Consider the following 288,358-nt stretch of genomic DNA (forward strand, 5'->3'; position numbering starts at 1 on the left):
GGAATCAGGAGGAAAACTCTCTGCTGGTTAGTCATACCTAGCGCAAAGGAAGATGACTGTGGTTGTTGGAGGTCAATCATCTGAGCTCCAGGACATCACTGCAGGAGTTCCTCAGGGTAGTGTCCTAGGCCCAACCATCTTCAGCTGCTTCTTCAATGACCTTCCTTCAATCATAAGGTCAGAAGTGGGGATGTTCACTGATGATTGCACAATGTTCAGCACCATTTGCGACTCCTCAAATACTGAAGCAGTCCGTGTAGAAAGGCAGAAAGACCTTGACAATATCCAGGCTTGGGCTGATAAGTGGCAAGTAACATTTGCGCCACACAAGTGCCAGGCAATGACTATCTTCAACAAGAGAGAATCTAACCATCTCTCCTTGATATTCAATGGCATTATCATTGCTGAATCCCCTATCAACATCCTAGGGGCTACCATTGACCAGAAACTGAACTGGAGTAGCCATATAAATACCATGGCTACAAGAGCAGGTCAGAAGCTAGGAATCCTGCAGCGACTAACTCACCTCCTGACTCCCCAAAGCCTGTCCGCCATCTACAAGGCACAAGTCAGGAGTGTGATGGGATACTCTCCACTTGCCTGGATGGGTGCAGCTCCTACACTCAAGAAGCTCGACACCAGCCAGGACAAAGCAGCCCGCTTGATTGGCACCCCATCTACAAACATTCAGCAGTGTGTACCATCTACAAGATACACTGCAGCACCTTCCAAACCCGTGACCTCTACCACCTTGAAGGACAAGTGCAGCAGATACGTGAGAACATCACCACCTGCAAGTTCCCATCCAAGCCACACACCATCCTGACTTGGAACTATATCGCCGTTCCTTCACTGTCATTGGGTCAAAATCCTGGAACTCCCTTCCTAATAGCACTGTGGATGTACCTACCTCACACAGACTGCAGCGATTCAAGAAGGCAGCTCACCACCACCTTCTCAAGGGCAATTAGGGATGGGCAATAAATGCTGGCCTGGCCAGTGACGCCCACATCCCATGAATGAATAAAAAAAATGTCTGCTATGCATTGATAAAATCAAGTAGGGGAGTTGTGGGTAGACCTAGCCAAGTGTATTTTCGTTCCCTGAAATTGAATACAAATTTATGTTAACTACCCGGATGCTCCAGAAACCATTCAGGATATCCAAGATTGAATAGATAGTGGCTGTACTCACTAACTTGGACATCGTGTCAAGATGGCTGGCCACTAATGGGGCTGCAGGCAAGTTGTTAGTCAGTCGCCAAGAGCCATCAGGATTCTTTATGGGCCATATTGGTGCATTATTCCACGAGACACATTCCCATAATATTCATTGTCCTCGAAGGGACTTTACAATTTCCCCAGTTGCACGCTCTGCATCCCTTGACTATGCAAGCAGCTGCCAAGATGGGGTTCCTCATCATTTACTGCTACCACCATATGTGTCATCCTCCCACAATCATGCTTATGTTGCACCCAGCCTTTTATGGTTTTAACGAAGACTATCTGCCAAGACATTGCGCAGACATGTAATAGTAGGAGGACATCGTAAGCCCCTATCCCTTTCACAATTTAAACTGAACATACACCACGTACTAAGGTTGGCACATGCTTGCCATGGGGTGGTTTGGGGCCCTGTCAAATCATATGGTTTGCATCATCAATAATCAATCTTACTTTTCAGATCCCATCTGATCCTAAAATTGACTCCTCCTGGGGAGGCCATACATGTTAATTCAAACTTAATATTGCCTATTTCCAACTGGAGGCAATTATGTTATGAAGATGCTTCCATTGTTAATATTTTTAAGGACTTGTGTGTAAAAGATTGTGGTAAATATTTGAGGAGATGCTGGACTTTTGTTTTTTTTGAGGGTCACTGTTTTTAAACAAAGCCCCAAGTGTCCTTGTAAACACTTACTGGAAGTCACATGTCTTAAGCTAAGTAAACAGTAGAAGCCTTGCTTTTGGAGGTATTTACAGAGCTATCATGTCTAGACTTATGGTGGGCAAGAGTTGGTTTTGTTTTTGGATATTGTTTATAGAGTTCAGTTGGGGTGTGAAGCTCCCAGCTCATCCTGTACCACTCTGAGAAACCCTGAGAATCCAGTGTGAGAACTGGAGAAACTGATGCAACATTTCTCCTGAGAAGCTTCTGGAAGACTTTCTCTTGACATTTCCTGAATGAACTGCTTCTGAAAAGATCCCAATGACAACTGCATGTCTCTAGTGACACCCGTCTACATGTATCTGGACGCCAGACCAATTGGAACATTCCCTATCTTATCCTTTTTCTTCAAGAATTAACAAGTATTTGACCAAAGTTTTTTTTGTTCTTGTAAGGCTGATCTCTGCAGAGAAAGCTTCTTTATTTTTCCTTTAACTGGTATGTTTAGTTTAGTTTAGAGATACAGCACTGAAACAGGCCCTTCGGCCCACCGAGTCTGTGCCGACCATCAACCACCCACTTATACTAATCCTACACTAATCCCATATTCCTACCACATCCCCACCTGTCCCTATATTTCCCTACCACCTACCTATACTAGGGGCAATTTTTAACGGCCAATTTACCAACCAACCTGCAAGTCTTTTGGCTTGTGGGAGGAAACCGGAGCACCCGGAGGAAACCCACGCAGACACAGGGAGAACTTGCAAACTCCACACAGGCAGTACCCAGAATTGAACCCGGGTCGCTGGAGCTGTGAGGCTGCGGTGCTAACCACTGCGCCACTGTGCCGCACACTGTGTGTGTGCATGTGTTGTTTTTTTTTTAAAGGAAATATATTTATACTTTCATACTTCAACCTGTTGATATGTTTTGCATCTTTATTGAATGTTTTATTTTATAATTAATAATTTTGTTTATTTAAGAACCTGGTTGGCAGAAGTTTATTCTGAAACTAAAATAGGTTAAAGTATATAATTGGCCGTATCGCTAATTGGGTAAAACTAAATCTTATGTTGTGACCCGTGGAGAAGTGGAACTAGAGAAAGGGTGCACTCCTCCATTCTTGGTCATAACAGTCATCGCCACCAAGTTGCCTCTTCCTCTACCCCAAACAACTGAGTGTTAGAGGCGAAATTTTCATAATGAACGATGGACCAGGATGCCCCCACGTTCATCACGTTTTGTCTCGGCAGCTTTTTACCAAGTGTGGAACATAAGGATTCACTGAAGCTATTAGGCTGTGTCCCGTCAATCTTTCTTAAAAGGATCTCTGGGTTATGTGGCTGTATCACAATTGTTTATTTCTACCTTTTTATGTAGGACCCAAAAGCCTTCTAAATACACTCCGTGTTTCCCCACCTGCTTGGATTTCTGTCCGTAGACTCCTCCTTCCTTAGCCCAAAAGTGTCCTTTAACATCCTGATTTGATTTTCTGGTTTTCTGCAGATGGCAATCCTTGGCATAGTGTCCTACTGTCCACCAGTTTTAGTAAGGTACCCTCATTATTGATTCGACATTGGTCATCACCTGATGCTGCTGGTTTCATCTTTGGTCTCCGATAGAACTGGGATTCATACCAGCATAGGAGGGAAGTCCCTCCTTATTCCTGCCTGAGGATTAGCTGCTGTTAATTCCATAGCAGTCATAGAATCATACAACACAGAAATCAGCCCTTCGGCCCATTGTGTCTGTGCCAGCCATTAAGCACCTATCTATTCTAATCCCACTTTCCAGCACTTGGCCTTGTATTGTTATGGCGTTTCAAGTGTTCATCTAAAAATATCTTAAATGTTGTGAGGGTTCCTGCCTCGACCACCCCTTCAAGCAGTGCGTTCCAGATTCCAACCACACTGGGTGAAAAATGTTTTCCTCAAATCCCCTCTAAACCTCCTGCCCCTTACCTTAAATCCATGGCCCCTGGTTACTGATTCCTCCGCTAAGGGAAAAAGTTTCTTCCTATCCACCCTATCTATGCCCATCATAATTTTGTATACCTCAATCAGGTCCTCAGGTCCCCCCTCAGCCTTCTCTGCTCTAAGGAAAACAACCCTAGCTGAAATGCTCCAACCGAGGCAACATCCTGGTGAATCTCTTCTGCACCCGCTCCAGTGCAATCACACCCTTCCTATAGTGTGGCGACCGGAACTATACACAATACTCCAGCTGTGGCCTAACGAGCATTTTATACAGCTCCATCATAACCTCCCTGCTCTTATATTCCATGCCTCGGCTAATAAAGGCAGCATGACTGAGCATATGCTCAGAGGTAGGACTGACAAGTCTTTTACTTGCCAAGCATCAAACCCCAAACAGTGGTATCATTCTCAGTTAAATCCACTCAATATCTGAAAGCCTTCATGCTATCAGAGTTGGGTGTTTATTCCTAGTTGTGTGTAAGCCATGGCTCAGCTCATAGCACTCTTGCTTCAGAGTCAGAAGGCTGTGGGTCAAAGTCCCACTCCAGGATTTGAGCACAAAAATTAATGCTGACACTCTAGTGCAATACTGAGGTAGTCCTGCACCATCAGATGAGGCATTAAACAGAGGCCTCTTCTGCCCTCTCAGGTGGATGAAATAGTGCAATGGGATCTTTTGCAAAGTGTAGCAGAGTTATCCGTGGTGTTCTGGCCAATATTTATCCCTCAGTCAACATCACAAAAACAGATTATTTGGTTATCATTGATGTTTGTGGGAGCTTGCTATACGCTACTTGACTGGCACATTTCCTACATTACAACAGTGACTACACTTCAAAAGTACTTCATTGGCTGTAAATGCTTTGAGATATCTGATGGTTGTGAAAGGTACTATCTAAATGTAAGCCTGTATTTTTTTTCCCCCATATCTACCACTACCCTGAATCCCACTCACTGCCTCATTTACCATATCCTCTGTCACAGCATGGTTTGGGAATTCTGGTTCCTCTATAAACCACTTAGGCAGCGTCAAGGCCAGAGATAACAGTAGCATTTGACAAGCATCCTCATTTGTCAAAGCATACACTTGCTGCAGTGATCGTACTTTGTTGAATAGCTGAGTTGGGTCTCCTACCTCACCATGTTTGACAGTTGGCCACTGGGTTCGCATAATTCTACAAGAGTTAGGTCCCTACTGATTTGTTGATCCTGTTACGACCAAGATGGGAGGAGTCTTCTGTCTTTTCTAGTTCCACTTCTCCACAGGTCACAAAATCTATTTGGCTGTATCAGTAACCGGATAAACATCTAATCATATACTCTACTTTCTTATCCCAGGTTTTTTTAATAATAAACTGATAAACAATAAAATTATGAAACAAGACTTAACCAGTAACGAAGCAAAGCATTAACAGATTGAAATATGAAAGTTCCCTTTTTAAATTATCCAATTACACACACACGCACAGGAAAAAATACAGAAATTCTCTCTGCAGAGGTCTGTTACCAAAAAAAAGACTATTTTGGCCAAATACTTGCTGATTCTTGATGAAAAAAAGATATGGAAGGATGTCAGTTGTCCATTTTTTGGTCTGACATCCGGGTATACGAAGACAGGTCACTGAGATCGTTTCAGAAGCAGTCCGAACTGGAGATGTCGAGAATTATTCTAGTAGGCTTTCTCAGAGAACTGTGGCATCAGGGTGTTCTGCCAACACACATTTGAATCATAGGATTTATTTCCAGCTTCTCAGGAGCTATGCAGCACCAGGGAGTTTAGCTCTCCAATACTGGATCTTTGCAGAATTTCTTCAAAGAGGTAGAGAAACAGGTGGGTGTTTTTTCTGCCAAAGAAAAAGAAACAACCGTCTTCAAACAGTTCACACCCAACAACTGAAAACAATGTCCAAACCCCAGAGAGTCAACCTCCTGACTTCCGTAAACCTCGACATGTGGCTTCTCTGTAACCATTTTTCCCCAGGTCATTAAGTGTTCTGTTGTTTACTGAGCCCAAAGCACATGATTTCCAGCACAGGTGGTTTTCGAACATCTCAAGTGTCATTTCAGTGAACTTGCTAAAAAAAAAACACATCCATGGAATCTTTTCAGTTTTAACAAGTCCTCAAAAAATAAATTTAATAAAATATTTTTTAAAAGACCTTTAACAATCTGCATATCTATAGTCTGTTGTGCCATGTGTGCGCAGGCATTTAGTTACTATGGGAACTACTTAATACCCACCTACTGCTACATGTTGCATAGGTGGAACTTGTTTGGCTATACTATCCACGCTATTGTTAACAACGTACGGTGGAGATGGACTTAAACGGTTCCTCCTGACCGCCACATTACCTGCCCTTGGTGGAGAACCAGGGAATTGAGGGGGCTGACGGGAGGACTGAATCATCTAAGTCAGTCACTACTTGATTTTTCCTTGCAGGTACTGAAGGACAAGGTTGCTGCTATAATCTGTCCTCCTTCAATTTCCTTACTATGCATAGGGCTATCACCAATGTTACTAACACTACCAAGCCGAGCAACAACCAACCCCAACTATAGCGGTCTTAACCATACCCACCACGAGGGTAGTCCATTACCATCTGTATCCATTTTTACAGCTGCTTTAGATTTAGTCCTCTCCTTTTTGAACTTGGCCTTTATTGAAGGTGATCAGTCTCCAATATTTCCTACCTTAGAACAACCTCCCCTTTCTGTGATACCTATTGAGGTTGAGCACTGTATAACTCAAGAGTGTTTCCCCAGCCATTGCCAGGTTAAAAAGTCATAATTTGCTGTCTGTTCTTCTAAATAACAAACTGAATACTACTCTCACATGTATGCATTCTTTATCCTGTGCCTTGCTGCATAGTTATCATGCAGATTGTCGACGGTGAAAATAGTCTACCTCCAGTCACAGTCCACTATGGTTTAGGTTTCACTTGAGTCTGGTATCGATCATCGCCAGTTTTCAAAAAGCCACAAGTTCAGCCCTCAGAGCTACTCGCCAATATAGTTAAATAAAACACCTGTTGTTTGCTTAAGTAGTAATGAAGTTAGCTTTGGTTCTGGTTAGAACAATGCTATTCTTGCTTCAGCACATGGTAATTGTATCAGTAGTACAATTAAATGTAGGTATGTGCTCTTCCCATTGTACCACCTATTGTTAGTGGATGTAAAATATTTACACATTCAAATCTCCCACTTATTTTCCTTAACTTCATGACTGGTTACAAGTTTGTGCCTTTCCTTATATGGTGCAACACCCAGCAGTCTCAACTATTTTGCCTCAGTTTTGGCCTGTGGAAATGAGTTTAAGTTGCTTATTTAACCAATTGCTGAGGTGATCAGGGCTTTTGGCCTCTGCTAACTTAATCATGTGCACATTATCAAATGCCCCAACTATCCTGTCAGCTCATATTGAACTTAACTCTTTCCTTCCCATGTCTCAACACCTTTCACTACCTCAAGGCATCCCAAACAGCTTTACAACCAATCGAGTACTTTTTGAAGTGTAGTCACTTGTAATGTAGAATGAACTTATGGTACTATTTTGAAGAGTAGTGGCTGACTTCCCAGTGTTCTAGTATTTATCTCTCAACCAACACAAAAAAAATCACTCATTGCTTTTTGTGCAGCCTTAGTCAGAGAATCATACAGCACAGAAACAGGCCCTTCGGCCCATTGTGTCCATGCCGGCCATCAAGCACCTATCCTCATCCCATTTTCCAGCACTTGGCCCATAGCCTTGTATGCTATGGCATTTCAAGTGCTCACCTAAATACTTCTTAAATGTTGTGAGGGTTCCTGCCTCTACCACCCCTTCAGGCAGTGTGTTCCAGATTCCAACCACTCTCTGGGTGAAGAACTTTTTCCTCAAATCCCCTCAACCTCCTGCCCCTTACCTTAAATCTATGCCCCCTGGTTATTGACACCTCCACCAAGGGAAAAAGTTTCTTCCTATCTACCCTATCTATGCCCCTCATAATTTTGTATACCTCAATCAGCTCCCCCCTCAGCCTTCTCTGTTCTAAGGAAAACAACGCTAGCCTAAACCTCCTCTCTTAGCTGAAATACGCCAGCCCAGGCAATATCTTGGTGAAATAAAAACAAGAAATGCTGGAACCACTCAGCAGGTCTGGCAGCATCTGTGAAAAGAGAAGCAGAGTTAACATTTCGGGTCAGTGACCCTTCTTCGGAGTTCCGAAGAAGGGTCACTGACCCAAAACGTTAACTCTGCTTCTCTTTTCACAGATGCTGCCAGACCTGCTGAGTGGTTCCAGCATTTCTTGTTTTTATTTCAGATTTCCAGCATCCGCAGTATTTTGCTTTTATTAACATCCTGGTGAATTTCATCTGCACCCTCTCCAGTGCAAACACATCGTTGTGTGCAAGTTGGCTACCATATTTCCTACAGTACAAGTGACTATACTTCAAAAATGTTAATTCATTGTAAAGTGCAAAAATTAAACCATATTGGAAATGAGACTTTTGATTTTTTGAAGTAAAACATCACATATTTTTTCAAACAAAAATGACCTGAATATGTGGCAACCTTTGGCTTTGATGTAAATTCTTGGATAGTTAATATTCTTCTTCTTTGGCCTCCTCGTCTCGGGAGACAATGGGTAAGCACCTGGACGTAGTCAGTGGTTTGTGGAGCAGCACCTGGAGTGGCTATAAAGATCAATACTAGAATGACAGACTCTTCCACAGGCGCTGCAGATAAAATTGGTTGTCAGGGCTGTTTCGTGGTTGGCTCTTCCCTTGCGCTTGTCTTTTGTCCTGCCAACTGCTAAGTCTCTTCGACTCGCCACACTTTAGCCCGCCTTTATGGCTGCCCGCCAGCTCTGGCAATCGCTGGCAACTGACTCCCACGACTTGTGATCAATGTCACAGAACTTCATGTCGCGTTTGCAGACGTCTTTAAAGCGGAGACACGGACGGCCGGTGGGTCTGATACCAGTGGCGAGCTCGCTGTACAATGTGTCTTTGGGGATCCTGGCATCTTCCATGCAGCTCACATGGCCAAGCCATCTCAAGCGCCGCTGACTCAGTAGGGTTTATAAGCTGGGGATGTTGGCCGCCTCGAGGACTTCGGTGTTGGAGATACGGTCCTGCCACCTGATGCCAAGGATTCTCCAGAGGCAGCGAAGATGGAATGAATTGAGACGTCGCTCTTGGCTGACATACGTTGTTCAGGCCTCGCTGCCATAGAGCAAGGTACTGAGGACACAGACTTTATACACGCGGATTTTTGTGTTCCGTGTCAGTGCGCCATTTTCCCACACTCTCTTAATAAACACTTAGTTCTATGGTATAAGTGTCTTTACAACCATATAAATAAAAAAAATTTCTTCCAATTGACTTTTTCTTTTAGTACACTCCTTATTTCACTGAATTTTGTTTTTTTGGAAGTAATTGACTCAAGTCTTTATTCTTACTGTTGCTGATTGGTAGATGGCATCATTTAAAATTCATGGTCATTTATAGTTCAATATAACGAACTGTGACTGCTATCCTGCATGACTACAAGAATTATGCATTGCAGTAAGTCTTCCCTGGAATGTATGACTCATCTGCCTGGATTTTTCACAGCTGTCTTTGAGCAGTTTCTGGGTCACTGAGTACAGGGAAGCATTGGCATGCCAGCAGAGGGAAAATTTAAAGGCAACAAAGAGAAGTGCAACTGATCACAGTTGGCCTTCAGCCAGCACCAACACGAGCTACACTACATTATGGCAAATGCAACTGCCCTCTCCCAACCATGGCTGGAAAACCAGCCTGAATCATGAAATTCACATGTTTGATATAACGTAGAAATAAAAGCTTTTTTCGAATTTGATGCACAAATTCTCCTCAAGCGTCTATTTATAAACAAAGCGAATTTTCCTGATGCTTGAGGTTTTGCAGTACTTGTTGACCTTACCCCAATCCATTGTTTGAACAAACAGGATATGCTAATGGTCTACTGCAACACTCTTCAGAAAATAACTTTATTGAAATTATGAACTTTTAGATCGAACAAAAAGTAGCAATAAATGTACAGAAATTTGACAAATCTGCCCTCAAACAGCAAAATTAGTTCTTTTTTTATAATCATAATCAGTATTAATACTTATTAAACAAAATAGTAGCATGGTACTGCATGGGAAGAAGGGCAAGAAAAGAACTCAAATCAAAAAAATAAGTCAAATTGTTTTGCAGTTGAACCACCATGAGCTTAACCACAGGGTTTAAATGTAGCTTAAACAATCCACCCAATTTAGAATAGCATCTCGTCAATGCTTTAAGGAAAATGAGGGCATGCTAAACATTATTCAGGAAAGAAAACTTGGACAGATCAACATTACTCAGATTTAAATCCAAGTACAGCAATTGTTTGCATTTAGTGAAGTTCCCAAAAGGTACAAACGAAAACAATCCTGCCGAATCTTGTGTAGTTTCAAGCTTGTTCAATGTCTTGTGGATACCTGTTTTATGAAGAGATTAGATAGTAAAATATCATCCCCCTTTACATTCTCAAAGTATTCAAGCTATGGAACTAGTCTTTTTCACATAGAAACTTTTCAGAGTCTTACATCTAGAGCGTACCATTCTTTCCCATACTTCAATGTCTTAACAGGGTAGGGGAACAAAAGAACTTAAACCTCTAGTGTCTCAGGCTAGTACCTTTAGGCACCATGTATTGGGATGGGTGGCGGGGTTGCTGCTGGTGTTCTAGAATACAGCACAGGAAGTTATGTAGGTTGAATATAAAAATTACAGGTAGTACACCACTTTCTTCCAGCCTTACTGATGGTACATGAAGTTTAAAATGAATATACATCTCAAGTTAACATGCGAGATGGCGCGACTCCCAAAATATAACTATGCATTGATAGGAATGAAATTTGATCTCAGAGCATTTCATAATTCACTATTCAAAAATACTGTATCGTTATCCGATATACAGGTGTGAAATGGGCAAGAAAGTGGAAACAATCAAATTTATTTAAAAACTTACTTTTACATATCCAAATCTGCAAGACCCTTTTCTACAAGTGGTAGATGAATTAGTGATCCTTCTTCATACAAGAATACGGAAACTTCTGGATATAAGCTCTGAAGAACATTTTAGGTTTATAAAAATATCAGTTTTAGTGAATAACATGTAAACCTAACTAAAACAGATCTTATTCATAAATTGTGATCACTGCGTGAGAATGCAAAATCCAAGATTGGAGCACTTTTTGAAAATGATACGAAGAACACTGCAAATTAAAAATACCATTGTGTCTATTGTATAGGCACTGCAAGAACAGTACATATTATTGTTGTCTGGATAAAATTGCTGTAATCTTGCAGATATTGCAAGGAATAAAAAGTCAGACCAAATACAAATTAAATACTGTACACAGATCTATTCTCTGTCAATTTGGTAGCACCCTAACTGTTAAAGATTTTCCTGCATACCTTCAGTTTCCAAAGTATTTATAATTCTGAATGATTGGTCTAAAATATAAACTAACTCACCAATTGCTTAATGTCCTTCATTTTTTAAAAAAAATGATAAACCCCAACTTTCCATTACTAGGGAAAAACTAATATCTTACTTTTAAAAGTGGGAACAGTGACATTTCTCTGATGAATGCTTTGATATTAACTAATTTTCCCATTTCCAATCCTGTATTTCACTGCTAGGAACAACCTTGTATAAAATATAACTATCCATTATTGATGGGAATAAAATTTGATCAGATCATTGCATAATTCACTATTCAAACATATTGTACCATTGTTATCCAGTATACAATGTGAAATGGGCATGAAAGAGGAAACAATAACATTTATTTAAAAACTTACTTTTGCATATGCAAAAGTTCCCCAATTCAAAGTCTAGCCTGCCTATACCAAAATTATGCTGCTTTAAATAAATACATTGTTCTGTTAAACATTCAAATAAATTTTATAAGAAACAACTTAATTTCTCCCGAGAAAAATACAAGCAAGTTTGTTTTGAGTGTTCAACCCATGAAGGAAGGAAAAAAAAAACCCTGGCAATTGAGAATTACAATACATGTGGTATATTTTATTCTAACCTTGCTTAAGCACACTTAACTGTTAACCAGGTTTAATCATCAATTACATACCACCAAGAATGCTGTAAGTTGATTCCCTTGTACAATGTCAATCATTGTCCATAGAGCTTCCATGGACCATTCTGGACAGTAAACAAGTCGGTCCATGTTATTCATTAAAGCTGGGGGTTTAAACCCTGCCAATTTAACTTTGATGGCTCGAGCTGGATACTGTACCAAGTGTGCAGGAATCTGACGAAGCCTGGCATAAAAGATTAGAGCATACATATTACAATTAATGCTTGCGCACAACGTCGAAGAGAAAGGAAGTTGAGCTTATGCACTCTCTTATCGGACAAGAGACCATCCAATCAACCACGAAGTAAGTGGTTAAATGCAGGAATTCCAATGAATGCTCTTACCGCTGCCATTTTGGGTCTAGGGTCCAGTATCCTTCAGGTTTATAATGCATGCAGCAGAGTGTGAAAAGGGGCTTCAAGAGCCTCCCATCATGCACGCACCCATTCTTGCATAGAGCGGTGTAAATACTGAATGGCAGCCCCATAACAGTGGCTTGCCTCCACTGTGGAGGCACATGCTGTCCTCAAGATGATAGCATACCTATTCCCTCACCAGCTCATTGGCACAGTACAACAGAATCCTGACTACTGCCAAGAGACTGGCACAGACCTTCATTATTCTCTGCCTGTGATTACAAACAGGTTGTATATTCCATAAGTAGAAGCCCTTCCTGTTGTAGAAAATTCCATGTTGATGACAGGGAGCACACCTTTTTGGCATGGAATTGCCATGCTGCTGAATGAGGCATTTTCTCATCTTTTATCTGAAAAGCAAGCAATTTCTGGGGTTCAATTTCTGAACCAACATGACAACTTTTAATGAAAATATAACCTCCATTCTGAATATGTCAACAAATTTAAAAATTAAGCAAAATTAAAAATCCAATTTGTTACCCACCTCTCCCTCAAACTCTTCTAGTTGGGCCATGATTACTGTCAAACTACTCATCAAGTTGCAGCTGCACTTTTAATCCGATAATGGCTGTCTGTCCATTCATAATGTCCATGTGAAATACAGTTTACCTTGACACGAAAATACAAACTGTATGAACATGAAAGCTTGAACATATTTTTTTTAGGTTCAGTTACCTAGAATCTGGTAGAGATGCAGTAGAGCCAAAGTCAACATGCTGCACAAGGATCATTAATGGGTGGACCTTTTCTATTGACAGTACTTTTGCTCTGTACCATCGCCCATCACTGTATTCAGCAAGGCAGGGCATTTCTGTAAAGAATCAAATTTCAAATTTTAAAACAGATAAGCTAATAAAAATGGAATTGCTTGTAATCATTTGCTGAAAACTTACAACGGTTACATTGATCTCAGTTTTTAAAAAAAGAACCCCATCTTTGAAAGAAATGGTTCTTGCAATAGACTGATCAACTGTATAATCATTTGCATCACAAGAGGAGAATACTCTTGTCAGGGCTGAAGTACTGAACAATATCAAGATCCAGTACAGTGGGTTATCCCTGATCTTTCAAAAACACTGACACTCAACTCTGGCCATGGGTAGTTCAATTTTCTAACTATGTTTAGAGAGAGTGTTTAAGGTCTTCTGTGTTGACCTATTTGGATAATAAAGTAGCTCAAATGAACAAATTTCTGAGCATTTTTGAAGTGAAGGCTGTTGACAATTGGAGCATTTTACATTGCATCCTCTTCTGGAAGGTTGCTTAAATTTCTCACAAATCGTGGTTGTGGGGAAGCATCACAGAACCTGTGTCTAATTGTCAGCAGTAATTTTCTTGCAGTCAATTATCTTGAAACCCAACAATAGCTTTAGAAAAGAAGTTCATAAAGGAATAAAAACAAGAAATGCTGGAAATACTCAGCAGGTCTGGCAGCATCTGTGGAGAGAGAAGCAGAGTTAACGTTTCAGGTCAGTGACCCTTCTTCAGAACTGGCAAATATTAGAAATGTGAAAGGTTTTAAGCAAGTAAAGTGAGGATGGGGCAAGAGATAATAAAGGAGAAGGTGTAGATAGGACAAGGTCACAGAATAGCTGACCAGAAGGTCATGGAGCAAAGGCAAACAATATGTTAATGGTTTGTTAATCCTTTGTTATCTCTTGCCCCACCCTCACTTTACTTGCTTAAAACCTTTCACATTTCTAATATTTGCCAGTTCTGAAGAAGGGTCACTGACCTGAAATGTTAACTCTGCTTCTCTCTCCACAGATGCTGCCAGACCTGCTGAGTATTTCCAGCATTTCTGGTTTTTATTTCAGATTTCCAGCATCCGCAGTATTTTGCTTTTATTCATAAAGCAATACTTGTATTATCTTGTAATGCAGCAAGTAAGTGTATGAAAAATACCCGAGGATGGAAGCTTGTCTATAAATACAGGACAAGAATGGTGTCATAGTTCTGTCTATAGAAATCTTAAAAATGCAGACGCCCCCAATTTTTCCCAGTTAGACAAGCAACCTAAATGGAATATAAAAAATAAATGCAAAGATGCGTAGTTCAAGTTTGGCTGCAACCTTTGGTAATGAACTGGATGCCCAGTTTAAAAAAGTTACAAATATTAAATACTGTGTGTTTTGGTTATTTTTCATCTGTTTAAGCAATTGGTGCATAAATAAAAAGTTGGAATAATCAAGGTCAAGTTTATTAGGTTTACGATTGAAACCAAATTACAGCAGATCACTGCAGCACTTGCAGTTCACATTGAATAATTTTGCAGAGGTCAGACTAGAGGTTTATCTTAGTTATATTTTATCATAGAACACATTGACATGCATCTACACATCAAGTCTCTTACTATACCTGATCTGAAATCAGTGAGTAAAGCAAATGCCTCTGCATTTTGATTAAGCTCTCTGAGAGCTTGCTCCAGATCATCTTCAGGTTCATAGCTTATGCCACTATCATCTGTGTCACTGTCAGATTCAACATCTCTCCTTGGACCAATAGAAATGTACACCTTAAGAAAATTTTTAAAAAGCATAGAATTACATAAAAATTACAAGATAGTAAAAGATCATTCAATCCAGACAGTATGATTTGGTGCTATTTTCAAGTGAGCAGTAGTACTAATCCCATGTGCCTGCTCTGTTCTCATATTCCTTTATTTCTTCTTTATTGAAAATAGAGACATGTTGTCGAAGCTTTTCATCTTGCAATTATCGAGACTAAAGGTCTGGGAAGGAAACCCGACCCGAGCCCGAATGCCGGACCCGGAAGTGCAACACGACCCGAACCCAACACGTCGTTGGGTCCCATTGGGTTCAGGTCGGGTAGCAGGCCTTTAATCAGGACAATACGCAAGAATAACCAACGTAAGGGAAAACAACTTAAACTGCATGAGAGTGCTGAGTGGTTGGCAAATGAACTCTGATTGATAGAGGCGTTGCCATGGAGAATGCACCAGTTTATGGTGACCTACAGTTAACTGCCAATAAAAACAAGAAATGCTGGAACCACTCAGCAGGTCTGGCAGCATCTGTGAAAAGAGAAGCAGAGTTAACGTTTCGGGTCAGTGACCCAGTTAACTGCCAAGCTTTGTTTGAAATTTAAACCAGGCAGCTTCTCTCTGATTGGTCAAAGCATTGCCCTGAGGAATGAACCAGCAAATGGCCGTCACTTATTTTATTCAGTTGAAACAGGCGCAAAGTTTGTACATATTCTGTCTGTCTGCAAAGAACAGGGCCCTGTGTAATATATGTAGTTTCCAGTATGTGCAAATGCGCCACACTGTGAGCCCTACTGATAATCTTAAATTGGTCATCAGCGCAATTCTTAGCACAATGTGGATTATTTAGCAAATGTTGTCCAATCGCGGAATTACAGCCAACGTTGGACACTGTGTTTTGAGTTTTACAAGCACGGGCTGGTTGGGTACGGCCTGTACCTTGCCTGTTGCAAACAGCAGAAGGGACATGTTGCTTGACACGATCTGCCAGTCTTTGAGACGTACAGCCTATATACCTAGCATCACACTGGCATTGAAATTCATATATCACATTTGTGTGATAAGTAGGACGTCTTTTTGGCTTGACGGCAGCATCCCATTAGTAGCAAACACCACACGTGTTATTACTGCATAGTAGCAGCATGAAACAGCTAGCTTTACCTGTTATTCAAATTTTTGGGGCGGCACAGTGACGCAGTGGTTAGCACCGCAGCCTCACAGCTCCAGCAACCCGGGTTCAATTCTGAGTACTGCCTGTGTGGAGTTTGCAAGTTCTCCCTGTGTCTGCGTGGGTTTCCTCCGGGTGCTCCGGTTTTCTCCCACAAGCCAAAAGACTTGCAGGTTGATAGGTAAATTGGCCAGTATAAATTGCCCCTAGTATAGGTAGGTGGTAGGGGAATATAGGGACAGGTGAGGATGTAGTAGGAATATGGGATTAGTGTAGGATTAGTATAAATGGGTGGTTAATGTTCGGCACAGACTCGGTGGGCCGAAGGGCCTGTTTCAGTGCTGTATCTCTAAATCTAAAAAAAATCATTACCCTTCTAGGGTAATTTGAGATAAACTGGGCACTTTTCAGGGCCAAAAAAGATAGTCTTAGGCTCATTCATAAGTTTGCAAGATATACAGCAAGAAATGATCCGAGCAGGATAGCCACCGTCACACACGATGTCTTTGATTTGTCCTATTTCAGCATCAAGCTTGCATGGCTCGGGGCCTATTTACGAGGTGACTGATAAGGCCAATCTTATAGCGCATGGAACTGTAAGAATCCCAATGCGTGTATTGACCAGTGAAGGTAAGTTTGCAGTAGACCGTGGTAGAGAATCCCTTAACAGATTTCTCAACTAGTATGTCAAGGAAAGGGAGCTCATTTGACTGCTCCACTTCAAAGGTGAATTTGAGTGCAGGATGGAGGTCATTAAGACGCGTAAGGAAAGGCAGTTAACTGTCAGTCACTAGTAGAAGCGTGCCATGGAGAACGCACCAGTTTACAGAGTTCGCTTGGCAACCGAATAGCACTCTCTTCTCATGCAGCATAGAATCATAGAAAGACTATGGCATAGAAGGAGGCCATTCAGTCAGTCGTGTCCGTGCCGGCTGAAAAAACTGGCCGCCCAATCTAATCCCACCTTCCAGCACCTGGTCCATAGCCTTGCCAGTTACAATGAGTCAGGTGCATGTCCAAGTACCTTTTAAAAGAATTGAGGGTTTATGCCTCCACCACTGTTGCTGGCAGTGAATTCCAGACAACCACCACCTTCTGGATGAAAAGGTTTTGCATCATGTCCCCTCTAATCCTTCTACCAATCAGCTTAAATCTGTGCCCCCTGGTAATTGACCAGTCTACTCTATCTAGGCCCCTCACATAATTTTTTTTGTACACCTCTATTAAGTCACCTCTCAGCCTCCTTTGTTCTAAGGAAAATAACCCTAGCCTATCCAATCTTTCCCCATAGCTGCAATTTTCGAGCCCCGGCAACATTCTTGTAAATCTTCTCTGTACTCCCTCCAGAGCAATTATATCCTTTCTGTAAAGTGGATAATCTGGATCTATCTACCTGTCCTGCCACCTTCAGGGACCTGTAGACATGCCCTCCAAGGTCTTTCATTTCTTCTACTCAACTCAATATCCTCCCATTTATTGTCTAATCCCTTGCTTTATTTGCCCTTCCCAAATGCATTACCTCACACTTTTCTGGGTTGAATTCCATTTGCCACTTTTCCACCCACTCAACCAAACCACTGATATCATTCTGGGGTCTACAGCTATCCTCTTCACTATCAACTACACAGCCAATTTTTGTGCCATCAACAAATTTCCCAATCATGCCTCCCAAATTCAAATCCAAATTATCCGTCGACTACTCCGCTTTGTTTCCTGTCACTGAGCCAATTCTGGATCCAACCTGCAACATTCCCCTGTATCCCATGGGCTTTCATTTTAATGACCAGTCTGCCATGTGGGAACTTGTCAAATGACTTACTAAAATCCATGTAGACCACATCCACTGCATTTCCCTCATCAATCCTCCTTGTTACTTCCTCAGAAACTCAATTAAGTTAGTAAAACATGACCTTCCCTTAACAAATCCATGCTGACTATCCCTGATTAATCTATGCCTAAGTGGCAGTTTATCCTGTCCTTCAGAATCGATTCTAACAATTTACCCACTACTGGCCTGCCTATAATTATTTGGCCTATCCCTCGCATCCTTTTTAAACAATGGTACAATGTTCACAGACCTCCAATAATCTGGTACCTCGCCTGTATATGCTGAGGATTTGAAGATGATCCTCAACGCATCTGCTATTTCCTCCCTGGCTTCCTTTAACAACCTGGGATGCAATCGATCCAGCCCTGACGATTTATCCACTTTCAAGGATGTCAGACCCTCTAGTACTTCCTCTTTCATTATGCTTATTGTTTCAGATACTTCACACTCCTCCTCTTTAGCTACAATGTCTACATCAACCCTCTCCTTTGTGAAGACAGAGACAAAAAACTCATTAAGAAACCTGCCCACATCTTCTGCATCCACGCATAAGTTCCCTTGTACATCTCCGATAGGCCCTACCCTTTCCTTAGTTATCCTCTTGCTCTTAATGCACTGATAAAATATCTTTGGGTTTTCCTTGATTTTACCTGCCAATAATTTTTCATGTCCTCTTTTTGGGGAAACAGGGAAATGGCAGATAATTTAAACCAATATTTTGAGATAGTGGAGGCATTGTCATAATAGACCAAAACCCATTGGATTCCGGTAGGGTACCAACTGCTAATGTGACATCCCTATTCGAGAAAGGAGGGGGACGGAAAGCAGGAAACTATGGACCAGTTGGCTTAACATCTGTCATTAGGAAAATGCTGGAGTCCATTATTAAGGAAGAAATAACAGGACATTTAGAAAAACATAATGCAATCAAACAGAGTCAACATGGTGTTATGAAAGGGAAATCATGTTTGACAAATTTGTTAGTGTTCTTTGAGAATATAACACGCAGAGTGGATAAAAGGGAACCGGTAGATGTAGTGTGTTTGGATTTTCATAAGGCGTTCGATAAGGTGCCACATAAAAGGTTATTGCACAAAATAAGACCTCAGGGTATTGGGGGTAATGTGTTGGCATGGATTGAGGATTGGCTAACACACAGAAGGCAGACTGGTCAGGATTAAAGGGTCTTTTTCAGGTAAGAAAGCCATAACTAGTGGGGTGCCACAAGGATCGGTCCTAGGGCCTCAACTATTTGCCATCTATATTAATGACTTGAAGGAAGGGACGGAGTGTAGTGTATCCAAATTTGCTGACGATACAAAAATAGGTAGGAAGGCATGTTGTGATGAGGACACAAAGAATATGCAAAGGGATATAGATAGATTAAGTGAGTGGGCAAAAGTGTGAGGTCATCCACTTTGGTAGGAAGTATAAAAAAGGCAGATTATTTAGATTGAGAAAGACTACAAAATACTGCAGTACAGAGGGTCTTCTTGTACACGAAACACAAAACGTTAGCATGCAGGTGCAGCAAGTAATTAGAAAGGCAAATGGAATTTTGGCCTTTATGGCTAAGGGGTTAGAGATTAAAAATAGGGAAGTCTTGTTACACCTGTTCAGGGTGTTGGTGAGGTCACACCTGGAGTACTGTGTACAGTTTTGGTCCCCGTATTTAAGGAAGGATACACTAGCATTGGAGGCAGTTCAGAAAAGGTTCACAAGGCTGATTCCTGGAATGAAGGGGTTGCCTTATCAAGAACAGCTAAACAGGTTAGGCCTTTATTCGTAGGAGTTTAGAAGAATGGGAGGTGACCTTATTGAAACATACAAGATTCCAAGGCAGCTTGACAGGGTCGATGCTGAGAATATGTTTCCACTGGTGGGGGAATCTCGAACTAGGGGACATAGTTACAGAATAAGGGGTCACACGTTTAAAACGGAGATGCGAAGGAATTTCTTTTCTCTGAGGGTGGTGAATCTCTGGAATTTACAGAATCACAGAATAATACAGTGCAGAAGAGGCCCTTCGGCCCATCGAGTCTGCACCGATGCATTAAGGACACCTGACCTGTCTCCCTCATCCCATTTGCCAGCACTTGGCCCATAGCCTCGAATGTTATGCCGTGCCAAGTGCTCATCCAGGTACTTTTTAAAGAATGTGAGGCAAACCACCTCTACCACCTTCCCAGGCAGGGCGTTCCAGACCGTCACCACCCTCTGGGTAAAAAGGTTCTTCCTCAAATCCCCCTTAAACCTCTCGCCCCTCACCTTAAACTTGTGTCCCCTAGTAACTGACCCTTCAACTAAAGGGAACAGCTACTCCCTATCCACCCTGCCCATGCCCCTCATAATCTTGTACACCTCAATCAGGTCACCCCTCAGTCTTCTCTGCTCCAGTGAAAACAACCCAAGCCTATCCAAACTCTCTTCATAGCTTAAATGTTCCATCCCAGGCAACATCCTGCTGAATCGCCTCTGCACCCCCTCCAATGCAATCACATCCTTCCTATAATGTGGCGACCAGAATTGCACAGTACTCCAGCTGTGGCCTTACCAAAGTTCTGTACAACTCCAACATGACCTCCCTGCTTTTGTAATCTATGCCTCGATTGATAAAGGCAAGTGTCCCATATGCCTTTTTCACCACCCTATTAACCTGCCCTTCTGCCTTCAGAGATCTATGGACAAACACGCCAAGGTCCCTTTGTTCCTCGGAACTTCCCAATGTCAGGCCATTCATTGAATACTTCCGTGTCACATTACTCCTTCCAAAGTGCATCACCTCACACTTTTCAGCGTTAAATTCCATCTGCCACTTTTCTGCCCATTTGACCATCCCGTCTATATCTTCCTGTAACCTAAGACACTCCACCTCACTGTTAACCACTCGGCCAATCTTTGTGTCATCCACGAACTTACTGATCCTACCCCCCACATAGCCCTCTATGTCGTTTATATAAATGACAAACAATAGGGGACCCAGCACAGATCCCTGTGGTACGCCACTGGACACTGGCTTCCAGTCACTAAAACAGCCATCTGTCATCACTCTCTGTCTCCTACAGCTAAGCCAATTTTGAATCCACCTTATCAAGTTACCTTGTAACCCATGTGCATTTGCTTTCTTGATAAGTCTCCCATGTGGGACCTTGTCAAAGGCTTTGCTGAAATCCATGTAAACTACATCAACTGCACTACCCTCATCTACACACCTGGTCACATGCTCAAAAAATTCAATCAAATTTGTTAGGCATGACCTCCCTCTGACAAAGCCATGCTGACTATTCCTAATCAAATTTTGCCTCTCCAAGTGGAGATAGATTCTCTCCTTCAGAATTTTCTCCAATAGTTTCCCTACCACTGACATGAGACTCTCACTGGCCTGAGGTTCCCTGGCTTATCTCTACAACCTTTCTTAAATAGTGGGACCACATTAGCTGTTCTCCAGTCCTCTGGCACCTCCCCCATGGCCAGAGAGGAATTAAAAATTAGGGTCAGAGCCCCTGCAATCTCCACCCTCGCCTCCCACAGCATCCTGGGACACAAATCGTCCGGACCTGGAGATTTGTCCACTTTTAAGCCTTCCAAAACCTCCAATACCTTGTCACTCCCTATGACAATTTTCTCAAGAACCTCACAGTCTCTCTAAGTTCCATATCTACATCCTCTTTCTCTTGGGTGAAGACAGATGTGAAGTCTTCATTCAACACCCTACCAATGTCCTCTGGCTCCACCCTCAAATTTCCCCCTTGGTCCCTAATGGGTCCTACTCTTTCCCTGGTTCTCCTCTTCCCATTGATATAGAATATCTTGGGATTTTCCCCACTTTTACCAGCCAGAGCTTTCTCATATCCCCTCTTTGCTCTCCTAATTGTTTTCTTAAGCCCTTTCTTAATTCTCTACCTCAGAGTTGTGGAGGCTAGGTCACTAAATGTATTTAAGGAGGAGATAAATTTTTGAAATCTTGGGGAGTCGAGGGTTATACGGAGCAGGATGAAAGAGGAGTTGAGGCCTGGGACAAATCAGCCATGATCTTATTGAATGGCAGGGCAGGCTTGAAGGACTGAACAGCCTACTCCTGCTCCTATTTCTTATGTTCTTAGCCTTTCTAATTTCCTTCTTTACATCACCCCTGCACTTTCTATACTCCTATAGGCTTTCTAAAGTATTAAGATATTTGTGATCATCATAAGCTTTCTTTTTCTGCTTTAGTTTACTCTGTAACCTTCTGGATAACCAGGGGGCACTAAATTTGGCAGCACCATCCTTTATCTTTGTGGGGACATGCCTACACAGTACCTGTAGAATCTCGTTTTTGAATGCCTCCCACTGGTTTGCCACAGATTTTCCTTCAAGTAGCTGTATCCAGTCCACTTTCGCCAGGCCACCCTTAACATTCGCCTTCCCCCAATTTAGAACTCTTACTCCCGTTTTATCTTTGTCCTTTTCCATGATTATGCTAAAACTCACTGTATTATGGTCACTAATTCCAAAATGGTCACCTACAGTTACTTCCTCCACTTGCCCAGCTTCATTACTGAAGACTAAATCTAGAATTGCGCCCCCTCTCATTGGGCTTGTTACGTGCTGGCTAAAAAAGTTCTCTTGAACACAGTTCAAGAATTTTGTCCCCACTGTGCCCTTCACACTGTTTGTATCCCAATTGATATTGGGGTAGTTGAAATCCCCAACAAATATTGCTGTATAGTTTTTGCACTCATAAATTTGCCTACCTATTTGCTCTTTTACCTCCCGCTCACTATTTGAGGGTCTATAGTACATTCTTAGTAGTGTGGATGCCCCTTTATTTCCGAGCTCCACCCATATGGCCTCATTTGATGATTCATTTCGCATATCATTCCTCCTCAAAGCTGTTATTGATTCCTTATAATGTTACACCCTTCCTTTTTTTTTTTAAATCTCCCTCTCTATCCCGCCTGAAAACTCTATATCCAGGGATGTTGAGTTGCCATTCTTGCCCCTCCTTAAGCCACGTTTCTGTTATAGCAACGATATCATGTTGCCATGTGTCTATCTGTGCCCTCAGCTCAACGACTTTATCTAGTATACTCCTTGCATTTAAATAAATACCCTTTAACACTGCCAAATTCCTGTGCTGCACACTTTTTAACCTTTGCTTCTTCTGTCTTTCAGAGTCACTCACTAATTTTGTGCCTCCAGTTCCCTGCCCTGAAATTGTCCTAAGACTGCACTCAGGTTCTCATCCCCATACCAAGCTTGTTTAAACCATCCCCAACAGCACTACTAAACCTTCCTGCCAGGATATTTGTCCCAGTCCTGTTCAGGCGCAGATCGTCCAGCTTCTACAGGTCCCACCTTCCCCAGAACTGGTCCGAATGCCCCAGAAATCTGAAGCCCTCCCTCCTGCACCATCTCTCCAACCACGCAATCATCTGGTTTATTTTCCTATTTCTATACTCACTAGCACATGGCATTGGGAGTAATCCAGAGATTACTACCCTTGAGGTCCTGCTTGCTAACCTCGTTCCCAACTCTCTAAACTCAGTCTGCAAGACCTCGTCCCTCTTTCCTCCTATATTGTTGCTACCAATGTGGACCACGACCTCCAGAGCTTGACCATAAGTTGTTGTTTTCACTTACACTGGTTATTCTTGCTGGTTATGCTGATGAGTGCAAGAAAAGCTTTGACAACATGTCTCTATTTTCAGCAATACTCAAGTTGTGTACTACTAAATGACTATTTATTCCTTCTTTCCTTCATTCACTTATCTAACCTATTCTTAAATGTTGAAATGGTCTCTGCTTCAATCATGAACACGAGTGCACTTCGAAGCTCAAAGGATTTCTCCTGATCTCTGTCCTAAATCTCATACATTCAACTTAATATGTACATTTATTCTATAATCCGATTTTAATCATTACACCTTTGGTGGTCATGCTTTCAGCCGCTTTGACCCCAAGCTCTGGAATTCCCTCCCAAGCCTCTCCACCTCTCTTTTTAAAATGCTCTATAAAACTTAACTATTCAACCAAATTTTAAGCCATCTGTACAAATATCTCCTTATGTGCCTTGATGTCAAATCCAAAGGCATGGCCGCCAATGCTGTAGCAGTTAAAGTCAGGGGTGCGTAAGAGACCAGAACTGGAGAGAGATCTGAGAGAGCTGGAGATCAGAGATAGGGAGGGGGCAAGGACATGAGCAGATCTGAAAACAAGGACCAGGAGCCAATGTAGGTCAGCAAGCACAGGGGCTTAGTGAGAGTTAGGATACAACCAGTACAGAGTTTTGGATGAGCTCAACCTATCTAACCAGTGCAGAGCAACAAGCGGTTAACAATATAGCCAAAACAGTAAAATACAGGTCAAAGGTAGCAATCAAACTGTATAGTGCTCTGGTCCGATTGCAACTTGAATAGTGTGTTTAATTCTGGTTGCCAAGAAATAGACACATTCAAGCTCTGGAGGCAAATTTTACTAATGAATAATAAGTGACACTTAACTTGAGGTAGCAAGCCAGATTATCATCTCAACCAGACTATCAAAAGAGGTATGGGGGACAGAACATAGGAAATAAGAGCAGCAGCAGGCCATTCAGCCCCTTAAGCCTGCTCTGCCATTCAACTAGATCATGGCTGATCTTCTATCTCAATGCCATTTTCTTACACTATCCCCATATCCCTCGATATCTTTAATATTTTGAAATCTATCGATCTCTGTCTTGAACATACTCAATGATTGAGCTTGCACAGCTCCCTGGGGTAGAGAATTCCAAAGATTTTTCACCCTCTGAGTGAAAATATTCCCCCCATCAGTCCTAAATGGCCTACCTCTTATTCTGAGACTGTGCCCCTAGTTCTAGATACCACCTCACTTCCCCCCCATCCCACAAGTCAGGAGAAACATCCTTCCTGCATCAACCTTGTCGAGCCCTGAATGAATTTTATATGCTTCAATGAGATCGCCTCTCATTCTTCCAAACTTCAGAGAATATAGGCCCAGTCTCCTCAAACTCTTCTCATAGGACAATCTCACCATCACAGGAATCGGTCTGGTGAACCTTTGTTGCACTCCCTCAACAGCAAGTATACCCTTCCTTAGGCAAAGATCATTAGTAAGAAATATTCTCACAAAAAATGAGGGGACAACACCTGGATTGTCCATACCTTAAGTCATTTCTTTGTAGGAAACGGTCTAGGTTCAGCTTTAAATTAAAACACACTATGAAGGAAACTACAGATGTGCCTGCGTCTCTGCCAAGTTGGAATTATAATGTGCCATATAAGCAAAACACCTTATTCATTGGTCCCCTACCAAGTTATATGGTGTTTCCATATTAGCTTTGGTAGGGGTTAAAAGAATAGAAAAAACTGTTCGAACCAAAATATATTAATTGCTAGCCCCACCTTTTTTTAAAAAAGGAAACCTATGCAGGTGTAACTATTTCCTTCTAAATTGGTAAACCCATATCTGCATGTGGTCCATAACAGCAGGTTTTAAAACTATGTATGGTTCACATTTTCCTTTACAGAGCCCAAGAATTGCATTTTAAACTAGCAGACTCAATGAAAAAGTTGTTTAAATAGCCCTTCATTAATTCAACATCTCAAAAAAAAACTACTCAAAATCTCTATCCAAAAATGTAGTATGCATACCTGATTGGGAGTTTCTAGGTGCTTTACAGTTACAGGGAAAACCTTTCCAGGTAAAGGCAATAATGGATAATCATACTCTGGCAACACAAAGGTTTCAAAGTGTGAAGATAGCAAACCCTATGGACACAGATTTGCAACATATTAGACTATTCCTTGCTTTATGACTGACATGTGTAACACAGCTTTTTCTAGATACATATACTTATTACATCTGTGGAACATTAATACAAGTTTATTAGAAGTCTAGTAGTCACAGAAACTAAGTTTTTAAATACAGAAAATGATTTAATAGCAATACTTTTCTTGCATGAATTCACTTTACACATCCTTCCCAGCAGTTTGCTCTTCCAGTTATTGTGCATCTAAATAAAAGTTCTAAAATAAAAGCAAAATACTGCAGATGCTGGAAATCTGAAACACAAACAAGAAATGCTGGAAATACTCTTTTTGCATAACCTGAAAATTTAAACATCAGCAAATCAACTTCGCCAATACAAAACTTAAATCAATGAAACAACTTCTGTTGCATTTCCACTGAAAAGTGGTGATAAGAGGATGTCTATATATATTTACAACTGACAGAAATTCAACATTTTGTTAATATTCAGTAACTTTTTACCCCATATGTCAAATCCCAAATTTCTTCAGGTACATTTTCGCCATTATTTAAATCAGGACAAAATTTCTGTGAAGGCAAAAGAAAAAGTCCATTTAGTGTGTTGCATTAAAACGTACACAAAAAAAACCTTCAAAGTGCTTGCTGTCATGTGACAGGTGTTACAATGTTAACAGACAATGTAAATACCACACAAGAATGCAAAAGAGAATTTAGGCTCCAAGTAACATTTCCTTGATGACAGTGGGGTATGAAAAGCTCCTAGACATGAACAGGCAATGCTAGCAGCCAGAACCGAACAACTCTCCAAGTGTAATGACAATTTTATACCTGACATTAATCTCTTTCCTGTTCTGGAATCAATTAAAGATTACAAACTACATAATTGAGATATTTGATGCATTTGTTAAAACCAACACTGAACTGCGCTTTGAAAGATATGTCATCACTCTCTTCATTGTGACAATTCCAAGGTATGAGAGTTTAATTCTGTAATCTGGTATATAAAGATGGATCCCTCATGGCAAGGTGGTTAGTTACAGGAATATTCAGTGGAACCCCATACACTTCAGCGAGAGGACGGGAAGGGAGCGAGAGGGCGGGGGGAACGAGGGAGCAAGGGGAGGGAGCGAGAGCACGCAGGAGAGGGAGCAAGAGCGAGAGCAAAATGGTTTTAATTGCTAATGTTCCCTATAAAATTTCTTTGTTCTGGGCGGGCTACAACTCCTCTGAGCACTATGTTTTCTCCACAGGCAATTTTCATTTTAAATATTCATGACCTACATTATGCTGGAAATTTCTCCCAACTAAGTTTTGAGAGGGCATCATATAGGGAACATTGACCATTACATGGATTGGATGGTGAAACTGGGACTGTTTTCCTTAGAGCAGGTTGACAGAAGATTTGATAGGGGTGTTCAAAATCATGAGGGGTCTAGACAGAGTTGACATAGAGAAACTGTTTCCAGTGGTGGAAGGGAGATACCAGAGGACACAGATTGAAGGTGATTGGCAGAAGAACCAGAGGCGACATGAGGAAAAACTTGATGCATCAAGTGGTTAGGATTTGGAATGTACTGCCTGACAGTGTGGTGGAGACAGATTCAATCATGGCTTTCCAAAGGATAATTATCTGAAGAGAAAAGTTTTGCAGGGCTATAGGGGAAAAGGTCGGGAGTTTTTTTTTTAATTCATTCATGGGATGTGGGCGTCGCTGGCCAGGCCAGCATTTATTGCCCATCCCTAATTGCCCTTGAGAAGGTGGTGGTGAGCTGCCTTCTTGAACCGCTGCAGTCCATTTGGGGTAGGTACACCCACAGTGCCGTTAGGAAGAGAGTTCCAGGATTTTGACCCAGCGACAGTGAAGGTACGGCAATATAGTTCCAAGTCAGGATGGTGTCTGACTTGGAGGGGATCTTGCAGGTGGTGGTGTTCCCATGCATCTGCTGCCCTTGTCCTTCTAGTTGGTAGAGGTCGCGGGTTTGGAAGGTGCTGTCTAAGGAGCCTTGGTGCATTGCTGCAGTGCATCTTGTAGATGGTACACACTGCTGCCACTGTGCGTCGGTGGTGAAGAGAGTGAATGTTTGTAGATGGGGTGCCAATCAAGTGGGCTGCTTTGTCCTGGATGGTGTCAAGCTTCTTGAGTGTTGTTAGAGCTGCACCCATCCAGGCAGGTGGAGAGTATTCCATCACACTCCTGACTTGTGCCTTGTAGATGGTGGACAGACTTTGGGGAGTCAGGAGGTGAGTTACTCGCCTCAGGATTCCTAGCCTCTGACCTGCTCTTGTAGCCACGGTATTTATATGGCTACTCCAGTTCAGTTTCTGGTCAATGGTAGTCCCTAGGATGTTGATAGTGGGGGATTCAGCGATGGTAATGGGAGTGGGAATAGCTGAGAGCTGGCACGGCCAAGACTGCCGAATCGCCTCGTGTTGTAACCATTCTATGATTACCTATTGATCTTTCACTGTTTCTCTCCAACCCACTCTTTTGCAGAGTTTCCATTCTTTTACCAGGCATTGATGAGACCATTGAGTCTGATTTGCTCCTGCTTAACATAGGCACAATTAGCTTATTTAAAAAAAACGTCTAGTACCAAAGTGAAATTTACTGCCAGTAAAGTGGCAAGTAAGTTTGGCTAAACCTATAATCTTACCTTTATTATTGAAGTCTTTTCATCTTGAACAGCGTGGTTATGAAGAATCATAAAGCAAGAAACAGACATTCCATCAAAGTGAAGATCAACTAACGGCGCCTGTATACAATTTTCTGATGGTACCTAGAATTAGTTAACATAATTTTAAACATCCCAATTATATCACTCCTCAGTCGACTAAACTCAAGAGAATACAAGCAATGTTTATCCAACCTGACATCATAAATTAAGCTAAGCCTAGGTAGCATTCCAATGAATCACTGCTACAACCCCTCCACTGTTGCAAGGAAAATTGACATAGATTCAAGTAACTTTTTCACAACTGATGTTAAGCTGACAGGTGTGTAGTTTCCAGGTTTCTTCCTCCTCCCTTCTTAAATAAGGTATTGTCATCTGCAATTTCCCAATCCAAATGAGCTCACTTCAGAAAATTATTAATGCATCTTTAATTTCATCACAGGTCCTGGAGATTTGTCTACTTTAACTCCCACTATTTTCCCCATTACAATGTTTTTGTTATTTATAATAAATCAATATGATTTTTTGGGGATCCTTGTACTCGAAAAAGAGGCACATGGTTAAAAAGTAAAATATTCATGTTTCACATATTCAGAGTTGCTCATTATTCTGCGATTAACAGTCTCTCTGGACTAATGCTTTATCTTTCTCCACAGCATTAACACACGCTTTTCCTTTGTCCCAGGACAGCTTTGTTATTTAATCTCTCCTGCCCTCTGCCCTATCAAACACCTTCCCCTTTGTTCTCTCCCCACCCCCCTCCCCTTCACTTGCTTAAAATTTAATTCTTTTCTAACCTTTGCCAGTTCTGATGAAAGGTCACAGACCTGAAATGTTAACTTTGCCTCCCTCTCCACAGATGCTGCTAGACCTGCTGAGTATTTCCAGCACTTTTTGTTTTTCTTTCAGATTTCAAGCTTCTGCAGTATTTTGCCTTTTCTTTATTGTCTGTTTATAGTCTCATCAGTATCTACCTTTGATGGGATTATACTCCCCCTTTACCAATGTCTTGCTCTTGATATATTTATGAAAACATGTTAGAAAAACCTTGCAAGGGATGTCGAAGATAAATCCCTTTTTATCTCCTACATTACTGTTTGTATCCCTTTGTTGATTTTTTTTTTTTTTTTTTTTACTACAGCTCTTGCTGTCTAAAAGTTCCAGAGGAGGCCTGAAAATTCAACAAAGAGAAAAAAAAGGAGGTGGAGTTCAAGGGGTGGTGGGAGAAGGTGTGATGTGTAATGGAGAAGAATTTATAGAATAGATTTTAAGCATATATTTGAAAGGAAAACTTAGTACCCACCTGACTACTTGCCCTCACCTAGGAACTGTTACTATTATAGGCCATACCAATTTTTATATAAATATACCATCCCTTGGATCTGAAACATTTGTGCATCTTCAAAAGTAAGTTCCTTTAATCAAATTCACTGTCTGCATCTGTTTCGATTTTTTTTGTTGAAAGTTATTTCAGCTTATGATATTTAATAATATATTAATACTACTTAACTCATTTAGTTTCAACAAGGATGCTTTCAACAAAAGTACTTTGTATGGGATGAAAAATAATTACCATGATTTCCACCTCCAAATTTCTTTGTAGAAGTAATTCTCTCAAAGTGTCAATAGCATCTTCCTGCCACTTGCTTCCTACCTGTAAAGGGTGGCAATTAAAGTTTTAACACTGTCAATTCACACGTATACAAACCTGAAGTATTTTTTAAATGCAAAATGTTCTTTCAGCAGGGAGCAATTTTGGTTATAACAATTTTTTATATCTGAATAAATTTTGTTATTCATTTTCGTGGGATGTGGGCAAATCTGGCAAGGTCAGCATTTATTGCCCATCCCCAATTGCCCTCAAGAAGGTGGTGGTGAGCTGCCATCTTGAACTGCTGCAGTCCATCTGGTGTAGGTACACCAACAGTGCTGTTAGGGAGGGAGTTCCAGGATTTTGATCCAGCGAAAGTGATGGAATAGCGATATAATTCCAAGATTGTGTGTGGCTTGAAACGGGAATTTGCAGATGGTGGCATTCCCATGCGTCTGTTGTGCTTGTTCATCTAGGTGGTAGAGGTCGCGGGTTTGGAAGGTGCTGTTGAAGGAGCCTTGGCGAGTTGCTGCAGCACTTCTTGTAGATGGCACACACTGCTGTCATTGTGCGCCGGTGGTGGAGGTGATGCCAATCAAGTGGGCTGCTTTGTCCTGGATGGTTGGGTTGGATGGTGTTGAGCTTCCAGAGTGTTGTTGGAGCTGCACTCATCCAGGCAAGTGGAGAATATTCCATCACACTCCTGACTTGTGCCTTGTAGATGGTGGACAGGCTTTGGAGTGTCAGAAGGTGGGCTGCTTGCAGCAGAATTCCCAGCCTCTGACCTGCTCTTCTAGCCACAGTATCTATGTGGCTGGTCCAGTTCAGTTTCTGGTCAATGGTAACATCCTGGGGGGGGGGTTGACAGTGGGGGATTTAGCGATGGTAATGCCATTCAATATTATGAGGAGATGGTTAGATTCTCTCTTGCTGGAGATGGTCATTGCATGACACTTATGTGGTGTCAATGTTTCTTGCCACTTTTCAGCCCAAGCCTGAATACCGCCCAAGTCTTGCTGCATATAGGCACGGACTGCTTCAGTATCTGAGGCGTTGTGAATGGTACTGAACATCATTACAATCATCAGCGACCATCCCCAGTTCTGACCTTATGATGGAGGGAAGGTCATTGATGAAGCAGATGAAGATGGTTGGGACTTGGGACACTACTCTGAGGAACTCCTGCTGCAATAACCTGGGGCTGAGATGATTGACCTCCAACAACCACAGCCATCTTCCTTTGTGCTCTGTATGACTCCAACCATTGGAGAGGTATCCCCAGATTCCAAATGACTTCAATTTGGTTAGGGCAACTGCACTTTAACTGCAGTTTTGTTTACAATTTTTGCCATTACAGGCAATTCTTCTTTAGACCCTAGTTAACAATTTTCAAAAACAGAACATGTAGCACTAAAGCTTAAAAAAAAATTAGAGTACAGAATTGTCAGAGCATAAACAGTAATCATAAAAAATAGTATTAAACAGGTGAACAATGATTTAACAAACTAGCAGGTTCAGCATACTGTTCACTGGTGGAATTCCCAATGTTGAAGCCAACTCCATTATCCCCATTTACATTGATGTCTTAGCCAAGACAAAATAAAATGAGCTGACTCACTGAATAAAAACCCAACTCTCCAGAGCACAGACCACAAAACAAAATCACTTGGCCCTCCACCCCCACCATCCAGAGATAAGGTACAATATGACTGCTGAGATTCCTTAAAAAAACACCAACTACATGCCCACATATTTCCTATCTCATTTTGTTAAGCATCTTTGACCCAGTTACCCTGTAGACTTTTTATTCCTCTAATGGATTTCTAACATGTTTTACTGATGGTGTTACAGATTACAGAGACTGGTATTTTTATTTTCGTTTGTATTCTGATCAGATTTTGAGATAAAAATAGCAGTGAGACCAACAGCACTCACTGTTATAACACAGTACATTGGCCAGAAACTTCTGCTGCCCACACATGAGCAGTTAAACGTGCATATCTGGAAGCGGCTGTCAGAGATACTCTACTCCTCCACAGAGTTGCACTGTTGCAGTCCTCACCGATAGACTGTATTTAAAATGAACACAACAGTGTGAACTTGCCCACTGGTTCTGCACTTTAAACAGCTGAAAAAGTTAAGGCTGGTGGATTCAGGAGCAAGTGAGTTTTAAAAAATGGTATATTGTGATAATTACTGAACAACCTCTCTGGCCTTACAAATGTAATTTCATCAATGTGGAGTCTCATGCCTTCACAATAAAGGAGAGCTTAGAGATATTTAAAATAATTTTTGTTTTACTTTTTCTGTCCACTTTTTATCTCTCCCTGCATCTCCAATCTTTATTTTGCTTTCTGCACATTTAAATATAATTCATACTTTTTGTTTAATACTTTCTGATTCAGACTCTGCACGTCAAGTTTCTTCAATCCGATTGGTTAGGGCCTCGCTGTTTCTTGTCCTGTACAAAATGCCACAGATCCCCTGTAGAGGGCGCTGCATCAAAAACACGTCATCCTGTGTTCTGAAGTCCACAAAGTCTTTGTGGCAGCTGTCAGTAAGGTGAGCAGCAAGTGCTATTCCTCCACCAGATTGCAAAATCCAATCCGATATCAAAAGGTAATAATATATTGGCAATTATCCTCGACACTGATAACCCAATTCCATATTTCTATTTTGCCCGATCACCTCTTTTATTGGAATACTTGATATATACAGTCTCAAGAAATTAATCATTTTAAGCATAACTGCTTTTTAGGTACTGAGCTTTTAAAAACAGGACTGTTTTTCAGGACAGATCACCTTCTAGGGAAAACAAACATGGTTTATAAAAACATTTAAATAAAACCCATATAAAACATATAAAAATGTTTTAATATAAAAACATTTAATGGTTTATACTCAAAATTTATTTCATCCAAATACTTGATATCTAGCATGGCATTATATACTTACAGGTGCCACTCCAAAAAGCTGAAGTGGTAGACAAAGTTCTGGAATATCAGGATACATTAGCACCGGATAAACATGGCATTGAGGGATTGTTTCAGTGTATCCACGGTCAACATACTGCACCTAGCATCAAGGCAATGAGCAAATAATTATACTCAACACAAAATATTACTTTTTTTAAATACTAAAATTAAGAATACTTGCATGTATAAGTAAGAATCTCTAAAGTGATATTCCTGCATTCGCCAAAATTTTATCTTAGAACTAAGTGCTCAAAGATATGGGCTGGCGTAAATAAAATTGTTCAATTATAAATTAATATAGCAAAGCCTTCAACATTTTATTTAAAAACTATTTAAATGCCAAGCAGTATTACTTAGAGAGTCAGATTATGAGATATGATATTTTACAGAACACTAGATACAGTATGTGAAGTATGATGGACGCTGAAGTATGAGGGGCAGGAAAAGTGGCACACCATTTTTACCACACTAAGTTTATACATTTCTTTGAGAACAAACTTTTTTTAAAAAAGAATTGTTCAGTTACAATATGGGGAAAAGGAAGGTGTAATTAATTGAAAACCAAGTGCAGGAGAACAAACTGGTGGGAACTGGGCACCTTAAAAGTACTCACAGAAGGACAAGCGAATAGAAATAGTGGAGATGTGGGAAGCAAATAGATTGAGTTGTCATAGGATATGGCAACTATCCAATGTGAAAAATTGTCCAGATATGTCCCATCCAGTAGAAGCAGGATAAATTTAACCTGACCAATATTGTCCTCTCAGGACAATCAGAACAGTGATGGAAGGAATCATCAATAGTGCCATCAAGCAAGACCTACTCCACTCATTTCAGGTTCCGCCAGAACCATTCAGCTCCAACACTGCCTTGATCCAGGCATGGAACAACAGCTGAATGCCAGCAGTGAGCTGAGAGTGACTGCCATCGACAGCTAGGCAGCATTCGACAAAGAACGGTACCAAGGAAAACCCCAAATCAACAAGGGTTAAAGGGAAATCTTTGTTACTGTAGTCATATCTGACACCAAGGAAGATGTTGATGGCTGTGGTTGTCGGAGACAAGTCAACAAGCCCCAGGATATCACAGCCGAAGCTCTTTAGGAAAGTGCCCTCAACTAACCATCTTCAGTTGCTTCATCAACACCTTCTCTCCTCTTGCAAGGTCAGGAGTGGAACAGTTTGGTAATAATTCCACTGTTTAGCTCAATTCATAGCTCGAATAATGAAGTAGCCAATGCCAACCAATTGAAGGACCTGAATAGTATCCAAGCTTGGGTTAACATGGGGCAAGCAACATTGTCATCTCACAAATGCTGTGTAACGACCAGTACAAACAAGAGAAAGCACAGCCATGTCCCACGGAATTCAACAGCACCACAGGCGAGTACCCCACCATTAACATTGTTGGGGGTCACCACTGATCAGGAGCTAAACCAACCATGTCAGCATTGCTTTTATTTTATTTTTAACCATTTGCTCTTCTTAAACTTGTTCATTATTCTGCCAGTAGCACTATCTCTGGACAAATGCTGTCTTTTACTACAACTATTTGCCTTTCGTTCCATGACATCTGTCATTTAATGTCTCCTGCCCTGCATCCCATCACAGACCTTCCCTTTTGTTCTTCTTCCCCCCCCCCTCCCCCCACCTTTCACTCGCTCAAAGACTGTTTCATCAGAACTGGCAAAGGTTAGAAAAGTAAGGTAAAAGACCTGAAACGTTAACTGTTTCTCTCTCCACAGATGCTGCCAGACCTGCTGAGTATTTCCAGCACTTTCTGTTCTCATTTCAGAGTTCCAGCATCCGCAGTATTTTGCTCTCATGGTATCAACATTGTGTAGGGTAGAGGCTGGGTATTCCGAAGGTTCAAGAGGTGACCACATTTCAAAGCTCATCTACCATCTATATGGTTAGAGTCAGGAGTGTTTATGGAATACTCACCACTCAGGATGGTGCAGCTGCTATGAAACAAAATATTTAACACAATCCAGGGTTGTCCCCCAGTCAACAGGGCTCAGCACAAACTCCAAATACAACCAGCACGTTGTGGCTGCGGGAATGTACTAAAGGAACTCAACTAAGGTTTCTTCAACAGCACATCTCACTTTTGTAACTTCTACCCAAGGAGGACAAGAGCAACAATTTTATGGGATCATCCCCAAGCCATGCACCACCTTGACTTGGACAGACCTAAATTACTGGAATTCCCTACTTACCACCATTTTGGAAGCACCATCGCCACAAGAACCCTAGAGTACGTCTTCTCAGAACATTAGGAATAGGCAATAAATGCAGCCTCACCCACAAACAAAAAACATAAAAGTGGTGTGCAAGAGGGAATATTTGCTGGCATCAATAAAGATGGAGGATAAAGGGAGGGGGGGGGGGGGTGGGGGGAGGGATTCCCTGGGTGTAGGATAATCAGGCTTAAGAGTCTGAAAGGATTGGTAAGGGGACCTGGGAGCAAGAAGATGGGCAAAGGGATTGTTCTGAAGTGCAAGAAACCTGGTTACAGGTATCTGATGGTCTGGCAGAATTGGGGCTAGGTTTTTAGAGCTGTGGAGTTTGAGCCTGGCAATGCGTTTTAGGTAGAGAGGGTGCAGAAGTAGGAAACTGGTCACTGGTCCCTCAGAGGTTTTAAATCAATTTCAAATCTGCTCCTTGGACTGAGCTGGCGACTGGCTCTTAGTTGCTTAAGGCATAGATTTCCAATGAGATGGCCCCATGAAATCAGAAATGTGAGGGCAAATACACAGAAAGGCTCTCTCAAAATATGCAGAAAGACTCCCCCATGCACACAGAAGAAACAGGCTTGTTCCCAAATTGAGACCCCTCCAATTCCCAAAAACACACCCTCCCAAAACAGCTTGTAAAGTTTAGCTCTTCAAAATTCATGGGTATGAATCTATTGGTAAAAGCTCTCCAAGTGATGGATTTTAACTGTTTCCATACACAAAAAGCAAGAATTCCCCAGACACACAAATAAAGGGAGGCTCCCAAAACATAAAAGCAACATTGCATTCCTATTAACAAAAAAAAAAGCCCCTCTTCAAACAAAATATGCTTGCCCTCATCCCATCCTCTGCCAGAGCCAAGACGAACATGCTTTGGCTCTTCAAAATTCCTGGGCTGGAGGACTGGTAAAATCCAGAGAGTAGACTTTTCCAATCCTCCTAATCCAGGATCTTTAAATGGGTCAGACTGAAAGTTTGTCATCTTTGTGCATAAGAAAGGAACCGGAGCTTAAAGAATCCCTACTGTAAATACAGTACAAGTGCACTCGGCACAAAAAGACCACAGCTTGACAATAAACAATGGCAATAGATATGACAAGTCTTCAGTTGCAACATCCAAAGCAAGCATCAACTGTGGGCCATTTAGCATGGTCATCTCCAAGCCGCTAACCAGTGAGATATTCGATCAAAGAATGAAGCAGAAAGGTAATTCTCCCGAACTGAACGAAATGGTTAGTCTTTTGGATAAGGATGTGAATGGTCGCTTTCCTCATTCTATGAAATTCAACTTGGCATACACATACAAAAAAAGCCATGATTCCATACAGGAACATAATTTTTTTCCTGTAAGACTTTTAATTCGCAATTTTAAAAACACTAGTGCCCTGTCTTAACTTCAAAAAGGTAGAGATTGTGGTCACATTTCTGCGTATAGGTTAACTGGGAGTCTGTAGTTGCAAATGCTTAGCATAAATGAGTTCTGGTTGTTTAATGTTGCTGTGCCCTGATGGCTCACTTTGACTACCAATGCATTTAAAATAGATTTTTGTATCATCTGCAGCCACTGAAGTCTGTTGTCATGACGTTTCTTAGTAATATAGCAGGTAAACCACTTATCTCAACTTTCTGGACTGGAGAAAATTGTGCATGAAGTTTCATGCAATTTGCGTCTATATAGCACCTTTAAGGTAAACATGCCAAGGTGCTTCACAGCAGTGTTATCAAACAAAATGTGACACTGAGCCACATAGGAATATTAGGGTAGATGACCAAAAGCTTTCTCAAAAAAGTAGGTTTTCAGGCACACCTTAAAGCAAGAGAGAGATAGAGACGCGGAGAGTTTTAGGGAGGGAATTCCTGGGATTAGGGCCTACTGCTGCTCCTAATTCGTATATTCGTATGGGGTAGATGGGAGTGTGGAATTCGAGACACAAACAGATCAGCCATGTTCTTACTGAATGGCGGGGCAGGCTAGAGAGGCCTAATGGCCTACTTCTACTCCCAATTTTTATTTCTTACGTATGTAGATTATGGCCTCGGCAGCTGAAGGCACAGCTGCCAGTGGCATGATCAAAACAAGGAATGCACAAGAGGCCAGAATTGGAGGAGCTCAAATATCTGAGGGTTGAAGGGATGGAGTGGGTTCCAAAAATAGGGAAGGGCAAGGCCATGGAGGGATCTGAAACACAGGATGAGAATTTTAAATTTGAGGTGTTGCTTAACCAGAAGCCAGTGTAGATCAGCAAGCACAGGAGTGATAGATGGAAGTGTGAGTTAGGATACAGGTAGCAGAGTTTTGGTTAACTTAAGGTTACAGAGGATCATTGATAGGTGGTCAGCCAGGAGTGTGTTGGAATCAAGTCTAGAATTAACAAAAGGTATGAAGTGGAAGGATATAACATCCTTCCACTTGCTATCTGTGGCACATTGTTTTTGGATTCTGCTAAATATTCAAGTCCTTTTTCAGTCATTTTATCATAGTGCCACTTGGTAATCTTGTGCTCCCAACAGTGAACCATTCTTGAAGAAAGTACAAGCTGGAGAATAATACTATGTCATATAACCTTATTCTGATCAGCAATGAATATTCCTTATAATGCCATTATCATTATTCTATCTTTTTAATATAATTCCACGACCATCATTTAAAAAGAACACAAAGGGCTCTTTTACTTGACTCTAAGCTTTGATATAAATTTAAATGATTTTAATTATGATTTAAGAAAAAATTCACATGGAAGCTCCACGGGGCCTGCCACCTGCCATTGCCCACTCGCCAATGTTCCCGACGGCAGAGGGGCTTTAAAATCCAGCTGAATATGTACAGATGCTTGGAATGACAGTGTTTCATTTCCTCATTAACGTTAATGCATACCACAAAAAACTCTCGTGATTTGTTGAGCAACAAGTCACAACTGCAAAGTTTCTAACTTTGCCCATGCACAATCTCCATGTGCTAGACAGCACAGCAACAATTCTTTTCTTTCTTTCTTCTTTCTTTCTTTTGGGCCTCCTTATCTCGAGAGACAATGGATACGCGCCTGGAGGTGGTCAGTGGTTTGTGAAGCAGCGCCTGGAGTGGCTATAAAGGCCAATTCTGGAGTAACAGGCTCTTCCACAGGTGCTGCAGAGAAATTTGTTTGTTGGGGCTGTTGCACAGTTGGCTCTCCCCTTGCGCCTCTGTCTTTTTTCCTGCCAACTACTAAGTCTCTTCGACTCGCCACAATTTAGCCCTGTCTTTATGGCTGCCCGCCAGCTCTGGCGAATGCTGGCAACTGACTCCCACGACTTGTGATCAATGTCACACGATTTCATGTCGCGTTTGCAGACGTCTTTATAACGGAGACATGGACGGCCGGTGGGTCTGATACCAGTGGCGAGCTCGCTGTACAATGTGTCTTTGGGGATCCTGCCATCTTCCATGCGGCTCACATGGCCAAGCCATCTCAAGCGCCGCTGACTCAGTAGTGTGTATAAGCTGGGGGTGTTGGCCGCTTCAAGGACTTCTGTGTTGGAGATATAGTCCTGCCACCTGATGCCAAGTATTCTCCGAAGGCAGCGAAGATGGAATGAATTGAGACGTCGCTCTTGGCTGGCATACGTTGTCCAGGCCTCGCTGCTGTAGAGCAAGGTACTGAGGACACAGGCCTGATACACTCGGACTTTTGTGTTCCGTGTCAGCAACAATACTACCTTCATATAGATATAATTCCATGACCATCATTTAAAAAGAACACAAAGGACTCTTTTACTTGACTCTATGCTTTGATATAAATTTAAATGATTTTAATTATGATTTAAGAAAAAATTCACATGGAGGCTCCATGGGGCAGTGAGCCCTTTCACTGGTAAAAGACAACTCAACACCAAATTTAGTTTTGTCTACCATTTTCAGGCTTCCACAACCCTAAACTTTAACAGCATACTTAAAAATGCATAAACACACACTGTACGTATCTCACCTTAACGGATCCCCCAATCACTTCCAAAATCCTTCCTCTGTACCAGAGTGTATCAGAACCCTTAACAATGCAGCCTTCTCTTTTGCTGTAACAATATGGTTTCAGAAATGGTAGAACTTTGAAACTGGTCTGGATAGCACTGGACAACATGGTGAATTGCTCTTCTGTATTCAAAAGATTAAAAATGCAACAGTTAGGAAGAGTTACCAATTTGTAAGGTTTTAAAAAAAAAAAAGGGACAACAGCTTCATGAAGCTGCGGCAAAAACAAATATGGTAAATAATGCTATGCGCCGTGTTACCACTTGTAAGTAACACGATGAAAATGAACAATTGTGAAATCATATCAAGGCAATACCTTACAAGCCTCCAGTGCCTAGAATGCAGGGGGGAAAAAAGTTCTTATCTAACCATGGGTTTTCAAAAAAAAAAAACTGAGTTTTGTCTATGGCAGTGCATATCTGTAGCAATCTGATGGGAGCACGATAACCTGTAGTCATAAAATTTCTAGTCATTGATCTTTCATCTTGATACACATGGTTAACATTTTCCTATTGGTCACTGCTAAAAGTGCTGTCTTTCAGTGGGCATGTTTAAACCTACACTAAACAGTGCTCAGTTCACTGTGGTTGACAGGATCCTCTACCGTGTCCACCTAATTTCCTGCACTTCTGCTCTCACCTTTCCCTCCCTCCCAGAACCGCGACAGGGTTCCTCCCCTTGTCCTCACTTTCCAACCCATCAGTCTCCATGTCCAAAGGATCCTCCATCACCATTTCCACCAACTCCAGCACGATGTCACCACCAAACACATCTTCCCCTCCCCTCAGCATCCCAAAGGGACTGTTCCTTCTGCGACACACTGGTCCACTTCTCAATCACCCAAGACACCTTGTTCCCCTTCCCACGGCACTTTCCCATGCAACTGCAGGAGGTGCAATACCTTCCCTTTTAACTCCTTTCTCCTCACCATCCAAGGTAGACAGTGATTTACTTGTACCTCTTTCAATTAGTATACTGTATTTGCCACTCACAATGCGGTCTCCTCTACATTGGGGAGAGGAAACGCAGATTGGGTGATCGCTTTGCGGAACACATCTGCTCAGTCCACAAACATGACTCAGAGCTTCCAGTTGCTTGCCATTTTAATTCACCACCCTGTTCTCATACCCACATTTCTGTCCTTGGCCTGCTGCAGTGTTCCAGTGAAGCTCAAAGCAAGCTTGAGGAACAGCACCTTATCTTCCAATTAAGCACTCTACAGTTTTCTGGACTCAACATTAAATTCAATAATTTCAGACCACAAGCCCCATTTTATTTACTTTTACTTTATTAATTTTTTAACCACGCACTAGTCTTAAACTTGTTTTTCATGTTTTTGCTTTTGGACAGAGCTGCTCATTATTCTGCCATTAGCACTCTCTCTGGACAAATGCTTTGTTTTTTTAACTACAACTAATCAGCAGTCGATTTGCCTTTTGTTCCATGACATCTTTGTCACTTAATCTCTCCTGCCCTCCGTCCTAGCACATACCTTCCCTTTTGTTCTTCTACCCCGCCTCCCCCTCACTTGCTCAAACACTGTTACATTTCTAACTTTTGACAGTTCTGATGAAAGGTCACAGAACTGAAATGTTAGCTCTGTTTCTCTCTACACAGATGCTGCCAGACTTGCTGAGTATTTCCAGCACGTTCTGTTCTCATTTCAGAGTTCCAGCATCTGAAGTATTTTGCCTTATTTTAGTGCTCAGTTCTATACTGTTTCTGGGACTAACAACCCCACATGACAGCAATTGCCACAAACCTTGACCCAGGGCTTAGCAGGAGTCCCAGCAGAGGCCTACATATTCCTATAGTCCACTCCTTTGATGTTAGTATTGGATCTCCTGCTGTCCTAGCCTAGGAGGAGGGCTTCAACACAATGAACAGATGCAGGACAACCTGGCCATCAAGGTGGTAAAATCTGCATGTGAGGTACTATGCCCCAGTGTCTCAGTCCTAAGTCCCTACTATCAACTGATATTTGTGGGTGCTCACACCAGGACTGCAGAAGGTTCACTGACAAATTCCATTAGCAAACAAATATAATCTGAGCGGCTTCATATGGGCACCCATTTGTCCATACCCTAGACATGAGGAACATGAGGCTGTTGGAAATGCACTACAGAATCCCAGTCAGAAGTAGACAGAACAGCAAAGATGTAGGCAAATTGCTTAGAAATGCAGAACTAATTGTGCAGAGTTTCAACGACCCTAATATTAACTGTGATAAAATCAGTGTAAAAAGGATAGAGGACATAATTCTTAAAATGCATTCAGAAGAAGTTCAGCCCAACAGAAGGGGCACTTCTGCATTTAGTTTAGGCAATGAAGCAAGACAATGGAAAGGATATCAGTGGATGAGCATTTTGGTAGATCATAATTCATAGAATCATAGAATGCTTACAGCACAAGAGGCCACCATTTGGCCTGTCATTTCCATGCCGGCCCTCCAAGAGTTACTCTGGTATTCACACTCCCCTGCCTTTTCCCCATAGTCCTGCAAATTTTTTCTCTCAGGCAGTGCATTTCAGAACCTAACCACTCGCTGCATTACAAAGTTTTTCCTAATGTCACCGTTGCTTCTTTTGCTAATCAAGTGAAATCAGTGTACTCTGGTTCTCAACCCTTCCACCAATGGAAATGGCTTCTCCCTATCTATTCTGTCCAGACCTCTCAATTTTGAAGACCTTCATCAAATTTCCTCACAACCTTCCCTTTATGGAGAACAGCCCCAGCTTTGGGATATTTCAAGAAGCGGGAAGGGCAGTGGCTCAGCCACCCACCAGCTATGGTAATTAACTGGCCTATTATTGCTCATTTTATGCCCTCATCGACATTTTACTGACATTGGAATGCCACCCCCCCCCCCACCCCACCATGCACGAGACAACCGCCAGGTGCATCGAAGCAGCCTACCAGTGGCTTTCCAGGCGGGCCTTCCTTTGTGGGGACTCCATGTCACTTGAATGGCCCCCTGACAATAATGGCCGCCACCCAGCTCAGACATCACTGGAGGACCTCAGGAGGTAGTAATCTCTAGATTACTCCCAATGCCATGCACTAATCAGTACAGAAAGATGAGGATAGAGCAGATGAATGCGTAACTGGAGAGATGGTGGAGGGTGGGCTTTAGATTTCTGAGACATGGGAGCAATTCTGGGGGGAGATGTGACCTGTACAGAGGCAGGACCAATGCCCTTGCGGGATGGTTTGATAGTGCTATTGAGGAGGGTTTAAACTAACTTGGCAGAAGGATGGGAACTAGGGGTTAACATTAGAGAGGAAAAACATGGTGCACAATGAATCAAGAGAGACAGATAGCACTAGAGAAAGTAATAGCAAGGTATTAAATGAAGTCAGAGCAAGAGGGAATGCAATAAGGTCTAAATTTGGTTTACAGTGCATATGTGTGAATTTACAAAAGTGTGGTAAATAAGGTTGGTGAGCTGTAGGCACAAGTAGCCAAGTATTATGTTATGGCGACAGAGACCTGGTTCAGAAAAAGGGCAGGACTGGGTACTAAAGATTCCTAGATACAAGGTGTTCGGGATAGATCTGAAGGAATGAAAGCAGGAGGGGTGGCAGTATTGATTAAGGATAATATTACAGTGCCGGAGAGGGAGAGAGCGAGAGGATGTCCAAGAGGAGTCAAGGAGAGATCTATGTGGTTTGGGCTAAGAAACAAGAGAGACAGCATTACACTACTGGGTGTATTCTACAGGGCACCAACTGGTGGCAAAGATATAGAGGAAGAAATTTGTAAGGAATTTAGAGGTGTGCAAGAATTATATTGTAGTTATAATTGGAGACTTTATCCCAAAAGAGATTGAGTAGTCATAGGTAAAGGACAGAGAGAACGACGAGTTTCTCAAGTGCATTCAGGAAAATTTTCTACACCAGCCCAAAGAGGAAGGAGGCATTGCTGGATCAGCTTCTGGGGAATGAGGTGGGACAAGTGGATCAAATGTCAGTAGAGGGGGCAGTGATCATAGCACCATAAGGTTTCGGTTAGCTATGGAAAAGGACAAGACGCAATCCAGAATAAAAATAATTAATTGGGAGGGCCAATTTCAATGGGGTGATAACAGATCTGGTCCAGGTAAATTGGAATCAAAGATTAGAACCACAGAAAAATTACAGCACAGAAGGAGGCCATTCAGCCCAGCGTGTCCATGCCGGTTGGGAAAAAATTAGCCGCCCAATCTAATCCCACCTTCCAGCACTTGGTCCATAGCCTTGCAGGTTACAGCATATCACGTGCATATCCAGGTGCCTTTTAAAAGAATTGAGGGTTTCTGCCTCCATCACCGTTCCTGGGAGTGAATTCCAGACACCCATCACCCTCTGGGTGAAAAAGTTTTTCCTCATGTCCCCCTTCTACCAATCATCTTAAATCTATGCCCCCTGGTAATTGACCTCTCCACTTGGGGAAACAGGTCCTTCCTGTCTACTCTCTAGGCCTCACATAATTTTGTACACCTCTATTAAGTCACCCCTCAGCCTCCTCTGTTCTAAGGAAAACAACCCTAGCCTATCCAATCTTTCCCCATAGCTGCAACTTTCAAGCCCTGGCAACATTCTTGTAAATCTGCTCTGTACTCTCTCCAGAGCAATTATGTGCTTTTTGTAACGTGGTGACCAGAACTGCACGCAAATACTCCAAATGTGGCCTAACCAGCATTTTATGCATATACAATCCAAAAAACAAACAGTTCACCACTACTGTTTCTCCTGCCACTCTCCCTTTGTTCCCACGGGTTTTAACTTTGCTGACAAGTCTGTTTATGTGGCACTTCATCAAATACCTTTTGGAAGTCCTCTCCATTATTTCACTGAAAACTCAATCAACTTAGTTAAACACGATTTGCCTTCAACAAATAACTGTTGGCTTTCTTAATTAATCCACACTTGTGACATGACTGTTATTTTTGTCACGTATTATTTTTTCTAAAATATCCCACCGCAGAGGTTAAACTGACTGGCCTGTAGATGCTGCACATTTAAGATGCAACATCTGCAATTCCCCAGTCCTCTGGCACTATCCCTGTATCGAAAGAGGATTTAGAAATCGCTGACCAGTGCCTCTGTAATTTCCACCCTTACTTTCCTCAGTATCCTCTAAAGCATCTTATCCAGTCCTGGTGACTTACAACTTTAAAGTGCAGCCAACCTTTTTAATACCCATTCTTTATCAATTTTTAACATATCCAGCATCTAAGCTGTCTCCCCTTTCACTATGACTTTGGCAGCATCTTCCTTGGTAAAGACAGATGCAAAGTAGTTGTTTAGTACCTCAGTCATGCTCTCTGCTTCCATGTGTAAATCCCCCTTTTGGTCCCGAATTGGCCCTACTCCTTTTACCATCCTTTTACTATTTATATTCCTATAGAAGACCTTTGGCTGCCAGTCTCTTCTCAGACACTCTCTTTGCTGCTCTCATTTTTTTTTCACTTCCCCTCTGAACTTTCTATATTTAGCCTGGTTCTAACTTGTCTTATCAACCTGACAACTGTCATATGCATCCTTTTTCTGCTTCATCTTGTTCTCTATCTCTTCAACCAGGGAGCTCTGGATTTGTTTGTCCTACCTTTCCCTCGATTTGTACCTGAACTATCTCTTCTTTTAAAGGGAGCCTATTATTCAGTTACAGTTATGCCTACCAAGAATACAGGACAGGTACCAGATGATTGGAGGTCTGTGAACGTTGTCCCATTGTTTAAAAAGGGTGTGAGGGATAGGCCAAATAATTATAGGCCGATCAGTCTGACCTCGGTGGTGGGTAAATTGTTAGAATCTATTCTGAGGGACAGGATAAACTGCCATTTACAAAGGCACAGATTAATCAGGGACAGTCAGCATGGATTTGTTAAGGGAAGGTCATGTCTTACTAACTTAATTAAGTTTGTTGAGGACGTAACAAGAAGGATTGATGAGGGTAGTGCCGTGGATGTGGCTACATGGACATTAGTAAGGCATTTGACAATGTCCCACATGGCAGACTGGTCAGTAAAATGTAAGCCCATGGCATACAAGGGATGTGGCAGGTTGGATCCAGAATTGGCTCAGGGCCATGAAACAAAAGGTAGTACTCGACGGATGTTTTTTGTGAATGGAAAGCTGTTTCCAGAGACATTCCAATGGACTCAATGTTGGGTCCCTTGCTGTTGGTGGTATATGTTGATGATTGGGACTTAAATGTGGGAGGCATGATTGGGAAATTTACTGATGACACAAAAATTGGCCGTGTAGTTGATCGTGAAGAGGATAGCCATAGACTCCAGAAAGATTTCAATGGTTTGGTTGAGTGGGCAGAAAAGTTGCAAAGGGAATTCAATCCAGATAAGTGTGAGGTAATGCACCTGGGGAGGCCAAATAAAGCGAGGAAATACACAATAAATGGGAGGATATTAAGAGGGGTAGAAGAAGTGACAGACCTCGGAATGTACGTCCACAGGTCCCTGAAGGTGGCAGGTCAGGTAGATAGAGTGAAGAACGCATATGGAATACTTTCCTTTATTGGCCAAAGTATAGAATTCAAAAGCAGGGACGTAATGTGGTGGGATCAACGCACAGTTAATTCAACCCCGTCGCTCAACATGTCATTTAAAACTTTCCAAATTAAAGAAAGACCCAGCCAAATTGTACCATCTATTAAACCTCGAATGAGGCTAATCAAACCAGGTGTCTTTAAATCAATAAATTAACTCTTTAATTAGAAGAACTAAATTCTTAAACACTATGAAGATATAAACAACATTTAAAAAATAGAAAAAATTAGAGTCCTTGCAAATTTACAGTCCAGTGTTGCTCGAAGTCCTCAAAGGATGGTGCTTTCCTTCTTCAGCGAATTTCAACAATTTCAACAAACACTTTCAATAGAAACAATCTAACTTTAGAGTTTGTTGAGGAATAAAAGATTGTCACAGTCTAACTTCCCTTTCTTCAATTTAAATTACCAGAAATCTCTGTTTTGGCTTGATGTTTTAGAATTTTGAGAGATAAAAAGTAACCAGACTAACATCCTGTGAGGACTTCGAGCAACACTGGACTGTAAATTTGCAAGGACTCTAATTTTTTCTATTCTAAATGTTGTTTATATCTTCAGTGTTTAAGAATTTAATTCTTCTAATTAAACAGTTAATTTGTTGATTTAAAGACACCTGGTTTGATCAGCCTCATTCGGGGGTTAATAAATGGTACAATTTGGCTGGGTCGTTCTTTAATTTGAAAAGTTTTAAATGATATGTTAGCCAATCTGTGGAGCTACGGGATTGAATTAACAGTGCGTTGATTCCACCACAATCAGAATCATATATTTTGATTGGGGGCTTTGACTGGAGCGGTCGGTTGTAACAGGGGTCTGAACAGTAGATTGGGAGAAACTGTTCTCATCAGCAGAAGTCGAGAACCGACAGTGAATTAAAGTGACTGGCAAAAGAACCGGAGGTGCCATGAGGAGAAACTTTTTCTTTAACAAAAAAAGCGAGTGGCTAGGATCTGGAATGTGTGGTGAGCTGATGGTGGCAGATTCAATCATGGCTTTCAAAAGGGAATTGAATAATAATCTGAAGAGAAATTTTGCAGGGCTACGGAGAAAAGGCAGCAGAGTGGGAATAGCAGAGTTCCTCTTACACTGATCCGGCACGGACAAGATGGGCTAGACAGCCTCCTTCTGTGCTGTACCATTCTATGATTCTATCAAGTGTGAGTAAATACATTGGGGAGATCAAACAAGGCAAGGGAAAACACAATAAATTTTAGGATACTGAAGTGTAGAGGAGCAGAGGGACCTTGGCGTGCATGTCGACAGATTCCTGTAGGTCTTAGGACAAGTGTATAAGTTAGTTAAGTCAGAAAAAATAATATTTTCGTTTGTTAGCTGAGGTCTGGAATATAAGAGCAGGAAGGTTATGCTAGAATAAAAACAAGACATTCTGGAAATGCTGAGTATTTCAGATTTCCAGCAGCTGCAGTATTTTGCTTTTATTTTAAGGTTATGCTAGAACTGCATTAAACACTAATTGGGCCAAAACTAGAGCACTGCATACAGTTCTTGTCACTATGTTACAGGAAGGATTTGATCACACTAGAGACGGTACAGAGGAAATTTCTGAGGATGTTGCCAGGAATGGAGAATTTTAACTATGAGGAAATATTGGATAGGTTGGGTTTTTTTTTCTTTGGAACAGAAAAGGCTGAGGGGGGATTTAATTGAGCTGTATGTAATTTTGAGGGACCCAGACAGATTGGATAGGAAGGACCTATTTCCTTTAGCAGAGATCCATAACTAGGGAACATAAATTTCAAGTAATTGGCAAAAGGATTAGAGGGGAATTGGAGAATTTTTTTTTTCCCCCCCAGAGGGTGGTGGGGTCTGGAGTTCACTGCCTGAAATGGTAGTAGAGCCCTCATTGCATTAAAAAAAACTTTGATATGCACTTGAAGCGTGGTAAACTACAGGGCTACAGACCAAGAGATGGAAAATGGAATTAGACAAGATAGCTCTTTTTCAGCTAGCAGAGACATGATGGGCCAAATGGCCTCCTTCTGAGCCATAAATTTTCAATGCTTTTACCTACAATGCATCTAAGATGCATGGTGGCATTGATGGACTGGTGCTGACTATCATCCAGAGGCTTAATGTGTGGGGATTACTTTAATCAAAGATCAATGTAGTCAGTCCAAGTTAGTTCCAAAAGGGAGATGCAAGTGGTACTTGGGGGGCGGCGGGGGGGGGGGGGGGGGGAAAGAGGAGGAGAGGAAAGAGGTAAAATCAAATATTCATGCAAAATTAAGTTGAGGTTACAAGGATAAAAATATTGTTTTGGGTATTACTTGAGTTTAAAATAATTTAAAATAAAACTAAATCATGAAGTATGGAATAAAACAACAACCAGAAAATACTCGCAAAATTTACTGAAAAAGCACACTAAATATCTAAACTATAAAATCTTTTTCCTCAAGTGGAATATACAGATAAGTTCTCCTTTATAAATGATAAAGAAAAACAAGACGACAGAATTAAATTGCAAGTCAATATGGTTAAAGTAAGATCAGAGTGATTCTTCATTATTACATATGGAGATGTTTAAAACTACCATAGATTTTACAGTAATAGTTCATGTGATATTCAACAGTTCTTTCTTTTAGCCAAGCATGAGTTACTATCTTCATTCAAAACTTTGATGGTTTATAACTTACTCAATGACACTGCCATTCCATAGATGATTCCATCATCACCAACACCTGTTATTTCAACCTCGAAGATATTCACATTTGGCAGGACAGGTGATTTGTATATTTTTTTGGATGACAGGTGATTTTCATGATTGGGTGTCGAATATTCACCAATTTCAGTTGCTTGGCCCAATGACTGTTGCCTGTCATTTTGCTTCAGATCAGTACGTCGTGCTCTATCATCTGGTGCAGTTGAACTTAAAGTGAACACAAGCAACTGGTCAGGTCTGAAGGTTTAAAATCAATCTATGACTCAGAGTAAAGAATGCATTTTAAGCTAAATGACTATAGTTTCCATACTTAAAACACTGATAACTTCTAAACTCAGATATAGTTAAATCCACTTAAAACTAAATCTAAAATAAGCAAACCTTCATCAAATCTTACTTTCATAGCTCATTCTCAAAAGTAGTTTATTTTATTGACATTTTTCAATAATACATTTGTTTTCTTAGCAACAACCTCCTCTAGTGAAGATATTATTCTCACTGATATTCCCCTGTAAAATTATTTTAAGTGTAATCCATATAACCTGGCAACAGGTTAAAAAGTCAATTAACAAAACTTACCAAGTTTAAATAATTCAAAACACTGATCACTGAACAGTACAAACTAAATATTGGCAGTTGACATTATTTCAGAATGCAAATGAATGTGGAATGTTGACTTCAATTCTTAACCTACCAACTGTAGCATCCTGTACACTGAATCTAAGGAGTTAAAAGCTGAGGCCGCAGCAAGTCACTTAGTTTCAATTCCAATCCAACTTTTGTACTAAGAACCGTACAATTTTACACTAACTGGTCAACTTGAAAAAAGTGTCATTAAGGACAGGAGGATATTTTTTTGGGCAAAGTTACATACTTTCACTACCTTGAGAGAGATTACCTAACTGGTAGGAGCTTCATTCTTCAAATCATATGCCATGCTCCACAAAACATAAGAGTTTAGCTTAGCAAGTTATGGGGAAACCACGTGCATGCTGAGAAAGCACATGAAAATGTCATAATAGTGTCATTAATATAAAAGCCCCAGAACTTACATCATTTTGACTGGAATCTAAACTGAAGTCAACTAACCATTTAACTAAACAAAACAATACTAGAGGGAGAGCTGCACACGAATAGTGCATAGGATGCACAAAAGATGAAGACTAGCAGGTATATAATTTATACTTCTTCCTCATTCCACATTCTCTAGAAGCCAGAACATATAAACAGTAGTACAAAATTTGGAGAGAAGGGCCCCTATTTGGTGCCTTTGCACCAGCTGTCAAGAGTCATCATCCCATGCACTGTGTGCTGCAGTTAAATTGAGAGATAAATTGAGGACTGTTCTATATGGCAGCCTTGCATTTACAACTGATTGATCGTGCGATCAGAGGTATTTCCAGGGACCAACAATGAATGAATGGTTGATACTGCCTATATTGCTTGTGCAAGAAATTAACTTGAGGCTCTATTATCTATATAGTGTAAACAATATTTCAATTTTGAATTCCTGTAATTCTTGATCTCAATATAAAAATCAGACGCAGAGACCTATAAAGTACTAAATCAAGTATGGTTTGCCTATAATAATGCCTGCAATATGGAACCTCAACCAAAACTAAATGTTAACCGTTAAAATAAAAGCAAAATACTGCGGATGCTGGAAATCTGAAACAAAAACAAGAAATGCTGGAACCACTCAGCAGGTCTGGCAGCATCTGTGGAAAGAGAAGCAGAGTTAACGTTTCGGGTCAGCGACCCTTCATCGGTTCCGAAGAAGGGTCGCTGACCCAAAACGTTAACTCTGCTTCTCTTTCCACAGATGCTGCCAGACCTGCTAAATGTTAACCGTGTTAGTTTTGAAGAACTAAACAAAGTCCTTAACTGGGAATCAGTGAATATCTCTACCTGAGCAAAATAACCAAACAGCTTGCATAAAATCAGATCTGTAATTCCCGAGGATTAAATACAATTCAGTTGCGAACAAATGAAATAGTTGCAAAATGAGCCCAAGTACGACTGGATTTTGGAAACTATGCCAAACCGCTGTTGGAGATGCCTTGAAATATTCAAGATATCATCAGAGAGGATTTGGATGGCAACTGAACAAACATTTTGTTAAGCCCTATGGGAACTAATTAAAATAGCTATCACCAGGGACAGAATCATCAATAACCAGACTGTGAACTGAAATGTGGCTCAGTTGATTAATCAAAACTGTTCCATTTTAATAGAAGCGTGTCAATCCAAGAAGAACTTTGGTTCATTCAATGTAAACTGCAGCTTTCAAAGTCCCCTCAGAGTTCTGATACAACATTGCTATCCCTAACTGTGAAAGGTGTGTTGTAGCTTGGACCTTTTCCCTACCTTTTTGTTTTATCCTGAACTAAAGGCAGCTTCCATAAGGCAATCAGAAACTTCTTGTATATGCTGCTTATAGGTTAGCATGCTCTGATTTTAACAGCTAACTAGGTCAGTAGTATTTAAATGGTTAATAGGGACAAAATAACAGCAACATGTTAAATCTGCACAACAATTAAAATATAAATCAGTCCACAAAATGGTAAATATATCCTTTATGGATCCTATTTCGAAACTGCTAAACACAATCCATTAAGGCAAGGTTTGTTCCTTAGTAGGCCTTCCAGATACAATGTTGCAGAGGGCCAATGCAATTCTCAGCCCACCCATGAAGTTCAGATCTTCTTCCAGAACCACGATTGCAGCAAAATTGCCTAAAATTTATCCAGTCCAAAGGGTTCTCAAGTCAGAACTGTTTATTCTCCACGATTAAAGATACAATAGTAGGAATTACAGCATAGAATGCTGATAAGCAGATGGCAGCACTGGCTTCCCAGTATCCATTAATGCTTTCAACAAATGCAATTCAATTCATACTTAGAACAAAGCCCTCTAACTTAATTAATTGAGATCAAATGAACAGGCCAGGTCCTGTGGACATCACGTCCCTGAGCTTTTCATTTTAACTCGTTACTTCAAAATCTACCAATTGTATTGCCAATGCAAATTGGGAAATGCAACTTTTGTAAAGGGCTCTTACTTCCTGGCTCCACTTCTTTAAAACAAAAGTATTACTAGCAACACATTGAATACTTTCCCCACGTACCACTTGAGTCAAAATGGAACAAAAACTCATTCTTATGGTTAGAGACTTTCTTCGCCAAGTGAATTATTTTGGTAAAACAAATTACCCTTCATTCTTATATTAAATAGAAGAATTAGTTACATTTTCTGAGGTAAGGCGAGACCTTTCTTGATCAAATACTGTGCTATGTTAACAAACTGTCCAATTTCATCCTTGGCATAGAGTTTCACTGGCAGAGGCGATCTGGAAGATATGTCCTGCAAATTTTCAAAAAAAAAAAGTCAAGTTTAAACACAAGAGATACTTTGAACTGAAGTGTTAGTCATATCTCTTGAACCAACTTAATGCAGATCATTGGAAGTTACAAAGATTGGCAAAACTAAAACCTTAAAATATTAACTACCCAGCTTTATTTGTTTAGGAAGTTTCTTCAACATCAGGAAGAAAAAGGAGGGAGTCTGCTTTTCTGACTACCACAAATGATATCAGCTGACCGATGGCCTGCTAAATATGGAGACTTGGGGCTGGATTTTGTGAAGGAGGTGGGGCTCCTGACGCCAGGCAGAACACCGCCTCTGCATTTTCGCGGTCCTCTGAAGCAATCCTCCTAGGTTTTTAAATGCAAGTTTCAGAAGGCGGGATCCCTGTCCCTTTAAAGAGGGCTGGCAGCGCCAATGGGAGTGGTGGCCACTGCCGGTATTGCAAAGGCCTCAGACCCAGGCCCAGTGGTGGAACTCCAGACGATGTAGGTGAGGCGGGGTTGCCGGGGCCGGTCCGGAAGTCCCCGGCGACGGGGCGGTCTTGTGGTCCAGGGGGAGGGGGTGTTCCAGGGGGTGAACTGGTTCCCCATGGGGGGTCCTTGAGGTCCTCCGTGGACCACAAATTGCCCACGTAGGATGGACTTGCCCCCAAGCCCGCAGGGAGGGTGCCTTTTTCACAAGGCATCCTCCCCACGTGGAGAAGGCCTCCCCCCACTGGTAAGATCCCAGCAGCAGTGGGAAGCGGCCCCTAACTGACTATTAAGGACTTCAATTGGCCTCTGGGCTGTGTTACACCAATGCGTTTTGTTGAATGATAATTTTCTTTAATGCACTGACTGGAGATTTGAATTTATATATAATTTAAAAGACAAGCTGCCAGCAAAGTCATCCTTTCAGCTTAAGATAATCACCTAGTTTGCTACACTGTATCCTACGTTACAAAGGACCGTAAGGAGCCAGACAAAATGTCTGCTAATACCCCAGTAAGAGAGACAGACCCAGGAAGTTTAAAGGAACTACCTGTTCTTTCAGCAAGCAGAGAAATACTGTTAACTGCTATGGTTGAATGACTGTCATGTGACAAAAAACCACAGATGGGGAGGGACTTAAGCTGGTGCCTTCTCCGCAGTAGGAGGAGAAGCAACTGGACTCTGACATGAGCAGACCCAAGTGGAGGTCCTTCTTTCTCTCTCTCTATTCCAGCTTGAAAGCTTTGAAATCCTGTGGTTGACTAACCACCTTTGCATACTCCAGCTACAATCAGAAACCCTGTTGGAGGAAACCATCCACACCTCTGTCTCCAAAGAGACCAACTGAACCATATACCTCTTAAAAATCTTAGGACCACCAAATTCAGCTAGAAGCCAGCGTATCAACAAAGCCCACAGACTGTATACCCTTTTTTTCATGGACTCGAACTCAACCAATCTACCTTTCCTCACTGTGTAACCTATTTGTGTGTGTATAAACCTCTAGTGTGTGTGTGTGTGTGTGAGAAAGAGTGTAAGTTGGTGCATTGTTTATTATTTTATTAGTTCGGTTTAGGTACCATAAACTTTTCTAAAGTAACTCTTTCTTTGTTAACTCAAGAAAACTTGTCCGATTGGTTCTGGTTATGATTGTAGCAAGTAAGTAATCCAACACCTACTGAATTTGCCAGTACATCCACTTTAAGAAAGAATTAAACCTGTTGTGATCAAACAAGGAGAGGGAAGAGAGTAAAGCCCTTCTACCCCTCCTCACTTGACCGTAACAGCGGGAAGGCTATCATCAGCCTATCCCGCACCACAGGAGGATCACTGGGCAACGGGCCCTCCACCCCGGCCATCTATCACAATACTCCGTGCACCCACCACCACCTGCACCCCCTTCCCCCCACAGCCCCTCGCCGTCTCCGATCCTGCCTTGGCCGGGGGCGGGGGGCAGCAGGGTGTAAACTCCAGCCTTAGAAGCTTGAAGTGTCTGATGGAAAAAAAGCGAAAGTTCAAAAATGTCCTCCTGGTATATAGTTTAAAAAAAACACTGCATTACAGAGAGCAGGGACGTCCAATGAACAGGCCAAAATCAGCCCAGAGAAGCATCAGCTTTTGATCCACCCACCGGAAAAAGCAGCTGATCTATTGGTGGGTTTGTGGGAATTTTTTCAAATCACAGGCAGTGTTGCCTCTGGCACACTTGGCAGATTAGGTCACTGGATTGGTATGCAGCTCCCAACAGTACTGCTTTCTTCATTCAGTCAAACCCAGTCTCAGGGATCCAAAATTCAGCATAACTGAACGTGGAGTGCAGTACTTTTGGGAATATCATCCCAATCAAGTGCACTCCTGCTGACAAAGCCCAGAGCGGCCATGACGTGTTTTTAAAATTCCCGCAAACTCACCAGATCAGCTATTCCCCGCAACCACCACCCCCCCCACCAAGAGAGCACTTTTCATAAATACCTAACTCATCTGTGGTTCTTACTGGGTGTAGCAGCTGACGATAGCCCACCTTAAAGCAACTAACTGTCCCAAGCCCACAAAGGCTGGGATGAAGATTGCTGCTAGCCCTGCACCCTACAGCCAGCCACCATCAAGAAACACTTCAACCTCATACCAAGTATACAAAAACATCACTGGTTTCCCTTCACATTGTGTCCCAGATATACAGGATATCTCCAGCCTGCTAACCCATCCGAGGTTCAATGATGCCCTGTTTCACTACCCATAGGTTCAAAGAATGACAAAAGGACACAAGAAAAATGTAAAGAAAAAGTGGAGCGAAGATAAACAGAAGTCCTGAAGTGGAAGCATGGGAAAAGAGAGCCCAACACCAAGTGTAAGGCCATGAATTACAACCTCCAGGTCCTGCAGCTCTGGGGCTTTTCCCCAGTATCAGCTCACATCTTTGTAAAGGACACAGGAGGATTCATCATGTTGTCAATTGGTTCATGGGCAGAAAAGCCTTAGCATGGCCATCTTGGTGAGGTCACAGAGTGAGTGGGGGTTCAAGGTCCCAGACAGAAAACGATTGCAGACTGTAAAGGTGCGAGAGGGTGGCATCGGGAAGTGGAGGAGAGGGTGTCGGGAGGTGGAGGAGAGGGCGCGCGGGGAGGAAACTGGGTAGGGAAGAAATGCTAGACATGGTTGCCACCTGTACAAGTGTGACTATCAAAATATATGGACAGGTAGAGGTAGGGTAGAGGTAGTGTTGCAGGAGCCTCAGCCCTTGTCCTTGTCAAACAGGTTTGAGATTCTTGCTCCCTGTGTGTACGAGAGCAGGGACTGTAGGGAGGATGAGCAAACTGACCATAGCACCGTGGCACGGAGTCATTCAAGTGGGGGGGGGAGAAAAGAGAAATGTAGTCGAAATCGGGGATAGTATAATTAGGGGCAAAGACACTGTTCTCTGTGGCCAGGATAGAGAGTCCTGAAGGCTGTGTTGCCTACCTGGTGCCAGGGTTCAGGATATCGCATCTGGGCTGCAGGGGAACTTGGAGTGGGAGGGGAAAGATCCAGTTGTCGTGGTTAACGTAGGTACCAACAATATAGGTAGAATGAGAATAGAGGTTCTGCTGAGGGAATATGAGCAGCTACGGCTAAATTAAAAAGCAGAATCAAAAAGGTAATAATCTCTGGATTAGTACCTGAGCCACGAGCTAATTGGCACAGAGTCAATAAGATTAAAGAGGGAAAGGCATGGTTCAAAGATTGGTGTGGGAGAAATGGGTTCGAACTCATGGGGCATTGGCACCAGTACTGGGGAAGGAGAAAGCTGTTCCGATGGGATAGGCTCCACCTAAATCATGCTGGGACCAGAGTCCTGGCGAATTTCACAACTCGGGCTGCAGATAGGGCTTTAAGCTAAGTAGTGGGGGCGGTGGGGGAGGGGGGGGCGGTTCAATTGCACGGAAAATTAGGAAGGTAGGAGCGCAGGTTAGTGATGAGGCTGATAGTAACCAGAAAATAAAAGATAGGGACACAGCATGTGAATGTCATATTGCACCAAGGAATCGTACAAGAGTAGGGAAATTTGACTATAGAACAAACTTAAAGGCTTTGTATCTGAATGCACGAAGCATTTGGAATAAAATTAATGAGTTAACAGCGCAAATAGAGACGAATGGGTATGATTTATTGGCAAGGGTAGCCTCGAGGGAGAGTTCATTGAACGTATTAGAGATTGTTTTTTGGAGCAGTATGTTGTAGAACCAACCAGGGGAGCAGGCTATTCTATATCTGGTATTGTGTAATGAGGTGGTATTAATTAATGATCTCGTAGTTAGGATCCTTTAGGGAAGAGAGATCATAGCATGCTAGAATTTCAAATTCAGATTGAGGGAGAGAAATTGGAGTCTCACACTAGCATTCTGGAGTTAAACAAAGGTAATTACATAGGCATGAGGACAGATTTGGCCCTAGTGGACTGGGCAGGAAGACTAAAAGGTTGGACAGTTGATGAGCAGTGGCAGATGTTTAAGGAGATATTCAATTCTTCCCAACTAAAATATATTCCAGAAGAAGAAAGATTCTAAGAGGGGGAAAAAAACATCCATGGCTAAGCAAGGAAGTTAAGGATAACAAAGACAAAAACTAAGGCATACCGTATTGCAAAGGCCAGTAGCAGGCTGGAAGATTGGGGAACTTTTAAAGATCAACAAAGGGATACTAAAAAGTAAAAAGAGGATATGCAAATTATGAAAGAAAACTAGCAGGAGGCAGGGGTTCAGATTTTTGGGACATTGGGACCGGTTCTGGGGGAGGTGGGACTATTACAAATTGGACGGTCTACACCTGGGCCAGACTGGAACCAATGTCCTTGGGGGTGCTTTTGCTAACGCTGTTGGGGAGGGTTTAAACTAATGTGGACGGGGGATGGGAACCAAATGAGGAGGTCAGGGGACAGTAAGGAGGTAGTAACTAAAGCCTGTAAAGAACTAGATAATGAAGTCAGCGTGACTAAGGGAAAGAGTAGGAAGGGAGCAGATGATGAACGCAAAGGGACTGGTGGTCTGAGGTGCATTTGTTTTAATGCAAGTGTAGTAGGTAAGGCAGATGAACTTAGGGCTTGGATTAGTACCTGGGAGTATGATGTTATTGCTATTACTGAGACTTGGTTGAGGGAAGGGCATGATTGATATCCTGGGATATTTAGTTGCCAATGCTTCAGGCGGGATAGAGAAGGAGGTAAAAGGGGTGGAGGAGTTGCATTACTGGTCAAAGAGGATATCACAGCTGTGCTGAAGGAGGTCACTATGGAGGACTCGAGCAGTGAGGCAATATGGGCAGAACTCAGAAATAGGAAGGGTGCGGTAACAATGTTGGGGCTGTACTACAGGCCTCCCAACAGCGAGCATGAGATAGAGGTACAAATATGTAAACAGATTATGGAAATATGTAGGAGCAACAGGGTGGTGGTGATAGGAAATTTTAATTTTCCCAACATTGACTGGGATTCACTTAGTGTTAGAGGTCTAGATGGAGCAGAGGTTGTAAGGAGCGTCCAGAAGGGTTTTCTAGAGCAGTATGTAAATAGTCCAACTCGGGAAGGGGCCATACTGGACCTGGTGTTGGGGAATGAGCCCGGCCAGGTGGTTGAAGTTTCAGTAGGGGACTACTTTGGGAATAGTGATCACAATTCCGTAAGTTTTAGAATACTCATGGACAAAGATGAGAGTGGTCCTAAAGGAAGAGTGCTAAATTGGGGGAAGGCTAACTATCCCAAAATTCGGCAGGAGCTGGGGAATGTAGATTGGGAGCAGCTGTTTGAAGGTAAATCCACATTTGATATGTGGGAGGCTTTTAAAGAGAGGTTGATTAGCGTGCAGGAGAGACATGTTCCTGTGAAAATGAGGGATAGAAATGGCAAGATTAGGGAACCATGGATGACAGGTGAAATTGTGAGACTAGCTAAGAGGAAAAAGGAAGCATACATAAGGTCTAGGAGGCTGAAGAAAGACGAAGCTTTGAAAGAATAATCGGGAATGTAGGGCCAATCTGAAACGAGGAATTAAGAGGGCTAAAAGGGGTCATGAAATATCTTTAGCAAACAGGGTTAAGGAAAATCCCAAAGCCTTTTATTCATATATAAGGAGCAAGAGGGTAACTAGAGAAAGGATTGGCCCACTCAAGGAGAAAAGAGGAAAGTTATGCGTGGAGTCACAGAAAATGGGTGAGATTCTAAACGAGTACTTTGCATCGGTATTCACGGAGGAGAGGGACATGACGGATGTTGAGGTTAGGGACAGATGTTTGATTACTCTAGGTCAAGTCGGCATAAGGAGGAGTGATCTATCCCAGGTTACTGAGGGAAGCGAGAGAGGAAATAGCTGGGGCCTTAACAGATATCTTTGCAGCATCCTTAAATACAGGTGAGGTCCCGGAGGACTGGAGAATTGCTAATGTTGTCCCCTTGTTTAAGAAGGGTAGCAGGGAAAATCCAGGTAATTATAGACCGGTGAGCCTGACGTCAGTGGTAGGGAAGCTGCTGGAGAAGATACTGAGGGATAGGCTCTATTCCCATTTGGAAGAAAATGAGCTTATCAGTGATAGGCAACATGGTTTTGTGCAGGGAAGATCATGTCTTACCAACTTAATAGAATTCTTTGAGGAAGTGACAAAGTTGATTGATGAGGGAAGGGCTGTAGATGTCATATACATGGACTTCAGTAAGGCGTTTGATAAGGTTCCCCATGGTAGGCTGATGGAGAAAGTGAAGGCGCATGGGGTCCAGGGTGTACTAGCTAGATGGATAAAGAACTGGCTGGGCAACAGGAGACAGAGAGTAGCAGTGGAAGGGAGTTTCTCAAAATGGAGACGTGTGACCAGTGGTGTTCCACAGGGATCCGTGCTGGGACCACTGTTGTTTGTGATATACATTAATGATTTGGAGGAAAGTATAGGTGGTCTGATTAGCAAGTTTGCAGACGACACTAAGATTGGTGGAGTAGCAGATAGTGAAGGGGACTGTCAGAGAATACAGCAGAATATAGATAGATTGGAGAGTTGGGCAGAGAAATGGCAGATGGAGTTCAATCAGGGTAAATGCGAGGTGATGCATTTTGGAAGATCCAATTCAAGTGTGAACTATACAGTAAATGGAAAAGTCCTGGGGAAAATTGATGGACAGAGAGATTTGGGTGTTCAGGTCCATTGTTCCCTGAAGGTGGCAACGCAGGTCAATAGATGGTCAAGAAGGCATACGGCATGCTTCCCTTCATCGGACGGGGTATTGAGTACAAGAGTTGGCAGGTTATGTTACAGTTGTATAAAGACTTTGGTTCGGCCACATTTGGAATACTGCGTGCAGTTCTGGTCGCCACATTACCAAAAGGATGTAGATGCTTTGGAGAGGGTGCAGAGGAGGTTCACCAGGATGTTGCCTGGTATGGAGGGCGCTAGCTATGAAGAGAGGTTGAGTAGATTAGGATTATTTTCATTAGAAAGGCGGAGATTGAGGGGGGACCTGATTGAGGTGTACAAAATCATGAGGTATAGACAGGGTGGATAGCAAGAAGCTTTTTCCCCCAGAGTGGGGGATTCAAATACTAGGGGTCACGAGTTCAAAGTGAGAGGGGAAAAGTTTAGGGGGGATATGCGAGGAAAGTTCTTTACGCAGAGGGTGGTGGGTGCCTGGAATGCGTTGCCAGCGGAGGTGGTAGACGCGGGCACGATAGCGTCTTTTAAGATGTATCTAGACAGATACATGAATGGGCAGGAAGCAAAGAGATACAGACCCTTAGAAAATAGGCGACATGTTTAGCTAGAGGATCTGGATCGGCGCAGGCTTGGAGGGCCGAAGGGCCTGTTCCTGTGCTGTAATTTTCTTTGTTCTAGCACAAAATATAAAAATGGATAGCAAAAGCCTCTATAAGTATATAAAAGGGAAGAGAGTAGCTAAAGTGAATGTTGGTCCCTTGGAAGATATGACTGGGGAGTTAATAGCGGGGAAACACAGAAATGGCAGAGACACTAAATCAGTATTTTGCCTCAGTTTTCACGGTGGAGGACACTAGTACCATCCCAATCGTAACAGGTAATGCAAAGGTTATAGAAAGGGAGGAGCTCAGAACAATCATCACTAGGAAAAAAGTACTGTGCAAACTATTGGGATTGAAGGCAGACAAGTCCCCAGGGCCTGATGGCCTGCATCCTAGGGTCTTAAAGGAAGTGCATCCATTGGTTATAATATTCCAAAATTCCCTGGATGCGGGTAAGGTTCCAGTGGATTGGAAAAATGCGAATATAACGCCCTTATTGGAAAAGGAAGGGAGGCAGAAAGTAGGAAACTACAGACCTGTTAGTAGTTGGTCTGTCATTGGGAAATTGTTAGAATTCATTACTAAGGAAGTAATAACAGGACAATTAGAAAGTCAAAACGTAATCCATCAGAGTCAGCATGGTTTTATGAAGGGTAAATCGTGTATGACTAATTTGCTCGAGTTCTTCGAAGATGTAACAAGTAAAATAGATAATGGGGATCTGGTAGATGTACTATATCTGGACTTCCAGAAGGCATTTGAAAAGGTGCCGCACAAAAAGGTTAAATACACAAGGTAAGTTCACATGGGGTTAGAGGAAACTTATTAGCTTGGATAGAGGATTAGCTAACCAACAGAAAACAGAGAGTTGGGATAAATGTGTCCTTTTCCGGTTGGAAAGACGTAACTAGTAGGGTGCCACAGGGTTCGGTCGTCGGGCCCCAACTATTTACAACCTATATAAATGACTTGGATGCAGGGATAGAAGGTACTATAGCCAAACTTGCAGATGACACTAAAATAGGTGGGATAGTGAGTTGCAATAAAGAAATAAGAAATTTACAAATGGATATGGATAGGTTAGGTGAATGGGCCAAAATTTGGCAGATGGAGTTTAACGTGGATAAGTGTGAGGTTATCCATTTTGGTCAGAAGAATAGAAAGGCAAGTTATGATCTAAATGGAGAGAAACTTCAGAGTGCTTCAGTACAGAGGGATCTGGGTGTCCTCGTGCATGAATCGCAGAAAGCTATTATGCAGATACAGCAGGTAATAAGGAAGGCAAATGGAATTTTGGCATTTATTGCAAAAGGAATAGAGTATAAAAGTAGGGAAGTGTTGCTGCAACTGTACAAGGCATTAGTAAGACCGCACCTGGAGTACTGCGTACAGTTTTGGTCCCCTTACTTGAGGAGGGATGTAGTTACATTGGAGGCAGTTCAGAGGAGGTTCACTAGATTGATTCCAGAGATGAGGGGTTTGTCTTATGAAGAGAGATTGAGCAGTTTAGGCCTTTACTCTTTAGATTTTACAAGAACAAGAGGAGATCTAATTGAGGTATCTTTTCTTTGGCCTCCTTGTCTCAAGAGACTATGGGTAAGCACCTAGAGGTGGTCAGTGGTTTGTGAACTATAATTGAGGTATACAGAATGAGTAAGGGCATTGACAAAGTAGACGTAGAGAGGATGTTTCCTCTTGTGGGGCAATCTAGAACGAGAGGCCATAGTTTTAGGATAAGGGGTAGCAGATTTAAAACAGAGATGAGGAGAAATTACTTCTTTCAAAGGGTCGTGAGTCTGTGGAATTCGTGCAGTGGATGCGGGGACATTGAGTAAATTTGAGGAGATAGACATTTTTAATGAGTAATGGGTTGAAGGGTTATGGAGAACAGGCAGGAAAGTGGAGTTCAGGCCGAGATAAGATCAGCCATGATCGTACTGAATGGCGGAGCAGGCTCGAGGGGCTGAATTGCCTACTCCTGCTCCTAGTTCTTATGTTCTTAAAATGCAAAATCTCGAGTGCAGAATCTTGGAACTCGAGGTCACTGAGGTGCATTTGCAAGGATGAGTGATACGTGGATAGCACGTTTCAGGAGGAGGTCAACACACAGCTTTTTTTGAGGAAGTAACAAGGAGGATTGATGAGGGTAGTGCAGCGGATGTGGTCTACATAGATTTTAGTAAGGCATTTGACAAAGTAGACCTGTCAGAAAATAAAAGCCCATGGGATACAGGTGAATGTGGCAGGTTGGATCGGAAATTGGCTCAGTGACAGGAAACAAAAGATAATAGTCAATGGATGCTTTTGCGAATGGAAAGTATTTTCCAGTGGCATTCCACAGGGCTCAGTTTTTTTTTTAAACTCGTTCATAGGATGTGGGTGTCGCTGGCTAGGCCAGCATTTATTGTCCATCCTTAATTGCCCTTGAGGAGGTGATGGTGAGCAGCCTTCTTGAACCGCTGCAGTCCATGTGGGGTAGGTACACTTACAGTACTGTCAGGAAGGGAGTTCCAGGATTTTGACCCAGCGACAGTGAAGGAACGGCGATATGGGGGCACAGATTTATGGCGACTGGTAAAAGGATTAGAGGGGACATGAGGAAAACCTTTTCACCCAGAGGGTATAGGGTGTTTGGAATTCACTGCCTGGATTGGTGGTGGAGATAGGAACGCTCAACTCATTTAAAAAGGTACCTGGACCTGCTCCTGAAGTGCTGTAACCTGCAAGGCTACAGACCAGGTGCTGGAACGTGGGATTAGATTGGGCGGCTAGTTTTTTCAGCCAGCGCAGACATGATGGGCTGAATGGCCTCTGTCTGTGCCGTAAGTTTTCTACTGTTCTCCGGTTCTATGTCATCAAGTGCGATTCCTGTTGCCTCCTGTGTTTTCAGAAACCCTGAAATCTGAAAAAGCCTCTACTGCTATACTGCTGCTGAGAGACCCAAGCAGACCTGTTGCTAGACACCTGCTGAAAGACTTGTGTGAAGCCTGCTATAGTCAAATTGCCTTGAATGCATACCCATCACAGACTGTTCATCAACCCCGCCTGGAGACACTTCGAGTGGCATCTAACTATTCGACTCTGGGACATCTCACCAAACCAAAGAATTTACTACCAGTAAGTGACAAACTAATATATTTTATTATTTCTTCTGTTCCTAAAAAACAGCTGTAAACCCAAAAAATCCTTTTTCCCCCAGTTAATCTTTTTTTTAATGTATGTGTGCATACACGAGGGCTAGGGAAATAAGGAGCTTTTCGTATACAGACTTATCTCATTATCGGTTAAGACTTAGTTAATTAATAAATAGTTGATTTTGTTGATTAAAGAAACCTGGTTGTGTGCTTTATTGTGGGGGACAAATAAGAGTATGGAATTGGCTGGTTCTGTAGGTGGGAAAATTTATTGATATGCTGTGACCCGTGGGGAAGTGGGACTGAATTAACAGTGCAGTCCTCCTGCTTCGGTCATAACAGGGAGTAGATACACCCACAGTGCTGTAGGAAGGGAGTTCCAAGATTTTGACCCAGCAACAGTGAAGGAACGGCGATATAGTTCCAAGTCAGAATGGTGTGTGGCTTGGAGGGGAACTTGCAGGTGGTGGTGTTCCCATGCAACTGCTGCCCTTGTCCTTCTAGGTGGTACAGGTCGCAGGTTTGGAAGGTGCTGTCGAAGTAACCTGAGTGAGTTGCTGTAGATGGTACACACTGCTGCCACTGTGCATCAATGGTGGTGAATAGAGTGCCAAACAAGTAGGCTGCTTTGTCCTGGAAGGTGTTGAGCTGCTTGAATATTTTTGGAGCTGCACTCTTCCATACAAGCACACTGCTGACTTGCGCCTTGTAGATGGTGGACGGGCATTGTAGAGACAGGTGATGAGTTACTCCCTGTAGGATTTCCAGCCTCTGACCTGCTCTTGTAGCCACAGCATTTATGCAGCTGGTGCAGTTCAGTTTCTGGTCAATGGCGACCCCCAGGATGTCGATAGTGGGGAATTTAGTGATGATAATACCATTGAACATCAAAGGGAGATGGTTAGATTCTCTCTTGTTTGAGATGGTCGCTGCCTGGCACCTGTGTGGCACGAATGTCATTTGCCACTTATCAGCATAAGCCTGGATGTTGTCCAGGTCTTGCTGCATATGGACATGGGCTGCTTCAGTATCTGAGGAGTTGCAAATGGCAAACATTGTGACAAGTCACATTCATATCACACATCAGCTGAACATTGTTTAGCTCTTGATGCATGCATGCATGAGCTGCTTCATTATCTGAGTAGTCGCAAATGGAACTGAATACTGTGCATTCACCAGTAAACATCCCCACTTCTGACCTTATGATGGAAGAAAGGCCAATGATGATGCAGCTGAAGATGGTTGGGTCTAGGACACTACCCTGAAAAACTCCTGTAGTGATGTTCTGGGACTGAGATGATTGAACTGCAACAACCACAACCTTCTTTCCTTTGTGCTAGGTATGATTCCAACCAGTGGAGAATTTTTCCCCTGATTCCCACTGACTCCAGTTTTGCTGGGCAATGACTTGGCAGGAAACACCGTATTGTACCCAGAGGGTCCAAGGCAGTCCACGGAGACTGGAGAAACTGAGGGGAACTAACAAAACTATGTATAGCTGCAGAGGGCTGGGGAAGTCCCAAAAATCTCAGTGGTTGATAGACCCAGTGGAATTTAAAAAAGGTCAGGACAGAGCCAGAAAATTTTAAAGGAGCTAAGATAAAAGCAGCAAAGTTTGAAGGAATGGCACCAAAGATCTAGTTAGTTGAAACCTTTTTAAAAGATTTAAATAAGGTCAAAGCAAGTTCCAAAACAGGCAAGCCAAGAGCTGCCTCATCTAGCTGAAGTGCCACAGGGGAGTGCAGTGGAAGCTGGACAATCACCTGCAAGTAGTAGTGTCCCAGAGAACATAGGGCAGACTGGGAAAACAAACTATCCCTGAAGAAAAAGGAAGAGGGAAGGTAACATACCCTTAAGTAAAACAACACTTGTGAAAATCACAAGAAAACCAGAAGCGAAGGCAGTGTGGATCTACCCACTGAAGAATCAAATGATCAGGTTCCAAATCCAAAGCTGATCAAACCCAACAATTTAGATTCAGAACTCAGTAAGAACAAGGGGCAGAAGGAAATCCCGGACACCTCACAGGGGTTAAAAAAAACAATTTATCCCCCTAGAGATAAGAATTATCAATGTGTCAGAACCTAATTTGTTAAGCCCATGTGTTGTGGAAATAGCAATCGAGGGGTTAAAGCTTGTACAGATAGGGAAACCTGCCACTAGCAGTATTGGAAATTTGCATACTACAAGCTTCACCAACAAACACATGCTTTTTCAGATTAACGTTACAAAAGTACTACAAGCTGATGCTAGAGAAACTACAACCCCATTTGACAACATGTAACCAAAAGAAATGCAATTTTTAAATTGGATCTCATCCAAAGGAAAGATGATGAAAAAAACTTGAACAAGAAATGGGTGTTTCAGACAATGTCAGATGTAGCAGTTGAGAGATTGAGGTATGGGTGCCACGTGTGCAATGGTGTGACCCCTAAACCTTCTTTCTTTCTAAAACAAAAAAATCAAACATTTAAAAAATATGAAATCAGGGAGGGGCAGGGAGGGTCCAGAAAGCATCCAAGAAGCTGGTTTCCAGCTAAAGGGGCTGAGAAAATTCAACCAGCCAGAAGGGATGCACCCTGCTGTAGAATTCTACATCTATACTTGCCCAGCAATGAATTAGAAGTGATCCATTGTCTTCAACTGAACTTTCAACCAAGAGAGGAACCTGCAGACACCTCAAGCTTGCAACCAACGAGAACGTGACTTCTGAGTGTGTTCAACCGGTTTACCGTGATCTCCACCCCACCCCCCACCCCTTCCCATCAATAATCCCTTTTCTTCTTTATCTGTCTTTTCTTGCGTGCATGAGCAAATGCGCGAGTGCATCCAGTTGTGACAATTTCAGGTTAAGGCATGTTTATCAATAATTGATTTTCTGTTTTAAACCTACAAGGAAACCTGCCGCTGTCTGTTTATTTGAAAAATAAAACCTTATTAACAACACATTTGCTGCAGTCAGCTGGGTGTTGAACAGTGGAAACCACCTAAACCCCTCACCGCATGGCCGTAATATGGTACGTTCTGCACACAGGGACTGGAGATCTGAACCCAAACACAGGAGAGAGGAGTGAGAAAACTGGGAGGAAGGAAATGTTGGAAATGGTGCGATGGGTTTAGCTTTCCTGACAGGGAGGAGGAACAGTGTGTGGGACAGAGATTTATAGCTTTCAGGGAACAAAATAGAAAAGAATGTTCCATAGAAACTAGAATTATCTGTTCTGAATTTCTATTCTGTACTAGCAGTGATGACTTTGGTAAACTCTTTTACAGCATATTAGAAGGGGAGGATTTGCCCTTTAAACCAAACCTCACATCAAGATCTGACAAGAGCCACTCGATTGATCACTACCTAAATATCTTCCTTTGTAGGCAGAAGGAGAAATGTTTGTTTGTTGTGTCATTGAGTCATAGAGTTATACAGCACAGAAACTGGCCCTTTGGCCCATCGTGTCTGTGCCAGCCATCAAGCACCTATCTATTCTAATCCCATTTTCCAGCACTTGGCCCATAGCCTTGTATGCTATGGCGTTTCAAGTGCTCATCTAAATATTTCTTAAGTGTTGTGAGGGTACATGTCTCTACCACTCCTTCAAGCAGTGTGTTCCAGATTCCAACCACCCTCTGGGTGAAAACTTTTTTCCTCAAATCCCCTCTAAACCTCCTGCCCCTTACCTTAAATCTATGCCGCCTGGTTATTGACACCTCCAAGGGAAAAAGTTTCTTCCCATCCACCTTATATATGCCCTTCATAATTTTGTATGCCTCAATCAGGTCACCCCTCAGCCTTCTCTGCTCTAAGGAAAACAACCCTAGCCTATCCAGTCTTCTCTCTTCATAGCTGAAATGCTCCAGCCCAGGCAACATCCTGGTGAATCTCCTCTGCAACCTCTCCAGTGCAATCACATCCTTCCTATAGTGTGGCGACCAGAACTGTACACACTACTCCAGCTGTGGCCTAACTAGCGTTTTATACAGCGCCATCACAACCTCCTTGCTCTTATATTCTATGCCTCGGCTAATAAAGGCAAGTTATCCATACGCCTTCCTAACCACCTACCTGTGCTGCTGCCTTCAGTGTTCTATGGACAAATACACCAAGATCCCTCTGACCCTCTGTACTTCCTAGGATCCTACTATCCATTATAAATTCCATTGCCTTGTTAGTCCTCCCAAAATGCATCACCTCACAACTCTCAGGATTAAATTCCATTTGCCACTGCTCTGCCCATCTTACCAGCCCATCTATACCGTCCTATAATCTAAGGCTCACTATTTATGACACCACCAATCTTCATGTCCCACTTCTGTGGGAAATGATTTCAAACACCAGTGTGACTGGAAAAACACCTAGCCATCTGCGTATGTTCCAAAGCATCAACCAATTACATAGCCTGAAAAAAAAATCATACCATTCACAGCGAGGAGAAACCATACATATAACTAGCATAGATCTTTTAAGGTGGCAGGATATATTGACAGTAGTCAGCAAAGCATATGGGATCTTGGGCTTCATACAGAGGTATTGCATATAAAAGCAGGAAAGTTAAGCTAAACCTGTATAAAGCTCTGGTTAGGCCACAATGAGGGTATTGCATCCAGTTCTGGTCACCACACTTTAGGAAGGATATGAGAGCCCTTGAAAGGGTGCAGAGATTTACCATAATGGTTTCAGGGATGAGGGATTTTAGCTGCAAGGTTAGGTTGGAGAAGCTGGGGTTGTTCTCTTTGAAGCAAAGGAGATTGAAGGGAGATTTGACAGAGGTGCACAAGATTACAATATGTTTAGATAAAGTAGGCAAAGAAAAGCTGTCCCCATTTGCTGATGGTACAAGGACGAAGGATTTACGGTTGTGGGCAAAAGATGCAAGAGGGCTGGGAGGAAGTACTTTTTTGTGCAGCGACCAGCAATAACCCGGAACTCTGAGGGTGGTGACAGTGGACATGATCAATGATATCGAAAGGATAGGCATTTGAGGGAAATAAACTTGCAGGGTTACAGGGACAGAGCGGGGGAATGGGACTAACTGGATTGCTTTACAGAGATCTGGCATGGACTAGCTAGGCCAAATGTACTCCTTCTGTGCCGTAATAATTTTATAACATGAAACATGCAATTTAAGATGCATTTACAGTACAACTTTCAGGACAAAGCAGTTTCTGTTTTGTACTCATACTCAAGTTATAACGTAAATGCATCCTTAATGAGACATGACCTGCACACTGGTTGCATCACAATAATCCAGCCCATTTCTCCAAAAGGTTGGATGTCTTTGACATACAGTTAGATAAAGTAAAAGTAACCCCAACACATTTAACAGTCTATTGGTGTTGAGGTTGTATTGATATTGTATTGAGGTTTCAATTTCAGTTTGGAGAGCTGGAACCTGTCAGCCGCACTGCACTGCTGAACTACAGGAAAGCCCCCAGCAAGTTAACATCCGTAGCACTTAAAGTAGCCAGAAGCGCTGCACAAAGAACAGCCAGGCGCTGTGCAAATGACTACTGGGAACACCTATGCAGTCGTATTCAGCAGGCCTCTGACACCGGAAACATCAGAGGAATGTATGATGGCATTAAAAGAGTTTTTGGGCCAACCATCAAGAAGATCACCCCCTCAAGTCTAAATCAGGGGTAACGATCACTGACCAACGCGAGCAAATGGACTGCTGGGTGCAGCACTACCTAGAACTGTACTCCAGGGAAAATGTTGTCATTGATACAGCCCTCAATGCAGACCAGTCTCTGCCAGTCATAGATGAGCTGGACAAACAGCCACCAAAATCGGAACTCAGCGATGCCATCGACTCTCTAGCCAGTAGAAAAGCCCCTGGAAAGGACGGCATTACCCCTGAAATAATCAAGAGTGCCAAGCCTGCTGTACTCTCAGCACTCCATGAACTGCTTCGCCTGTGCTGGGATGAGGGAGCAGTACCACAGGACATGCACGATGCCAGTATCATCACCCTCTATAAGAACAAGGGTGACCGCAGTGACTGCAACAGCTACTGTGGAATCTCCCTGTTCAGCATAGTGGGGAAAGTTTTCGCTTGAGTCGTTTTAAACAGACTCCAGAAGCTAGCTGAGCGTGTCTGCCCTGAGGCACAGTGCAGCTTTCCAGCAGACAGATCCACCACTGACATGCTGTTCTCCCTTCACCAGCTACAGGAGAAATGCTGCAAACAGATGCCCCTCTACGTTGCTTTCATAGATCTCACCAAAGCCCGTGACCTCCTCAGCAGACAGGGTCTCTTCAGACGACTAGCAAAGATCAGATGTCCACCAAAACTACTAAGTATCATCACCTCATTCCATGACAATATGAAAGGCACAACTCAGCATAGCGGTGCCTCATTAGACCCCTTTCCTATCCTGAGTGGCATGAAACAGGGCTGTGTTCTCGCACCTACACTGTTTGGAATCTTCTCACTGCTGCTCTCACATGCGTTCAAGTCTTCAGAGGAAGGAATTTTCCTCCACACAAGATCAGATGGCAGGTTGTTCAACCTTGCCTGTCTTAGAGCGAAGACCAAAGTATGGAAAGTCATCAGGGAACTCCTCTTTACTGACGATGCTGCATTACCATCCCACACAGAAGAGTGCCTGCAGAGACTCATCGACAGGTTTGCGGCTGCCTGCAACAAATTTGGCCTAACCATCAGCCTCAAGAAAACGAACATCATGGGACAGGACGTCAGAAATGCTCCATCCAACAATATCGGTGACCACGCTCTGGAAGTGGTTCAAGAGTTCACCTAACTAGGCTCAACTATCACCAGTAACCTGTCTCTCAATGCAGAAATCAACAAGCGCATGGGAAAGGCGTCCGCTGCTATGTCCAGACTGGCCAAGAGGGTGTGGGAAAATGGCGCACTGACACGGAACACAAGAGTCCGAATGTATCAAGCCTGTGTCCTCAGTACCTTGCTCTACGGCAGCGAGGCCTGGACAGCGTATGTCAGCCAAGAGCGACATCTCAACTCATTCCATCTTCGCTGCCTCCAGAGAATCCTTGGCATCAGGTGGCAGGACCGTATCTGCAATGCAGAAGTCTTCGAGGTGGCCAACATCCCCAGCATATACACCCTACTGAACCAGTGGCGCTCAAGATGGCTTGGCCATGTGAGCCGCATGGAAGATGGCAGGATCCCCAAGGACACATTGTACAGCGAGCTCGTCACTGGTATCAGACCCACCGGTCATCCATGTCTCCACTTTAAAAGACGTTTGCAAGTGCGACATGAGATCCTGTGACACTGACCACAAGTCGTGGGAGTCAGTTGCCAGTGATCACCAGAGCTGGCGGACAGCCATAAAGGCGGGGCTAAAGAGCGGCGAGTCAAAGAGACCTAGTAGTTGACAGGAAAAAAGACAGAAGAGCAAGGACAGAGCCAACTGTGTAACAGCCCCGACAACCAATGTTATCTGCAGCGCCTGTGGAACAGTCTGTCACTCTAGAATCGGCCTTTATAGCCACTCCAGGTGCTGCTCCACAAACCACTGACCACCTCTAGGTGCTTACGCATTGTCTCTCGAGACAAGGAGGCCAAAGAAGAACCCCTACAGATTTATCAGTCTATTGATGCAATTTTCAATACTGCTTTAAGCATCAGAAACAAACTTTCAAGTTTCCTCCTGACAAAAAGGTCATCGACCCAAAACATTAACTCTTTCTAGCTCCACAGATGCTGCCTGACCTGTTGAGTTAATTCCAGCAGTTTTTGTTTTTATTTGTTGAAGTGCTTCACCTGTTTTACAGTCCTCAATAAGTTGCAGATCAACACAATATGAAAAAGGTAGAAAAAGCAAGCGCTTTAGTATCGTTCTGTCAGAGATAGCCAATCATAAAATCCACATGATTTGACCTTGGCCACACTAGCTCCAATATTTACTGGCTGACAGGGAGGCAACGGGGCGCTTGTCTGTGGCCAGGAAACACCAGGACCTGCAAGTTAACAGTAGGATCGACTAGAATTTTTTCTTCACTCCACTTTGTGCCCAGCAACCAGCCAGATTGAAGTGAATGCCCGAGCTACAAAACGTTCCACTGTTTTCTGCATTTTAGATTACATAGATAATTTTCAAGTTTACTCCATAGTTAATTCCAGTGCCTTGTGACTATACCAAGACAAATTGGACTCTGAATTCACCCATTAAAGTAACTTTGCTATTTACTGCTACTCTTTATTCCTTCTTGTACTGATCTGACGTCTGAAGTACAAGCCTTAAATTCTGATTTAGCTCCCCAGTAGTAAGTGCTGGCTGACCGCTGGGCACAGGTGAGATTTCAGATGGCAGGTGGTTGCTGCTGACTTCTCGAATGAAAAGGTACAAATGAAAAGGTAAAAGGCAAGTGTTTGACAGGGGAATTAGGAGGGCTTATGGACAGGGGAGGAAAGTCCATTTTATACTCCTGCCCCAAAAGGAAACCAAACCCCAAAAATTGAGTGCACCTTTCTAGGCCTCTTCTGGCCCTGGTTCCTCTTTTGTCAATTTGACCTAGCAGGGAAGCCACTTTAACTTCCTTGCACAGGCCTCAGGTTAAATTGCAGTCAGGCCCCAATGACTTAATTGGTAACAGATCAGCATATATAAAGAAGCCTGGCAGGTGTTTCTCTCGCTGCTCTTTTAAGCAGGTGAAAATTACAGCACGAGAAAACAGACAGCAGGATGAGAGAGGTAAAGTCACTGCAGCCATTTTAAATGCCTCCCCAATTTCTTTCGATGGGCAGGGTTAAAAACAGCCTTTAAGTGCTAATTTTGTCCTTTTCACATTAAAGATACCTAACCAAGGCAGTTAATTTTGTGATTTTCAATGTCCCACAGGATCATTTTTATTAGCTTCCTGAGTGTCTGTCATTTATGGCTAATAAATGCATTCATTGCAAAAAAAAATTACCATTTATACTAAGTGCGCAGGCAAAAACAAGTTAACAACCTGTTCAAATCAATACTACCATACTGGAAACTATGACTCATGTTGGCACAAACTACATTTCAGCAATGGACACCAGGGTTCACAGTGCCTTACATCTCAAATATTAAAACTTGAGTTATCGCCCATGATGGTGCACCCAGTAAATCAAGGCAAGTGTAGTTTTCATATAAAGAGTGGTTAGAGGACAGAGATTAATTCAGGATTCACAGCCAGAATTCATTCACCATTTTATCTAAACTATCTTAGTCTCAAATCATTTGACTTTTAATTATGACCTAATTTTTATGGATAAACAGACCTCAATGTTGATAAGTACTGAACTTCCAATCAGAATTTCTTCCAGAAAATCACATGCTGTTGCCGTCCAATTTAAGCTCCCTCCAGCCGGTCTAAAAAAATGAAACCATTCACATTATTTTCATTTCATTATATTTGGGCACATCTTAAAAATTTCAATTTGAGTTCTTTTGATATAAATAAGAGGATAGCATCACCCTCACCCTTTCACTAGCAGTAAAAACTGAATTTAGTTTAAAAACTTAACGCTTTTAAAAAAAAACTTACCTTCTGAAGATTGTATATTTTGCACACACATTTGATGTATCCATTAAACATTACCTCCTTGAACATGTTGTTGCCTCCCAAATCAGTGCCCATCTTTCTCAGAACTCCATGTTTGAATCCCTCCAATTTGGTTTCTGCCCCTGTACCGAAACGGCTATCAAAGTGACAAATGACATCCAGCATGACTGTGACAAAGGTAAATTAACACTCCTCATCCTCGCTACCTGTCTGCAGCCTTTGCTGGCAGGTAGAGCTGGCCACACCATCCTCTTCCAATGCCTCTCCATTGTTCAGCTGGTGGGACTGCACTTGCCTGGCGTCATTCTTATCTATCTAATTGTAGCCAGAGTATCGCTTGCAGTGGGTTCTCTTCCCACAGCCGCACCGTTACTTCTGGTGTCCAAGAATCTATCCTTGGCCCCCTCCCATTTCTCATCATATTCGCGCCATCACCAAGAACACCTATTTCTACCTCTGTAATCTTGCCCAACTTTGCCCGTATCAGGTCATCTGTTGCTGAAACCCTCATTCATGCCTTCACTACCTCTAGACTTGACTATTCCAATGCACTTCTCATTGGTGTCTCACGTTCTACCCTCCTTGAGGCAAACTTGATGTCATCTAAAATTCTGCTGCCTGTGTCTCAACTCGCACCAAGTCCCGTTCGCCAATCACCCCTGCGCATTGGCATTCGGTCAAGCAAAGTCTTGTTTTTAAAATTCTCATCCTCGATTTCAAATTCATCCGTGGTCTCGCCCTCTCCCTATCTCTAATCTCCTCCAGACCCACAACCCCCTTATCAATCTGCACTCATCTTATTCTGGCCTTCTGAGCATCCCCATTTTAATCACTCCACCATCAGTGGCCATGCCTTCAGCTGCCAGGGCTCTAAGCTCTGGAATTCCTTCCCTAAACCTCTCTGCCTCACTTTGCTCCTTTAAGACACATCTTAAAACCTACCTCTTTGACCAAGCTTTTAGTCATCTAACCCAATATTTCCTTATGCGGTTCAGTGTCATTATTTTGTTTTATAATGCCCCAAGGTGTTTATTTTATTATGTTAAAGGCGCTATACAAATATGTTGTTTATATTCAAAGAATAAAAAACTACCTTTTAATATTCACCCAAAATGACAAAACTACAGTAATCACAGGATTTCACCTGATGCATGATAAAGAACATTCCAGTGCCAGAGGTCCAAATCGAAATTCGTCTTTTAGTTGTCTTATCATGCAGATGTTCACCATTTCTTTATTGCCAAAATCATAGCAGAAGACCTGCAAAAGTAACTAATATTGGTTAAGTGCACATATTCCATTTTATCAAAGTGCATGATAACTTTATCCCATGTACAGAAACATATCTATATCTCTAGTAATTCCATATTTGCAGTAGCCCAAAAACCAATAAAAAGACAGATTACTCCCTTTTTGGTGTAAAAATTATGAGAGAAAAAACACACATCTAATCCTTTAAAGGTTTTTGAAACACAATCTTCTCTCTCCAACACAAGAGTGCTCCTAATCGGCTAACTTCTAGAAATGTTGGTATGAGGTCAAGTTACTCGGATGGAATGCAATGCTTTCAAAAATGGAATATCTCTATGATGAAAGTATCTTCAATTTAAACCAAACATACGAAAAACTTAAAATGGCATACCCAAAATAATTATGCAAACAGGCACCATCTAGCAGATCCCATAAAAGGAAGGAAGGTACGTGATTTGCCTAAAACGGAAGACATCTAGCTTTCATTGTAGCTCACATACGCAGAGGGAAACAAAACAAGAAGGCCCATGTGTAAAGTATTATGGGCTGATGCAAGTAAAATTTTTGTTAATTGATTATTCCTGGACAAGAATAAAGTACAAATGTACAGGGAAACTGACATTAGTCTCCATAGCTGGTTTGCAGAATGTTCAAGTATTAAGCAATGAATTAGTCAGACTAGTCAACATGAGATGCTTCATATTGAGTGCTGCGTTTACTATAGTGTCAAGAACTACCTCACAGGAAGATCTGAAACTTGATACGAAGCCCTCCTTGTGGAATGTCTTCTCAGCTTTAATGGCCTTAGGTAGTTCTAGAAACCGATAATTTCTAGAATTTGCATTGCCAGTATTTTTTGAATTTCGAGGAAAACATGACAGATTTTGTCCTATAAAACTCTGCTTAAGTAGCACAGACAGGCTTTTTATACTGACAGAAAAGATCCTTGCAGTTTACACAGCTTAAGGTAGAAACTGGCTTTAATTACAAGGACCCATAAATAGTTTTGCAAAATTGTTCTCCACAAGTTTACTTAGTAGATAGCACAAGCAGTAGTTAGTAGAACTGAAATCAGATGCACTACATGATTGTCTTAGAAAAATAGTAAAAAAAACTATTAAAGCATCCCAATTTTCCTAGCTGCAAACATCTCAACTTACCTATGATGCATAAAAGTAGTGCTCACTAAATACCTTTTATGTACCCTGCCTTTTTTATTTTTAATGTTTACTAATCTTCTCCTTTCCCAACCCAATGGCTAATATGGCAAACTGTGTGACCTTGACCGTTAGGCAAGTTAGATACCTCTAGGCCAGCACAGAAACCTGTACCTAACTTGCTAATTTATCCAAGCTGTCCAAAATACCAAGCCCTGCACTAATGCCCCATGTCTGATTGAAACCTACAAAACATTACCAGGTACAGGAACAGCGCCCATTGCAAAGAATTACCTCCACAAACTTATCTGAGATGACTTTGGTGATTTTCCCTCTTCGCCACTCCCTGTGTTCAAAAACAAGCAACGCACAGTCCATACTTTCCTCCCATTCAACAACTTCTTGTTCCAATGATGAATACACAACTTTCATTTCCTCCTGCAAACTGGAGCAAATATTACTGTTCTATCAATTTTACATACTCTTTCATGTTTCTGTAAAATGTTATGCCTTTTTTGCATTCCTACTACTGTTTCTTCCAGCCAGGATAATTGAAATATACAAGATTTACTCTCGACAATTAAAATTCTAAACAGATTATTCAGTTTTAAGACCCGCCTAATGGAGCTGTCAGCCAATCAGCGGGCTGGCAGCTCTTAGTCCCAGCAGTGCCACTGAGAGCAGTGGCCACTGCTGGGGCTGCAACCCAGCTTCCACAAGAGGAGGAAGGATGGCCTTAATCCTAAAGCAAGTTTTTAGGGCCTTGCCAGGGGTGATCGGTTGGGCCCCGGTAAGGCGGGGAGGGGGGGTCGCATGGGGGGGGGGGGGGGGGGGGGAATGGGGAGCAGCCCTCCATCATAAAGGCCTGTTCAGGTCACGCAAAAAACCCGACAGAACCACATTGGCCCACAGACCGACCCGGTCCGAGTCCCTCCATTTTTTTCCCGTGCCCGACCCTACCCGACCACCGGAATGTTCCCTTTACCTACCTTGCGAACGTGATGTCAGAGATGCTCACTTGCTCACTGCACAGACTCAGAGTTTCCCTCTTTGACATCCTGGACTCCTAGCTCAGGTAAGTTTTTTACTTTTAACACTTCTTGCTGTATGTGTCCGGCCCGACCTGAGCCCTAAAGCCGGACCTGGAAGAGTGACCCGACCTGAACCCGACACATGTCGTTAGGTCCCGTCGGGTTCGGGTCGGTAGCAGGCCTTTACTCCATCGGGCACAGAGTGCCTGACCAGGAGTTTCCCCACCCCCGCCACCCCGAGGCCGTCAGAAAGCCGCCTGCTTTTGTCAAGCGGCTTTTCTCAGGCCTGGGCTGCCCGACTGGCCAAGAGTAAAATCCCTCTGGCGGCGGGTGGAGGCCCTGAACTGGCCACTTAAGGGTCTTGATTGGCCTGGGGAGGGGGTGGCCTGTTTCTGGTGTCGCTGCCCCGTGTAAAATGGCGGTGGTGGTGGGAGTGGGTTAGGAAGGGCCCCCCGAACCTCCCACTCCATTTTACGCACCACCACCCCCCCCCAATCCCACTCTTTTGGGGGGGAGGGGGGGAATTCTTGCTTTTGTCTGCATAGTATTACCAGGAGATATATACTGAGCCAACAGTAATAGAAAATTAGAAAAAAATAGTATTACAAAAAAGGAAAGATAATGGGTAGATAAATAGATTTGGTAAAATGCTTCCAATAAATAACTTACCACATAATCAAAGCGAACAGGAGATGCTTCTATGGAGACCTGCCATAAAACTTGTCTCTGCACTATTGTAGATTAAGATATGCCCTTTTTGCATATACAGGGACCAGTGTTGGTGGTGCATGAGATTGGAATGGGTACTAAAAGTAGGTTGCTGTGCACCAATTTCTCAGCTTGGTGACTCTTGGATTAGGATCCTGACCTATGAGAACTGCCGACTTAAATGTGGGCAAGCTAAAATCCCACGTCTGGTTTCCCCTGGGAAAGCACACATGCAAAGACGAGGGTGCAGAAGATTAAAAAAAAAAGGAGTCCTTTGCACTGTAAGGACTCTCCTAGTTGATATTTAAGGCCCTGCAACAATGACAGTAGTTAATCACAGGACTATAAAGATAAAGAATGTATGTTTTTCACAACAGAGCTCATCTGAGAGTTAGGGTAGATCTAAACCAATTTGATTTTTTGCATCTCTTTAAGGGGAGGGGATGCAAGTGGAAGAACAATGAAAAAAAGCACTGCACATAAAATAAATTGGGTCCATTTGCCTAGTATTTCTTTTGTGGCTGATGTAATACTTACTCTTTCAGCCGATGCTGAGACATTAGCAACTGTACAAATATACTGCTAGGTGATGCCACAAATGTCACTTTCACATCCACTTGCTGACCAAGATCAAAAACACTTCTACTTAATCCTGTCCCAGGAAAATCCATTCCTTCACGCTGCTGACAATTTATAACATTGTCACGAACATCTATTACTCCAACTTCATTTATTTGCTTGGTGGTGGCGTTCAGAGCTCTGCTACTGTGGTCTACATGATTATCTGTGGAATCGCTTTGAAAAAAGCATTGAAAAGGTGAGTAACTTTCTTTAAAAAAAATAAACATACGTTGCCCATCGCTGGCAGCATATTATTAGAGAGCTATCTGCAAAATTAACGAGATCAATTACAGAGATAAAGCAAGCCTCTAACAATGCTGGGAACTTCCAAGACCTTGGAGGATCTCAACACCATCTACTGAACATACAAGGTGGCACAGAACACAGCTTTCTTGGAATGTGCATAAACAAAGACCTTGCTCACTTGTGATTTCCTATCTGACCTGAAAGTATCTTGGCACAACCCAAAAGTCAGAAAGCTTTCGAATTCTTGAAATAGCATACAAGTTATTAAAAGGGATAGTGTTTCCAAGTGATTTCCTGCTCTCAGATGACAATAACTGCTACTTCTAGGCTTAAAATAAATATACTTTTCATTTAATACAAAGGCCAACACTTACACCACTATGCACAAGAGATTATAAAATGCAATGGGCAAAATGTGAAAGGGTTTTAGTTTTGAAAGCAAGTCAATATAAACACAAAATCACATCTATCACTGCCATTTCAAATAGTAATGTACAAAAGTAGACAATTTTTTTAAACCAAAGATACTTACTTCTTTGTAAAGCATGCCAGTTTTTCTTCAACTAACATGTTATTTATACAAGATTTGGTTCCATTAAGATCTGCTGTTGATTCAAATAAGTGGATTGATAATGTGTTTCCCTGAGATTCACCTAAGAGGGACCAGAAATATGAATAATACATCTACAATAAAACCAAAAAATTCTAGAACAGAAATGTTACCTGATCTTTAAAACCTGAGGTTGTTTAAGCAATGGGTACTTTTCTAAAGTACAAATGCAACATTACATCATAATCAGATTTAACTAAACCGATGAAACCATTTTTAAACCACCTCGCAGATCATAAATCATCTACTGTAGATATGACCTTCATTATTTGAAGTTGAAACTTGATATTAGAAATGACCTTCTGATTATACGGTAACTTGCACACTACCAAATGCCAAATATGTTATGGGAGCACCATCAACACAAGTCTTCAAGCAAAAAGCTAACCAGCACCTTCTCAGGGGAACTACAGCATGGGAAAGACGAATGAGAGTTGGATGGTTAGCAGTTGCATGGGAAAGGCATCAAGGGAGCAGAAAGCAAGTCACGAGAGAAAAACAATGAAGGAAGCAAGTCACAAGAGAAAAACCTTGAGTGGGTGGATGGGAAAGAATTTGCAGAGACAAGGGCTCTGCATGTGCAAACAAAACTGTGAACATATCTATCCATCATCAAATGAAATACATCACTTACAAGTTATATAACACCACATGCATTTGTTCAGTGTAAGCTGTTTAAATCTTTCCTCTACACAGTAATTCCATCCTTCAGTGCTGTTGGTGGGTTCCACATCAGACAGTCTGCACTGTAAAGCCTGAAGTACAGAGCAAGTGTGCAATTATTTCAGTTACAAATAAAACTGATCCACAACAGCAATCAAAAAAAACATTTTTTGTTATTTCTGGATGAGTTAACAAGGTTGATATGGACTATATGACTTCAAAAAGGCATTAGATAAAGTGCCATATAATTAGATTGCCAGCAAAGTCGAAGCCCATGGAGTAAAAGAGACAGTGGCAGCATGGATACAAAGTTGGCTGAGTGACAGAAAAGTACTGAACAGTTGTTTTTATTTGGACCAAAGGAAGTTATACAGTGGAGTTCCCCAGGGGTCAGTAGCAGGACCACTGCTTTTCTTGATATCATAGAATTATAGAAAGTTTAAGGCACGGGAAGAGGCCACTTGGCCCATCGTGTCTGTGCTGCCAAAAAACGATCCACCTATTCTCATCCCACCTTCTAGTATTTGGTTATATTGTTCAGGGCACAATTTCAAAATTTGCAGATGACACAAAACTAAGAAGTATTGTGAACTGTGAGGAGGATAGGTGCTAGACTTCAAGAGGACACTGATAGGCTGATGGAACGGGCTGACACATGGCAGATGAAATATAATGCAGAGAAATGTGAGGTGATACATTTTGTTAGGAAGAACGAGGAGAGGCAATACACTAAAGGGTATGATTCTAAGGGGGTGCAGGAACAGAAACACGTGGGGGTATATGTGCACAAATTTGTTGAAGGTGGCAGGGCAGGTTAGGAAAAAGGTTAAAAAGCCATTCAAGTTCCTGGGCTTTATAGACAGAAGCATAGAGTACAAAAGCAAAGAAATTATGATGAAGCTTTAAAAAACACTAGTTCAAACTCAACTGGCATACTGAGTCCAATTCTGAGCACCAACCTTTAGGAAGGATGTGAAAGCTTTAGAAAGGGTGCAGAAAATATTTGAGAATGTTCCAGAGATGAGGGACTTCAGTTACATGGATAGACCGGAAAAGCTGGGTTTGTTCTCCTTGGAGAAGGTCGAGAGGGGATTTGATAGAGGTGTTTAAAATCACGAGGGGGCTAGACAGAGTAGATATAGAAAAATTGTTCCCATTGGTGGAAGGGTCGAGAACCAGAGGACACAGATTTAAGGTGAATGGCAAAAGAACAAAAGCGACTGGTGGTAAAACTGTTTCTATGCAGCAAGTGGTTAGGATCTGGAATGCACTACCGTAGTGTTTGTTGGTGGCAGATTAAATCGTGACTTTCGAAAGGGAATTGGATAAGCACCTGAAGAGAAAGAAAATTGCAGGGCTGGGGGATAGGGCAGGGGAGTGGAACCAACTAAATTGCTCTTGCAAAGAGCCAACACGGATTTGACTGCCAAATGACCTCCTTCTGTAACAATTCTATGATTTATGATTATTCTGTTTCACATCCCTTCCCTAATTCAATGATCATGTTCTTGTATTATTTCAAACTATTTCCTTTCTCTTCACTTCACTATTGTCCAGAAACAATAGAGACAAACAAGGTAGGGTGTGGAGATACTGAGAGACAGAGATATAATAATTTCTACAAAGTAATTGAAGCCCCAAAGTGGACAGTCGGAATCAAAGCAAGTAAATATAGCATGTAGATGCACTAGAGGCAGCTTAAAAAAAAATGGGACTGGAAGAAATGTGAAGGCGAATAGGTGGATTTAAAATTTATATAAGCAAATGTAGTGGACAAAGTGCATATAGCAAATGACTAGATAATCATCAGAACCAATAGATAGATTGAGAGAGAAATATTGGCAAGACATTAGGAATTCTTTTGATCTCAAATACGAACACCAGGATCTCATATGTCCACTTAAGACAGACAGGACCTCAGTTTATCATCTTATCTAAAGAACAGCATCTTCAATCATTCAAGTCACTCAGCACTACATTGAAATGTGAACCTATAAATTCAGAAGAATAACTATATCTGGTTCTCAAAATTCATTCCAGTTCATAATGGTACTGCTTCAACTTGAAGATGAAAACTCTTGTTGAAAAGAGAATCAATCTGTAGTGCGCCAATAACTATTAAAGCCAATTTAGAAGAAACATTCTCCCAGATTTCAAAGACCCAAAGAATCTCTCTCGGGCCAAATGGCTTCTGCGGTTCCAGTTTCTACTTTCATAACTTCCTACTCCGTCTTCCTTCTCCCCAGGCACATCAGAAGGTTACCTCCAATATCGTGCACAATCTCTTGTGTAGGCAATCTGATCAAATGCCCTCTCCACCACCCAGTACAGAAAAGACTAGGGTTCCAGAATGCCTATATGCAGGTCTGATGCTACAATTCCCAGTGTTGTCATGACAACCATTATGCAAATTTCCCAAACAGCTGGCATTGTACATCTCCTCCTCCAAAGTTTAAAAAAAAACTTATCAAACCTTAAATATTTTCTTTAAAGTGCAAGCCAGATTGAGCAAGTTCCAAATAAAAGTCCTAAAAACTGGCTGAAAAAGCTCACAAGTACATAAACTTATGGACTGAAATCAACTAAATTGGGCTACATTGCAAGTTAGCCTCAGAAGTACAACTGTCTTTAGCTATCCCTGGTTTATGCCCGATGCTGCCAGAGTCAAGGTATGAAAATTTCAAGACCAAAAATGGTTGGATCATTCAAGTTAACAGGTTTTATCCATGAACGCGAAAAATATAAGCATCGATACGTTTTTCATGTTTTACAGATTGAAATATGTGTCACAAAGCTGAAATCTGCAGCAGAGCAACTGTGTCCGATGCTACACTGGTTTGGGCAGATTTTTTTTTAATTCTTCTTTGGGATGCGAGTCACTGGCAAAGCCAGCATTTGTTACCCATCCCCAAATGCCCTTTGAGAAGGTGATGGTAAGCTGCCTGGTGTAGGTACACCAACCAGTGTTCTAGGTTTTTGACCCAGAGACCATTAGGGAGCAGCGATATAGTTCCAAGTCAGGATGGTGCAAGACTTGGAGGGGATATGCAGATGGTGATGTTCCCATGCATCTGCTGCCTTCGTCCTTCTAGGTGGCAGAGGTCATGGCTTTGAAAGGGGCTGTCGAAGGAGGCTTGGTGAGTTGCTGAAGTGCATGTTGTATATGGTACACACTTCTGCTACAATGCACCAGTGGTAGAGGGACTGAATGTTTAAGGTGGTGAATGGGATGCCAATCAAGAGCACTGCTTTGTCCTGGATGGTTTAGTTTCTTGTGTCGTCGGAGCTGCATCCATCCAGGCAAGCGGAGAGTATTCCATCACAATCCTAACTTGTACCTTGTAGATGGAGGGCAGGCTGTGGGGAGTCAGGTGGTGAGTTACTCGCTGTAGAATTCCCAGCCTCTGACCTGCTCTTGTAGCCACAGTACTTGTATGGTGGTCCAGTTAAGTTTCTGGCCAACTGGAACCCCCAGGATGTTGGCTTAAACAATTGCGGACATCATTTAATGTTAATCCTTATGTTAATAAGGATCCTGCAACGGAACCAAGACTCGTGAAATTGGTACCTGTGCTCGCCAGAAAGGCCAGAAATGATCATTTAAATGGATCTTCACCTCCATTAAAGCAAATTGCTGGTTAGCAATTTTAGGCTTTTAGGGTGGTTTTGGGTAAGTTTTTGCTGGTTTTGGAGAAGGTTGGAGATACACTTTTGCTGACTGTTTTGATGAAGGGAGGGAATGGTTTCACCGAATTTGTATGTTTTCAATTACTGAATACAGGAAAGCTGCTTGGCTTACCTTTGGGGCTCCTCAGAAGGAGGTGCAGCAGTTTAGAAGGCAAAGACCTGCACCAAGACGGTAAAGGAGGCAAGAGCACACAGGAGGCATTACAGCATGCGTGTTTTGAGAAAACAATCGAACTTGAACTTCAGTGTAATTTCAGTGAGACAGTTACTTTCCTATGCTACCTGTTAGAGTGAAAACTGGAACCCAATACCATTATGCTTATGACTCCTTTCAAACTATTCCTGGTGACATCTGCAAATGTCAGTTTGCTGTGCACATGGCTACCTGGCAGGTCACCAATATCTTATTTGCAAGGTGACAATAGTTCATAAGTTGCCTTCATGAGGCAACTAATCAAGAAGAAAGTGCACTAGGATTTGTCCCCATTGCTGGATTCCCATTGACGTAGGGCATCATCGACTGCACAGCATGCTCAAAGAACTACTCAACTGCAAGGGCTTCCATTCCCTCAATGTTCAATTTAGGTTGACAGACAGCATATTTCCTAGCAGTACGGACATACATATGAACATGCGAATTAGGAGCAGAAGTAGGCCATTCGGCCCCTCTAGCCTGCTCCGCCATTCAATAAGATCATGGCTAACCTGTTGTGTCTCGAATTCCACACTCCCACTCCCATGGAGGAAAATGTAGCTGGTCTGATTAGTAAGTTTGCGGACAACACAAAGGTTGGTGGAGTTGCAGACAGTGATGAGGATTGTCAGAGGATACAGCAGGATATAGATCGGTTGGAGACTTGGGCGGAGAAATGGCAAAAGGAGTTTAATTCAGACAAATGTGAGGTAATGCATTTTGGAAGGTCAAATGCAGGTGGGAAGTATACAGTAAATGGCAGAACCCTTAGGAGTACTGACAGGCAGAGAGATCTGGGCGTACAGGTCCACAGGTCACTGAAAGTGGCAACGCAGGTGGATAAGGTAGTCAAGAAGGCATACGGCATGCTTGCCTTCATCGGTCGGGGCATAGAGTATAAAAACTGGCAAGTCATGCTGCAGCTGTACAGAACTTTAGTTAGGCCACACTTAGAATATTGCGTGCAATTCTGGTCGCCACATGACCAGAAGGATGTGGAGGCTTTGGAGAGGGTACAGAAGAGGTTTACCAGGGTGTTGCCTGGTCTGGAGGGCATTAGCTATGAGGAGAGGTTGGATAAACTCGGATTGTTTTCACTGGAACGACGGAGGTGGAGGGGTGACATGATAGAGGTTTACAAAGTTATAAGCGGCATGGACAGAGTGGATAGTCAGAAGCTTTTTCCCAGGGTGGAAGAGTCAGTTACTAGGGGACATAGGTTTAAGGTGAGAGAGGCAAAGTTTAGAGGGGATGTGCGAAGCAAATTCTTTACACAGAGGGTGGTGAGTGCCTGGAACTTGTTGCCGGGGGAGGTGGTGGAAGCAGGTACCATAGAGACGTTTAAGAGGCATCTTGACAAATACATGAATAGGATGGGAAGAGGGATACGGACCCCGGAAGTGCAGAAGGTTTTAGTTTAGGCAGGCATCAAGATCGGCGCAGGCTTGGAGGGCTGAATGGCCTGTTCCTGTGCTGTACTATTCTTTGCTGACCCCTGATAACCCCCCAATTCCCTTGCAAAACAAGAATCTATCTACGTCCGCCTTAGAAATATTCAGTGACCCCGCCCCAACACCTTCTGAGGCAGAGTGTTCCAAAGTCGCACAATCCTCTGAAAAAAAAACATTTCTCCTCATCTCTGTCCTATAACACAAAATTGTGAAACAGTGCCCCCTAGTTCTGGACTCACCTACAAGAGGAAACATCCTCTCCACATCCACCCTGTCAAAACCGTTCAGGATCTTAAATACTTCAATCAAGTCTCCCCTCACTCTTCTAAACTCCAGTGAAAACAAGCCCAGTCTGTCCAACCTTTGCTCATAAGACAACCCGCTGGAAGTGTGTCCAGCTGCAGTTCCTGGAAGCTCTGATTTCAGAGCTGGAACGGCGGCTGGAAACACTGTGGAGCATCCGTGAGTCTGAGAGCATCATGGATAGCTGGACAGCCCGTATAGAGAGGTGGTCACACCGCAGCTGAAGGGACTTGAAGGAAGGGAATGGGTGACCACCAGGCAGTCAAAGAGAATTAGGCAGGTAGTTCAGGAATCCCCTGGGGTCCCGTTTGCAAATCAGTATTCCATTTTGGAGACTGATGAGGCTGGTTCCTCCAGGGAGTACGGACAGAGCCAAGCTTCTGGCACCACAAGCAGACTGTCTGCACAGGAAGGGGGAAAGAGAGGAAGAGCAATAGTAATAGGGGATTCTATAGTCAGGGGAACAGATAGGTGTTACTGTGGCCGTCAACATGACTCCGGGATGGTGTGTTGCCTCCCTGCTGCCAGGGTCCGGGATATCACTGAACGGCTGCAGGGCATCCTGAAGGGGGAGGGTGATAAGGCAGAGGTCATGGTACATGTTGGTACCAATGACATAGGTAGAAAGAGGGATGAGGTCTTGCATCAAGAATTCAGGCAGTTAGGCAGCAGACTAAAAAGCAGGACCTCTCGGGTTGTAATCTCTGGATTACTCCCAGTGTCATGTGCTAGCGAGTATAGAAATAGGAGAATAGCATAGATGAATGCGTGGCTTAAGAGTTGGTGCAGGAGGGAGGGTTTTAGATTCCTGGACCACTGGGACCGTTTCTGAGGAAGGTGGGACCTGTACAAGCGGGACGGTCTACATCTGAACTAGAGGGGGACTAACATCCTTGCTGGCGGTTTTGCTAGTGCTGTTGGGCAGAGTTTAAACTAATTTGGCAGGGGGAGGGGACACAGACTCCTAGCAGAATAGGGACACAGCTAAACACAGGAAAGCAAACAAGTCAGAGGGAATACAGTGGAAGTAAGTTTCAAGGGAGTAAGACCAGGATGGATGGCCTCTACTTTAATGACAGGAGTATTACAGGTAAAATGGATGAGTTAAGGGTTGACACGTGGAATTGTGATATAGTAGCCATCACGGAGACATGGTTGAGGGAGGGGCAGGATTGGCAGCTCAATATCCCGGGATATAGAATCTTCAGGCGAGACAGAGGAGGGGGCATTGCAATATTCGTTAAGGAATCAGTTACTGCAGTAAGGAGAGATGATATCTTGGAGGGTATGGGTAGAGTTTAGGAATAAAAAAGGGACAGCCACATTGCTAGGTGTTTATTATAGATCCCCAGATAGTCAGCGGGAAATTGAGGAGCAAATATGTGCGCAATTCGCAGAGGTGTGTAAAAATAATAATAGGGTAATTATATTAGGTGATTTCAACTTTCCCAACATTAATTGGGATACTCATCGTGTTAAGGGCTTAGATGGAGTGGAGTTCTTAAAATGTATACAGGAGAATTTTTTAGCTCAATATGTAGAGGCTCCAACAAGGGAGGGTGCAGTGCTGGACCTAATTCTGGGGAATGAAGCCAGACAGGTGGTTGATGTGTTGGTGGGGAAGCATTTTGGTGATAGCGACCACAACATGGTACAATTTAAGATTGTTATGGAGAAAGAAATAGACAAGTTGCAAAAAAAGGTTTTGGATTGGGGGAGAGCAAATTTTAGTAAAATAAGGCTGGATCTGGCCAACGTAGACTGGAAAGAGTTATTTGTTGGGAAATCTACAGAAGAGCAGTGAGGGGCATTCAAAAAGGAAACGGGGAGGGTACAGCCCAACATGTTCCCTCTAGGGTAATATGTAAGAGCAACAAGCCCAGAGAACCATGGATGACCAGAAACATTCAGGGTACGATGAGTAGGAAAAGAGAGGCTTAAAGCAAATACAAAGAGAGCAAATCAATGGAAGCATTAGTGGAGTACAGAAAGTGTAGGATGGAGCTTAAGAAAGCAATTAGGAGAGCAAAGAGGGGATATGAGAAAGCTCTGGCTGGTAAAAGTAGGGAAAATCCCAAGATATTCTATAAGTATATCAATGGGAAGAGGATAACCAGGGAAAGAGTAGGACCCATTCGGGACCAAGGGGGAAATCTGTGGGTGGAGGCAGAGGACATTGGTAGGGTGTTGAACGAATACTTCACATCTGTCTTCACCCAAGAGAATGAAGTAGTAGATATGGAACTCAGAGACTGAGATTCTTGAGCAAATGGTCATAGGGAGTGCCAAGGTATTGGAGGTTGTGGCAAACATAAAAGTGGACAAATCTCCAGGTCCTGACGATTTGTGTCCCAGGATGCTGTGGGAGGCGAGGGTGGAGATTGCAGGGGCTCTGACCCAAATTTTTAATTCCTCTCTGTCCACCAGGGAGGTGCCAGAGGACTGGAGAACAGCTAATGTGATCCTACTATTTAAGAAAGCTTGTAGAGATAAGCCAGGGAACTATAGACCAGTGAGTCTCACGTCAGTGGTAGGGAAACTATTGGAGAAAATTCTAAAGGAGAGAATCTATTTCCACTTGGAGGCGCAAAATTTGATTAGGAATAGTCAGCATGGCTTTGTCAGAGGGAGGTCATGCCTAACAAATTTGATTGAATTTTTTGAGCATGTGACCAGTTGTGTAGATGAGGGTAGTGCAGTTGATGTAGTTTACATGGATTTCAGCAAAGCCTTTGACAAGGTCCCACATGGGAGACTTATCAAGAAAGCAAATGCACATGGAATACAGGGTAACTTGATAAGGTGGATTCAAAATTGGCTTAGCTGTAGGAGACAGAGAGTGATGACAGATGGCTGTTTTAGTGACTGGAAGCCAGTGTCCAGTGGCGTACCGCAGGGATCTGTGCTGGGTCCCCTATTGTTTGTCATTTATATAAACGACATAGATGACTGTGTGGGGGGTAGGATCAGTATGTTTGTGGATGACACAAAGACTGGCTGAGTGGTTAACAGTGAGGTTGAGTGTCTTGGGTTAAAGGAAGATATAGACGGGATGGTCAAATGGGCAGAAAAGTGGCAGATGGAATTTAACCCTGAAAAGTGTGAGGTGATACACTTTGGAAGGAGTAATGTGACACGGAAGTATTCAACGAATGGCCTGACACTGGGAAGTTCCGAGGAACAAAGGGACCTTGGCGTGTTTGTCCATAGATCTCTAAAGGCAGAAGGGCAGGTTAATAGGGTGGTGAAAAAGGCATATGGGACACTTGCCTTTATCAATCGAGGCATAGATTACAAAAGCAGGGAGGTCATGTTGGAGTTGTATAGAACTTTGGTAAGGCCACAGCTGGAGTACTGTGTGCAATTCTGGTCGCCACATTATAGGAAGGATGTGATTGCACTGCAGGGTGTGCAGAGGCGATTCACCAAGATGGTGCCTGGGATGGAACATTTAAGGTATGAAGAGAGGTTGGATAGGCTTGGGTTGTTTTCGCTGGAGCAGAGAAGACTGAGGGGTGACCTGATCGAGGTGTACAAGATTATGAGGGGCATGGACAGGGTGGATAGGGAGCAGCTGTTCCCCTTAGTTGAAGGGGACACAAGTTTAAAGTGAGGGGCAGGAGGTTTAAGGGGAATTTGAGGAAGAACTTTTTTACCCAGAGGGTGGTGATGGTTTGAAATGCACTGCCTGGGAGGGTGGTAGAGGCAGGTTGCCTCACATCCTTTAAAAAGTACCTGGATGAGCACTTGGCACGTCATAACATTCAAGGCTATGGGCCAAGTGCTGGCAAATGGGATTAGGTAGACAGGTCAGGTGTCTTTAATGCATTGGTGCAGACTCGATTGGCCAAAGGGCCTCTTCTGCGCTGTATTATTCTTTGATTCATTCCAGATATCGATCTAGTAACCCTCCTCTGAACCACCTCCAACACATTTACATCCTTCCTTAAATAAGGAGACCAAAACTGCACACAGTATTCGAGATGTGGTCTCACCAATGCCCTGTATAACTGAAGCATAATATCCTTACTGTTATTTTCAATTACTCTCGTAATAAAGAACAGTATTCCATTAACCTTCTTCATTACTTGCTGTACCTGCATATTAACTTTTTGTGGTTCAACACCTAGATCTTTCTGCACCTTGGAATTCTGCAGTCATTCATTTAAGTAATACTCTGCTTTTTTTAATTCTTCCTGCCAAAGTGAACAACTTCACATTTTCACAATTATACTCCATCTGCCAGATTTTTGCCCACTCACTCAACCTATGTCAGTCTGCAACTTCCTTATGTCCTCTTCATAACATACTTTCCTACCCATCTTCGTCTCATCTGCAAATTTAGCTGCCATGCCATCACTCTCCTCATCTAAGTCATTGATATAAACTGTAAAAAGTTGAGGTCCCAGCAAACCCCTGCGGGACTCCATATCCTCCTACTCAAAAAAGGACCCATTTATGCATACTTTGTTTTCTGCTAGCCAATCTTCTACTCATGCTAATATGTTACCCCCTACACCATGAGCTCCTACTTTGCGCAATAACCTTTTATGTGGCACCTTGACAAATGCCTTCTGGAAATCCAAGTAGTAGGACAATGGGCTCCCCTTTATTCACAGCACATGTCACTCCTTCAAAGAACTCCAACAAATTCGTTAAACATGATTTCTATTTCACAAAACCATGCTGATTATTCCCGATTACCTTGAGTTTTTCTAAGTGCCCAGCTATAACCTCCTTAATGATAGATTCTAACACCTTGTCCATGACAGACGTCCAGCTAACTGGCCTATAGTTACACGTTTTCCGCCTCCTCCCTTCTTGAATAAAGGGGTAATATTTGCTACTTTCCAGTCTGATGGAACTTTTCCAGAATCTAGCGAATTTTGAAAAATTAACACCAAAGCATCTATTACCTCATTAGCCACCTCTTTTAGGACCCTAGGATGAAGCTCATCAGGACCCGGGGACTTGTCAGCCCTCAGCTCCAATTTGGTCAGTACTGCTTCCCTGGTGATTATAATTTCACCAAATTCCTCACTTCCTTCCACCTCCTGATTTACAGCTATTACTGGAATGTTTTTTGTATCCTATTTGTGAAGATAGAAGCAAAATATTTGTTCATTGCATCCGCCATCTCCTTATTATCTACTATTTGCTCCCCATTCTCACTCTCTAGAGGACCAACACTCACTTTACTTTTTTCCTTTTTAAATACCTGTAGAAACACTTGCCATCTGTTTTTACATTTCTAGCTAGCTTCCTTACACACTCTAATTTCTTTCTCCTAATTAATCTTTTAGTCATTCTCTGCCGTTCTTTATATTCTGACCAATCATCTGACCTGCCATTCTTCGTTGTGCAATTATATGCCTTTTCCTTAAGTTTGATGCTTTCCTTAACTTCTTTAGTTAACCACGGATGGTGGGTCCTCCCCTTAGAATTTTTCTTTATAGTAGGAATATACTTATTGAGTATTCTGAAATATCTCCTTAAATGTCTGCCACTGCTTCTCCAATGATCTATCTCCCAGCCTAGTAACCCAGTTCACTTCAGCTAGCTCAGCTTTCATGCCCACATAGTTGCCCTTTAGTTTAAAATACTAGTCTTAGACCCATTCTTCCCTCTTTCCAACTGGATGTGATATTCAATCATATTGTGGTCGCTGCTACCTACAGGTGCCTTTCCTCTGAGGTCATTAATTAATCCTGTCACATTACACAATACCAAGTCTAATACAACCTGCTCGAAGAAACTATCTTGAAAGCATTCTATAAAATCCTCATCCAGGCTACTATTGCCAATCTGATTTTTCCAGTTTATATGTAGATTAAAATCACCCATGATTATTGCCATCCCTTTATCACAAGCATCCAATATTTCTTATACTTCATCCTACATTGTGATTACTGATTGGGGGGCCTGGAGACCACACCTACTAGTGACATCTTTCCCCTACTATTCCTCATCTCCAACCAAACCGATTCTACATCCTGAACCAAGGTCATCTCTAACTATTGCACCAATGCCATCCTTGATTAAGAGTGCTATCCCTCCACCTTTACCTAGCTTCCTATTCTTCTTGAATGTCATATACCCCTCAATATTCAGGACCCAATCCTTGTCATTCTGTAGCCACGTCTCCGTAATGACCATCATATTTATTTACTTCAATGTGCGCTATCAGTTCGTCCACTTTGTTATGAATGCTATGTGCATTCAGATACAGAGCCTTTAGTTTTGTCTTTTTATCTTTACAACATCATTGGCATGTTCTTAGGTTTTTTTCTCTGTCCCTTCCTGCCATTCTGACCTTCATTTCCCATATTACTGTTCTGCTCTCCTGCCTTGACTCTACCCCTTGATTTGTTACAAATACTCAAGCTTGAGCCCTCGCCCCCCCTTGTTTAGTTTAAAGCCCTCTCTACTTCCCTAGTTATATGGTTTGTTAGAACACTGGTCCCAGCACAGTTCAGGTGCAGACTGTCCCAACAGTACAGCCCCCACTTTACCCAGTACTGGTGCTAGTGCCCCACAAACCGAAATCCACTTCTCCCACACCAGTCCTTGAGCCACGTATTTATTTCACTAATCTGAGTAGTTACGACACATACTGTGCCAGACCTCAATAACCACTGTGCTACTCAGACCATCTGGTGGAAGACCAGTTGAAGGTTTAAAAAAAAAAAGCTATCAACTAACCAGCCGGCTCACAACATCCCTCAGGAAACCCAAACACAAACGTGGAGTGCAGATATAATGAGCGCTGTGCAGCAAGTATCCTGAAACAGTTCCACTGTCTGCACATCTTGGGAGGAGTCCTTCAGTACAACAGTAAGTGAGTGCCAAGATTCATGATAGACTGCCGAATGCTCCAGTCTTACAATACAATCAGAAGCTTCCTGAGGAGGAAGAGCAAAGCAGAAAGATGAAGGTACAGAGTCGAAGCATGCAGAGTAACAAGGTGCACAGCATTATGGTAGCAAATTATCATAGGTTCTCCTGAACCATCCCCACCACCCAACCTGAGCACCATCACTCCCTCCTTCTATCTCATCCAGTCGTGACACACCCCCATTTCAATACCTTCAAAATGTACAACCTCATAGGTATTCGTGTTGGCACCACTAAGATAATGATCATCAGCTACACCAAAATAAAACATTATATTCCACTTCAGATTCTAATCTTGCTCTGACAAATGGCTACATGACTAATGATTATCTAAAAAACACCCGATACAAACTCCTAGTTCTTGTCTTGTGTGCTCCTATAATGTGGATACCCAGTGGCTACAGCTTGGTAGGTGGAAGGTTGCTGAATTCCCACTGAGAGCACTGGCAATGGCTGTGGTGGGCAATGTTGAGGAGGTCTGGCTATTTAGTACTAGGGTACTCAGCTTTGTCCAGGATAGTCTGACCCAGCTAGCTATCTGGGACCAAGTGCTCTGGTTGGGAGATTGGTAGAGAAGGTGCACTGCCATCTGGAGAGTGTCCTTGTACTCTCATGGCTCTTTGCAAGAACAGACTGCAGGCATGTTGGGAGGTTCTCAAAGCCCCTATCCATGTGGTCCTTCAGTTTTCAAAGCCACAGGATATGCCTGACCCCAGAGTCAAAATGGAAGCAGTCTGGACTTCCATCGACATTGAAAGAGTTGTCAGCAGAGGCTCCAACATTGTGGGGCATCCTGCAGTGCTCAAAAGAGCTGGCAACTTACTTCATGGTTAACTGCATGGTCTTAATGCAATGCACACAGGCAGAGCAAAGTTGGAAACGGGCTCCATCCTCTCCCAATATTGTGAGCAAACCTGTAGTCAAGCAGATCAATTCACTTAGAAGGTATACATAGATTACCAGTCAAGTATGAAGGACCACCACCAAACTGCTTCCTGGGTTGTCCTATACCAATGCCCTAGTTTCTGCTTGTTGTAGCTCCACTTGCAGACCCCTCTAACCTAGCCTCTAAACTATGTGGGGTTGCTGTCTCTGAGCTGGTACCTGGAAGTATTTGGTCAAATGACACTTTACTGTACTCTTCTTTGCTCCACAAAAGCTGTTTGTTAACTTCTGTACTTGAAATGGAAGAATAAGGGTTAACCTTTAGTGGAATGGGTAAGCAGAAACAGGAGTGGCTTCTGAAAGCAGCATCAATTTGTCAAGCATGGTGCATTAAGGCAAGCTGTAAATGAGAGGAATGAGAGAGGAAGGTGGTTTAAAATAAAAGCAAAATACTGCGGATGCTGGAAATCTGAAATAAAAAGAAGAAATGCTGGAACCACTCAGCAGGTCTGGCAGCATCTGTGAAAAGAGAAGCAGAGTTAACGTTTCGGGTCAGTGACCCTTCTTCGGTGGTTTAAAACCCTGCAGGACTGGTCCTCTGGCTTTGCCAGATGCTATGCTCCCGACAGCGCCCACCCCCGCCCCCTCACGCCAACGTCCAGAACTGGTTCTTTATGTAGGACGGCACATGGATGAAGCACAGCCTTCCTCTTGTGGCTGCCTGTTCCCCGATATGGCACGTGAGCTTGACTTACAAGAATTAAGAGTTTGTCAGTATTAAGACTAGTGAGAAACCTTGATGTGATTTTCAGGGCACAACAGTGTTGCTGGTGTGTGAAAGGTGGCAGAAATACGAAGTGGTGTGAAAATTTAACAGTGAGGAGAGTAGTGGTACAGACTGCTGCATTAGGGGCTGCAAAATGTGGAGTGAAAAACTGAATGCTGGTGCAACAGGTAGTGCAAGACTAAGTAGAGAGTAACAACAGATGTGTTAAAGGGCTTACCTTAGCTAGCCTCGAGGTCACTGAATTTCTTCCTGCATTGCAGCCATGTCCTGGATGCAATACTATTGGCACTGGCCCACTCTGCAACATCTACCCACTCAACTTGCTTTGGTATTTTCTTGCCACATGGCAGACCTTGAAGCAGATAAATGTCTCTCCTGCTACTGCTATCTTGCAGTGTCAGTAGAACAGGTAGGCCCTTGTAGCTTCTCTTGCACCTGCCATTATCTACAAACTTCTGTTACTTGTAGCCTAAGTGCACTGCCTTTTAGTGCAGGCTGGTTTAGAATAACAGTAAAGCACAGTACTGACCCCTAATATGCAAGCTGCCAAGGAATGACGCAAGTAGTGCTGGCTACCTTCCTCTTATTTGGCTGCCAATTTGGGGTCTTAGTTGCATCAACAAAATCAGGCGTGTGCTCAGACTATGGTGACCATTTTGTATTGGACATGAGTCAAACCAATTTCTACCGAACAGATTTTGAAACAAGGGTTCAGCTTAACCTATATGGAACACTTGTGCAAACTAAGGATATCTCAACCTAAAGCCCAGGGGGGTGAGGTCATGTGGTACTCTTAGACTAGATTGATTTAGGGAAGTCAGCTACCAAAAATTTGGAATAAAAATAGAAAATGCTGGAAAGAGTCAGCAGTTCTGGCAGCATCTGTGGAGAGCAAAAGAGTTAACTTTTCAGCATCAGTGACCCTTCATCAGAATTAGAGGTCTGCTACCCGACCCGAACCGGCTTCGGGTTAGGTCGGGCCCATCTGCAGGGTACAGCTTTTGGGCTCGGGTCAGGTTGGGCAGAGTACAGATCGAGTAGGGTCGGGTCGGGCCGGGCAGGACCAGACACATATGGTAAGTGCTCTGCTGGTAAGTATTGAAATTAAAGAACTTACCTGAGCTAGGAGTCCGGGACGAAACAGAGTCTGTGCAGTGAGCGAGTGACGTCACTATGACATCATCACGCATGCGCTGCAGCTTCATGGAGCTTCCCAGTCAGAAGATAAGTAAAGGGATGGTCGGGTCGGGCTTGGGTCAAAATCGGAGGGACTCGGGCTGGGCCGGGTCGGGTTCAGGTCCACTGTGGTTCGGTCAGGTTCTTTTTTCCCCCAACCTGAGCAGGCCTCTAATCAGAACTACAAGCAAATAATACAGTTCACAGATCTGCCAGACCTGCTGATGTTTTAGCATTTTTGATTTTTATTTCAGATTCCCAGTATCTGCAGTATTTTGATCTTGCACTAAAAATCTGGAAATGGTTACAGAATGATACAGCACCAAAACATACCTTTTGGCCCACTGAGTCTATGCTGGCTCTTTGAAAGAGCTATCTAATTAGTCCCTTTCCACCTGCTTGTTCCCCACAGTCCTCCAAATTCTCCAGCTTCAAATATTTATCCAATCCCCTTTCAAAAAGGGCTATTGATTTTGCTTCCACCACCTTTTCAGCAAGTGCATTCCAGATCATAAAACTCATTTATAAAAAGATTTTGCCTCACATCACCAGTATGTGGCATTTGTAATCACAGGAAGGAAAAAAATTCAGTTTTCAAATTTCATAGAGGAAAAGGTCTTGTGATTTCGCAGAACACCATACTTTAACTAATGGTACATGCAAGTTAACACTTACCTGTATTGGTAAAGTTAGAAAGTCCTCTTTTAATTTCCGTATATTTGTTACTGGTATTCGTGCAGTGTTGCCATAATCTACATATTTGACATCAACTTCTCTATGTCCAGGCAAGCCTGAAACAAATAAATTACTCCTCTAGCCTTTAACTGTTTTAATATTTTAACTAAATATAAAAAAGGTAAAACTCCAGAGTAGCTGAAATACAAGTGCATTAAAAACAGGTAATTTCCAAAAATACTTTTAGATACTGTATAAATATTGCAGAATACTACAGCTATTGCAAGCCTTTAATTTTTCTACAAGCATTTACAATTCAGCAGGACTCAAATATAATCATTTGGAGTATTTTACATGGCCGAGGAAAAAAATACAGCTGGAGAGAAAGAATTTTAAGCAGGCTTTCGAAAGATTGAGCAAGACAGAAGTTTATGGATGGGAATTCCAAAGGGAACAAATGCTTTGGCTCCATATCAAGCTGTGAAAATATGTTTTACATACTTTTTTGGTGGTGGCCTTTCCTACACTACCATATATGATAAGAAAACCTGAGTGGAACAAGCCCAGTGTCTGCTCCATTCATGGCAACACATTTGGCAGAGGTGGTCCTAAAACAGCAGTTAGACTTCTTATATAACATATACAAGAGACAACATATGTAAGTGACTGCACCAACGTCAACGGCAGCAGATATGTGGTAGAGCCATGGTCAGTCACAATGCATGTTGTATGAAGTTTTGAACAATGTAATTCTATGCTCTAGACAGAATATAGGCGACCTCAGTGATTTTAAGGCAACATGCTCCAAATTGTAGAATAATGATGATGCTGAAGGAATTTTGAGATAAAGATGAAGGAGGCAATAAGTGGTTTTGAGGAAGACAGGCAAAGTAGAGACCGAAACTGGTCAAGTCCGAAGCTAGGATGGGGTTAGGTGCATGGATTTTTTTTTTTTTAATACATCTTTCTGGCACAGTTGAGCTTGAGGCCCACTTTTCTAATTGTACATTTTCATGCTAACTGTTCTAGACACTTAAAGCTGTAAATTTATAGATGTTCAACATGGCTAGGTCAAAAGAGGCATGCACAGGTATTGAGGTTTATCTTGGGGAAGACAAGCCACCCGACTCGTTGATAACTTTTTTCAAAAAAGAATCCACATTCTGGAGATACCAATGCTGCAACACAAAAAATCTTAATCATTTTGCAGAGTAGGCCTACTGAAGGCACAGTTACATTGCTACCAGATTAGAGATGAAGAAATTTTTGTACGCAAAAAATGGGCAGCTTTGGCAGATTAGTTTTTTAAAAAAATCACCTCATACAAACAGATGGGTTTTGTTAAACATTAACTGGGGCCAGAGTGGTCGCCTGGACTGCTTTTGATCACCCAAGGAGTTGGAGTTTAATTTTTAACATTCTCTGCAATTGGCCTAGGTTTTTCATCTTTCCCAGATTATCTGGCTTTCAGATGGTGGGCAGTGTATATATCTTGATGCACTAGGCATCATAGTTGCGTGGGATAGGCTGGATGGACCAGTGTTTTTTTTTTCTAGTCAGTCATTGTTCCCGTTTGTAAAAACTAGTATCACAAAAATACAGCAAAGGTTGATTCCACTGAGCTCAATTTCTCTCTCCTAAAACTGCACAGCCTAGAAGTTAAATAAAAGCAATCTATAATTTGAAGACTCAGAATAAAAATAACATCTAGCTATTGGTTTTTTTTTTAAACAGGGTTGGAGCAGGGGGCCATAAAGGGCTTCACCAATGACATCAGGAGTAAAAAAGATAGATAAGATTCCACAGAACCAAACTAGTGGGGTTCCTAAGACGTGCAAAAAATGCATCAACTGCTGTTATAAATGTTACTAATTACCCACAGTAAACAAGTACGATATTTTTGGTACTTTACCCTTTGACTCAGATTGCATGTCAATAACCCCATTTCAAAGATTGCTGACTTCTGGGTTTGGACATGGCAGGGGAAGTGGTGCAGTAATAAATGGTACAAATATTGTTGCACATATTTACTTACCACTAATTTGACATCTGTACCACCCTCCATCATCAAATAGTGCTGCACAAGCTTGTCCTACAACTGGACACAAGATCTCCAAATTGACATCTTTTCCAGTATACAATTCAAACATGTTTCTTGTAAGAATGAGAAGATCCACAGTATCCATCTGCAATGGCAAGTAGAAAACATCGACTACTTGGAAAAACAAGCAAGAAAATGCATTATAGATCACTTCCCTGGACAATTAAATTCAACTATTAGCGTGTAATGCAACAGCCGACTATAGATTAGGAAGGTTCTATGTTCATCCTAGTCTATGTCTATTTAATTAATCCCAACTGAGGTATCAAACACATGCAGTCGCCGGTTTAAGACACAATCCAGCCCCGTTTCCAATCTCCCTCTAAATAGTCTGTTAATACTCAGCTATGCCAACATGAAGAACGGATGAGGTACTCGACCTCTGCCACTGGTACTCAACCTCTGCCACTGCCACTCAGACTAACACTCAACATATACTACGTGTCTGGTATTTCCTGTTTTTTTAACCATTAGCTGATTGTTTGCTTGAAAGCATTTAAAGCTAAATTTTTCTGTCACCTAAAATGAATAAAAGGCAATCAGTGGCTTGAAAGTGAACAATTCCCTGATATGTGCTCCTAAGATATAGTAGGAACTAACCCAAAATCAATACTTTCTAGGCACTGTTTGATATAATCTTGTACAAAATTATGCCCCACTGTTGATTTTAGGACGACTCAATTTCTGTGTACTTAGTATTGTATATTGTACATGTTTTAGCTTTAGCTTCAATTGTCAGAGGCACTTTATCCCTCTTCAACCTCTCAGCAGTGTCAATGCAGCTAAGCACGTCATCCTCCTGACTATTAACACTTAACCATGTTTAAATTTCATTGTCAACTGTTTGAGATGGTACTCTATCTCCTGGGGATACATCATTTCCAACTCTTCTACAATCTGAGCAACAACCATTTCCCCTCCAACTCCTTGCTTCCTGTCTGTTACCTAACTTTCTATCCACGCTGCCACATTTCCTTACACTACGCTTCTGCATTTTTCTAACTTGCCTCGAGAGAAACATTACTGAACCAGTTCCCTCCTCAGTACCTTTAGGTCCCAAGAACCCCACCTTGGCAATCTTGAGACCTGTGCTATGTGATTTGAGAACCTCCCTCACCAGATCCCTGGGAGCTCACTACCAGCATTCCAAAACCATAAGAGCTCCCCTCAAAGTACTGCCAGATCTGGACACCCCAGCCCAATGCTGCCAGATTTCAGGACCAGCTCCAATGTTGATAAGTCAGTGACCAAGGTAATATTTTGCATTAAAAACAAGAAATGCTGGAAATACTCAGCAGGTCTGGCAGCATCTATGGACAGCGAAGCAGAGTCAACATTTCAGGTCAGTGACCCTTCTTCAGAACTGACAAATATTAGAAATGTAAAAGGTTTTAAGCGTGTAAAGCGGGGGGGGGGGGGCAAGAGATAGCAGAAGAGACGGTGTTGATAGGACAAGGTCACAAAGAATAACTGACCAGAAGGTCATGGAACAAAGGCAAATAGTATGTTAATGGTGCGCTGAAAGACAAAGCGTTAGTACAGAGAGGGTGTGAACTGACTGTAAAGCACAAAGCACTCCAAGTACAAACATTAAAAATGTTTTTAAAAAACAGAAACAGTGGGTAGACACAGTAGAAACAAACTAACCAAGCTAAAAAATACTAAAATAACCAAAGGAAAAAGAAAAAAAGAAAAAATAACTAAACATAAAAAGGGGGGGGGTGGGGAGATCATGAAATTATTGAACTCAATGTTCAGTCCAGCAGGCTGTAGTGTGCCTAATCAGTAAATGAGATGCTGTTTCTCAAGCTTGCATTGACGTTCGCTGGAATACTGCAGCAATCCCAGGACAGAGATGTGAGCATGAGAGCAGGGGCGGGGTGTTGAAATGGCCAGCAACCGGAAGCTCGGGGTTATGCTTACGGACTGAGCGGAGGTGTTCCTCAAAGTGGTCAGCCAATCTGCATTTGGTCTCCCCAATGTAGAGACCACATCGTGAGCAGCGAATACAGTATACTAAGTTGAAAGTACAACAAGTAAATCGCTGCTTCACCTGAAAGGAGTGTTTGGGGCCTTGGATAGTGAGGAGAGAGGAGGTAAATGGGCAAGTATTACACCTCCTGCAATTGCAGGGGAAGGTGCCGTGGGAAGGGGACGAGGTGGTGGTGGTAATGGAGGAGTGGACGAGGGCGTCACGGAGGCAACGATCCCTTCAGAATACTGACAGGGGAAGGGAGAGGAAGATGCATTTGGTAGTGGCATCACACTGGATGTGGCAGAAGTAGTGGAGGACGATCCTTTGGAAGGCTGGAGGGGTGGAAAGTGAGGACAAGGGGAACCCTGTCGCGGTTCTGGGAGGGGAAGGGGTGAGGGTAGAGGTGCGGGAAATGGGCCGGACATGGTTGAGGGACCCGTCAACCACAGTGGGGGGGAATCCTCGGTTGAGGAAAAAGGAAGACACATCCAGAAGCACTGTTTGTTTGCATATTTTGCATTAATCATTTTGCTCCGGTAAAGTCTCCAACTCACCATGAAAAATGTACTGGAATTTAAAAAAAAGAATCCTCTTACCAGAAATATCTGCACCGCTTTAGCAAACAAAATTGGTGCTGTCAGACTAAAATTTTAAACTTTTCTTTCTCCAACTGCAGCTTGTTCTGAAAATTAATACATTTAACAAACATGCTTAAAAATATACCATTTACCAATTGAATGTAGAAATCCAATGGATTGTTGATATGAGTAACCATCATTTGAATCTCCTTTAAGAAAGGTGGCTTAACAGGTGGATAATACGGCATAGGTAACATGTTGCTTTCCGAATTTGTTGTGGGAACAGAATATTCACTGACAAACCTAGGAAGATAAATGTTTATTTGATGTGGGAAAACAATAGTCGCCACCAAATCTATAGAGACAAATATTTATTAGAACTTTTCAGCAATTCCAGACACGAGATGTGAAAAAGGGAATTACTCCTGATTGTGACAATGATCTTTGGATAGAGACAATTCACGTTTATCTTGTGCAGTGTTGATTTTTTTTCCACTATATAAAGTTGGTGCGTATATTTTCAAATATTTACACCAACACATACAATTGAACACCAGCTGCACCACAGGAACCAGTGCTTGAAACTGGACAGTTTAAAAAATATAGGTAATATATCACAGTGTAGCTACAAGCATCTGTAACAACTGCTGCAACAAAGGCCAATGTCAACAACCTGCTGATATAATGAGTTAGTAAACTGTCCTTTCATCTGGTTGAGTTTGAAGCCAATTTAGATACAGTGTCTCTCCTGTTGACTACAAGGGTCTTAAGCAAAATGAATTTGGGCAGTATGAACCATGTCCCTGGTGAAAATGAGTCCAAAAAGTACAGAATTTACAATCTAAGAGTCTGCAGGATAGTTGGCATGGGCAATGGAAAATTGCTACACTTGGTCAAGAGATTTCTCACCTGAAATTAGGGCTAAGACACTTGAAGACAGAGGAGACATTAAAATCAGGGAATAAAACAATAGCTATAATTCCATTTAAACATACAGCATGAGCATTTAGATTTTTCTCAGCAGTTCAGACATATTCTCAAAGGCATACCTGGCCAGTTCCAAGAACACAAGTGCATCCCGCAGTGACACGGGAACGTCACTCTCCATCTTATCCATAGGAGGCTTTTTCAAATCCACAAGCAGTTTGTCTCCATCCTCTCCCAAAACTATCATTTGTACAGCTTTGTTATCCACAATTCGGGTAAACTCATTCCTGGCTTCTGCACTCCAACTGTTACTCTATCAAAGTGGTAAAAGAAAAATTGATCAAATCCGATAACAAAGTTTTAGCTACTACAGTAAGTTATCATTTGATTCTAGGTATACATCTTTCCATCTTTAACCCAACAACAATTTCTACATTACAGTGGGAGACCCTTCTTCAGAACGAAAAAGGATGATCAACCCCCTCTAATATGGAAGACGGGGAGAAAAAGTAGCAGAGTCTAATCACAGGGGAAGTTAATGAAAAGACCAACAAACTGCTCAACAGAAAAACAGGAAATTGTATGGCATAAAATGAACTTGGTGGGCCAACTGAAACAATGGGCTGAACTTAGTCCTGGTGGCAGGGGTTCTGCCAACGGGCCCAAAAGTTGGGGGTAGTGGGGCGGGGCAGGGACCCTTCTCCAGCAGTCAACAAGCCCCGGGGCCGCATCTTGCCCCTATTAAGGATGGCCACCTGCCCCGAAGAGCGGTTGTTATTGCTGGGAGAAGGGCGCAGCAATGGACATGCACCCTCAACCAGTTAAGTGGGGTCTGGAGGCACCAGGGCCCATCAGACAGCCCAGCGACAGGGGTTGGTGAGGGCAGGTGGCAGCATTACCACATGGGTAGCCATTACAGACACGGGGCCCTTCTGTGGGGCAGAGGGAAGAGAGACGGAGGGGGAGAGACGGAGAGAGAGGGGGGGCGGAGAGAGAAGGGGGGCGGAGAGAGACAGAGCAATCAAGATCTCTCCTGAGAGCTGGACATCTATCCAAATACGCCACATCGCTACACACAGCATGCGGACAAATACTAACTACTTGTGCAAGCAAAACAATGCCAGGCATCTCACTAAATCAGTGTGCAACATAATGATGAGAAAGTAATTTATATTCAGATTAATTGCCCCCATGTCCATGGCTGTGTCAATAATTTTGCCAAATGTCTTTGGTGCAACAGTTCAGTGCTTATCCCTGCTCTTCAGTACCTTCAAAAATCACCCTCTAGGAGTATGATTCATGGGACTCCCAAAAAGAAATTGGAGACAAAGCAGAAGTCAAATTATACTTATCACTCCATAAATATTTTGTTTCCTCTAGCCCATATTTCTTTTAGGTGCACTTAATGGAATACATAATGACATGACACTACCCAGCATCAAATATATAAAATTATTGCAGCAGAAGAACATGTAGTCTAAATTCAGAACAAATTGCAACAGCTAAACTCTACTTTTAAAAAAAAAAAATCACAACTGAAAATGGAAAGCTCAAATGCGAACTCAATGTCCAGAGCAGCAGCTATAAAATTTAAAGAGAAAAGTAGACAAACAAAACTATGCTATACATAAAAAAAAACTAGGGTTAATGATCAGTTGTCCCATATTTTGAGGTGGAGAAAGGTTCTCGTTGTTGGCCTAGATGCAATAGAAAGTTACATTCTAATTTTTCGCATAGTGACTAAAAGAGTTCCAGTTGGTTAAATGAAAAAAAGAGCAAACAGAATGCGTGTTTATCTTTTTATGCCAAGTAATGCTAAAGTCTACAGAAAACCTGCTAGTGTTTTTTGTTGCTGGTTTGGAACTCAAGTCACTTACCAGATTTGCTGGAACAATATCTTTCAATGAGCATTTTATTGCTAATGGAGGAATACGATTTAACGCTCCTTTCATTTGAGGGGTCAATTTTCGTACACAGTGGTTCAAGTCACTGATGCATGTGTATGCAGCCAGACCATCCTCCAACTTCTTCAAAGGACTGTCAATTCTATGAATAATAAAATTACTCAATAGAAAAAGCCACATTTAGCTACACATTACTTTTAAGAAAAATGAAAGAAATATTTCTGCCAAACATTAGCATGTAATAAAGTTTCCCCAACGTTCAATCTTAGAGGGGTGGTTGGGGAGAAAGGGGTGCAACCACAACCAATCCTTTCTTCAATCACATGCACTGCCAGCAGGAGCCACTGAATAATGATCAGGAACCCTGGCCAATTTTTCTCTCTCTGCCCAAAAAGAGAAGCCCAAAGTTTAAACTCCTCCCCCAGGTGAAATCAGCTAACCCAGCACTGACGAGGAATTGGACCATCGATGTACCCTGGTATGTATGGCTTAGCTACACATTATCTTACTAACAGCCAATGGGGAAGCCTGAGGAGCCAGGGATTAAATTCAACCTCAGGTTCAAAGAAGTCATAAAAAGTCCTGAATAGAAAAGCAAAATACTGCCGATGCTGGAAACCTGAAATAAAGACAAAAATTTTGGAAATATTCATGTCTGGTAGAATCTGTGAACTGGTTTCGCTACTCACGATGTGTTTTCCCCTACATTGGGAAGACTAAATGCAGATTAGGTGAGTACTTTGCAGAGTATCTCCATTCAATTCACAAGCGTGACCCTCGAGCTTCCAGTCGCATGTCATTTTAATTCGCCACTGAACTCCCACTCTGACCTCTCTGTCCTTGGCCTCCTACAATGTTTCAGTGAAGATCAACATAAGCTCGAGTAGGCGCAGGCAGGTAGTGCAGGAGTCCCCTGTGGCCATCCCCCTCTCAAACAGATATACCGCTTTGGATACTGTTGGGGGGGGATGGCCTCCCAGGGGAAAGCAGCAACAGCCAAGTTTGTGGCACCACGGAAGGCTCTGCTGCACAGGAGGGGGAGAAAAAGACTGTGAGAGCCATAGTGATAGAAGATTCAATTGTAAGGGAAACAGACAGGTGTTTCTGTGGCCACAAACGAGACTCCAGGATGATATGTTGCCTCCCTGGTGCTAGAGTCAAGGATGTCTCGGAGCGGCTGCAGGACATTCTGAAGGGGGAGGGTGAACAGCCAGTGGCTGTGGTACATGTCGGTACCAATGACATAGGTAGAAAAAGTGATGAGGTCCTGCAAGATGAATTTAAGGAGTTAAGAGCAAAACCTCAAAAGGTTATAATCTCAGGATTACTTCCTGTGCCAGGTGTTAGTGAGTACAGATACAGGAGAATAGACCAAATGAATGCGTGGCTGGAGAAATGGTGCAGGAGGTAGGGATTTAGATTCCTGGGACATCGGGACCAGTTCTGGGGAATGTAGGACCTGTACAAGCGGGACGGGTTACGCCCAGGCAAGATCGGAACCAATGTCCTCACAGGGGCGTCTGCTAGTGCTGTTGGGAGGATTTAAACTAGAAAGGCAGGGGGATGTGAACCTGAGTGGGGAGACTGAGGAGGAGGAAATATGGATAGAAACAAAAGACAGGAAACAAAAAGACAAAAGTGGAAGGCATAGAAATCAAGGGCAAGAAACAAATAGGACCATAGTGCGAAATAATGCTAAGATGACTAAGAATGTTAAAAAGACAAGCCTAAAGGCACTGTGTCTCAACGTGCGGAGCATTCGCAATAAAGTAGGTAAATTAACCGTGCAAATAGAACTAAATGGATACAATATAGTTGCGATTACAGAGCCGTAGCTGCAGAGTGACCAAGGATGGGAACTGAACATCCAAGCGTATTCAATATTTAGGAAGAATCGGCAAAAAGGGAAAGGAGGTGGAGTAGCATTGTTCGTAAAAGAGAAAATCAATACGATAGTGAGGAAGGATATTAGCTCAGAAAATCCTGATGTGGAATCTGTATGGGTGGAGCTAAGAAACACCAAAGGGCAGAAAACATTGGTGGGGATTGTATATAGACCCCCAACAGCAGTGGTGATGTAGAGGATGGCATTAAACAGGAAATTAGAGACGCATGCAATAAGGGTGCAACTGTAATTATGGGTGAATTTAATCTACATATACATTGGGCAAACTAAGTTAGCAATAATACTGCAGAGGAGGGATTCCTGGAGTGCATACATGATGGTTTTTTGGACCAATACGTTGAGGAACCAACTAGAGAACAGGCCATCCTAGACTGCGCATTGTGTAATGAGAAAGCATTAGTTAACAATCTTGTTGTGCGGGGTCCCTTGGGGAAGAGCGAACATAACATGATAGAGAGTTGATTCCAAGACTAGAGTCCTGAATCTAAATAAAGGAAACTATGAAGGTATGAGGCGTGAGTTGGCTATGATAGATTGGGGAACGTTACTTATAGGGTTGACAGTGGATAGGCAATGGCTAGCATTTAAAGAGCGCATGGATGAATTACAACAATTGTTCAGTCCCGTCTGGCGCAAAAATAAAACAGGAAGGGTGGCTCAACCGTGGCTTACAAAAGAAATTAGGGACAGTATTAGATCCAAGGAGGAAATATAAAATGGCCAGAACAAACAGCAAATCTGAGGATTGGGAGCTGTTTAGAATTCAGCAAAGGAGGACAAAGGGATTGATTAAGAAGGGGGAAACAGAGTATGAGAGTAAGCTTGCAGAGAACATAAAAACTGACTGTAAAAGTTTCTATAGATATGTGAAGAGAAAAAGATTAGTGAAGACAAATGTGGGTCCCTTACAGTCAGAAATGGGGGAATTTATAATGGGGAACAAAGAAATGGCAGAGCAATTAAGTACATACTTTGGTTCGGTCTTCACAAAGGAGGACATAAATTACCTCCCAGAAATGTTGGGGAACATAAGGTCTAGTGAGAAGGAGGAACTGTATGAAATCAGGATTAGTAGGGAAATGGTGTTAGGGAAATTGATGCGATTGAAGGCCGATAAATCCCCAGGGCCTGATAATCTACATCCCAGGGTACTTAAGGAAGTGGCCCTAGAAATAGTAGATGCATTGCTGGTCATTTTTCAAAATTCTATAGACTCTGGAACAGTTCCAACGGATTGGAGGGTAGCTAATGTAACCCCACTATTTAAAAAAGGAGGTAGAGAGAAAACAGACTGGTTAGCCTGACATCAGTAGTGGGGAAAATGCTAGAGTCCATTATAAAAGATGTAACAGCAGAGCACTTGGAAAACAATGACAGGATCGGACAAAGTCAACATGGATTTACGAAAGGGAAATCATGCTTGACAAATCTACTGGAATTTTTTGAGGATGTAACTAGTTGAATAGATAAGGGAGAACCAGTGGATGTAGTGTATTTGGACTTTCAGAAGGCTTTCGATAAGGTCCCACATAAGAGATTAGCATGCAAAATTAAAGCACATGGGATTGGGGGTAAGGTACTGACATGGATAGAGAACTGGCTGGCAGACAGGAAACAAAGAGTAGGAATAAATGAGTCTTTTTCCAAGTGGCAGGCAGTGACTAGTGGGGTACTGCAGTGATCAGTACTAGGACCCCAGCTATTCTATATATTAATTATATAGATGAGGGAATTAAATGTAATATATCCGAGTTTGCAGACGACACAAAGCTGGGTGGGAGTGTGAGCAGGATGCAGAGAAGCTCCAGTGTGATTTGGACATGTTGAGTGAGTGGGCAAATACATGGCAGATGCAGTGTAATGTGGATAAATGTGAGGTTATCCACTTTGGTGGCAAAAACAGAAAGTCAGATTATCTGAACGGCGACAGATTGGGAAAGGGGGAGGTGCAACGAGACCTGGGTGTCCTTGTGTACCAGTCGCTGAAAGTAAGCATGCAGATGCAGCAGGCAGTTAAGGCGGCAAATGGTATGTTGGCCTTCATAGCAAGAGGATTAGAGTCCAGGAGCAAGGATGTCTTGTTGCCATTATACAAGGCCTTGGTGAGACCACATCTCGAGTATTGTCTGCAGTTTTGGTCTCCTTATCTGAGGAAGGGTGTTCTTGCTATGGGGGGGTGTGCAGCAAAGGTTCAACAGACTGATTCCTGAGATGGCAAGATTGACATACAAAGAGAGATTGGGTCGATTAGGCTTGTATTCGCTAGAGTTTAGAAGAATGAGAGGGGATCTCAAAAACCTACAAAATTCTAACAGGACTGGACAGACTAGATGCAGGAAGGATGTTCCCGAGGGTGGGGGAGTCCAGGATCAGGGGTCACAGTCTAATGATAAGGGGTAAGCCATTTAAGACTGAGATGAGGAGATATTTCTTCACCCAGAGAGTTTTGAACCTGTGGAATGCTCTACCACGGAAAGCAGTTGAGACCAAGTCATCAAATATATTCAAGAAAGAGTTAGATATAGTTCTTAGGGCTAATGGGATCAAGGGATATGGGGAGAAAGCGGGAACAGATTACTGAGTCTGGACGATCAGCCATGATCGTATTGAATGGCGGAGCAAGCTCGAAGGGCTAAATGGCCTACTCCTGCTCCTATTTTCTATGTTTCTATGTACATGCTCCAAAATGCAAAGTTCAATCACTTGCATTTCAAAGCTGCTTTGATATTTTATAGGTGTATTGTAAACGTGTTCCTGTAGTGTTTGTGCCATTTCAGTTATTCAAATTTGCAATTTTAATGATTAAAGTTCATTTGACTTGAAGTTGCTTTTTGCTCAACAGTAAACTATACCTGCAATTAAATTGTAATTTAGCATACAAAGCAAACCTCTACATATTTATTGGCCATCTGAGCTATGCATGTCATACACACACAAAAAAAGAACTTTGGAGCATATTTAGAGTTTCTGAGACAACCCAATTGGCGTAATAGAAAACTACAATAGTCAGAAAATCCCAGGTTTGATCCATATTCTGTGCTAAATTAGCTGACGTCAGTCAAGGCATTATAACTGATCTCAGGGCTAAGCAGAGGGCAAAATACTTTATTTACAAGATGGCAATCGGGAGAATTCCTGCATGCGAGAGTGTTATATGAACAGGATTGTGATGGTAATCATGTCTTTGATGGTGCTAAAGATGTCAAGGCTCACAAAAAAAATTAACTGGGTAATCAATCAGAGGGCTGCTGATGCTTATGGACTCACATCCATATGGCACCTAGATGAAGTACTAGAAGACATCTGGTACCCAAGGGTCAGCAACTTCAAAAAGATAGATTTGGGGCAGGGAGGGGAAAGCAATAGCTCATCAAAAACTATTAGTTTACAATACCCTGCAAGTACAAAGATTTCTGAATGTCCGAAGTCCAACATGAACACTTGGATTGCTGCAAGATCAGTTATGTGATATTTTGTTGGATTATTGGATTTCTCTTCATTTTCTCCTGATGGCACCAATTCTGTGATAAGTCCTCTGCACCAGGCACGAAAAATGTTGCTTTTAACAATAATTCTTTCACCTGCATTTGAAAGAGAAAAGTAATGAATAATGCAGATAGAGCAAAACAAATAACCCAAAAGCAATGATTAGAAAATAACACAAGATACAGATGAGGATCACCATTTACCCATACGAGTTTGCTCATCCACCCTCTCAAAAATTACACACAATCTCCCATTGAACAGCATCCAGCCATTTCTTAAATTATACATGAAAAGGCCGAGGAGCAGGAAGAAAACAAAGATGGGAAAGGAAGGGTGGGACAATACCACAGGAGGAGAAGGAAGGGCTTTCAAAAGTGGCTGGGGACAGTGAATAGGAATGAGTTAGATGAAAAGCAGTACTCCTTGAGCCATATCCTATTCCAGTTAAGGGGGTGGGGGTGCGTGAGACAAAGAGAGCGAGGGGCAGGGGGAGGAGCGCGAGGGGCAGGGGGAGGAGCGCGAGGGGCAGGGGGAGGAGCGCGAGGGGCAGGGGGAGGAGCGCGAGGGGCAGGGGGAGGAGCGCGAGGGGCAGGGGGAGGAGCGCGAGGGGCAGGGGGAGGAGCGCGAGGGGCAGGGGGAGGAGCGCGAGGGGCAGGGGGAAGAGAGGGGACAATTTATCTCTTGGCTTGCCGTTGTGAAAGGAAGGGTTTCAGGGCAATGAGATGAATTCTGGGGCAGCAGGAAGCAAATGCATACGGTCATATTCTGATAACTATCAAGGCTTAGTACAGAGTATACAAGGGTTTGGCGGTTAAAATAACAGGAGTTTATTCTAGACATCTTGCACCCAAGCTTTCATCGACAACTCTCCACAAGGTTCTGTACAGATTACAGTAAATCACTTCCTATGATGATGCACAGTCTATTTACATAATTTTCCCATTAACAACCCAATGTCCACTATATTACATTATACTATCTCCCCACCACTCGCCCCCTAAGTCTGTGATTTCTTTTCCAATTGATAATCGCTGTGGCATTTTCACAAACAAGTCTACCATAACGAGTTTTTCTTTCTTTCGAAGGAATTTGAGGTTTTGAGTCGTCAGGTTCCTTCTTCTGACTCTGCAAGGCTCGAGCAGAACTGTTGGATGGCTGCTCAAGTTCTTCAGTTGGGGTGTCCTCTGGGTTGATGGATGATTGCAGCATCACTGGCTCATCAAACCTTTGAGATGGTTGGTTCTCCTGTATTGGCTGTTTCGTTGGTATCATCACAAACGATCTTCTGTTCATCATCCCTTGGTCAGTTTGGACAATGTATGATAGTAAATGTGGTGATTGTTCGCCCACTTCTCCATACTGATTTTGATCTCGAACCCAAACTGATTCCCCTGGTTGGATGATTGATAAGTTTCTTGTTCTATGACGTCTGTCATAATTTTGATTCATTTAACTAATCTCTATCCTCACCCTCCCTCACTTTTCCCAAGTCTTCTGCTTACACTTGTGTACTTGCTAGTTTAGGAAGATCTTCTTTTCATTAACAATTCAAATCGAGCTAAACCATTCTGAAGTGGTGTCTATCGATAACTTAGAAGTGCTAGTTGAAAATCTGCATTCTTTTGTAACAATGCATTCACAGTACATTCTCCTCTCTGCTTCACCATTAGCTTGAGGGTAGCTTGGCGAACTAGTGATATGGACAAATCCGTATACATCTGTAAATTCTCAAGCATTTATTTGCAAATTGCGGCCCATTGTCAGGTATCACAATAGCTGGAATTCCATGCATTGCAAAAACTTCTCAAGGATATTATTACAGACTCTGAACTCTGACCTTGTAATAGTTTAACTTCAATCCACCTTGAATAATAATCAACTACCATTAGGAACATTTTACTTCTATGTTCAAAAAGATCCATTCCTAGATGCTCCCATGGTCTAGATGGAAAAGATGATGAGTGGTCCTTTTGCCTCCCGACGACTGATAGCACATGATGCATCTTGATAATCATCTCTTCAATTTCTTTTGATATACCAGGCCACCATACTAAATGTCTTGCTCTAACTCGACATTTCATAATACCCAGATGACCTTGGTGCAATCTTTCCAAGATGTATAATTTCAAGACTCTAGGGATAACTAATGTCATCGTAAATCAGAAAATAATCAACTATGCTTAGATGACCTGTATGTAACACTGTCTTAGAACAGGGTTATGTAGCATGTACTCTGGCCATCCATTCAAGAAATATTCCCTGATTTTCACACATACTTCATCTGTTTTCTGTGCATTCCTCATCTCACTGAGTTTCCAAGCTGCTGCAGGTAGATTTGGCATAGTCATTAAAGCAAAAATTTCGACTTCTTCGAGAAGCAAAATATCTCCTTTCTCTGGTCTTGTTGCTGAAATACAGGATAAAGCATCTGCTGCAATCTGTTGTTTTTCTGGAACATACTCAGTCTTTGCGTCAAATCTCATCTTTCTTAACCTAAACCTCTACACTTAGAGGCATTTGCAAGCTCCTTTGAGTTTAATAGAGTAAACAGTTGTTTATGGTCTATTTCCATTTTGAAATGAAGGCCTAGGTCGTTATCTGAGAATTTTACACAAGCCCACATAGCTGTTAAAGCATCTTTTTATGACTGCATATCGCTGTTCCATCTTAGCGAACGAGAATATACTGGTCTACGCCTTCCATCTGTCTGCACTTGAAATGGGACTGTTCCAAATCCTCTACATGCAGCATCTGCAGCAATGATGGTGAATAGATCCTGGTCGTAATGAGCAAACACATCGAGTGATATTAACATTTCCTTGATTTTCTCAAATGATTCCCGTTGGGCTTCTTTCCAACATCAAATGTTGTGTTTCAACAACTGACATAATTTTTAGCTGCTGGGAATTCCTTGAATCTTAGAAAGTTGAAGGCACAGAAAGGGGCCACTTGGCCCATCATGTCTGTGCCGGCCAAAAGACATTCCATCTAATCTAATCTCACCTTTCAGCATTTGGTCCGTAGCCCTGCAGATTATGGCACTTGAGATGCATACCCAGACTCCTTCCGAATGAGTTGAGGGTCTCTGCCTCACCTTTCAGGCAGTGAGTTCGAGACCCCACCACCCTCTGGGTGCAAATGTCTTTCCCTCATCTCCCCTCTAATTTTTCTACCAATCACTTTAAATCTATGCCCCCTCGTCATCTGCGCATGCGCCAACCGGTCCTGGCAGTCTGGAATGCAGCTCACGCGCAGAGAGCAGCAGTCCGTCTGCGCATGTGTGCAACTTGGCGCAGTCTGATAACATCAGCGGCCGGCTGCGTTATCAAGAATCACTTTGTTTAATTTAATTGAAATCAAATATAGAGTAAGACTTATCAATATGCATAATATGGGAGCTGGTGGACCCCATTGTGGTTCCTAGTGACCACACCTGTAGCAAGTGTTGGCTGCTCGAGGAACTCCAGCTCAGAGCTGATGAGCTGGAGTCTCAGCTTCGGACACTGCAACACATCAGGGAGGGGGAGAATTACCTGGACGCTGTGTTTCAGGAGACAGTCACACCCCTTAGATTAACTACCTTGAATTCGGCCAGTGGTCAGGGACAGGATGGTGTGACTATGAGTGAGGCAGGTAGAGGGATCCAGAAGGTAGTATTGCAGGAGCCTCAGCCCTTGTCCTTGTCCAACCGGTTAGAGATTCTTGCGCCTTGTGTGGACAACAACAGAGACTGTAGGGAGGATGAGCAAACTGACCTTAGCACCGTGGTACAGGGAGCCATTCAAGTGAGGGGGAGAAAAGAGAAATGTAGTCGTAATCGGAGATAGTATAGTTAGGGGCATAGACACTGTTCTCTGTGCCAGGATCGCAAGTACAGAAGGCTGTATTGCCTACCTGGTGCCAGGGTTCAGGATATCTCATTTGGGCTGCAGAGGAACTTGGAGCGAGAGGGGAAAGATCCAGGTGCCGTGGTCCACGTAGGTACCAATGATATAGGTAGAACAAGGATAGAGGTTCTACTGAGGGAACATGAGCAGCTAGGTGCGAAATTAAAAAGCAGAACCAAAAAGGTAATCATCTCCGGATTACTACCTGAGCCACGAGCTAATTGGCACAGGGTCAATAAGACTAAAGAGGTAAATGTGTGGCTCAAAGATTGGTGTGGGAGAAATGGGTTCAAATTCGTGGGACACTGGCAGCAGTACTGGGGAAGGGGGAAACTATTCTGATGGGACGGGCTCCACCTGAATCATTCTGGGACCAGAGTCCTGGCGAATTGCATAACTAGGGCTGTAGATAGGGCACAGTGGCGCAGTAGGGCGGCACAGTGGCGCAGTGGTTAGCACCGCAGCCTCACAGCTCCAGGGACCCGAGTTCAGTTCTGGGTACTGCCTGTGTGGAGTTTGCAAGTTCTCCCTGTGACCACGTGTGTTTCCTCCGGCTGCTCCGGTTTCCTCCCACAGCCAAAGACTTGCAGGTGATAGGTAAATTGGCCATTGTAAATTGCCCCTAGTGTAGGTAGGTGGTAGGGAATATAGGATTACTGTAGGGTTAGTATAAATGGGTGGTTGTTGGTCGGCACAGACTCGGTGGGCCGAAGGGCCTGTTTCAGTGCTGTATCTCTAAATAAAAAAAAATAAATAGTGGGGATAAGGGTTCAGTTGCATGGAAAATTATGAAGTCAAAGTTAAAGGAGAAGGTAGGAGTGCAGATTAGTGATGCGGCTGATTGTTAACAGAAAATAAAAGGAAGTGACAGAACATGTGTGAACGTCATATTGCACCAAGGATTCGTACAAGAGTAACTAAATTTGATTATAGAACAAACTTAAAGGCTTTGCATCTGAATGCACGAAGCATTTGGAATAAAATAAATGAGTTAACAGCACAAATAGAGACGAATGGGTATGATTTAGTGGTGATTACGGAGACATGGTTGCAGGGAAACCAGGTTTGGGAATTGAATATCCAAGGGTACTTAGTATTTCGGAAAGATAGGCAGGAAGGAAAAGGGGATGGTGTAGCTTTGTTAGTAAAGGAAGAGATCGGTGCTGTAGTGAGAAATGATATAGACACTGGAGATCAAGACATAGAATCAGTCTGGCTGTAAAAAAGAAACAGCAAGGGAAAGAAGTCCCTGGTGGGAGTAATCTATAGGTCCCCAAACAGTAGTTCCACAGTGGGGCACTGTATAAACCAAGAAATACTGGGGGCTTGTAAGAAAGGTACAGCAATAATCATGGGTGATTTTAATATGCAGATAGACTGGATTAATCAAATTGGCAAGGGTAGCCTCAAGGGAGAATGAATGTATCAGATTGTTTTTTGGAGCAATATGTTGAGGAACCAACCAGGGAGCAGACTATTCTAGATTTGGTATTGTGTAATGAGGTGGGATTAATTAATGATCTCATAGTTAAGGATCACAGCATGCTAGAATTTCAAATTCAGTTCGAGGGTGAGAAACTGGAGTCCCACACTAGCGTTCTGGAGTTAAACAAAGGTAATTACATAGGCATGAGAACAGATTTAGCCCTAGTGGACTGGGCAGGAAGACTAAAAGGTAGGACAGCTGATGAGCGGTGGTGGATGTTTAAAGAGATATTCAATTCCTCCCAATTAAAATATATTCCAGAGAGGAAGAAAGATTGTAAGAGGGGGTTAAAAACATCCACGGCTATGCAAGGAAGTTAAGGATAACATAAAGACAAAAACTAAGGCATACCATATTGCAAATGCCAGTAGCAGGCTGGAAGATTGGGAAACTTTTAAAGATCATCAAAGGGTTACTAAAAAAATTAATAAAAAGGAGCAAAGGTAAATTATGAATGAAAACTAGCATTAAATATAAAAATGGATGGCAAAAGCCTCTAAGTATATAAAAGGAAAGAGAGTAGCTGAAGTGAATATTGGTCCCTTGGAGGAGGAGACTGGGGAGGTAATAGAGGGGAACACAGAAATGGCAGAGACACAATCAGTATTTTACCTCAGTTTTCACAGTGGAGGACACTGGTACCATCCCAATCGTAACAGGTAATGCAAAGGTTATAGAAAGGGAGGAACTTAGAACAATCATTAGAGAAAAAGTACTGAGCAAACTATTGGGATTGAAGGCAGACAAGTCCCCAGGGCCTGATGGCCTACATCCTAGGGTCTTAAAGCAAGTGGCAGCAGAGATAGTGGATCCATTGGTTATAACATTCTAAAATTTCCTGGATGTGGGAAAGGTTCCAGTGGATTGGAAAAATGCTAATATAACACCTTTATTCAAAAAGGGAGGGAGGCAGAAAGAAGGAAATTATAGATGAGTTAGTTTAACATTTGTTGTTGGGAAATTGTTAGAATCCATTAAGGAAGTAATAATAAGACATTTAGAAAGTCAAGACGCAATCCATCAGTCGGCATGGTTTTATGAAGGGTAAATCGTGTTTGACTAATTTGCTAGAGTTCTTCGAAGATGTAACAAGCAAAGTGGATAATGGAGATCCTGTAGATGTAGCATATCTGGACTTCCAGAAGGCATTTGATAAGGTGCCGCACAAAAGTTTATTACACAAGGTAAGATCACAGAATCACAGAATAATACAGCGCAGAAGAGGCCCTTCGGCCCATCGAGTCTGCACCGATGCATTAAAGACACCTGAACTATGTACCTAATCCCATTTGCCAGCACTTGGCCCATAGCCTTGAATGTTATGACGTGCCAAGCACTCATCCAGGTACTTTTTAAAGGATGTGAGGCAACCCGCCTCTACCACCCTCCCAGGCAGGGCATTCCAGACTGTCACCACCCTCTGGATAAAAAAGTTCTTCCTCAAATCCCCCTTAAACCTTCTGTCCCTCACCTTAAACTTGTGTCCCCTCGTAACTGACCCTTCAACTAAGGGGAACAGCTGCTCCCTATCCACCCTGTCCATGCCCCTCATAATCTTGTACACCTCAATCAGGTCACCCCTCAGTCTTCTCTGCTCCAGCGAAAACAACCCAAGCCCATCCAACCTCTCTTCATAGCTTAAATGTTCCATCCCAGGCACCATCCTGGTGAATCGTCTCTGCACTCCCTCCAGTGCAATCACATCCCTCCTATGTGGCGACCAGAATTGCACACAGTACTCCAGCTGTGGCCTTACCAAAGTTCTATACAACTCCAACATGACCTCCCTGCTTTTGTAATCTATGCCTCGATTGATAAAGGCAAGTGTCACATGGGGCAACGGGCAATTTATTAGCTTGGATAGAGGATTGGCTAACCAACAGAAAACAAAGTCAGGATAAATGGGTCTTTTTCTGGTTGGCAAGATGTAACTAGTGGGGTGCCACAGGGTTCGGTCCTCGGACCCCAACTATTTACAGTCTATATAAATGATTTGGATGCAGGGATAGAAGGTACTATAGCCAAATTTACAGATGACACTAAAATAGGTGGGATAGTAAGTTGCAATAAAGAAATAAGAAATTTACAAATGGATATGGATAGGTTAGGTGAACGGGCCAAAATTTGGTAGATGGCATTTAATGTGGTTAAGTGTGAGGTTATCCATTTTGGTTGGTAAAATAGAAAGGAAAATTATCTAAATGGAGAGAAACTTCAGAGTGCTTCAGTGCAGAGGGATCTGGGTGTCCTCGTGCATGAATCGCAGAAAACTAGTATGCAGGTACAGCAGGCAATAAGGAAGGTTAAAGGAATTTATTGCTAAAGGAATAGAGTATAAAAGTTGAAAAGTGTTGCTGCAACTGTAACAAGGCATTAGTGAGACCACACCTGAAATATTGCATACAGTTTTGGTCCCTTTACTTGAAGAGGGATATAGTTGCATTGGAGGCAGTTCAGAGGAGGTTCACTAGATTGCTTCCAGAGATGAGGAGAGATTATGGAGAGAGATTGGGCAGTTTAGGCCTTTACTCTCTAGAGTTTAGAAGAATGAGAGATCTAATTGAGGTATACAAGATGATTAAGGGGATTGACAAAGTAGATGTAGCGAGGATGTTTCCTCTTGCGGGGCAACCTAGAACGAGAGGCCATAGTTTTAGGATAAGGGGTAGCAGATTTAAAACAGAGATGAAGAGAAATTACTTCTCTCCAAGTGTTGTGAGTCAGTGGAATTCACTACCCCAGAGTGAGGTGGATGACAGGACATTCAGTAAATTTGAGGAGATAGAGAAATTTTTAATTAGTAATGGGTTGAAGGCGTTATGGAGAACGGGCAGGAAAGTGGAGTTGAGGCCAAGATGAGATTAGCCATGATCGTATTGAATGGCGGAACAGGCTCAAGTGGCTGAATTGCCTACTCCTGCACCTAGTTCTTATGTTCTTAAGTAAATGCCCTCCCACTGCTACCCCTTCCACCTGCCCATCTTCATTTCCTAAAACTAAGTCTAAAACTGCACCCTCTCTTGTTGGACTTGCTTCATACTGGGCAAAAAAGCTCTCCTGAATGCACCTCAAAAATTCTGCTCCCTCAATTCCTTTCAAACTATCCCAGTTAATACTGGGGTAGTTAAAATCCCCTATTACTGCCCTATTGTTCTTGCACTTCTGAGAGATTTGCCTACATATCTCCTCTTCTTTCTCCCTCTGACTGTTTGGGGGTCTATAGTACCGTTTGCATCCGGTTTTGTAAAGACGGAGCTCCTCCCTAGTTTTTCCAAACTCTCACCTACTGTTGACATTGAATTTATTTCTCATTCCACTGCCTTATTCAGTTGTGTGAGGTCAACACATATTCTAATTGAACCGTTAGGTTTCTTCACTGGAACCAAACCCAAGCACCATCCTGTAGGTTGTTACAGGTGAAATGACTCCTTGTTTTGTCATTAACTCAATCTCCTTTTTTTACTTTTTCTAGAAGAGGAAAGTTGCTCATCCAAGGTGTATACAAACACACTGACTCTGCTTCCTTCCAAAGAGTAATATGGTACTTTGTTTTTAACTTCCCCAGTCCTCTAAATTTTGGAAATTCAGCTTTAAAATTTCTGGGGTGGTCTTCTTTACATTTGAGCTCTTCCACTCTATATATAAAGTTTTAAGTCTATGCAAGCCTTCTTACTCAAGAGGGAACAACTTTATGATTTTTAATCATGTATAAGGTCTTAATTTTTCTTTCCCTAGTAACTCAATGTTGTCTTTAACTCTCCCATTACCTTCAGGCCCATATAATTTTTTTACCTGTTGGTTTAAGAGTTTTATTTTTCAGCCACGGTTCTGCCTGATGGTACCGAAACTGCTGCTCCTGTCTCCAATTTAAAATTAGTCCTGTTTCCTTCCACAAGGATTTCTGTTATCCAGCAACTCACTCGTTTCCTGGATTTCACCTAAAAAAGGCATTTCCATGCTTTGGATATTGCTTTCTCGGGATTGCCATTGATAATCGTATAAAGCGCTTTTTTTTTTAAACTGTGACACAGTGACTGAAAGTGTCCCATCTTTCTACATGAAAAACACTCAGCTTCTTTGGCAGGGCAGTTTGCCCACTTGTGCCTCTCAGCCACACCTACAACAATTGGTTGCAGCTACCACTAGATGCCCTTCCAGTCTTGTCTTTTACCACCATTTTTTCCCTTTCATTTGCTTAAATTCAATCCAACCTGCTATTCAAGATTAAACTCTTCCTCTCCCCTTGAACAACAGATCGGTTAAACCCTCTAACCTCTGCTTGTCTGTTCAACTAAATCACTTTCATTAATCCCTCTACTGTAGATGATCCGAGAGGGCGTGGTCTAATACCCCGACCACAATCCTGTCTCTAATCAGCTTTTCCCTTAAACTGCCGTATTCACAATCCTCCACACGTTTGTACAAGCCATTGATAAATGAATCAATGCTCTCCCCTTTCTGCTGGGTACACATTAAATTTGGTACGCTCCACAATGACATTTTTTCTTACGTTAAAGTAAGTCTCAAGTGCCCTAATAACTTTTCATATGGAGCCTTCTCTTCATCTATGCCTTGAGTAATGAGGATGCCATCTGCATGCTCTGCCATTGCATACAATAGCGTACTGACCTGCTCCTTGTCTGGCTTCTATGCAGTATGATACCTTGCAAACCTCTGGAACTATCTAGGCCACACCTCGCTTGCTTCCGTCCAGTGACTTTTTCGAAGTTCTCCAGTAGAGCCAAAGATTTCTCGATCTCTTTAGTTTGCGCTGTCACTATATAATATTCTGACATGTATTCTGTACTAAGTCTGACAGTTAAAATAACAGCTTATTCGACATGTTTTGCATCTAAGGTTTTATCTACAACTCTCCATGAGGTTCTGTACAGATTACATCACATCACTTCCTGTGATAATGCATGCAGTCTATTTACATAATCTGCCCAGTAACAACCCAATGTCAACTATATTACATTATACTACTCATACTAAAACAGGAAACTCCAGAGCACTACTTTAGAACAGGTAAGAAAAAGGTTAAAGAAAAAGACAGTGAAAGAAAGTTTGGCCAAAAAAAGACATTTACAGCACAAGTGGCCATTTAATACACTTATGTTCTTGCTCTGCTACAGCAAACCAAAACTAATCCCACTAACCTCACTCTTCCTCTGCTTCAAAGGTTTATTACCATTTTCCTTAAAACATGAAACAGTTTCTACTTTAGCCATTGTGACAAAGCATTTAATGCTCCAACAAAAAAAAAAACACTCTCTTCACTCAATGTCAATTTTAAAACGATGACCTCAATCACCTACTTCCAAATGAAGGAACTAGTCTTTCCCTATTCAACTATCATTTTAAAGGTCTCTATTAAATTTCTCCTTCAAGCCTCTCTGCTCCAATGGAAATAGTACTAACATAAGAAATAGAAGCAGACGACCACATAGTCCCTTAAGCCTGCTCAGCCATTCAATAAGATAATGGCTGATCTTTAACCTCTATTCCACTTTCTCGCCCAATCACCATATCCCTGGATTCCCTTACAGCCCAAAAAACTAACGATCTATCTCAGCCTTGAATATACTCAACAACTCAGCACCCACAACCCTGAGTAATGAATTCCAAAGATTCACAACCCTCAGTGAATAAATTCCACATCCAGTCTTAAACATACAGCCCCTTATCCTATGCCCCCTAATTCTGGACTCTCCAGCTGGGGAAACAGCCTCTTAGCATCTACCCAGTCAAGCCCCCTCAGAATCTTACAGGTTTCAATGAGATAATCTCTCATTCTTCTAAACTCCAGAGAGTATAGACTAATCTACTCAACCTCTCATCATAGGACAACCCTCTCATCCCAAGAACCAATCTAGTGAACTTTCGCTGCACCACCTCCAAGTCAAGTATATTCTTCCTTAGATAAAGACGACCAAAATTGTGCACTGTACTCCAGGTCTTGTATAACTGTAGTAAGACTACCTTACTCTTACTCCAGCCTCCTTGCAATAAATGTCAATATGCCATTTGCCTTCCTAATTGGTTGCTGTACCTGCCTGCTAATTTTCTGTTTCTTATGTAAGGACACCAAATCTCTCTGAACATCAACATTTAAAAGTTTCTCACCATTCAAATAAAAATTCTGCTTTGTCATTCTTACCACATTATACTCCATCTGCCACCTTGTTGCCCCCTCACTTAACCAGTCTATATCTCTTTGCAGCCTCTGTGTATGCCTCACAGCTTACTGGCTCACCTAGCTTTGTAATATCAGCAAACTTGTATACATTACTCAGTACCTTAATTTAAGTTATTAAGCTTGTAAATAGCTGAGGCCCCAGCTCTGATCCTTGCGGCCCTCTGCTAGTTACAGCCTCACTTGAAAATGTCCTATTTATCCCGAATCTCTGCCTGGTCAGTTAACCAATCTTCTATCCATGTTTAAATATTACCCCCAATCCCATGAACCCTTATCTTGTGTAATGTGGCACCTTATCAAATGCCTTTTGGAAATCCAGATATACTACATCAAGGCTCCCTTTTATCTAACCTGTTGGGTACATCCTCAAAAAACAAATCTGTTGGACACAATTTCCCTCCCATAAAACTATGTTGACTCTGCCTAACCATTAAGATTTAAGTGCCTTGTTAACACCTCTTAATAACAGATTTCAGTATTTTCCCAACAAATGATGTCAGGCTAACTAGCCTGTAGTTCCATTATCTCTCTCTCTGCTTTCTTGAATAGTGGTATTATATTTGCTACCTTTCAACTTCTGGGACTGTTCTCGAATCAAGGAAATTTTGGAAGATCACAACCAATGCATCCATGATCTCTGTAGCCACCTCTTTTAGAATCCTAGGATGTAAACCATCAGATCAAAGGGATTTGTCAGCTTTTAGCCCCAGTAGTTTCTCTAACACTTTTCCTCCACTGGTATTAATTACTTTTATGCTCCTCACCCTGATTCGCCCCTTGGGTCCCCTCTATTTTCAGTAAGCTTTTTGTGTCTTCTACTGTAAAGGCAAATACAAAATATTTAACATCTGCACCATTTACTTATTCTGCCATCTCAGCCTCTAAGGGACCAACGTTTGCTTTTTGCTACTTTCTTCCTTTTTACATACTTGTAGAAGCCCTTACAATCAGTTTTATATTTTTTGCTAGTTTACGCTCATTCTATTTTTCCCTTTATTAACTTTTGGTCATTCTTTGCTGGTTTCTAAAAAGTCTCCCCAATCCTCTGGCTTACTGCTGTTCTTTACAACATTATAAGCCTCTTCTTTTAACCTAATACTATCCTTAACTTCTTTATTCAGCTACAAATGGATAATTCTTCCCACGGAATTGTTTCTCAATGACATGCATTATCGGCAACAATTTTATGATTATTTCTTAAAATGTTTGCCGCTGCTCATCTACCTCCATACCTTTTAATCTATTTTTCCAATCAACCTTAGCCAACTCACCCCTCATAACTATGTAACTGGCTTTAAGACTCTTGTTTCAGATTTAAATATGTCACTGTTAATGTGAAATTCTATCATATGATCACTCTGCCTCATAGGCTCCTTTACTATGAGATTACCAGTTAACCCTCTCACATTATACAATACAAGATCTGGTTGGTTCCATAACGTATTGTTCAAGGAAACTGTCTCCAATGCATTCTATGAATTCATCCTCCAGATTTCCTTTGCCATCTATTAGATCAGTTTTGTTTTTAAAAAGGAAATAGGCACATAGAAGAGTAGGCTATTTAGCCCCTCAAGCCTGTTCCACCATTCAACGAGGAGATCATGGCTGATCTATGACATACTTCCATATACCCATACTTGCCCTACATCCCTCGATACCTTTGGATAACAAAAACCTCTCCATTTTAAAATTAACAATTGATCTAGCATCAATTTCCATTTGCAGAAGTTCCAAACCTTTACCACCTTTTGCATGAAGAGTCTCCCAATTTCACTCTTGAATGGCCTGGCTCTAATTTTTTGACAATGCTTGCTAGTCCGAGAGTACCCAACCAGCAGAAAAAGTTTCACCCTATCTGTTCCTCTTAATATCTTGAACACTTCAATCAAATTACCCTTAACCTTCAGAATTCCAGGGAATACAACCTAATTTGTGTAAGCTCTCCTCATAATTTAACCCTTGAAGTCCAGGTCTAGAGTCTGGTAAAACTACACTGCACTCTCTCCAAGGCCAATATTCTCTTCCTAAAGGTGGTGCCCAGAACGCTCTCAGTAATCCAGGTGTGGTCTAACTGGGCCGCCTTCCCTTGTATTCTATTCCTCTAGATATAAAGGCCAGCATTCCATTAGCTTTTTTGATTATTTTCTGCACCTGTGCATGACATGTTAATGATGTCTGTATCTGAACTCCCAAGTCTCTTTGGGCCTTCACTGTTTCTAGCTTTCACCATCTAGACAGTACCCAGTTCTGTCCCTTTTTAGGTCCAAAGTGGATGACATCACTTTTGCAAACACTGAAACCCATTTGGCACTGTTTTGCCCACTCTATCAATATCTCTAATTTAATGTTTCCATCTAGCTTACAATGCCACCTATCTTTACATCAGCAGCAAACTTAGATATGTAGCTATCCCATCATCTATCTCATTAGTGAATATGGTGAATCATTGAGACCTCAAAACATATCCTTGTGAAACTCCACTAGTCACATCCTGCCAATTAGAGTACCTGCCCATTATCCCTACTGTCTCCTTCTGCTCAGCCAATTTCCTAACCAGGTTAGGAATCTGACTTCACTTAGCATTCTAATTCAACAGTTTTAGCATACATCATTGATTACCAATTTTTATAACCCTGGGAGAAATGCCTATCACTGCCTAGTCAGAAATTGAATATATATGGCATTTCAGAAAGAAAGAGTCAACACCTATTTACCATGCAGAAGGGCTGGTAAATGAAAAAAAATTGAATTTGTTTAAGTCTATGGATCCTTGTTGCCCTGGAGGACACTCATTTGGCACACTGATTAGCTCCAAGGAGGCTTCAGTCCCACCTCCAGCAACTTCCATGGTACACTTTGAAGTAATGGATTCAGAGATCCAGTTTTGACAAATGTTAATTAAAAAGTTTACCTTCCACCTTGAAAGCTTTCAAAAATTTGTTTCAAGTCGTATCAAAGAGCTATACTATAATTACCAAGTTCCAGAGCAGTTGCAGGTGATTTTTCCAACTCCATACTACGGGAGAGGTTGTCAGCTTCTGCAGCCAAGATAACAGCCTTCTTTTTCTCTGAAGATTTCTGGACGTAGAAATGGCATGGATTTATCACATGGCTGACTGAAACTAATCCCTGAAAACCTGAAATACGATAGCTTGTTAAATAAAACTGAACAGCAACTTAAACAACACCTTATGGTGAGGATATGGAGTACATATGTTCCTGAAGTCCTACCTGCATAACAGCTAAAGTTGGTGTCTGAAACATGTTTATGAAAAGTCTTCTTCTGCCTCCTTGAAACTGGTCTAAGTAGTTTTGAGTCATTTTGAACAACTGTAACTGAAACAACTAAATATATGAAAATTCTGAAAAAGCAACCTCAAAAATATAAACAGATGACTATATAGGATTATAGAACCCAAAATAATTCTGCAAAATTTAAATCACTTTAATAACCCTTTAGTAAGGCTAGATCAAAAACATTTAATACTCTTTTCACTTTGGAAGAGATTTTTTTTTAAATTATTGGCTGGAATAAAAGCAGTCTTGGAGCTCTAAATACTTTATTCAAAAGGTACTCTGCATAAAGATTGGAGGACTTCAGAAGATTTAAAATAGAGATGGAGTTGCTTTTTAAAAAACTCTCAAGTATCTTCAGTCCATATTCAATAATTCTAATTGATTTCCAGTGACATGCTACACCACTACACTTCAAAATATTGCTAAAGGCAATCACCTTTCAAGTCTGTGAAAATTACCAAAATGTGTCCTCTCTGATTCCCATTGCAGATCTATACATTCAGCAAATACACATCATGGAATAGAGCAAGCGGGCACAGTACGAACAGCCAGGCACCCCAGACTCTGCAATCGATCATCTTAAAATGTTCTGGAAGCCTTATTAAGAGCATGTGAAAGCCTCATTTTCTCCTAAATTTAATGTTAAGTATCTTTAATTAGTCCCCATGGTTTCTTGGATCCTCACTCTGTATGTTGACTGCCTGTGTAAAACAAACTTTAAATATAATCTATAGCACTAAAACAGGATATTTCGGACCAACTATTCCATGCAGGTGCTTATGCTTCACCTGAGCTCTCCTCCCATTCCAAATACTTCTTCCCACTCTGCCTCATATTGTGCCATGTGATACATAAAGCCTCCCCTTAAATGCATCAATGCTATCTGCTTCAGTGATTCCATGTGACAGCGAGTTCCACATTCTCATCACTCTCTTGTATAAAGAAATTCTTCATTTTATATATTAATGGCCCTGATATTTATGCCCTAAAACAAAGCCAAAATGTTTCAGATTACCAGCATTTGCAGTAAACAGAAAGTGCTGGAAATACTCAGCATGTCAGGTAGCATCTGTGAAAAGCGAAAGAGGTAACATTTCAGGTCATTGACCTTTCTGCGAGTCTGTTTGTTTTGCTGCATTTTGGTGAAGCCCTCCACATTATTAGTTTTACCCACCGAATTGGTATCAGCTGCAAATTTTGATGTCATGCCTCCAATTTCCAAGTCTAGATCATTTTTGAATAGGGTAAACAATGGTCCTAGAAACAGTGCTGCCATCCCTGATCTTTAAGACTTCTGCTTTGAGGGCCTCGTCCCACTTACTGCCAGTCCAAGAAATTTCCTTTAATTATTACCCTCTGTTTTCTAGCTATCTTTCAATCCATTCTGCTACTTGGCAGAAGACATAAAGCTAGACCTTTCTAATGAGTCATTCTGAAAGTTCATGTAAACCGCATCCATTGCATTTCCCAAATCTACTCTCTCTAAATAATTCGATAAGATTGGTTAACCATGACCTTTTTAGAAATACATGCTACTTACAGATTCTTTAGATATCTTATCTGATTTATTTAAATCAACGATACTACTATCTGTGAACTAAAAAACAGTTAAAGTTTCAAGTCGATAACTTTTCATCAGAACTGGAAAACAGAGATGTAACGGGTATTAAGCAAGTAGAGAGAAAGAGAAAAGAGGGAGGGGAGGAAAGAACTAAAGGGAAGGTCTGTGATAAGGTGGAAGGCAGGTAAGATTTAGGAATGATAGAATCACAGAAAAATTACCACACAGGAGGCCATTCAGCCCGTCGTGTCCGTGCCAGCCAATAAATCTAGCCACCCAACCTAATCCCACCTTCCAGCACCTGGTCCATAACCTTGCCGGTTATAGCATTTCAGGTACATGTCCAGGTACCTTTTAAAAGAATTGAGGGTTCCTACCTCCACCACCGTTCCTGGCACTGAATTCCAGATGCTCACCACTCTCCGGGTGAAAAAGTTTTTCATGTCCCCTTTAATCCTTCTACCAATCACCTTAAATCTGTGCCCCTGGTTATTGACCTCTCTGCTAGGGGAAACAGGTCCTTCCTGTCTCCTCTATCTAGGCCCCTCTTAATTTTGTACACCTCTTTTAAGTCACCCCTCAGCTTCCTCTGTTCTAAGGAATTTTATACAGTTCCAGCATTACATCCCTACTTCTGAATTCTATACCTCAGCCAATAAAGGAAATAAATCTATAAGCCTTCTGCACCACTCTATCTACCTATCCTACCACCTTCAGGAACCTGTGGACATGCACTCCAAGGTCCTTCACTTCGTCCACCCCTCTCAATATCCCCCCGTTTATTGTGTATTCCCCCGCTTTATTCGCCCTCTCCAAATGCGTTACCTCACACTTACCTGGACTGAATTCCATCTGCCACTTTTCTGACCACTCAACCAAACCATTGATATAATTCTGGAGTCTATGGCTATCCTCTTCACTATCAACTACACAGCCAATTTTTGTGTCATCAGCAAATTTCCCAATCATGCCTCCCACATTTAAGTCCAAATCATTAATATATACCACAAACAGCAAGGGACCCAACACTGAGCCTTGTGGAACGCCACTGGAAACAGCTTCGCATTCACAAAAACATCAACTACTACCCTTTGTTTCCTGGCCCTGAGCCAATTTTGGATCCAACCTGCCACATTCCCCTGTATCCCATGGGCTTTCATTTTACTGACCAGCTGCCATCTGGGACCTTGTCAAATGCCTTACTAAAATCCATGTAGACCACATGCACTGCACTACCCTCATCAATCCTCCCTGTTACTTCCTCAGAAAACTCAATTAAGTTAGTAAGACATGACCTTCCCTTAACAAATCCATGCTGACTATACCTGATTAATCCATGCCTAGGTGGTAGTTTATCCTGTCCCTCAGAATTGACCAACAATTTAGCCAGCACAGAGGTCAGACTGACCTGCCTATAATTATTTGGCCTATCCCTCACACCCTTTTTAAACAATGGGACAACATTCACAGACCTCCAATCGCCTGGTATCTCTGCTGTATCTAGTGAGGATTTGAAGATGATCCTCAGCGCATCTGCTATTTCCTCCCTAGCTTCCTTTAACAACCTGGGATGCAATCCATCCGGACCTGGCGACTTATCCACTTTCAAGGATGTCAGACTCTCTAGTATTTCCTGTCTCATTTTGCTTATCGTAACTAATATTTCACACTCCTCTTTAACTACAATGTCTACATCAACCCTTTCCTTTGTGAAGACTGAGACAAAAAACTTATTAAGAACCCTGCCCACATCCTCTGCATCCACGCATAAGTTCCGTTGTACATCTCCGATAGGCCCTACCCTTTCCTTAGTTATCCTCCTGCTCTTAATGTACTGAAAACATCTTTGGGTTTTCCTTAATTTTACCTGCCAATAATTTTTCATGTCCTCTCTTTGCTTTTCTAATTTCCTTTTTTACTTCACTGCTGCACTTTCTATACTCCTCTAGCTTTCTAAAGTATTAAGATTTTTGTGATCGTCATGAGCTTTCTTTTCCTACTTCAACTTACCCTGTAAGCTTCCAGATAACCAGGGGGCTCTAGATTTGGCAGTACCACCCTTTTTCTTTGTGGGGACATGCCTACACTGTGCGTGTAGTATCTTGCTTTTGAATGCCTCCCACTGTTTGCCACTGATTTTCCTTCAAGTGGCTGTATCCAGTCCACTTTCACCAGGTCACCTCTTAGTATCTTCCAACGTGCCTTCCCCTAATTTAGAACTTTTACTCCCGTTTTATCTTTGATCTTTTCCATGATTATGCTGAAACTTACTGTATTATGGTCACTATCTCCAAAATGGACACCCACTGTTACTTCCTCCACTTGCCCAGCTTCATTACTGAAGACTAAATCTAGAATTGCGCCCCCTCTCGTTGGGCTTGTTACGTGCTGGCTAAAAAAGTTCTCTTGAATGCAGTTCAAGAATTTTGTCCCCTCTGTGCCCTTCACACTGTTTTATATCCCAGTTGATATTGGGGTAGCTGAAATCCCAACTGTTATTGCCCTATAGTTTTTGCACTCATAAATTTGCCTATATATTTGTTCTTCTACCTGCCTCTCACTATTTGGGGGTCTATAGTGCACTCCTGGTAGTGTGGATGCCTCTTTTTTTTTTAATTTCTGAGCTCCACCCATATGGCCTCAAATGATGATTCATTTAGCATATCATCCCTCCTCAAAGCTGTTATTCTTATAATGCTACACCCCTCTTTTTTTTTTAAATCTCCCTCTCTATCCCGCCTGAAAACACTATATCCAGGGATGTTGAGTTGCCATTCTTGCCCCTCCTTAAGCCACGTTTCTGTTATAGCAACGATATCATGTTGCCATGTGTCTATCTGTGCCCTCAGCTCATCGGCTCTATCTAGTATACTCCTTGCATTTAAATAAATACCCTTTAACACTGCCAAATTCCTGTGCTGCACACTTTTTAACCTTTGCTTCTTCTGTCTTTCAGAGTCACTCGTTAATTTTCTGCCTCCTGTTCCCTGCCCTGAAATTGTCCTAAGACTGCACTCAGGTTCCCATCCCCCTGCCAAGCTAGTTTAAACCATCCCCAACAGCACTACTAAACCTTCCTGCAAGGATATTTGTCCCAGTCCTGCTCAGGTGAAGACCATCCGACTTGGACAGGTCCAACCTTCCCTAGAACCGGCCCTAATGCCCCAGAAATCTGAAGCCCTCCCTCCTGCACCATCTCTCCAGCCACACATTCATCTAGTGTATTTTCCTATTTCTATACTCACTAGAACGTGGCCTTGGGAGTAATCCGGAGATTACTACCTTTGAGGTCCTGCTTGCTAATCTCGTTACTAACTCCCTAAACTCAGCCTGCAGGACCTCATCCCTCTTTCTTCCTATATCGTTGGTACCAATGTGCACCCTCGCACTCCAGAATGCCCTGTAACCGCTCGGTGATATCCATGACCCTTGCACCAGGGAGTCAACATACCATCCTGGAACCACGTCTGCGACCACAGAAACGCCTATCTGTTCCCCTAACTATAGAATCCACTACCACTATTGCTGTCTTGTCCTTTCTCCTCCCTCCCTGCACAGCTGAAGTCACCCATGGTGTCCTGGTCATGACTCTCACTGCACTCTCTCTCCCATCAGTTCTAGGAACTGAATACTGGTTAGAAAGTGGGATGCCCTCTGGAGACTCCTGCACTACCTGCCTTGACCTTCTTGTCTGTCTGGCAGCCACCCAGTCCCCCTCTGCCTGCACTCTCTTAAGCTCCGGGGTGACCACCTCCTGAAAAGTGCTACCCACATAGTTCGCTGCCTCGCAGATGCGCCACAGTGACTCCAGCCGCTGCTAGAGTTCCGAAGCCAGGAGCTCAAGCTTCCGTAGCTGGCGACACTTGCTGCAGATATGTTTGTCAAGGACACGTGGTGCGTCCACGACTTCCCACATGGCACAGGAGGCACATTCCGCTTGGCAGAGCTGTCCTGCTATTAATTAGCTTTACAAACTAACTATTGCTAATGTAATACGTGGAATAACTTACCAGTTACTTGCCAATCAGCTTCTTCCCCTGTACTGTGGAGGCTGAAAAGGCAGAAAAGACTGCAAAGAGCACCTCTTTTCCCCTAGTCAGTAAAATCCTTCACATACAAATCACAGCCCGATTGCCCAAACAGCACTATTCTAAGTAATTATTAATAAATTCACTAATTAAAACAAAACCTTAGTAGTACTAACCTCATCACTTACAAGGTAGTTATTTGAAGGTTTTAAGAAAACTTTTTTTTCCTAATTTTTAAAAGCTATTTACAGGTAATAACAGCTATTACTCGTCAACCAATCAGCTTACAGATTTCCCATGATGTCACAGCTTTTTTCCTCTTTTGAGGAAACACGCCAACCAAACAGAGCCCTTCGCCAACTGCCGCTGCCCCGGTCTGAGGTAGGTGAGGGCTTCAAGCCCCGCTCTTTATTTCCACAGGTCCCACTGCGGAACCACCTCCTCCCAGGTCCTCCGCTGCCCCGGTCTAAGGTGCAAGACAAAGGAGATGGTAATGGGACAAGTAAAGCAACAAAATGGAGAGTCCAGAGGATCTGTAAATGGGAAAAGCTGAATCAACAGCTGCCATCCAAAAACAATTTTTAAAAAATGGTTGCAGTGGTTATGATCTGAAATAGTAGAACTCAATGTTCAGTCCAGAAGGCTGTAAAGTGCCTGACTGAAAGATGAGGTGCTGCTCCTTATTGGAACAGCGCAGGAAGTCAAAACAAAAGGCTAGAGTGGTAGTGGAACAGAGAATTAAAATGACAGGTGACCACATTTTGGACTAGATGGAGCTGTTACACAAAGCAGTTATCCAATCTGCATTTTATCTCCCCCATGTAGAGGGTCTGCATCGTGAGCAGCAAACAGTATTGTTGAGGTCACGTGGTGAGGGGTGTGGGTGGTTCCCACTGTTCAATCCCAACCTAACCCATTTCCCTGTGTTTTATTTATCAAATGAACAGCCAGCAACAGGTTTTCTAGTAAGTTTAAAACAGAAGATTAATTATGTACTGAGCAATATGCCTTATCCTGAAATTGCCATAACTGCATCCACACACAAGAGGAGACAGAGAGGAAAAGAGGCAAGTGGTTTTCAAGTGAGGTAGGTTTCAGGGTTCACAGTAAACCTGTTGAATTTTCTTGGAAGTCAAGTTCTCCCGTTGCAGGCCTGAGGTGTTTGTAGATTTCTTTGTTGGTTGAAAGTTCAGTCTGAAGACAGGGGATCACTTCCAATTCACTGTGGCACAAGTTGAAAATGTAGACTTTACAGGAAGACACCTCCCTTCTGGCTTGCTGTATTTTCTCTCAGCTCTTAGCTGGACAACATTTTGATGCTTCTTTCTCTCTCTTCAGGGAGCTACCTTTAAAGCTAAAAGTTTCTCACATCTCACCTCCACTGGGAGACAGGGATTTTCTTCCCTGTAGTGATTGGCAGTGGTCCAGGATGTGGCTGCTTCACATCTTGTTTCAGAAGAACCATTTAATTCAGGAATGTCTCAAGATGGGGGGTAATTGACACCTCTCAACCTGGTTAGGCATCCCTGTTCTAAACAAGCAGTGCCGCAATGTTCAAATATACGTCATCTTTTGCAGCATTTTCCATTTTATAAAACGTCAATTTTTATAACTAGTTTGTATTTTTTTCATTGGCGCACTTCTCATAAGCGTGGCAGTATACTAAATTGCAAGTAGTACAGGTAATCATTAATTCATCTGGAAGAAATGCTTGGGGCCTTGAACAATGAGAAGGAAGGAGGTAAAGGACAGGTGCTTCATCTAATATGCTTGCATGGGAAAGTGCTGCGGGAAGGGGAGGGACAGACCAGGGTGTCAGAGGGAACGGTCCTTCGGAATGCTGAAGGGGAAGGGGAAGATTTGTTTTGCGGATAGCATCACAACGGAGGTGGTGGAAATGGCGGAGTATAATCCATTAAATATGAAGGTTGGTGGGACACGATGTGTGGACAAGGGGACCCCTAACGTGGTTCTGGGAGGTGGGCTGAGAGAAGTTTGGGGAATGAAATGGTCTCAAAGGTCCGGTCAACCTTCAATTACACCCAACAGCCCCTCCCCTTTCCACACAAGTGCAGGAGATGCAACCTCCTCCTTTCTCACCATCCAAACAGCTCTCTGAGGTGAAACAATGGTTTGTATATACTTCTTTCAATTTATTATACCATATGTGTTGCTCATGATGTAGGTCTCCTCTACATTAGGGAGGCCAAATGCAGACTGGGTGACTACTTTGCAGAACACCTCTGTTCAGTCCATAAGTGAGACACTGAGCTTCCAGTCACCTGTCATTTTAATTCTCTGATCCACACTCTTTCTGACCTCTCCATCCTTGGTTTCCTACACCATATCATAGAACAGAATCATTAGAATTGTTACACTACAGAAGGGGGCCATTAGGCCCAGCGTGTCCAATACTGCTCTCAGCGAGAGCAACTCAGCTAGTCCCCTCCCCTGCGGCTCAAAATCTTTTATGGAATCACAGAATTGTCATAGAATGCTCAAGAAACTGTAGCTCATCTTTCAATTAGGCACTTTACAGCCTTCCAGACACAATGAGTTCAACAGTTTAAGATCATTACCTCTGCCCCCTTTTTAGTGCTTATGATGTTTTTGGACAGCAACTGCAGGTTATATTTCTGTTTTCCCATTTACACCTTCACTAGATCCATCTTTTGTTTCTTTCCTTGTCCCATTACTATCTCCTTTGCCTTGTACCATTATCCTTTTGTCATTTAATCTCTCCTGCCTTCCACTCTATCAGAAACCTTTCCTTTTGTTCTTAGCCCCACTTACTTGCTTAATAAGTATTAGATCTCTAACCTTTTCCAGTCTGATGAAAGATCATTGACCTGAAATGTTAACTATGTTTTTCTCTCCCCACAGATGCTGTCAGACCTGCTGAGTATTTCCAGCATTTTGTGTTTCTATTTTAGATTTCCAGCAACTGCAGTATTTTGCTTTTGTCCTAGCACCTTTCCTACATTAAACTAAGTAGTCTATGTTTCCTGGGTTAGTGCTTGCTCTCATTTTGAAGATAGGAATTACATTTACTGTTCAGTCTTTGACACTATTCCTCTCTCTACTGAATTTTTTGAATACCAGTGTTCTGCTATCTTCTCCTGAGTTTCTTTGAATATCCGTGGGTACAATCTCTCTGGATTTGGACTCTATACTCCTTAAGTTTGGATAGTTTGGCTACCATGTGGTTTAGTAACTAAATTCCACTCAAGTTGGAACAATTGCAACTTTGTTTTTGCAAGTTAGATTTTGCATTGCTTGGCTTTTCATTCGATAATACAGATTAACATTTTTCTAATTTTATTCAATATAAAACCATATAAAATTGAAGATTGATAAAATTTTGTTTTGCTTAGGGTAATTAAGCATCCTGGCTTACTTCATTTAACAAATAAAAAAACTTGCCATCAAGCAACACTAGAGAGATGCATTAAAATTCCAAGCCAACCTTAAGCCATAGCGCTTCTGTGCGTAGAAATCGCACAGGGAGTATATTACCATTATTTAATGGAGCTGACTTGACCAAATCAGGCGACAGAAGCTCAAGACTTTACCAGAAGAGTGCACTGTAATTTCAGGACCAAATGCTCCATATTTTGGAAGTGACCTTTATAAGCTTTTTTTTTTATTCGTTCATGGGATATGGACATCACTGGCTAGGCCAGCATTTATTGCCCACCCCTAATTGCCCTCGAGAAGGTGGCGGTAAGCCGCCTTCTTGAACCTCTGCAGTCCATGTAGGGTAGGTACATCCACAGTGCTGTCAGGGAGATCCAGAATTATGACCCAGCAACAGTGAAGGAACGACGATATAGTTCCAAGTCAGGATGGTGTGTGGCTTGGAGAGGAACTTGCAGGTGGTGGTGTTCCCGTGCATCTGCTGCCCTTGTCCTTCTTGGTGGTAGAGGCTTATACATTCAAAATGGATATTTCAACATTGAAGAAACTGGATCCCATCATAAAACTATGTTCCTATAAAAAGTAAATCAACAGTAATACATACTTGTCTTGTCATCTTCAAAGATTTCTTCAACAATAACATCTGTATCTTGACTTGAGGGGGATAGTCTGTTCTGATTGTTTAATGAAGACTTTTCCCTTATTAGTGGACTATTTCCCAGCTGAGCAACAACCCCAACCAGTTCATTCACATCATGGTGCATTATTGAATCCACCTTCTGCTTTTTTTCAGAAGATTCAACTTTGCAGCTTGCAAGATGCTGTTCTCCTCTAAGTGGACAGTTTTCTTTTGTCATTTTTCCAAAAATATCATTTGATGATTTATTTTCTGTCCTTAAAGCGAGAAACCTACAGACAGTATGAGAATCAATTAACATTTAAGAAAGGATAGGCTTGCCTTAGAGGGTGTGCAACAAAGGCTCACTTGATTAATTCCTGGGTTAAGAGGGCTGTTCTATGAGGAATGGGCCGAATATACTTTGGTGTTAAGAATGAGAGGTGATCTAACTGAAACATTGATGCTGAAGGGGCTGGACTGGGTAGATGCTGAGAGGCTGTTTCCCTTAGCTGGAGAGTCTAGTAATCAGTCTCAGGATAAGGGGTCAGCCATTTAGGACCAAGATGGGGATAAATTTCTTCAGAGGGTTTCAAATCTTTGGAATTCTCTATCCCAGAGCTTTGTGGATGCTCAGTCGATGAGTATATTCAAGACTGAGATTGATAGATTGGTGGGCAATATGGGAATCAAGGGATATGGGGATAGGGCAGGAAAGTGGAGCTGATGTGGAAATGTAGCCCTGAGGGACCGTAACACCTACTCCTCCTCCTCCTAATTCTCATGTTCGTATAAAGGAGGTTGGACAATTAACAACAGGCAGGATCACACTGTATTGTTCAATTATATATAGTAGAAAGTTACAAGTGCTGATACATTTAACATTGTAACTGCCAACACCTGAATGTTTCTTACAATATTTTGTCAATGCAAATTACAGAATTAGAATCACAAAATTGTTAGAGTGCAGGAGGCCATTCGGCCCATCACATCTGCACCAGCTCTCCTAATGAGCATTTCATCTGGTGCCACTTCTCCACCTTCTCCCCGTAACCTTGCACATTCTTCCTTTTCATATAACAGTTTAATTTCCTTTTGAATGCTTCAGTTGAAGCTGTCTCCATCACACACTCAAGCAGTGCATTCCAGACCTTAACCACCAGCTGCGTGAAGAAGATTTTCCTCATGTCCCATTTGCTTCTTTTACCAATTACTTTAAATTTGCCCTCTCGTTCTCGATCCTTTCACAAGTGCCAATAGTTTCCCCTATCTACTCTGACCAGACCTTTCATGATTTTGAATACCTCTATCAAATCTCCTCTCAACCTTCTCTTCAAATAGAAGCACACTGAATGAGACAGCACAATAGTTTGTTCGTTTTCATTAACTCAAATATAGTGAGCAAAGAGTTTTCTGTGCATTTCTACAATTAATTATTCATGCACCAGTATTTGCTGTCATATTCTCAGCAAGTTCCAGTTCTGGTATGTTTCTATAAAGATCACTCTGTAGATAACATCTTTTTATTAAATAACTAGGACTATTTTGTTGCCCTTTCAGAGTACATCTGAGATCTAATACATTCCAGTAGTGAGTCATTGTAGGTGAAAATGGGAGGCAAACGCGGCGGGACAGGTTTATTTTTCCCGGCCACTCGGTACTTGCTTTTTTTAGATGGTTCAAATCATGGGACCAGGCCCCTGCTGGTCCACAAATGAAGTCTGTCTATTGAAGGCGATAATGTAGTAACCCAGTTGGATAGGTTGCGTTTTTGGGCACATCAGGTCATGTTTTTATTCCTTAAAGCTCTCTGGAGTGGACCTGACTCATAACAGCCCCGTTGTCATGAACAGTTTAACTGAGGTAAATGGGAGACCATAAAATTATGAATCATGTACATCTAATCAACAAAGCATGGTTATGCTGACCACTGCAACAAAGGCAACCACAACAGAGTGCTTTAATAGTTTGTGTACAATCATCCATCTACTTTGGCCTAGATAAAAGAAAGAGAACCTGCATTTATTGTAGGAAATGGTAGCAGTGGTAATATTACTAGACTGGTAATCAAAGGCCTGGACTAATTCTCCTGCGACAATTCATATTCTTCAAATCCCACAATTCAAATATATAAATCTGGAATGAAACTACCAAATTGTCATAAAAAGCCCATCTGGTTTGCTAATTCTTTAGAGAAGGAAATCTGCCATCCTTACCTGGTCTAGCCTACGTGACTCCAAACCCCCAGCAACATGGCTGGACTCTTATCTGCCCTCTGAAGTGGGCTAGCAAGCCACTCAGTTGCATCAAACCAATAAGGAAAGCTCGAAGAAGAACAAAACGGGATGGACCACTCAGCATCAACCTAGGCATCGGATAGGACAAAGGCACACCCAAACCAGGCGACCCTGCAAAGTCCTCCTCACACACATCTGGGGACTTGTGCTAAAACTGGGAGAGCTGTCCAACATGCTGGTCAAGCAAGAGTCATACTCACAGAATCATACTCGACAGCCAATGTCCCAGACTCCATCACCTTCAGTGGGTCGGTCCTGGCCCGCCGGCAAGACAGACCAACCAGAGATAATGATATAGTGGGGAAGGAGAGGCCCAGGGTGTCATCCAGTGGCACATAGCACACTTCCTGGTCTTCCTCAAATAGTGCCATGGGATCTTGCACGTCCACGTGAACTACTAAAAAAGGCAGATAGGCCCTAAACTTGTCTCATCTAAACAGTAGCCAGCCTAGAATATGTGCTTAAGTCTTGGCATAGGGCTTGACCCTAAAATTTGCTGGTTCTGCAAGAAGCTATTTACAATTTCCTTCACCACTGACTTCATGTTCCTCCCTATCTGATTGCTTAGGTACCCTGATCAATCTAAAGCTGAATTTTAAATCATACATCCTACCCATTATCAAAAACCACTTAATTCTCTTAACATCTACCTCTCCCCACCTAAATTTCAGTCCTACTCCATATCCTTATTCACATTTTTATTATCTCTATTCTATTTCTCCAATGCCCTGGTCAATGGCCTCCTGACTTACACAAACTTCAAATTTTCTAAAACTCCACCACCCACATCCTATTCTGTGTTAAACACAAACAGCCATCACCCCTACTCTAGTTGCCCTGCCTTGGCTCTTTGACCTCTTAATCTACAAATGCCTCTACATTCAAAATGCTATACTCGTGCAATTGTTGTGAATACTGCCTTGTGCCACTGGAAGACATCACAATCATGTAAAGGGAAATCACTTTGACCAGAGACTTTAAACAACCTGCTATATGGCAATGGACAACTTCCCCATGGACTACATCTACTTCAAAATCATGGCATGCAATGAGTAAGTAATACACAAATTTATTCAAAAAAATATTGAACATCTACTTACTTTTCTGATCCTAATTCAATTTTTCCTAAATTTTCAAGGCCCAATATTACTGGTCCAGGTTGAATTTGAAATCTGAAATAAAAAAACAATGAAAATTAACAGCGGAATCAGAAAACTATACTTTCCCATTCCCCCTCCATCTCCTGAAGGTGCTAACTCATACTGGGATCATGGTTTGATGAGTACCAACTATCCTCTAGAACTGGTTTCAAGCAGTCACCCTTGATGTGAACTTGGTCAAGTATCAGCAGGTCGTTGGACATTCACACAGATCCTGACCTCATCTGCACTCTTCTTCTACAAACACATGCTTTCCAGTGTTTGGGTTGGGGGCGAGGGGGGAACGTTCACAGCAACCACAAATAGGAATCTTTTCTTTTTCCCTCTGGCTGCCCATAAATAATGAAGTTAAATTTAATATCATTTCATCAATATTGCAATAAGTTGAACCTAGCTTTTAAGTCTAACAATTATTCCAAGTAGGTTTAGTAATTGCAAACAATAAGTTTATCATGTTCTAAGTATGTATATGAAATTTAAAAATGGCAGCAAGTTGAAAAAAAAATTTACAAGGACTTTACATTGAAAAGTCAAGGGCTGTTGACATCGAAGTCACAGTAACTTCAGGACTCAGGAGGGCTGCACAGAGTGAATTCTGACAGCCAAGCCATGGTGGAAGTCAGGGAGTGACTAGAAGAGGCCAGGGTAAGTTTATGCTGCTGGCCACAGAATGAGCTACAGCACCTTTTCAAAATCTCGACACCATCCAGGACAAAGCAGCTCACTTGATTGGCACCCCATCTACCATCAGAAAATCCACGACCTCCACCACCTCGAAGAACAAGGGCAGCAAGCACACGGGAACACTGCAAGTTCCCCTCCAAGTCACACGCCATCCTGATTTTAAAATGTATCGTAATTCCTTCATTGCCGCTAGCTCAAAACTTCTACTGAACAGCACTACCGGTATACTTACACCCACCACCTGGATCACAGTGATTCAAGGCAGCGGCAGCTTGCCACCATCTTCTCAAGGGCAATTAGGAATGGGTAATAAATGTTGGCCTTGCTAGCAACGCCCACATCCCATGAATGAATAAAAACCTCCCAGCCTTGCAGCCTTTACCATTGAGAAGCAGCAATATCATGGGAACCTCCCATATGGATTTAGACATATTATGCTATTCCTTAATTGCTGGGTCAATATCCTCATTCCCTAACTAGCATGATTGTGGATGAATGATCATTGTAAGGAAAAGTGTGCTTTTTTCCTTTATCAAAAGTTGAGAGTCCAAACTAAAGCAAGCACTTACGTCAGATCAGTTCTAGATTCCAGTGCCTCTACAATATTATTTGTTTGGTCTAAGTATTTCAAATTTTCAATAATCTAAAATCAGAAAACAGGAAATAAAATGGAAAATGATGAAAATACACAGGTCGGTTAGCATTTGTAAACGGCAAAGGCATGTTATAATATTTTGGATACAGTACCCTTCATCAGAAGCTAATCAGATTTAAGACACAAAGGCAAAACACCACCACCATCCATATATACATGAATGACTGCTAGTTATCAAATTTAACTACACCCTCCTGATAAACTGGAGGTTTTAATGGGACACATTCCTCAATCTCTTGGAAATAATCACCCAACCAGCCTGTGCTTGCAAAACTCAAAAGAGTGTCCAAAATTAGATGAGATTCCACGATTGGACATCATTTGCTAAATAATCTACGCTGTGCTAATGGTTACACTGACAACCAATTTAAGATTGTCAGTAGGGCTCGCAGTGTGGCACATTTGCGCATACTGGAAGCTTCATATATTAATACAACAGGGCCCTGTTCTTTGAAGAGAGAAAGAATATGTACAAACATTGCACCTGTTACAGCTGAACAAAATAAGTGACAGCCAATCGCTGGTTCAATCCTCAGGGCAATGCCTTAACCAGAGTCAAGTTGCCTGGTTTAAATTTTAAACAAAGCTTGGCAGTTAACCGTCAATCACCGTAAACTGGTGCATTCGCTATGGCAACACCTCTACCGATCAGAGTTCACTTGCCAACCAATCAGCACTCTCATCGCATGCAGTATAAGTTGCTGTTTTCCCTTACTTTGGTTATTCTTGCATATTGTCCTGATGAGTGCAAGACGAAAAGCTTCGACAACACGTCTCTATTTTCAGCAAAACTCAAGTTCTGTACTACTAAATGACTAAATAGATTTCCATAATGCAGCTTACAAATCTTGTTGTATCAAAGTCTTACCTGCTGTGAATTATAATAGGCTGTGCGAGATACACATTTGGCCTCCAATGCAACATTTATGGCACAGTCTAAACCATTAATCTTCCCCTTTAGTACCTTTCGGAGTTTAGCAATTCCATTACGGTGTTGTTGAACCATAAATTCTAGCTCTTTCAATAGTATTCCTTTCCTGTAAAATGCAAGGTCAAACTGAATCATAATCAACAGGTTTTTGTTAGACAAATGCACAACTATCCAAAGTCACTTAAGTACTTCTGTATTTAGAATAAAACTGCAATTCACCATTTACAGAACTACTATGACTTAGACTCCATATAGATTTCCCTGTAGGTTCCTCAGCATAGATTTATGTTTCAACATGGTTCACAGTGTGGCACATTTGCGTGTACTGGAAGCTACATGTATTAATACTCAGGGCCCTGTTCTTTGCAGCCAGCAAAAAAAAAAACACACATTGCGCCTGTTTTAGCTAAACAAAATAAGTGACAGCCATTCACTGGCTCATTCCTCAGGGCAATGCCTTGACCAGAGTCAAGCTGCTGGTTTAAATTTCAAACAAAGCTGGAGAGTTAACTGTCAGTAACCATAAACTGGTGCATTCTCCATGGTAATGCCTCTATCAGAGTTCACGTGCCAACCAATCAGCACTCTTCTCATACAGTATAAAGTTGTTGCATCCCCTTACATTGATATTCTTACGGATTTTCCTGATGAGTGCAAGACGAAAAGCTTCGACAACATGACTCTATTTTCAGTAATACTCAAGTTCTGTACTACCAAATGACTGGTTATGAATATTGTTATTAATACTCTAAACTTTGAGATGCAGTTCTCAACCACTAGGGAGTTGGAAAAATATGAAATTCACCAGGCATTGTATCATCTGCAGTTTGACGACTATATCAGGGGATGTGTTGTAACACTTTTTGAATTGTGTGGCGAGATCCAATTGTTCTAGGATCAGAAAGGGAAAGATGTTGCAGGAAAATTGATGTCTTCACTTAATGAGCAGTCCTAATTCCTCAGAGCCTCAAGACATGGGTGAGCTTTTAGTAACTGCTGGGGATAATGAAACAAAGCTCAGCCTGTTAATTATTTTATTTTACTTATGAGAATTTTTATAAACCTGCATAGAAACCATTACATCTTTGATGAATGAACACAGTGTCGTAGGCAAGATGCAATTGTCAACTGTCTAGTTTTCTAGCCCTTCCTCCCCATGCCAAATGAACCTGGACAGCGAAAGCCAAGGTGACCACATAAAAAGCAGGAGATTGGCATCTATGTAATTCCATTGTTCAGCCCACATCAAGAACATATATACCAGGTCACTGCTCATAGCAGTTCCTCAGGGTCGTGTCCGAGGCCCTACCATCTTCAGCTGCTTCATCAATGGCCTTCCCTCCAAATTAAGGTGAAAAGTGGAGAGACTCACTGTTAATTGAAGACTGATCAGTGCCATTCGCAACTCCTTGCCACTCAACTCCTCAGATACTGAAGCAGTCTGTGCCTGCATGCACCAAAATCTGGGCAAAATTCAGGCTTGGGCTGATAAGTGGCAAGTAACATTTGTGCCACACAAGTGCCAGGCACTGACCATTGCCAAAGAGAGAATCTAACCACATCCCCTTGAGATTCAACAGCATCACCATTGCTGAATCCCCCACTATCAACATCCTGGGTGTTACTATTGACCAGAAACTTAACTGGACCAGCCATATAAATACTGTGGCTACAATAGCAGGTCAGAAGCTGGGAATCCTCTGGCAAATAACTCACCTCCTGACTTCCCAAAGCCTTTCCACCATCAACAAGGCACAAGTCAGGAGTGTGATGGAATGCTCTCCAACTGCCTGGATAAGTGCAGCTCCAACACTCAAAAAGCTCGACATCATCCAAGACAAAGCAGCCTGCTTGATTGGCACCTAATCCAAGACCTTAAACAAACATTTACTCTCACCACCACTGGTGCACAGTGACAGCAGTGTGCACCATATACAAGATGCACTGCAGCAACTCGCCAAGCTTCTTAGGCAGTACCTTCCAAACCCCTGACCTCTACCACCTAGAAGAACAAGAGCAGCAGACACATGGGAACACCACCTGCAAGTTCCCCTCCAAGTCACAAGCCACCCTGACGTGGAAATAATTGCTGTTCTTTCAGTGTCGCTGGGTCAAACTTCTGGAACACACCAACAGCACTGTAGATGTATCTAGACCACGTGGGCTGCAGCAGCTCAAGACAGTGGCTCACCATCACCTGCTCAAGGGCAATTAGGATGGGCAATAAATGCCAGCCTTGCCAACACTCATCTCAAGAATAAAAAATAAAGAAACATTTATAATAACCAAGTCAGATCCTATCTCAGTTCATGTGTGGTTCCAACCCATTAGCCATTTCCTAATTCATACAAACACTTGTCTGCAACAAAACCAAGTCAACTGCATCAGGGCTGCAATTAAGTTCCAAAAAGCTTCAGGGAATCTCAACAGCAACTGACTGACAACCAAGTGACAGATTGATGACAATTATAAATAAAGCACATTCTTTGAATTTCAGTTTCATTGTATCAGTAAGAGTTGGTTACAAATGGGAACTGTGTGATGAATTCTGGAGGTTCTGGTCCAAAGCAGGCCGAAGACTGTAAATTTCCCAAACAGATGAGGTAGCAGGTGAAAAGTAACTGAACACAAAATAAATCGGTCAACAGGAGTTCTAGGAATCATGGGTAATCCCAGCAGTACATTTAGAATTTTATCTATAATGAACCCAAATGCACAGGTACCACTAACACAATAATTTTGGTGAGTTAAACATAAAATACACAGCTCCAGCTTTTTTCTTCAAATATTTTTATAATTAACTAGTCCTATGCATCCAACTTATTGAATTTAGTATGCACTTTTAATAAACTGGTATATACAGAATCTGATGAATATTACCTGTTCTGAAGACAGCGGTTAATTTTCTCAAATTCTTTATGTATTTCCTTTCTAACTCCATTACGATCTTTTTCAACTGAAAACCCAATGCCTTCCAGCCTCTGTTGAAATGAAAATGGTTTGATACATTATGTAAGTAGTGGAGTTGACTAATCACAAGGTGGAAAACAAACAGTACAAGTTTGGAAGAGAAAACAAATTCTGATGAAGGGTCTGAAACATTAACTCTGTTTCTCTCTGCACAGATGCTGCCAGACCTGCTGAGTATTTCTGGCACTTTCTGTTCTCATTTCAGAGTTCCAGCATCTGCAGCATTTTGCTCTTCTTTTAGTGATAATTTTCAACTACCTGGTTGGAAATTGGATGTTTAACCACTTATTGTACATTTATAGACAACGTGGTACCATATCTACTTCAAATTTTAAAATGAGAAAATATGGCATAGTATTGCTACCATTCTTCCCTGAAGTAGACATTCTACAATTTATAATTGTATGCTAGAATGTGTACTTTTTTTAAAAAAAAGATCTTACCTGAAATAGGTCATTAAATCTGTCCCGTTCATACAACATTTTGTAAAAGCCATCAATTGCATCTCCTTCCTGAGTAAGAATAAGAAAAATTAAATTGTTTTGGTACGTCGTCATTCTTCAAATGAAATTAGCAACGCAACTTTAAGATGCCATCCAGCTGGAAAATTGAGCACAATTTTGTTTCAATTCTGGGGACAACTGACATAAAACACCCCCAAGTCAAGATACTGAAACTTAACAAGAAGTTTACACCCCCCACGTTTCTGAATTGAGTGAGGCATAATGTGGAGCTCTTCTTCCATCGCCTTCGCTTCTGTGCCCATTTCTTTGGCCAGGAGTCTTCCCCCGGTTCAGTGGACCCTTTTACCAGTCTCCAGTATTCTTCCTCCACTTGAACCCCACCCTCTGGCCTCTTACCCTCTCAATCTTTTCACAGAGGACTGCCGGCGTGACATCGGTCGTCTCAATTTCTCTGCTCCCCCCACTCACTCTGATCTATCTCCCTCTGAATGCAGCACTCCGTTTTCTCAGTCCAATCCTAACATTGTCATCAAATCTGTTGACAAGGATGGTGCAGTCATATAAAAGCAAAATACTGCGGATGCTGGAAATCTGAAACAAAAACAAGAAATGCTGGATTCACTCAGCAGGTCTGGCAGCATCTGTGGAAAGAGAAGCAGAGTTACTTAACTCTGCTTCTCTTTCCACAGATGCTGCCAGACCTGCTGAGTGAATCCAGCATTTCTTGTTTTGGTGCAGTCATAGTCTGGCATACCAACCTCTACCTGGCAGAAGCTGAACTCCAACTCTGAGACTTCCCCTTCCCTCCCCCAGACCATGACCCTACCACCAAACATCAAGCCATTGTTTCAGGACTCTGTGATCCCATCTCCTCTAGAGATCTTCCCCCACCCCCCCCCACCGCCTCTAACCTCACAGTCCCCCAACCCTGTACAGCCTACTTCTACTTCCTTCCTAAAAATCAACAAACACGACTGTCCCGGTAGACCCATTGTTTCTCTTTGTTCCTGCTCCACTAAACTGATTTCTTCCTAGCTCGACTACTTCTCTGCCCCATGTCCAGTTTCATACCGACATCCAAGACTCTTCCAACACTCCATCACTTCAACTGTCTCCTTTTCACCACAGATGTCCAATCCCGCCGCAGTCACCCACCAGGATAGCCTGAGAGTTCTCCGCTTTCTCCTTGAACGGAGGCTCAACCAGCCCCCATCCACCACCACCCTCCTCCACCTGGCTGAACTGGCTCTCACATTGATCACCTTCTCCTTCAGCTCCACTCAGCTCCTCCAAATAAAGTACTGTTGCTATGGGTATCCACATGGGCCCTAACCATATCTGCCTTTTTGTGGGATATGAGGCACATTCCTTGTTCCTGTCCTATTCAGGCACATCCCTCACCTCTTTTTCTGGTACACTGGTAGCTATGTTGGTGCCATTCCCTGCCCTCATCCTGAACCGGAAAATTTCAAGGACTTTGCTTCCAACTTGCACCCGCACACCTCCAACATAGTCCAATCTTTGACTCTTCCATTCCTTGACTTCTCTGTCTCCATTTCAGGGGATAGATCATCAATATTGACTATAAGCCTACAGACTCCCACAGCTACCGTGACTACACTTTCTCTCACCCCACTTCCTTTAAGGACTCTATTCCATTCTCCCAGTTTTTTTTGTCTCTGTTGATCTGTTCAGACAATGCAACCTTCTATACCAACACTTCCGATATGTCTTCCTTTATCCTCAACCAAGAATTTCCTCCCTCCCCCCCAGTGGTTGACTGGGCCCCTGACCCTGTCTGTTCTACTTTATGCACTTCTGCTCTCACCCCATCCTCTCCCTCCCAGGACCACGATAGGGTTCCCCTTGTCCTCACCTTCCACCCCTCCAGCCTCCGCATTCAATGGAACATCCTCTGCAATTGCTGCCACCTCCAGCATGATACCAAATACATTTTCCCCTCTCCTCCTCTTTCAGCATTCTGAAGGGACTGCTCCCTCCGCAACACCCTGGTCCACTCCTCAGTCACTTACACACCGCCCCCCCCTTTTCCTACATCACCTTCCCATGCAAGGGCAGGAGATGCAACTCCTGCCCTTTTACCTCCCCTCATCTCACCGCCCAAGGCTCCAAACACTCCAATTGAGACAGCAATTTACTTGTACTTTCAATTTACATTGGGGAGACTAAACGCAGACTGGATGACCACTTTGTAAATACCTCCATTGAGTCCACAAGCATGACCCGAGCTTCCTGTCACCTGTCATTTCAATTTTCTACCTTGTTCCCACACTAACCTCTGTCCTTGGCCTGCTAGTATTCCAATGAAGCTCAACATAAGCTTGAGGAACAGTACCTCATCTTTCCAGAGGGCACTTTCATAGCCTTCTGGATTCAACATAGAGTTCAACAATTTTTGATCATAACCTCTGCCCCCATTTTTTCCATGTTATTTTTTATTGGTTCTTTTTTCTCATTTCTTTCTTAATCCCTATACTTTGCGCTCGAATGGCTGCTATCCTGCCATTCATACCTCATCCAGACATCTTTTGTTTCTTTACTTGTCCCATTCCAACTCCCTTTGGCTTTGCACCATGAAACCTTTTGTCACTTAATTGGTCTTGCCCTCCACCCCATTACAGACCTTCCCTTTTGTTGTTCATTCCACCCTCGCCCATTTCCACTTGTACAAAACCTATTTCATCAGAACTGAGAAAAGTTGGAAATATAAGATCACAGACCTAAAACATTAACTCGGGGCTGAATTTTACCCTCGGCGGAGAGGAGGTGTCCATCGACTAAAAGGTCAGTGGTGAACCCACCTCCACCTTGCCTAGGGATCCAGCCTGCATTTTATGGTCTCCAGGCCTTTAATTGGTCTGAGGTCCCGCCTAATGGAGCTGCCAGCCAAATCAGCGGGCCAGCAGCTCTATGGGAGTGGTGGCCACTGCTGGGACTGCAACCCAGTCATCAGAAGGAACATGAAGGATGGCCCAGGAGCAAACGCAAGTTTTTGGGGCCTCGCCAGAGGTGAACAGTCAAGACTCGGCGAAGCAAGGGCGGTCAATTGAGGTTGGGGGGGGGGGGGTGCAAATCAGGGTCAGCCCTCCGTCGGGCACAGGGTGCCTGATCATGTGGGGACCCCCTACCCACCCCCAGACCGTCAGAAAGCTACTTGTTTTTGCTAGGCGGCTTTTCTCAGGCCTGGGCAGCCAACTGGCCAAGGCTAAAATTCCCCATGGCAGCGGGTGGAGGCCCTTAAGTGGCTGTTAACTGGCCACTTAAGGGCCTTGATTGGCTTGGGGCGGGCAGGCCCTTTTTTTTTGCTGCTGCTGCCCTACGCAAAGTGACGGCGGAGGCAGGAGTAGGTCGGGAAGGACCCCCCAGCCTCCCACTCCATATTACACCTCCCAACCCCGCCACCTGCCTGCTCTTTTTGGGCAGTGGGGTCCCTAAAATTCAGCCCACGGTTTCTCTCTCCACAGATACTGCCTGACCTGCTGAGTGTCTCCAGCATTTTCTGTTTTTATTTTGTATTACAAGAATGTATGAGTTTGCTGGTGCTGAATCAGGATTCAACATGGTCGATGAACAATACATTATTCTTTGGAGGGATCAATAAAAGGTGGTACCAGAGGTTGACACAGTGTCCTCAAGAAAAAAATTTCTACAAGTGCCCTCCACAAAAGTACAACACCTGGTGATCTTAACAATCAGGCCAATCTCCCACTAAGCCATTTATACCAATACCGGAAATGACACTGCATCATGGGGAATTACAAACCACCAGTTTCTGCTTTCAATTAAGGGGACAGTAAACAGGAGAAAACCAGAAAAAAAAATCTTTACATTACATACTACACAGCTTCTTCACAATTGCAGTGCCACAGCTGGTATAACAGACTGAGGTAACTGCAGTTTGTTGGATACAGTGAATCACCTCCAAATGTGACCTTATCTGCACCTGGCATTATTATTCAAACACAACAGGGATTCTAGATGTCAGGCAAGAATAGAAATATTGGCTAATCAGTTTTCCTTCCCAAACATCTTAGGTATCAGTTTGGCTCAGCTATTACTATTCTGGCCTCCAAGTAAGGTTGTGAGCTCAAAGCTCAGTCCATGATTTAAGCACTTAAATATCAGTGCAATACTCAGGCAGTGCTGCACTGTTGAAGGATCGGTGTTTCAAAAGAGACATTAAACTGACATCAGCGTTTGCCTGTTCAAGTGAATATAAAAGATCCCATGGCACTAGTCAAACAACACGGGAGTTCTGGCTAGTATTTATATATTATAGTGACTTCAAAAGTAATCCACTGATTGCGAAAGGTTTGAGCATGCTAAGAATGTGAAAACTACAAGTTTCCTTCTTCCTCTTCACTGAAAACCATAATAGAATTCACCTTCCCTCCACATTAGGTAGTGCAAATCAGATTTGAGAAATTAATGCGTGGCTCAAAGAATGATGTGGTAGAAGTGGGTTCCGGTTTGGTGAGCACTGGCACCAGTACTGGGGAAAGTGGTGGATGCACCATTGGGACGGTCTACACCTGAACCGTGCTGGGGCCAGTTTTCTAGCAAGCTGCATAACTACGGAAGTAGAGAGAGTTTTAAACTGAATAGTGGGGCAAGGGATCAAATTTTAGAAGATATGGTAAATCAAGGAGTAGAGACAAGGCAAGAGAGAAAGATATGAATATGGGAAATGATAAACAGATTGACAGGAAGGGACAGAGCATACAAATCTAAGCGTAAATCAACAGATAAGGCTAGAGGATACAAAAATAATAAAAGGACAAAACTAAAGGATCTGTATCTGAATGCACATAGCATTCAAAACAAAACAGATGAAATGACAGCACAAATAGAAATAAATCAGTACGATCTGATATTACAGAGACATGGCTGCAGGACGACATAGATTGGGACCTGAATATTGAAGAGTACATGGCATTTAGGAAGGACAGGAAGCTAGGGAAAGGTGGAGGGATAGCTCTGTTAATTAATGATGGGATTAGCGCAATAGAGAGGAATGACCCAAGTTCAGGAGACCAGGATGTAGAAGCAGTTTGGGTAGAGACGAGAATTCATAAAGGCAAGATGTCACTTGTGGAAGTGGTGTGCAGGTGACCTAACATTAACCACACTGTAGGACGGGTATAAAGGAAGAAATAATGGCAGCTTGCCAGAAAGGTACAGCGATAATTATGGGGAATTTTAACCTACATATAGACTGAAAAAAATCAGATGGGCAAAGGTAGCCTAGATGAGGAGTACATAGAATGTTTTCGGGATAATTTCTTGGAACAATATGCTCTGGAACCAACCAGAGAGCAGGCTATACTAGACCTGGTATTGTGCAATGAGATAGGATTAATTCATGACCTCAGAGTTAAGGTGCCCCTAGGTAGCAGCTATCATACTATGATTGAATTTTACATTGGAGGGAGAGAAGAGTGGGTCCAAGACTAGTATTTTAAACTTAAATAAGGGCAATTATGAGGGCGTTAAAGCACAGCTAGCTAAAGTGAACTGGCAAATCAGGTTAAGGGATAGGTCAACAGAGACACAGTGGCAGACATTTAAGGGGATATTTCAGAATACATAGAATGGATACATTTCAACGAGAAAGAAAAATTCCAAGGGTGGGACCCGCCATCCGTGGTTAACAAACGGTTAAAGATAGTATCAAACTTCAAGAAAAAGCCTATAATTGTGCAAAGATGGGAGGCAGGTCAGAAGATTGGACAGAATATAAAAAACAACAAATAATGACTAAAAGATTGATAAGGAAGGTAAAATTAGAGTAGGAGAGAAAGCTAGCTACAAATATAAAAAGACAGTAAGAGTTAATATAGATATTTTAAAAAGAAAAAAAGAGTTAATAAAGTGAGCGTTGGTCCCATAGAAAGTGACTCTGGGGAATTAATAATGGATAATAAAGGAGACGGCAGATGAATTGAACAGATATTTTGCAGCGGTCTTCACTATTGAGGATACAAGTAACATCCAAGTATTAGCTATAAGTCAGGAAATGGAAGGGAGGAACTCAAGAAACTTACAATCACCAGGGAAGTGGTACTGAACAAATTGTTGGAACTGCGGGCTGACAAGTCCCAGGTCTTGATGGGCTTCATCTTAAGGTGTTAAAAGAAGTGGCTAGTGAGATAGTTGATATGTTAGCTTTAATTTTTCCAAAATTCCCTAGATTTGGGGAAGGTTCCGTTAGATTGGAAAATAGCGAATGTAACTCCTTTATTCAAAAGAGGAGGGAGACGGAAAGCAGGAAATTACAGGTCAGTTAGCTTGACATCCGACTTAAGGAAAATGTTAGAAGCTATTATTAAAGACGTTCTAACAGGGCATTTAGAAAAATTCAAGGTAATCAGACAGAATCAACATGGTTTTGTGAAAGGGAAATCACGTTTAACCAATTTATTGGAGTTCTTTGAGGGAGTTACATGTGTTATGGATAAAGGAGAACCAGTGGATATACTGTACTTAGATTTTCAGAAGGCATTTGATAAGATGCCATATCAAAGGTTATTGCAGAAAATAAAAGCTCATGGTCTAGGGAGTAACATATGGGCATGGATAGAAGATTGGTTAGCTAACAGGAAACAGAGAAGGCATAAATGGGTCATTTTCTGGTTGGTAAGCTGCAACGAGTGGTGTGCCACAGGGATTTGTGCTGGGGCCTCAACTTTTTACAATTTATATAAATAATTTAGATAAAGGGACCGAAGGTATGGCTGCTAAATTTGCTGATGACACAAAGATAGGTAGGAAAGTAAATTGTGAAGAGGATATAAGGGGGCTACAAAGGGATAAAGATAGGTTAAGTTAGTGGACAAAGACCTGGCAAATGGAGTATAATGTGGGAAAGTGGGAAAATGTCCATTTTGGCAGGAAGAATAAAAAAGCAGCATATTATCTAAATGGTGAGAGATTGCAGAGCTCTGAGATGCAGAGGGATCTGGGTATCCTAGTGCATGAATCGCAAAAGGTTAGTATGCAGGTACAGCACATAATTAGGAAAGCTAATAGAATGTTATCGCTTATCTTGAGGGGAATTGAATACAAAAGTAGGGAGGTTATGCTTCAGCTATACAGGGCATTGATGAGACCACATCTGGAGTACTGTGTACAGTACTGGTCTCCTTATTTAAGGAAGGATGTAGATGCATTGTCGGCAGTACAGAGAAGGTTTACTAGACTAATACCTGGAATGGGTGGGCTGTCTTATGAGGAAAGATTGGACAGGCTAGGCTTGTATCCGTTGGAATTTAGAAGAGTAAAAGGTGACTTGATTGCAACATATAAGATCCTGAGGGGTCTTGACAGGGTGGATGTGGAAAGGATGTTTCCCCTTGTAGGAGAATCTGAACTAGGGGTCACTGTTTAAAAATAAGGGGTCGCCCATTTAAGACAGGGATAAGGAGAAATATTTTCTCTGAGGGTCATGAGTCTTTGGAATTCTCTTCCTCAAAAGGCAGTGGAAGCAGAGTCTTTGAATACTTTTAAGGCAGAGGTAGATAGATTTTTGATAAGCAAGGGGGTGGAAGGTTATGCTGGGTAGATGGAAATGTCAGTCATACAGCACAGAAACAGGCCCTTCGGCCTATCGTGTCCGTGTCGGCCATCAAGCACCTAACTATTCTAATCCTATTTTCCAGCACTTGGCCCGTAGCCTTGTATGCTATGGCATTGCAAGTGCTCATCTAAATACTTCTTAAATGTTCTGCCTCTACCAGTTCTTCAGGCAGTGCGTTCCAGATTCCAACCACCCTCTGGGTGAAATTATTTTTCCTCAAATCCCCTCATAACCTCCCACCCCTTACCTTAAATTTATGCTCCCTGGTTACTGACCCTCTAAGGGAAAAAGTTTCTTCCTATCAATGCTCCTCATAATTTTGTATGCCTCAATCACGTCCCCCCTCAGCCATCTCTGCTCTAAGGAAAACAACCCTAGCCTATCAGTCTCTCTTCATAGCTCAAATGCTCCAGCCCAGGCAACATCCTGGTGAATCTCCTCTGCACCCTCTCCAGTGTGGAGTAATCAGTTCAGCCATGAACTTATTGAATTGCGGAGCAGGCTCAAAGGGCCGAGTGGTCTACTCCTGCTCCTAATTCGTATGTTCGTATGTTGGTTAGAGGGTCCTTATGCAACCACTTCTGTAATAGTTCAGTTTCTGCACTGGAGTCATCTTGTGTGTAAGCAACTCAAAAGAAAATAAAAATGATCTTAAACCATTTGTTTTTGGGGAACACTAAATTCTGTTTCTCTGGACCCAAGTGGTAAGGATCCTGTTCTATAGGAACAGATTCCCCTACATCCACATCACGCGTGCCTGAGGTTTTACATCCTGACTTATCCCTACAGGCTCTTAAATGCTGAATAGTCATGTTCGGTCTTCTCATAGGTCGTATCTACATACGAAAGCACAGTGTCCAATCTCCCTAGCAATTCAATATTAGGAGATTCAATTTGAGAATTGTCTAGGCCTCCTTCTGCCTCATCCTCACAATTCCTTTCATCCTTCACTGTCCCTACTACCTGACATACCTGTGCTTGCTTATCTTCCTACTGGTGATAACAGTGTTTTAACATAAGGCATTGGAGATGGTGCAAAAAAATTTACAAGAATGTTCAGGGGTTGAGAGACTTCAGTTATGTGGATAGATTGGTGAATCTCGGGCTATTCACTTTAGAGAAGGGAAGGTTGAGAGGAGATTTGATAGAGGTGTTCAAAATCATGAGTGGTCTGGACAGAGGAGATATGGAGAAACTGTTGCTATTGGTGGAAGGGTTGAGAACCAGAGGACACCGATTTAAGATAATTGGCAAGAGAACTAGAGTCAACACAAGGAAAAACATTTTTACGAAGCAAGTGGTTAGAATCTGCCTGACAGTGTAGTGGAGGCAGATTCCACCGTGGCTTTCCAAAGGGAATTGGATAATTATCTAAACAGAAAAAATGTGCGGGGTGACGGAAAAAGACAGGGGAATGAGACTAGCTGAGTAGCTCTTAGAGAGCTGGCACGGGCACAACGGACCAAGTGGCCTCTTTCTATGGTGCAACCATTCTATGATTCCTCTTTCTACGGTGCAACCATTCTATGATTCCATATCAATATGACAGACGATTCTTTTTACGGCAATCTGGGGTGTCAAATAATCTACTTCACCAATTCTCTTGACCATTTTATATGGACCACTGAACCAAGCTTTCAACGTTCACCCTGTAAAGGCAGTAATACTAATACCTCATCTCCGGGTAGAAATGTTCAGGTCTTAGCATGCTTGCCTGCCCATTTCTTCATAATTATTTGGGAAGCTTTAAGGTGTTCCAGAGCCACTTTGAAGGCTCTCGTGAGCCGTTCCCAGAACATGGAAACATAATCTAGCACAGAAGATTCATCCCTCGGTTCCAAAAATCTTTCTTTAATTAGTTTTAGAGGACCTCTTATCTCACATCCATAAACTCATTCAAAAGGACTGAAACTGGCAGACTCATTTGGCGAATCCCTAGTGGCAAACAAGAGAAATTCTAGCCCTTTATCCCAATCATGGGGATATTTATGATAATATGCCCTGATGGTACCTTTCTAAAGCTCCTGGTGTCAGTGGGTGGTATGCTGAAGACTTTAGCTGTGTTATACCTAAGTTATGGCACCACGGGTGGCTCTGCTGCACAGGAGGGGAAGAGGAGTGGCAGGGCTATAGTGATAGGGGATTCAATCGTAAGGGGAACAGACAGGCGCTTCTGCAGCTGCAAAAGAGACTCCAGAATGGTGTGTTGCCTTCCTGGTGCTAGGGTCAAGGACGTCTTGAGCGGCTGCATGCCATTTTGAGGGGGGGGGGGGAAGACGAGCAGCCAGTTGTCGTGGTACATATCGGTACCAACATATGTTAAAAAAAAAATGGGGATGAGGTTCTCCAAGCTGAATATAGGGAGTTAGGACGAAAATTAAAAGGTAGGACCTCAAAAGGTAGTAATCTCAGGATTACTACCAGTGCCACGTGCTAGTGAGAGCAGAAATAGCAGGATATATCAGATGAATACGTGGCCGGAGAAATGGTGTAGGGGGGGGAGGGATTCAGATTCCTGGGACATTGGGACCGGAACAAGCTGGACGGGTTGCATCTGGCAGGACTGGGACCAATCTCCTCGGGGCGGGGGGGTTGCTAGTGCTCTCGGGGAAGGTTTAAACTAGAATGACAGGGGGGATGGGAATCTGAGCAGGGAGACAGAGGAGAGGGAAACAAGGATATAAATGAAAGACAAAGATAAGAAGCAAAAGTGGAAGGAAGGGAAAACAAGGGTGACAAACAAATGGGGCCGTAGTGCAAAATAAAGCTAAGATGACTAACAATGTTAAAAAGACAAGTCTAGAGGCACTGTGTCTTAATGTGCAGAGCATTCACAATAAGTTAGATGAATTAGCAGCACAAATCGATATAAATGGTTATGATATAGTTGTGATTACGGAGATATGACTGCAAGGTGACCAAGGATGGGAACTGAACATCCAAGAGTATTCAATATTTAGGAAGGACAGGCAAAAAGGGAAAGGAGGAGGGGTAGCTTTGTTAGTAAAGGAAGAAATCAATGCAATAGTGAGGAAGGATATTGGCTCAGAAAATCATGATGTGGAATCTGTATGGGTGGAGCTAAGAAACACGAAGGGGCAGAAAATGTTGGTGGCGGTTGTCTATAGGCCCCCAAACAGTAGTGGAGATATAAGGGATGGCATTAAACAGGGAATTAGACACACATGCAATCAGGGTACAACTGCAATCATGGGTGACTTTAATCTACATATAGATTGGTCAAACCAAATTAGCAATAATACCGTGGAAGAAGATTTCCTGGAGTGCGTACGTTTTTAACAGGCTATCCTAGACTGGGTATTGTGCAATGAGAAAGGATTAATTAACAATCTTGTTGTGCAGGGTCCCTTGGGGAGGAGCGACCACAACATGATAGAATTCTTCATTAAGATGGTGAGTGAAGTAGTTCAATCCGAAACTAGGGTCCTGAATCTAAACAAAAGGAAACTACGAAGGTACAAGGCGTGAGTTGGCTATGGTAGATTGAGGAACTTTACTAAAAGGGTTGACGGTGGATAGGCAATGGATAATATTTAAAGAACCTATGCATGAATTACCAACAATTATTCATTACTATCTGGCGCAAAAATAAAACCAGAAAGGTGGCTCAACCATGGCTTACAAAAGACATTAGGGATAGCATTAGATCCAAAGAGGAAGCATATAAAATTGCCAGAAAAAGCAGCAAGTCTGAGAATTGGGAGCAGTTTAGAATTCAGCAAAGGAGGACAAAGAGGTTGATTCAGCAGGGGAAACTGAGTACGAGAGTAAACTTGCAGGGAACATAAAAGCTGATGGTAAAAGCTTCTTTAAATATGTGAAGAGAAAAAGATTAGTGAGAACAAATGTAGGTCCCTTACAGTCAGAAATGGGGGAAATTATAATGGGGAACAAAGAAATGGCAGAACAATTAAACACCAACTTTGGCTCTGTCTTCACAAAGGAAGACACAAATAACTTCCCAGAAATGTTAGGGAACCAAAGGTCTAACGAGGGGGAAAGAACTGAAGGAAATCAGTATTAGTATTAAAAAAAAAAGTGCTAGGGAAATTAGTGGGGTTAAAGGTTGACAAATCCCCAGGGCCTGATAATCTACATCCCAGAGTACTAAAGGGAGTGGCCCTGGAAATAGTGGACACATTAATGGTCATCTTCCAAAATTCTATAAACTCTGGAGCAGTTCCTACAGATTGGAGGGTGGCAAATGTAACCCCACTATTTAAAAAAGGGAGAGAATAAACTGGGAATTACAGACCAGCTAGCCTTACATCAGTAGTGGGGGAAATGCTAGCGTCTATCATAAAGGATGTTATAGCAGAACACCTGGAAAGCATAAACAGAATTGGGCAAAGTCAGCATGGGTTTATGAAAGGGATATCATGCTTAACAAATCTACTGGAGTTTTTTTTGAGGATGTACTAGTAGAATAGATAAGTGAGAACCAGTGGATGTGGTGTATATGGATTTTCAGAAGGCTTTTGTTAAGGTCCCACATAAGAGGTTAATGTGCAAAATTAAAGCACATGGGATTGGGCATGGATTGAGAATTGGTTGACAGACAGGAAGCAGAGAGCAGGAATAAACAGGTCTTTTTCCGGGTGGCAGGCAGCGATTAGTGGTCTACCACAGGGATCAGTGCATGGGCCCCAGCTATTCACAATATACATTAATGACTTGGGTGAGAGAACTAAATGTAACATTTCCAAGTTTGCAGATGACACAAAGCTGGGGTGGTGGGCGGGGGAATGTGAGCTGTGAGGAGGATGCAAAGAGGCTCCAATGTGATTTGGACAAGTTGAGCGAGTGGGCAAATGCATGGCAGATGCAGTAGAACATGGATAAATGTGAGGTTATCCACTTTGGTTGTAAAAACAGTAAGGAGATTATCTGAATGGTGATAGATTGGGTAAGGGGGAGGTGCAACAAGACCTGGGTGTCCTTGTACACCAGTTGCTGAAGACAATCATGCAGGTGCAGTAAGCAATGAGGAAGGTCAATGATACGTTGGCCTTCATTGCAAGAGGATTTGAGTACAGGAGCAAGGATGTCTTACTGCAGTTATACAGGGCATTGGGGAGACCACATCTGGAGTATTGCATGCAGTTTTGGTCTCGTTATCGAGGAAGGATGTTCTTGCCATGGAGGGCATGCAAAGAAGATTTACTAGGCTGATTGCTGGGATGGCAGGATTGACGGAGGAGGAGAGATTGGGTCGACTAGGCCTATATTCACGAGAGTTTAGAAGAATGAGAGGGGATCTCATAGAAACCTATAAAATTCTAACAGGATTAGACAGGCTAGATGCAGGGAGGATGTTCCCGATGGCTGGGGAGTGCAGAACCAGGGGTCACAGTTTCAGGATACAGGGTATGCCATTTAGAACCATGGAGGAGAAATTTCTTCACTCAGAGAATGGTGAACCTGTGGAATTCTCTACTGCAGAAGGCAGTGGAGGCCAAGTCATTAAATATATTCAAGAAGGTGACAGATATATTTCTTAATGCCAAAGGGATCAAGGGATATGGGGAGAAAGCAGGAACAGGGTACTGAACTAGACGATCAGCCATGATCTTTTTTGAATGGCGAAGCAGGCCTGAAGGGCTGAAAGGCCTACTCCTGCTCCTATGTTCTATGTTGCGATGTTACCCATAACTTCCTGAAAAGGTTTAGACATAAAATTGGAACCCTAATCCGACTGAATCTCAAATCGGCAATGCATATCTAGTGAAGAAGTGAGCTAACTTCTCTGCAACTACCTTAGCAGGAATTATTCTCAAGGGAATGGCCTCCGGGAACCGAGTAGCTATATCCATGATAGCGAGTATATATTGGAGACCTGCTTTTGTTTTCGGTAAGGGTCCTACACAGTCTACCAACGCCCACTAAATGGTTCCGCAAAAAACTGGTATTGCAATTGGACGTTTTTCCCACAAACTGGTATGTTTTACAAAACTGCACCACGTCCTTGGAAGGACCTGGCCTTCTGGAACTCCTTTTGATTCATTTTCTGTTAGAGCCATTTTACTTCACTCCGGATCAGCTTGCTGAGCCTTGATCAGAGAAGACTTATTAAATATTTCATTTGGATGATCCAAATCCCCAAAGCAAGTCTCAGATATTCGGCGACCTGACAATGCCAATTTTACCTCCAACAATGGAACTTGTTTAGCCATTGCTCAGGTTACTACACATAAAAGGAAAAATTCCTCAAACCTTTTACTGTAACTGTTCTGTCTCTTTAACTTCACTTGGTTTTTCCATGACAACTGGAGAAGCTACTACTTTCGCTCCAGCCACATCATTCCTCAGGAGTAAGTCAACTGTCTACTGGCAAACTATGGACAACTCCTACAGTTACCATTCCAGACATTAGGTCACACTATAGGTGCACCCGATATAAAGATACAGGTATATACCCCCTGCCAATACCATTCACTAAAACCTTGGAATTCAATGCATTCTCTGGTGGAAATGTTATGCATTTCCCCAGTAAAAGAATTTGGGTGGCTCCTGTATCCCCAAGTATAACTATAGATTTGCCTATAATAAAAACAAGAAATGTTGGAACCACTCAGCAGGTCTGGCAGCATCTGTGGAAAGAGAAGCAGAGTTAACGTTTCGGGTCAGTGACCCTTCTTCGGAACTGATTTGCCTGCCTCACTTGAGGGATAAGAGTCACTTTTCCTTCTAAAAAGAATTCCCTATAACGCTCAGGTATCTTATTCACAACCGCTGCGCTCAGTGGATTTTGTATTTAGCCTCACAGCTGCAGTCAGAGCTACAGCCTGATCTGTCGTACTCCCACTAGGGCGCCTTTCACTGCATTGGCTTTGTGTACCCCAATAGGTCCCATGGTTCACCCGCAACTTCCAGCATTCTGGACAACGGTGTCCCACCTCGTGACAATGGTAACACTTAGGCTTGTGGACCTCACTTCCACCCTCAGCACCTTCCCTTCTGGCCTGAGGAGATCATCCCAGGGCGTTCCCAGCTGTCCCTTCTTGTCCCCGGCTACTTGCCTTCCTTTCACCCTCCCACCTTCTATTCTTCTCGGTTTGTGGGGGTGGCAGATAAAGAGTTTGGGCTTATACACAAGCTCAAAATCATCAGCAATTTTCACTGCCTGTCTGGCCATTGAAACCTTCTGGTTCTCTACATGGGTTCTTACTAATGGAGGGAGTGAAATTTAAATTCTTCCAGGAGAATTAATTCCCTAAGGTTCTCATACATGGCCTCCATCTTTAGTGCCCATATCCAATGATCAAAATTAATTTGTTTTACCTCTCAAATTTTATACAGATCAGCCCAGACAATCTCCGGAGGTTCCAAAATTTCTGTCAGTAAGCTTCAAAGCCTAACTCATAAGCAGCGAGAATAGCCTTTTTGCCATCTCAATCTGCAGAAGCCTCCTCAGAAAGCATATACTTCATGAGCTCTGATCATCAACCTGTTTTGCACAAGTAACGTCTAGCTTTCGTTTGGCCACTTCATTTGATTGGCTATCTTTAAGTGAAAAATGCCTCAAAACCCGTTCCTCAAATGTCGGGAGGGCTTGTACAAATTTAAATGGCTCTCTCCTGGGTCCTGAGCTGAAGATAGATCTTTCCCCACCAGAATTTTCACTGGAGTCAAGACCACTGTTTTGACTTAGTTCCAGATTTCTAACTTTCTAACTCTTTCTTCTCTTTCTTCTCTTTCTTTTTGAAATTCTAGTTCAAGTTTTTTCATTGTCAGTTCTTTTTCAAGTTCAAGTTTTTTTCCTGCTCAAGTTTTCTCATTTCTATTTCTTTGTCAATTTCAAGCTGCCTCATCTGTAACCGAGTCTTAGCTAATTCAATGGCACTATCCTCTGGTTTGCTTTCTTCTTCCAATTTCAAATGGTGTGCTATTACTTCAATTAAGTCTGCTTTCTTAGCTCCTGCTTTTAACTCCGACACCAACAGGTCTGTCAAATCCTTTAGTTTAACCTTGGTTAGTTTCCTCAAATCAGTCAGGAATATATCCCCCTTCCCCCCAAAAAGTCACAGCAACTGTTGGACATTTCAGTGGTGTAACCTTTACTCTATTACACAAGAAACCAGGTCATGTGACAACCAGTACATGCTGTTGCCAAACTAGTTCTTTCAATGCCCTCTTAATTACCCTCTTGAAATAAAAACTAGTCCAACATTTATTCAGTTTGACTATCCTCAAAAAATATTTTCACAAAAAAACTGAATCACTTTCATAACAGCTCACAGAGTCGGAATCATCCAAAGATCTCTGCTCCCTACCTCAAACTGCTCTCTGATCATTCCTAGGCCTCGTCAGTTATCATAGAAATTTTATTCCCAGCTTTGCCAAGCCAGCATAACTCTTGTACAAACTTTTAAAAGGCACAGACAGTTCAGCCCAGCTGGACAAAGGATCACACCACAACTCTTACGAGTCTCAAATAGTCAATTATGCAAGCGATGTGCTTGCTGACGCCCAATCCCACTCAACCATTTCACCTGGAAATAGGAGCTACAGGCCAGAGTCCAACTGCTGTGCTGTGTCAAGAGCACATTGGGAGACTACGCTTATGCCTCGAAGATTCTGCAAGGAGTGGAAACCACATGCTCAGTATGGGAGTGTCACCTTCTAGCTAAGTTTTGGACTGTTCAACACTTCACATACAATACAGGCCTTCAACAAATAATCCTACATTTCCTGCACATGCCACTGAACTGGTTAATGAAGCCTGCAGACTCGCTGGTCTCCTCTGAGAGATTGAGTAAATGGACTTTATAATTACAGCAGCTGGAAATTGACATCACCCCCAAGTTGACGACACTGCTTCCACAGCTCCTGGCGTCCGAAGGTGACCCCCCCACAAATATCCGCTGCCCCTTACGGATTTCAATTTGCACCCCATTCTGCAGGGACCGCTTAAGGAGGCCCCAGACGTCTATGTCGACGGTTCCATTTTTCATATGCAAGGAACACCACACAAGGGGTATGCACAGATTCTACCAGACAAAAGTAATCAAAGAACATTACTCCCGACACTCCTCCCAGCTCGCTGAATGCTTGCTTTATTAACAGATGATAGGTCCATGAATATTTGGTCCGATAGTGCCTATGCCATCATTGTTGTACTAGCCCTTCCCCTGTACCACAAGAATGCCTACCAAACCTCAGTTGGCAAACTGTTGCCTCATGGGCCCTGGTTACAGAAGTTACGGGCAGCCCTACAAAACCATTCCCAGCCCTGCCCTGGCAAGATTGCAGATCACAAAAAAGGGCAAGTTCACAGCAACGGTAATTCAGAAGCCAATAGGGCAGCCAAAGAAGCTGCACTCTATGGCGAATGGGAATCTGATGGCATCGACCAATGTTGTCCCATTGCAGCTGCAAAACCCTTCGACGCTTGGTTCACTCCAGCAACAGTATGACCCCTACGCCAGTCATTGCCTGGCACGAACAGGAGAAATCACTGGTTGCCCCCTTGACCTGGGCAACCCAGTCATGTCTCAAGTAAGCTAACATGGTCCCATTGCTCATGTCTCAGCCCAGCCCAGATAAGCTTCCTGTGGTGTGCATTCTACCAGTGGTTGGTGAGGAGTTGTTTTTCCTCTTCCATTCCCACCTGACCAGGAGATACTACTCAGCAGAGTCCACCCAAGACAAGATCTTGGCCATGGCTTGGCAGCCCACAACAGAGAATGATGTCAATCTCTAAGTGTCCTGTTGTTTGCCATGCCTGCTGCAAAACCTGTACCTTCAAATCGACTTTATTGGCCCCTTGCACCCCCACAACCCGGGGCAATTACACATATGTCTTGGTTGTCATAGATCAATTTACCAAATTGATTGAAGCCTTCCCCTGCAGGCCAAACAATGCACTCACTGCTGCCAGAATTTTATTGTGAGGTGATCTGTAGGTGGGAACTACCACTAAAGGTAGATAGTAACTAAGGATCCCATTTTACTGGAATTTTTCCCCCAATTGCAAGAATCTTTGGGCATCCGCCATAGAGTATACGTCTTACATCTTCCACAATCTTCAGGGATAGTGGAGGGGGGAAACAGGACGCTGAAAACAATGCTTAAAGAACCATGTACAGATCACCCCACTTGATGGGCTAACATGCTGCCTAGATGTCTGATGACCATACAGTCCACACCCATTTCTTTCACCCCCACCCCCCCACCCCCATCATCACAAGAATCTCACCCTCAGTGGCACATTCCCCATGACATAGGGACCCTGGAACAAGATGTTCACGTATCCTTTTAGACTAAGGTTCACTAAACTGTGAGAAGAGTGTCCAGAAGTGGGGAGAAAAGCATATTAGACACAAGTATCTATACATGGGAATCTACTGTGTCACTACTAACACTCAATGAAACATGGAATGACATGGTGCCTCATCAGAGCCCACATTCTGCTTCAAACCCACTCAGATCAAAGTAGCATTTTGTTTCCTGTACCAGTCCGCAGTTTCACCTTTTAAGTTTGGGATGAAAGGGGAAGCATTAAAAGCTGCAGCTCAGTTTGTACACCTCCTATTACCTTAGTCTCTAAATGAATGAGGGAAGAAGCAATTAAAAGAAAGGGAAGATGCAATTAAAAGATTGGAGAAAGTCATTGGTGGGTGACCAAGCACAACGGAGGTCAACACCCTTGGGTGAGGACGTTGTCCCTGATTCTTTTACTCGGGCAAGTAATATTGATTGTGCTTGACATTTTTACTTTGCTTCATCTGAAATGTGTTACCAAAAGGCTTGCGCATCAAGGCCAAATGCTTAATGAAATTATATTAGGGGAAAAAGTTATTAATTGTGAGGACTTGTAGGAAATGTGGACTTTTTATATCTTTTTGTATTATGAAATTTATGTATTTTTATATACGTTTTGTATAAGCTTTTGTATATCAAACCATGACTGTGCTCTCATTCATGGGAAATAAGATACACTGTAATACACTTCAGGTGTAGAATTTTGCAAAAAATGGAGAAAACATGTGCTCAAAGTACGTAGGGCTTCATAGTGGTATTCTGCACATTTTTTTTTTAAGTGGTCACTGAGAAAACACTTAAAACTAGGAAATATAAATGAAACCCATTGCTCTCTTAGCATCAAGTTGTCTTAACATAAAATTAAAAGAACTTTGCAATTAATTAGGTCCACTGGTGCACACAAGGAAGCAAAACCTTTGAATATAAATTAAGTTATCCATTCAGTGACGAGATGACAAATTATGGTCTTATTAAAAAAAATCAGTTAGAGGTGCATGGCTCCAGATTGGGAGGGACTGATGCAGGCAGTAATCAAATTTGTTACACTTTGTCCAACATTTCAAAACTTGAACCAGTGTAAGATGCAAAATGTGCAAAAATTCTTTTGCCTCAAACTAACTAGGTCTTCGGTTTTTTTTCAATTAAGTGCTTTGGTTCACCATTTTTAATTTGAACAGATATAGTATTCATGCCCTTTTTCATTTTATCAAGATCAAAGAAATTTCAATTTTTAAACACTGGTCATTTGCTTGTCCCAGATCAACTTGCCCACGTTTAGTTTTTTTTAGTTTAGAGATACAGCACTGAAACAGGCCCTTCGGCCCACCGATTCTGTGCCGACCACCAACCACCCATTTTATACTAATCCTACACTAATTCCATATTCTTACCACATCCCCACCTGTCCCTATAACCTACCTATACTAGGGGTAATTTATAATGGCCAATTAACCTATCAACCTGCAAGTCTTTGGCATGTGGGAGGAAACCGGAGCACCCGGAGGAAACCCACGCAGACACAGGGAGAACTTGCAAACTCCTCACAGGCAGTACCCAGAATTGAACCCGGGTCGCTGGAGCTATGAGGCTGCGGTGCTAACCACTGCGCCACTCTGTGTAAATAGTATGCTACTTACATTGCTGCTTCATGATTATCTGTTCACCTGGATTAAATTCAGCAAGTAGGGCATGACTAACAAACTGAAGCTCAGGGCCTTTGTAAGGCATGTCACAAGTTGGGTGAGTGAGGGAGTTCAGTGATACGGGGAAGGAGGTGCTCCTTTGTCTCTTTACTTTTTCTGCCTTTTCAGCCTCCAGTATTTGGTTCTTACTTTGGTACGGGGAAGAAGCCTATTGGTGAGTAACTGGTAAGTTATTCTACTTATTCCGCTAACAATTAGTCTGTAAAATTAAGGTATTGCAGGGCAGCTCGACCAAGTGGGATGTGCCTCCGATGTTATGTGGGAACTTGTGGTCGCTGGGTCAAAATCCTGGAACTCTCTTCCTAACAGCACTGTTGGTGTACCTACACCCCAAGGACTGCAGCAGTTCAAGAAAGCAGTTCACCACCACCTTCTCAAGGGCAATTAGGGACGGGTAATAAATGCTGGCATAGCCAGTAAAGCCCACATCCCCTGAACGAATAAAAAAAAAGCATCCTTGACAAACATATCTGCAGGAAATGTCACCGGCTGCAGAAGCTAGAGTTCTGGGTTTCAGAACTTGAGCGGCGGCTGGAAACACTGTGATGCATCCACAAGACAGAACTACACAGATAGCACATTTAGGGAGGTGGTCACACCGCAGGCAGAGAGGGAATGGGTGACTGCCAGGCAGTCTAACAGAACCAGGCAGGTAGAGCAGGAGTCCCTCAAGTCGATCTTGCTTGCTAACCAGTTTTCTGGTTTGGATACTGGTGAGGGTGGTGGTTCCTCAGAGGAGTGCAGCAAGAGCCAAGTCCTCGGCACCATGGGTAGCTCAGTTGCACAGGAGTGGAGGAAGAAGAGCGTAAGGCCAATAGCAATGAGATTCGGGTTAGTCAGGGGAACAGACAGACGTTTCTGCAGCCACAGACATGACTCCAGGATGGTATGTTGCCTTCCTGGTGCCAGGGTCAAGGACGTCACAAAGTGGCTGCTGGGGGAGGGTGAACAGCCAGAGGTCATGGTCCACATGGATACCAATGATATAGGTGGTATGAGGTCCTGAAAGCAGAGTTTAGGGAGTTAGGAAATAAATTAAAAAGCAGGATCTCAAAAGCATTAATCTCAGGATTACTCCCAGTGCCATGTGCTATTGAGCATAGGAAAAAAAGGATAAGCAGTTGAACACGTGGCTGGAGAATTGGTGTAGGAGGGAGGGCATCAGATTTCTGAGGCATTGGGACCTGTTCTGGGGTAGGTGGGACTTGTACAAGATGGACGGGTTGCACCTTAGCAGGACCAGGACTAACATCCTCACAGGGAGATTTTCTAGTGCTGTTGGGGAGGGTTTAAACAAAAGTGGTAGGGTGTTGGGAACCTGAGAGGGAGCTCAGATTGGAGGGAAGCAAAACTGGTAATAGGAAGTAGAAAAGTAGTAAGCAAAATTGGAAGGCAGATGAAATGAAGGCAAACATCAAATAGAATCAGAATGAGGAATAATGTTAAGACAAAATTAAAGGCACTCTATCTGAATGTGTGCAGCATTCGCAACAAGGTAGATGGTTTGAAGGCACAAATAGAGGTAAATGGGTATGATTTAATTGCCATCACAGAGACGTGGTTTCAGGGTGACCAGGACTGGGAACTGAATATTCAGGGATATTCGTAATTTAAGAAGGATAGGCGGAAGGGAAAAGGAGATAAGGTAGCGCCATCAAATAAGGGACAAGATCAGTACATTAGAGAGAGGATCTTAGATCAAAGAAACAAGATGTAGAATCAGTTTGGTAGAACTAACAAACAGCAAGCGGCAGCATACATTGTTGGGAGTTGTTTATAGGCCACTAAACTGTAGTGGTAATGTTGGGCATGGTATAAATCAAGAAATTAGAGCTGCATGTAGCATGGGCAATACAGTAATAACGGACTACTTCAATTTCCATATAGACTGGGTAATCCTAATTAGCACGAATGCTGCGAAGGATGAATTCCTGGACTGTGTAAGAGATGGGTTTCCGGAGCAGTGTGTTGAGGAACCGACTAGAGATCAGGCTATTTTAGATTTATTATGGGATGAGAAACAGCTAATTAATAAGCTTAAATAAAAACAAGAAATGCTGGAATCACTCAGAAGGTCTGGCAGCATCTGTGGAAAGAGAAGCAGAGTTAACGTTTCGGGTCAGTGACCCTTCTTCGGAACTTGCTTTTAATTAATAAGCTTGCTGTCAAGGAACCACTAGGAAATAATGACCACAATATGATTGAATTTTACATTAAGTTTCAAAGAGATATAGTTCATTCTGAAACTAGGGTCTTAAATATGAACAAAGGAAACTATGAAAGTATGAGGGGCATAAAAACAAGAAACACTGGAATCACTCAGCAGGTCTGGCAGCATCTGTGGAGAGAGAAGCAGAGTTAACGTTTCAGGTCAGTGACCCTTCTTCAGAACTGGCAGTTGGCTATGCTGGATTGGGAAAATTCATCAAAAGATTTGATGGTAGAACAAACAATGGCTAGTATTTAAAGTATTATGTGGTTTACAACAAATATACATTCGTCTAAGACAAAAACCCAACAGGAAAGGTGAATCAACCGTGCCTAACAAAAGAAGTTAAAGATTGCATTATAATCAAAGCAGGTGACTTATAAGGTCACCAGAAAAAATGGTAAGCCCAAGAATTGGGAGCAATTTAGAATCCAACAAAGAAACTGAGGAAGAAAGGGAAAAGAGAATAGGAATGCAAGGTAGCGAGAAGCATAAAAACGGACTGCAAAAGCTTCTTTAGGTATGTGAAAAGGAAAAGATTAGCAGGACAAATGTGGGTCTATTAAAGGCGGAGTCAGGAGAATTTGTGGTTAAGATTGGGGAAATGGTGGCGAAACTAAACAATTACTTTGTGTCTATCTTCATGGAGGAAGACATAGAAAATCTCCCAGAAATACTAGGGAGCCAAGGGACTTGTAAAAATGAAGAACTGAAAGAAATTAGCATCAATAAAGTGGTAGTACTCAAAATTAATTGGATTGCAAGTTAATAAATCCCCGGGACCAGATGAGCAACCAGGAGATGGCTAGAGATAGTAGGTGCATTAGTGATTATCTTTCAGAATACTATAGATTCTAGAAGGGTTCCTGCAGACTGGAAAGTAGCAAATGTAACCTCACTATTTAAGAAGGGAGTGAGAGAGAAAATGGAGAACTACAGGCGTGTTAGTTTGATTTCAATAGTAGGGAAAATTACGAAGGATGAGATAACTGGACACTTGGAAAATATATGATTGGGCAGAGTCAACATGAATTTGTGAAAGGGAAATCATGTTTGACAAACCTGTTGGAGTTTTTTTTTTGAGGATGTTACTTGTAGCATAGATAAAGAAGAACCAGTGGATGTGGTGTATTTGGATTTTCAGAAGGCTTTTGATAAAGGTCTCACGTAGAAGGTTGGTTAAAAAAAAATGAGAGCACATGGGATAATATACTGCAATGGATTGAGAATTGGTTAACAGACAGACAGCAGAGATTAGGAATAAACAGGTCATTCTCAGGATGGCAGGCTGTTACTAGTAGGGTACAGCATCAGTGCTTGGGCCACAGCAGTTCACAATCTGTATAAATGATTTGGATCTGGGGATTAAATGTAATATTTCCAAATTTGCTGATGACACAAAACTAGGTGGGAATGCAAGTTGTGAGGAAGATGCAAGGAAGCTCCAAGGGGATTTGAACAGGCTAAGTGAATGGGCAACAACATGGCAGATGGAATATGTGAAAAGTGTGAAGTTACCGTATCTCCAACGCAGAAGTCCTCGAGCAGCCAACATCCCCAGCATATACACCCTACTGAGCCAGCAGCGCTTGAGATGGCTTGGCCATGTGAGCCACATGGAAGATGGCAGGATCCCAGAGGAAGCACTGTACAGCAAGCTCGTCACTGGTATCAGACCCACCAGTCGTCCATATCTCCGCTTTAAAGACGTCTGCAAATGCAACATGAAGTCCTGTGACACTGACCACAAGTCGTGGGAGTCAGTTGCCAGTGATCGCATGAGCTGGCGGGCAGCCATAAAGGTGGGGCTAAAGAGTGGCGAGTCAAAGAGACTTAGCAGTTGGCAGGAAAAAAATACAAGGAGAGAGCCAACTGTGTAACAGCCCCGACAACCAATTTTATCTGCAGCGCCTGTGGGAGAGTCTGTCACTCTAGAATTGGCCTTTATAGCCACTACAGGCGCTGCTCCACAAACCACTGACCGCCTCTAGGCGCTTACCCATTGTCTCTCGAGACAAGGAGGCCAAAGAGAAGAGAGGATCCACTTTGGTAGAAAAAACAGAAAGGCAGAGTCTTTCTTAAATGGTAACAAGTTGGGAAGTGTTGATGTCCAAAGGGACATGCGTGCCCTTGTTCATGTGTCACTATGAGCTAGTATGCAGGTAGAACAATCAATTAGAAAGGCAATTGTTATGTTGGCCTTCATTGCAAGGGGATTTGAGTACAGGAGTTAAGATGTACTGCTGCAAATGCATAAAGCCTTAGTGAGACTGCACCTAGAGTATGGTGTACAGTTTTAGTTTCCTTATCTAAGGAAGGATATACTTGCCATAGAAGGAGTGCACCGGAAGTTCACCAGACTAATCCCTGGGATAGCAGGATTGTCTTGTGAGGACAGATTGCAGAAACTGGGCCTGTATTCTCAAGAGTTTCGAAGATTGAAAGATGATCTCATGAAACTTACAAAATTCTTACAGGACATAACAGGTTGGATGTGGTTAGGATGTTTCCTCTGGCTGGCGAGTCTGGAGCCAGGAGACAGTCTCAGAATAACAGGCAGGCCATTTAAGAGATTAGGAGGAATTTCTTCACTCAGAGGGTGGTGAATCTGTGGAATTCTATACCCCAGAGGGCTGCGGAAGCTCAATCATTGAGTCTGTTCAAGATAGAAATCGATAGATTTTTGGATAGTAATGACAGAGAAATATGGGGATAGTGGGGAAAAATGGCATAGAGGTAGATGATCAGCCATGATGTTTGAATGGGGGAGCAGGCTTGACAGGCTGAATGGCCTACTCCTATTTCCTATGTTCCTAACTATCTTATTTATTTCTGTTCTGTTACAGGACAGATCTTTAGGCCTCAATGCCTTCTATCAATTACAAGACATCAGTGAACAGAAAGTCAAACAATCTCTGCCTAGAGATCAACATTTTGTTAATTACATACCACTTTCAGCTCTAAATAATCTTGACGTTCCTTATGAATAGCTGTCAACTTTGGACATACAATGCTATTCCCATGTTCATCATTCTGTGTCACTAGTTTGGAGAAGCTGTTTAACATACAAATGAAATAAACAAGTTTAAACACAATTCTACAGTCAACCAACAGCCATTGCATTTAATCAATGATCTTGTTACATGTCATGTCTCTGAAGAGAACCAATTTATTTCTATTGTGTTCTTTAAAATGGTCTTGTTAGCATTTCTCAACCAATTACAAGAGAAGCTTCAAATCTCCGAATATTTTTCCCAAATATATTCAGAAAATTTGTAAAGGTACATTGCAGTACAATTCACATATAGCAGTTGTGAAATACAGATCAATTTGGTTAATACAATACTTTGCACTCTTTTTCTTTGGCCTCCTTATCTCGAGAGACAATGGGTAAATGCCTGCACTCTAGGTTGCCTCATTTCACATACAATGCAGATTGTATTTGCATTTACATTAAATTAAATATTTTCTGGTAATGTTATTAGCCAGAGGGATTTTACAATGGTTCCAACCCCTCAGTGCAGTAGGGGAAGAGGGCCCTAAACTGTCGTCTTTTCCCATTGTTATGATTCTGTAGTTTTGTTTTCCCCGAGAAGAATGCAGTGTGCCTTTAAGGCTGGAAAGCAGCAGTAATGCTAGGCAAGAAGCTCCAGAAACGGAGTCAAAGAATGCATTCTCATTGCCCCTGATACAGACACTCAGAGACTGAGGATCAGGAGATACATTGTTGCCAATTGACAATTGAAACTAGTTGAAAAAAAAACTCTTTCAAAAGCCAGTTAACAGACAGTTGGACCAGCATATACTGAAGGAAAAGAGAGCTCTCTCTCAGTTTATTTAAACTCCATTTATTATACTCTCAGAATTCTGATGCCAAGCCAGATTAATTTCTTCAAAGAAAATAATCAATTCTTTGAACTACTGAACTGTAAAAGTTGAAATTAATCGCCAGAAAAAGAGCATCAATTCAACTGCTGAACTAGACTACGGACCATTCTACTGTGGAAGAACCTTTCTTCTCCCTCCATCAGATGGCTGTGTGGACTTCAAGCAACCTTGGACTATTCCACATTGGAAGATTTCACTTCAGCAAGAGCGTAAATATGCAAGGGCACTAATTTTTCTATTTTTAACGTTGTTTATATCTTAGTAGTGCTTAAGAATTTAGATTTTTTAATTAAACGTTAACTTGTTGATCTAAAGACACCTGGTTTGGCTAGCCTCATTCAGCATTTAATAGATGGTACAATTTGGCTGGGTCTTTCTTTAATTTGGAAAGTTTAAAATGATACGTTAAGCGATCTGTGCAGGGGCGGGACTGAATCAATGGTGCATTTCTCCCACCACAATCAGAATCGTATATTTTGATTGGGAGCTTTGACTTGAGGGGTCAGTCATAACACCATTGCTTCTTAACTCCTTGTAGAGAATAAGAAACAGGATAAAGAATAGGCCATTTGGTCCCTCAAGCCTACACCACCATTAAGAATCATCATGGCTGATCTTTTACTTCAGCTATGCCTTCTCACACTATCCCCATATCCCTAGCATCCAAAACTCTATCTGACTTGAATATACTCAACAACTGAGCATCCAGAGTTCTCTGCAGTAGAGAATTCCAAAGGTTCACAACCCTTTGAGTAAGTTTCTCCTCATCTCAGTCCTAAATGATCAACACCTTATTCTGAGACTGTGACCCTTATTTCTAGACTCCCCAGCCAGGGGGAACATCCTCCCAGCATCTATCCTAACAAGCCTCTTTTGAGTTTTGCATTTTTCAACAAGATCACTTCATTATTCTAAACTCTGCTCAATCTTTACTAATAGGACAATCCCCTCATCCCAAGAATCAGTCTGGTAAAACCTCTAGTGCATTCCTTCCAAGGCTAGTATATCCATCTTTTGGTAGAACTGTACACAGTACTCCAGGTGTAGTCTTACTAAAGCTCTATTTAATAGTATGACTTCTTCACTCTTTACTCCAATCCTTGTAATAAAGACTAACATACCATTTGATTTCCTAATTGCTTGCTGTACCTCATGTTAACTTTGTGTACAAGGACACCTAGATCCTTCTGAACACCAACATTTGCCACTCTCACCATTTAAAATGTTACTTTCCTATTTTTCCCTACCAAAGCAGAAAACCAGATTTAGATTAGAGATACAGCACTGAAACAGGCCCTTCGGCCCACCGAATCTGTGCCGACCATCAACCACCCATTTATACTAATCCTACACTAATCCCATATTCCTACCTATACTAGTGACAATTTATAATGGCCAATTTACCTACCAACCTGCAAGTCTTTTGGCTTGTGGGAGGAAACCGGAGCGCCCGGAGAAAACCCACGCAGACACAGGGAGAAATTGCAAACTCCACACAGGCAGTACCCAGAATCAAACCTGGGTCCCTGGAGCTGTGAGGCTGCAGTGCTAACCACTGCGCCGCCCGATTTCTCACATTGTACTCCATCTGCCTCATTCCTGCTCACCTGTCCAAACCCTTTTGCAACTTCTTTGGGTCCTCCTCACTGCTTATTTTCCCACCTAGTTTTATATCAGCAGCAGACTTGGATACATTTAACTCAGCCCCCTCATCCACATCACTGATATGGATTGTAAATAGTGAGGCCCAAGCACTGATCCTTGTGGTACCCCACTAGTCATAGTCTGCCAGCCCAAAGGTTTCCTATTTATTCCTAGTTTATTTTCTGTCTCTTAACCAATCCTCAATCCATGCCAATATATTTCCCACAATCCCATGAGCCCTTATTATATATGTGGTAACCTCTTGTACGGCATTTCATCAGATGCTTTTTGACAATCCAAATACACTACATCCACTGGTTTCCCCTTCATCTACACTGCTAGTTACAACCTCAAAAGCATCGAACATCTGTCAAACACTATTTCCCTTTTATACACCTGTGTTGATTCTGTCTAATCATGATTCTTTCAGTGCTCCATTACCACATCCCCAATAATGGATTCCAACACTTTCCCTACTGCTGTCAGGTTATCTGGCCTATAGTTCCTAGTTCTCACCCTTTCCTTCCTCCCCCACCCTACCCCAATTTTTTGAATAGCAGGATTAAGTATGCTAAGTGCAAACCCACAGGGACAGTTCCAGAATCTAGAGAATTCTGCAAAATCAAAACTAATGCATCCACTCTCTGTAGCTACCTCTTTTAAAACCCAAGAATGTAGACCATCAGATCCAGGGGAATTGTTGGCTTTTAGTCCCATTAATTTCTCCAGTACTATTTCTTTAATAGTAATACCCTCAAGTTCCTCATTTTCACCAGCCCTTTGGTTCCCCACTTCTTCCAGAATGTTTAACGTGTCTTCCATTGTGATGATAGACACAATAGGATAGAAATTCGTCTCAGGTGGTTGCACAATACAGGAGGCATTGGATCAGCAGCGCCTGATATTCAAGTTCCACTGCAATCAATGGAATTAAATATCAGGAGCTGTGCATAATGGGCAGCCAATCCAATACAGCTTGTTTTGTGTTGCTGCCCAAGATGAATTTCTACCCCAAAGTATTGTATGTCATTTTTTATTCTCAGTTTCTCCTGTCTCTGCCTCCAAGGGACCCATTTACTTTCACTAATCTCTTCCTTGTTACATACCAATAGAAGCTTTTAGAATCTGCTTTTATGTCTCTAGCTTGTTTACTTTCATATCCTATTTTCTCTTCACTAATTTCTTCGTCATCAATTGCTGAATTTTATCATCCCAGTCCTCAGGCTTCCTATTCTTTTTGACAACGTAATAAGCCTCTCCCTTTAATCCAATACTATCTTTAAATTCTGTCAACCACGGTTAAAACACTTTTAATGGAGGTTATTTATTCCCTAGGGGATTATATAATGGTGGTGAATTATGAATCAATTCTTCAAATGACTGCCATTGCCAACCTACCATATCTTTTTATCTGGCTTCTTGATCCACCTTAGCCCTTTCGCCCCTCAATTATGCAGTTTGCTTTGTTTAAATTTAAGGTCCTAGTTTTGAGCTCAACTAAATCACTCAAACTCAATTTAGAAATTCCATCATATTATGATCACTCTTCCCCAGAAGCTTTTACTACAGGAATATTAACCTGGTGTCATTGCACTATACTAGATCCAAAATATCCTGTTCCTTAGTTGGTGCTTTGACATACTGATCTACATAACTATCTTGAATGCAGTCCATGAACTTGTCTTCCACTATCACTGCTAATGGGTGACTGTCTCTTCCGAACAATCATCTTGGACAGTGTACAATGGCGACGAGACATTGGGTACGCATGAAGAATTTGACAGGAAGAGCCCTTACCACCAAGCTACATCTTGGTGCTTGTTTGAAAGTTCTGGTGATAAGGCATTCTGCCAAATGACTGGTTCCTGCAGTCACAGGATAGGATCCACTATCCCTTCTTCCTGCATGACCTCCAGGATGTTATGTGCAGACCTGTTCTCTCCTCTGTCTTGTTCATTTAGTGCATCAAACCTTTTGCTAAGTCATCAGAAAGGTGACAATGTAAGGCAGCAGAGGTGCTCAGGGCAAGGCCGCCCTGTACATGGATGATATTGTCATCTTCTGTTTGGATCAGTCAGTCTGCAAATTGATGAGCATCTGCGACCAGTTGAAATTTGCCTTGGGAGGCAGAATAAATGGCCGCAAAAGTGAGGCTGTTTTTTTGGGATCTGCGCCGATTGATCCTTTATCCACTTCACAGTCATGTTAGACTACCTGAAGATGTTGGGAATACAATTGAGAGAGGCCTAGGAGGAGCATATAGTTGAAGTAAAGCAGAAATGGAGAATGAGAGAGATGCTCCCTCTCGATTGCAGGCAAGAACCTGGTCATCAAGTGCTCTTCCTGGTACTTTAAGTAGTGCAGATCTGGGCGGTACCTCACGGCTTCGCCATCACAGTCACCCAAGCCACCTTCCACTTTATCTGGAGATCGAAAAAGGACAAGGTACAAATCTTCAAATAAAGGAGGGGGAAAACATACTCAACGTTGTCCTCATCTTGATAACCACCGTTACATGTCACTGCATTAAGCTGTGCATAGACCCTTGGTACACAAACACTAGGTGTCAGCTAATGCTGAGGTTCTACTTGTCCCCAGTGTTACAAAGGAAGGGTCTGGCTTTGGTGCCATGGAATGTTCCATTCAGTTTTTTAAATTATTCGTTCATGAGATATGGGTGTCGCTGACAAGGCCACCATTTATTGCCCATCCCTAATTTCCCTTGAGAAGGTGGTGGTGAGCTGCCTTCTTGAACCGCTGCAGCCCATGTGAGGTAGGTACACCCACTGTGTTAAGGGAGTTCCAAGATTTTGACCCAGCAATAATGAAGGAACAGCGATATAGTTCCAAGTCAGGATGGTGTATGGTTTTGAGAGGAACTTGCAGGTGATGGTGTTCCCATGCAGCTGCCGCCCTTGTCCTTCTAGGTGGTAGAGGTCTCGGGTTTGGAAGGTGCTGTTGAAGGAGCCTTGGAGCGTTGCTGCAGTGTATCTTGCAGATGGTACACACTGCTGCCACTGTGCACGGTGGTGAAGAGAGTGAATGTTTGGCACCCCATGCACAATCAAGTAGGCTGCTTTGTCCTGGATGGTGTCAAGCTTCTTGAGTGATGTTGGAACTGCACCCATCCAGGCAAGTGGAGAGTATTCCATCACACTCCAGACTTGTGCCTTGTGGACAGGCTTTAGGGAGTCAGGAGGCGAGTTACTCGCCACATGATTCCCAGCCTCTGACCTGCTCTTGTATCCACAGTATTTATATGGCTACTCCAGTTCAGTTTCTGGTCAATGGTAACCCCAGGATGTTGATAGTGGGGGCTTCAGTGATTGCAATACCATTGAATAACAAGGGGAGATGGTTAGATTCTCTCTTGTTGGAGATGGTCATTGCCTGGCACTTAAGTGGCAAGTAACATTTGTGCCACTCATCAGTCCAAGCCTGGATATTGTTCAGGTCTTGCTGCATTTCTACATGGACTGCTTCAGTATCTGAGAAGTCGCGAATGTTGCTGAACATTGTGCAATCATCAGAGAACATCCCCACTTCTGACTATGTTTAAAGGAAGGTCATTGATGAAACAGCTGAAGAGGTTGGGCTTGGGCACTACCCTGAGGAACGCCTGCAGTGATGTCCTGGAGCTGAGATAATTGACCTCCAACAACCACAACCATCTTCCTTTGTGCTAGGTATGACTCCAACCAGCAGAGAGCTTCCCCCCGATTCCCATTGATTCCAGTTTTGCTCAGGGTCCATTGATGCCATATTCTGTCACATACTACCTTGATGTCAAGGGCAGTCACTCTTACCTCACCTCTTGAGTTCAGTTCTTTTGTCCATGTTTGAACCAAGGCTGTAATAAAGTCAGGAGCTACACAGAAAAAACACACTATAGGATTCCCAATCACAGCATTTCTAAGTAGCATAGGGATTACGAGGGAAAGTCACACCAAACAGGCCACCTTTACCAACACACTTTTCGGGCAGAAGGCCACCAATGCGAGTGGTGGTGGCCTAGGAGCAGGCTACTTGTTCTGTCTTGACCATAGGGGAATACATCGAAGGAAAATGTGACAATATATCCTACATTAGAAAAATCATAACAGACTGGAGTTAAATTTCCAACCATGGTCAGTTTATCATTCTGGCATCTAATTTTTTTTTTTTAAGAATTGACTACATTACGCAGTGAAAATCTTATTAAATTTTAGATAACATCCATATTCAATACAGATTGTACAATAAACATTCTTTGGCTTACTTTCTCCATTTAACAAGTTGTACTCATTTCAGGTAAAAATAATTTAAAACACTCCTGTTTTTTATTGGCAGTAGTCATAGCAACACATGGAAAACATCTACAAAGTAATGCTTTACAGCTGTCAAAAAAGAATTGGATTCAATAAAAATACCTCAAGAGTGAGACAGAATACCCTTTATAAGGAATATACCTGGATACATACCCATCATCGATTACATTTCTCTCAGCATCACAGTCACAAGTCTCGCCTTTACTCTCAGCAGTCCTCAACTTGGCCTGTAAGCCACCACTTTCCTTTCCACACCCATCAGGATTTTTATTTTTCTCTGCGCAATGTTGGTTTCTTGTCCATTTTTTGCTCTCCAAACTGCAGTGCTTCTCTCTTTGGTAGGTGAGCTTTTCAGTGTCTTTTTCACACTGCAGATTAAGCTGACACGTATCTTTGCAAGCCTCTGTTTCCTCCATCTCAAAGCTTAGGGAAAAAAAATTCTCAATTTGAAATTATATATTCTGAATTGTAGCAAAGGACTAAGGATTGCTGAAATCATGAGTAAATAACACAAAATGACTTTGTTTACAAGGAAATTGGATAAGAATTGACAAAGGAAGAATATAAAAGGACAGGAGGAGCAGAGAAATGGGATTAGCATAGATAACTCCAGTTAAAGAGAGAGTACTGGCAAAATGGTTCTATGATTCAATTAGCAGTCAAACTCAATAAAGAAAATTAGCTAACAGGCTCAGCACTCAACAATTTGCATCAATACAGCGCCTTTAACTTAGGACATTTTGCTAAGGTGCTTCACAGGAGCCTTAACAAAATTTGACACAAGCCACGGGAGGAGATATTAGGACAGGTGAGATAGGATTTTGAGGAGCCCCTTAAAAAAGGAGGAAGTAGAGACATGGAGGGGTTTAGTTTGGGAATTCCAGAGTCTGGAACCTAAGCAGCTGAAGGCATTGCTGCCACTGTTGGAGCAGTGAAAGTCTGGGATGCACAAGAGACAAGGGATCACAAAGGGCTGTAGCAGATTACCGAGATAGGGAGGGGCAAGACCATGAAGGGAATTGAAAACAAGGATGAGAATTTTAAGAATGAAGCATTACCAGACTGGGAGTCAATGTAGGTCAGCGAGCACAGGGATGAGGAGTGAATGGGAGTTGGTGAGTTTTGCATGAGCTCAAGTTTATGAACAGCGCAAAGTGGGAGGCCAGCCAGAAGAGCATTCGAATAATCCAGTGCAGAAGTAACAAAGGCATGGATGAGGGTTTCAGCAGATGAGCTGAGGCAGGCATAGGAACAGGCGATGTCATGGAGGTGGAAGTAGGCAGTCTTGGTGTTGGAGGGGATATGTCGGTCGGAAACCTAATTCAAATAGGACACAAGGTTGCGAATGGGCTAGTTCAGCTTCAGACAGTAGCAAGGGTGAGGGGGCTAGGGAATAGAGTCTTATGGCAGAGACCGAGAACAATATTTCAAACTATTACTAAATCTAGCATTGTTATGAAGGGGCAACCTGCTCACCTACATTTTTTTGAATCAAGAAAACCTGTAATGGTTATGCTCTAAAGTCATCTGGAAACACAGCACAATTTTCCCTGCATCATTAAACTCCATAATTCAGTCCACATTTTACCACCCAAAATCAATTACATTCAAAGAGTACCAAAACTATAAAATGTACACTTAACATTTGTTAGCAAAATGCAAGAACTAAAACTTTAATACTCATAGTTCACCTCAAGAACCAATTATTGAACAATACATTGATTAAGCAAAGGGATTTAGCAAAACCTCAAAACTGAATTTTTTTCGCACCCCTCCCCACTGAAGGTACTTATGGAGTCAGCTTGCAGATCATAAATGTTACCTTTCAGAATTTATTGCTTTCTGGCTCCAGTAAATCTGCAAAGTAGAAAATATGAAAGTTCCTTTAAATGCAAAGAATAAATTACTACATAAAACAAGCTTTAAGTATTGAATTAAGCGTTCATAATTTAAGTTATCTAAAGAAAAATATATTAATTGTTCACTTGATTCATTGATTAGCATTTTCTTTTTAAAAAAAAAGCATACAAAGTTGCATCAAATGCAATTCAGAGTTTATTTTCGCGACAGAAAGAAATACGACCTGGCATGGTCAGTGGCACTACCCTCAAATTCCTCCCAGAACAATGTGCCTCTGCAGCCTGAAGACTTTTCCTGGCCTTCACAAAAGATGTTTTTTTTTAAAAAAACCTCAGTCACGCTAATATACACCAGATGTTTATTTCCACAGTTAGACAAAGCTGCATTAAAAATTAAAACTAGGCGCTCTGCTGGCTGCTTTGCTCAACCCCCAATTCAAAGCTTCTCGCTGCAAAACTATCCAAAAGGACTATACAGAATTATTGGATCTGCCCACATTGAAAATAGGAGTAGGCCATTCGGCCCTTTGCGCCTGCTTCACCATTCATTATGATCACAGCTGATCATCCAACTCAGTGACCTGTTCCCGCTTTCTCCCCATACCCTTTGATCCCTTTAGAGCCAAGCGCTATATCTAACTCCTTCTTGAAAACATACAATGTTTTGCCTCAACTGTTTTCTGTGGTAGCGAATTCCACAGGCTCCCCACTCTCTGGGTGAAGAAATTTCTCCTCATCTCAGTCCTGAAAGATTTACCCCGTATCCTTAGACTATGACCCCTGGTTCTGGACTCCCCCACCATCGGGAACATCCTTCCTGCATCTACCCTCTCAAGTCCTGTTAGAATTTTATAAGTTTTTATGAGATCCTCCCTCACTCTTCTAAACTCCAGCGAATATAATCCTAACCGACACAATCTCTCCTCATGCGTCAGTCCCACCATCCCAGGAATCAGTCTGGTAAACCTTCACTGCACTCCCTCTATAGCAAGAACACCCTTCCTCAGATAAGGAGACCAAAACTGCACATAATATTCCAGGTGTGACCTCACCAAGGCCCTGTACAATTGCAGCAAGACATCCCTGCTCCTGTACTCAAATCCTCTCGCTATGAAGGCCAACATACCATTTGCCTTTTTTACCACCTGTTGGACCTGCATGCTTACCTTCAGCGACTGGTGTACAAGAACACCCAGGTCTCGCTGCATTAGCCCACTCACTCAACTTGTCCAAATTACCCTGAAGCCTCTCTGCATCCTCCTCACAACTCACCCTCCCACCCAGTTTTGTCTCATCTGAAAATTTGGAGATATTACATTTAGTTCCCTCATCTAAATCATTAATGTATATTGTGAATAGCTGGGGTCCTAGCACCAATCCCTGCGGTACCCCACTAGTCACTGCCTGCCATTCGGAAAGAGATCCATTTATCCCTACTCTTTGTTTCCTGTCTGACAACCAATTTTCTATCCATCGCAATACACTACCCCCCAATCGCATGCGCTTTAAGTTTACACGCTAATCTCTTCTATGGGACTTTGTCAAAATTTGGACTTCTGAAAGTCCAAATAAACCACATCCACTGGCTCCCTCTCATCAACTCTACTAGTTACATCCTTGAAGAAATCTAGTAGATTTGTCAAGCATGATTTCCCTTTCGTAAATCCATGCTGACTCTGCCCGAATCTACCACTGTTCTCCAAGTGTTCTGCTATAAAATCTTTGATAATGGACTCTAGAATTTTCCCCACTACCGACGTCAGGCTGACTGGTCTATAATTCCCTGCTTTCTCTCTACCTCCCTTTTTAAATAGTGGGGTTACATTAGCTACCCTCCAATCTGTGGGAACTGTTCCAGAGTCTATAGAATCTTGGAAGATGACCACCAATGCATCCACTATTTCCAGGGCCACTTCCTTAAGTGCTTTAGGATGCATACCATCAGGCCCTGGGGATTTATCAGCCTTCAATCCCATCAATTTCCCCAACACCATTTCTCTACTAATACTGATTTCCTTCAGTTCCTCTCTCTCTCTCTCTCTCTCACTAAGCCCTGTGATCCCCAATATTTCTGGTATGATATTTGTGTCCTCCTTTGTGAAGACAGAAACAAAGTATGCATTTAGTTGGTGAGCCATTTCTTTGTTTTCCATTATAAATTCCCCTGTTTCTGACTGTAAGGGACCTACATTCGTCTTCACCAATCTTTTTCTCTTCACATACCTACAGAAACTTTTACAATCAGTTTTTATGTTGCCTGCAAGCTTGCTCTCGTACACATTTTCCCCTTCTTAATCAATCCCTTGGTCCTCTTTTGCTGAATTCTAAACTGCTCCCAATCCTCAGATCTGTTGTTTTTTTCTGGCAGATTTATATGCCTCTTCCTTGGACCTAATGCTATCTCTGATTTCCCTTGCAAGCCATGGTTTGGCTACCTTTCCCATTTTACTTTTGCGCCAGACAGGGATAAACAATTGTTGCAGTTCATCCATGTACTCTTTAAATGTCTGCCATTGCCTATCCACCGTCATCCCTTTAAGTAACGTTTCCCAATCCATCATAGCCAACTCGCGCCTCATACCTTCGTAGTTTCCTTTATTAAGATTCAGGACCCGAGTCTCAATCAACTATGTCACTCTCCATCTTGATGAAGAATTCTATCATGTTATGGTCCCTCGTCCCCAAGGGGTCTCGCACCACTAGATTGTCAATTATTCCTCTCATTAGACAATACCCAGTCTCGGATGGCCTGTTCTCTAGTTGGTTCCTCAACGTATTGGTCCAGAAAACCATCCCATATACACTCCACAAATTCCTCCTCTTTGTGGCTAATTTGATTTGTCCAATCTATACGCAGATTAAAATCACCCATAATTACAGATGTTCCTTTATCACATGCGTCTCTAATTTCCTGTTAATGCCATCCCCAACATCACCACTAGAGTTTGGGGGTCTATATACAACTCCCACTAACGCTTTTTGCCCCTTAGTGTTTCTCAGCTCTACCCATACAGATTCCACATCGTCAGATACCTTTCCTCACTATTGAGTTAATTTCCTCTTTAACCAACAATGCAACTCCGCCGCCTTTTGCTTTTTGTCTGTCCTTCCTAAATACCCTTGGATGTTCGTTTCCCATCCCTGGTCACCTTGCAGCCATGTCTCCGTTATCCCGACTATATCATACCCGTTTACATCTATTTGCGCGATGAATTCATCCAATTTATTGCGAATGCTCCGTGCGTTAAGGCACAAGGCCTTAAGGCTCGTCTTTTTAAGATTACTTGGCCCCTTCCCACTAATTTTCAATGTGGCCCTTGATTTCTCTGCCTAACACTTTTCTCATTCCCCTTACTTTCTTTTGTTCTTGTCTTTGATCCCCCCTCCTCTGACTCCTTGCAAAGGTTCCCATCTCCCTGCCATTTTGGGGCGGCACAGTGGCGCAGTGGTTAGCACCGCAGCCTCACAGCTCCAGCGACCCGGGTTCAATTCTGGGTACTGCCTGTGTGGAGTTTGCAAGTTCTCCCTGTGTCTGCGTGGGTTTTCTCCGGGTGCTCCGGTTTCCTCCCACATGCCAAAGACTTGCAGGTTGATAGGTAAATTGGCCATTAGCAATTGCCCCTAGTACAGGTAGGTGGTAGGGAAACATAGGAACAGGTGAGGATGTGGTAGGAATATGGAATTAGTGTAGGATTAGTATAAATGGGTGGTTGATGGTCGGCACAGACTCGGTGGGCCGAAGGGCCTGTTTCGGTGCTGTATCTCTAAAACATTTTAGTTTAAACCCTCCCCAACCATTCTAGCAAATACTCCCCCTAGGACTTCAGTCCCGGTCCTGCCCAGGTGTAACCCGTCCAGTCTGTACTGGTCCCACCCCCCCCAGAACCGGTCCCAATGTCCCAGGAATCTAAAACCCTCCCCCTCACACCATCTCTTCAGCCACATATTCATCAGATATATCCTGCTATTTCTACTCTGACTAGCACGTGGCACTGGTAGTAATCCTGAGATCACTACCTTTGAGATCCTGCTTTTCAATTTACTTCCTAGTGCCCTATATTCTGCTTTTAGGACCTCATCTTTTTTTTCAAACCCATGTCGTTTGTACCAATGTGTACCACGACCATTGGCTGTTCACCCTCCCCCTTCAGAATGTCCTGTAACCACTCAGACATCCTTGACCCGAGCACCAGAGAGGCAACATACCATCCTGGAGTCTCTTTTGCAGCCACAAAAATGCCCATCTATTCCCCTTACAATTGAATCCCCTACAACTATTGCATTCCCACACTGTTTACTCCGCCCCTGTGCAGCAGAGCCAACTGTGGTGCAACCAATTGGACTGTTGCTGCTTTCCCCTGCGAGGCCATTCCCCCCCAACAGTATCCAAAGCAGTATAACTGTTTTGCAGGGGAATAGCCACAGGAGATTCCTGAACTGCCTTGTCCTCCTGGTCTGCCTGGTGGTCACCCATTCCCTTCCTGCCTGTGGAGTCTGAGCCTGCAGTGTGACCACCTCGCTATACGTGCTATGCACGCTATGCTCTCCGCCTCGTGGATGCTCCACGGTGTCGCCAATTGCCACTCCAGCTCCGAAACCCGGGCTTCCAGGAGCTGCAGCTGGAGGCACTTCCTGCACACATGCCGGTCCTGGGCACTGGAAATGTCCCCAGCTTCCGACATGGAGAACGAGGAGCACACCATGGCCTTGATCTCTCCTGCCATGACTTAATCCTTTAAATTAAACCTTTTGGAAGATCTTCATATCAAATAATATCAATTACTCTAGGGCCCTTCTTCCCTGGTCCTCGTTACTACAGAATTCCCTAAAAAAAAACACTACTTACTATATATGAAAATAAACTGTAAACCTTTCTTACCTTAGATATACTTATCCAGCTACTTAGAGCTATTCCCTAACAGCAGTGACTCACCAACCAATCACCTTCCAGCTTTCCTGTGACATCACTGTTGGCTTTTTTTCCCCCTTCTTTTTCAAAACTGCTGCACGCTGGAAGAGGTCCGACTGCTCTCTGCTCCTGAAGGTAAGTGAAGGCCCCGAGCCCCGCGGTGGATTTATCCGCTCCCGGTTCTGGTTGTTTCCACACAGGTCCGACTGCTCTCGGGTCCTGAAGAATCTCCAACCTAGACAAAGTTTGCCAAATCCAATACCGCCAAACCCAATACCACCAAACCCCTGCCCCCTCCCCACAAAATGTCACATTGCATTGATCTGTGCCAGATGATCTGGAACTAGCTGTGAAGACCTTTCAGAACATAGGCATTTGGGGGGCGGGGGTGGTGGGTTGTCGTGGCAGTGGGAGTGAAGAACAGAGACAGCACATACAAGCTCCTAAGCTGATGGCCAATCTCAACTAAGACCTTCCATCTTAGTTTAACCCCTCCTGTTAACTGCATGGAGGTGAGTCTTTCCCCAATTTTACACTGTTTTGATATAAAATATTTAATGTATTGCCTCGCTGAACGAAAGACCTGTACCATGAATCCTAGAATACCATATAATAAAAACTAATATAGCTTATTCAATCACCAGCAAGTAAGGTGCCCTAATTGCGTGTTACAGGATTTTTTCTGAAGCACCATGACCAACACCACAGAAGCCCACTAAATATGAAAACAAAGTTGTGCATTTACCATACGTCCCATTATACTTCAGGCATCACACTTTATATATAAAGTATTGTGTACGAAGAAACTAGGTACAAACTGTGACAATTTGATCAAGTGACAGATCACAGATAAGGAGGTATCCCATCTACCAAATGAAGACTGGAAAAATGGTTTGATGAACTTACAATTGAAAAACTACAAAGAGTATATGAAAATAACCAACGTGCCAGCCCATCAAATAAAGACAAACTTTTTTTTTTAATTAAACAAAATATTTTTAGAAAACGTTTGTCTGCATCTTTCTCACCAAGGTGAAAATCTTACCAGAAATAAGGTTTGTAACATTACATACTTAACATTTAGCAGAAAATAATTAAGCTAATCTATACAATGCATTTCTCAGTTTGAAATGCCTCAAATTTTTTCAATTAGAGGTCTTCCCAAGTACAACAATGGCAGGAATGACATCAACATAATCAGGAAAGACTTTATTTCCCACAATTAAATTCTAAAAAGATAATTAGTTTGTACAAAACTAAAAACACAAGAAGACATACATTATAGGGGAGGCGGTGGCATAGTGGAAATGTCACTGGACTAGTAATCCAGAGGTCTCGGCTAATGCTCTGGGGACATGGGTTCAAATCCCACCACGGTAGTTGGTGAAATTTTAATTCAATTAATAAATTTGGAATTAAAAGCTAGTCTAATGGTGATCACGAAACCAATGTCAATTGTTGGTAAAACCCATTCTGGTTCAATAATGTCCTTGAGGGAAGGTCAACAATGTGGCTGACTCTTAAATGCCCTCTGAAACGGTCCAGCTAGCCACTCAGTTCTATCAAAAGTCTAAGAAAAGGAATGAAACCAGAAAGACCACCCACCATCGACCTGGACTCTGGAAATGATCATGGCAAACCCAACCCTGTCAACCCTGCAAAGTCCTCCTTACTAACATCTGGGGGCTTGTGCCAAAATTAGGAGAGCTGTCTCACAGACTTGTCAAGCAACAGCCTGACAGTCATACTCCGAATCATACCTTACAATGCCCCAGACACCATCACTATCCCTGGGCATGTCCTGTCCCATCGATCAGACAGACCCACCAGAGGTGGTGGCACAGTGGTATACAGTTGAGAGGGAGTTGGCTTCACGGTCAATGAAATCTCCTGCTGATTTCCATTTACCACCCCCGTCCCCCTCCCACCACCCCCTCGGCTGATGAATCAGTGCTTCTCCATGTCGAACACCAATTGGAAGAAACACTGAGGGTAGCAAGGGCACAGAACATACTCTTGGTGGGGGACTTTAATGTTCATCATCAAGAGTGGCTCGGTAGCACCACTACTGACTGGACCCTAAAGGATATAACTGCTAGAGTGGGTCTGCAGCAGGTGATGAGGGAACCAACAAGAGGGAAAAACCTACTTGACCGCATCTCACCAATCTGCCTGCCGCAGGTGCATCTGTCCACGAGAGTACTGGTAGGATGACCACTGCACAATCCTTTGGAGACAAGTCCCGACTTCACATTGAGGGTACCCACCATCATGTTGTCTGGTACTACCACCATGCTAAATGGGATAGATTTCAAACAGAACTAGCAACTGAAAATTGTGGGCCTTCAGCAGCAGCAGAATTGTATTCAACCACAATTTGTAACCTCCTGGCCCGGCATATCCCCACTCTAACATTACCATCAAGTCGGGAGACCGACCCTGGTTCAATGAAGACTGCAGGAGGGCATGCCAGGAGCAGCACAAGGCATACCTAAAAATGAGGTGTCAGCCTGGTGAAGCGACAACACAAGAATACATGTATGCCCAACAGCGGAAGCCACATGCGATAAACATGGCTAAGCAATCCCACAACCAATGGATCAGATCAAAGCTCTGCATTCTTGCCTCATCCAGTCATGAATGGTGGTGGACAATTAAACAACTAACTGGAGCAGGAGGAGGCTCCACAAATATCCTTATCCTCAGTGATGGGGGTGCCCAGCACATCAGTGCAAAAGACAAGGCTGAAGCATCTGCATCTATCTTCAGCCAGAAGTGCTGAGCAGATGATCCATCTCGGCCTCCTCCTGAGATCCCCAGCATCACAGATGCCAGTCATCAGCCAATCTGATTCACTCCACATGACAGCAAGAAATGGCTGAAGGCAATGGATACTGCAAAAGCTATGGGCCCTGACAACATTCCAGCAATAGTACTGAAGACTTGTACTCCAGAAACAGCCGCACACCTAGCCAAGCTGTTTCATTACAACTACAACACTGGCATCTACCCGACAATGTGGAAAATTGCCCAGGTATGTCCTGTACACAAAAAGCGGGACAAATCCAACCCGGCCAATTACTGCCCTATCAGTCTACTCTCGATCAGCAGCAACGTGATGGAAGGGTCATCAACAGTGCTATCAACCGTCACTTGCTCAGCAATAACCTGCTCATTGATGCTCAGTTTGGGTTCTGTCCGGGCCACTCGGCTCCTGACCTCATTACAGCCTTGGTCCAAACATGGGCAAAAGAGCTGAACTCCAGAGGTGAGATGAGAGTGACTGCCCTGGACATCAAGGTAGCATTTGACCGAGTATGGCATAAGGAATCCTAGCAAAACTGGAGTCAATGGGAATAGGGGGGAAACTCTCTGCTGGTTGGAGTCATAACTAGCACAAAGGAAGATGGTTGTGGTTGTTGGAGGTCAATAATCTCAATCCCAGGTCATCACTCTAGGGGTTCCTCAGGGTAGTGTCTTAGGCCCAACCATCTTCAGCTACTTCCACAATGACCTTCCCTCAAACAGAAGGTCAGAAGTAGGGATGTTCGCTGATAATTGCACTTTGTTCAGTGTCATTCTTGACTCCTCATATACTGAGGCAGCAAGACCTGGACAACAACCAGGCTTAGGCTGATAAGTAGTAAGTAACACTGCCTGGCACTTGCATGGTGCCAATAATCATCTCCAAGAGAGAATATAACCATCTCCCCTTCATATTCAATGGCATTATCACTGAATCCCCCACTATCAACATCCTGGGGATTACAATTGACCAGAAAATGAACTGGACCAGCCATATAAATACCGTGGCTACAAGAGCAGGTCAGAGGCTGGGAATTCTGCAGCGAGTAACTCCTGTCTCCCTAATGATGTCTGTCCACCATTTACAAGGCACAAATCAGGAGTGTGATCGAACACTCTCCACTTGCCTGGATGGATGCAACTCCAACAATGCTCAGGAAGCTCGACTGGCACCCCATCCACCACCTTCAACATTCACGCCCTCTGCCACCAAAGCACAATGGCAGCATTGTACACCATCTACATGGTGCACTGCAGCAATGCACCAAGGCTCCTTCGACAGCACCTTCCAAACCCACAACCTCTACCACCTAGAAGGACAAGGGCAGCAGATGCCTGGGAACACCACCACCTTCAGGTTCCCCTCCAAGCCACACACCATCCTGACCTGGAACTATATCGCTGTTCTTTCACTGTTGCTGTGTCAAAATCCTGGAACTCCCTTCCTAACAGCACTGTTGGTGTACCAACATCCCAAGGACTGCAGTGGTTCAAGGCACCTCACCACCACCTTCTCAAGGGCAATAAATGCTGGCCTAGCCAGTGACACCCATATCCCATGAATGAATAAAATAGTCAGCTCCAAGCTAGCCATAGTCAATGTGTGTGGATATATATGTAATATGTAATGCCTTTCAGGCACCAATATGTACACCTTGCTTACTGAAGATGCATTAAGTTAGTTGCCAGTAGCGGTTAAGGAAACATTATTTTCCAGGAACCAAAAACAACAAAAATAAAACGAAAATCACTTAGTCCACACTCTGTTTCTTTCCAAACAAAACTGTGGTGAGATGCATCCTCCCCAACCCAGGCTCCAATTCATCATGAGCAATGCCACTGAAGATCTGCTATTAATAATATACATTTGCTGTAATTACATCTTCACTGATGCATGTTTACCTTATCAAAGCTTGAACTGTCCAATTCTGAATTCTCCTTTACTACGGGCTTGCATTTCTGATGTAATTTCCTTTCTACAATGTAAAAATATTCTTTAGCAACACTGATAGTAAACACTATTACACAGGATACAGGAAAGTGGTTTACATATCACAACTTCAGAAAAAAATTTAGACTATTTCAGCATGATGTGTTATTCAAATATATAATTTATAACTTTGGATTCCCCTAAATTAATCTGTTGCACATTTTTTGCAATGGTTCTGAACTAAAAAAATGAAATGGAAAACGAAGACAAGGCAGAGTCCTTTTATGTTAATCAGTATCATTATGGTATTGGACTTGCAGCCTGAGAATTCAAATACCATGTCAAGTTGTGAAACTGAATTCAATAAACCTGGTAATTGTGCTGGTACCAGAAAGTGACCCCAAAATCTACTGGATTAAACCCAGCTGGTTCATTAATGTACTTCAGGGAAGAGAACATGCCATCCCTACCCAGTCTGGTCATACAGCACAGAAACAGGCCCTTCGGCCCACCGCGTCCATGCCGACCATAATGCCCATCTATACTAATCCCACCTGCCTGCATTAATTCCATATCCCTCGATGCCTTGCTCATTCAAGTACCTGTCCAGATGCCTCTTAAATGTTGCTACTGTTCCTGCCTCCACTACTTCCTCAGGCAGCTCATTCCAGATACCCACTATTCTTTGTGTGAAAAATTTACCCCTTTGATCCCCTTTAAACCTCCTCCCTGTCACCTTAAATCTATGCCCTCTAGTTTTAGTCACCCCTACCACGGGAAACAGACTCTGGCTATCTACCCCTCTCATAATTTTATATACCTCTATCATATCCCCTCTCAGCCTCCTTCGCTCCAGGGAAAACAGACCCAGCCTATCCAATCTCTCTTTATAACTCAAGCCCTCCAAACCAGGCAACATCCTGGTGAATCTTTTCTGCACCCTCTCTAGCTTAATCACATCTTTCCTGTAGTGCAGCGACCAGAATTGCACACAGTACTCCAAATGCGGCCTAACCAACATTATGTACAACTGTAACATGACGTCCCAACTCTTGTACTCAATGCCTCGGCCGATGAAGGCAAGCATGCCATACGCCTTCTTCACCACCTTGTCTACCTGTGTTGCCACTTTCAGGGAACTATGTACTTGCGCCCCAAGGTCTCTCAGCTCAACACTCCCCAGGGCCCTGCCATGCACTGTATATGTCCTGCCCTGGTTTAACTTCCCAAAATGCATCACTTCGCACTTGTCTGCGTTAAATTCCATTTGCCAATCCCTTGCCCACTTTCCCAGTTTATCTATATCCTGTTGTAACCTTGCACAACCTCCTTCACTGTCCACTATACCACCAATTTTGGTGTCATCTGCAAACTTACTAATCATGCCCCTTACATTCACATCCAAGTCATATGACAAACAACAGAGGGCCCAGCACCGATCCCTGCAGTCACCAGCCTCCAGTTTGAAAAACAACCCTCCACTACCACCCTCTGCCTCCCATCACCAAGCCAATTTTGTATCCAATTTGCTAGCTCACCCTGGATCCCATGTGTTCGAACCTTCTGGACCAGCCTACCATGCGGGACCTTGTCAAAGGCCTTGCTAAAGTCCATGAAGACAATGTCCATCGCCCTGCCCTCATCAATCTTCTTGGTCACCTCCTCGAAAAACTCAATCAAATTCGTGAGACATGATTTCCCACGCACAAAGCCATGTTGACTATCCCTAATCAGACCATGCCTTTCCAAATGCATATAAATCCTGTCTCTCAGAATCCTTTCCAATAACTTTCCCAGCACTGATGTGAGGCTCACCGGCCTGTAGTTCCCTGGCTTACCCCTGCTGCCCTTCTTAAATAAAGGCACATTAGCTATCCTCCAGTCTTCCAGTACTTCACCTGTGGCTAACGATGATATAAAAATCTCTGCCAGGGCCCCAGCAATCTCCCTTGCTTCCCATAGCATCCTAGGATACACCTGGTCAGGCCCTGGGGATTTATCCACCTTTAATGCATTTCAAAACCTCCAACAACTCCTCCTTTGTAATGTTGATATGCTCCAGGATATCGCTGTCCACTCTTCCTATCTCACTTTTAAAAGCCTCCCACTTTGCCAGACGTCCCTTTACCTGTAAGCAGCCTCTCCCATTCAACTTGAGAGTTCCTGTCTGATGCCATCGAAACTAGCCTTCTCCCAATTTAGGACTTCAATCTGGAGGACCAGTCCTATCCTTTTCCATAACTATCTTGAAGCTAATAGTGTTATGGTCACTGGTCCCAAAGTGCTCCCCCACTGACACATCAACCACCTGCCCAGCCTCATTTCCTAAGAGGAGGTCGAGTGTAGCCCCTTCTCTAGTAGGGCCATCCACATACTGCTTCAGAAAACTATCCTTGACACATTTAACAAATTTTTCCCCATCTGATCCCTTAGCACTAAGGCAGTCCCAGTAAATATTAGGGAAGTTAAGATCACCTACTATTACAACCGTATAATTCCTACATCTATCTGTGATTTCCCTACGTATATGCTCCTCCACTTCCCTCTGACTATTGGGGGGGGCCTATAGTATAATCCCAAAGTGATCACCCCTTTCTTATTTCTAAGTTCTACCCATATGACCTCGCTGGACATTCCCCCCGGGATATCCTCTCTAAGTACTGCCGTGACGTCCTCCCTAATCAACAGTGCAACTCCCCCTCCTCTCTTACCTCCACCTCTGTCACGCTGGAAGGATTGGTACCCCGGAACATTGAGCTGCCAGTCCTGCCTATCCCTCAACCACGTTTCCGTAATAGCTATAATATCACAATCCCATGTACCGATCCATGCTCTGAGTTCATCTGCCTTACTTGTAAGGCTAAACTGCATTTACTTTAATGCAAGAAGCCTATCAGACCTTCCACGCTCCCTGTCCTGCCCCTGTCCGGCTTGCCTACTGGACTTGCTTGCTTTAACCTCTACATTTGCCTCAACTATCTCAGCGGAGAGACTACTACTACTGGTCTACGTGCAACTCCAGTTCCATATTCATGGTTGACTTAATACACTCAGGGTGATGCTGGCAGGGCAGTTGTTGTCCAACCTGACTTAATTACCCTATCTCAAAAACAAAAATATAAACCTTGGCCTTGGCTTAAACCTAGGCCAGATTTGATAAAATGAAAGTTTACCCACTGCTACTTCTACAGGTTTATGTGAAATGGGTTGGGCTGTATCAAACCAGTTACATAGGAACATATGAAACAGAAGCAGGAGTAGGCCATTTGGCCCTTCGAGCCTGCTCTGCCATTCAACATGATCATGGCTGACACTCTACCTCAACTCTACCTTCCTGCACTATCCCCATATCCCATAAATCCCCCTAGTAATCAAAAGTCTATTGATTTCAGTCTTGTATATACTCAACAACCTGAACATGCACAGCCTCTGGGGTCCATAATTTCAAAGATTCACAACCCTGAGTGACGACATTTCTTGTCATCTCAGTCCTAAATGACCAACCCCTTATTTTGAGACCGTGATCACCTCTCATTCTTCTAAATACTAGAGAATCTAGGCCTAGTCTACTCAATTTCTTCTTATAGGGCAATCCCCTAATCCCACAACTCAGCCCAGTAAACATTCATTGCACTCCCTCCAAGGCAAGCAAATCATTCCTTAGGTAATGAGACCAAAACTGTACAAAGTACTTTCAGGCATCGATCCACAAACACTAGTTAGATCAATTTAGTAATTTGAGAGATAAGAGTGTGGACATTTTTGAGATACTGGAAGGGTCAAAGGCGGCAGATAGAGAAGGTTGATATTTCCTCATCTGGGATTAAAGTATATTGTTAGGGTGCACAAAGGTTTACTCTGGATCTTGATTATGTAATACTGTACCAGAGTGTTTGATGCAACATTGGGTGCCAAAAGTGTACCAATGACAGCACACTACATGTTCATAATTTTTTTTTTGAAAAGGCTTCTTTAACAGCTTGATAGCTTAGCTGGTCTTAACATAAACCAGCCCATCATTTGCCATAAAAGCAAAATACTGCAAATGCTGGAAATACTCAGCAGGTCCGGCAGCATCTGCTGAGAGAGAAGCAGAGCGAATGCTTCAGGTCAGTGACCCATCAGGTTCTGATGAAGGGTCACTGACTTGAAGTGTTGGCTCTGCTTCCCTCTCCGCAGATGCTGTCGGACCTGCTGAGTATTTCCAGCATTTCTTGTTTGTGTTCTATCATTTGTCATACTCAGCTAGAGGTACAAGTATTGTTGGTATGAGAAATAGAAATCTAAAGCTGATACAAGAGTATTCAAATCATTGAACTAGTGTAGCAATCCTGTGCATCACATTTAGTCAAATCATTTCAGACAGAATCATGATTAAATATTAAAGACATAGGAGGAGTACACTTGCACTTAATCCCAAGGAGTTTCCACACTGCAACAACTGATTGACTTTCAGAAGCACCTTGATGCATTACACACCAGAGATTCTGAAGAGGAAATTTAGGACAAATGTATCTGATTAAGGGTATGTGTAAGAAAATGGGATAGGAATGAAAGAGTAGGGGCAGGCAGAAAGAGGAAGAGTATCCCAAAAGATGTAGGCAGGAGGCACGCCGTCAGAACAAGAGCCCTTTCTTGCTTCAGTATGGAGTAAGAGTTGATTGATCCTCAATCTCCTGAAGTTGTTTCTAAAAGAATTCAAAGAGTTACTGAAGAAGGTACGGTCCATGACACTACTTGGAGAGCTGGTGAGCACAGCACAGTACTTGGGAGACTCAATGATAAGGGTGAGAAAGCATGCATGTCTGTGGGTGCAATTAGGGAGCCCATTGTCTTCTTAGTGTCAGACCCAAGAACATGAAGGAACTTGTGAAAAGACTTGTAAGAAAGATGGATAAGCAGCCACAGGTCCAGAGAAAGGGGTCTTACACAAGGAATAGGAGCTAGCAAGAAAGCCTAAAAAAAAAAAACACCTCAATCTCAGTAATATTACCGGTGCCATATATTAAACCAATGGATGATCAGCAACTGAACATGTGGTTACGAGAGAGGGGATGGTTTGAAGTGTGTGGAACACATGAATCAGTTAGAGCAATGCCCATGAAAATTCCAAACTAATTTTGCACATAGCTTCTCCCCATAATACAAAAATATACTTATTTGATTAAAATATTTTTTAAAAAACAGACCTGTGACATTCAGCTTAGTTTCGTCACTCTCTTTCTTTTTCTCATTTACAACTTCAGGACCTTCAGTGGCCATCTGGATATTGGTCCTTAATAATTAACATGAATGATTTGAAAAGCAAAAAAAATGTCCAGTTTAGCGTTAAAGCAGGTAGTATTGGCACAATTAAAATGATCAGATACACAGCAATCTCAAAGGTTTTACATCTTCAAATCCCAATGAAATACTCTGAAACCTTGTATCAATGTTAAAATTGGAATAAAAGAATAAATCAGACCAGAGACAAAAGTATGACTCAGATGCCAAGGGGAATTTACAAAGGTAAATTTCCTGTGTACGTTATTATGAACAAGAATATGCAAATCATGAAAAATAAATTAACAAATCATTTTCTTCTAGGGCGTCACAGTAATGCAGTGGTTAGCACTGCAGCCTCACAGCTCCAAGGACCCGGGTTCGATTCTGGGTGCTGCCTGTGCGGAGTTTGCAAGTTCTCCCTGTGACCGTGTGGGTTTTCGCCGGGTGCTCCGGTTTCCTCCCACAGCCAAAGACTTGCAGGTTGATAGGTAAATTGGCCATTGTAAATTGCCCCTAGTGTAGGTAGGTGATAGGGAATATGGGATTACTGCAGGGTTAGTATAAATGGGTGGTTGTTGGTCGGCACAGACTCGGTGGGCTGAAGGGCCTGTTTCAGTGCTGTATCTGTAAAAATAAACAAAATTAAAAAAAAATTTTTTAAAAAGAAATGTATGACTATATTTCCATGTCGTACTCAGATGCTCAAATAAGAGGTAAAACTTATCTGATGCAAGAAAAAAAAGAAATCTTTAATACTTTTAAACACAACTAAACTAAGTTTATAAATTTAATGTAAGCCATATAAAATGTTATGAGCCAATAGTGAATTTATATAAAAACACACAAAATCACAATTCTTCTAGCATCTCTAGTATTTTGTTCCTTAGTCTATTGAGTCATTCCTGCTCAATGCAATCCTTTGCTACTGGGAGGTAATTTGTTCCCAAAGCTTTGCTAATGGTAGTCAAGCTAACTGGCTAGTAATATGGAGATAAGCAAAATAAACCCATCAATAACTCATTAACAAAATTTTCCTCTTTACCCTACAGATATGGGTGGTTTCAGTTCAAAATCTGTTCCATGTCATGGCCAAGATATGAAACTGTCAAAAATCATGTTCCCTGTAAAATTTTGTTGTGCTTGGCTAGTTTTTTTCAATGCCCAATGTCTTTTACCTTTTTTTGTGCATCCACACAGGTGTGGTATTTAACACAGAACAAGGCCTGCACAGTACCTTCCATGCTGCTGCATGGCCACATATACACACAGCTTAATGGTAATGACGTAGCAGTAAAGCACCTCCACAAAATACTATTTAACTCTGACATTCTTCAACAATGTGACTTCAATCCTGATGAAGCTTGAAAGCAAAATGAAGTTCATAAGAAGTCACAAACGCCTTGTCAAAGACCCAACACAGAAGAATCCTTGGAAAATTGAAAACTCACCAGTATGCAACTGTGGTCACCCAGAGCAGACCATGGGAATATATAACGACTCAATGGCCAATGCATAAATACGAAGGAGGCATCACAGCAACACACTCCGCTACTCCTGATGTATTTATCTGGCTAAACCACCTGAATGTAAAATCATACTTATCGCTCCACATCTACATCGGCCATAAGACGACAGAATACTGGCATGGTTCCAAACAAAAGTAAAATTACCAACTCCAATCAAAATTGCAACTAAAATACATTATTCTTCAGTTGGAAGTCCAAGATTCTAACTCCTTCTCAAAAGCATTCTTCTCTCATTTCAGCAAGCCAGACATTATCCACAGCAGAAAGAACAGTTAAGGTATGGTCCCAAGCTTTTGCAAAAGACACTCAAACTCATTTCTTTCCAATTTAGGGAAGCACCTGGCTTTTATTCAACATCTTCCATCATGGTACTAAATGATATATATGTGGAATTGTGAACATCAGCCCAATCAATGTACAGTAGACTAGTGTTAAGGTACATTGTGCCAACATACTGGCTCAGATGTGGTAGCAATGATAGTGAACGTGACTGTTTCACCGTCATTACACCTCAAACTGATTACAACTTCAGGCATTCACTCTTGCAATAAAACGTTGAAATCCAGAAGTTGCTGTGAGTGATTCTATGCTTCTCCAGAGGGTGTGCTATTGAGGTCTCCCAGACTGCAGTCAATTGGAAAATATTGAACGGACGTGAATTTCCACTCCTATGCTGTTAGTATCACTGTAAAAACCCTTAAAAAGTTACAACTTGAACGAGATGTAACTGGGGTTTTAAAATGGAGTTTGATGTTCATAATTATTGCTAAGTAGGCTCACTAACAAAGTAATTTTATATTTGTTAAATGTAAAATTTCTCCATTTTAATAAATTCCACTTATTTTAAATTTTTTCTCAAAAAGTTTGATATTTTAGCTTCTGCCTCAATCCTGAGGGTACGTCCTATTTAATTTTTTTTTTCTAAAAATGTAAGCATTAAAAAGGGAAGGAATTCAGTGGTTTTTACTCCTAGTTTGCTACTACAAGAATACTTCAAGGTGATTGCTGACATTGTTGCTGGATGTCTGGAGATTCCCTTGACTTGGCACAAGATTTAAATTGACATCGGGAAAGGAGGAGTCCATGTCACAGATCTCTAGATCTTAGTGGGTAGCTTTCTTCTAAGTCAGCAGTGAGCACCATTGCTTTGCCTAGGACCACAAAAATCCAACCCATACCTCTTTATTTCAGTCACCATATATTCAAAAATCTTACTTTGTGCTCTGAAGCAATTTTTGTATGTATAATGCACCGATAATGTATTTATCAAGAGGAAGAGCCTCCACTCCACTATCTGCATCCACAGGTGTAGGGACCTAGAAAAAAAGTTTCCAGAAACAAAATAAAAGTCAAACAAACCAAAACATGTTCATAAAATGTCTTAATAACTGCTTTCACAATTAGCCATTAAGCAAGCTCCTATCCAAATATTTAATATTTGGCACAAGAAAAAGAGTGCATTTTTTTTTAAAAAGCACAGAATTTACAAATCAAATGTCAGAGTAATAGAAACCATTGTTCTAATTCAGACTGCTAATATTAACTTTGATTATTTAGGTCACTATAATGAGATTGAAACACTGACTCTTATACCTGGAGTACCATGTACGTTTTGGACTCCTTACCCAAGGAAGGATATAGTTGTCTTAGAGGGAGTAAAACAAAGGTTCACCAGACTGATTCCTGAGATGAGGAGAGATTGGGTAGACTAGGCAAACAGGCTTGGGACTCTTCCTCTTTTGAGATCACTAATGGCCCAAGACCCAAAGCACCATCTTATACAGGCACTGCCATGGGACCCGTTTGAGTCCGATACCCGAACAACATATTGATTTCAGCCATATTGCTACCAGAAGGCAACAGGTGGCAACCAATTGCCTTTTCGTGGGTCGGGGGGGAGGTGGCATGGGGGAAAAGAAATCCAAGCTAGTAATTTATTTCCTGGGCAACTTTCCCCACAATATCGTTATCTGGTTCAGAACAGCTTTCAGAGACCTGACAACAGCTCATGTCTATATAGTGAAATGCAGAAAACCAATGGCACAGAATTGGTGAAGGCTCAATAATCTCAATATTTATTTTAAAATGACAGCAATTTGAAATAAATAACTACAAAAAAATTTACCTGACACAACAAACAGATGATACAGTCAGAGTTTATACATTGCATTTTTAGACATGTCCCACAAAAGATATGCTCACACTGCAGCAAGTATGGAAGATGTTCTGAAGTTGCATTGGGCGATTCTATAAATGAAAGCATAGATTAAACATAAAATATTTAAATTTCACTAATGCTTACTGAACCCAATAGGAGAAAGCACAATTACCACCCAGGTGATTAAAGGCAACAATTCATTGCTTCACAATGTCAGGAAGAGCAGCTGCTTTAAACCAGTCCACCCCCTCACTTCACACTTACAATTTAAACAAAAATATTTCAAACAGATAATGTCTTTAAAACAAAAATAACCACAGTTCTTTGAAAAAATACTGAAACTTCAGCATAAATGACAATATTTAGCCACACATTACCATATATAATAGAATATAAAGTTAGATCTGCCCCTCCTCCACTTGGTTGTATTACAAGACCTATTCTTGACTTGTGACTGGAACAGACAGCACTGACACAGCAAGTGCATAACAAATAAAACACTCATTTAGAAAAGAGCTTTTACACTACGTGCCAGAGGTCCAAGAGAACCACTCTTCCTAGCTTACTTGTCCATGCAGTAGGGTTTTTGTACGCTCAAAGCATCGCCGACATCAAGAACAAATATAAAAATGCTTGCATGAGTAAAAGTTCAGGAAGAGACAGGTCAGCAGAATGCAATCTAATGTGGAACCATAGAAAGAGACAGCCAGGTTAGTCAAATGGGCAGAAGAGATAGCAGGTGAAATTTAATGTGGATAACTAAGCTCAAACATTTTAGGAGGAAAAACAAAAAAGGAAATATATACAGTAGGGTATGGATGAACAAAAAGAGGTTCAAGTACATAAGGCGCTAAAAGTAAGAGTGCAGATTACTAACGACGTTAAAAGAGCTAACAGAATTTTAGGTTTTATAAATAGGGATATTGACGCAAGATTTCTTGGATTGCACTTATACAGAACCTACGTTGAAAAATGTGTGTTTCTTGCCGATGCGAACTTAGATTGAAATTTCCTCAGAGACGCATTAGCATACATCAGAAAATAAAAACAGGATTTGGACAGAGTAGCGCGGGAGAAACTGTTCCCACTCGTGAAAGGATCAAGAACAAGAGGGCACAAATTTAAGGTAACTGGTAAAAGAAGCAATGGCAACATGAGGAAAAGCTTTTTCACGCAGCGAGTGGTTAGGATCTGGAATTCACTGCCAGAGATTGCAGTGGAGGCAGGTTCAATCAAAGCATTAAAAGAGCATTAGATGATTACCTGAAAAGCAAGGATGTACAGGGTTATGGGGAGAAGGCAGGGGAATGGCACTAATTGCTCACTCGGAGAGCTGGTGCAGATAACAATGGGCTGAATAACCTCCTTCTGTGCTGTAACAATTGTGATTCTTTGTGAAAATCAGGACAAATAATTGGGTCCAGAAACAAATATTGAATATATGGCACTTCCTTCTTTAACTTATTGACATTATGAAAATTACAAATTGAAGTCATCAAACTACCACTTACCCACATTAAGCAAAACACGTTTTATGAGAACACCATTCGCTAAGATTTTTTCCTTTTAACGTGACCCACAGCAACTACATCTGCGGTAATTGTTTACAGCTTGAGGAACATTGGCTCAGAGTTGATAAGCTGGAGTCAGAGCTTCAGACACTGCATTGCGTCAGCGAGAGGGCAAGTCACCTGGACAATTTGTTTCAGGAGACAGTCACACCCCTTAGACTAGGTACTTCTGATTTGGTCAGTGGTCAGGGACAGGAGGGTGTGACTGCAAGGGAGGCATGAATGGGGATCCAGAAAGTAGCACTGGAGGAGCCGGAACCTTTTCAATTGTCCAACAGATTCAATGTTCGTGCAGCTTGTATGGATCAGAGCAGGGACTGCAGGGAGGATGAACAAACTGACCACTGCACCATTTTTCTTCCCGCAGGGTACCATTTAAGTAGGGGTGGGGAGGATGGTTAAAAGGAATGTAGTTGTAGTAAGGGACAGTATAGTTAAGAGGATCGATACTGTTCTCTGCAGCTGAGAGCTCGAGTCTCGAAGGCTATGTTGCCTGCTCGGTGCCAGGGATAAGGACATCTGCTCAGGAGTGGAGAAGAACTTGGAGTGGGAGGGGAAGGATCCAGTTGTCATGGTCTACGTGGGTACCAATGACATAGGTAGGACTAAGAAAGAGGTTCTATTAAGTGAGTATGAGTGGCTAGGGGCTAAATGAAAAAGTAGAACCACAAAGGTAATAATCTCTGGATTACGACTGAGCTACGAGCAAGCTGGCACAGGGTAAATAAGATTAGAGTTGAATGCATGGCTCAAAGATTGTGTAGGAGAAGTGGGTTTCAATTCATGGGGCACTGCACCAGTACTGGGGAAAGGGGAAGCTGCACCGTTAGAACAGCCTTCACCCGAACCACGCTGAGACCAGCATCCTGGCACACCGTAAAACTAGGGCAGCAGAGAGGGCTTTAAATGAAATAGTGGGGGGCAGGGGCAGGAGTAGTTTCACGTGAGGAGATTTGGAAAGTTAAAGAGAGAAAGGACAAGGAAATAGTACAGAGGAATGATACAGGTAGTCAGAACCAGAGTGTGACAGGAAGGGACAGAGCTCCAGCAGATAAGGTCAGAGTAGACAAAAATAATAAGACAGAATTAAAGTCTCTTTATTTGAATGTTCACAGAATTCATAAGTTGGATGAACTGATAGCACAAATAGAAATAAATTAGTATATGATAGCCAATACAGAGACTGGAGTGTTTCCTGACAATGCAGAGCAATCGCCATCATCAGTGCACCCGAACATTTGGCTGTTTGCCAGTAGGGTCTGCCTATGCACGCATCAATGTCACCATGTAATGACATCAGATGTAACGATGTCAGAGTGTTGCTTCACTGCTCAATAGCCACAATCGCCATCGCCGTCCCGTCCAACAGTGCCCCACTCCCTCCTGCAAGCTGTGCCTCAATCACTGCTTCTCTTCCCCACACGCCTGCTCACCACTCCATCCCACCGCTCACTTCATTCCTTGCCGCTAGCACCCTGGTCATTCACCCTCACTTCTCCAAGAGGAGAGGAGTGAGCGGCAGGATGGATCAGCCAGCAGTCGGCAGCAGCGAAGACAAACAGCGATCGCGAGAGGGCATGGGGTACTATTTGTGGGGGGTGTGTGGAAGCAGTGACCACGGCTATTGAGGGGTGGGGGGGGGGGGGGGTTCAATTCGTTTGTGCCAAATTGAGCAACATTTTTATTAATGGCAGCTGCCAGACATTGCAGAGTGATATTTCTGTTAAAGAGGCTGCACTTGTGCATGTGCCAGTACTGCGCCACCTAGTGGTTGCGTTGTCAGCAAACACAGCCTACAGAGATATGCTTGTAAGGTGACCAAGGCTGGGACCTGAATATTCAAGGATTTTTGACATTTCAAAAAGGACAAGGAGGTGGGTTAGCTCTGTTAATAAAGGATGAGATCAGTATAATAATGAGAAATTATCTTGATTCAGAAGATCAAGATGTGGAATCAGTTTAGGTGAGATAAGAAACAGCAAAGAAAAGTCACTGGTGGGAGTAGTTTATAGACGCCCTAACAGTAGTTACAAAGTAGGACAGAGTATACACTGTCATGCTCGGAAGGAGCCGTGATGAAATAAACAATGAACTGGAAAAATCATGAAATGAAACAAAAAGTAAAAAAACCTTAGGCATTTTACTATCCAACAAAATGGAAGAGGTCGGGTGATACATCCCCTCCCCCAGCCTGCACTGGTAATATACATGTTTGTCTGAAGATTAAACTCGTTCACTTCATCCGAATTAGCTTTGGAGAACCCACTGAAACGGACAGCAGCCAATTACATATTGATGACTTAGCTACAGGAATGAACTAAAAGACCTTTTGTAGACAACCTGTCTCCGTGGCCAAGGTCACCACAATGGGTGTGAAGAGCACCTATTCAACAGAATGCACCACATTCAGATGCCATCATGGAACAATGGTTTCCATATCCTGAAAGTGTTTGAATCACCCAGGGGAGAGAACCCTTAGTCACCTGAATTGACACCCCAACCTGACAAGTTTCTACCTTAGAACCAGAGAACAATTACGGCACAGAAGGAGGCCATTCAGCCCATCGTGTCCGTGCCAGCCGAAAAAACTAGCCACCCAATCTAATCTCACCTTCCAGCACCTGGTCCATAGCCTTGCAGGTTACAGCACTTCAGGTACATGTCCAGGCACCTTTTAAAAGAACTAAGGGTTCCTGCCTCCACCACCTTACCTGGCAGCGAATTCCAGCCACCCACCACCCTCTGGGTGAAAAGGTTTCTCCTCATGTCCCCTCTAATCCTTCTATCAATCACCTTAAATCTGTGTCCCCTGGTAACAGACTGCCCCGCTAAGGGAAACAGGTCCTTCCTGTCCACCCTATCTGGGCCACTCATAATTTTGTACACCTCAATTAAGTCTCCCCTCAGTTCCCGGGAAAACAACCCTAGCCTATCCAATCTTTCCTCACGGCTGCAACTTTCAAGCCCTGGCAACATTCTTGTAAATCTCCTCTGTACTCTCTCCAGACCAATTATGTCCTTTCTGTAATGTGGTGACCAGAACTGTACGCAATGCTCCAGCTGTGGCCTAACCAGCGGTTTATACAGTTTCAGCATCACATCCCTGCTTTTGTATTCTACACCTCAGCCAATAAAAGGAAAAATTCATATGCCTTCTTCACCACTCTATCTACCAGTCCTGCCACCGTCAGAGACCTACGGACATGCACTCCAAGGTCTCTCACTTCTTCTACCCCTCAATGTCCTCCTGTTTATTGTGTATTCCGCACTTTATTTGCCCTCCCCAAATGCACTACCTCGCACTTCTCTGGATTGAATTCCATTTGCCATTTTTCTGCCCACTCAACCAAACCATTGACATCATTTTGGAGTCTACAGCTATCCTCTTCACTATCAACTACACAGCTAATTTTTGTGTCATCGGCAAACTTCCCAATCATGCCTCTCACATTCAAGTCCAAATCATTAATATATACCACAAACAGCAATGGGATCCAACACTGAGCCCAGTGGAACGCCACTAGAAACAGCTTTGCATTCACAAAAACATCCGTCGACCATTACCCTTTGTTTCCTGTCACAGAGTCAATTCTGGATCCAACCTGCCACATTCCCCTGTATCCCAAAAGCTTTCATTTTACTGAACAGACTGCCATGCAGGACCTTGTCAAATGCCTTACTAAAATCCATGTAGACCACATCCACTGCACTACCCTCATCAATCCTCCCCGTTACTTTCTCAAAAAACTCAATCAAGTTAGTAAGACACGACCTTCCCCTAACAAATCCATGCCGACTATCCCTGATTAATCCATGCCTTTTTAAGTGATAGAATCAATTCTGAGGGAGAGGATAATCTAACATAGTAAATAAGGCCAGTCGGACTAAGAGGAAGAGCAGGAAGGGAGATGTTGCTGAGCACAGCGGGACTGGTGGTCTGAAGTGCATTTGTTTCAATGCGAGAAGTATGACAGGTAAGGCAGATGAACCAGATGAACTTAGAGCTTCGATTAGTACTTGGAAATATGATGTTGTTGCTATTAGAGACTTGGTTGAGGGAAGGGCAGGATTGGCAGCTAAATGTTCCAGGCTTTAGAAGCTTCAGGCGGGATAGAGGGGGATGTAAAAGGGGTGGGAGAGTTGCATTACTGGTTAAGGAGAATATCACAGCTGTACTGCGGGAGGACACCTCAGAGGGGTCATGCAGCGAGGCAATATAGGTGGAGCTCAGGAATAGGAAGGGTGCAGTCACAATGTTGGGGGTTTACTACAGGCCTCCCAACAGCCAGCGGGAGGTAGAGGAGCAGATATGTAGACAGATTTTGGAAAGATGTAAAGATAACAGGGTTGTAGTGGTGGGTGATTTTATTTTCCCCAATATTGACTGGGACTCACTTAGTGCTAGGGGCTTGGATGGGGCAGAATTTGTGAGGAGCATCCAGGAGGGCTTCTTGAAACAATATGTAGATAGTCCAACTAGGGATGGGGCCATTCTGGACCTGGTATTGGGGAATGAGCCCAGCCAAGCGGTCAAAGTTTCAGTGGGGGAGCATTTCGGGAGCAGTGACCATAATTCCATAAGTTTTAAGGTACTTGTGGATAAGGATAAGAGTGGTCCTCGGGTGAAGGTGCTAAATTGGGGGAAGGCTAATTATGACCATATTAGGCAGGAACTGAAGAATTTAGATTGGGGGCGGCTGTTTGAGGGTAAATCAACATCTGACATGTGGGAGTCTTTCAAACGTCAGCTGATTAGAATCCAGGACCAGCACGTTCCTGTGAGGAAGAAAGACAAGTTTGGCAAGTTTCGGGAAGCTTGGATAACACGGGATATTGTGAGCCTAGCCAAAAAGAAAAAGGAAGCATTTGTAAGGGCTGGAAGGCTAGGAACAGATGAAGCACTTGAGGAATATAAAGACAGTAGGAAGGAACTTAGGCAAGGAGTTAGGAGGGCTAAAAGGGGTCATGAAAAGTCATTGGCAAACAGGATTAAGGAAAATCCCAAGGCTTTTTATACATATATAAAGAGCAAGAGGGTAACCAGGGAAAGGGTTGGCCCACTCAAGGACAGAGATGGGAATCTATGCGTGGAGCCAGAGGAAATGGGTGAGGTGCTAAATGAGTACTTTGCATCAGTATTCACCAAGGAGAAGGACTTGGCGGATGATGAGCCTAGGGAAGGGAGTGCAGATAGTCTCAGTCATCTCATTATCAAAAAGGAGGTGGTGTTGGGTGTCTTGAAAAGCATTAAGGTAGATAAGTCCCCAGGGCCGGATGGGATCTACCCTAGAATACTGAGAGAGGCAAGGGAAGAAATTGCTGGGGCCTTGACAGAAATCTTTGCATCCTCATTGGCTACAGGTGAGGTCCCAGAGGACTGGAGAATAGCCAATGTTGTTCCTATGTTTAAGAAGGGTGGTAAGGATAATCCAGGAAATTATAGGCCGGTGAGCCTTACATCAGTGGTAGGGAAATTATTAGAGAGGATTCTTCGGGACAGGATTTTCTCCCATTTGGAAACAAACGAACTTATTAGCGAGAGACAGCATGGTTTTGTGAAGGGGAGGTCGTGTCTTACTAATTTGATTGAGTTTTTTGAGGAAGTGACGAAGATGATTGATGAGGGAAGGGCGGTGGATGTTGTCTATATGGACTTTAATAAAGCCTTTGACATGGTCCCGCATGGCAGACTGGTGCAAAAGGTGAAGTCACACGGGATCAGAGGTGAGCTGGCAAGATGGATACAGAACTGGCTCAGTCACAGAGAGTGTAACAGTGGATGGGTGTTTTTCTGAATGGAGGGATGTGAATAGTGGTGTTCCGCAGGGATCAGTGCTGGGACCTTTTCTGTTTGTAGTATATATAAATGATCTGGAGGAAAATGTAGCTGGTCTGATTAGTAAGTTTGCGGACGACACAAAGGTTGGTGGAGTTGCGGATAATGATGAGGATTGTCAGAGGATACAGATCGGTTGGAGACTTGGGCGGAGAAATGGCAGACGGAGTTTAATCCGGACAAATGTGAGGTAATGCATTTTGGAAGGTCTAATGCAGGTGGGAGGTATACAGTAAATGGCAGAACCCTTAGGAGTATTGACAGGCAGAGAGATCTGGGCATACAGGTCCACAGGTCACAAAGTGGCAACGCAGGTGGATAAGGTAGTCAAGAAGGCATTCGGCATGCTTGCCTTCATCGGTCGGGGCATAGAGGATAAAAATTGGCAAGTTATGCTGCAGTTGCACAGAACTTTAGTTAGGCCACACTTAGAATATTGTGTGCAATTCTGGTCGCCACACTACCAGAAGGATGTGGAGGCTTTGGAGAGGGTACAGAGGAGGTTTACCAAGATGTTGCCTGGTCTGGAGGGCATTAGCTATGAGGAGAGGTTGGAAAAACTCGGATTGTTTTCACTGGAACGACGGAGGTGGAGGGGCGACATGATAGAGGTTTACAAAGTTATGAGCAGCATGGACAGAGTGGATAGTCAGAAGCTTTTCCCCAGGGTGGAAGAGTCAGTTACTAGGGGGCATAGGTTTAAGCTGCAAGGGGCAAAGTTTAGAGGGGATGTGCGAGGCAAGTTTTTTTTTACACAGAGGGTGGTGAGTGCCTGGAACTTGCTGGCAGGGGAGGTGGTGGAAGCAGATACCATAGCGACGTTTAAGAGACATCTTGATAAATATATGAATAGGAAGGGAATAGAGGGATATGGGCCCCGGAAGTGCAGAAGGTGTTAGTTTCGGCAGGCATCAAGATCGGCGCAGGCTTGGAGGGCCGAATGGCCTGTTCCTGTGCTGTATTGTTCTTTGTCCTTTACCCACCAGAGGTCAGACTGACCGACCTATAATTATTTGGCCTATTTAACGTTCGCAGACCTTCAATCCTCTGGTATCTTGGCCGTATCCAGTGAGGATTTGAAGACGATCGTCAGCGCATCCATTATTTCCTCCCAGGCTTTCTTTAACAACCTGGGATGCAATCCTCCGGTCCTGGCAATTTATCCACTTTCAAGGATGTCAGACCCTCTAGTGCTTCCTCTCTCATTACGCTTATTGTATCTAATATTTCACACTCCTCCTCTTTAACTAAAGTTGGCATCGCCCTCTCCTTTGTGAAGACAGAGACAAAAATTCTAAGAATCCGGCCCACATCTTGTGCATCCACGCATAAGTTTCCTTGTACGTCTCGGATAGGCCCTACCTTTTCCTTAGTTATCCTCGTGCTCTTAATTAGATTAGATTAGAGATACAGCACTGAAACAGGCCCTTCGGCCCACCGAGTCTGTGCCGAACATCAACCACCCATTTATACTAATCCTACACTAATCCCATATTCCTACCAAACATCCCCACCTGTCCCTATATTTCCCTACCACCTACCTATACTAGTGACAATTTATAATGGCCAATTTACCTATCAACCTGCAAGTCTTTTGGCTTGTGGGAGGAAACCGGAGCACCCGGAGAAAACCCACGCAGACACAGGGAGAACTTGCAAACTCCACACAGGCAGTACCCAGAATCGAACCCGGGTCCCTGGAGCTGTGAGGCTGCGGTGCTAACCACTGCGCCGCCCTATATTATGCTATAGCATGTTGTGAGGTCTTGGACATTGTTGACCACTCCATTTTACTCCATTACCTTCCTCCCCCATAGTTCACTTTCATGGTAAGTTCTTATGGTTCCACTTCTAATTGCCTCAATGCAATCACTGCCTCAATGCCGCCCTGATAAATGTACTGATAAAACATTTTTGGGTTTTCCTTAATTTTGCCTGCCAATAATTTTTCATGTCCTCTCTTTGCTTTTCTGATTTCCTTTTTTTAAAACTTCATCCCTGCACTTTCTATACTCCTCTAGGCTTTCTAAAGTATCAAGATATTTGTGATTGTCATAAGCTTTCTTTTTCTGCTTTAACTTACCCTGTAAGCTTCTAGATAACCAGGGGGCTTTAGATTTGGCAGTACCATTCTTAATCTTTGTGGGGACATGCCTACACTGTGCCTGTAGTATTTCATTTTTGAATGCCTCCCACTGGTTTGCCACTGATTTTCCTTCAAGTAGCTGTATCCAGTCTACTTTCGTCAGGTCACCTCTCAGTTTCATAAAATTTGCCTTCCCCCAATTTAGAACCTTTGCTCCTATTTTATCTTTGTCCTTTTCCATAATTTAACCTTAAAAGCTATCTCAGGAGAGAGTGAGGCGCAGAACAACCAGAGAAGGTCTTTTCCAGCCAGAACAGCTGTGAGACAGTTCCAGCTAAGCAGGAGCCCTGCTGATAACAGAGAAACTGTGAGGTGACTTTGGAACACCCCCACCTTCGAAAATGAACTAGGATTTCCACCAGTGACTTTGGATTAATGCTGGATCACAAGGAGCCTGCAACACTTCATCCTTTTCAATCATTCGTTGAATGATTTCCTCCCAAGTAGCTTCTAAAGATTTTCTTAAAACAAGGAACTCCTTTATCACATTGGACTCTAACTCTATCGTTTCTTATGTATATATATTTGTGTGAGGACGCGAACATTTTTTTTGGTCATTGTTTAAAGTAATTTTTTTAACCTACAAGAAAACCTGTTAGTCTATTTATTTGACCCTTAAAACACACAGGGACTAAAACACTTTTTAAAACACTATCTGCAGTCAATTGAGAGGTGTAAAGTGGAAGCTATCCACACCACTTGGAAGAAAGATATCACAATAATTGTGAAAGATTTTAATTTTCACATCAATTGGACAAATCAAATTGGCAAAGGTGGCCTGCAGGATAAGTTCATAGAGCGTATTCTGAACAGTTTTAGAACAATACGTTCTAGAATATACCAGGGACCAGGCCATTTTGGACTTTTAAAAATTTTTTTATTCTTTCACGGGATGAGGGCATCACTGGCTTGGCCAGCATTTATTGCCCATCCATGGTTGCCCTCGAGAAGGTGGTGGTGAGCTGCTTTCTTGAACCGCTGCAGTCCCTGGGGTGTCGGTACACCAACAGTGCTGTTTAGGAAGGGAGTTCCAGGATTTTGATCAGCAACAGTGAAGAAACAGCAATATAGTTCCAAGTCAGGATGGTGTGTGGCTTGGAGGGGAACTTGAAGGTGGTGGTGTTCCCATGCATCTGCTGCCCTTGTCCTTCTAGGTGGTAGAGGTCACGGGTTTAGAAGGTGCTGTCAAAGGAGCCTTGGTGCATTGCTGCAGTGATTCTTGTAGATGGTGCACACTGCTGCCACTGTGCATCGGTGGTGGAGGATGTGAATATTGAAGGTGGTGGATGAGCTGCTTTGTCCTGGATGGTGTCAAGCTTCATGGAGCTGCACTCATCCAGGCAAGTGGACAATATTCCATCACACTCCTGACTTTTTCCTTGTAGATGGTGGGCAGGCTTTGGGGAGACAGGAGGGGAGTTACTCGCCACAGAATTCCTAGCCTCTGACATGATCTTGTAGCCACAGTATTTATATGGCTGGTCCAGTTCAGTTTCTGGTCAAGGTTAACCCCCAGGATGTTGATAGTGAGGGATTCAGTGATGGTATTGCCATTGAATGTCAAGGGGAGATGGTAGCAAAAACAGGAAGGCAGATTATCTGAATGGCTATAAACAGAGAGGAGAATATGCAACGAGACCTGGGTGTTCTCGTACACCAGTTGCTGAAGGGAAGCATGCAGGTGCAACAGGCAGTAAAAAAGGCAAATGGTATCGCCTTCATAGCAAGAGGATTCGAGTACAGGAGCAGGGATGTCTTTCTGCAATTATACAGGGCCTTGGTGAGGTCACACCTGGAATATTGTGTGCAGTTTTGGTCTCCTTATCTGAGGAAGGATGTTCTTGCTATAGAGGGAGTGCAGCGAAGGGTCATAGTCTAAGGATACAGAGTAAACCATTCAGGACTGAGATGATAAGAAATTACTTCACCCAGAGAGTGGTGAACCTGTGGAATTCGCTACCACAGAAAGCAGTTGAGGCCAAGACATTGTATGTTTTCAAGAAGGAGTTAGATATAGCTCTTGGGGTGAAAGAAATCAAAGGATATGGGGAGAAAGTGGGAACAGGTTACTGAATTCGATGATCAGCCATGATCATAACGAATGGCAGAGCAGGCTCAAAGGGCCGAATGGCCTATTCCTGCTCCATGTTTCTATGTTAGATTCTCTCTTGTTGGAGATGGTCTTTGCACAGCACTTGTGTGGCACGAATGTTACTTGCCTGAATATTGCCCAGGTCTTGCTGCAAATGGTATCAGTACCTGAGGAGTTGCGAATGGTGAACATTGTACCATCATCAACGAACATCCTCACTTCTGACCTTATGATGGAGGGAAAGTCATTGATGAAGCAGCTGAAGATGATTTGGCCTAGGACACTACCCTGAGGAACTCCTGCAGTGATCTCCTGGGACTGAGATGATTGACCTCCAACAACTAAAACCATCTTCCTTTGTGCTCTGTATGATTCCAACTAGTGGAGTTTTCCCCGATTCCCACTGACTCCAGTTTTATTAGAGCTCCTTCTTGCCACACTCTGTCAAATACTGCCTCAATGTCAAGGGCTGTCACTCTCACCTCTGGAGTTCAGCTCTTTTGTTCATGTTTGGACCAAGGCTGTAAAGAGGTCAGCAGCTGAGTGGCCTGGGTGGAACCCCAACTGAGCATCAGCGAGCAGGTTATTGCTGAGTAAGTGACAGCACGGCCATTTGCTGATGATTGAGAGTAGACTGATGGAGCAGTAATTGACCAGATGGATCTGTCCTGCTTTTTGCATACAGGACATACCCGAGCAATTTTCCATATTGTCAGGTAGATATCAGTGTTGTAGTTGTACTGGAACAGCTTGGCTAGTGTCATGGCCAGTTCTGGAGTACAAGTCTTCAGTACTATTGCCGGAATGTTGTCAGGGCCACAGCCTTTGTAATATCCAGTGCCTTCAGCCATTTCTTGATATCACGTGGAGTGAATCAGATTGGCTGAAGACTGGCAATGTTTAATGAGACAGGATTAAAGACCTCACCGTAAAGGATCGTCCTGGCAGGAGTGATCATTATATGGTGTATTTCACATTCCATTTAAGGGAGAGAAATGCAGATCCATAATTAGGGTCTTAAACTTAAATAAAGGCAATTACAAGGGTATGAAGACAGAGTTGGCTGCAGTGGACTGGGAAAATAGGCTAAAAAGCATGATGGTAGAGAAGCAGTGGCAGATATTTGAGATATTTCATAACTCTCAACAAAGCCATATTCCATTGATGAAGACTAGCAGAAAGATGCATCATCCATGGCTAACTAAGGAAGCTATAGGTTGCATCAAATTGAAAGAAAAGACGTACAATGCTGCAAAGATTAGTGATAGGCTAAAAGATTGAAACAATTTTAGAAACCAACAGATGATGTTTAAAAAAGGAGAAATTGCAGTATGAGAGAAACCTAGCAAGAAAGATAAAAATAGACAGTAAAAGCTTCTACAAATATATAAAAAGGAAGAGAGTAGCCAAAGTGAGCACTGGTCCCTTAGACAGAGAGACTAGGGAATTAATAATGGGAAACGAGGAAATGACCAAAGCTATGAACAAGTATTTAGCATCCATCGTCACAGTAGAAGATACAAAATGCATCCCAAGAATAGTAGAAAATCAGGAGACAAAAGGGAGGGAGGAACTTAAAACAATCACTATCACTAGAGAAAAAGTAATGGGAATGCTAATGGGACTAAAGGTTGACAAGTCCCCTGGACCTGATGGCCTGCATCCGACGGTCATAAAGGAAGTGGCTGCAGAGATAGTGGATTCATTAGTTGCAATCCTCCAAAATTCTCCAGATTCTGGAAAGGTCCCAGTGGATTGGAAAACCTCAAATGTAATACCTCTGTTCAAGAAAGGAGGGAGACAGAAAGCAAGAAACTATAGGCCAGTTTAGTCTAACGTCTGTCATTGGGAAAATACTAGAATCCATTATTAAAGAGGTAGTAGCAGGATATCTAGGAAATCATAATACAATCAAGCAAAGTCAACATGGTTTTGTGAAAAGAAAATAGTCTTTGACAAATTTATTAGAGCTCTTTGAGGATGCAACAAGCAGGGTGGATAAAGGGGAACCAGTAGATATAGAGTATTTGGATTTCCAAAAGGCATTCGATAAAGGTATCAAATAAAAGGCTACAGCACAAGATAAGAGGCCACAGTGTTGGGAGTGATATATTAGCAGGAATAGAGGACTGGCTAACAGGAAACAGTGTGATAAAGGAACATCTGTAATTATAGATAGACTGCATACAGATTGGGCAAATCAAATTAGTCACAATACCATAGAGGAGGAATTCTTGCAGTGTATACAGGATGGTTTTCTGGACCAATACGTTGAAGAACCAACTAGAGAACAGGCCATCCTAGACTGGGTATTGTGTAACGAGAGGGGAATAATTGACAATCTAGTTGTGCGAGACCCCTTGTGGATGAGCGACCATAACATGATAGAGTTCTTCATCAAGATCAAGAGTGATGTCGTTGATTCTGAGACTGGGGTCCTGAATCTTAGTAAAGGAAACTACGAAGGTATGAGGCACAAGTTGGCTATGATGGATTGGGAAACGTTACTTAAAGGGATGACGGTGGAAAGGCAATGGCAAACATTCAAAGAGCGCATGGATGAACTGCAACAATTGTTTATTCCTGTCTGGTGCAAAAGTAAAACGGGAAAGGTAGCCAAACCATGGCTTACAAGGGAAATTAGAGATAGTATTAGATCCAAGGAAGAGGCATATAAATTTGCCAGAAAAAAAACAACAGAGCTGAGGATTGGGAGCAGTTTAGAATTAAGCAAAGGAGGACCAAGGGATTATTAAGAAGGGGAAAATAGAGTACGAGAGCAAGCTTGCAGGGAACATAAAAACTGACTGTAAAAGTATCTATAGGTATGTGAAGAGAAAAAGATTAGTGAAGTCAAATGTAGGTCCCTTACAGTCAGAAACAGGGGAATTTATTATGGAAAACAAAGAAATGGCTGACAAACTAAATGCATACTTTAGTTCTGTCTTCACAAAGCAGAACACAAATATCATACCAGAAATGTTGGGGAACACAGGGTTTAGTGAGAGACAGGAACTGAAGGAAGTCAGTATTAGTAGAGAAATGGTGTTGGGGAAATTGATGGGATTGAAGGCCGATAAATCCCCAGGGCCTGATGGTCTGCATCCCAGAGTACTTAAGGAAGTGGCCCTAAAAATACTGGATGCATTGGTGGTCATCTTCCAAGATTCTATAGACTCTGGAATAGTTCCTACAGATTGGAGGGTAGCAAATATAACCCCACTATTTAAAAAGGGAGGTAGAGAGAAAGCAGGGAATTATAGACCAGTCACCCTGACGTCGTTAGTGGGGAGAATTCTAGAGTCCATTATCAAAGATTTTATAGCAGAACACTTGAACAGTGGTAGAATCTTGGATTTACGAAAGGGAAATCATGCTTGACAAATCTGCTAAAATTCTTCAAGGATGTAACTAGTAGAGTTGATGAGGGGAGCCAGTGGATGTGCTTTATTTGGACTTTCAGAAGGCTTTTGACAAAGTCCCATAGAAGAGATTAGCATGTAAAATTAAAGTGCATGGGACTGGGGGTAGTGTACTGCGATGAATAGAAAATTGGTTGGCAGACAGGAAACAAAGAGTAGGGATAAATAGGTCTTTTTCCAAATGGCGGGCAGGGACTAGGGGGGGTACTGCAGAGATCGGTGCTAGGACCCCAGCTATTCATAATATACATTAATGATTTAGATGAGGTAACTAAATGGAATATCTCCAAATTTTCAGATGACACAAAACTGGGTGGGAGGGTGAGTTGTGAGGAGGATGCAGAAAGGCTTCAGGGTAATTTGGACAAGTTGAGTGAGTGGGCAAATGCATGGCAGATACAGTATAATGTGGATAAATGTGAGGTTATCCACTTTGGTAGCAAAAACAGGAAGGCAGATTATCTGAATGGCTATAAACTGAGAGAGGGGAATATGCAATGAGACCTGGGTGTTCTCGTACACCAGTGACTGAAGGTAAGCATGCAGGTGCAACAGGCAGTAAAAAAGGCAAATGGTATGCTGACCTTCATAGCGAGAGGATTAGAGTACAGGAGCAGGGATCTCTTTCTGCAATTATACAGGGCCTTGGTGAGGCCACACCTGGAATATTGTGCAGTTTTGGTCTCCTTATCTGAGGAAGGATGTTCTTGCTATAGAGGGAGTGCAGCGAAGGTTTACCAGACTGATTCCTGGGATGGTGGGGCTGACGTATGAGGAGAGATTGAGTCAGTTAGGATTATATTCGCTGGAGTTCAGAAGAGTGAGGGGGGGATCTCATAGAAGTCTATAAAATTCTAACAGGACTTGAGAGGGTAGATGCAGGAAGATGGCAGGCAGGGGGTGGGGGGGGGGGGGGGGGGTGTAGTCCAGAACCAGGGGTCATAGTCTAAGGATATGGGGTAAACCATTCAGGACAGAGATGAGGAGAAATTTCTTCACCCAGACAGTGGTGAGCCTGTGGAATTTGTTACCACAGAAAGCAGTTGCGGCCAAAACATTGGATGTTTTCAAGAAGGAGTTAGATATCGCTCTTGGGTTTCAAGGGATGAAAGGATATGGGGCAAAAGCGGGAACAGGTTACTGAGTTGGATGATCAGCCATGATCATAATGCATGGCGGTGCAGGCTCGAAGGACCTACTCCTGCTCCTATTTTCCATGTTTTCTATGTTTCTATGAGTCAGGATAAATGGGTCATTTTCAGGATGGCGAACTGTAGCAAGTGGAGTGCCAGAGGGGTCAATGCTGGAACCTCAAATATTTACGAACTATATTAATGGCTTGGATGAAGGGACAGACTGTATTGTAGCCACATTTTCTGACAATACAAAGATAGGCAAGAAAGCAAGTTGTGAGGAGGATACAGAGTCTGCGAAGGGATATAAAGTGAGTGGGCAAAAATTTGACAGATGGAGTATAATGTGGGAAAATGTGAAGTTATCCACTTTGGTGGGAAGAACAGAAAAATTGATTATTTAAGTGGAAGAAGATTGCAGAATTCTGCAAGAGGGACTTGGGCATCCTTGTACATGAACCATTAAAAGTCAGAATATAGGTACAAGTAATTAGGAAAGCCTCTATTACAAAGGGGACGGAGTATAAAAGTAGGAAAGTCTTGCTACAACTGTACAGGGCTTTGATGAGACTGCACCTCGAGTACTGTGTACAGTTTTGGTCACCTTATTTAAAAGGAGAGGCATACTTGTATAAAAAGCAGTTCCGAGAAGCTTCACAAGGCCGATCCCTGGGATGAAGAGCTTGTTTTATGAGGAAAGGCTGGGCTGATATTCATTGGAGTTTGGAAGATTGGGAGGTGATCTTATTGAAACATATAAGATTCTGAGTGGGCCTGACAGAGTAGATGCTTAGAGGATGTTTCCCCACGTAGGGGAAATCTAGAACTAGGGGACTCAGTTTCAAATTATGGGGTCTCCCATTTAAGGCAGAGATGAGGAGGAATTTTGTCTCCGAGGGTCGTTAGCATTTGGAATTCTCTACCCCAGAAAGCAGTGGAGGCAGGTTCACTGAATATATTCAAGGCCGATTTACACAGACTTTTGATTGAGAGGGAAGTCAAGGGTTATGGGCGGCAGGCAGGAAAGTAGAGTTAAGGCCACAATCAGATCAGTCATGAACTTACTGAATGACGGAGAAGGCTCAAAGGACCGAATGGCCTACTTCTTATGTTCTTAAGATTCTGAGGGCATAAAAAAAAAGATGTATTTGCTGACAATGCAACTAGGTGCCACAATACTTGCACATGCACAAATGCAGCCTCATTCACTGATCGTCACTATCTGCGACGGTTCAGGCAGCTGTCAGTAGTAAAGAGGGCGCAGCTCAATTTATCACAAAAACGAAAACAAACAAAATGCAAGTGGCTGCGATCACCACCTCCATCCCACCCCCAACAATACCCCACTCCCTCCTGCCATCGCCCTTCTCTTTGCTGCTGCCTCCCGCGCCCGTATGTTGGTCACCTCGCCACTACTCCCCCCTCGGCCACTCGCTCCCCACTTCACCCCTCCCAGCCCATGGGTCCTCGCTTCCAGCCTTGCCGGTTCCTCCCCGCTCCCTCCCACTTGCAGTTCCACCCCCTGCCCTGCCTATCTTGTTACTCTCTCTCCCCCGCTTGCCCCGTGCAGGGTAGAAAGGCGGCGATTGCGGAAGGGAGAAGGGAGCAGAGGAGTGCAGAGGGGAGAAAGTGTAGGGGCCCTGAGCGAGTGGTCCAAAGATAGGTTGGGGGGGGTGAAACGGGGAGTGAGTGGCTGAGGGGGGGGGGGGGGTTGGCGGGGGGGAGAAGAGAAGTGGCGAGGCTGGGAGCAAGTGGCTGAATGGGGAGGCGAGTGGCCGAGGTGGGAGAAGGGGTGGCCGACAGGTGTGTGGGGGTGGGTGGATGGGTGCAGTGGGGAGTGAGTGGCCAATGGGCAGAAGAGAGTGGCCAACAGGTTGCGGGGTGGGGGGGGGGTGAAGCGGGGAGCGCGTGGGCCAAGGGGGGGGGGGGGGAAGAAGTGGCGAGGCTGGGAGCGAGTGGCGAGCAGACGTTGCAGTACGCAAATGACATTTTCGTGCGCATGCACGAGTTAGTCCGGGAAAGCCAGGTGCTGAAGTAGGCTGCACATGCGCAGCACCATACTGACAGCAAGGGTCCGTTCCGCACATGTGCGAAGCTGGGAGTGCTCTGATGACATCATAGGAGCATTAAAACACAGTAGCAGGAGTAGGCCATTCAGCCCATCGAGCTTGCCCAGCAATTCAATGTGATCATGTTGGCCACTCGCTTCTGCCCTTCGGCCACTCACTCCCCACTTCACCCATCCCCCCACCCCCACACACCTGTCGACCACCCCTTCTCCCACCTCGGCCACTCACTTTAATGCCTTTTTCCCCACACTATCCTCATATCCCCTTAAGTCACTTGTAATTTTAAAATCTGTCAATCTCTGCTTTAAACATACTCAATGACTGAGGTTCCACAGCCCTCTGGGGTAGAGCATTCCAAAGATTCACAAGCCTCTGAGTAAAGAAATTTCTCCTCATCTCTGTCCTAAGTGGCTTCCCTCTTATTTTGAAATAATATCCCCTGGTTCTAGACTCCCCAACCAGGGAAAACATCTTACCTGCATCAACCATGTCTAACCCTTTAAGTATTTTTCAGGCTTCAATGAGATCGTCTCTCATTCTTCGAAACCCTACAGAATACAGGCCCAGTTTTCGCAATCTCTCTTCATAGCACAGTCCCACCATCCCAGGAACAAGTCTGGTGAACCTTTGTAGCACTCCCTCTATGGCAATAATATCCTTCCTAAGGCAAGGGGACCAAAACTGCACACAGTACTCCAAGTGCAGTCTAATCAAGGTCGAAGCAAGACTTCGCTACTCCTGTACTCAAATCCTCTTGCGATAAAGGCTAGCATACCATTAGCCTTCTTAATTGCTTGCTGCACCAGCAGGTTACCTTTCAATGACTTATTGACAAGGACACCCAGGTCCCTTTGTACATCTACACTTTCTTATCTTTTACCATTTAAAAAATAATCTGCACATCTGTTCCTCCTACCAAAATGGATAACCTCACATTTTTCCACATTATATTCCATCTGCTACATTCTTGGCCACTCACTGAGTCTGTCCAAATCCGCTTAAAGCCGCTTTGAATCTTCCTCACAACACACATTCCCACCCAGTTTTGTGTCATCCGCGAACTTGAAATTACATTTGGTCCCCACATCCAAATCATTGATATATATTGTGAACAGCTGGGGCCCAAGCACTGATCCCTGTGGTACCCCACTAGTCACAGCCTGCCAACGCAGGAGTGATTTGTTTATTCCTGCTCTCTGCCTGTTAACCATTCCTTAATCCATGCCAGTATATTACTTCCTATCCCATGTGCTTTAATTTTGCTAACCAACCTCCTGTGGGGGAATTTATCAAAAGCCTTCTGAAAATCCAAAGTACATCACATCCACCGACTCTCCTTTATCAATTATGTTAGAAACATTCTCAAAAAACTCCAACAGCTTCGTCAAACATGATTTCCCACTCATAAATCCATGTTGAATTTCTCATCCACAGCTGTTACAAAAATTTCTAAATTCACTTGTAAAAGCCCTTCAAAACACTCCCACAGGGGATGCTGAGACCAAGTGGGCCCACATCAGAGATGCCATCTATGAATCAGCTTTGACCACCTATGGCAAACGTGCGAAGAGGAATGCAGACTGGTTTCAATCTCATTTTGAAGAGCTGGAACCTGTCATAGCCCCTAAGCGCATTGCACTGTTGAACTATAAGAAAGCCCCCAGCGAGTTAACATCCGCAGCACTTAAAGCAGCCAGAAGCACTGCACAAAGAACAGCCAGGGGCTGCGCAAATGACTACTGGCAACACCTATGCAGTCATATCCAGCTGGCCTCAGACACAAGAAACATCAGAGGAATGTATGATGGCATTAAGAGAGCTTTTGGGCCAACCATCAAGAAAATCGCCCCCCTCAAATCTAAATCAGGGGACACAATTACTGACCAACGCAAACAAATGGACCGCTGGGTTGAGCACTACCTAGAACTGTACTCCAGGGAGAATGTTGTCACTGAGACCACCCTCAATGCAGCCCAGCCTCTACCAGTCAACAAAATCGGAACTCAGTGATGCCATTGATTCTCTAGCCAGCAGAAAGGTCCCTGGGAAGGACGGCACTACCCCTGAAATAATCAAGAGTGCCAAGCCTGCTATACTCTCAGCACTACATGAACTGCTTTACCTGTGCTGGGACGAGGGAGCAATACCTCAGGACATGCGCGATGCCAATATCATCACCCTCTATAAAAACAAAGGTGACCACGGTGACTGCAACAACCACCATGGAATCTCCCTGCTCAGCATAGTTTTTTTTAAAATAAGAGATACAGCACTGGAACAGGCCTTTCGGCCCACCGAGTCTGTGCCGAACATCAACCACCCATTTATACTAATCCTACACTAATTCCATATTCCTACCACATCCCCACCTGTTCCTATATTTCACTACCACCTACCTATACTAGGGGCAATTGCTAATGGCCAATTTACCTATCAACCTGCAAGTCTTTGGCATGTGGGAGGAAACCGGAGCACCCGGAGAAAACCCACGCAGACACAGGGAGAACTTGCAAACTCCACACAGGCAGTACCCAGAATTGAACCCGGGTCGCTGGAGCTGTGAGGCTGTGGTGCTAACCACTGCGCCACTGTGCTGCCCTAGTGGGGAAAGTCTTCGCTCGAGTCGCTTTAAACAGGCTCCAGAAGCTGGCCGAGCGCGTCTACCCTGAGGCACAGTGTGGCTTTCGTGCAGAGAGATCGACCATTGACATGCTGTTCTCCCTTCGTCAAATACAGGAAAAATGCCGTGAACAACAGATGCCCCTCTACGTTGCTTTAATTGATCTCACCAAAGCCTTTGAACTCGTCAGCAGACGTGGTCTCTTCAGACTAGTAGAAAAAGATCGGATGTCCACCAAAGCTACTAAGTATCATCACCTCATTCCATGACAATATGAAAGGCACAATTCAGCATAGCGGCACCTCATCAGACCCCTTTCCTATCCTGAGTGGCGTGAAACAGGGCTGCGTTCTCGCACCCACACTGTTCGGGATTTTCTTCTCCCTGCTGCTCTCACATGCATTCAAGTCTTCAGAAGAAGGAATTTTCCTCCACACAAGATCAGGGGGCAGGTTGTTCAACCTTGCCCGTCTAAGAGCGAAGACCAAAGTACGGAAAGTCCTCATCAGGGAACTCCTCTTTGCTGACGATGCTGCTTTAACATCTCACACTGAAGAGTGTCTGCAGAGTCTCATCGACAGGTTTGCGGCGGCCTGCAACGAATTTGGCCTAACCATCAGCCTCAAGAAAATGATCATCATGGGACAGGACGTCAGAAATGCTCCATCCATCAATATCGGCGACCACGCTCTGGAAGTGGTTCAAGAGTTCACCTACCTAGGCTCAACTATCACCAGTAATCTGTCTCCAGATGCAAAAATCAACAAGCGCATGGGAAAGGCTTCCACTGCTATGTCCAGACTGGCCAAGAGAGTGTGGGAAAATGGCACACTGACACTGAACACAAAAGTCCGAGCGTATCAAGCCTGTGTCCTCAGTACCTTGCTCTATGGCAGCGAGGCCTGGACAACGTATGTCAGCCAAGAGCGACGTCTCAATTCATTCCATCTTCGCTGCCTCCGGAGAATACTTGGCATCAGGTGGCAGGACCGTATCTCCAACACAGAAGTCCTCGAGGTGGCCAACATCCCCAGCTTATACACACTACTGAGTCAGCGGCGCTTGAGATGGCTTGGCCATGTGAGCCGCATGGAAGATGCCAGGATCCCCAAAGACACATTGTACAGCGAGCTCGCCACTGGTATCAGACCCACTGGCCGACCATATCTCCGCTTTAAAGACATCTGCAAACGCGACATGAAGTCCTGTGACATTGATCACAAGTCATCGGAGTCAGTTGCCTGCGATCGCCAGAGCTGGCGGGCAGCCATAAAGGCAGGGCTAAAGTGTGGCGAGTCGAAGAGACTTAGCAGTTGGCAGGAAAAAGAGACAGAAGCGCAAGGGGAGAGCCAACTGTGTAACAGCCCTGACAAACATATTTTTCTGCAGCACCTGTGGAAGAGTCTGTCACTCTAGAATTGGCCTTTATAGCCACTCCAGGCGCTGCTTCACAAACCACTGACCAGCTCCAGGCACTTACCCATTGTCTCTCGAGACAAGGAGGCCAAAGAAGAAGAAGATGCCCAATCAGAGCATTATTATCCAAGTGTCCATTTATCACATCCTTTAGAATAGATTCTAGCATTTTCCCCAATGACTGATGTAAAGCTAACGGGTCTGTAATTCCCTGTTTTCTCTCTCCCTCCCTTCTTAAATAGTGGGGTGACATTTGCGACCTTCCAATCTGCAGGAACTGCTCCAGAATCTATAGAACTTTGGATGATGATCACCAATGCATCCACTATCTCCATAGCTACCTCTTTCAACACTCTGGGATGTAGAATATCAGGTCCTGAGGACTTATCAATCTTCAGCCCCATTAATTTCACCAATGCAACCTTCTTACTAATACTAATTTCCTTCAATTCCTCATTCTCCCTAATCCCTTGGATCTCTAATTCTGGGAGATTTCTTGTATCTTCCTCAGTGAAGACAGACACAAAGTAATCATTTAGCTTCTCTGCCATTTCTCTATTCCCCATTACAAATTCTCCTGACTGCCTGTAATGGACCCACATTTGTCTTAGCCAAACATTTCTTTTTTACATACCTGTCGAAGCTTTTACAGTCCATTTTTATATTTTTTACTAGCTTACATTCATATACTATTATCCCTTTCTTTAGCAATGTCTTCGTCCTCCTTTGCTGTATTGTAAAATCCTACCAATCCTCATGTTTACTACTATTTCTGGCAACTTTATAGGCCTTTTCTTTTAATCTTATACAATCCTTAACTTACTTTCTTATCCACAGTTAACTGCCTTTATTTTTAAGTTTTCATGCCTTGAAGGAATGTATCGCTGCTGTAAACGATGTAATATTTCTTTAAAGATTGCCTATGTACTGTCATACCTTTTAATGTATTTTCCCAAACCACCTCAGCCAATTTGCCCCTCATACCTTCATAATTTCCTTTGTTCAAATTTAACACCCTGGCTTCAGATTGAATGACCTCACTTTCAACCATAACGTAAAATCCTAACATATTATGGTCACTCATCCCTAAAGGTTCTTTTACAATAAGACTATTAATTAGCCCTTTCTCATTACATAAAACTAGATCTAAAGTAGCCTGTTCTCTAGTCGGTTCCGAAAAAGACTATTCTAGAAAACCATTCCTAACGCACTCCAGAAACTCGCTGGGCTGCATTGAGGAGTCACTTTGTTAAAAAAAAATTCATTCCAGCCCAGGTCTCAGTAAGGAGAAATAAAAAGGAACACTAAAATCATTGCTATAAACTAACAGAAATAGTGACTTTGGACCCTGCTGTGCGTAAAATATTGGACAAAAACTATGCCCATTCACCTAAATGCAGGAAACTTGCATTCCTTGCTTTTTGCTGAGGCAAACTTATGTGAAACAACAAGCAGATTTCAGGGGCTGCAACTCAGGAGTGGTGCAAATGATTGATCAAACATTGCTGCACACAAATTCCAGTGTAAATCTGGTGTCAGTTATATGCAAATTTCCCTAAAAAAAAAAAGAACTCTGCTCTTCTGCCTTAATTATGCAGAAACTCAAGGGAATTCTGAATGATTGAGTACACAAGTAAAGAAGCAATGAAATATTTCTACTAAAAGGACATTAAAGCCAGAGTTCATAAACCACCAGGATTATGCAGAAATGGGAAGCAATTGTTATGCTTGTGGATAATTTCCAGCACAGCAGTTAAAGGAAAAGGAGCTGCAATACTTTCAGTAAAGGGCATCACCTTTTGATTTTTGACTTTTTAGTCTTGAGGAGATTTAGCTAATTTATATCAAGATATCACTATCAAGTTAAATTCTGCACACAAGGGGTACATTTCTGCTAGCTGGTAGAGTATATTGGACCAGTAGGAAGGATTAGACTAAGTGGTTAGAAGAATGGCATTTTTCACACACCATATCAGTTTCAGACAATGGGGTTCATTAATACATTCTAGTGACATTCACACAATGCAAAAATGGCCTTATTGATTTTGAGGCCAGCAGGAGATAGTGCTAAAGGAGCAACCCCCAGGAGGGTGGTACTTGACCAGTTCAACCAGCCACTCCACAAAATGGAGTGCCGAGAGAGGGTTAAATCCTAGGCTGTCACGCTGCAGCCAAGATAATGTGAAGTTTGGAATAAAAACAGAGGGTGATCTCTCTGGTCAAACAGTTAGAGTCAGTCAGTTCAGTGAACACTGACTTGTAAAATTAAAAATAAGCCAGCAAAATTGAAAATAAACCAGCAGAGACCAATTTCAGTAAATTCTTTTTGATGTTACAAGCAGCAATTGTGAAATGAATGAATTTCACTGAAAACTTTGATCATTCATATACTACTTGTAAAGTTTTGTGTTTTACAAATGGCCTTGTATCACTAGAGTTTTGGAAACCAGAAGATAGGAGAAACATATCAGGTCATGTGTAAAGTTACAGCATCCAGGACGCACAATGTGAGGTCTCAATGTTATGGCTTTAGGACACATTTTTGCATGACTACATATTGGGAAGTAAAATTAAATTCCCATTTGTAAGCAGGGACTGCTTATGGGAACATTAAATGTAGGACAGTATCTCTCTCAATCCCAAAATTTGTAACATAAGGTGTTAGCCCTGGCTCAGTGATAGCACTCTGTCCTCTCAGTCAGAGGTTTGTGGGTTCAAGTCCCACTTGAGACTTGAGCACAGAATCTGGACTTACACTTCAGTGCACTGGCTGCATTGCCAGAGGTCTTTCAGATGAGATATTCAACTGAGGCTCCATCTGCCTTCTCAGGTGAGCATAAAAGATCCCCTGCCATTATTTCAAAGAAGCGCAATGGATTTTTCCTCCAGGCCCTAGGGAACATTTATCACTTAAGTAACATAAAAAAAATTACCTGGTCATTAGCACCTTGCTGTCTGTGGCAACTTGTTTTCAAATTAGCTACTGTGTTTCCTACAATAGTAACTACACTTTAAAAATACTTTATTATTAATAAAAACAAAGTGCTGGAAATACTCAGCAGGTCTGACAGCATCAGTGGCAAGAGAAATAAAGTTTGCAATTCAGCTCTGTGACCTTTCATCAGTCACAGACCTGAAACGTTAATTCTGTTTCCCTCTCCACAGAAGCTGCCAGACCTGCCGAGTATTTCCAGCACTTTGTTTTTATTTTAGATTTCCAGCATCCACAGTATTTTGCTTTTATTAAAAACACTCTGCATTGACTGTAAAGCACTTTGGGACATCTGCAGGTCAAAAGACACTATACCATTGAAACTTCATTCTTTCTTAGATTAGATTTTTTTTTAGATTAGAGATACAGCACTGAAACAGGCCCTTCGGCCCACCGAGTCTGTGCCGAACATCAACCACCCATTTATACTTAATCCTACACTAATCCCATATTCCTACCAAACATCCCCACCTGTCCCTATATTTCCCTACCACCTACCTATACTAGTGACAATTTATAATGGCCAATTTACCTATCAACCTGCAAGTCTTTTTGGCTTGTGGGAGGAAACCGGATCACCCGGAGAAAACCCACGCAGACACAGGGAGAACTTGCAAACTCCACACAGGCAGTACCCGGAATCGAACCCGGGTCCCTGGAGCCGTGAGGCTGCGGTGCTAACCACTGCGCCACTGTACCTTAATGGTTACACAACTAAACCACCAAATGATATTTACAGATTCTAACTTACTGTGTTTTGCAATCCTTGTGTTCATTGCAGATTTCTAATTTTCAATTTTGTTTACTATTCATTAACTAGTATTATTGGCAGCACAATCCTGAATAATCCACTGCCATTTTACTAATCACCTGCCAGTATTACTTCTATAAGCAGAGTTGGACACCTATCTCGCTAGATAGCAAAGTCCCACTGCATTCCTATTCAACTTATTATTCAGTTCCAAACAATGACAAACCATAATAATGATCTTCTTACTCCAGTAACCAAGAAGCAAGACCAGCTGGATTAGGGAACAGGTGTGAGATACCGAGACTTAGTGCGGCACAAATGGAATATACTGGAGAAAATTTACAAACAAACTTTAACCAGGTCGAAACACCCTAACCTATCCGGGTAACACTCCCGTTTAACAGGCTCCACTCGGCCAGCCCGGGACAACTGTTCAGAGTTCTTCGAAGAACTGTAGCAAAAAATCAGTCCCTTTAAGGATCATTAGCAAAAACTGATCCAAGCCACCGACTTCTGTACTCACCAGGGAGCTGAAACAGCCTCTGACAGCATGAACAAATCTTTCCCTCCACCCTGCCACCTCCCTCCGCCATTTTGCAGCTGCCTCGTGATAAACCCAATTCCCGCCTCTCTTCGCTCCCAGACAGGCAAGAAATACATCACCTCCTCTTCCGGACATGCGCAGACTACTAATGCGCTGGCTGAAAAAGTGTCTTATTTGAACAGCTCTTGAAGGTTGTCTTTGTTACTGGCGTCTTGATAATGTTTTGTGGAGTAAAACTATCCAGCACCAATGGCTACTTTGCTGTTAAATAATTGGAGGAATCACTGAGGGTGGCAAGGGTGCAGAATGTACTCTGGATGAGACACTGCAATGCCCGTCACCAAGAGTGGCTCAGTAGCACTACTACTTACTGAACTGGCCAAGTCCTAAAGGACATAGCTGCTAGACTGGGTCTGCGCCAGGCGTTGATGGAACCAACAAGAGGGAAAAACATACTTGACCTCGTCCTCACCAATCTGCCTGCTACAGATGTATCTGTCTATGACAGCATTGGTAGGAGTGACCACCGCACAGTCCTTGTGGAGACGACGACCCGCCTTCACATTGAGGATACCCTCCTCGTGTTGCGTGGCACTACCACCATGCTAAATGGGATAGATTTCGAACAGATTTAACAATGCAAAACTGGGCATCCATACGGCACTGTGGGCCAGCAGCAGAATTGTACTCAAGCACAATCTGTAACCTCATGGCTTAGCATATCCCCCCCGCTCTACCATTACCATCAAGCTGGGAGACCAACCCTGGTTCAATGAAGAGTGCAGGAGGGCATGCCAGGAGCAGCACCAGGCATACCTCAAAATGAGGTGTCAACCTGGTGAAGTGACAACCCAAGACTACTTGCATGCCATACTGCATAAGCAGCATGCGATAGACAGAGCTAAGCAATTCCATAAGCAACGGATCAGATCTAAACTCGGCAGTCCTGCCACATCCAGCCATGAATGGTGGTGGACAATTAAACAACTAACTGGAGGAGGCGGCTCCACAAATATCCCCATCCTCAATGATGGGGGAGCCCAGCACATCAACGCAAAAGATAAGGCCGAAGCATTTGCAACAATCTTCAGCCAGAAGAACCAAGTGGATGATCCATCTCGGCCTCCTCCAGACGTCCCCAGCACCTCAGATGCCAGACTTCAGTCAATTCGATTCACTCCACGTGATATCAAGAAACGACTGAAGGAACTGGATACTGCAAAGGCTACGGGCCCTGACAATATTCCAGCAATAGTACTGAAGACCTGTGCTGCAGACCTTGCCGCACCCCTAGCCAAGCTGTTCCAGTACAGCTACAACAGTGGCATCTACCCGGCAATGTGGGAAATTGCCCAGGTATGTCCTATACACAAAAAGCAGGACAAGTCCAACTTGGCCAATTGCCGCCCCATCAGTCTACTTTCAATCATCAGTAATGTGATGAAAGGTGTCATCGACAGTGCTATCAAGCAACATTTGTTTAGGGCCACTCAGCTCCTGACCTCATTACAGCCTTGGTTCAAACGTGGACAAAAGAGCTGAACTCAAGAAGTGCGGTGAAAGTGACTGTCCTTGATATCAAGGCAGCATTTGACCGAGTATGGCATCAAGAAGCCCTCGCAAAACTGGAGTCAATGGGAATCGGGGCAAAACTCTCCACTGGTTGGAGTTATACCTAGCAAAAAGGAAGATGATTGTGGTTGTTGGAGGTCAATCATCTCAGCTCCAGGACATCACTGCAGGAGTTCCTCAGGGTAGTATCCGGTCCCCAACCATCTTCAGCTGCTTCATCAAAGACCTTCCTTCAAACATAAGGTCAGAAGTGGGGATGTTCGCTGATGATTGCACAATGTTCAGCACCATTCGTGACTCCTCAGATACTGAAACAGTTCGTGTAGAAATGCAGCAAGACCTGGACAATATCCAGGCTTGGGCTGATAAGTGGCAAGTAACATTCGTGCCACACAAGTTCCAGGCAATGACCATCTCCTCTTGACATTCAATGGCATTACCATCGCTGAATCCCCCACTATCAACATTCTAGGGGTTACCATTGACCAGAAATGGAACTGGAGTAGCCATACAAATACTGTGGCTACAAGAGCAGGTCAGAGGCTAGGAATCCTGCGGCGAGTAACTCATCTCCTCACTCCCCGGAGCCTGTCCCACATCTACAAGGAAAAAGTCAGGACTGTGATGAAATACTCGCCACTTGCCTGGATGGGTGCAGCTCCAACAACACTCAAGAAGCTCAACATCATCCAGGACAAAGCAGCCTACTTGATTGGCACCCCATCCACTAATATTCACTCCCTCCATCACCGACAAACCGTGGCAGCAGTGTGTACTATCTACAAGATGCACTGCAGCAACACACCAAGGCTCCTTAGACAACACCTTCCAAACCCGCGATCTCTACCACCTAGAAGGACAAGGGCAGCAAATGCAATGAATATCACCACCTGCAAGATCCCCTCCAAGCCACACACCATCCTGACTTGGTACTATATTGTCATTCCTTCACTATCGCTGGGTCAAAATCCTGGAACTCCCTTCCTAACATCACTGTGCGTGTACCTACCCCACATGGACTGCAGCAGTTCAAGAAGGCAGCTCACCACCACCTTCTCAAGAGCAATTGGGGATGGGCAATAAATGCTGGCCTAGCCAACGATGCCCACATCCCATGAATGAATAAAAGAAAATAATTTTGTGTGGGACTGAAAATAGAAATGCTTCCAACTCACCTCGGAAAATGTTGTTATGCTTTACAGTACTTAGTGTAATTTATAATTCTTTCTATTTTTCATTTTGTAACAGTTGGTAAAGATTCACATCAATAAACATTTATACAAAGTATTTTCTCTCAGGGTTATGCCACGTATTACATATTAGTAAGATTGAATTTGCTTTGTGATAAAAGAGATCCAAGATAATTATGTGTCCTCAAATCACTGGAAATGCTGAATGGCACTGTATTGTATTCCTATGTTATGAACATGTGCAGTGTCTGATGATGTCATTAAACATGTGATCTGGCCATCTTGGTGTCTGTCTTTTATAAGTTCCTCCCAATAAATAACAGATTTTGTTGACGAAATGGGATTAAAATGCAAACAATTTTTGCAGCAAACAGCAGTGGAGATCATGATGAACAAAATAAGCTAGTTCCCAGTGACCTACCTGCTAGGATGGTTAAGATTTTTGACTAGATTATGTTGAGCCTCATTGTTTCTGAAACCATGTAGCTGCACCCAGTTGAATGGATTCTGCCAGATCCCTGTATCCATCTTATTCAACTACCAACTACGACTCCGCTGGCTTTGGTGAGCTTGTTCTGATTAGGCTGACTTAGCTTCTGCATCACCGTTACAGACAACCACAGCAAAATGCTTACCGGGTCGCTGTTGCATGTGAAAATGGCTGCGCCCACCGGATATATCGGAAAGCTAGGAATGTGTGATAGAGCTTGAGAACCATTCAGTTCATACAGTGAACGAATGGACATGTTCTTCAGGGCTAGTAATATATTAGAATTCAAAGGTGAAAGTGAAGAGGCCCAAACACAAAATGAGGTAATTCTCAAACGCAAGAAAGCAATTTTGCTAACAAAGATTGGCCTGGAAGTATATGGCACACTAACAGACCTTCTTGCTGCCAACAAGGCAAAAGTTATGCCATTCAAAATAATTAACAGCAAGTTGGAGGAACATTTTAACCCCAAACCACTGGAGGTAGCAGAAAGCTACAAATTTGGAACCTTAAACCAGAGAAGTAGCAAAACAGTTGGTGAGTACATTGTGGTACTGAAGAATTTATCACAACATTGCAACTTTGGTACATTCTTAGACTGTGCACTGAGAGACAGATTTTTGTGTGGATTGCTGGATGAAAGAATCCAGTCAAAGTTACTAAAAACACAAAATCTTAGATTTGAGCTAGCGTGTAAGATTGTTTCTACCGTGCAGATGGCATCAAAGAATGCTTGGGAATTTTGTCCTATTCAGTGACTAGTACAGCTTCTGTTCACTGTCAGAAGGCTTCTGCCAAGTCTAAAGCAGGGAAACCTGATCAGGAGAGTGCTGTTGATAAAAGTTTAGTGACTTGTTATTACTGTAATGGCAACCACAGGCATGTCAGTACAAAAATGCCAAATGCTTTAATTGCCAAAAGATAGGCCAAGTGAATGCATGGCTGGAAAGATGGTGCAAGATGGAGTGCTTTAGATTCCTGGGACACTGGGACCAGTTCTGGCGGAGATAGGACTTGAACAGAGCAGTGACAAATTTCCTTGAGGAAACAGAGACAGAGCGAGAGAGAGAGGAGCACGGTGGGAGCGGAGAGAGGGAGAGGAGCACGGTGGGAGCGGAGAGAGGGAGAGGAGCACAGTGGGTGCAGCAGGATGAAGTAGGGAAAAATTGAAAACTGACATCAGAGTGACGTCACAATCAACAGTGAGAGTAGGGAAACAGCTGCCAGGTTGAGTATATTGGTAAGCTTTTAATTTAATTTACTTTAGATCAACCATAGCATCAAACATCACAAGTAAGCAGGTAGGTGATTGGTTTGTGAATAAGCTACCTGTTTGGTGAGTATCTGGTAAGTGATTAAGGTCCATTCTAATCCTAACATTTAAAATACTGAAGGAACTAGTGGTAAGCTTAATAAAATGTATAAAAAAAGGAAAATAAAATAAATAATTGAATAAAATAATGAAATAGTAAATTAAAACTTATTAAGGATGGCAGGACAGGTGATGTGTCACGGGAGCTCCTGGATGCCAGTGTGATCCAGGGCAAACATGTCTGCAGTAAGTGTTTGTGGCTCGAACAGCTTCGGTTCAGAGTCATTGAACTGGAGTCAGAGCCGCAGACACTGCGACACATCAGGAAGAGGGAAAGTTACCTGGACATTTTGTACCAGGAGGTAGTCACACCCCTGAATATAGCGTCTTCTGATTTGATCAGTGGTCAGGGACAGGAGAGTGTGGCTGCAGCTGAGGAAGGTAAGGGGAGCCAGAGAGCAGGAGTGCAGGAGCCTCAGCCTTTGCAATTGTCCAACAGTTTGAGGTTCTTTCAGCTTGTTTGGATGAGTGTGGGGGCTGCAGGGTGGATGAGCAACCTGACCATGGTACCATGGTACAGGAAGCCATTCAAGCCATTCGGGCGGCACAGTGGCACAGTGGTTAGCACCGCAGCCTCACAGCTCCAGTGACCCGGGTTCAATTCTGGGTACTGCCTGTGTGGAGTTTGCAAGTTCTCCCTGTATCTGCGTGGGTTTCCGCCAGGTGCTCCGGTTTGCTCCCACTTCCAAAAGACTTGCAGGTTGATAGGTAAATTGGCCATTGTAAATTGCCCCTAGTGTAGGTAGGTGGTAGGAGAATGGTGGGGATGTGGTAGAAAATATGGGGGTAGTGTAGGGTTAGTATAAATGGGTGGTTGTTGGTCGGCACAGACTCGGTGGGCCGAAGGGCCTGTTTCAGTGCTGTATCTCTAAATAAATAACTAAAGTCGAGGGAGAAAAAAGGAATGTAGTGGTAGTAGGGGACAGTATAGTGAGGGGGATTGACATTGTTCTCTGCAGCAAAGAGCGAGAGTCCAAACAGTTGTGTTGCCTGCCCGGTGCCAGGGTTTGAGACATCTGGGCTGGAGAGGAACTTACAGTGGGAGTGGGAGGGGGAGGATCCTGTTGTCATGGTCCATGTAGGTACCAATGACATAGACAAGACAAGGAAAGAGGTTCTGCATAGTATGATGAACCAGGTGCAACATTAAGAAGCAGAACCTCAAAGGTAATAATCTCTGGATTATTACCTGAACCACGTGTAAATTGGCAGGAGGCAAATAAGATTCGAGAAATTAATGCATGGCTCAAAGACTGGTGTGGTCGAAGTAGGTTCCGGATTATGGGCCACTGGTACCAGTACTGCGGAAAGTGGTGGCTGTACTTGACGGTCTACACCTGAATCGTGCTGGGGCCGGTGTTCTAGTGAGCTGCATAACTAGGGAAATAGAGAGGGTTTTAAACTGAATAGTGGGGGCAAGGGATCAAATTTGGGAAGATATGGTAAATCAAGAAGTAGAGACAAGGCAAGAGAGAAAGGTATTAATATGGGAAATGATAAACAGACTGACAGGAAGGGACAGAGTAAATCAACAGATAAGACTAGAGATTACAAAAATAATAAAAGGACAAAACTAAAGGCTCTGTATCTGAATGCACGTAGCATTCGAAACAAAACAGTTGAACTGAGAGCCCAAATAGAAATAAATAAGTACAACCTAATAGCCATTACAGAGACATGGCTGCAGGACAACGTAGATTGGGACCTGAATATTGAAGGGTACATGGCATTTAGGAAGGACAGGAAGCTAGCAAAAGGTGGAGGGGTAGCTCTATCAATTAATAATGATAATAGCGCAATACAGAGGGATGACCTAAGTTCAGGAGACCAGGATGTAGAAGCAGTTTGGGTAGAGATGAGAGTTCATAAAGGCAAGAAGTCACTTGTGGGAGTGGTGTACAGGCCACCTAACATTAACCACACTGTAGGACGGGGTATAAAGGAAGAAATAATGGCAGCTGGTCAGAAAGGTACAGCGATAATTATGGGGATTTTAACCTACATATAGATTGAAAAAATAAGATGGGCAGAGGTAGCCTAGATGAGGAGTACATAGCATGTTTTCGGGATAATTTCTTGGAACAATACGTTCTGGAGCCAACCAGAGAGCAGGCTATACTAGACCCGGTATTGTGCAACGAGATAGGATTAATTCATGACCTCATTGTTAAGGTGCCCCTAGGTAGCAGCGATCATACTATGATTGAATTTTACATTCAGTTTAGGGGAGAGAGGGGTGGGTCCAAGACTAGTATTTTAAACTTAAATAAGGACAATTATGAGGGCATGAAAGCACAGCTAGCTAAAGTGAACTGGCAAATCAGGTTTAGGGATAGGTCAATAGAGATGCAGTGGCAGACATTTAAGGGGATATTTTAGAATACACAGAATAGATCCATTTCAACGAGAAAGAAAAATTCCAAGAGTGGGACTCGCCATCTGTGGTTAACGAAAACAGTTAAAGATAGTATCTTTCTTTCTTTTGGGCCTCCTTATCTCGAGAGACAATGGATATGCGCCTGGAGGTGGTCAGTGGTTTGTGAAGCAGCGCCTGGAGTGGCTATAAAGGCCAATTCTGGAGTGACAGGCTCTTCCACAGGTGCTGCAGAGAAATTTGTTTGTTGGGGCTGTTGCACAGTTGGCTCTCCCCTTGCGCCTCTGTCTTTTTTCCTGCCAACTACTAAGTCTCTTCGACTCGCCACAATTTAGCCCTGTCTTTATGGCTGCCCGCCAGCTCTGGCGAATGCTGGCAACTGACTCCCACGACTTGTGATCAATGTCACACGATTTCATGTCGCGTTTGCAGACGTCTTTATAACGGAGACATGGACGGCCGGTGGGTCTGATACCAGTGGCGAGCTCGCTGTACAATGTGTCTTTGGGGATCCTGCCATCTTCCATGCGGCTCACATGGCCAAGCCATCTCAAGCGCCGCTGACTCAGTAGTGTGTATAAGCTGGGGGTGTTGGCCGCTTCAAGGACTTCTGTGTTGGAGATATAGTCCTGCCACCTGATGCCAAGTATTCTCCGAAGGCAGCGAAGATGGAATGAATTGAGACGTCGCTCTTGGCTGGCATACGTTGTCCAGGCCTCGCTGCCGTAGAGCAAGGTACTGAGGACACAGGCCTGATACACTCGGACTTTTGTGTTCCGTGTCAGTGCGCCATTTTCCCACACTCTCTTGGCCAGTCTGGACATAGCAGTGGAAGCCTTACCCATGCGCTTGTTGATTTCTGCATCTAGAGACAGGTTACTGGTGATAGTTGAGCCTAGGTAGGTGAACTCTTGAACCACTTCCAGAGCGTGGTCGCCAATATTGATGGATGGAGCATTTCTGACATCCTGCCCCATGATGTTCGTTTTCTTGAGGCTGATGGTTAGGCCAAATTCATTGCAGGCAGACGCAAACCTGTCGATGAGACTCTGCAGGCATTCTTCAGTGTGAGATGTTAAAGCAGCATCGTCAGCAAAGAGGAGTTCTCTGATGAGGACTTTCCGTACTTTGGACTTCGCTCTTAGACGGGCAAGGTTGAACAACCTGCCCCCTGATCTTGTGTGGAGGAAAATTCCTTCTTCAGAGGATTTCAGAGGATTTCAGAGATAGTATCAAACTTAAAGAAAAAGCCTATAATTGTGCAAAGATGGGAGGCAGGTCAGAAGTTTGGACAGAATATAAAAAACAGCAAACAATGACCAAAAGATTGACAAGGAAGGTAAAATTAGAGTATGAGAGAAAGCTAGCCACAAATATAAAGACAGTAAGAGTTAATATAGATATTTAAAAAAGAAAAGAGTTAATAAAGTGAGCGTTGGTCCTATAGAAAGTGACTCTGGGGAATTAATAATGGATAATAAGGAAATGGCAGATGAATTGAACAGATATTTTGCATCGGTCTTCGCTACTGAGGGGATAAGTAATATCCCGGTATTAGCTATAAGTCAGGAAATGGAAGGGAGGGAGGAACTCAAGAAAATTACAATCACCAGGGAAGTGATACTGAACAAATTGTTAGAGCTGCGGGCTGACAGGTCCCTGGTCCTGATTATGATTATGATTAGAGATACAGCACTGAAACAGGCCCTTCGGCCCACCGAGTCTGTGCCGAACATCAACCACCCATTTATACTAATCCTACACTAATCCCATATTCCTACCAAACATCCCCACCTGTCCCTATATTTCCCTACCACCTACCTATACTAGTGACAATTTATAATGGCCAATTTACCTATCAACCTGCAAGTCTTTTGGCTTGTGGGAGGAAACCGGAGCACCCGGAGAAAACCCACGCAGACACAGGGAGAACTTGCAAACTCCACACAGGCAGTACCCGGAATCGAACCCGGGTCCCTGGAGCTGTGAGTCTGCGGTGCTAACCACTGCGCCACTGTGCCGCCCTCACTACTTACTATACATGAAAAAACTGTCAATCTTTCATACATTAGATACATACCCAGCTATTTAGAGCTATTCCCTAACAGCAGTGACTCACCAACCAATCACCTTGCAGCTTTCCTGTGATGTCACTGTTGGCTTTTTTTTTTAAAACTCCGGTCTGCTGGAATAGGTCTGACTACTCTCCACTCCTGAAGGTAAGTGAAGTCCTCGAGCCTCGCTCTGGATTTATCCGCTCCTGGTTCTGGTCGTTTCCACACAGGTCCGACTGCTCTCTGCTCCTGAAGGCAAGTGAAGGCCCCGAGACTCGCTCTGGATTTATCCGCTCCTGGTTCTGGTCGTTTCCACACAGGTCCGACTGCTCTCTGCTCCTGAAGGTATGTGAAGGCCCTGAGCCTCGCGCTGGATTTATCCGCTCCCGGTTCTGATCGTTTCCACACAGGTCCGACTACTCGCCGCTCTTGAAGGTAAGTCAAGGCCCCGAGCCTCATGCTGGATTTATCGGCTCCCGGTTCTGGTCGTTTCCACACAGGTCTGACTGCTGTCCCCTCTTGATTGACAGGTCACTCATCTCACTTAACAGAAAATGTTGGAAATACTCAGCAGGTCTGTTTCTCTCTTCACAGATGCTGCCAGACCTGCTGAGTATTTCCAACATTAGTGTGCTAATGGAGTTGGTCACCACTTCCACACTGGAAAGGATGGGCTCCAAACTCTGCACAAAGCCCTGATGGACATCATCCTAGGGTGTTAAAAGAAGTGACTAGTGAGATAGTTGAGTCGTTAGTTTTAATTTTCCAATATTCCCTAGATTTGGGGAAGGTTCCGTTAGATTGGAAAATAGCGAATGTAACTCCTTTATTCAAAAAAGGAGGGAACAGAAAGCAGGAAACTACAGGCCAGTTAGCTTAACATCTGTCTTAGGGAAAATGTTAGAAGCTATTATTCAAGAGGTTATAGCAGGGCATTTAGAAAAATGCAAGATAATCAGGCAGAGTCAACATGGTTTTGTGAAAGGGAAATCATGTTTAACCAATTTATTGGAGTTCTTTGAGGGAGTTACATGTGCTGTGGATAAATTGTATTGTACTTAGATTTCCAGAAGACATTTGATAAGGTGCCACATCAAAAGTTATTGAAGAAAATAAAAGCTCATGGTGTAGGGGGTAACATATTGGCATGGATAGAAGATTGGCTAGCTAACAGGAAACAGAGAGTAGACATAAATGAGTAATTTTCTGCTTGGCAAGATGTAACGAATGGTGTGTCACAGGGATCTGTGCTGGGGCCTCAACTTTTTACAAATTATATAAATGACTTAGATGAAGGCGCCGAAGGTATGATTGCTAAATATGCCGATGACACAAAGATAGGTAGGAAAGTAACTTGTGAGGAGGACATAAGGGGGCTACAAAGGGATATAGATAGGTTAAGTGAGTGGGCAAAGATCTGGCAAATGGAATATAATGTGGGAAAGTATGAAATTGTTCACTTTGGCAGGAAGAATAAAAAAGAAGCATATTATCTAAATGGTGAGAGATTGCAGAGCTCTGAGATGCAGAGGGATCTGGGTGTCCTAGTGCATGAATCGCAAAAGATTAGAATGCAGGTACAGCACATAAAGCTAATAGAATGTTATTGTTTATCGCGAGGGAAATTGAATACAAAAATAAGGAGGTTATGCTTCAGCTATACAGGGCATTGGTGAGACCACATCTAGCGTACTGTGTACAATACTGGTTTCCTTACTTAAGGAAGGATATAAATGCGTTGTCGACAGTACAGAGAAGGTTTACTAGACTAATACCTGGAATGGGTGGGCTGTCTTATGAGGAAAGATTGAACAGCCTAGGCTTGTATCTGCTGGAATTTAGAAGAGTACGAGGCAACCTGATTGAAACATATAAGATCCTGAGAGATCTTGACAGGGTAGATGTGGAAAGGATGTTTCCCCTTGTGGGAGAATCTCGAACTAGGGGTCACTGTTTAAAAATAAGGGGTCGCCCATTTAAGACAGAGATGAGGAGAATTTTTTTCTCTCAGAAGATCGTGTGTCTTTGGAATTCTCTTCCTCAAAAAGGCAGTGGAAGCAGAGTCTTTGAATATTTTTAAGGCAGAGGTAGATAGATTCTTGATAAGCAAGGTTATTGGAGGTAGGTGGAAATGTGGAGTAATCGGTTCAGCCATGAACTTATTGAATGGCGGAGCAGGCTCGAAGGGCCGAGTGGCCTAATCCTGCTCCCGATTCATATGTTTGTATGTTCGGTACAATTTGCTAGTGCTATTGAAGAGGTTGTAAACTAACTTGACAGGGGTGTGGGAGCCAGGAGATAATAAGAGAGAAGAACACCAAGGTGCACAGAGAATTGGGAGAGACAGATTGCACTAGAGTAGGAAATAGTAAAGTATTAGGTGGGGTTGGAGTAAGAGGGAAAGTAATGAAGTCTAAATTAGGGTTACTGTGCATGTATGTGAATGTGCCGGGTGTGGCAAATAAGATTGGTGGGCTGCAGGCACAGATAGCCATGTGGAAGTATAATGTTATTCCGATAATGGAGACCTGCCTTAAAGAAAGGCAGGACTGGGTGCTAAATATTTCTGGATACAAGGTGTTCAGGAAAGATAAGAAAAGGGTGAGGGGTGGCAGTTTTGATTAAGGAGAACATTGTAGTGCTGGAGAGAGAGGATGTCCCAGAGGGGTCAAGGGACAGAATCTATTTGGCGACAGCTGAGGGAAAAAAGGTGCAATTACATTGCTCAATGTAGTCTATAGGCCACCAACTAGTGGGAAAGATGTAGAGGGACAAATTTGCAAGAAAATTACAGAGAGGTGCAAGAATTATAGAGTGGTTATAATGGGGGACTTTAATTATCAAAATATAGATTGGGTTAGTAGTGGTGTAAAGGGCAGAGAGGGGCAAGAGTTCCTAGAGTGTGTTCAGGAGAATTTTCTACAGCAGTATATTTCCAGTCCAGCTGCTAGACCTGGTTCTCGGGAACGAGGTTGGCCAAGTGGATCAAGTGTCAGGAGGGGAATAATTAGGGGACAGTGATTATAGTATCATAAGGTTTAGGTTGGCTATGGAAAAGGAAAAGGAACAATCCAGAATAAGAATAATTAACTGAGGGAAGCCAACTTCAAACCTGGCCCTGATAAATTGGAATCAAAGATTGGCAGGCAAAACAGTAACTGAACATGAATGGGCTGCCTTTAAAGAGAGATAGTTCAGACACTGTCAGCGTATATTCCCACAAAGGGGAAAGGTAGGGCAACAGATCTTCCTGGATGACGAAAGAGGTAGAGATTAAGATGAAGAAGAAAAAGCGTGCTTATGACAGATGTCGGATGGATTGTACAACCGAGAACTAGGCTGAAAATAGATGGTTCCAAGGGGAAGTGAAAAAGCAAATAAGAGAAGCAAAGAGAAAGTATGAAAAGAGACTGGCCTAATATAAAATGGAATCAAAAAGCCTTCTACAGGCATATAAGTAGTAAGAGGGTGGTAAAAGGAGGAGTGGGGCCAATTAGGGACCAAAAAGGGGATTCATGCATGGAGGCAGTGGGGCATGGCTGAGGCATTAAATGAATATTTTGCATCTGTCTTTACCAAGGAGGATGATGTTATGCAGATCATGGTGAAAGAGGAGGTAATTCAGACACTTGAAGGGTTTAAATTAATAAGGAAGAAGTATTGAATAGGCTAGCTGTACTTAAAGTTGATAAAGCACCAGGACTGGATGAGATGCATCCAAGGATACCGAGGGAAGTGAGAGTGGAAATTGTGGAGGCACTGGCCATAATTTTCCAGTCTTCCTTAGACTCAGGGGCGGTGCTAGAGGGCTGGCAAATTGCAAATGTTACACCTTTGTTCAAAAAAGGGTGTAAAGATAACCCCAGCAACTACAGGCCAGTCAGTTTAACCTCAGTGGTGGGGAAGCTTCTAGAAACGATGGGCCAGATTTTGTTCTCATCCCGACTGTCCCTTAGATACCAGGCTGAGGGGAACAGGAGTTGTCCTGTCCCTTAGATACCAAGCTGAGGGGAACAGGAGCTGTCCTGTCCCTTAGATACCAAGCTGAGGGGAACAGGAGCTGTCCTGGCCCTTAGATACCAGGCTGAGGGGAACAGGAGTTGTCCTGTCCCTTAGATACCAAGCTGAGGGGAACAGGAGCTGTCCTGGCCCTTAGATACCAAGCTGAGGGGAACAGGAGCTGTCCTGGCCCTTAGATACCAGGCTGAGGGGAACAGGAGTTGTCCTGTCCCTTAGATACCAAGCTGAGGGGAACAGGAGCTGTCCTGGCCCTTAGATACCAGGCTGAGGGGAACAGGAGTTGTCCTGCCCCTTAGATACCAAGCTGAGGGGAACAGGAGCTGTCCTGGCCCTTAGATACCAGGCTGAAGGGCACAGGAGCTGTCCTGGCCCTTAGATACCAGGCTGAGGGGAACAGGAGTTGTCCTGTCCCTTAGATACCAAGCTGAGGGGAACAGGAGTTGTCCTGTCCCTTAGATACCAAGCTGAGGGGAACAGGAGCTGTCCTGGCCCTTAGATACCAGGCTGAGGGGAACAGGAGTTGTCCTGGCCCTTAGATACCAGGCTGAGGGGAACAGGAGTTGTCCTGTCCCTTAGATACCAAGCTGAGGGGAACAGGAGCTGTCCTGGCCCTTAGATACCAGGCTGAGGGGAACAGGAGTTGTCCTGTCCCTTAGATACCAAGCTGAGGGGAACAGGAGCTGTCCTGGCCCTTAGATACCAGGCTGGGGAACAGGAGCTGTCCTGTCCCTTAGATACCAGGCTGAAGGGCACAGGACCTGTCCTATCACTTAGATACCAAGCTGAGAGGAACAGGAGCTGTCCTGGCACTTAGATATCAGGCTGCGGGGAACAGGAGCTGTCCTGTCACTTAGATACCAGGCTGAGGGGAACAGGAGTTGTCCTGTCCCTTAGATACCAGGCTGAGGGGAACAGGAGTTGTCCTGTCACTTAGATATCAGGCTGCGGGGAACAGGAGCTGTCCTGTCACTTAGATTTCAGGCTGAAGGGCACAGGAGCTGTCCTGTCACTTAGATATCAGGCTGCGGGGAACAGGAGCTGTCCTGGCACTTAGGTATCAGGCTGCGGGGAACAGGAGCTGTCCTGTCACTTAGATATCAGGCTGTGGGGAACAGGAGCTGTCCTGTCACTTAGATATCAGGATGCGGGGAACAGGAGTTGTCCTGTCACTTAGATATCAGGATGCGGGGAACAGGAGCTGTCCTGGCACTTAGGTATCAGGCTGCGGGGAACAGGAGCTGTCCTGTCACTTAGATATCAGGATGCGGGGAACAGGAGCTGTCCTGTCACTTAGATATCAGGCTGCGGGGAACAGGAGCTGTCCTGGCACTTAGGTATCAGGCTGCGGGGAACAGGACCTGTCCTATCACTTAGATACCAAGCTGAGGGGTACAGGAGCTGTCCTGGCACTTAGGTATCAGGCTGCGGGGAACAGGACCTGTCCTATCACTTAGATACCAAGCTGAGGGGAACAGGAGTTGTCCTGTCCCTTAGATACCAGGCTGAGGGGAACAGGAGTTGTCCTGTCCCTTAGATACCAGGCTGGGGAACAGGTGCTGTCCTGTCCCTTAGATACCAGGCTGAGGGGAACAGGAGCATCCTGCAACTTAAAGGGGTGACCCACTGTCATTTTCCATAAAGCCACCTGAGACATTGGAGGGACAGAACCTGCTTGAGGCAATGGCAGAGAGAGCCAACCGCATGGTCTCAAGGTTCACCAATGACTCCTTGCATGTTTTCCTCCAGGCAGCAGACCAAGGTGGGAGGTCCATTTCCCCCAGACAGAAGGCCAGGATGGAGGTTGCGGAGGAGGTCAGCAGCCGAGGTGTGGTCAGGAGGACATGGATACAATGCTGCAAGCAGGTCATCGACCTTCTCCGCTCTGCCAGGTTAAGGGACATATCTCAGCCCTCATTGTGTTGTACTCATATGGGTGGGTAATCAGGTGTTGTTGCTGCAAAGTTGAAGCCATCCATCTGGAGTGAATGGCTACAGCCCTGTTGTGGGCCATATACTGACAACATCTGAGCCACACAATGGACCAGAAGTCTGCCAACCATACACTTGAATGGCAATGGACCCAGAGGCAGAATGCAGCACAAGGGATGAGCGGGTGCTCCTTCAAGCCAAGTAACTGAAATAATTGTCATATGTCTGCGCAGGAGAAGAGGGCCCAGAAGACCCATGAGAGGGCACGACCAGTGGCGGTGTGCCAAATCTAGCATTTCTCACCATGTGGAGGAGAAGGCATTGCTGCTTGCTGGCAAGGACAGAGTCTGTTCAGTTGCTGATGGTGAGGCCGGAGCACCTGACCAAGAGGATGAGTACCCCAGAGTGTGGGCACGGGAGCGAGGGAGGTGGGTGCGCAGCTTGGATCAAGCAACGAGGTTTGCTCGCAAGATCAAAATCACACACATATGGCCACACTGCAGCCAATAACATGTCCTTCAGTCAGGAGTGTTGATCACGACTGATCATTCTTTTCCCCCTGCAGCTGCAACACAGCAGCAGCTAGGCAACGTCTCCGGGGCTCTTCCGTCCACCTCTGAGGAGGAATGGACTTCAGAGGGTACAGCATCACATCCTCACACCGCACCCAGCGCCAGCTCAGAGACAGTCATCACGGTTGGGATGTGTGCCTCCTCGGAATTGTGGTCACAACCTGATGCCAACACCACACAAGTGCTGGGCCAGCTGCCAGAGGCAGTATTGGCCGATGCCTTTGATACTCGGAGGACTGTGGGAGGTCAGGCGAGTGCAGTACTCCATGCTGATGATGAGCCTCTGATGACATTTATTCGTCGGGAGATGCTGCAGGTGCAGCGTGCGGTGCATGGAGATCTGGCGGAGTTACCAGAGACATTGCGTGCTCTGGCTCGGGCTTTGGAGATCTCCATCCAGGCCATGAGTAACGCATAGTCCCTGTCCTCTGTGCATCTGGCTTCCTCCATTGAAAGACTAGTGGCTGCTGTGGAGGGCCCAATCCTAGAGGCCCTGCAGAACTTCATAGAGAAAGTGAGCTCCATTGTCCAGTGCCTTAGCGAGCTGTCTTATGAGGCTCCTGCAACATCCAGAAGCTTCTCATCCCTGGAGGTCAGCAGGGAGGCCCAATTGAGCCTTGAGAGGGCACAGGAGCAGCAACAGAATGCATATGGGGGCTCCTCTCAGGGGGCTGCTGATGCATTCAGCAGCTCCTTGTCCCCACTGCCAGTGACATCAGCACTGCATAATCCCACAGCCTCGGGCAGGCAGAGGACGCCCGCCAAAGTCATCCAAAGCCATCGGGCAGCCTGAACAACCACCTGTCTCTGCCATGGCTGACACCAAAGGGCCATCCACATGCGTGAGCACTCGCAAATGTTTCAAACAATCACAGTAACTGCACTACTGGGTCACTGGTGCAATTTGTAAACATTTATTTGCTGTTATAACTCACTAAAAGTTATTACATTTTTCACTTGGCATTTTCATCTGTCACAAGTCAATGCTGATGTTTTAGGTGATCTGGTTGTTCTACATGAAATGGAGACTTGGGGCGGGTGGCACACTCGGGCCTTCTGGTGTTTGAGGGAAAGGTGGGCCGTTGCAGCTGAGATTTCCACCTGCAGGTGAGTGCTTCTGCGCTTACAACTGATATGAATGCCTCATTTCAGATTGACATGTCAGTTGCTGGGTGATGAGCACCCATTCAGGAGAAGCTCCTGAGTATTAGAGCCTCCCGGGCCTCCCTTGTACTCAACTCACACAAACCTCCAGCTCCCTGCCCCCGCCGTTCAGGTGGCAGCGCCCCCTTGTCCTCATCCTCAGCCGTTTCACCATCCTCGTCTGAGGATGCCTCGCGCTGAACAAAGTCCTCATCCTCCAGAGCCTCCCCCCCTCTGCATCGCCAGATTATGTAAGGCGTAGCAGACAACAACGATGCAAGATATCCTTACTGGCGAGTACCTTAGGGCACCACCTGAGCGATTGAGACACCTAAATCTAATTTTGAGAAGACCTATGGTCTGCTCTATGGTGACGCTGGTGATTGCATGGCTAACATTGTACTGTTTCTCTGCCTCATTCCGCGGGTTCCTCACCGGTGTCACCGGCCATGTCTTCAATGGGTAACCCCTGTCACCAAGTATCCATCCTTGCCAGAATTCAGGAGGGCTGAATAGTGCTGGCACCTGGGAGTTCTGGAAAATGAATGCATCGTGACTGCTTCCAGGATAACGAGCACACACCTGCAATATACCCTTACGATGGTCACAGACAAGTTGCACATTCATTGAGTGAAACCCCTTTCAATTAATGAAGGCCCCTGACTGACCTGTAGGTGCTGCATTGGCCAAGTGTGCAGCCAATTAAACCTTGGACCATGGGGAACGCAGCGATGGTGCTGAAGCCTCTGCCTCTCTCGGCCTGACTGGCAGAGTCCGTCTTGAACTTGATGAACAGGTTGGCATGCCTAAGTATGGCATCAGTCACCACCTTAATGCAGTGATGCACTGATGATTGCGAGACTCTGCACCTGTCTCCGATGAAGCCTGGAAGGAGCCTGATGCGTAGAAGTTTAGAGCGACTGTTAGCTTTAGACCGACCAGCATTGGATGACCACCCACGTAGTTGGAAGTGACCTCCGCTGCCAGCATCTCACACAGAGATGTGACAGTCTCTTGGGACAGGCGCAGTCTTCTTCGGCACTGGCACTCTGACATTTGCAGAAAGCTCAACCACAGGCGGTGGACGCTGTCTGCTGGGTAGGCTCTTCTCCTCATAGGTGGTTGCACCCAGCACACTCTGTGACCTTCTTCCCCTCCCCCATTACCAGGCTGCACTTGGCCAGCAGCTCGCTGATTTCCCTGGCCAGTTGTCCCCCTGACCCTCCTTGTGGCGTAGTCTTCCTCAGTAAATGAGTCACCTCCAGAGTGGACAATTCCCATGGCTGCAGTGTCCCAGAGATGATATGAGGACAGGTATTTGCAGTTTGCTGCAAGGACAGGCACTCACAAGCCCCTCCCCTACACAAAATAAATCGTTGATGCTGTGGCCCTACCAGGAGTTTCAATCACTCAGGTGAACCAGCAAAAACAGCCCCAACCTTCAAAACGGAGCACAAATCTATCAGAGTAATGTAAAAACCAGAACCTGTAACACGTTCACAGATATACTGGTTGCCGCTCTTTTAAAGCAGCCGGCTTCTCGACTCCCTCTTCAACTCATTTGGCAGATGTAAAATGTGACAGCTGATCTAAATTGGATGTCAATTGGATTTTAGACAACCTCAATTGGCCCTTAATTGCTGCAAAGCAGACGTTGAACGGCGCCTCAAACTCACCCGCCTTCCGACCTACGTAAAATGGGGATTGGGCATCATGACGTCGGGGACCCGACTCAACATCAACGCCCGCCATTTTCTGCCTCGGAGGACACCCGTTTTGTGCAGGTAAAATTCCGGTCATAGTCTTTAAAGGGATGGGGTTCCCGCCTCCTTAGACTTTGACAGCAAAAGACCAGAGGATCGCTCCAGAGGGCTGAAAAAATGCAGAGACAGGGTTCCCCCCGCCTTTTCGGCCTGGCGCCAAGAGCCCTGCCTCCTGCACAAAACCAGCCCGATATTTTGGGACAAAATTAATAGTCACTTGGACAAATGCAGGTTAATTTGGGAAAGCCAGCACAGTTTTTTGAAGGGCAAATCGTGTTTAACTAACTTGCTGGAGTTTTTGATGAAGTAACAGAGAAGGTTGATCAGGGTATTGCTGTTGATGTGTACATGGACTTCCAAAAAGCATTTGATAAAGTGCCACACAGCAGACTTGTGAGCAAAGTTGTAGCTCATGGAACAAAAGGGACAGTGGAAACATGGATGCGCAATTGGCTGATCAAAGTGATTCCTGACAACGCAGCCGGCCGCTGACATCATCAGGCAGCGCCAGGATGCGCACATACACAGATGGGCTCCTGCTATCTGCGCGTGCGCGACCTTCCGACTTGCCAGGACTCGTTAGCACATGCGCCGAAGCATCACCACGTAATGTGTACATCTTCGTGCAACGTGCCTGGTCGGCTCCGCTCCCCCCACCACCCCCCCCCCACTCTCTCCGGCCGCTCCGTTCCCCTACCCCCACCACCCCGCCGCTCTCTCCGGCCGCTCCACTCCCCTCCTCCGCTTCTCTCTCCGGCAGCTCCGCTCTCTCCAGCCGCTCCATTCCCCCCCCACCCCGCCACTCTCTCCGGCCACTCCGATGATCTCTCCACCCCTCCTACCCTGCCTCTCCCCACCCCGCCACCTGTTCTCTACCCCCCGCCACCCACTCTCTCCCCCATCCTTCCAGACGCTAGCTCAAGGCGGCGCTGCTTACCGCCTCTCTGCCACGTGCTCCTACATGGCCTTGCTTCTTAGGGCGGCGCGGTGCGGGAAGGAAGCAGGGGGCAGGGACCGAGCGACCAGAGCGGAATGGCACTGAAAACCATTAGAATTGTGCAGCACTGTCAGAGGTGCTGTACTTTAGATTTCTATTGCGTGCTGCCATTGGTTTACTTTGCCATTCTGTGATTATTTGAACAGCGCCATCTTTAGTCCTGGCAGCTGCCTTAACGTCGCAGACTGTGACATTTTAGTGGAACAGGCTGCATTTGCACATGTGCTAGTACAGCGCCACCTAGTGGTTGCATTGTCAGCAAATACAGCCTTGGCTGATTGCTAGGAAACAGAGATTAGTGGTTAATGGATGTTTCTTGGAGTGGAGGAAGGTTTGTAGTAGAGTTCCCCAGGGGTCGATGTTAGGACGCTTGCTGTTCCTGATATGTATTAATGAGTTAGAGCTTGGTGTACAGAGCACAATTTCAAAATTTGAGGATAATACAAAACTTGAAAGCATCATGAATTGTGAGGATAGTGTAGAACTTCAAAAGGACATAGACAAGTTGGTTGAATGAATGGCAGATGAAATCTAACGCAGAGAAGTGTGAAGTGATTCATTTTGGTAGGCAGAATGTGGAGAGACAATATAAAATAAAGGGTGTAATTCTAAAGGGGTTACAGGAGCAGAGGGACCTGGGTGTATATGTGCATAAATCATTAAAGGTGGGAGGATAGGTTGAGAGCGTGGTTAATAGAGCAAACAGCATCTTAGGCTTCATTAACGGGGACATAGAGTACAAAAGCAAGGAAGTTATGTTAAACTTGTATAGAACACTGGTTGGGCCTCAACTGGTGTATTGTGTCCAGTTCTGGGTGCCACACTTTAGGAAAGAATTGAAGGCATTGGAGAGAGTGCAGAAAAGATTCACAAAAATGGTACCAGGGATGAGGAACTTCAGTTATGTGGATAGATTGGAGAAGTTGGGACTGTTTTCCTTGGAGAAGAGAAGATTGAGAGAAGATTTGATGGAGGTGTTCAAAATCATGAGGGGTCTGGACAGAGTAGGAAAAACTGTTCCCATTGGTGGAAGGATTGAAAACAAAAGGGCACAGATTTAAGGTAATTGACAAAAGAAGCATTGGTGATATGAGGAAAAACTTTTTGACACAGCAAGTGGTTAGGATCTGGAATGCACTCCTTAAATTGTAGAGGCAGGTTCAATTGAGGCATTCAAGAGGGAATTGGATTGTTATCTGAAGAGGAAGAATGTGCAGGGCTACAGGGAGAAGGCGACTGAGTGGCATTAGGTAAATCGCTCTTTCAGAGAGCTAGCACAGACATGACAGGCTGGATCAGTTCTGTGATTCTGAGATACAGCAAATGCTTGCTGAGTGAAGGCCAAAGCAGGAAAGAGAACTCTTTCTAGTAGTAAAGGAAAGCAGCGGTGTAACAAGGGTGGAGTTTACAATCTTGAAGTGAATCAGAGTGCTAAGTGAAGGGGAGCTAGGGCTGTATTGCATTTATGCAACTAGCAATCACTTAATGACAGAGACCTTTGTACAAAGGTACATCAGTGCATCAACATATGATTGCAGATTGCTCCATTATGAGTAGAGACATGTATGGGAGTAAATTCACCAATGTACCTCTAACTGAGAGCATAGTTCAGTTGAAAACTTACTCTGGTGAGGTGTTCAAATGGAGCGCAATGTCCAAGGTAAGGGCAAGTCCCTTAAGTACTCCCATTGTTGTAGCGAAATAGATCAACAAACCAACATTAATGGGAAAAGACTGACTTCATAAGCTGAGGTTAGACTGGAAGCATGTTTTCCAAGTTGAGAAGACCAAGAAGATTGAACAGCTATTGAATATTTACAGGAATATTTTCGAGGATATGTATGAAATACAATCGGTGTGAAAGTGCACATCTGAATTAGGTCTAGTGCAAAACTAGTATATTGCAAGGCTCGGCCAGTTCCTTTTGCTCTCAAACCCTAGGTTGAAAAGGAACTAAAGAAGCTAGAGGGGAACAGCATGCTAGTGAAAACTGATCACAGTGATTGGGCAACCCCAATTGTAGTAGTGCCAAGTCAGACAGAGCCATGAGACTATGTGGGGACTACAAAGTCACAATCGACCAGGTAGTATGCACTACCAACCTCTCAAGATATGTATGTGGAGTTAGTAAGATCCAAGCTATTCATGAAGTTGGATTTGTGCCATGCTTATGCACAGTTGAATGTGGACCGAGAGAGTCAGCAGGAAACACACACATGGGGTTATACTCCTACATGAAGCTACCCTAGGGTGTGAAGTCTTCTCCAAAAATCTGCCAAGCTACAATGGATAAGATTTTGCAAGGCATGCTGCATTGCTTGTGTAATCAGGACGATGTGTTGATCGCGACCGCGACAGCGGAAGAGAATCTTCAAATGTTGGATAAAGTGTTACAAAGGCTCAATGATCACAATGTGAAGTTGAAACGGAGCAAGTATGATTTCGTGCAAACTGAGGTAGTGTACCTTGGCTTGAAAATCAATGAGAAAGAACTACAGTCAGTGAAAGAGAAGACAGACAGGCTATAGATAATTTCCTAAAGCCAAAATATGTGTCTGAGTTTAGATCTTTTTTAGGCATGGTCCATTGCTACTTGTGATTCATACCTGAGCTTGCAATGCTGTTAGCTCCACTACATGAGTTGTTGAAGAAAGATGTAAAATGAGAATGGTCTAAAGCACAAGATGCTTATGATGCATGTAAGAGAAGCTTGAGCAGTGATACATTACTCATTCATTGCGACACAAATTGTGACCTGAAGCTAGCATGTGACACTTCAAACTATGGTGTTGGAGCAGTGATCAGTCTTTTCGGGGATGATGGTCAAGAGAAGCCCATAGCATTTGTGTTGCTTACCCTGACCAAGAGTGAATGTAACTACGTGCCGATAGAAAAGGAAGCGCTTCATACGAACATACATACAAACAAATGAATTAGGAGCAGGAATAGTCCACTCGGCCCCTCAAGCCTGCTCCACCATTTAGCAAGATCATGGTTGATCTGATTGTAACCTCAACTCCATATTCCCGCCTATCCTTGATAACCTTTCACTCCCTTGCTTATCAAGAATCTATCCCTCTGCCTTAAAAATATTCAAAGACTCTGCTTCCACTGCCTTTTGTGGAGGAGAGTTCCAAAGACTCACGACCCTCTGAGAGAAAAACATTCTCCTCATAAATGATTTAAATGGGCGACCCCTTATTTTTAAACAGTGACCCCTAGTTCTTACTCTTCTAAACTCCAGCAGGTACAAGCCTAGCCTGTCCAACCTTTCCTCATAGGACAACCCGCCCATTCCAGGTATTACACTAGTAAACCTTCTCTGAACTGTTTCCAACGCATTTACATCCTTCCTTAAATAAGGAGACCAATACTGTACAAAGTACTCCAGATGTGGTCTCACCAATGCCTGTATAACTGTAGCATAACCTCCCTACTTTTGTATTCAAATCATCTTTGGAATCAAAAAGTTTCACCAGTTTATGTTAGATAGAAACTTTATGCTAGTTATAGATTATAAACCCCTAATAGTTATTCTGGGTGCAAAGTCTGTAATACTGACAACGGCAGTGTCAAGGTTGCAGAGGTGGGCAGTACTTCTCTCACAAGATGACTACAACATTGAATATCATAGTTCAAAGGAGAATGCTACAGCTGATACATTGTTGAGTTTGCCGCATAAAGACTCAAAGTAGGCTGTGAAGGTGCAATCTTCACAATAGGAGTTGTGGATGAGGACTTTCCAATCATTGCATCTGAAATTGCAGCTGAAATTCAGAAAAACCTAGTTTTAAAAAGACTCTTCAAATAGACTTTGAATGCTTGGACAGAGTTTGACCGGTGTACTCAGGATTACACACAGTCCCACGTGCTAGTGAGCATAGGAATAGGAGGATTGATCGATTGAACACGTGGCTGGAGAATTGGTGTAGGAGGGAGGGCATCAGATTTCTGAGGCATTGGGACCAGTTCTGGGGCTGGTGGGACCTGTACAAGATGGACGGGCTACACCTTAATAGGACCGGAACTAACAGCCTCGCAGGGAGATTTGCTAGTGCTGTTGGGGAGGGTTTAAACTAGCTTGTCAGGGGGATAGGATCAGAGGGGTAGCTCAAATTGAAAGGAAATAAAGCTGGTAACAGGTGGTAGAAAAGTAGCAAGTGACATTTGAAGGCAGTCAAAACAAAGGTGAACATCAACTAGGCTTAGAATGCAGAATGTCAAGAAGACAAGGATAAGGGCACTCTACTTGAATGCACGCAGCATTCGCAATAAGTTAGATGACTTAAAGGCCCAAATAGAGGTAAATGGGTATGATCTAATTGCCATAACAGAAATGTGGCTACAGGGTGATCAAGACTAGGAACTGAATATTCAAGGATATTCAACATTTAGGCAGGACAAACAAAAAGGAAAAGGAGGTGGTGTTGCGCTGATAACAAGGGATGGGATGAGTACAATAGTGAGGGAGGATCTCAGATTGGAAGAACAAAATGTGGAATCTGTTTGGGTGGAGCTAAGAAACAGCAAGGGGCAGCAAACATTGGTAGGAGATGTTTATGGGCCACCAAACAGTAGTGGTAGTGTGGGGCATGGCATTAATCAGGAGATTAGAGAAGCATGTAGCATGGGTAATACAGTAATCATGGGTGATTGCAATCTGCATATAGACTGGGTAAACCTAATGAGTACTAATGCTGTGGAGGACGAGCTTCTGGAGTGTGTTAGCAATGGTTTTCTAGAGCGGTATGTTGAGGAACCGACTAGAGAACGGGCTCTTTTGGATCTAGTAGTATGTAATGAAAAAGGGATAATTAATAATCTTGTTGTAAAAGAACCTTTAGGGATGAGTGACCATAATATGTTAGAATTTTACATTATGTTTGAAAGTGAGGTTGTTCAATCTGAAGCCAGGGTGTTAAATTTGAACAAAGGAAATTATGAAAGTATGAGGGGCAAATTGGTTGAGGTGGATTGGGAAAATACATTAAAAGGTATGACAGTACATAGGCAATGGATAGTCTTTAAAGAAATATTACACAGTTTACAGCAACTATACATTCCTCCAAGGCACAAAAACCCCAAAAGTAAAGGCAGTCAACCGTGGTTAACAAAGGAAGCTGGGGATTGTATAAGATTAAAAGAAAAGGCCTTTAAAGTTGCCAGAAATAGTAGTAAACATGAGGATTGGGAGGATTTTAGAATACAGCAAAGGAGGATGAAGAAACTGATAACGAAAGGGATAATAGAATATGAATGTAAACTAGCAAAAAATATCAAAATGGACTGTAAAAGGTTCTCTAGGTATGTAAAAAGGAAACATTTGGCTAAGACAAATGTGGGTCCATTACAGGCAAAGTCAGGAGAATTTATAATGGGGAATAGAGAAATAGCCGAGAAGCTAAATGATTACTTTGTGCCAGTCTTCACTGAGGAAGATACAAGAAATCTCCCAGAATTAGAGATCCAAGGGATTAGGGAGAATGAGGAATTGAAGGAAATCAGTATTAGTAAGAAGGTTGTATTGGAGAAATTAATGTGGCTGAAGATTGATAAGTCCTCAGGACCTGATATTCTACATCCCAGAGTGTTGAAAGAGGTAGCTATGGAAATAGTGGATGCATTGGTGATCATCTTCCAAAATTCCATAGATTCTGGCGCGGTTCCTGCAGGTTGGAAGGTCGCAAATGTCACCCCACTATTTAAGAAGGGAGGGAGAGAGAAAACAGGGAATTACAGACCTGTTAGCCTTACATCAGTCATTGGGAAAATGCTAGAATTTATTCTAAAGGATGTGATAAATAGATAATAACTTGGATTATAATGATTTGATTGGGCATAGTCAACATGGATTTATGAATAGGAATTCATGTTTGACGAACCTGTTGGTGTTTTTTGAAGATGTTACGAACATAATTGATAAAAGAGAGTCGGTGGACCTGGTATACTTGACTTTTCAACAGGCCTTTGATAAAGTCCCCCACAGGAGGTTGGTTAGCAAAATTAAAGCACATGGGATAGGAGGTAATATACTAGCATGGATTAAGGATTGGTTAACAGGCAGAAAACAGAGAGTAGGAATAAACAGGTCATTCTTGAGTTGGCAGGCTGTGACTAGTGGGGTACTGCAGGGATCAGTGCTTGGGCCCCAGCTGTTCACAATATATATCAATGATTTGGATGTGGGGACCAAATGTAATATTTCCAAAGTTCGCTGATGACACAAAATTAGGTGGGAATGTGTGTTGTGAGGAAGATGCAAAGTGGCTTCAAGGAGATTTGGAAAGACTTAATGAGTGGGCAAGAATTTGGCAGATGGAATATAATGTGGAAAAATGTGAGGTTATCAATTTTGGTAGGAGGAATAGATGTGCAGAGTATTTCTTAAATGGTAAGAAATTAGAAAATGTAGATGTACAAAGGGACCTGGGTGTCCTTGTCAATAAGTCATTGAAAGCCAACATGCTGGTGCAGTAAGCAATTAAGAAGGCTAGTGGTATGCTAGCCTTTATCACAAGAGGATTTGAGTACAGGAGTAGTGAAGTCTTACTTCAATTGTATACAACCTTGGATAGACCGCAACTGGAGTACTGTGTGCAGTTTTGGTCCTCTTACCTTAGGAAGGATATTATTGCCATAGAGGGAGAGCAATGAAGGTTCACCAGACCTGTTCCGGGGATGGCGGGACTGTCCTATGAAGAGAGATTGGGGAAACTGGGCCTGTATTCTGTAGAGTTTCAAAGAATGAGAGGTGATCTCATTGAAACCTGCAAAATACTTAAAGGGATAGGCAGGGTAGATGCAGGTAAGATGTTTGCCCTGGTTGGGGAGTCTAGACCCAAGGACACAATATCAAAATAAGGGGGAAGCCACTTCGGACAGAGATGAGGAGAAATTTCTTTACTCAGAGGGTTGTGAATCTTTGGAATTCTCTACCCCAGAGGGCTGTGGAAGCTCAGTCATTGAGTATGTTTAAAGCAAAGATCGATTTCTAAATACAAATGATATAAAGGGATATGAGGATAATGTGGGGAAACGGCATTGAAGTAGACAATCAGCGATGATTGTATTGAATGGCTGAGCAGGCTCGATGGGCTGAATGGCCTCCTCCTGTTCCTACGTTGCTATGTGCAGATGAGGAACTGAAACTGTTCCACAATCGATGTGCCGAGTTGTCATGTGAAGAGGGATGCGCAGTAGGGTCACACAATGCTAATATCTGGTTCTTTAAGAAACAAGACTCTGGCAGAACAAAATACTGAACACATGGATGTAGTTAGCTTGAATCCATAGCCAGAAGTTTTGTTTATTGTCCTGGTCTGGATGGTGATCTAGAATCATTAGTTAGCAAATGTACCATTTGTCAAAACTGCAGGAATAAGCCGCCAAAAACTCTTTTATAACCATGGTCATGGTCGACCCAACCTTTTCAGAGAGTCCATGTAGATCATATGATTCCAGCGAGGGATGATCCAAAACTTGAGCATGACCTACTTAATAGCAAGCTTTTCCCAGAGAGTGAACAATTCAGACGTCACTGTCTGATGTACCAGTTTCAGAAAAAGAAACAAGACCTTTTGTAAGTCGTGAACTGAAACCAGACAGTCCAAAACCTGAGTCTACACCAAAACCTGAGAAGATCAGGAAGATTTGTAAACCAGTGGTTAGACTTGATTAATAGATATCGTTTAACGAAAAAGAGTCAGTTGTTATTTTGCCAAATGTGCGTATTCTCAAAGATTTGTTTGCTTTTGAAGTTGTATAGTTGGTGTACCTGTAAATAATTTAATTCTTTTTAAAAGGGAGAAGCAGTTTAATATAGTCCTATAGTATGAGCATGCCCAGTATGTGAGGACATCACTAAACATGTGATCTGCCAAACTTGGTGTCTGTCTCTCTTTACAAGTTCCTCCTAATATATAACAAGCACCAACATGAAATGACCATCATCTTTAAGTTGTACCTATTTAGTGATAAGCAATTTATTCTCCTATTTTTTTGTAATTCATTGTATTGTTATATTCCTACTTTAGACATAGTACAGTTGAATTCAGCAAATGTACTACTCTCAAGAAACCTGAATCAGCATGTGACATCAGAGGTTACACGTGAGTTTATCTAAATGGTTGTGTTTGTACCACTGCTGTTTACAACTTATATAAATGATTTGGACTTCGGAATCAAAAACACAATTTCTAAATTTGCAGATAACACCAAATTGAGGGAGATAGTCAATACTGAGGAGGACTGGAACAAATTACAGGAGGGGAATTAATAAACTTGCAGAATGGGAAAATAATTGACAAATGAAGTTCAACACATTTGAATGTGAGGTAGTACATATTGGTAGGAAGAATAGGAAGGTCACTTTTTACTTGAAAGGTGCGAGTCTAGGTGAGGTGGAGGAACAAAGGGATGCCACAGATTAGCAAGGCGATAAAGAAAGCCAACCAAGAACTGGGGTTTAATTCTAGAGGGATGGAATTGAAAAGTAGGGAAGTTATGCTATCTCTGTATTGAACCTTGGTTAGACCACACTTTGAGTACAGTGTGCAGTTCTGGTTGCCATAGTATAAAAAGGATATAGAAGCATTGGAGAGGGTGCAGAGAAGATTTACAAGGATGATACCAGAAATGTGTGGGTATAATATCAGGAAAGGATGAACAGGCTGGATCCCTTTTCTCTTGAAAAAAGAAGACTGAGGGGTGACCTATTAGAGGGCTTTAAAATTATGAAAGGTTTTGTTACAGTGGATAGAGAGAGAATGTTTCCACTTGTGGGGAAGAGCATAACTAGAGGCCATCAATATGATAGTCACCAAGAAATCCAATAAGGAATTCAGAAGAAACTTATTTACTAAAAGAGTGGTGAGAATGTGGAACCTACTACCACAGGGAATGGTTGAAACGAAGAGTATAGATGCAATTAAGGGAAGCTAGACAAGCATATGAGGAAGAAGGGAATAGAGAGTTACGATTTATTTGACAAAAGATGAAAGGAGGATCAAGTTGGGCTGAACGGCCTTTTCCTGCACCATATATCCTATGTAGTAGTTGGCAGGAAAAAAGACAGAGGCGCAAGGGGAGAGCCAACTGTGCAACAGCCCCAACAAACAAATTTCTCTGCAGCACCTGTGGAAGAGCCTGTCACTCCAGAATTGGCCTTTATAGCCACTCCAGGCGCTGCTTCACAAACCACTGACCACCTCCAGGCGCGTATCCATTGTCTCTCGAGATAAGGAGGCCCAAAGAAGACTATCCTATGTAATTCTATTTTCAGAATAACATCTGAAATCACAGATTGGTGCTCTAATGCAGGGCAGACTATTTGATCTTATAATTCTTATTTGCTGGTTTGCAATTTGTGGATCTGACCTACTGTAGTTTCCAGAGTAGTTGCATCTGAATAATATTGGTAACATCCACCCCGTGTTTTAACAGTACACTGTGCCTTGTGGCTGCAATATGTACAGTCGACAAGGTACACTGCAGATTACTTCAACAATACCTTGCACCTATGCGACCCCAACAACTAAAATGACAAGGGAACATCTCCAAATCTCCCACCATCCTGAGACTTTGGCAAATAGTGCCACTTCCTAATCATCGCTGGGTCAATATCCTGAAATTCCTTACCTAACTCCATCAAGACAGCATCATGACCATAATTCAAGAAGAAAGTGTACTTATGACAATTAGTGACAAGCAGTAAATATTGACTGGCAGCAGAATCCAAATCGCAAAAACCTTTTTTCTTTTCTCTCACATCCTTTATATGCATTCATCTAATCAAAAAACTCACATGGTTGTTGCATTAATCTGTCTTCATGGCCATTGTAAATAAAAAGCTGACACCTGGATTTTACTGCTGAGCTTTTCAAATTCACTTTGGCTTTCCCTGGCACCTAGCAATCCTGTATATCCTTTTAGTATAGACAAGAACGTGATTCAGTGCAATTGAGGTGATAATAATGTATAATAGGGTGTATGGCATGACCACATTATGTTCTTATTTGAACATGCCCACCAAAAATGGGCAATACACAAATGGGTGGGAATCCTGCATAATTGGTGTTTCCCAGTATTAAAACAATTGCTCTTTTGATATTTATTAATGACCTGGACTTGGTATATAGGACAGAATATTAAAGTTTGTTGGTGACATGAAGCTTAGAAATTTAGTGAATAATGAGGAGGAATAATAATAAACTTCAGGAAGACATAGAAAGAAAAATCAAATGGGCAGATACATGGAGATGAAATTTAACACAACGAAGTGTGAAGTGATACATTTAGTAGCAAGAATAAGGAGAGGCAACATGAAATAAATGGTACAATTTTAAAAAGGGTGCTGGAACAGAGACCAGTGGGTGTATGTATAAAAATCTTTGGAAGTTGTTACGAGCTCACAGGACAATAGTCTTGCTTGTACTATGTCTTTACTGAACTGAACTTGTGATGGCTACCTGCAGTGAATACCTCATGGTAGAGGTCACATGACAATGGTAAGCCAGGAGGGACATTAGTAGAGTATTGCATTTCTATCCCAAACATCCCCCTTTACATCCCAAAAAAATTGCATGCATTGTCATTTACACTGTGAGTTGCCCAAGTTACCCACTATGCACACAACTGTTCTCATGGATTAGCAGTTTGTTATTCTTGTCAGTCTCTGCACGTGCACTGCACACATAGGGCTGAATTTTACCAGCTCCTCGACACCGTGGATTGTGGCAGGGAGGCCCGCCACAACCCACAACGCTGAGAAGGTCCCGCTGGATATTAGCGGTGGTGAAGCCTCGGTGCAGCCACTGCCCCCACCGCATCCCCCCCACATCTTGGCGGCGGGGCCTTCATTAAAATATTAAAATGAGGGAAGTTAAAATGCAAATTAACTTAGCTGCCGCCGCCAGCTGTCCCACGCTGATTTTAAGGCCAACCGGCCGCAACTCGCACACCTTTGGAATGCCGTTGGAGTTCTGAGGCGAGACACTGGTGCAGAGGGGGGAGTAATAAAATTACCAGGGCGGGGGGCTGTGGGGGGTTAGCAGGGAAAACTATTCCTATTGGTTGTGGAGATGGTGGGAAGGGGTTGAGGGTCAAAGATACTGAAGTTCAGAGGGGGAAAGTTCGGAATTTCAAAAGTGTATTTTTGGGGGGATGGGTCAATTTATTTGTTGAGGACTCAGTGGGGGAGAGGGAGAGGGGATTCAATGTTAAATTAAATGTTTATTAGTTATTTTAATCGCACTGGCACCTTTAAATATGTTAATATATCCTGAAGGGCTTGAAGCCCTTTAAAAATGGTGCTGGCGCCTGCATGGTGGCACCGGATGCCGTTGCTGGGGATGTGGCAGCTGCCCCATCTACATCATCGGGGGCAGCCGCTCCGCCCCCTCCATTTAAATGAGCCCCCGTGTGTAATATCGTGGGGGCTGTGCAGTGGCACTTCTGTGTCGGAAGGCCGCCGACTTCACAGCGAGTCTTTAAATCGTGTTAGTTTCTTAATAGTGTGCATTCGCGTTGTCGTTGGCTGTACATCTGGGAGATTTTTCTTCTCCGGGGAGTGGCATTCCCGTATCACTTGTTGCCGTGGTAGCTGTTGTTCCATTTCCATTTTTGGGATTCCATTGTTCCGCTTTGGACCTCTGGGACTGATGGTTGATCTGTGGTCTGTGCAGATGGTGAGTTCACATCTTTCTGATCGGCCGCCTGCAGTGACGGAACAGCTTTCCTGTGGTTGCGATGGTATATCTGGTCATTCGCTTGCACCGCATATGTTCGAGCTGACAACTGCTCTACACAGGTCCCAAGTTGCCACTTGGGCCGACTCTTGTTGAGAGCATTTAAGGTTTGCACCCTGACTGGCTCTCTAATACTCAATTCTGGCAATGGTTTGGCAGTTTTGCCAAAATGAAATTTGGCTTCCTGCCATTTCACGTTGATTTATCACTCACGCCTATACTACATCTGGTTTCAGTATCATTTTTTCTATTTGAAGAGTAGCTTGGGTGTGGCATGACATTCGTCTTTGTACTGAACTACTTTCCATGTCTTCAGTAGGTGTGTTTCTCCACTCGAGGATTGCCTTGTATACATCAGTGCTGGATTTGCTCACTTTCTTTATGATTCCTTTGTCGATTTTGACTGCCGCCTCAGCCTTTCCATTTGACTGGGGATAACGTGGAAATGATGTATGGTGTTGAATTTCTCAATCCTTTAAGAAGAGGCTGAATTCTTCACTCGTGAACTGAGGGCCATTATCGCTCATCACAATGTCTGGAATGCCGTAACGACCGAAATGTGCTTTCAGGCATTCTACAATCTCACCAGTAGGCATTGAGGTCAGCTGGTCTACCTCCCAGTAGTCAGAGTAGTAGTCTACGGTGACAAGATAATCAGTCCCTGTGAGAGTGAAGAGATCTACTCCCAGCTTCATCTATGGTCTGAATGGAATATCATGTGTCATTAGCGGCTCTTCAGCTTGCTTAGCTTGTTACTCGTTCCACATGCACTGCACTGGCTGATGTGGTCCTTGATTTCATTGCTCATGTTTGGCCAGTAGAGCACTTCTCTTGCCTTCCTCAGACTTGACTCAATTCTTTGGTGGTTTGCATGGATGCTCTTTAGCATATCTCCTCTCAACTCCTTAGGGATAATGACTCTATTTCCTTTGTACAAGCTGCCATCTTGGGCTGTCAATTCATCTCTGTATAGCCAATACCCTCTTCTGGCCACAGGAGTGTCCTTGATGCTTTCAGGCCATCCTTTCATCACTACTTCTTGCAACACTTGGAGAGTTGGATCTTGTTGGGTAGTTCGCTTCATTTGAGCAAGGTGCATGTCAATCAGATTCAATGTCTCTGCTGGGTTGATGACATCCAGAGCATGTAGAGCTGCAGCTTCATGTTGGATTTTGAAGTTTTCACACTCTGTTGTAGCATCTTCTACTTTCTTCATAGGGAGTGCTGTTCCCAAGAGCATGCCAATGATGTACATCTGTTTCTCTTGCTTGTATGTCATGTCCAGATGATATCTCTGTAACTGGAGTAACATTCTTTGCAGACGCTTTGGAGCAGATAGTTGCAGCTTGAGGAAAATGCTTTGAAATGGCTTGTGGTTGGACTTGACTGTTACTTTGTCTCTTCCAAGTAGGTATTGATGAAAATGTTCACACGCAAAGACAATGGCCAGGCATTCTTTCTTGATCTGAGCGTAGCGTCATTCCATTTGCATTAACTCCCTGGATGCAAATGCAACTGGTTGTTCTTGCTGCATTAGAGTTGCTCCAAGTCCTGTCTCGCTGGCGTCACATTGCAGGGTGACTTCATCTTTTACGTCATAGTATTTCAGCACTAGCATTGCCATCACTAGTTGCTTGATTTTAGTGAATGCTGCTTCTTGTTCTCTGCCCCAATACCACTGCACATCCTTGGAAGTGAGTTGGTGTAATGGTTCACACTCTGATGACAAATTGGGCAAGAATTTTGCTAAATAGTTGATGAATCCAATAAATCGTTGCACTGCTTTTACATCCGTTGGTCTCCGCTTCACTGCTACTGCTCTCACCTTTTCAGGATCTGGGTGAAGGCGTTTTTCTGTCAGTACATGACCTACGTACTTGACTTCAGGCGTCTTTAATTGCAATTTTTTCTTGTTCAGCTTCAAGTTCATCTGGCGAGCTGTCTAGCAGTCGCACTAGATTTTGATCATGGTCAGCAATGGCTTCTTCCATGGAGTCTCTGCATCCATGAACTAGCAGATCATCCATTATAGCTTCCACTCTGGGAAGATCACTAACTATCTCATGTTGTCTGCGCTGATACTCCTGTGGAGCTGTGGAAATGCCAAACAGCATGTGCAACCATCTGTATCTCCCCAACAGTGTCCAGAATGTAGTTAGAAAGCTACTGCTTCCATCTAGCTTTACCTGCCAGTAACCATCCTTCACACCTAGGGTGGTGAAGGTTTTTGCCTTTGCAAGTTGTGGCAAAATTCCTTCAATGGTTGGCATGGGATAGTGAGATCTTTTCAGAGCTTTATTTAGATCCTTTGGGTCGATGCATACTCTCAGCTTTCCAGGTTGTTTCACTGCTACCATGCTACTAATCTATTCTGTAGGACTTGTCACTTTCTTGATTACTCCCTTCTTTTCCAGTTCTTCTATCTTGAGGGCAGCTGAACTTTCCTCGGCAGATGCTGAATTGGTCTTACCCTCTCATCTACTTCGAGATGATATTCTCCAGGAAGACATCCTAAACCTGTAAACACGTTGTTGTACTCCTCTAGGATCTGTTCCGCAGTCAATGGTTTAGTGTGCTGCGACACGTCGTAAATCTCTTTTTGCACGTTGTGGGTTACCAGTCCAAGCTTTAGACTTGCTCCAGCTGAGATGCGTGACTTTTGCTTGCTGTCTATGATCTGGAACTCCAGATCTTCATTCTTGTCACTGCATTGGGCTCACAGAGCAATTTGTCCTCTTGGCACTAGTATGGTGCCATCATATAGCCTCAACCTTACTTTCGAGGGCTTCATTTTTGGATCCCCATGTTGAGCCATTTTGCACAGGCCTATGAAGGTCATGATGTTGCATGACACACCAGTGTCTATCTGACACTTTATGTTGACTTGATATTCTCCTTCTGCAGTCATCAGTCCAATAGTCACGAACCATTTATCACCTATCGACCTGACTGTACCAAACTGTTGTATGGTGTATTGTGATTCATCAGAATCTTCTCTCCAGTGGCTGTCTGTATCTGCTTGTTGTGCTTCCTTCTAGCCAAACACCTGTGTGCAACATGATTGGCTTTTTGCAGTGAGAACACTGCTTTCCCCACACTGGACACACCTTCGTTTCCTTTGTGTGATATCCTCCACAGTATTTGCATCCTGCCGTGATCTTTCTGCCCTTTCAGCTGGGAATGTCTATCAGCATAATACAAGGCGTAGTCTGTTCTGCCATGAATATGCTCTAGCTGCTGACTTACAACTTCAGCACTTCTACACATGTCAATCGCTTTCCTGAGAGTAAGTTTGTCCTCTCTCAGTAGGCATAATCTCACTGTGGGATCTCTTATGCCTAATACAATCCTGTCTTTAATTAGATCATCTTTTGTTGTGCAAATTCACAGGATTCTGTGAGCTGTGTTAATCCAGTCACATATTGATCAATAGACTGTTTTTCACCTTGGGCCCTAATATTGAACACATACCATTCATAAGTTATGGTCACTTAGCGTTCAAAGTGTGCCTTTAAGGCTTTCAAAATTTCTGCTGTCCTTTTTTTCGTTCTTTGGAGAGAGTTAGGGTGGAATACATTTTGTAACTGTCTCTCCCAACAGTGATAAAAGTGTAGCTACTTGTAGCTGCTCTAGTTTGTTAATTAAATCTGTCATAATTTTGCCATTATGAGTAGAAAAACTGCCAGTTCTGCTTCCTAACACCTTTCATCTTGACCGGCGCTGGGAGAGGAAAATTTGCAGCCATTGTGTCTTACCCAATGCTTTCAGCTGTGGCCTGCTTCTTTGTTCGTTTTCTGTGGCTTCCTGTGGCTTTTAACAGCTTTCATCAGCTCTGAACATTCCTGTGTTCCTCTTTTAGTAGCTGTGCTTCTATACAGCTCTTGAACACTCAATCTCAGTTCCACTCTGACACCATGTTAGGAGCTCACAAGACAATAATCTTGCTTGCACTGTGTCTTTATTGAACTGAACTGGTGATGGTTGCCTGCAGTGAGTGCCTCATGGTAGAGGTCACATGACTATGGCAAGCCAGGAGGCACATTCATACAGTATTACATTTCTATCCCAAACAGAAGTGGCAGGACAAGTTGAGAAGGCTGTTTTAAAAAAAAGCATGCAGGGTTCTTGGCTTTATTAATAAAGAAGTAGAATATAAAAGCAAGGAAGATATGCTAAACCTTTATAAAACTGGTTAGGCCTCAGCGAGAGTATTTTCTTCAATTCTGCGTACCGCACTTTAGGAAGGATGTCGAGGCCTTAGAGAGGGTGCAGAAGAGAACTACTAGGGATGAGGGATTATAGTTATGTGGAGAGACTGGAGAAGCTAGGGCTTTTCTTCTTAGAACAGAGCAGAGAAGGTGAAGAGGTGATTTGATAGAGGTATTCAAGATCATGAGGGGTCTGAACAGAGTAGATAGAAGGAAACTGTTCCCACTTGTGAAAGGATTGAGAATGAGAGTGCACAGATTTAAAGTATTCAGTAAGAGAAACAAAAGTGACATGAGGAAAAACTTTTTCATGCAGCAAGTGGTTAAGGTCTGGAATGCTCTACCTGAGAACATGGTGGAGTCAGGTTCAATTGAAGCATTCAAAAGGGAATTAGACAGTTATATGAAAAGGAAGAATGTGAAGGGTTATGGGGAGAAGGCAGTGGATGGAACTGAGGGTGTTGCTCTTTCAGAGAGCCAGTGCGGACACGGTGGGCCAAATGGCCTCCTCCTGCCCTGTAATTATTCTGTGATATTTCAGACCCTGATGAAACTGTAACCTGGAGCAGCACATTTGACACGCGGTACTGCCTTGCCAAGAAGACCAGGTGCCAAGGAGCAATGGCTAATGAATGCCTAATTATATTTGTATCTGCTTAAATTGAGAGTGTCTGCCCCATGCCTTTGATGCCCCAATGAAATTGATTTAGGCCTGTTTCTGGGCACTAAATGGTCAACACATTTGTAGTATGCCAGAGATCCAAGACCTGCTTGAAATTGAGCCTCAAGCTTCATCTGAATAACTTCACAGAGCGGCATCCTGAACCAACTCACCAATTTCTGTTGTATCAATTTGGGCTGGTTGCGATATGGGCAATGGGCGATAGGTAGGTCCTGAAGGCAAGAGACAAACAGAAGGGGATCAAGCACGGGCCAGCACTGGCCCACAGTAGTGCTGTAAAGCTAGTAGGAGCAGTAACTTTATATTGGAAAGAGACAGAAAAACTGGACGGACTGTACTTAGCTCTATTTATGACCAATTTGGGAGAGGTACCCTTAAACAGGCATTTGGTCTCTCATTAGCATATGCAAGATGCCTAACAAGTTTCTAAGGCAGCTGTCAGGGATGCCTGAATATCACCTGCCCCAATATGGTAACGGACATATTTCAGATGGTCTTGGGGTGCAGAGTGTAGCCTTGCAAAATTGGAACTTTTTGTCCACGTTTCATGCACGTGAAATGAGGGATGCGTGTTGCAATTCCTCCCTTCCCCCACAGCTTATTTCATCTAAGACATTTTAAGTATCTTAAATTACTAATGTTATCTTTTAAATAAATGGTAAAAATATAAATGTGTAACTCAGAATGTTTCTGAAAACTGATTCAGCAGCTAAGTGTATCCATAATCCCAAAGGTCTGGAATCATCAAGTTTGACATGGTGAAAGGGTTTCAAATTCAGAATTCATGACTCGGGTCATGCCAATATTGATCATTAACTAGTAATAAAAAATTAGTAATTAGTTCATTGATATGGATGGGAAAAGCCATTGACCGTGGCGCTTCTGCAGTCCCTAATTTTCCATCATGGTAACTACAAAATAATCAAAATACTTTTCCAGGATATTTTGCAGTAAGTTTACAATGTGAAAATGGGAGGCATGAAATGGCATTATTAATGGCATATCTCACCAGGAGATTTCAGGACTAATATTAATTGTGATTAATACTAGTATGGTTCATAAGCAAAAAACCACAAGATGGCACTGTTGTGAAACTTATTTTCTATTCATTGTACACATCATATCTAGTTTAGTGTTGGTTTTAGAGTACAATACAATTTTACATTTATTAATTTTTTTTAAGTTAGCCACATGTCTGACACACATGTATACTTAAGAGTCTCCAAATTAAGATGTTGACAAACACACAGTGTTTAGTTTGTGTTTGAGCAATATGGGGTTGGATTTTTCCAGCCAGAAGGTGCGGGAGTGGAAGGATGAGGGGCTGAAAAATAGGGGTGGACGCATTCATTTGGAAACCCGACGTTGGTTCCAGATTTTGTCAGTGACAGGAAAGCTCCAAGGCAGCGCTGCCCTCATGAAGCAGCAGGACTGCAATTTGAACAGCTAGTTAGAATGCATTTGCATTAAATTGTAGCAAATTTTATGGGGGTTCAAATTTAGTCAGCAGTATCTTCAGATCCCTGGTCATCTAAAGTTGGCGGCAACAAGGTGAGCCTCAGTGCCACTGCAGGAAGGCAGCTATGGGGGAGCAGTGGATAAGGGATGTGGGAGAGCAGAGGCCATTGTTGGCTTGCTGTGCTGGGCTCCATGCATGGGTGGGTGCACTCTCGCATGCAAGAGCCAGGCAGGTGCAGTTTCGCATACAAGGGTTGAGTGGGAGCACTCTTGGGTGCTGGGCTCTCTGCAAGGGTAGGCGCTAAGGGGCATTAGTGTGTCTTCCGAGGGGAGTAGCAACAGGAAGGTCCCAAGGCAAGTTCATCTCTGAAAGGACTGTGCAAGAGAGGGACAGAAATCTGCTGGCATGGGTCGTGGTGGACCCCTGTGCCATGGAGCAGTGGCTCAAAGGAAGGGAGGGTTTGGATCTGGCTGGGCCCATCCGTGAAGCTCCGATAGGAGTGTGGCAGCAGCCGGCCAGAGAGCGTACCAGACTCACTTCAGCTACCACCAAATGTCCGAATGGTAGTGTCAGCTAAGACTACGGCTCTCCAGGGAGGCCGTCACCGACTTTTGTGCTCTGCTGCAGGATGGGCTGCAACCTGTGGGCTTTGTTGGACACCCAATGCCCGTGGCCCTGAAGATGCCAGTGGCACTCAATTTCTACACATCTGGCTCTTTCCAGGGATCCACCGGGGACATGTATGGAGTCTCTCAGGCAGCAGCCCACCTTTGCATTAAGGAGGTGACCAATGCCTTGTGCAAGAGGGCCAGCAACTACGTGCAGTATTGGACCGACCCTGACAGTCAGGCGGAGAGGGCTATCGGCTACTGGGCCATAGTTGGCTTCCCCTAGATGCAAGCTGTCATTACATGTGGCCAGCAAGGCTCCCACGGAGCAGTCAGCCACCTCAATTAACAGGAAGGGCTTCCGTTCGCTCAATGTAAAATTGGTCTGCAACCACTGGAAGCACATTCTACAGGTGTGTGCCCGCTTCCTAGGAAGCAGCCACAATGCCTACATACTTCAACAGTCCAGACGCCACAGCTTTTCAGGCCCCCTGCTCGCCTTCAGGGACAAGGGCTAGCCACTGAAGACGTGGCTACTCATGCCTGTGAGGAATCCTCACACTGCAACAGGGGAGAGGTACAACACCTGCCATGACTCCACCCGAGTGAAGGTCAGATTCCGGCATCTCGATCGATCCAATGGAGCCCTGCAGTATGCCCCAGCGAGGGTCTCTGCACAATCTAGCACAGCAGAGGGGACAGGCCTTGCATGAAGAGGACAAGATTGATCGCCAGTCCTCATCCGACAAGGAGGATGTGGAGGAGGCTACTAAGCCAGCTGTGATATCTCTCAGGACTGGAGTGAGGTTTAGCCAAGTTTAGTACAAGGTAAGAGGCAGAGACAGAGATTGCATCAGGCTGTTGAACTTAAAGGCTTCTTCTTTATTCTGCTTTACTTTCACTTTCCATTTGCTAGCAGATGAACTTAGGGCTTAGATTAGTACCTGGGAGTATGATGTTATTGCTATTACTGAGACTTGGTTGAGGGAAGGGCATGATTGGCAACTAAATATCCCAGGATATCGATGCTTCAGGCGGGATAGAGAGGGAGGTAAAAGGGGTGGAGGAGTTGCATTACTGGTCAAAGAGGATATCACAACTGTGCTGAAGGAGGGCACTATGGAGGACTCGAGCAGTGAGGCAATATGGGCAGAACTCAGAAATAGGAAGGGTGCGGCAACAATGTTGGGGCTGTACTACAGGCCTCCCAACAGTGAGCGTGAGATAGAGGTACAAATATGTAAACAGATTATGGAAAGATGTGACAGGGTGGTGGTGATAGGAAATTTTAATTTTCCCAACATTGACTGGGATTCACTTAGTGTTAGAGGTCTAGATGGAACAGAATTTGTAAGGAGCATCCAGGAGGGTTTTCTAGAGCAGTATGTAAATAGTCCAACTCGGGAAGGGGCCATACTGGACCTGGTGTTGGGGAATGAGCTCGGCCAGGTGGTTGAAGTTTCAGTAGGGGACTACTTTGGGAATAGTGATCACAATTCCGTAAGTTTTAGAATACTCATGGACAAAGACGAGAGTGGTCCTAAAGGAAGAGTGCTAAATTGGGGGAAGACCAACTATACCAAAATTCGGCAGGAGTTGGGGAATGTAGATTGGGAGCAGCTGTTTGAAGGTAAACCCACATTTGATATGTAGGAGTCGTTTAAAGAGAGGTTGATTAGCGTGCAGGAGAGACATGTTCCTGTGAAAATGAGGGATAGAAATGGCAAGATTAGGGAACCATGGATGACAGGTGAAATTGTGAGACTAGCTAAGAGGAAAAAGAAAGCATACATAAGGTCTAGGAGGCGGAAGAAAGACAAAGCTTTGAAAGAATATTGGGAATGTAGGACCAATCTGAAACGAGGAATTAAGAGGGCTAAAAGGGGTCATGAAATATCTTTAGCAAACAGGGTTAAGGAAAATCCCAAAGCCTTTTATTCATATATAAGGAGCAAGGGGGTAACTAGAGAAAGGATTGGCCCACACAAGGACAAAGGAGGAAAGTTATGCGTGGAGTCAGAGAAAATGGGTGAGATTCTAAACGAGTACTTTGCATCGGTATTCACCGAGGAGAGGGACATGACGGATGTTGAGGTTAGGGACAGATGTTTGATTACTCTAGGTCAAGTCGGCATAAGGAGGAAGGAAGTGTTGGGTATTCTAAAAGGCATTAAGGTGGACAAGTCCCAGGTCTGGATGGGATCTATCCCAGGTTGCTGAGGGAAGCGAGAGAGGAAATAGCTGGGGCCTTGACAGATATCTTTGCAGCATCCTTAAACACGGGTGAGGTCCCGGAGGACTGGAGAATTGCTAATGTCCCCTTGTTTAAGAAGGGTAGCAGGGAAAATCCAGGTAATTATAGACCGGTGAGCCTGACGTCAGTGGTAGGGAAGCTGCTGGAGAAGATACTGAGGGATAGGATCTATTCCCATTTGGAAGAAAATGAGCTTATCAGTGATAGGCAACATGATTTTGTGCAGGGAAGGTCATGTCTTACCAACTTAATAGAATTCTTTGAGGAAGTGACAAAGTTGATTGATGAGGGAAGGGCTGTAGATGTCATATACATGGACTTCAGTAAGGCGTTTGATAAGGTTCCCCATGGTAGACTGATGGAGAAAGTGAAGTCGCATGGGGTCCAGGGTGTACTAGCTAGATGGATAAAGAACTGGCTGGGCAACAGGAGACAGAGAATAGCAGTGGAAGGGAGTTTCTCAAAATGGAGACGTGTGACCAGTGGTGTTCCACAGGGATCCGTGCTGGGACCACTGTTGTTTGTGATATACATAAATGATTTGGAGGAAAGTATAGGTGGTCTGATTAGCAAGTTTGCAGATGACACTAAGATTGGTGGAGTAGCAGATAGTGAAGGGGACTGTCAGAGAATACAGCAGAATATAGATAGATTGGAGAGTTGGGCAGAGAAATGGCAGATGGAGTTCAATCAGGGCAAATGCGAGGTGATGCATTTTGGAAGATCCCATTCAAGAGTGAACTATACAGTAAATGGAAAAGTCCTGGGGAAAATTGATGTCCAGAGAGATTTGGGTGTTCAGGTCCATTGTTCCCTGAAGGTGGCAACGCAGGTCAATAGAGTGGTCAAGAAGGCATACGGCATGCTTTCCTTCATCGGACGGGGTATTGAATACAAGGGTTGGCAGGTCATGTTACAGTTGTATAAGACTTTGGTTCGGCCACATTTGGAATACTGCGTGCAGTTCTGGTTGCCACATTACCAAAAGGATGTAGATGCTTTGGAGAGGGTGCAGAGGAGGTTCACCAGGATGTTGCCTGATATGGAGGGCGCTAGCTATGAAGAGAGGTTGAGTAGATTAGGATTATTTTCATTAGAAAGACGGAGGTTGAGGGGGGACCTGATTGAGGTGTACAAAATCATGAGAGGTATAGACAGGGTGGATAGCAAGAAGCTTTTTCCCAGAGTGGGGGATTCAATTACTAGGGGTCACGAGTTCAAAGTGAGAGGGGAAAAGTTTAGGGGGGATGTGCGTGGAAAGTTCTTTACGCAGAGGGTGGTGGGTGCCTGGAACGCGTTGCCAGCGGAGGTGGTAGACGCGGGCATGATAGCGTCTTTTAAGATGTATCTAGACAGATACATGAATGGGCAGGAAGCAAAGAGATACAGACCCTTAGAAAATAGACGACATATTTAGATTAGATTAGAGATACAGCACTGAAACAGGCCCTTCGGCCCACCGAGTCTGTGCCGAACATCAACCACCCATTTATACTAATCCTACACTAATCCCATATTCCTACCAAACATCCCCACCTGTCCCTATATTTCCCTACCACCTACCTATACTAGTGACAATTTATAATGGCCAATTTACCTATCAACCTGCAAGTCTTTTGGCTTGTGGGAGGAAACCGGAGCACCCGGAGAAAACCCACGCAGACACAGGGAGAACTTGCAAACTCCACACAGGCAGTAGATAGAGGATCTGGATCGGCGCAGGCTTGGAGGGCCGAAGGGCCTGTTCCTGTGCTGTAATTTTCTTTGTTCTTTGTTCTTTTTGTTCTTGTGTGAACACTCCAGTCTCATTGTCTGCAATTGCCCTGGGCCCCCAATAGCTCCAGAGCCTCCTCTTCTGCCACACCAGAAGGCACACATCAGGGATCCCACCTGCAGTCCTGGGGTCTCCATGGTGTTATGGGCCTGTTTCTCCTGCAAGTTGAAAGAGGGACATGTTAGATTTCACACGAAGAACAACAGGACACTTATGATAGTGGCAGCCCCTCGTCCCTTGATGGGGTCTCCCAAATGGCTCCTCCCCACGTCTGCTCTCGAGGACATAATGAGGGTGAACTGTCAAAGACCGTGGCCTATTGCTGAGATGCAGCCATGCATCAGACAGGATGTGTTAATGCCTCACATCCTTGCCACTGCCTTTGTGGTCACTCCCTCCCACTTAGTCACATGCAAGCCCAACAGAGGAGATAGGTATGGAGGATACACCTTGGAAAAGCGAAGGAGGTCATAGACCCTTTTGAAGCACTAGACCCAGTTCCAGGGGAAGAGCCCATGGCTGCTGACCTCTTCTGCGATCTCCATCCAGGCATGCTTGGTCTGATGGGAGGATCGCTTCTTGCCATCCCTTGGAAAGAGGACTTCCTGCCTTTTCCTTGCAGCCTGGAGGAGAATCTCCAGGAAGGTTTCGCTAAACCATGGGGCCATCTGGTGTCTTGCCTCAGACCGTCCCAGTAGGCTCCCGCTCCATCTGGTCAGTCGCAGTCCTGTTCAGGAGTGCAGGGAGGTGCAGGAATCGCACCAGAAGTAGTGGGGGGTGGGGGGGTTCCTGCAGCAGTAGAGGGGTGGGGTGGGGGGGGTCCAGCGAGATCCAGCAGCGGCAATAATTGAGGGGGATCCAGGAGTCACAGCAGCAGTAGTAGAGGGGGTTTAGGAGTTGCAGCAGCAGAGGGATCCACAGCACTCTGTAATGAGGAGAGGGCACCATATAATGAGTTCTTTTTATGTTGTCTGATGCAACATAAATGAGATGTGTGGAGTCCAGTTGTGCTGAAGATCTCACAGGTTTATTAAACAGCTAAAATATTATACCGTACAGGGCTAACTATTTACAGAACCCTCCTCTGGGTGTTACAGTTACGGCTGCGTTTGTTGACAACACTACCACTAGGTGGCACTGCAGTGGCACATGCGCAAATGCAGCATGTGCCACTAAAATGTCACAGTCTGCGACTTCAGGCAGCTGCCAGGACGGCGCTGCTCAAATAATCACACGAAAGCAACCTGACCTAAACACATGGCAGCACACAATGGCGGGTGGGGGAAGCGAGTGAGCGGGCCGAGGACGGGGGGGAGCGGTGTGGAGCGGGCCGGTGACAGGTGGGGGGGGGGGGGGGGAACCAGAGCGGGCCAGGGACAGGGTGGGGGGGGGTGGTGGGTAGCGGAGCAGGACGGGGACGGTGGTGGGGGGGGGGGGGGGGAGCAGAGCCGGGGGTGGTGGGCGGGGGCCAGCGGACTGGGCCGGAGACAGGGCAGCGGACCGGGCTGGGGACGGGGACGGGGACGGGGATGGGGACGGGGGGGGCAGCAGACCGGGCTGGGGCAGGTGGAGCGGAGTGGGCAGGGGGGCAGGGGGTGCGCAGCGGGCCGGTGAAAGGGTGGAGGGGGGGGAGCGGAGCTGGCCAGGGAGGGGGCGAGTGAGCAGGCCGGGGACGGGGGGAGTGGAGCGGCCGAAGGAGCGGAGAAGCGAGGGGGGGGTGGGAGTGGAGCTTGATGCATGGGTGAATACGTTAGCGTTGCATTGCTGTACGCGTAAAGCGCATGCGCAGAGGCTGACCAGGCGCATTGACCGAAGATGCACATGTCACGCGACGACGTCATCGGTGCATGCGCTAACCAGTCCTGGCAAGTCGGAACGCAGCGCACGCGCAGAGAGCAGAAGCCTGTCTGCGCTAATGCACACCTTGGCGCAGCCTGATGACGTCAGTGGCCGGTTGCGTTGTCAGGAATCACTTTGTACAGTTACAGAATGACTCAGGCTTGTAGTCACGTGACTATGTCCTGGTACTTAGCTCATTAGCATACTAAGATCTTAAAGGGACATCACTTTTAAAGGCAATCATACAACACATTCCAGGTTCACTGAATCAGTGAAAGGCAGCAGTACAAGGAGGGCTGGCAGAGCTTTAAAGATGGCACCAGTGACTGCGTTCTGGTCAGCTGACAGTGCCATCTGCACCTTGTAGCCCGACCCCTTCCTGCAATACAATGGATCCCGCAACTCGGATATGTTAATTGGCCAGCCCCCACATGATTGCAATCAGCCAGCCACACACGTGACATGCGGCAATGACACATGCTTCCGGTACTGCCACCAGGACCCATGACAGGCTGACAAAATTCATGAAGTGCATATTTTCTCCCATGGGGTCAATACAACTCACTTAACTATGGAAGGAACTTGTGGGAAAGTATGTAAGAGCCAAGGCTGAGACCGCCACACATGTTTGCAGGTTATGACTGGAGTTTACCCATCTAAAACTCTGCAGCTTACCAGCACAGTTTCCCACTGCTTGCACTGCTTGGACCATTTTATCCACTAAGCAATTGGCTAGCCATGCTATCTGGGGCAGTTTGTGGAACTGTATCTTCCAGGACACAATAATGAGCCATAATAAAAACAGGAAGTGCTGGAAATACTCAGCAGGTCTGGTAGCATCTGTGGAGAGAGAAACAGAGTTAACGTTTCAGGTCTGTGACCTATCATCAGAACCACTACTGACTGGTGAATCATCAACAGTGCATAGAGTACTGCAGAGCTGCCTGGCTCAGGTACTGTATTACCCAGTCTACCTCAGAGGGTTGACTCAGTCCAATCTTTCATTGATGTGCATTGTTTGCCTGGAATATTCACAGGTGTTCTAGGAACATAGTATCAGGAGGAGGCCATATAGCCTCTTGAGCCTGTTCCGCCATTCAATGAGAGCATAGTTGATCTGCAACCTTTGGCCCATAACCCTTAAAACCCTTGGCTAATGGAAATCTAGCATCAATTGCTGTTTGCGGAAGAGAATTCCAAACCCTTTGCATGTAGAAGTGTTTCGGAATTACACTCCTAAAATGTCTGGCTCTAATTTGTAGATCATGCTCCCTATTCCTGGACTCCCCAACCAGCAGAAATAGTTTCTGTCTATCTACTCAAGTTATTCCCCTTGATAACTTGGATACTACTGCCTTCTCTGGCAGGAGAGTGGCAATACTCCTAAAAGATATGGCGGAAATGGCTAAAAGTGGCAATTTATGTACTCTCTGGTGTTTGCCGTAGCTATGGTGAGAGATTGTGAGAAGCCCATTGAAATGTTGCCTCATTACCTTAGAGACAGTTCAACTCCAAAGAGACACTGCTCACCTCTCTGGCGAGGAAGATGGTCATAAATTTATTAAGACAGTTTTTGCTTTTGTTGAATTCAGTAGAAGTTTCATAGGATCATAGGAAATAGGAGCAGGAGAAGGCTATTAGGCCTGTCGAGCCTGCTCCGCCATTCAAACAGATCATGGCTGATCTTCTACCTCTACACCATTTTTCCCCACTACCCCCATATCCCTTGATGTCGTTGGTATTCAGAAAACTATCGATTTCTGTCTTGACATGCTTGCGATTGAGCTTCCACAGACCTCTGGGGTAGAGAATTCCACAGATTCACCAGCTTCTGAGTAAAGAAATTCCTCCTCATCTCAGTCTTAAATGGTCTGCCCCTTATTCTGAGACTGTGTCCCATTGTTCTAGACTCACCAGCCAGAGGAAACATCCTATCCACATCCACCCTGTCACGCCCTGTAAGAATTTTGTAAATTTCAATGAGATCACCTCTCATTCTTCGAAACTCTGGAGAATGGAGGTCCAATTTCTGCAATTTCTCCTCATAAGACAATCCTGCCATCCCAGGGATTAGTCTGATGAACCTCCGTTGTACTCCCTCTATGGCAAGTATATCCTTCCTTAGATAAGGAGATGAAAACTGTACACAATCCTCCAGGTGTGGTCTCACCAATGCTTTATACAATTGAAGCAATACATCTTTACTCCTGTAATGAAGGCCAACACACCATTTGCCTTCTTAATTGCTTGCTGCACCTGCATACTAGCTTTTAGTGTCTCATGAACAAGGACACCCAGGTCTCTTTGGACATCAACACTTCCCAACCTCTCACCATTTAAGAAATACCCCACCTTTCAGTTTTTTTCTACTGAAGTGGTTCACTTCACACTTATTCACATTATATTCCATCTGCCATGTTCTTGCCCATTCACTTAGCCTGTTCAAATTCCCTTGAAGCCTCCTTGCATCCTCCTCACAACTTACATTCCCTTCTAGTTTTGTGTCATCCACAAATTTGGAAATATTACAATTTGTCCCCATAGCCAAGTCATTTATATAGATTGTAAACAGCTGTGGCCCAAGCACTGATCCTTGCGGTACCCCACAAGTAACAGCCTGCCATCCTGAGAATGACCTGTTTATTCCTACTGTCTGCTTTCTGTCTGTCAACCAATTCTCAATCTATTGCAGTATATTACCCCCAATCCCATGTGCTCTAATTTTGTTTACTAGCCTCCTGAGTGGGACTTTATCAAAAGCCTTCTGAAAATCCAAATAAACCACATCCACTGGTTCTCCTTTATCTGTGCTACAAGTAACATCCTCAAAAAACTCCAACAGGTTTGTCAAACATGATTTCCCTTTCACAAATCCACGTTGACTCTGCCCAATCATATCATTATTTCCCAAGTGTCCAGTTATCTCATCTTTTATAATGGATTCCAACATTTTCCCTACTACTGACATCAAGCTAACAGGTCTGTAGTTCTTCGTTTTCTCTTTCACTTCCTTCTTAAATAGTGGGGTTACATTTGCTACTTTCCAGTCTGCAGGGACCCTGAGAATCTATACTATTTTGAAAGATAACCATCAATGCATCTACTATCTCTGTAGCCACCTCCTTCAATACTTTAGGATGTAGCTCATCTGGTCCCGGGGATTTATCAACTTTCAATCTAATTGATTTTTTGAGTACTACCTCTTTATTGATACTAATCACTTTCAGTTCCTCATTTTTACAAGTCCCTTGGTTCCCTGGTATTTCTGGGAGATTTTCTGTGTCTTTCTCTGTGAAGACAGACACAAATAAATTATTTAGTCGCTCTGCTATTTTCTCATTCTCCACCACAAACTCTCCTGTCTCAGCCTGCAATGGACCCACATTAGTCCTTGCTATTTGTTTCCTTTTCACATACCTAAAGAAGCTTTTACAGTCTGCCTTTATATTGCTAGCTAGCTTAGATTCATAATCTCTTTTCCCATTCTTATCAGTTTCTTGGTCCTCCTTTGTTGGATTCTAAATTGCTCCCTATATCCGGGCTTCCCATTCTTTCTGACGACCTTATAAGCCACTTCCTTTGACGTAATGCAATCCTTAACTTCTTTTGTTAGCCATGGTTGATTCATCTTCCCTGTTGGGTTTTTGTGTCTTTCGGGGAATGTATATTTGTTGTAACCCATGTAATACTTCTTTCGATACTAGTTTAGATCAGATATGGTACATTAGAGGTATTACATGGTATTTATGGATACATACAGTGAGCATCTTACAGAATTCTGTATGTTTTGTTAATGCTATATATTGAGCATTCACAGGATCAGTGTCTTTCCTTGGTAAAGTAAGAAATGTGGGGGGGGGGGGGGGGCAGGGTGGGTGTGGTTAGGAGCTTGTTGTGTAATGGATGTTTACAAAGTAATAGCTCAGGGTTGCTCATGAGTTGGAGTTCCTTCAGTCCCTTGAATTTCCTTTGGCAGGGAGGATAGGCTGTGGTAAACCAGTGGAAAGGAACCCATATGTTATAGTGTTTCCCCAGTTCCACATGCAGCATATGTATCACTCTCTTAGATTGCAAAAGGTCCATGGGTGTTTAGTCCAGATAAATATTGTGAGAGATGTTCAATTATATCTTGAAAAAGGCATCCGTTAAAAACAAGCATTGGGGAAGACAAGTTTTAAGGTACAATCTTCTCAAACCTTACAAGGCGTACCAACTGACCTATCAATGGTTGCATGGACAACTTGGGGTCGAAGCTGGACTCCTGAAGATCTGACACTGATTTTTAAACTTTTTAAAGATGCTTCTTTTATTAGTGGGTCACAAGGACATGTACAGGAGAGATTCAACGCTCCATCCAGCCCAGCACTTCCCAAGTGGAATATATGGCTTATTCCGTGGGTGCCTCAGATGCACCTGTAGCCCACTGAAGGCATTTAAATCATGGGACCTCATACTGTTCCCACAAACATGGCAATGTTAATGGTGAAGGACAAATTCAGCGCATCTTACTATGATGCATTATCTTGCAGATTTTTGGAACTAAACTATGTTGGATCGCTTCTTTCTTTTTTCTCTTCTTTGGCCTCCTTGTCACGAGAGACAATGGGTAAGCGCCTAGAGGTGGTCAGTGGTTTGTGGAGCAGCACCTGGAGTGGCTATAAAGGCCAATTCTAGAGCGACAGACTCTTCCACAGGCGCTGCAGATAAAATTGGTTGTCAGGGCTGTTACACAGTTGGCTCTCTCCTTGCACTTCTGTCTTTTTTCCTGCCAACTGCTAAGTCTCTTCGACTTGCCACTCTTTAGCCCCGCCTTTATGGCTGTCCGCCAGCTCTGGCGATCACTGGCAACTGACTCCCACGCCTTGTGGTCAGTGTCACAGGACTTCATGTTGCGTTTGCAGACATCTTTAAAGCGGAGACATGGACGGCCGGTGGGTCTGATACCTGTGACGAGCTCTCTGTACAATGCCTCCTTGGGGATCCTGCCATCTTCCATGTGGCTCACATGGCCAAGCCATCTCAAGCGCCGCTGGCTCAGTAGGGTGTATACACTGGGGATGTTGGCCGCCTCAAGGACTTCTGCATTGGAGATACGGTCCTGCCACCCGATGCCAAGGATTCTTTGGAGGCAGTGAAGATGGAATGGGTTGAGATGTCGCTCTTGGCTGCCACGTGTTGTCCAGGCCTCACTGCTGTAGAGCAAGGTACTGAGGACACAGACTTGAAACATTCGGACCTTTGTGTTCCGTGTCAGTGTGCCATTTTCCCACACCCTCTTGGCCCATCTGGACATAGCAGTGGACGCCTTTCCCATGCGTTTGTTGATTCCTGCATTGAGAGACAGGTTACTGGTGATAGTTGAGTTTAGGTAGGTGAACTCTTGAACCACTTCCAGAGCATGGTCACCGATATTGATGGATGGAGCATTTCTGATGCCCTGTCCCATGATATTTGTTTTCTTGAGGCTGATGGTTATGCCAAATTCGTTGCAGGCAGCCGCAAACCTGTCGATGAGTCTCTGCAGACACTCTTCTGTGTGGGATGTTAATGCAGCATCGTCAGCAAAGTGGAGTTCCCTGATGAGGACTTTCTGTACTTTGGTCTTCGTTCTAAGACGGCCAAGGTTGAACAACCTGCCATCTGATCTTGTGTGGAGGAAAATTCCTTCTTCTGAAGACTTGAACGCATGTGAGAGCAGCAGGGAGAAGTAGTAGTTATTTTATAACCTACTAGTAATACCAGAGTTGAATTGAATGAAAACAGCATTCAACTCCATTTGCTGATATAATTGGCACAACTTTCAGAGGATTCGACAGGATTTCCAACTTCACCTTCCCGCTATAAATCATACTGGCATCAAAAGTGAAGTAAGTGGCTTCCAAATGTCATGGCTGCTGCAACATCACTGAAACCAACCCAGCTGTCACTAGTGTCGTGGGTCAACTTGCACTTTACAGTGTGATATTCTCTCAATGCCTGCAAAACATGTATGCCCATACAAATCTTCTGTGACAAATCCCCCTTATAACTACAATAATAATTCCTGGTACTTTACAAACTAAAGATGCAAATATAACAACAGGATCAAACCGTCATAAGAAGGTTTTGAAGGATAGATGAGGTGTTATTTCACTGAAATGGTGTAAACAAATGCTAAATGGGTGCTGTTCTAATAAGATATACCAGTTTGAAAGTCTGGTTTTAGCATGCAGTTTTGGTCTTAATTGCCAATTACCGTAATTTAACCTTGTTTGGAGATGCTAAAACAGACGCTTGCAGGTTTAGCACTTAAGTGCTAATTAGATGCAATTTTCGTGCAGCAGTGTATGTGGACACACTGAAGGTGTACTGTGTCACTGGCAGTGGCAAAAGGGCAGGGTAAGAAGGTTGACAGGTTCTTGGACACAGCACTGGAGGTCCTGGTCGAAGAGATCCAGAGGTGGTAGGATGTCCTGTACTTGCAGCGGAGGAAGGAATCCCCCTCATCCTCCTTACCTTCTCCCCTGCAGCAGCTGGTACTGCTCTGCCTGGCCTCACGTTCTCCTCCCACTCCTCCTGCAGACCAAGTGGGAACAGTAGCCCATGACCAAGCACTCCCTTTCTCCTGGTGACCCCTATAAGTATCCATTAATGTAGAGTGGCACAGCACTTTCTCTTTTTAGGTGAAGTCCTCTGAGAATTTCTAGAATAAATGTTGACAGAGTATTGGTGAAGCTTTGATGTGTTTCAAAAATCCTCTTCAAACTTCCAGTTGCAAGCGGACAGTAAAAGGTAATATACCTGTAAGTAGTGCTCAAATTACTCAGCAACGACTAGTTTACTCCCAATCCCATTCTGATGAAAGGTCACAGATCTGAAATGTTAATTCTGTTTCTCTCTCCACATTCAGAGAGCCGGTGCAGACACGATGGGCCGAATGGCCTCCTTCTGCACTGTAACAATTCTGTGATGCTGTGTAAATACCTGCTGTGTATTTCCAGCATTTTCTATTTTGCTCCCAATCAGCTGTTCGCTATTAGGGGAGGGTGTTAGGTCAAGCGCCAACCACCAAAATGCCTTGCAGCCATTTTAATGAGTGTCAACGGGCAATTTAAATGGCAACCAGCTGCTTAATGGCTCTCAGGTCGGCTGTTCCGAGAGCAAATTCAACTCCTTTACCAATGGTATCTTGTGTTGAACGTGTGCTAAAGCGGCTTTCAACTCAATGCCTCATATTGACCATTTCGAAGGCTCTTTAGCACCTGAAGGAGCAATCAAAAATCGACCCCACATGTTTTTAGACAATGCAAGCAGCTTTCAGGAGAAATTTGGAATTAAGAGACATATGTAACCAGTGAAAATATTGACAAAACTGACATCAGAGGAACACAGCTCCTTTTGAGTGAATGATGGACAAAATCACATATGACCCACCTAGTGCAGCTATCTGCTGCTGAAGTCATGATCCAAATGCTTTCCTAGTTATCTGCTACTTCCCCAGCTATTGCTGCATTATTCATCCTGGCTTTTTTTAAGGCTGCACTCTAATTTCTAAGCACCCGCAGAACGCTACTCCCATTTTTACACAGGATTTACACCAGAGATCCTCCAGTGTATATGCAGATGGCAAGATAAGAACAAGAACGGGAGAAAACACAGCAATGTTACTGAAGTGGAGGATTTGCGGCTGCAGGAGCGAACGGCCGTTGTTCTTGTGTCTGAAAGGCAATGACAGCTTGTTCTTCATTAACGCGGCACAGTGATGCAGTGGTTAGCACCGCAGCCTCACAGCTCCAGCGACCCGGGTTCAAATCTGGGTACTGCCTGTGCGGAGTTTGCAAGTTCTCCCTGTGACCACGTGGGTTTCCGCCGGGTGCTCCGGTTTCCTCCCACAGCCAAAGACTTGCAGGCTGATAGGTAAATTGGCCATTATAAATTGCCCCTAGTTTAGGTAGGTGGTAGGGGAATTGAGTAAAGGTGGGGATGGGGTGGGAATATGGGATTAATGTAGGATTAGTATAAATGGGTGGTTGATGGTTGGCACAGACTCGGTGGGCCGAAGGGCCTGTTTCAGTGCTGTATCTATAAATAAAATAAATAAAGAAATAAAAAGAAAGATCTGCTCCATAATCATGAAAAACTGCAGCCTCTGCGAATTGACCTAATTCTACATTCAATAAACATCTGGTGGATTCAGTCCTATGGAGCATCGATGATTGCAACTTCTGACAGATGGTGCTAATCCAGCACTTGGAATTATATTTACAGAACAAAAACCTTTGTCGGCAAGACATTTAAAAGGAAGATTGTGGACTAACTGGATGAAATTGAAAAAAGGACAAATAACTTTGTTCATTATCCTTTATTGCATTATTTCTTCAGTGTTTAACTATGCGAACAAAGGATAGGATATTTGTGACAATATTGCAATATCTTTGCAGTCCAATAATTTTTGAGGACTGTGGAACCTTTTCTGAAAGTATAAAATAAGTCAACAATATAAAAAACAATTGACGTCTTTTGCTGTCAACTCTTCCCTCACTCTAGTAATGACCAATAGAAACCATTTAGATATTTGGGGTATGTTCAGCTAACTGTACTCAAAGGCTTATCGTATTTATAAATGTTATTCGGTGTTACATTATTAATTCAAAGGGATGCTATCAAAATATAGGCCCGTCTTCATGTCAATCAAGTAAACATGAATTGTTGAACATGCAATATGGTCCCACACTTCACATTTTTTGCCCTTTCTTGTAAGGAGTGTGGTAAATAAGGTTGGTGAGCTGCAAGTGCAGGTAGCCATGTGGGAATATGATCTTGTGGCAATAATGGAGGCCTGACTCAAATAAAGGCAGGGCTGGGTACAAAAATTCCTGGATACAAGGGGCTGGATTTTCAAAGGGCTGCAGCAGATGTGATTTGAAGATCGCGGTGCTGGAGATTATTTCCGCAAACCGCGCCTCCGGGACCGTCCGTGATTTTCAATGGCGGCTGGGAGGGAATGGGGAAGCCACTCACCTCCAATTAAGGGATGATTAAGCTCCTTTAGGAGCTTGTTAACAGGTCAGGGAGGTCGTCACCATAGTTTTAGAAGGGCATTCCGGTGAACCCAAACAGTCTGGTACACATTAGTACACAGCTGTCGGGTTTGCTGTGGGGAAAAGGGAAATCATAGAAGCAGAATCACAGAATTGTTACAGCACAGAACGAGGCCATTTGGCCCATCGTGTCTGCACTGGCTGTCTGAAAGCAGAATTCCCTCAGTCCCATTCCCCCGCCTTCTCCCCATAACTCTGCACATTCTTCCTTTTCATAGAACAGTCTAACTCCCTTTTGAATGCCTCAATTGAACCTGCCTCCACCATGTTCTCAGGCAGCGCATTTCAGACCTTAACCACTTGCTGCATGAAAAAGCTTTTCCTCATGTCACTTTTGCTTCTCTTACCAAATACTTTAAATCGTGCCCTTTCGTTCTTGATCCTTTCATGAGTGGGAACAGTTTCTGTCTATCTACTCTGTTCAGACCCCTCATGATTTTGAATACCTCTATCAAATTACCTCTCAGCCTTCTCCAAGGAAAACAGTCCTAACTTCTCCAATCTATCTTCATAACTGAAATGTTTCACCCTGGGACCATTCTCGCGAATCTCTTCTGTACTCTGTCCAATGCCCTCCCGTCTTTTCTCAAGTGCGGCACCCAGAAATGGACGCAATACTCCAGCTGAGGCCGAACTAGTGTCTAATACAAGTTCAACATAACTTCCTTGCTCTTGTACTCTATGCCTCTATTAATAAAGCCCAGGATACTGTATACTTTATTAAGTGCACTCTCAACCTCTCCTGCCACCTTTAATGCCTTATGTACATATACACCTAGGTCCCTCTGCTCCTGCACCCCCTTTAGAATTGTACCCTTTATTCTATATTGTCTCTCCATGTTCTTCCTACCAAAATTAATCACCTCACATTTCTCTGCATTGAACTTCATCTGCCACCTGTTTGCCCATTCCACCAACTTGTCTATGTCCTTTTGAAGTTCTACATTATCCTCCTCACAGTTCACAATGCTTCCAGGTTTTGTATCATCTGCAAACTTTGAAATTCTGCCCTGTACCCCAAGGTCTAGGTCATTAATATATATCAGGAAAAACAAGGGTCCCAACACTGATCCCTGGGGAACTCCACTACAAACCTTCCTCCAGCCCGAAAAACATCCATTAACCATTACTCTTTGTTTCCTGTCACTCAGCCAATTTTGTATCCATGTTGCTACCATCCCTTTTATCCCATGAGCTACAAGTTTGCTCACAGGTTTGTTGTGTGGCATTGTATCAAATGCCTTTTGCAAGTCCATGTACACCACATCAACAGCGTTGCTCTCATCAACCCTCTCTGTTACAAAGAACAAAGAACAGTACAACACAGGAACAGGCCATTCAGCCCTCCAAGTCTGCGCCGATCTTGATGCCTGCCTAAACTAAAACTTTCTGCACTTCCGGGACCGTATCCCTCTATTCCCATCCTATTCATATATTTGTCAAGATGCCTGTTAAACGTCACTATCGGACCTGCTTCCATCACCTCCCCCGGCAGCAAGTTCCAGGCACTCACCACCCTCTGTGTAAAGAACTTGCCTCGCACATCCCCTCTAAACTTTGCCCCTCGCACCTTAAACCTATGTCCCCTAGTAACTGACTCTTCCACCCTGGGAAAAAGCTTCTGACTATCCACTCTGTCCATGCCGCTCATAACTTTATAAACCTCTATCATGTCGCCCCTCCACCTCCGTCGTTCCAGTGAAAACAATCCGAGTTTATCCAACCTCTCCTCATAGCTAATGCCCTCCAGACCAGGCAACATCCTGGTAAACCTCTTCTGTACCCTGTCCAAAGCCTCCATGTCCTTCTGGTAGTTTGGCGACCAGAATTGTATGCAATATTCTAAGTGTGGCCTAACTAAAGTTCTGTACAGCTGCAGCATGAATTGCCAATTTTTATACTCTATGCCCCGACCAATGAAGGCAAGCATGCCATTTGCCTTCTTGACTACCTTATCCACCTGCGTTGCCACTTTCAGTGACCTGTGGACCTGTACGCCCAGATCTCTCTGCCTGTCAATACTCCTAAGGGTTCTGCCATTTACTGTATACTTCCCACCTGCATTAGACCTTCCAAAATGCATTACCTCACATTTGTCCGAATTAAACTCCATCTGCCATTTCTCCGCCCAAGTCTCCAACCGATCTATATCCTGCTGTATCCTCTGACAATCCTCATTACTATCCGCAACTCCTCCAACCTTTGTGTCGTCCGCAAACTTACTAATCAGACCAGCTACATTTTCCTCCAAATCATTTATATATACTACAAACAGAAAAGGTCCCAGCACTGATCCCTGCGGAACACCACTAGTCACATCCCTCCATTCAGAAAAGCACCCATCCACTGCTACCCTCTGCCTTCTATGACTGAGCCAGTTCTGTATCCATCTTGCTAGCTCATCTCTGATCCCGTGTGACTTCACCTTTTGTACCAGTCTGCCATGAGCGACCTTGTCAAAGGCTTTACTGAAGTCCATATAGACAACATCCACTGCCCTTCCTTCATCAATCATCTTCGTCACTTCCTCAAAAAACTCAATCAAATTAGTGAGACACGACCTCCCCTTCACAAAACCATGCTGCCTCTCGCTAATAAGTTTGTTTGTTTCCAAATGGGAGTAAATCCTGTCCCAAAGAATCCTATCTAATAGTTTCCCTACCACTGATGTAAGGCTCACCGGCCTATAATTTCCTGGATTATCCTTGCTACCCTTCTTAAATAAAGGAACAACATTGGCTATTCTCCAGTCCTCTGGGACCTCACCTGTAGCCAATGAGGATGCAAAGATTTCTGTCAAGGCCCCAGCAATTTCTTCCCTTGCCTCCCTCAGTATTCTAGGGTAGATCCCATCAGGCCCTGGGGACTTATCTACTTTAATGCTTTACAAGACACCCAACACCTCCTCCTTTTTGATAATGAGATGACTGAGACTATCTACACTCCCTTTCCTAGGCTCATCATCCACCAAGTCCTTCTCTTTGGTGAATACTGATGCAAAGTACTCATTTAGTACCTTGCCCATTTCCTCTGGCTTCACACATAGATTCCCTTCTCTGTCCTTGAGTGGGCCAACCTTTTCCCTGGTTACCCTCTTGCTCTTTATATACGTATAAAAAGCCTTGGGATTTTCCTTAATCCTGTTTGCCAATGACTTTTCATGACCCCTTTTAGCCCTCCTGACTCCTTGCTTAAGTTCCTTCCTACTGTCTTTATATTCTTCAAGGGATTCGTCTGTTCCTCGCCTTCCAGCCCTTACGAATGCTTCCTTTTCCTTTTTGACTAGGCTCACAATATCCCGCGTTATCTAAGGTTCCTGAAACTTGCCAAACTTGTCTTTCTTCCTCACAGGAACATGCCGGTCCTGGATTCTAATCAACTGACGTTTGAAAGACTCCCACATGTCAGATGTTACCTCCTCAAAAAACTCCAGCATGTCAGTTAAACATAATTTTCCCTTAAGAAATCCATGCTGGCTTTCCTTAATTAACTCGCATTTGTCCATGTGGCTATTGATTTTGACCCGAATTATTTTTTCTAGAAGTCTTCCCACCACTGAAGTTAATCTGACTGGCCTGTCGTGCTGGGATTATCTTTACACCCTTTTTTGAACAAGAGTGTAACGTTTGCAATTCTTCAGTCCTCTGGCACCACCCAGGAGTCTAAAGAAGATTGAAAAATTATGGCCAGTGCCTCTGCGATTTCCACCCTCACTTCCCTCAGTATCCTTGGATGCATCTCATCCGGCCCTGGTGCCTTATCCACTTTAATTTCAGACAGCTGATCTAATACTTCCTCTTTATCAATTTTGAACTCCTCTTGTGTTTGACTTACCTCCTCTTTCAACATTGACTGGGTTGCATCTTCTTCCTTGGTAAAGACAGATGCAAAGCATTCATTTAATACCTCAGCTATGCTGTCTGCCTCCATGTGTAAATCCCCCTTCTGGTCTCTAATCGGCCCCACTCCGCCTTTTCCGCCTCCATTCCATTTAATATTTCTAAGGAGCTGCCTGCTGTCTTCGGCAAGGTAACAACAGGCCCCAACATGGCTGCTGCTTGCCTTTGCCTCTGCCACCAGGCAGACAGCTCCTGCCTCTTGGAGGCACTTAGTGGTGAGCATTTATAAATAGTGTTGCATCTGCAACACAGTGGATGTGCAGGGCCAGGTCCTGGAAATTATCCCGACCCTGGATTGAAAATCAAACGCAAGGTGTTCAGGAAAGATAGGGAGGAAAGAAAGGAGGTGAGGTGGCAGTATTGATTAAGGATAATATTATAGTGCTGGAGAGAGAGAATGTCCTAGAAGGGTCAAAGACAGAATCTATTTGTTTAGAGCTAAAAGACAATAAAGACAAAAACACCTACTGGGTTTATTTTATAGGCATCCAACTAGTGGGAAAGATATAGAGAAACAAATTTGTAAGGAAATTACAGAGAGGTGCAAAAACTATAGAGTAGTTGTAATGGGGGATTTTATCTTAATATAGACTGGGATAGTAATAGTGCAAAGGGAAAAGAGGGGGAAGAGTTTCTAAAGTGCATTCAGGAGGATTTTCTAGATATGTATGTTTCCAGTCCAATGAGGAAGGAGGCATTGCTGGATTTGTTTCTGCGGAATGAGGTGGGACAAGTGGATCAAGTGTCAGTAGGGGGTCATATAGGGGGCAGTGATCATAGTAGCACAAGTGTCATGCAGGCCCCCACCTGCCAAGAATGGGGCACAGACAGTTCGCCACATGGACATTAAATTTTAAAATCATTGCTGGGAAGAAAAGAAGGCCTATTACGAGGGTTTGCCAAGCCCATGACTGGAAAGACATTTGCCTGGTAACAGACAGTGCTTGGAAAGGACAAAGGGGTCACTCCCTGCTCCAATTTAATCCACAATGGACTTTTGATGACCAGACGTTGAAGGTGGAGAGGTTAGCATTCCGGGTTAACTGCTAAGATGGCCTAATACCCAAACAGACGTGGTCAGACCAGTTTAGTCACATGACTAACTGGCTGTTGGAGTTTTTTGAATTTGAACTTGCCACAGTGAATTTGAACTCAGAAAGCTCTTTGCTCCTGGACTGAAAACATCTCTTTCTCACGGAACTGAAAACCCATTGAAGACACATGAACCCTAAGAGAGAAAAGTCTCCTACAGTGAACAAGGTTTAAGAAGAATACAGGGCCCCGACGAAAAGCAAGACAACCTACAAAAGGACTACAGTGAGCTCGAAGCACAGTAACAAGAAACCCTCCTGATATTGCCTCAAACCTCTCTACTTTTTTTCCTTCTCTTTTCTGTCTCTATTTGCATGTGCGTATCGCATATGCATGCTAACGTGGGGCGCGGCGTGTATCCGTCGGCGTTAACCGAATTAGAGTTTAAGTTTTAATAAATTTCACTTTTTTCTTTAAGTCTAAGAAGGCCTGTTTGTGCTCATTTCTTTGCCTTATAATTAGAAAGCAGTGAACAAGGATTCACCAAGGGGGAGCTCAAAACACAGTGTGTTTAAAATTAAACCCTGTTACGGTAAGACCAGGTGAAGACTGAAAGAGGCCCCTAGACACCTTTCTCACCTGGTCGTAACATAAGGTTTAGGTTAGCTATGGAAAAGGAAAAGGGGCAATCCAGAGTAAAAATAATTAATTGGGGAGAACAGATCTGGCCCAGGTAAATTGGAATAAAAGATTGCCAGGCAAAACTGTAATTGAACAATGGGCTGCCTTGAAAGAGGCAATAGTTTGGGTACAGTCAAGGTATATTCCCACAAGGCGGAATGGTAGCATAAACAAAACCAAAGCTCCCTGGATAGTGAAAGAGATAGAGGGCTAAATATTTGCTGTGGAGGCGGGAAATGGAAGTCGGGACAGTTTCCGTGTCATGATCCCACCCCTGGGGGCAGCAGTAATCAGCCCGAGTTTCACGTGGGTGCATTGGCATGCAGACGGGTTTGACGGCCAATTAGCGGCCGCGGGGGAGGGCCTGGAGGCAGGACTACATAGGTGCAGACCTGATTTAAACAGTCCATGGCTGCCATTACTGTAGCTACTGTTTGAGTGTCCTTACTTCAGACTGGAAGAGCAGAGAAGGTTTGTACTCAAGAATGTCCTCGGAGAGTCAGAGGCCTGGAACCCAGGGCAGGACAACCCCTCGATTCTCTGATGTGAACCTGGAGATTGTGCTGGAGGCTCTGAGGGATAGGAGGGAGGTCATTTTCCTGAAGGGTGACAGGAGGAGGCCACCCGCCCAAACAAAGCAGGCATGGATGGACATTGCTGCCACAGTCAGCAGAAGAAGTATGCTCTGAAGAAGTTGAATCCTGTGTCATAAGAGGTTCAATGACCTGATACATTCCGACAAGGTGAGGGCAATCTTCAACCCTCAGGACAGGCTTCTAGGTATTCACTCACCAGCAGACACACCATCTGAGGAGCCTCATGGCACATGCTGCTCCTGAACTTGGGAGGGATGTGTGTCCAGGGCACTTACTGACATCTCAGAATGGTTCAGAGCCATAGCGCTGCTGAGGACCTGCCAGGACTGAAACATGCAGCTTCTAATGAATTGGAGGAGCTGACATTGGCTATAGAGGACAGCAGTTCTTTATTACGTTTTCTTTTGCCCTTGCAAGAGAAATGGGTTCATAATGTCCACGAGAGGGCCCGGACTGGCAGAGGTGACCCCTACCTTCAAGTCATCACACCTATAGAGGAGGAAGCAATAGAAATAGCAAGGATCACAGATCATAAGGAAGTCGGCTATGGCAAGATGGGCATTCATGGTGAAGATGGTGATTACAGAGGGCAATGCACTCATTAATAAGGAGCCTTGCACCACACCCCCTCCAACAGCATACCAAATGCTGAGTTGCATTGGAAAGCCTCAGCACTGCAGAGGCTTCTGCTTTCCAAGGCTAGTTCCCATGATCTCTCTTTGTGTCTCCCACAGGTGCAGACATCAAACCGAGGAGACCATCTCCCTGACCATCAATGGACCAAGAGCAGCAGCTGTGCTCTGAAGAAGGACAGTCACACCTTACAAGCATACCCACCACAAGGGCAGATACAGACACCTTGGTGGGTCCTCACACATATTTCGATAGGGTGGCACTGGGTGAGAAGCATGGCACCAGTGTGCAGGAGGAGGTGCCTGTGTGGGCAGTTCACCTTGGAGGAGGAAGGACAGACACAATTCTGCTCAGCTGGGCACAGAGGCAGGGCCTCAGCAGTCACTGGAAAGAAGGCTGTACCTAGACCAGCAGCAGCAGCAGATGTGCTCCCAAATGTCAGAGTTCCCTGAGGCAGTGCGGAGTTATTTGCAGAGAATGGAAGAGTCCATCCAGCTCATGTGTGCCACAATGGCTCAGAGCTTTCAGCGTATGAGCTCCTCCATTGAGAAAGTGGCCAACCTCTTGCAGAACCATCTGCAGCAGTACTTGGAAAGCATGCAGGATGCATGCCACACTTGTAGCCTAGGCTAGTCAGTGACGATGGTGGCACAGAGGTGTTTGGAAGGGATGTCAGATGTGCTCCAGCTGGCACTCCCCTTCAGCTATCCTGAATGCCAGCCAAGGGCTGAGGATGTCACTGAAGAAGATGAGGGTGCCACCCCTCACAGGGTGCCATCATCAGCCTCCTTGGCCCCTCTGACAAAGGGAACATCCTTGCAGCAGGGTCATGTGACAGAGGCTGCCCCTGCAATGGTTCAGGTGCAGCAGCCTCTGGAGATACCCCCATGGGCATCTAAATAATGACAGATGAAGCCAGGTGTGTAAGCGTTTTATTAATGGAGGGCCAAGAATGGAGGTATGAGGTGGTGAAGGAGAGCAAGGGTGCTTCAACACTGATGATTAATCCTCCTGGCAGATGTTCATCCTTCATTGGCTGTAAGAATTTACATGTTCCATACTGCGTACGTGAGTTCCATACCATGCCCTTCATCCTGGGTTAGAGGGGCTCAGTTGAAGCATGTCTGAATCAGATGATCCCTGACATTCATGGCATCTGATCAGAACTTCAAGCCATGTGACGTGCCTGGCCACCTTTCTGTGCAGCCCGGGCACCTCGGTGCTCTGCATCTTCCTCAACTCCTCCACTTCCTCCTTCTCTTCCACATCCTGTTCCTCCTCTTCCTCCAATGAACTGTATCCTTCCAGGGCCTCATGTCCTCAAGGTCCACTCCTTTCTTTTTTTATATTCTTTCATGGGATGTGGGTATCACTGGCAAGGCCAGCATTTGTTGTCCATCCCTAATTGCCCTGACAATTGAGTGGCTTGCTAGGCCATTTCAGAGGGCAGTTCAGAGTCAACCATATTTCTGTGGGTCTGGAGTCACATGTAGGCCAGACCAGGTAAGGACAGCAGATTTCGTTCCCTACCTAAAGGGCATTACTGAACCAGATGGGTTTTTACGACAATTGATGATAGTTTCATGGCACCATTACTGAGACTAGCTTTCAATTTATTAATTAATTGAATTTAAATTCCACCAGCTGGCATGGTGGGATTTGAACTCATGTCCCCAGGACATTAGCCTAGCCCTCTGGATTTCTAGTTAAGTGAAATTACCACAAACCACTATCTCCCTTGAAGGGCCATGTTATGGAGTCTTCAGAAAACCACCACAATGAGCAAGACTTTTGCAGGTGTGTATTTCAGGGCACCACCCGAATGGTCCAGATACCAGAACCTCATCTTCAGAAGCCCGATGTCCTGCTCAATGGTGGGCCTAGTGTTGTATCGCCTCTGTGTGTGTACACCTCCAATCAGTTGGTCTGCCCAAGGCAGCACGTGCAGTCTGTGCACCTCCAAAAACATCCCCCTTAACGAGCTCTCAATGAGTTCTTTAGTAATATTAATTGGCATTCCTAATGGATCGGATGGAATCGCGGGGCCACCCTTTCCCTGCCCTGGTGAAACTGGCCAGCGCCAGGAATGGCATCGGGAAACTGGCCAGTGCAATATTTTCTGTCCCCGCCCGCCTCTATTCCCGCTCCCGGTGGGTCCTGAAAATTCAGCCCAGAGAGTAAGCTGAAGCTGAAAAAGGGTGTGAATGACAAATGTCAAGTTGATAACGCAAGTCAGAACCAGGCTGAATATAGAAAGTTCGGAGGGGAAGTGAAAAAAGAAATAAGAGCAGCAAAGAGAATATGAGAAGAGTCTGGCAGCCAACATAAAAGGGAATCCAGAAGTCTTCTGTAGGCATATAACTATTAAAAGGGTGCTAAAAGGTGGAGTAGGGCCGAATAGGGACCAAAAAAGGGATTTATGCATGGGCAGAGGGCACAGCTGAGGTACTAAATGACCACTTTGCATCCTTCTTTACCAAGGAAGAAAATGCTGCCAAAATCATAGTTAAAGAAGAGGTAGTTGAGACATTGGATAGGCTAAATAATGATAAAGAGGAGGTATTAGAAAGGCTGGTTGTACTTAAAGTTGGTAAACCACCAGGACCGGATCAGATGCGTCCAAGAATACAGAGGGAAGTAAGGGTGGAAATTACGGAAGCACTGGCCATAACCTTCCAATCCTCCTTAGGTACAGAGGTGGTGCCAAAGGGATGGAGAATTGTAAATGTTATACCCTTGTTCAAAAAAGTTTGTAAGGATAGGCTCAGCAATGACGAGCAAGTCAGTTTAATCTCAGTGGTGGAAAAGCGTTCGGAAATGATAATCTGGGACAAAATTAATAGTCACTTAGAGAAGGGTGGATTAATTAAGGAAAACCAGCACAGATTTGTTCAGGGTAAATCATGTTTAACTAATTTGATTGAGTTTTTCGATGAAGTAACAGAGAAAGTTGATGAGGATAACATGGTTGATGTGCTGTACATGGGTTTCCAAAAGGCATTTGATAAAATGCCATATAACAGACTTGTCAGCAAAGCTGAAGCCCATGGAATAAAATATGCCAGTGGCAGCATAGATACAAAATTGGCTGAGTGACAGGAAACAGAGAGCAGTGGTAAATGGTTGTTTTTCGGACTGGAGGAAGGTATACAGTGGGGTTCCCTAGGGGATGATTTTAGGACCACTGCTTTTCTTGATCTATATTAATGACTGAGACATGGGTGTGCAGGGCACAATTTCTAAATTTACGGATGACACAAAACTTGGAAGTATTATGAACTGTGAGGAGGAAAGTGATAGCCTTCAAGAAGACATAGAATGGGTGGAATGGGCAAGCACATTGCTGCTGAAATTCAGTGTAGAGAAATCTGAAGTGATGCATTTTGGTGGGAAGAATGAGGAAAGGCAATGTAAAATAAAGGATTCAATTCTAAAGGGATGCAGAAGCAGAGGGACCTTGGGGTATATGTGCACAAATCGTTGAAGATGGCAGGGCAGATTGAGAAAGTGGTAAATAGGGCATATGGGATCCTGGGCTGTATAAATAGAGGCATAGAGAACAAAAACAAGGAAGTTATGATGAACCTTCAAAAAACACTGATTTGGCCTCATCTGGAGTATTGTGTCCAACACACTTTAGGAAGGATATGAAGACATTGGAGAGGGTGCAGAAAAGATGTACGAGAATGGTTCCAGGGATGAGAGACTTCAGTTACATGGACAGATTGGCAAAGGTGGGGCTGTTCTCCTTAGAGAAGAGAAGGTTGAGAGGAGATATGTCAGAGGTGTTCAAAATCATGAGGTGCCTGGACAGAGTAGATAGGGAGAAAGTGTTTCCATTGGTGGAAAGGTTGAGAACCAGAGGACACTGATTTAAGGTGATTGGCAAAAGAATCAGAGGGAAGATGAGGAACATTTTTTTACGCAGTCAGTGGTTAGGATCTGGAATGCACTTCCTGAGAGTGTGTTGGAGGCAGATTCAATCGTGCCTTTTAAAAGGAAATTGATAATTATCTGAACAGAAATAGTTGTAAGGCTGCATGGAAAAGGTAGGGGAGTGGGAGGAGGTGCCTACCTCGTACAGAGAGCTGGCATGGACATGATGGGCCAAATGACCTCCCTCTATGATTCTATGAAGTACTGGGCTCCTGTAAAACATTTGTGCCAGGACTTGACATATCTTTAATAACCTAGATATCAGGGTGAGGATTCTTCTTTTTGTATGCTTTGGTGTTGATACGAAGAGCCTTCTCACATAGGTTCCACCTAGAATGTTCTGGGAAGCCTGACAGGTAATACACCTTCTGTACTCATTCTATTGGTGTTTTCTTTCCACTGATGTGATAATGTTTTTTGACTGGCAGACATGGCACCAGTAATGTGCTTTACACGGCAATGAACTGTGCACTGGTTACCTAGCAGATAAAAGATCCTATGGCATTCGTTGCAAAGAACAAGTAAATTGTCCTGCCCAACATTTATCCCTCAATCAACAAGACTAAAAACAGATTATCTGATCTTTTACCTTATTGCTATTTGTGGGACCTTGCTGTGTACAATTTGGGCATCACATTTACCTACATTACAATAGTTACTACACTTCAAAAGTACTTCATTGGCTATGAAGTCATTTTCAATGTTCTGAGGATGAGAAAGGTTATATATAAATGCAGGTTCTATTCTTTCTCTCCACATCCACTTACAAGTGATGAAAAGATCCTGCTTTATAGATATTGATGTGGCAGGGACCTTCAGAGTTCTTCATGTTGTCTGTAAGTAAATTTTCAGCAGATAGCATAATGAGGAGTAGTGCCCCCATATATGTTGAGGTAGGGGTGATGTGGTCTGTAAATACAGGTCTTGGATATTGAAAGGAGTGAACATGTACCTGAGATGTCTTTAGACCTAAAGGTGATGTCCCTTCATGAATTACGCTTCGTCGTTCAAATCATTCAGCACCATGGGAGCACTCAAAGTGACTCCCAATCTTCCAACTTTATTTGATACAACTTGTACTGGAGTAGCCATTATAAATGGGGGGATGTTCACTGATGATTGCACAATGTTCAGCACCATTCACGACTCCTCAGATACTGGAACAGTCCGTGTAGAAATGCAGCAAGAACTGGACAATATCCAGGCTTGGGCTGATAAGTGGCAAGTAACATTTGTGCCACACAAGTGCCAGGCAATGAACATCTCCAACAAGAGAGAATCGAACCATCCCCCCTTGACATTCAATGGCATTACGATCGCTGAATCCCCCACTATCAACATCCAATGGGTTACTGTTGACCAGAAACTGAACTGGAGTAGCCGTATAAATACAGTGGATACAAGAGCAGGTCAGAGGCTATGAATCTTGCGGTGAGAAACTCATCTCCTGACTCCCCAAAGCCTGTCCACCATCTACAAGGCACAAGTCAGGAGTGTGATGGAATACTCTCCACTTGCCTGGATGGGTGCAGCTCCAACAACACTCAAAAAGCACGACGCCATCCAGGACAAAGCAGCCCACTTGATTGGCACCCCATCCACAAACATTCACTCCCTCCACCACCGACGCACAGTGGCAGCAGTGTGTACCATCTACAAGATGCACTGCCGCAACGCACCAAGGCTCCGTAGACAGCACCTTCCAAACCCGTGACCTCTACCAACTAGAAGGACAGGGCAGCAAATGCATGGGAACAGCACCACCTGCCAGTTCCCCTCTAACTCACACACCATCCTGACTTGGAACTATATTGCCGTTCCTTCACTGTCGCTGGGTCAAAATCCTGGAACTCCCTTCCTAACAGCACTGTTGGTGTAATAAAAACAAGAAATGCTGGAAATACTCAGCAGGTCTCTCAGCATCTTTGGAGAGGGAAGCAGAGTTAACGGTTCAGGTCAGTGACCCTTCTTCAGAACTAGCAAATATTAGAAATGTAAAAGGTTATAAGCAAGTAAAGAGGGGATAGGGCAAGAGATAACAAAGGAGAAGGTGTAAATAGGACAAGGTCATTTACATGCTCTCCTCACTAACCCAGGCCCCAAATACTCCTTTCAGGTGAAGCAGTGATTTACTTGTACTTCTTTCAATGTAGTATACTGTATTTGCTGCTCACAATGTGGTCTCCTCTACATTGGGGAGACCAAACGCAGACTGGGTGACCGCTTTGCGGAACACCTCCACTCAGTCCGTAAGCAGGACCCCGAGCTTCCAGTTGCCTGCCATTTCAACACTCCCCCCTGCTCTCATGCTCACATCTCTGTCCTGGGATTGCTGCAGTGTTCCAGTGAACATCAACGCAAGCTTGAGGAACAGCATCTCATTTACCGATTAGGCACACTACAGCCTGCCAGAATGAACATTGAGTTCAATAATTTCAGAGCATGACGGGCCACCCAATTTACATTTATTTTCAGTTATTTTTTCTTTTTCCTTTTTTAATTATTTATTTGTGTTTATTTTATTTTATTTCATCTTGGTTTGTTCGGTTTGCTTACCCACTTTTTTTTCCTGTTTGTACTTGCGGCTGTTCAATTTTTCAGTCCATTAACACCCTATCTGTACTAATGCTTTGTCTTTCAACACATCATTAACATATTGTTTGCCTTTGCTCCATGACCTTCTGGTCAGCTATTCTGTGACCTTGTCCTATTTACACCTTCTCCTTTGTTATCTCTTGCCCCACCCCCGCTTTACTTGCTTATAACCTTTTACATTTCTAATATTTGCTAGTTCTGAAGAAGGGTCACTGACCTGAAACGTTAACTCTGCTTCTCTCTCCACAGATGCTGCCAGAGCTGCTGAGTATTTCCAGCATTTCTTGTTTTTATTTCAGATTTCCAGCATCCGCAGTATTTTGCTTTTATTATAGCACTGTAGGTGTACCTACCTCACATGGACTGCAACGGTTCAAGAAGGCAGCTCACCAACACCTTCTCAAGGGCAATTAGGGATGGGCAATAAATGCTGACCTGGCCTAGCCACTGACGTCCCATGAATGAATTGAAAAAAAAATTTGGTAAGACTTCACAAAAGTGTTCTTCACAAAATGAAGGATTTACAAGGAGAGCTAGGAAAGGAAATAAAAGTTTGTAAAATGCTTAGCGCAGAAGTAGCAAATTGTTTCCAGCCACCAAGGTACACTTCATTAGCAAGTGAAAATACAACACCTCAGCTTTAAGAAACAATTCTAGTCTGTTCAGCACCCCTGAGACCAGTTTATGTGGTTAAGCCCATTGTTGCAGTTTGAACCTCCTTAACAGTCATGAAATTCGGTGTGGGACTTGAATGATTACACCATGTAATTAAGGGTTGTACATGCCAGATCTGGTTCCCAGTTAGCACACTACACCACTAAGACCCTGGGCCACTGTTAGGTCCTTGTAAAATTGGCCATACAATATTTACAGTACTTATCAGTTTCTATATACTTCGATTTGGAACTTGGAGGCATCCCAGCAGATCCCCAATCCTGGTCCCCATCTGAACATCCATCCTCTCTTCTCCATTGGGCCCGATCAAACTTTTGGGCTTTAATTGCATACATTCATGTTGTTGTTGATTTATCTTTTAAAGTGATTTCCATGTAAACTTAAGCAAGTTCTATAGTTTGGGAGTAATGTTTGTTTAAAAAAATAAAACTGCTCGATATTCCCTCCTTCATATAATTAATTATGAAATTAAGTTCTACCACACAACAAAATTGCAATAGTCCCACTGGAAACCCTTGAATAAGCTAGAAAGCTTTGTATTCTGCTTATTGGTGCATGGTACTAAGTCATGTTTGTAATTGAGGCAATTCCTGCAAGTCATTCAGGAAAACCTTTATCCTGAAACAATCATCTGTGTGTTATTGGAACAAAGTTATTAAAAAAGTTTGTTAGTTTATCTTAGGTCATATCAAGTTCAATTGCCAATCTGGCAATCAGATGAAACCAACCTTTTTGAAATTAAGTTGATGAGAATCACAATTGATCACATGTTTGGCCATGGTGCAGAGCGCTTTTCTGAGAAATCTAGATGGTTTTGCTCAAAAAAGCTGCTCGGCCTGTACAAAAACAGTTTATTTAACCTTGTGAATTACATTATGTGATTTCAGAGACATTTTCCAATCAGGTTTGTCCAAATTGTGAGCACAAATTGTACAACCTTGTTCTGGAAATGGAGAATAGATTCGTTACAAGGAATTACTGTGCCATTCTCTGCACCTCCCTCATTTTCTGATGGGTTGAAGAAGGATTGCATTTTGGGAGTGGGGGCAGGAGTGGGGGGGGGGGGGATCGCCATGCAAATGAGGCAAAAACAATGTGACATATGTTCCCCATCTTCAGTCATTTGCTCTGGTTGCTCCTCTTGTCTATATAAACCTGAGATCCATCATGCTCATGCTTTGGCGAAGGCAAAGTAGTCTTTAATTAGTGCAGCAGCAAATTCTTTGCAGCAGCTTATAGGTAATTTCTGATCCATGTTTTGAGATTTTAGGACAGATTTACATGCTCCCACTCCCCACATCAGTGAAAGATATGAGCAACACAACCAAAGCTCCTGACCACTCCCCAGATTGAATGGTTTTCCTCTCCAAAGCAATTTAAATGCCATTTGCCAAGCCTGCCTGCAAGGCCTAATACTGCACTAGGACCAGAAAAATGAAGAGCAGTTGTAGGCCTCTCATGATGCAGTTGTGTATCTGGTCTTGGAAGTCGGTTGCCAAAAGGTCCCAATTTAG

At 43.4% G+C, this 288,358-nt stretch overlaps 1 protein-coding gene across 1 annotated transcript; it reads right to left on the reverse strand.

Moving 5' to 3' along the window:
- Nucleotides 1-9,935: 9,935 nt before the first annotated feature.
- rnf17 (ring finger protein 17) lies at nucleotides 9,936-219,722 on the reverse strand. Its single transcript, XM_068033701.1, has 42 exons — nucleotides 219,653-219,722; nucleotides 210,347-210,403; nucleotides 193,126-193,170; nucleotides 192,139-192,239; nucleotides 189,322-189,407; nucleotides 184,105-184,178; nucleotides 174,452-174,486; nucleotides 172,783-173,052; nucleotides 165,740-165,845; nucleotides 140,977-141,045; nucleotides 140,444-140,544; nucleotides 137,501-137,669; nucleotides 136,547-136,620; nucleotides 135,234-135,305; nucleotides 131,825-132,129; nucleotides 122,149-122,253; nucleotides 121,893-122,054; nucleotides 107,254-107,440; nucleotides 101,927-102,095; nucleotides 100,172-100,362; nucleotides 99,275-99,425; nucleotides 96,504-96,654; nucleotides 94,469-94,584; nucleotides 78,389-78,509; nucleotides 77,677-77,797; nucleotides 76,815-77,072; nucleotides 74,833-74,983; nucleotides 73,275-73,390; nucleotides 71,847-71,937; nucleotides 51,620-51,735; nucleotides 48,347-48,579; nucleotides 39,105-39,268; nucleotides 32,887-33,006; nucleotides 29,914-29,994; nucleotides 28,323-28,445; nucleotides 26,170-26,235; nucleotides 25,551-25,667; nucleotides 14,776-14,932; nucleotides 13,093-13,228; nucleotides 11,996-12,185; nucleotides 10,870-10,967; nucleotides 9,936-10,336 (listed from the first exon to the last, which is right to left on the reverse strand). Exons 3-41 carry the CDS (start codon nucleotides 193,159-193,161, stop codon nucleotides 10,872-10,874), a joined length of 5,187 nt encoding a protein of 1,728 aa, XP_067889802.1. The 5' UTR covers nucleotides 193,162-193,170; nucleotides 210,347-210,403; nucleotides 219,653-219,722; the 3' UTR covers nucleotides 9,936-10,336; nucleotides 10,870-10,871.
- Nucleotides 219,723-288,358: the final 68,636 nt, after the last annotated feature.

Source organism: Heterodontus francisci, chromosome 6 (assembly GCF_036365525.1).
Source record: "Heterodontus francisci isolate sHetFra1 chromosome 6, sHetFra1.hap1, whole genome shotgun sequence".
In the NCBI taxonomy this organism is placed as follows: Eukaryota; Metazoa; Chordata; class Chondrichthyes; order Heterodontiformes; family Heterodontidae; genus Heterodontus; species Heterodontus francisci.

What these genes read in the sequence shown, in the direction of transcription:
- rnf17 (XM_068033701.1), bottom strand. Translation starts at nt 193,161, where the DNA reads ATGCAACTTCAGAACATCTTCCATACTTGCTGCAGT. An exon ending in AACCGCTGTCTTCAGAACAG is followed by an intron (nt 137,670 to 140,443) that starts GTAATATTCATC and finishes TGCATTTTACAG; the next exon opens with GAAAGGAATACTATTGAAAG. An exon ending in GAATCTAGAACTGATCTGAC is followed by an intron (nt 135,306 to 136,546) that starts GTAAGTGCTTGC and finishes TTTTTATTTCAG; the next exon opens with ATTTCAAATTCAACCTGGAC.